The sequence below is a fragment of the Abramis brama genome (genome assembly GCF_963993115.1).
Source record: "Abramis brama genome assembly, chromosome: 13".
NCBI classification, from domain to species: Eukaryota; Metazoa; Chordata; class Actinopteri; order Cypriniformes; family Leuciscidae; genus Abramis; species Abramis brama.
The window spans coordinates 2,741,433-2,985,260 of record NC_139975.1 but is presented as its reverse complement, the minus strand read 5'-3'; the positions used below and the strand labels follow the sequence as shown (position 1 = coordinate 2,985,260).

General features: G+C 37.9%; 12 protein-coding genes and 1 long non-coding RNA gene across 21 annotated transcripts in view; 4 read left to right on the top strand and 9 right to left on the bottom strand.

Moving 5' to 3' along the window:
* Positions 1-23,232, bottom strand: part of LOC311094890 (interferon regulatory factor 2-like) — a 29,119-nt gene extending 5,887 nt beyond the window's left edge. The window contains exons 1-8 of one of the 3 annotated variants that reach the window (XM_084133092.1): positions 23,034-23,232; positions 21,540-21,632; positions 21,279-21,378; positions 17,262-17,435; positions 14,228-14,265; positions 14,016-14,109; positions 11,206-11,349; positions 5,147-5,190 (exon numbers count right to left, since the gene is read on the bottom strand). In XM_084133092.1, the coding sequence (XP_083989218.1) occupies positions 5,147-5,190; positions 11,206-11,349; positions 14,016-14,109; positions 14,228-14,265; positions 17,262-17,435; positions 21,279-21,378; positions 21,540-21,626 (681 nt within the window). In that variant the 5' untranslated portion in view covers positions 21,627-21,632; positions 23,034-23,232. Of the gene's footprint in view, positions 1-5,146; positions 5,191-11,205; positions 11,350-14,015; positions 14,110-14,227; positions 14,266-17,261; positions 17,436-21,278; positions 21,379-21,539; positions 21,633-22,763 lie in introns of all 3 variants that reach the window. The other 2 variants (XM_084133091.1, XM_084133093.1) reach the window with 2 other exon arrangements.
* Positions 23,233-25,230: 1,998 nt separating this feature from the next.
* LOC311094892 (caspase-7-like) lies at positions 25,231-35,640 on the bottom strand. The gene is made up of 7 exons (XM_084133095.1): positions 35,373-35,640; positions 34,545-34,611; positions 33,206-33,342; positions 29,741-29,869; positions 29,494-29,669; positions 27,514-27,628; positions 25,231-27,430 (listed from the first exon to the last, which is right to left on the bottom strand). Exons 2-7 carry the CDS (start codon positions 34,604-34,606, stop codon positions 27,201-27,203), a joined length of 849 nt encoding a protein of 282 aa, XP_083989221.1. The 5' UTR covers positions 34,607-34,611; positions 35,373-35,640; the 3' UTR covers positions 25,231-27,200.
* A 1,814-nt stretch (positions 35,641-37,454) lies between these two features.
* LOC311094884 (interferon regulatory factor 2-like) lies at positions 37,455-58,181 on the bottom strand. 3 transcript variants are annotated; one of them, XR_014608736.1, is made up of 8 exons: positions 57,991-58,181; positions 50,955-51,047; positions 50,692-50,791; positions 45,593-45,766; positions 44,046-44,083; positions 41,375-41,468; positions 40,246-40,368; positions 37,455-38,547 (listed from the first exon to the last, which is right to left on the bottom strand). XR_014608736.1 is itself a non-coding variant. In XM_084133083.1 (8 exons), the coding sequence occupies exons 1-7, from the start codon at positions 58,015-58,017 to the stop codon at positions 40,301-40,303; spliced, it is 594 nt and encodes a 197-aa protein (XP_083989209.1). In that variant the 5' UTR covers positions 58,018-58,149; the 3' UTR covers positions 38,415-38,549; positions 40,252-40,300. The 3 variants fall into 3 exon arrangements, 2 of the variants coding, with proteins under 2 accessions (XP_083989209.1, XP_083989208.1); XM_084133083.1 differs by having other exon boundaries at positions 38,415-38,549; positions 40,252-40,368; positions 57,991-58,149; XM_084133082.1 differs by lacking the exon at positions 37,455-38,547 and having other exon boundaries at positions 39,853-40,368; positions 57,991-58,149.
* An 11,986-nt stretch (positions 58,182-70,167) lies between these two features.
* casp3b (caspase 3, apoptosis-related cysteine peptidase b) lies at positions 70,168-77,237 on the bottom strand. The gene is made up of 7 exons (XM_084133457.1): positions 76,948-77,237; positions 76,079-76,145; positions 74,845-74,981; positions 73,981-74,109; positions 73,734-73,909; positions 70,648-70,762; positions 70,168-70,564 (listed from the first exon to the last, which is right to left on the bottom strand). The coding sequence occupies exons 2-7, from the start codon at positions 76,138-76,140 to the stop codon at positions 70,335-70,337; spliced, it is 849 nt and encodes a 282-aa protein (XP_083989583.1). The 5' UTR covers positions 76,141-76,145; positions 76,948-77,237; the 3' UTR covers positions 70,168-70,334.
* A 1,463-nt stretch (positions 77,238-78,700) lies between these two features.
* On the top strand, positions 78,701-85,672 carry dhrs13l1 (dehydrogenase/reductase (SDR family) member 13 like 1). Its single transcript, XM_084133019.1, has 5 exons — positions 78,701-78,967; positions 79,761-79,879; positions 80,926-81,049; positions 81,719-82,045; positions 84,909-85,672. Exons 1-5 carry the CDS (start codon positions 78,841-78,843, stop codon positions 85,169-85,171), a joined length of 960 nt encoding a protein of 319 aa, XP_083989145.1. The 5' UTR covers positions 78,701-78,840; the 3' UTR covers positions 85,172-85,672.
* A 3,040-nt stretch (positions 85,673-88,712) lies between these two features.
* cenpu (centromere protein U) lies at positions 88,713-100,502 on the bottom strand. Its single transcript, XM_084133078.1, has 12 exons — positions 100,362-100,502; positions 99,104-99,197; positions 96,772-96,949; positions 96,619-96,697; positions 95,098-95,211; positions 94,423-94,519; positions 92,410-92,506; positions 92,237-92,315; positions 92,100-92,147; positions 91,937-91,998; positions 90,182-90,338; positions 88,713-88,878 (listed from the first exon to the last, which is right to left on the bottom strand). The coding sequence occupies exons 1-12, from the start codon at positions 100,407-100,409 to the stop codon at positions 88,756-88,758; spliced, it is 1,176 nt and encodes a 391-aa protein (XP_083989204.1). The 5' UTR covers positions 100,410-100,502; the 3' UTR covers positions 88,713-88,755.
* A 704-nt stretch (positions 100,503-101,206) lies between these two features.
* Positions 101,207-107,002, top strand: slc25a51b (solute carrier family 25 member 51b). The gene is made up of 2 exons (XM_084133081.1): positions 101,207-101,322; positions 104,856-107,002. Exon 2 carries the CDS (start codon positions 104,914-104,916, stop codon positions 105,829-105,831), a length of 918 nt encoding a protein of 305 aa, XP_083989207.1. The 5' UTR covers positions 101,207-101,322; positions 104,856-104,913; the 3' UTR covers positions 105,832-107,002.
* An 8,977-nt stretch (positions 107,003-115,979) lies between these two features.
* frmpd1b (FERM and PDZ domain containing 1b) lies at positions 115,980-171,622 on the bottom strand. 4 transcript variants are annotated; one of them, XM_084133075.1, is made up of 17 exons: positions 171,387-171,622; positions 158,370-158,511; positions 146,709-146,816; positions 145,055-145,215; positions 139,071-139,173; positions 138,929-138,974; positions 135,444-135,548; positions 133,243-133,338; positions 131,765-131,890; positions 130,013-130,132; positions 129,664-129,800; positions 129,454-129,580; positions 126,591-126,683; positions 124,611-124,793; positions 122,156-122,300; positions 119,539-120,528; positions 115,980-118,850 (listed from the first exon to the last, which is right to left on the bottom strand). In XM_084133075.1, exons 3-17 carry the CDS (start codon positions 146,810-146,812, stop codon positions 116,404-116,406), a joined length of 4,983 nt encoding a protein of 1,660 aa, XP_083989201.1. In that variant the 5' UTR covers positions 146,813-146,816; positions 158,370-158,511; positions 171,387-171,622; the 3' UTR covers positions 115,980-116,403. The 4 variants fall into 4 exon arrangements, with proteins under 4 accessions (XP_083989201.1, XP_083989200.1, XP_083989202.1 ...); XM_084133074.1 differs by having other exon boundaries at positions 158,370-158,508; XM_084133076.1 differs by lacking the exon at positions 171,387-171,622 and adding an exon at positions 171,109-171,150.
* LOC311094880 lies at positions 126,541-158,517 on the top strand. Its single transcript, XR_014608735.1, has 3 exons — positions 126,541-126,721; positions 129,990-130,200; positions 158,395-158,517. It is a non-coding gene; the product is annotated as an uncharacterized lncRNA (long non-coding RNA).
* Positions 171,623-173,161: 1,539 nt separating the features above from the next.
* gnpda2 (glucosamine-6-phosphate deaminase 2) lies at positions 173,162-182,889 on the top strand. Its single transcript, XM_084133067.1, has 7 exons — positions 173,162-173,316; positions 173,596-173,754; positions 174,355-174,456; positions 176,374-176,556; positions 177,696-177,880; positions 179,359-179,533; positions 181,424-182,889. The coding sequence occupies exons 2-7, from the start codon at positions 173,631-173,633 to the stop codon at positions 181,486-181,488; spliced, it is 834 nt and encodes a 277-aa protein (XP_083989193.1). The 5' UTR covers positions 173,162-173,316; positions 173,596-173,630; the 3' UTR covers positions 181,489-182,889.
* An 866-nt stretch (positions 182,890-183,755) lies between these two features.
* guf1 (GTP binding elongation factor GUF1) lies at positions 183,756-197,397 on the bottom strand. The gene is made up of 17 exons (XM_084133053.1): positions 197,010-197,397; positions 196,164-196,275; positions 195,926-196,074; positions 195,194-195,274; positions 194,515-194,592; positions 194,016-194,099; positions 193,867-193,931; positions 191,722-191,925; positions 190,418-190,557; positions 189,695-189,818; positions 189,000-189,132; positions 187,550-187,693; positions 186,666-186,799; positions 186,170-186,271; positions 184,434-184,553; positions 184,318-184,354; positions 183,756-184,249 (listed from the first exon to the last, which is right to left on the bottom strand). Exons 1-17 carry the CDS (start codon positions 197,193-197,195, stop codon positions 184,121-184,123), a joined length of 2,022 nt encoding a protein of 673 aa, XP_083989179.1. The 5' UTR covers positions 197,196-197,397; the 3' UTR covers positions 183,756-184,120.
* A 2,490-nt stretch (positions 197,398-199,887) lies between these two features.
* LOC311094873 (uncharacterized protein) lies at positions 199,888-202,647 on the bottom strand. The gene is made up of 4 exons (XM_084133068.1): positions 202,309-202,647; positions 201,218-201,553; positions 200,391-200,492; positions 199,888-200,307 (listed from the first exon to the last, which is right to left on the bottom strand). The coding sequence occupies exons 1-4, from the start codon at positions 202,574-202,576 to the stop codon at positions 200,234-200,236; spliced, it is 780 nt and encodes a 259-aa protein (XP_083989194.1). The 5' UTR covers positions 202,577-202,647; the 3' UTR covers positions 199,888-200,233.
* Positions 202,648-218,345: 15,698 nt separating this feature from the next.
* On the bottom strand, positions 218,346-233,638 carry LOC311094870 (uncharacterized protein). Of its 2 annotated transcripts, XM_084133063.1 has the most exons (5): positions 223,950-224,099; positions 220,041-220,379; positions 219,600-219,935; positions 218,804-218,941; positions 218,346-218,720 (listed from the first exon to the last, which is right to left on the bottom strand). In XM_084133063.1, exons 1-5 carry the CDS (start codon positions 223,993-223,995, stop codon positions 218,647-218,649), a joined length of 933 nt encoding a protein of 310 aa, XP_083989189.1. In that variant the 5' UTR covers positions 223,996-224,099; the 3' UTR covers positions 218,346-218,646. The 2 variants fall into 2 exon arrangements, 1 of the variants encoding a protein (XP_083989189.1); XR_014608732.1 differs by lacking the exons at positions 219,600-219,935; positions 220,041-220,379; positions 223,950-224,099 and adding an exon at positions 233,430-233,638.
* Between the last annotated feature and the right edge of the window lie 10,190 nt (positions 233,639-243,828).

Genomic DNA, 243,828 nt, shown 5'->3' with positions numbered 1-243,828 from the left:
TAGTCAATGTGAGCTTTTTGTTTTTCCTAGGCATTTTTTTTTTTTTTTTTTTTTTTGCATAGTGAAATAAAACCTGTAGTTTTATAAAAACAAATTAAACTTGTAGGGAAAAAAAGTATTTTTTATTTTTATTTTTTTTTATTTTGCAATTCTGAGAGAAAAAAAAAGTAATTTTTTTTTTTTTTTTATATTTTATTCAAACAAATAAAACAAATAAAACTTGTAGGGGAAAAAGTATTTAAAAAATAAATAAATTTGTAATTATATTTTATTCAAACAAACTTCCCTTTGGATTTTAATTTAAAAAATAAAAGAAAATCTCAGAATTGCATGTTTATAACACGCAATTCTGACTTTATATCATGCAATTCAGAGAAATAAAGTCAGAATTGTGAGATAAAAAGTCACAATTATCTTTTAAAATGTTTTATTCTGTGGCGTAAACAAGTTTATGTAGCTCTAGTTCGCCTTTTTTGCCCAATAATATCAGATAAATACCTTAACCAGGTTTAATATTTTGTTCTAAGCTCATATTTAAAAAAAAAATCTTCATATTTTAACGGTTTAAACAAACTTATAGGATCAATAAAAACAAATATCCTTTTACTTTTACCCACTACTGTATATTTAATGTACACGTAATTAATGATTTTTTTAATGCATTCACAATGCAAAACATTGCAAAGTTATGTTATGCATAAAATGCACTTTTACAAAAAAAGTTTTTGCAAAATATACAAGGGTTTTCTGCATCATCTTTCTATCCTTAACCTAAAAAGGCTTACAGTTAAAATGCTTGTAAGCACCAAAATAGATTTATATAGTAAGGCACAGTTGATTTATATAGATGTGGCACGCTTCTACAAGACTAATTATAAAACATTACACTGAGGAAATGACCCCTGAGACTAGTTTACTCAAAACCAGCTGTGCCATCGCTCGCTCAGAGCATCAGTGTCACGGACTGAGCGTGAACGAGTGCTTAGATTAGTCCGACAAATTCCAGTAATCTTACTATTGAGCAAACAGTTGAACAAGCACTGACGGCGCTTTAAATGAAACCCTCAAACAGTGAACACTTGCTTCAAAACCCCTTTCACAGACTCGACAGACACAAACGTCCTCTATGCACATATGCAAATGCTAATGTGTGGCATGAGTTGCTGTGTATTCAGAACAAGAGGGCGATAGAGCTTTCTTTAAAGGATAATTCTGGTATTTAGCACTTTGAGTCTCTTTTCTGGTTTGTTTTGGATGAACTAGAGTGGTGGACACAGGAATGTTGACGATGGGTCCTGTCCATACCTGTCAAGTTTTGGATTTGAAAATAAGGGAAATTTTCCGGCACCCACCGCGAGCAGTCCCACCACCCAAGCCAAGCTCCAGTAGGCTATCCCTTACATTTTAAGACAGGTGTACAAGAAAGCTAAAATCACCACTTGTCAACCACTTGTAAACTACAATTTAGAAGTTAAGTGCACTGAAATACCATTCATAAAATCATAATAATGTATTTTAATTATAAGATAATTACATGTGTATTTTTTTTGTAGATCATCATATAGCCTAATGTGTTTCCCAAAATTTTTTGTTGGTGGAGCTTGGTATCTCTAGGGGGGTCCGGGGGCATGGTCCCCCGCAAGAAAATTTTGTAAATTTTAAAGATAAATTCATTAATCTGGTGCACTTTGAGTCACCCGAATCCACTGTTAAAAATACATAATCCACCCGCAAACCGCCTATATTCTTTGATTTAGATATCTGCATCTGATCATCACATTACAATTATTAAAATTCTCAGTGTTAAGCATGATAATATGGTAACATATCACACTGAAGTAGGCTGATTTAAAATGAACATTTATTTAAAATAATAGTTTTTCTTTTGGCAAAATTACATATTTCCTTAATAGCCTAAACAGAGGCTTTACTCCCTTCAAGCTTAAATTGTCAATGTTTCATTACATCACTGTTTGAAAACACTCAGAATAATTTTTTGTACCTTTATAAAGGGCATTTTCCCCTAATTTTATTAAATGTATGCTCCATGTTTCATTTTAAATTCTTAAATTTGATAAATATATTCAATTAAAATAATTAGACACTAGGCTGTTACCAATAAAATTAAATAATTTACATTGAAAAATTATAACTGTTTTAAATTAGATTATTTTAAATATTTTTGAATATACAAATAAGGAATGTTGAAAAGAATGATACTTTATGAAACTAGCGTTTTGTCATTCAGCGTTGACACTTGCTTGAGAAGTTGAAGTCGTTCTCGATCTCCGTTGCTTCTAGCCACGGTGGTTAAAAATGGTACGGTCCACAATAGGGGTGTCTGAAATCGCTTTACATTAAAATGTTCCTACAGTGAAAATAGGAGTTGACTTGTATTGTAACTGTAATTATATTTTTTCACAATATTAGAAAAATTATCTGCTACGGGCATGCACGAACATGTCCTTAAAACAACCCTTAACGTTCATTTTCAAAACTGTGCAACTCACCGAGTGGTTAGTGGTGTTCGTTGATGATTAAAACAAATATATCGGCGCAATGTATGATTTCAATCCGTGTTATTTGCTATAGTGGAACTATTTTTTCAGATAACTCACAACCGCGTATAAACTTCCGCTGGATATTTGAGTCTGAAGCGCAGTAATATCAACGAGCAATGAGTCCTCCAACAGAAATCAATGGGATTTTACAAAATGCAAAATAAAACACGACAGAAACTGTATTTCGCTACGCTACTTGTTTTTAATCATCAACGAACACCACTAACCACTCGGTGAGTTGCACAGTTTTGAAAACGAACGTTAAGGGTTGTTTTAAGGACGGATGCCTGTAGCCGCCACTCTGAAGCGGTCAAAGGCGACTCTACACGAGTCAAAGAGTCGAGACAGGACCCATCGTCAACATTCCTGAGTCCACCACTCTAGTTCATCCAAAACAAACCAGAAAAGAGACTCAAAGTGCTAAACACTGGAATTATGCTTTAAATGTCTGTGCCGTCAAACCGATAAGCTACAAACATGCAGACACTGATGATGATTCTCCTCAAACTGTTGCATTTACAGAAGTTAAACTGAAAGACACAGAAGCGTGAGGTTTACATGATAGTGCCTCTAGTGGCCATGCTGAGAATGCAGCACGCATTTACGCTTGAGTATTTTAAAGTAGTAGTTCACACAAGAATTAAAATCTCCTGATAGTTTATTCTCCCCCACGTCATCTAAGATGTTCATGTCTTTCTTTCTTCAGTCGAACAGAAATGAAGGTTTTTGAGGAAATCGTTCCAGGATGTTTCTCATATAGTGTCTTCAATGGGGTCCAACGGGTCGAAGGTCCAGATGTGAGTTTCAGTGCAGCTTCAAAGTCTCGACACGATCCAGCCGAGGAATAAGAGTCTCATCTAGACAAACCAGCGGACATTTATAACAAAATATAAACTTTTAACCACAAATGCTCATCTTGCACGTCCACGACTTCACGTTTTTATGTAATCATGTTGAAAGGTCAGGCGGTACATAGAGCAAAAAACTCATTTTCTCCTCCAACTTTAAAATCGTCCGATATCGTTGTTTTACCTTTTATTTATTTGTAAATGCCGTTTGTCTTAGTCTTTGCACGTTTGCTTTATAAGGTCTGTACTTTCTCCTACGTCACGCTTGACCTTTCAACCTGGGGCCGGTTTCACAAAGCTATTTTAGACCGGTCTATAGTGTTAGACGAGTCTATAATTCACTCATAGACTAGGCTAATGCAAGTTAGACTGTTTCACAAAAATAAAGACTGACTTAATTTAGACCAAAAACATTAGACACCTCTTACCCCCGGGCTAACTGAGGTCTAAGACTCTGTTACCTTGGCAACCAGCAGTAACAATCAGTTACATTACAGACAGCCAAAAGAAAAGGGAAATGCTCATAATTTAAACATTTCTTCTTGTTACTACATTCTCCGCTAAATTTCCCAAGTAAAATGCCCTTGTATCTGTTATACTCCTCCAACAAACACATATTCTCCGCTGGGGTAAACTGCACTGAGCGGCTGAATGCGCTTACTCGATCCGCCATGTTTTTTGTTTTGAAAAGTGTCTTATTTTACCCAGAATGCATTGCAGTGTAGTCCTACTTAAGACAGTCAGAGTCTTCAGTGCTTTGTGCAACGGTCTATCTGAAGTCTGACTATCTACTATATCTAAGCCATAGTCAAAGTCTATCTTTGTGAAACCGGCCCCTGATTACGTAATGTGTGGCGCATCACAGCTAGTGCAAGACCAGCATTAGTGGTTAAAAGTATATAAAAGTTTATATTTTGTTATAAATGTCCGCTGGTTTGTCTAGATGAGACTCTTATTCCTCGGCTGGATCGTGTCGAGACTTTGAAGCTGCACTGAAACTCACATCTGGACCTTCGACCCGTTGGACCCCATTGAAGACACTATATGGAGAAACATCCTGGAGTGTTTTCCTCAAAAACCTTCATTTCTGTTCGACTGAAGAAAGAAAGACATGAACATCTTAGATGACGTGGGGGAGAATAAATTATCAGGAAATGTTTATTCTGAAGTGAACGACTCCTTTAAGGAATAATGGAAAAATTATTTATCCATGCACATTATTTTTAATTCATGTCTCGTAATCTTGAATGAGAACTTCCTCTCACAGCATCTGTTCTCTTCTCTGATGATGTGGGCGGGGCAACCTGTCACCCACATGAGATCAGCCAATAGCAAACCACAACCATCCAATCAATTCCACACAGACAAAATCAAGCCCCGCCCACATTCGTTCTTGTTCCAGAAGCGTTTCACTCGGATATACGACACAATAGATCACAACTACCAACTTCAAATCAAACGTCGTAGTGTGTTTTAGGCTTTAATCACAATTCAGTTCTTCACAAGCCCTGAAGCTGTTGCATTAAACCAACAAACATGTTCACAAAAGGATTCTAGGAATCGCTTGTACACACCCATTAAAAGCACTCATCGAAGAAAGAAAGAAATTAAAAGAAAGGTTATTTATTTTGGCCACTATCACTCAGCAATTCCACAAGCAAAAAAAAAAAAAAAGGTATTCTGTGTCTAAATCTGAGAATTTTTAATTTATTTTTTAAATAGTTTTTTTGCACATACCTCTTTGGAGTCTTCCTCGCTGGCGCTGTCTGTATCGCTCTCTCCTGGAAGACAAAAGAAAAGAAATCAGACTGATTTATCCGGGATTTCCTGACTGACAGGTTATCGGATGTGGGTGGATAAAACAAAGCATGGGGAAAAAATACTCAACTGTTTATAAATCATGGATATTTAACCCTTACAGGTTTGAAAAGTTTAACTGATTACTGACTGCCAGTGTTTCTGAACTCCTGAAACGCCTCCATTGTAGTCTTGAGTTTCTTCCAGGAACGAACACGCCACAATATTCCTCATTATAATAATTAATGCGCAGAATAAAGGGGCGGGGCCTGGTTGAGTTAGTTAGTAGTGTGTTAAACTGGAGGTTATGGGAAGGGGCGGGACATTTCCCATACACACTCGAAGCGCTCGACCAATCACAACACACTGATCCAGCCGACCAATCAGAGCACAGTGTGCTTTTCAGAAGGAGGAGCTTCATAGAGACAGGAAGTAAACAGAGCGTTACTGACAGACTGGGAAGAGAGGAGCCGCAACAATGGAGGATATGAGGAAAATAATCAACATTCAAGCAGGAAAACCTGTTCTAGTAGAGCAGGATAAATAACAACATCAAGACTTTGTAAAAGGGTGTAAGTGTTGTGGAGATACTGGACAATAAAATCATAAATACCAGAAGAAAGTCTGGCATTGTGTTTGTGTTGACCATAAATATCTCAACACTTGAGCAAGACGTAAAACCATTCGCTTTGAGCCCCAGGCACATCTGAGAAAGAAAAAAATAGGACTGTTGATTGGAAAACACGGAACAACAGGACATGAGTCAACATTCCCGTCCGTGTGCAAACACACTGACTAGAGATACTGTACGGTAAACTTCACGCCACTAAAACAAGTTTATCACAAGCCAAGCCCCACATTTCCATCAATGCTAAAGAGTTCATCTCACATTCAACACGGTCAAAACACTGCAGATAAAGGACATAATAAAGTGTTTTACAACGACTCTAGGAAGTCATTTGCATTCCTTACTTGTAACTAGATCCCATGGGGATAAACTGCAACACTTATAGAAGGAAGTGCTGTGATCGTAAGCTTGGATCTAGTAGTGTTGTGGTCTTGGATCAGCAGCGAGTTTCTGTGCCAGAGTCGGAAAGAGTGTGTTAAATAATAGGTATAACTCTTACTATTACTCATTTACAGTTAGAGACTGACTAACCAAGAGTATTAAAGTCACCATGACATCAAAAAAATGTAATGTTTTTATGGAATATTGCTGTATTTGTAATAAATGATTTATCAGTGCACATCATTATTGCTTTAATAATCTTGAATGAGAATAAGTTCCTCTCGCATCTCTTCTCTTCTCTGATGATGTGGGCGGGGCAACCTGTCAATCACATGAGATCAGCCAATAGCAAACCACAACCATCCAATCAAATCTAAATTAAATCTGTTCATCATATAAAGTGATCGAGTCTCTTCAGGAAATTTGGACTAAACCGGTCAATTCATATGGATTAGTTTTACAATCTCTTTACGAACGTTTTGAAGCGTCAAAGTTATTGGTTGGGTATAGATTGAATTTTAATGATTCAGATTGCCATTTCGATTCTAATAAGGTAAAAAAAAACATTTAGTCTTATTGCAAAACATGTAACTGTAGCCGAATACCATGAAAAAAACAACAACTAGCCGAACTAATATAAATATCAAGCATTAAAGACATTCAGTAATTTAAAACAGAACAAATAGAAAATTAGCAAATCGCAACAAATAGACACAACTGAACAAAGATATAATTTTTAAGGTTTTTAAGTATTCAGGAACAGAAACTGTAATCAAATGTAAAACAACATTGCACTTTATAAATAAAATATACATTATAAATATAGTTAGAAAAGTGATTCGGTCAAGAACGAGTGAATTTTCTCTGTCTTGTGTTGTTTGATTAGTGTTATTATAGAGACGGCAGGAATATTAGTGCTGTCTCTTTAAGAGTTTCCCAGTATAGTTACACACACACACACACACACACACACACACACGCAGCGCAGACAACCAGTCTCTCGCATTTGAAAAGACATATTTTAAAGCTCACAAAAGGAATCGATAAGAAGAGTTGAAATTTTTATTTCATAACAAGTATCCGATTCCACAATTGAACTTTCTTTCTTTCTAACTAATCTTTCTTTCTTTCTTTCTAATTAATCTTTCTTTCTTCTCTTTCTTTCTTTCTTTCTCTTTCTTTCTTTTCTTTTTTTCTTTCTAACTAATCTTTCTTTTCTTTCTTTCTAACTAATCTTTCTTTCTTTCTTTCTTTCTTTCTTTCTTTCTTACTAATCTTTCTTTCTTCTCTTTCTGTCTTTCTAACTAATCTTTCTTTCTTCTCTTTCTTTCTTTCTTTTTTTCTTTTCTTTTTTTCTTTCTAACTAATCTTTCTTTTCTTTCTAACTAATCTTTCTTTTCTTTCTTTCTTTCTAACTAATCTTTTTCTTTCTAACTAATCTTTCTTTCTTTCTAACTAATCTTTCTTTCTTTCTTTCTTTCTTTCTTTCTTTCTAACTAATCGTTCTTTATTTATTTCTAACTAATATTTTCTTTCTTTCTAACTAATCTTTCTTTCTAACTAATATTTTCTTTCTTTCTAACTAATCTTTCTTTCTAACTAATATTTATTTATTTATTTATTTCTAACTAATCTTTATTTATTTATTTCTAACTAATCTTTCTTTCTAACTAATCTTTCTTTCTTTCTAACTAATCTTTATTTATTTATTTCTAACTAATCTTTCTTTCTAACTAATCTTTCTTTCTTTCTAACTAATCTTTATTTATTTATTTCTAACTAATCTTTCTTTCTAACTAATCTTTCTTTCTAACTAATCTTTCTTTCTAACTAATCTTTCTTTCTCTCTAACCCTTAACCCTCCTCAAAGTGGTAGTTGCGTAGCTGTCAATGGAGGGACAGAAATCTCTCAGATTTAATCAGAAAGATATCCATTTGTGTTTGAAGATGAACGAAAGTCTTACGGGTTTGGAACGATATGAGGGCGAGTAAATAATGACAGAATTTTCATTTTTGGGTGAATTAACCCTTTAAACACTTTAGTGCATCACACATCGCAATGCAGAAAATACAGGAACACGAAGAACACCTTTGCAACTGCATTGCACAAGCAAATACCACTCATTAGCAATCGAACTGAATTAACTTGCAAATCTCGTCCATTATAGCATGGAGTGTCTAACTGGACTCAGACTTCTATAACATAATGAATGAGGAGCACATGCAGGTGAGAGAGTGAATGTGTTCTCGCCTCAGCGTTATATATTAACTCTGTTACAGTGCAGAAGTACGGCTGGCGTGACACAGACGCGTGTCCTTGAGACGAGGGCCTGATCTCTAATGGACATTGAACAACACGACCAACACACACGGCCAGCACACATCTCAACGCCTCAAAGCATGATTCAAGATGAGAGCCGAGTGGTTTAAGAGTGCATTTTGCATTTAAAATTAAAACATTTTTCTCTAACAAGGACTGCAAAAAAATATAGTGAAAATATATAAACATTGTTAAAATACAGATACATTTACTTGAGAAACAATATTAAAAATTTAATGTTTTAAAACAAGACAAAATATCTGCCAATGGGGTCAAAATAAACTTCAAAATTCAAAGGGAAAAGAAGATTTTTTTTTCTGACCCCATTGGCAGATATTTTGTCAAATCTATCAAAAATTTTTTCATAAAACAAGACTAAACATGTAATTTTGTTTCTCTAGTAAATGCATCTTGATTTAGGAATTTTACTGAGTAAGAATGAAGTACTAAAAAAAAAAAAGTATCTACTTTGCAATAAATGATTTGCTTCCTTATTATTTCTGTCTTGTTTTCCAGAACAAATATCTAAACGTTCTTAAATCAAGATATATTTACTTGTACAATTTAAAAGTACAGTGACCTAAGATATTAAGTCTTGTTTTCTGAAATATGTATTAAAATAAAGTTAGTTTATGCCTTAAAACAAAAACAAATATCTGAAAATTAACTTTTAAGCAAACTCAATTTATTTATTTTCTTCCCAAGTAAATGTAAGCAGCAAGCAGACTTTGGGACAAAAGGAGAACTAAAACGAGGATCAATATCAGCGTGGCGTTTTCGAGATGCCGAGAGCTAGCGTCCGCGGCTAACTTCCACTTGACAGAGACGCGCAAATGTAGAGGTGAGCTAATGTACATAAAACTAACCAATGTTATACAGCTCAACATGATGAAATGTTAGAATATGATCAGTATGTTATGCTAATGTTGATCTCGCTCACTGCTAGTCTCATACAGACAAACTAACACACAGAATAACATTATAACTTTAACACACTCAAATGCAGTTTAGTGTGATAGTGTAGAGCGAGTGAAACAGCGCTGCGTTCCCTCACAAGTGTCATTCGTCTAATAAACTGCCCTGTGTGAGTGTTATTCAGCACTAGCGGGTAAGTTAGTTCGGTAGAATGAAATGTCCTCGTTCCTTTATATCCGCGGGACTCGCGTGTGGCGCTGAGATCTGTCTCTCATTAGCACTCGCGCCGCTTCATTCCACAGTCATGTTAAACACATCAGTGTATTCACTCATCCATAAACATTATTAGATCCATCGGCATGACGACAAGAGCCATAATTCCGCTTATGCGTCATCAACCGGCGCCTTTGTTATTGAAAGAGGTTAGCGACCCCTAGCTAGCGGCGATAAAAATTACATATTGTAGCTTTAATAACTTTTTAATATCACGCACGTCCCATTTTGCGAAAGTCCCCTAACATGATTTTACTGATTTGTACGTTAAGTTTGGGCTTTACAGGAAGAGTGACAGTGAAACTTGTTTAATAATCGTTGGAAGCCAAAAAATCAAAATCAATTGCGATTAAACGCACACAAGATCAAATCTATCGCCGGTGTCGGTGTCCACAGGCCACAGAGCAAACAAGGATTGGAAATTCCTATTGATTAAAAAGAGGAGCTACTTCAGGGAATGGTGAGGAGAACAGGATTGTGTCATCAGGCCAAGTTCAAACACACACCAGTTCGATGTGTGGAAATGTCCAAAATTAAACCATCAAAATTCGAAAAGCTGTACGGCTCTGAAGGCCGTGCTGGATTAATATGAATATAGTCAAGGCTAAATTATGGAAGCTTGTTTCCACTATGGAATAAAAACATAAAAAAGGTAAAACTGAGATTCATCTCACAATTCTGACTTTTTTTCTCTGAATTCTGAGATATAAACTCGCAACTGCAAGTTATAAAGTCAGAATTGTGAGTTTATATCTAAGAATTGTGACTTAATGTTTCATAATTCAAAATAAATATCACCATTTTTTTGTAATTTTTAATTTTTTTTCTCAGAATTGCAACTTTTCATCTTGCAACTGCGACTTTATTTCTCAGAATTGCGACTTTATATCTCACAACTTGAAATTGCCCAAAAAAGTCAGAATTGCATGATATAAACTCAGTTCTGAGGGAAAAAAAATCAGAATAAAACAACTTTATATTTAGCAATTTTCGCAATGGGACTTTAGAACTTACAATTGTGGGGGAAAAAAGTCAGAATTGTGGAATATAAATTTGCAATTGCGAAAAAAAAGTCAGAATTGCAGAATATGAATTCGGAATTGCAAGTTTATATCTCGCAATTGCGACTTTATTTCTCAGAATTGTGACTTTATTTCTCAGAATTGTGACTGTATCTCGCAACTTACAATTGCAACAATTACATATACAATTGTATATCTCGCAATATAAACTTTATAACTTGCAATTGCGGAAAAAAAGTCAAAATTGAACGTTTATATTTTGACTTTTAACTTACAATTGATGGAAAAAGTCTGAATTGTGAGTTATACATTTGAGAGGTTAAACTCGCAATTGCAAGTTTATATCTCTCAATTCTGAGAAAAATAGTCAGAATTGAGAGATAAAAAGTTGCTTTTTAATATTCCGTGGCAGAAACAAGCTTCCATGCTAAAGGGATGCGAGTGTATGCGTCCAACCAACCTCCAAACGAGGAGACGGGGGAGATCTGTAGGGGGTAGTGGCTGGAGGTCACGGCCTGATCCTCGTTTTCCGTCACCACCTCGATGGTCTGACACACGTCAGGAAGATCGTTGATGATCAGGTGGTCGTCCCGCCCATCAGCTTCTGAGGAACGAGAAGAGGGAAGAGAGAGTGAATATGGAGAACAGTGAAGTGGGAAGTGAGCGTGTTCCTTAAAGGGGGGCATATCTGTGTGATATTTCATTTTTCATGAAGCTGAACTCTCTTTCCCATGACTCCATAATGAAATTGCAGTGGAAACCAGGTTAAAAACAAATTAACCAGCTCAAAGGCTTTTGTAAATGAATTACGTTGCTTTTGGTTTTTGCTTTGCCAATTCAATGTGTATCACAAACCTCATATCAATGCTGACTAACAAAACAAACACACACTAAACTCACCTTTTACCCTAATAGTGTGCATTACTGAGTCTGAAGGCGAACAGAGGACGTGAATAAACACAGAAACAAGGAGATCTGGATAAACAGGTTCGTGACAGAATGATAGGTGTCTCATGATCATATCCCATCCTCAATGTTAAAGGACAAATCTGGCGAAAATCTGTCATGAAAATGTTCAGGTCATATTACAAAAAAAAAAAAAAAAAAAAAAATATTTTATATATATATATATATATATATATATATATTTTTTTTTTTTTTTGCATAAATAGCATATGCATTTATGTGTAATTTGCTGTACTGAATATAATTCATGTTGATTTTAATTTAACTAAAATACATTTTTGTTAACTGAAATAAAGCTGAAATAATAAAATATTAATATTTGTTGAATATTACGAAAACGAAAAATTGTTGGCTTGGCAAATGAAGTGAAATATGTTTATGTTGAAGCACTAGATTTATTAAGTGGAAATATGTAAAAATTACAAGTAACTAAAATTTAAATAATGTTGAAATAATGACAAAAGCACATGACAGGAAATGACAAAAAATAAATAAACTGAAATTAACATGAAAACTAAAAAACTACAAATATTCAAAATATTAATAAAATGATTATAAAACTAAAATAACATTGGTCTGGATAATTTACATTAATGAAAATTTATAAAATTTTAATATGGGAATTTGGTGGGGAAAAAACAAGTCAAAATAATCTTAAAATATGTTTTTTAAAAACATAATATAAATGCCCTTTTTTCCTTTGATTATGGGGTGAAATATGAGCCGAGCATTGACCAATAACATCAGCCATTCAGACAATTTCAATACTAAAGGCAAATCAGAAGCTCTTTAATAATGCAAACCGCCGCCATTGTGAGACAGTTTATGTTTATGAACACGGCTGCTTTTATTCGACAGCTCAGACTCAGTGCCATAGGAAGTTCACGTCTACGAGGTGTTTGATTTTGGAGAAAAGCGAGAGAAAGTCCCACAGATGTGAAGTGATGCATGTGTCTTATAATGTATGTGAACCAGGACAGGAGAGGCACTGCAAACTCAAGAGAAGCCTGAAGCATTCTGGGTATTTGCAACAAGTGACTGAACAAAATGCTGTTGTGTTTTCAAGGACCGTTTCATATTCTCTCAAACCACAAGTCATGCTTTTTTTTTTAAAGAGACACCTAAAATAACCCTGAGAGAGAACACATTTAACAGACCTATCTGTATCAGTAATAATACATTTTAATAAAATATTTTAAATTATATTTGATACATGTATTTAATAAATATATCAAAAGTTATTATTGTTATTATTATTATGAGAAATAAAAATAAAATAAATACACATCAAGCCATTTAAATGTTTTGTTTTAAGATTCTCTTGAAAATGAAAATGGTTATATTATATTATATTATATTATATTATATTATATTATATTATATTATATTATATTATATTATATTATTGTTTTGTTTTATTAAAATAGCCCTAAAACTGAACACTTTTGAATGGCTTAATGTGTATGTATTATTATTATTATTATTATTATTATTATTATGTAAATAACAATTCTTTGTATTTTCGTATAAAATATTTTTTAAATATTTAGAGATTATTATTTTCATAATAATAATAATAATTATAACAACAAAATATGTGGGGGAAAAAAGATACTAAAATAAAATAAAATGCATCAAGCAATTCACAAGTATTTCAGGGGTATTTTAAGTTTCTTTCTTTAAAAAGCATGACTTTTAACACTGACTTGAACAGCGATTGGATAGTTCACCCAAATATTTAAATTCTGTCATCATTTACTCTCCCTCATGTAGTTTCTTTCTTCTGCTAAACACAAAAGAAGATATTTCGAAGAATGTCAGTAACCAAATGGTTTCTGGTCCTCATTGACTTCCATAGTATTTGTTTTCCTACTATAGAAGTCAATGGGGTCCAACAACTGTTTGATTCCCAACATTCTTCAAAATATCTTCTTTTGTGTTCATTAGAAGAATGAAACTCATTCAGGTTTGGAACAACATGATGGCGAGTAAATGATAACAGAATTTGCATTTTTGTGTGAACTATCCCTTTAAGTAAAACAGTAATTTGGTTGAATTAGTGTCGATAAGTCCTGTTTTTCGTCAAAATGGTGTCATTTATCGGTCGATTCAACATTAGAGAATCAACACCTGGTTGTGTAGAAAAGTGTGAACATCTTTAAATCTGAACACCTAAAATGTGAAATGAGTGTGGAGATAAAAACCAGATACAGTTTCTTGCCGTCCTGTAGAGAACCGGTTCCACCTGAATTACGTCACATGACCGTGGCACAGGTGTGCAGGGTGGATCAGGATATTCTGTACCTGTGCTATAGTAATCCTCCTCCTGCTTGACTGTCACTGGGGACGAGCCGTTGCTGTTTTCCCAACTGGAAGCCTCAGGACACGATCGCACCGCCTGTGGTTAACACACACACACACACACACATCTGTGTCGATTCATCTAATAACCTTTATCATTTCAGCTTTTCTGACTGCACACACAACGACACACACCCAAAAGTGAGAGTCCATACCTTTATCTTTTCTTCTTTTTCAGCTGCTCGCTTCTTTCCTTTGAGAAACACAGACACACACATCTAGATCAATGCATGCAAATCAAGAAACCTGTCAAGAACATTTCAACATATGATGTGCTTTTTCACCCCAAAATCAAATAGGAAATTATCAAATTTAATTATATTTTTTCATATATTATTGAAATTATATTTGCTTTTTATAATTATATGATAATGAAGCCATTTTAGGGCCATTAAGATGTTTAAATAACTAAATTCTATATAAATTCTAGTAAATTATATATTTATACCAGTATTACTATGATGCAAACGTTTCATTATTGTTTTTTTTATGTTTAATTCTCATTATCCTCATTAGATTCTCATTAATAATGTTTTAATTTAAATCAACATAAAGCGGTACAACAAATATATACACATAAATTATTACACAATTATTACACAATTACATTTTTAAATTTTTAGGGTTTTGCTGTAAAGCTTTGCTGTACTAAAGGCACAGCTAAATGTGACATTAATAACAATTAATAATGGGTTTTGAATAAATGCTGTTCTTTTTAACTTTTTATTCATCAATGAATCCTGAAAAAGTGTCACGGGTTATAAAAAATATATTAAGCTGCTGTTTCCAACATTGATAATAAATCAGGTTATGATAATGATTTCTGAAGGATCATGTGACACTGAAGACTGGAGTAATGATGCTGAAAATTCAGCTTTGCATCACATAAATAAATTATATTTTTAAGGATATTAGAATAGAAAAACATTATTTAAAAGTGTAATAATATTTCACAATAGTACTGTTTTTTGTATTTTCGATCAAATATATGCAAGCTTGAAGAGCATAAGAGACTTCTTTCAAAAATATTAAAAATAGTAATGTTTCCAAACTTTCAACCGGTACTATATGTGTATATATATATAATGTTTGCATTACAGAAATGATAAGTTGAAGAAAAATGCATTATATTGTCCTGGAAATAATGTAGAAAAATGTATTTATTTATTTCTAAAAATAATTGGGGGTGAAATATGACATGAACATATTTTCTTCTCAGCTTTTGTGAAACACATCAGTAACAGTTACTTGGGCAGACTAAGTGGGATCATACCAGAATTATTATAGTTAACTAACATGAAACCATGAAAAAAGTGTCACTTGAAATAAATTTTAACAAATAAATTAAAATGTTAAAAAAAATTATAAAAAAAATAAGCTAGTTGCAACATTTCTTATTTTCATGTAGTTTAAGTTCTACTAAAATAACTAAACTGAAATAATAATTAATAAAAACTTTAAATGTATTGTTTAAAAACAAACAACAAAAATACCAAAACTTTAACTAAAATGAAAATGAAAACAGAAAATATATAAATAAATATAAGGCAAAATACTGATAAAAACAAGAGTATCTCAGTGAAATACCACTCTTGGGTTTGATCAAACAAACAGGTCATGCTTTGATCACAGAAATGGCTTTAAATTCCACATCATCATGTCCAGGCATGTCAGAATAAAATGAAGGTGCGTCTCTGTGATGAAGTGAGTTGCAGTGTTTACATGGACCCTAATAATGCCATTGTAACCGGACTAGTAGCACAGTCAGAATAAATAAAAATAATCACATGTAACCGCATAAATCAGAATGAATTGGTCAAATCAACAGTCCATCTTTCGGACTCTTATTCCGCAGCACGGCACAACGGGTCTTGTGTTTCCTTATCAGGACCCGAAATAGATAAATATAAAGTCTGCTCTTTAAAATAAAGAAAAGAGTATAAAGAGAGAAAGGAGAATAGTTAGCGCAAATGGCAGGATTCGTGCACTGTGTACATGTAAAAAAATCAATTCTGATTTAAAGCTTGTGACACACGCACACATAAACCCGATCACTTTCTTTAGCGGTCATGTAAACACTATGTTTGGATTCATCAATCGTATTGAAACAATGTAAACGTGTCCATGTAAACGTTGCTAGTGCCAGTATGGATGTGTTATAGAGGTGGGAATCTTCAGTCACCTCACGATCCGATCCGATCCGATTCCGATTCTGGGAGTCACGATCCGATTCCAGAACGATTCTTTATTCTTTACCCCCCCCCCCCCATTAATTCATTAGTTTACATAAGTAATTAAGTAGTCTATTTTTTTATAATTACAAATAAAATAAATAAAACATTAAAACTAATATAACTTCAAACAATATAAATAGCAAATAATAAAGAGAAGCATAGAAACAAATGACAAAGAAACAGAAGAGTGCTTTCAGTATTTAAGATTATCTGAACATTTTCCATTCAAGAACTGTGAGTGATTTATTTTCGTCATACTTTTGTTTTTTACTTTGACATCTTATTAGACTGAGATATCTTAGATATCTATTTAGCTGCATTCACGCTCGGATCTCTTTTTAAATACAAGTAGTAATGTGGTTTGTCCTCACCGTTTAATCCCTTAAGACATAACTTGCTGTGTTTACGTTCATTTTGCACAAGTATATTAAACCACTTACACGGAGCCGCACAGCCGCATGCGCGAGCAGTCAACACAAACAAAGCGCGCATCAGCATTTGAAACTGAAAGCAGCCTTCTGTTAGCGAGGTTCATATTTTAAATATATAAGTCCACTGCATTCCAAACCACATAAACGATGACTTCGTAGAGCATTTTTAAGGAGAATATCGACGCGCGAGACAGCACACTTCAAGTGTAACATCAAACAGAGCGCGCGCGCGTCTCTCACAGCGCATCCTGTACAATGAAGCCTGTGAATGTCCTTATAATTCGTTTCAACCTTTCCGAACTTTATTAAATATTATTTTACTGAAGGTACGTGTGTGGGGAATTGTTAGCAAGCAGAAGACGGGTGTTTCTAAAGCAAACTCTGCGTCATCACACATCTGGTTATAAACTAAGCTCAGAATCGATTCTGAAATTCTCAGAATCGATCCAGAATCGTTGGAGAGAGAATCGCGATGCATCGATGGATCGATTTTTTCTCCCACCACTAATGTGTTATGGACTGACCTCTCTTTGAGTGCCTCTCAGACGCTGACAGCATCTTGTAAACTCTGAAGGCATTTGTTCCCTTTTTGATGCTTTTGTCCTTCACCTCTTCTATGTCAGGCAGGGAGTTCATGGCACAGCGGAAGTTTGCCTTCCATGTTTTGGGGTCCGGTTTGTCACCTGGTTGATATTTACCTAAAGAAATAGCAGTGGAAAACCAGATACACTTATAATATAGAATAACATTTCTTGATCCCGTCAGCTTTTTATATTTGTATTGCCTTTATTAGTTATGAAAATACAGATGTAGAAGAAACTCAAATTATATATTGTATATAAGAATGAGAATATCATATATATATTAGGCCTATATATATATATATATATATATATATATATATATATATATATATATATATATATATATATAGGCCTATATATCATATAGTGTTGGACTCTTTGAATTTGGAAAATAAGTGTCCTCCCAGAACACGCCATCAACCAACTAGTAAAACCCTAGCGTCCTCCCAGAACACCCCATCAACCAACTAGTAAAACCCTAGCGTCCTCCCAGAAAACCCCATCAACCAACTAGTAAAACCCTAGCGTCCTCCCAGAAAACCCCATCAACCAACTAGTAAAACCCTAGCATCCTCCCAGAACACGCCATCAACCAACTAGTAAAACCCTAGCGTCCTCCCAGAACACCCCATCAACCAACTAGTAAAACCCTAGCGTCCTCCCAGAACACCCCATCAACCAACTAGTAAAACCCTAGCATCCTCCCAGAACACGCCATCAACCAACTAGTAAAACCCTAGCATCCCAGAACACCCCATCAACCAACTAGTAAAACCCTAGCATCCTCCCAGAACACCCCATCAACCAGCTAGTAAAACCCTAGCATCCCAGAACACCCCATCAACCAACTAGTTAAACCCTAGCGTCCTCCCAGAACACCCCATCAACCAACTAGTTAAACCCTAGCGTCCTCCCAGAACACCCCATCAACCAGCTAGTAAAACCCTAGCATCCCAGAACACCCCATCAACCAACTAGTTAAACCCTAGCGTCCTCCCAGAACACCCCATCAACCAACTAGTAAAACCCTAGCATCCAGAACACCCCATGAACCAACTAGTAAAACCCTAGCGTCCTCCCAGAACACCCCATCAACCAACTAGTAAAACCCTAGCATCCAGAACACCCCATCAACCAGCTAGTAAAACCCTAGCATCCCAGAACACCCCATCAACCAACTAGTTAAACCCTAGCGTCCTCCCAGAACACCCCATCAACCAACTAGTTAAACCCTAGCGTCCTCCCAGAACACCCAATCAACCAACTAGTTAAACCCTAGCATCCAGAACACCCCATCAACCAGCTAGTAAAACCCTAGCATCCCAGAACACCCCATCAACCAACTAGTAAAACCCTAGCGTCCTCCCAGAACACCCCATCAACCAGCTAGTAAAACCCTAGCATCCTCCCAGAACACCCCATCAACCAACTAGTAAAACCCTAGCGTCCTCCCAGAACACCCCATCAACCAACTAGTAAAACCCTAGCATCCAGAACACCCCATCAACCAACTAGTTAAACCCTAGCGTCCTCCCAGAACACCCCATCAACCAACTAGTTAAACCCTAGCATCCTCCCAGAACACCCCATCAACCAACTAGTTAAACCCTAGCGTCCTCCCAGAACACCCCATCAACCAGCTAGTAAAACCCTAGCGTCCTCCCAGAACACCCCATCAACCAACTAGTAAAACCCTAGCGTCCTCCCAGAACACCCCATCAACCAACTAGTTAAACCCTAGCATCCTCCCAGAAAACCCCATCAACCAGCTAGTAAAACCCTAGCGTCCTCCCAGAAAACCCCATCAACCAGCTAGTAAAACCCTAGCGTCCTCCCAGAACACCCCATCAACCAGCTAGTAAAACCCTAGCGTCCTCCCAGAACACCCCATCAACCAACTAGTAAAACCCTAGCGTCCTCCCAGAACACCCCATCAACCAACTAGTAAAACCCTAGCGTCCTCCCAGAAAACCCCATCAACCAACTAGTAAAACCCTAGCGTCCTCCCAGAAAACCCCATCAACCAACTAGTAAAACCCTAGCGTCCTCCCAGAACACCCCATCAACCAACTAGTAAAACCCTAGCATCCTCCCAGAACACGCCATCAACCAACTAGTAAAACCCTAGCATCCTCCCAGAACACCCCATCAACCAACTAGTAAAACCCTAGCGTCCTCCCAGAACACCCCATCAACCAGCTAGTAAAACCCTAGCATCCCAGAACACCCCATCAACCAACTAGTTAAACCCTAGCGTCCTCCCAGAACACCCCATCAACCAACTAGTTAAACCCTAGCGTCCTCCCAGAACACCCCATCAACCAGCTAGTAAAACCCTAGCATCCCAGAACACCCCATCAACCAACTAGTTAAACCCTAGCGTCCTCCCAGAACACCCCATCAACCAACTAGTAAAACCCTAGCATCCAGAACACCCCATCAACCAACTAGTAAAACCCTAGCGTCCTCCCAGAACACCCCATCAACCAACTAGTAAAACCCTAGCATCCAGAACACCCCATCAACCAGCTAGTAAAACCCTAGCATCCCAGAACACCCCATCAACCAACTAGTTAAACCCTAGCGTCCTCCCAGAACACCCCATCAACCAACTAGTTAAACCCTAGCGTCCTCCCAGAACACCCAATCAACCAACTAGTTAAACCCTAGCATCCAGAACACCCCATCAACCAGCTAGTAAAACCCTAGCATCCCAGAACACCCCATCAACCAACTAGTAAAACCCTAGCGTCCTCCCAGAACACCCCATCAACCAGCTAGTAAAACCCTAGCATCCTCCCAGAACACCCCATCAACCAACTAGTAAAACCCTAGCGTCCTCCCAGAACACCCCATCAACCAACTAGTAAAACCCTAGGATCCAGAACACCCCATCAACCAGCTAGTAAAACCCTAGCATCCCAGAACACCCCATCAACCAACTAGTTAAACCCTAGCGTCCTCCCAGAACACCCCATCAACCAACTAGTTAAACCCTAGCATCCTCCCAGAACACCCCATCAACCAACTAGTTAAACCCTAGCGTCCTCCCAGAACACCCCATCAACCAGCTAGTAAAACCCTAGCGTCCTCCCAGAACACCCCATCAACCAACTAGTAAAACCCTAGCGTCCTCCCAGAACACCCCATCAACCAACTAGTTAAACCCTAGCATCCTCCCAGAACACCCCATCAACCAACTAGTTAAACCCTAGCATCCTCCCAGAAAACCCCATCAACCAGCTAGTAAAACCCTAGCGTCCTCCCAGAAAACCCCATCAACCAGCTAGTAAAACCCTAGCGTCCTCCCAGAACACCCCATCAACCAGCTAGTAAAACCCTAGCGTCCTCCCAGAACACCCCATCAACCAACTAGTAAAACCCTAGCGTCCTCCCAGAACACCCCATCAACCAACTAGTAAAACCCTAGCGTCCTCCCAGAACACGCCATCAACCAACTAGTTAAACCCTAGCATCCTCCCAGAACACCCCATCAACCAACTAGTTAAACCCTAGCATCCTCCCAGAACACCACATCAACCAACTAGTTAAACCCTAGCATCCTCCCAGAACACCCCATCAACCAACTAGTTAAACCCTAGCATCCTCCCAGAACACCCCATCAACCAACTAGTTAAACCCTAGCATCCTCCCAGAACACCCCATCAACCAACTAGTTAAACCCTAGCATCCTCCCAGAAAACCCTAGAAATCCACTAGAAACCCCAGCAAACATTCAAAACTCCCAAACAACCACAATGCAACAGCTTTTGCCAACAACAACAGCTCGTCTTGGCAAATGCAAAACAGCCTCACATCCTCACATTGTGACTGAGTTTTAAACAGGTGAACACACTATTTTGTTCAGAGAATGAGATTTTCACACAAATGTTCTGTCTGTATGTGTGTGTGTTTATGTTCACATGCATATATGTCAGTGTTTCATGCTGACTGCACCTGTGTGTATGGCCCAGTTTCGGAAGAGAGGAGCATCTTTCTCCACGTCCCAGCCGTGTCGCGCAGCATGCATCCATGGAATCTGGAATATTCTCTTCTCCTGCAGGCAAAGAACATGCAAAACATGTCACGGATCAAGACACACCCTGCGTATCTGCACTTTAAAATGACGAAACGCTTCACAGATTATAGCATCGTGCTCATGGCGATTGTAGTTTTCACCAATTAAATGCTATAAAAAGATTAGCACAGTCACAGTACCTTGTTGACCCATTTCAGCCCCGGTATTTTACACGAGTTTATCTGCTCTTCCAACCACGGCCTCATTCGCATTCTCTCTACCGGCATGCTGTCCTAGAGAAGAAGAGAGAGAGAGATAGAGAGAGATCTGGAATTTGTCAAAGTTTGACAGCAACTTTTCCTCCTTCAACAGGTTGTACATTCCTTTATGACTTTCCAGGAAGGAAGATGACAAACTTTAACCCCGTTTCTGAAAACAAACCACCAGGAGAGACCGTCTGAATCACAATTTACTGAAAGTTACAGCAAACTAAATGATTATGAGATGATTGGTTTGGTTTTTGCTCCATGAGTCAGGGCCTGAATGACAACACAAACAGAGGACGCTGAAGTGCCTGTGTGCTTGTGTGTGTGAGAGAGAGAGAGAGAGAGAGAGAGAGAGAGAGAGAGAGGGAGGAGAGAGAGAGAGAGAGAGAGAGAGAGAGAGAGAGAGAGAGAGTTCTTTTTCTAAGAACGAGTGCATGTGGCTAAACCTGTAATATTGATCATGCATGATGACAGACATCAAAACTGCTTGATGCTAGAATGTGCAAATCAAAAGTTACAGATTAACCGATTTGAGCTCATAAAAAGGTTTATAGTTAATCAAAATGAAAACCCACTCTTTAAAATCATCCGTTTGTTGCTTAGACCTTTGAGCTTTTATGGGCCACCATAGACGTAAGAGTGAACAAAGGCATGGAACAACAACATGCATTTCACTGCATGCCAACATGAGAAACAGAATTATGACGCAACAATGTTAAAACACAATCTATTAAACCACACAAAACCATAACTAGGGAAGCATGATGAAATATTGGTCTCATATCAGCTGATGTTAGGGATTTTTTAGCTCACTTGTATTGGATATTTAACTGTTTCTGCCTATATTTAGATTTTTTTGCCATCATCTAGTGCCAACATAAATGGAAAGCATTAGATTATGAGCTCTATTTCTTAAAGAAACCCGTTTTTAACATGTTATGTGAATATCAAGCTATATTTATCAGCTCATCAGACAGAATGTGGATACAGATATTGGTGCACCAGTTCATGACAGACTCTCTCCATTGCAATGCCAATGTTACACCCTGTACTTGCCCATGTAAGTCAATAACAATATCCACAAGTCCATGCAAACTTCTCAACAACATAATTTGATAATAAAACACACGTTATTCATTAGGTCTGCACTGTACTTACTGTCAAAAGACATTGCGGCGTCCAATGTTGCCCAATCATTCTTAACAGTACAATGAATCAGAAGACTTCAACCTCCACAAATAAGTGTGTTAGTGTTGTCAAGTCAACTCAAAAGTGAAAATAAAACATTCCTTGATTCCCATTGGATCCAAACACCCCTTGACTTTCGATTTTACACTCACCCCAGCAACTCTACGTGGCCTACAGCATAAACATGCACTTATATTCATTCGAGCCCCCATAAATACATGCGGAAACGCGATTTATTACCTGCGACGCGTGGAAATCACTCCAGGAATAAAAGCAAATAGTCTGTGAAGAGTCTTGACAATTTGTAGTTCTCGATAACAAAACGAAAAGTCAAATGGGTTTGATTTCGCTCTTCAGATCGAAAGCAAAACAAGTGAAGGAAACAAGCGCTTGGGTGGAAATCCCCAGTGTGCGTGTGTGTGAGTGTGTGTTGTGCGCTTACTTCGTGTTTACAAATCCTACTATGGTGCAGAAGTGTCTCATTAATATTAACGACGTAGCGAGCCGTTCGCGAGCTGATTGGATGGCATATGGAGAGGACGCATATAAGTGGGAGGGAATGATGTCATGGGGAAAGCTTGGCTCATGAATATTAATTACGTAGCGAGACGTTCGCACACCGATTGGCTGAAAAGCAGGCTTGTTTGTAAGTTGGTTTGTTTTACCAAAAATAAACTGGGAAAAATAATAGCACAAATAATAGAAATCGTTTTGTATTACCACACAAGGAAAATAAATATTATATTGCTCATGAATATTACATATATTGCGAAAAAAAATTTTTTTAATTGTATATTGCTATTATTTTTCCATTAACATCACTGACACCATATTGTATTAAATATTCCCTGTCACACATGTGACTGAATATATTGTTTATATCGCAATACTACATATAAATGAATCAAGCACTTTGAAATTCACATTTACTGGAGTTTAACCCGAGCAACGTCTTTGGATCTACTTAATATTCATGAGCTAAGTCTTTGCCATAGTAGTTTTTGAGCTGGTCTGCTTATTGGCTGCAAGGCTGAAATGCGAAAGTCGATTTCATTTTCACTTCCTCGTTGTTTCGTTATTGCTTCTTAAAGGCGAAGCTGCAACGTGCAGAAGTGCTGATTGTGTTTGAATAGGAAAATGCCCTGAGTTTCAAGTTCCTGAGAGTTCAGTTGTGATATCACATATATTTATGTGCAGATGTTGCGTATTGCTGTATTCAAAATTGCATTCGTCTTTTGTATTTTATTTTTTTATGTGTGTAAGTGCAGATATCATTTCAGTCCATCACTGTAGCTGGAATGACATTTCCAAAAAAATCATGAGCTCTAGAGATGAGAGAGGCAATGCAAGTATAGCTGCATAAGGTATAGCTGTGCAATACTATCCTCAGTGTGTCCACACACACACACACACACACACAGTCTCATATCTTATCTCTGCTGCCAAGCCCTGCAACTCCCAGCATATGATGCAACACACAAACTCTAGCAACACAAACCCCATTTAAATAATGCATTGGACTCACAGTCTTTACTAGAGGACTATAATTGCAAAAAGCATTTCTAAAACCCACTTTCTTTCTTAAATCATCCAGGTTTTCCCCTGTGTGTATTTTTGAATCAAACACAACACAAAAAGGAAACAGCTTGTCGGAGAGTTGAGAAACAGGACTGAAACAGAAATAAGGTACGGCAAGGTTTCGGGGAACAGTTCTGCTTTCTGTTGCATTTCTCAGGAACACACCTTGTTTTTCAGCAGAACTAGAACACAGCGCCACCTAGTGCTGAAGAAAGACTGTTTCTTTTGCTCTCAAGCAGTTTCAGAGGAATTATGTCAATCTGCTTAACACACTACCTGCAAACTGCATGCTGTGAAGTGAGAATGTTTTCAAAAATAATGGCTATGATTTTTTTTTTAAATATATAATTTAACATTAACTGAATAAGTATGTTTCAACATACGTAGACTTTATACACTACCTTTCAAAAGTTGTTTTTGAAAGAAACACTAGTTTTGTTTTGTTTTTTGGCTGTATTAGGTATTAATTTAAACTCCTGCTTTTAGATCAGAATTCACAGATTAAATAGATTTTTAAAAAAAAAAAAAAAAAAAAAAAAAAAGAAGTCTCTTTTGCTCACCAATGCTCCATTTGATCAAATCAGTAACATTGTGAAATAGTATTACAGTGTAAAACAGCAGTTTTCTATGTGAATATATAGTAAAGTGTAATTTATTCCTGTGATCAAAGCTGAATTTTCAGCATCATTACTCCAGTCTTCAGTGTCACATGATCCTTCAGAAATCACTTTAATATGATGATTTGATGCTCAACACACACACACAAACACACACTAGCTCTTTATCTTTTTTTTTAAATTTCTCTTCTCTTATCTTCAGTATTTGCTCAACTCAAAGCTAATTACACAACGCACACAAATGAAATACCAAAGTAAAATGTTTATTTATCATCATTAAAATTATGCTAATGTTTATATTCACATCTTCTTCCTATAAAAGAATCTTTATTGCATGAAACCTGTGAACTTTAAACTAGGGGTCCCCAACCCCCGGGCCACGGACCGGTACTGGTCCGTGGGACATTTGGTACCGGGCCGCACAGAAAGAATGAATAACTTAACGTATTTTCCGGACTATAAATCGCTCCGGAGTAGGCTATAGCCTAAGTCGCATCAGTCAAAAAATGCGTCATGAAGAAGAAAAAACATGACTATAAGTTCTCCGTTACGGACGTGAGCGCTCTGAAAGCGGCACTAAAGACTGCTTTAAAACTTTCACAGAGACCTCAAACAGAAAGCACAAAGCCTGTTTTTAAATTTAATTTCGTTTTGTATTTATTGTATCTTAAATTTAATAAATGTTTCATCAACTGGATTTAAGAATAAGAAGTAAATATATTAGAAAATAGATAATCACGACACGGAGGCGCCGGCGCATGAACTGGAGCTCGTCTCATAAATGAACCGAAACTCAGCGTATAAGGGAGCCTACTTGCCTCACAGACCTGAGACATATATAGAAAGCTTGAAATGTCAACTTTTAAACAGAACAATTCAAAACGAAAGAAAACTGACTGTTCTCTGCTTATGTAATTCGTATGAAACGTATGAAATGGCGCGTTCACTACTGCGAAGATCGCGAGTCAGCATCGTCAACTTCCTCTTTGCAGCCGACACTGACACAGAAAACACTTGTTTATTAGTAAACAATTAAAATGTCTCCTGCTGTATTTTACATATTCATAATCATTCATTTTGCCTGTTCGTTGTGACAGCTTTTAGGTGTTTTATTGGCAGCGCCACCCTTACATGTTAGTACATGAACGCATCAGCACCGAAAACATGGAGATTTTTTCTATTGGGGGGCATTTTGTTTGTGTTCAGGCTTTCCAGTTGTCTTTAGATGCGATGTTATGAGGACGCTGCTTATAAAGTTGCGAGTAGGCCTAAACATTGGATTCACGTTTATTATTATATTTAAAAAATACCCCAGTTTTTATGCCGGTCGTATCATTTTATTTTAGTTGTATTTATCCGCCACACCTTAAAGGCCGGTCCGTGAAAATATTGTAGGATATTAAACCGGTCCGTGGCGCAAAAAAGGTTGGGGACCGCAGCTTTAAACATCACAAACATCGCAAACATTCAGATGAGGCTTAATGACAGACCGCCTACATGTGCATATAAAGATTAAGAAAGAGCTGTCCGTCAAAACCAGCACTGTAAACATTTCCCACACCATAACCAAAAAGACTAGATAGTAATTTCACATACGCCTGATCAGATAATAGTACATTAAAATCCAGTGTTTGTCTGTCACCAAACCGCTACAGTCAAACCAAAAATTATTCAGACGCCAGATATCATTTTTTATATTTTCTTACTAGTGTGATCAGGACACTATAGTTCATTTATGAAAGTGAGGAGAGCAGAATAAAGTAAACTGTGACATATTATACCCAAAAAGTATTCATACAGTGGATAACCAGTCAAATTTATAAAAATTTGGGAGCAAAAATGATTCAAACACTTTGAGCTGATCATGTTTTGCTGAAGTGTGTTTTCTTTAATTGCTAATGCTCTTTTTACACACAGACTGAACAAAATGAAGCATTGCTTTGTGACTGGTTGAGCTAAACTGGTATTATCTAATTGTGTAGTTAAATTTAACAGCTGACAGATATTCAACATAATTCATGTGTGAGACAGTCTAACAGAAGGACGGACAAAACCAGTCAAATATCAACTTCTTGTCATATTTTATCACCATTTTCTAAACTATAGCGAATAAACTGTGAGAATGTGAGAAATGTTGAAGGAGTCTGAATAAATGTTGGTTTGACTAGATATAATAAAAATGTTTAAAAAGTGTTTTTTATTCCATTGCAACTTATTTAGGGAAGTAGAGATCTTTGGTCAGCAAAGACACAATGCAAGGTATCTGTTTCTTTCCACCGAGCCCTGGCATATTGGAGGAGGATTCGAAGTCGAGCGCCACCTTGTGGTTGACACGTGTCAAGATCTGCATGATCTCCAGTTGCTTGCCGTATTTTGACAGCATCTCACAGAGCGAGGACATGAACCAGGAACCCTGATTGACGTTCCTCCAGGAGTAATACCCTGAGGAGAGACAGAAAGCACACGTTTGAGGGCGAGTGCATGTGGTTTTGTGAGGAAACTGCATTGAGCGAGACATTAGATACCTGGTGCCGTGGAGTACGCATACAGAAAATCGGCCTCCACTGGAATTTTCTTTGTTTCCGTGTCACCTTCACCGTCTGTTTCAATGCCAGAGTCCAGATCTGTGCCTCGACAAGCCTGGAGACACACACAGGGTTAACACATCTGTGAAAGAGCAACTAAAGCAACACTCTTAAGTAAAAATACAGCTTTTAATGTGGTGTTTTTAACATGCTTTAAGACAAACCATGTGTAAATTCATAAGTCAACAGCCTCAGGCACTGCTGTCGTGCGAGTGAAGGTGCGTTAAGGGCCCCTAAGTTAATAACTAATGATCTTCACAACGGAAGTGAATCTGAACAATAACTTTATTTTAGATCTGTTGTAAAGCCAAAACAATCTCTGTTACTGTAATCTACTACTATCACTGTAAAGCTGCTTTAAAAAATCTATATTGTTAAAAACACTATATACAGGTGAAACTCGAAAAATTTGAATATCGTGCAAAAGTTCATATATTATATAGACTCATTACATGCAAAGTGAGATATTTCAAGCCTTTATTCGATGATTATGACTTACAGCTGATGAAAACCCCAAATTCAAAATCTCGGAAAATTTGAATATTACATGAAATCATTTTTAAAAAAAGGACTTTAAATACAGAAATGTCGGCCCTCTGAAAAGTATAATCATGCATATGTACTCAGTACTTGGTTTGGGCCTCTTTTGCATGAATTACTGCCTCAAGGCGGCCTTAAGCATCTGTGGGCCCGTTTCAATAACTAATATGGGGCCCTGCCCACATAAAACATAAACATAATAGAGCAGAAAAAGCAAGGATTCCTGTTGGTTTGCATCAATGGTATATTATTTTATAACGTGCACTTTCAGCTTCATGAACAGGCAGCTCAACATATCCAACCTTATTTGATTAAAACTATATACTATTATACAGCGTTTTACGTTGGAATAAGCCTCGCTCTTTCACGCAGGGCAACTTCGCTGCTTAATTGATTTTCCAGTATATTTTCAGATGTCTGGGCTGACTTTAAAGCTCAAACATCCCCTCAACTTGAATTATTTAACAAAAGCAAAGAAGAAAAAGTGTCTGACTGACACTGAACCGAACTTATCATAAATAACGATGGGCTCCGCGTTATTTCAGCTCCGCTTAAGCTGTTCGCGGGGGCGGTAACCGTCGCCATGGTAACCGCGGCGCGAGTTCGACCAATCAGAGACGTCAGTGTTTTGCTTAGAATTGTGGGTAGTGTAGTATTTCTCCAGAAGATCGCAAATAACAAGGTTGATTTCATACCTTGTGGCTTTTATAGGAGCAGAAACTTTCGTTTCACAACCTCGTAGCTCGTGGTCAATCTACCTTGGATGGTTTAGACATTATGGCTGAAAATCAATATCCTACGGAGAAAATGAAAGGGATTTTGCTGGTCTGTTGGGGTCCCCCTTGGAGGGCGGGGCCTGTTTCAATTGAAACGGGTGAAACATAGGTAAGGCCGCGTCTGAATGCGCGTGGCATGCATGCTATCAGCTGTTATGAAGACCAGGATTCTTCAATAGCGGTCTCTCATCTTTCTCTTGGCAATGCTCCATAGATTCTCTATGGGGTTAAGGTCAGGCTAGTTTGCTGGCCAATCAAGCACAGTAATCCCATAGTCATTGAACAAGGTTTTGGTTCTTTTGGCAAGTCCTCCTGGAAAATGAAGTCAGCATCTCCATAAAGCTTGTCTGCTAAAGGAAGCATGAAACGAGTGCTCTGAAATGTCCTGGTAGACGGCTGCGTTGACTCTGGACTTAATAAAGACTCTGGACTTTAAATCATCAAAATTATAACAAACAAAGGCTTGAAATATCTCACTTTGCATGAAATGAGTCTATATAATATTAGTTTCACCTTTTAAGTTGAATTACTGAAATAAATGAACTTTTGCATGATATTTCGAGTTTCACCTGTAAATGAAGGTGACTAGACTCATGACGCTCACCTGAATGAAGAAAAGCTTGGGTTTTCCCACCAGTGAAGTGCAGCGATCTCCTCTGAAGAGCTCAAACAGTGTCTTCAGTTCTATAGCTCCATCCGTGCCAAAAATCATCCCATCGTCTCCATGACTCAACAACACACACACAAACATGGCCGACTTACTGTGATCCTCCCGAGACACTGAGGATGGAAGACTCTGTGAGTTTATGAGCCATTCAATTATTCTAATCAATCAGTGATGCAAAACATACCTTTAGTTAACAAATCCTTCATCTCTGAGACAGTTTGATCTTTCCTAGTATTGACTTTGAAGCCTAGCTTTGAGAAGGTCGCTATCGCATTCTTTGCATCCTCGTCTGTCCCGTTACGAACTCCCATTCCTGTTTAAAAGATATTAAAATTAGGATAAACAAAACCCCTAAAGTGTCCTGAAACCCCTCTGTTTTAGCCTGGTCGTTCACGCCTCTGAGTTTCTAGAAATGGACGTGAAAACTGTGGAAAAGTGGGAGTGTAGTGGAGGAAAAACAATCAATAAAACACAGACCTGCAACACACTCATTATACATCTCATGAATATTAAAGATATAATATTGTATAATGCCGCTTTTTACAAGAGTTTTAGCTCAAAATACCCCACTGTTCATTTTTTACAGCATGTTTAAATTGTCCCTTTTTGAAGGTCAGTAAAATTTCATTGTTTGGTGTGTGTTCCTTTAAATGCAAATGAGCTGCTGCTCCCGGCACAGGGGGCGGAGCTTCAAGTGTGTTAGCAGCTCCGATTACCTTGCGCAGACAAGCACTGAAATGTCAGAAACTTCTGTCTTTTATGTTCAAACCGGAGCCTCCAACATGCTCCTGTTGCGTTGTTTTCACCCTCTAATGAGTCTGTCCAATTTGCGTAATATGCGTTTACAAAAAAAAAACACAAAAATGCATTGCACGTCTTTGCACACATGTTCTGTAGATCTGCGATTGATTGTTACATCTTCCGATGGCTCATTGACGTATCACGTTCTGTGCACTATGACCCCAGGGTTTGTCACATGTTGTGACGTCACAAGCTGCGTCATTTGACCATGCGTTTGACTCCCGTTTGACTCCCATTTGCTGTATGTTTCTTTCTTTTCGTTATTGTCTTTTTATCATTGATTTCATTTTATCATTTCTTTCTCCTTTACACACTCACAAATACACTTTTACAAATGCAAGCACATTCACACACACACACGCGCGCACATAACGTTATGTCTAAACGAAAGTACACGGACGCGGAGGTTTCGGCAATACTAATTGCGTCCGATGACGATGAACTCTCCGTCTGCTCATCGGCTCCAGATTCCGTTTCAAGTGGGGACGAAGCCGACTTTCTTGAAGGAATAGATCCGTCCCAAGAAGAAAGCCAGGTGTGCAGCCAAAGAAAGAAATGACGTGCAAAGCATTTTTTTGTTTTTGTTTGTTTGTTTGTTTGTAAACGCATATTACGCATTTTGTACAGACTCATTAAATGAGTGTATCTTAAAAACTAATTTATGTAAACAGTTCAAATCAATTCTGTATAGTTTTAAATTGTTTTATGCACGTTTTTTACATTGACAAGTTTGAGGTTGACATTTATCAAATTTCTGTACTGAATAAAATATGAATAAAAATATTAAAATTGTTTTTCTTTTTGTTTATTGCACTTTTGAGATATTTATCTAGTTACTATTGATTTATTACAAAGATAGCCTTCAAATTGGGAGAGTAAGGATTATTTTGATATATGGCATATGAAAATTCTCAAAAGAATGACAGCACAGCATGTAAAAATACAAAGATATACTCTGGCAGAATTGTTCTATGGCAGGTCATAAAGGGTTAAAAAGTGATTTCTTTAAAAGCAAATATCTCCCTTTGCTCTGAACTTTGAGCGTTGTAACTTTGCAGATGTTGTTTATGATCAAACAGCAACATTACACACTAACTAAAGTTAGAAAAGTGAAATCATAATCAACCACCCCTTTAAAATATGACCACTGAGGGGGAAAAACAGAACTGAAAAAAATAATCCTATATAACAAACTGCAAAAACGCAGTAGAACATTTAAAAGGTTTATATTTTCATTAGGCCTCATTTACGAGCACTACAGTCTCTTAACAAATGACACAGTTTAACACAGAAAGAATAAAGGCACAGTTACTTTTTTGTCCATTATTAAGTCTACATAATTGTCTTTTGTGTATCAGAATACGTACGGCTGCATCACTGTCCTTATTTGCGCATATATTTCATTTGAAGAAGACATGATTAAAAATATGTGCGCTGGTTCATGTTTAGAGCACTAGAGTATATGAAATATGACCATAAAAGCGCTGTGATTGGATTGAACGAGCTCTCTCTCATGAATAAATGCAGAGATTAGCTCGAGGGTCAGCTGACGTAGAATCGAGCCGACATACAGATGCATCTAAACAGATTGATAAAAGAATGGGGGTAGCATATGTCATCCCAAAATTAAAAGTTGAAGTAGGGAAAAGAATCAGTGATGATTTGGCAGTGTATACGGCGGAGTTGGTCGCTGTGTGGCTAGCTCTGCTATGGGTGGAAGTCAATAGGCCAAGAAAGGCAGTAATTGCTTCAGATTCAAGCTCAGCTTTGATCAGCATCAAAACATTTCAGTCAAAATCAAGACAGGATATTGTAATTGAAATAATACAAGATGCAAATAATCTGATACAATCAGGAACTGCGATAACTTTTATATGGGTACCAGCTCATATAGGAGTCGTAGGAAACGAGTTGGCAGATCAATGTGCTAAGAAAGCAGCTGGAAATTTCAGTGTAGATATTGAGGTTAATTATAGCAAAGCAGAAATTAAGAGTATGGTTAAAAACATTGTTAAGGGCAAATGGCAAACATTATGGGACAATGGGCAGACTGGAAGACAGTTCTATAATATCCAGAATAAAGTGGGAAAGGGCAGAAATATGAACAGAAGCGAGGAGGAGGAGGAGGAGGAGGAGGAGGAGGAGGAGGAGGAGGAGGAGGAGGATGTGTTGTCAAGAATGAGGTATGGACACACAAGATTAAATAAGACATTGGTAATAATAAAGAAACATGCTGATGGCAATTGTGAATGTGAATGCAATTGAGCATGTTATACTTCAATGTCCTAAATATCAGGAAGAAAGACAAAGATTAAGTTCACAATTACAAAGAAAACAGTTAAGATTAAACTTAGAAGAAATCCTACAAAGAAGCTCAGGTGAAATATGTTTTAAATATTTATTTAGTTTCCTGAGGAATACAGGACTAATTAAAAGAATTTAGGTGATGTTTTGTTTTATTTTATTATTATTATTTATTTATTTATTTATTAAAAAAAAAAAAATTTTTTTTTTTTTTTTAGAATTGGAAAAGTTAGAATCCAGTACCACACCCCAGTCCAGCAGGTGGCGGTAATGCACTATTAAAGTTAGTTGCCAACCGCCATAAAAGTTGAAAGAAGAAGAAGAATCGAGCTGACAGCCAATCACACGCTCCGAAGGCACGCTTCTCCCTCACATTCCCGGATGTTGCTTTTCAACCCGGAAGAACAAAAATTGCTCAGAAAAACGCAGAAATAACCAATTTATTGGTTGTATTGGAGTGTTTTTAGTGTTTTCAGTGATGTGCAGCCTGTTCATATCTGTTCATATGTGTCGGGGTTTCGTGTGTGTGCTTCCCAGCTCTTACCTGTTTTTCTGTCGAAGTTCTTGTTGTTGATGATCACACATTGTCCCAGACTGCCGTAGTTCATGTTGTACTGGAAAGCATCAGAACGTGGTTTGGCATCCGTTTGATCGACTCCGGCATCCGTGAAAAACGAAGTCCTGCGAGAGCAAATACTTTTATGAGTCATTCCTAATTAAAGTGGAAATTATAGAAAGTCACTTCAGGAAGTGGTTAGGCAGCAGATACTTTCATGAACTTCACACTGTGAACTTCACAAGCGGCGCGAAATGGAAGTTGTGCTCGTCTTTTCTTCCCTATTGTGACGTATAAATCAGAGTGAAACACTTCTGGAGGGCGGGGCAACCTGTCACTCACACGAGATCCACCAATAGAGACAGAGCGTCATGCATCATAATCTGAAACCACGCCCACACCGGCGGGGGACACAATCCAACAGTCTCCATTGACTGTGCATTGTGTGAAGCTGCCTCCTTGTCATTTATGACTTATTACAAAAAACAGAACAATGTCTAAAAGCTGCTATGTGACAAAGTGTGCAGCAAACAAGCTAAAAATACGTTTTTTATAAGCAGTCGACCCCAAAAAACGAGCGCTGCATATCTATATAGAACTGCATATACTAAATAAGGCAAGGGTGTCGAATTACATTCAAGATATTTTAAGGCATGAAGAATTTTTTTCAAGGAAAACACGTTTAAATATGTAATTTGAGTGATCAAAGATGAGTTTTAAGGGATAAAATTAGTTCCATTCAGGCCTTAACATGAAGTATTTTACTGTTATGCGTCAACAAGATTCAACAAGACATTTTCACCTGGCTATACCCAATGTTTAGACCTGCTGTGGTATTTATGCAAATTAGCACATACGTAATTAGATTATGCACCGTTTGTCCATGTTAACAAACAATTTCAAAAAACTTGTAATACATTTTTTCTTTCTTTTTTCCCCGTAATTGTCATGGTGATATCTAAAGGTTAAATTTTTTACCCTATTCACGTGAGAAAAAGAATGAAAAGGCGTATTAATAGGCTATATTTGGGTCTTTTTCGAAACTTTCCCCTAATGGGATTCTTCAGGGCTTTTTTTTTTTCCTTACTCAGGACATATTGAGGATACAAAATCAGTTGAATTTGCTTCTGTTGCAATTTGTTCAAGGTTGACCCCCATTTTGGCTTAAAATGACTGGACTAAGGGGGACTTTAACATTTTGGATGATCTTCTCAGTGATTCCTCAATCAACAATGGGTCGCTCTAATTCTGACCTACATATCCATCTACGGTTTCTTGTAATTATATGTTTGTAATGAAACAATTTCCATCAAAATCAAACACATACTCTTGTGCGTTCCCTTTTCTGGCGTCCACAGTGTCTTCACCCCTGGGCTTTCCGTCCGACATGGTCACTAAAAGAACACAAAATAAACAGATGTACTGATTAATAATGCAACACATTTCCAGCAAATAAAAAATAATAATAATAATAGCTATTATTCATTAAGCATTCTGTATTCTTGCAATTCCAGGAAATGCAGCATGGGTGAGTTACAGTGAGTGTTTAACTGTAAATATATTTCACATCCTGCTTTATTTCCTTCCGCCATGCTTTTGTCATTAAAATCGAAAGGACATTTTTAGGTAACACAACAATATATATAATTATACATTTTGTTTATGCCAAACTTGAGTTTTAGTTGTGTCAAAAACAAAACCAACTGGTTTCAAAGACATTTCCTAAAAAAAACTACAGGTGTGTCAGATAACGTGTTTGCTTCTTTCTAGATTTAGATGATCGTGAAGTCATAATGAGCACAAATATCATTATCATAAGATATACAAACATGTCACAGCTTGATGAATGAAGGCTGGCTGAGTCATTGTCACTTGAATTGGGGTCACAAATTGCAGTAACAGACACATTATGAAATAAGTTTAATGTTACTCTTTTTCTATAATACGATACGTTTTAGTCTTAGACTGTCTCAGAAATGTCAAAAACACACAGACTCTTCACTGATTCTCTTTAGTGGCGTTTACACACAGTCACGAATTGTTATCTGAATCCATTCGTCTTAAAAACACTCCAAAACATTCAGAACTTTTTTAAAAGATCGGTAAAAAAGCAAAGGTAAAGATGCAATTAATGGGAATAAAGTAAAGAACTTACAGGTGTGTTGTCAGATACTTTAATTTCCTTCTGAAATAGAAACTGAAATTCAGGTCGTTTTTATAATGGGGTGGTTTGTGGTTTCTTTTGCAGGGAGGAAGAGCGCAGTTTACGGTTAAATATTAATTAAGCAATGTGTTTTTTTAGTTTTTTTTTAAATCACCCAATAACGAAAGCTAACTCATAAATATTAAATAAATTCCGCATACGTTACGTTTTATGAATATGACCAATGCTGTAATCGTAAAGAGTTCCGTGAGACTGTCGCTCCTCCCACATGCCATCTACAACCTATACAAACTTTGTTTCTACGCATGCGCAGTAACATCACACATTAGGAGTAAGGCATTACATAAACACACTAAATAATCTTTTAGTGTACGTATTTATACTGTAGTTGTCAGAAGTGATGTCTGGCCATAAATGTGATTGAAGATATACTCAACAGTATAATTTTTATTCATAAACATTAAAAAAAAATGAACGTTATGTAACATTACATTAATTTCTTACCACTCAATTAGCGGGACTCTTTTGGTCAGTAAACAAAAACTTTTTGGTTAACTTCATATTTTCTTCAATTATACGTGTCAAATCTCCCTGAATTCACACTATTTACTCTCGTATAATTATTAATTATAAGCAATTATTCAATAAAGAGGTCGATAAACTAATGTTAGTCAGCAAAACGAAATGCGCGCGGTCTTTCTGTTGAAGACTGAGGTAAGCGCGTGCTGGAGAAGCGCGTGCAGAATCAGATCAGGGGCGCGCAGGAAAGATTTGTAGGCTATGCTTTTCATACTACGCGTAAATGTTGGGAAAGTTCACTTTCTACATGAAATATTTCAAAGTTCAGTTCACAAATTTTAAAATGAACTAGTTCAGTTCATAGGTCATACTTCAAAATTTTGAACTAAGTTCACAGTTCCAAAAATGAACTAGTTCATAGTTATTTTTTTCCATGTTGCTACAAGCTATTTTTTTTTTTTTTTTTTTTTCAAAAATATTTCCACTGCCCATATAGAACCACAGACAGCAATTATTAAAAACGTGCTGCTTGAATGGTCGTTTTTAATAAGGAATTATTAAAAGAAAAACAGGACAGTAGCCCTTAAGGTGCAAATGTTTTTCAGTAGCCTATACTAAAAAGGAATACTGGAATCCTGGAAAAATATACCAGGCAGGTTCAGCAAGTGCGGATTTTCTTTTCCTTTCAAAGTTTGCACAGAAATGTAAGTTTTTTTCCCAATCCTCACCAACCTTGTCATAAAACTCGTTTAAATGATCATACATGCAGCTTTCTGTTATGATGGCGCGTGCGGCGGCGCGACACTGGTGGCTCGTGTTGCCAGATTGGGTGTTTTTCCGCTACATATTAAGGCCTGTTTACAGTGTGTTTTAGCCGGGTTTTAGGACTGGAGAACGAAGAACGAAGTTAAACTGAGAGTGCGTGCCGTTCACAGACACTAGAATGAACGAGTTCACAGTAACGTTCATCAGGCAGTTCAAGTTCGCCCAAAATATGAACGAGTTCATGAACTATGAACGCTGAAAATTATAATGCATTTTAACGCGATCTAATCCAGGTTTTAATAAACTATCTGCAAAATATATATTATTTTTTTTGTTGAAAAATGACACATTTTAGCATAATAACATATAGGCCTATTATTAAACATAAACCCTAAAAATAACCTGTAGGGAACGTCCTGGGAAGGTTCCCTTAAGTGACAAAATTTGGTTATTAAAATAATAACCAAATGGGAACCATGGAACGTTCTGTGTTTGCTGGGTAATACATTTACATACATAAATACACACACACACACACATATATCATATAGAATGCAGTGTTGGAAAGGGTGTATACACACATTATTTTTATGACTGAATGACTGGAGTGGCCAATCAATAAAGTCATAAGTGTCTCTCTGATTTATGGAGATAATTGTTCAACATTATGAATGCTGGAGGAACTGGAGGAACCCTGGAGGAACCCTGGAGGAACCCTCTGACACCGAAACGTGCAACGTCATTGTCGTGGAAATTCTTAATATGAATACAAAGTTTTGTTTGTCAAAGTTTTGTCATAAAAATGAAGTTTTATTCACGGCCGGGAGATCACTGGCCACAACAACCGAGCGAGTCTCCTGAATAGAAAGATACATGTACATTTATATCATACAGTTGAGTAAAAATCAATGTCACTGTGATTTGTTCTGGTGAGTGGTTTGTAATGATCTGAGCTGGTCACATGACTGTTATTCTACTGTGTTAAGCACTTTTTGGTTCAGTATATATGCCTTTGACCTGAGCATCCTTAGAGTCTGCGTTTCTCTGTACATTTAATGTTGAAAATACCCATTACATAAAATATTTCTATCACAGTCATTATTAGAAAGGAAAAAAATTAATGTTGGAGAGCTTTATTTCAAACAAATCTAAAATTACACACATTTACAGCTTCACTGACAAATATATCAGAAATTATTCTTACTGTTTAACAAATATGAGGCTTTATCAAACACTTAAAAGGAAATAAAAACAGTGTTGCATTCATTCTGAAAAACAGCTTGTAGGTTTGCTTTGCATATGCTTGCCTTAGCAAACAGCACTAACAAAACAGAGTAAATGTAAGATATTTCACTACATTACAGCCATTTATAAAGTTATAATCTTTATGGAATCCAGTCCAGCAAGTTCTTGAATTACATGCATTGTGTGTGCTGTGAGATACGGACTGGAGGAAAGGTGAGGAGCTGTGCCGTTTGACCTGAGACACAGTGACTGTGCACTGATTCTTCAACTTTGAGCTGTAGTAAATGTTGTGTATCACCCAGATGTCATTACATAACACACACATTCCAGAGCATCAGACCGTCATTGTGACCGGTAGGTGAAACACACTTTTGTGCAAACGTTTAGTCTGCATGATTCCTCAGAGGTTGTTCAACTGCGTAGATGTTTATCCCTCGGGCGAGATGACAACAGACACTGGATATCAGGATAAAGCACCGTGTGGAGAGCAGCTCGGGTCTTGCAAGAGTTTCATGAGAAGTGTTTGAGATCATATTGAGATCTCTGACTTATGATTGCAGACTTTGCAAATCTCCTGAAATAGGAGACGAGATGGAGTCTGAGTCTGCAGGAGAATTCTGCAACAATCTCCGTTTAACTGTGAAATTAAAGAGATATCATGATTGTTATGATATATATATATATACACAAGCTAAGAAAAATGACAAAAGCATTGTAAAATGTAATAAATTACTAAAATTAAAATAAAATAGATAATTAAAAATATTAATAAAAACTACACTAGTGTTGCAACATTACTAAAATAACACTGAAATGAATATAAGCATTGCATGACATATAATACTAGATAATGCAGTGGAGAAATGGGCCTCAAAATGACTTAAATTAAAAGTGTAATGAATTTTGAGGGGGAAAAGTGTGATTTATTGAGCTGGGAAAGTTATATGAAACCATGGGCATTTTAATAATGAATATATAATTGAGCTTCAAATATTTCTGTGGACAATTGAGGTCAAAAGGTCTAAATGAGGTTCAGCAAGCGCAAGTACTTCACATGAAGCCGTGATTCTGTGCCGTCTACGCTGAATCATACAGAACACATATTCCATGTGCCATAATTATAATAATCCCTGCATGTGTCTGACAGGTGGGAACACTGGGATTGGGAAAGCGACTGCGTCTGCGATGGCAGCGAGAGGAGGGCGAGTGATTCTGGCCTGTCGAAGCAAACAGAGAGGAGAAGAAGCAGCTCGAGAGATCAGGATGGTGAGTGTGAGGAAGACCGGGGCATGTTGTCACAGGGAAGGTGTTTGTATTGACCCAATAGTGGGGCATGTTGTCACAGGGAAGGTGTTCGTATTGACCCAATAGCGGGGCATGTTGTCACAGGGAAGGTGTTCGTATTGACCCAATAGTGGGGCATGTTGTCACAGGGAAGGTGTTTGTATTGACCCAATAGCGGGGCATGTTGTCACAGGGAAGGTGTTTGTATTGACCCAATAGCGGGGCATGTTGTCACAGGGAAGGTGTTTGTATTGACCCAATAGTGGGGCATGTTGTCACAGGGAAGGTGTTCGTATTGACCCAATAGTGGGGCATGTTGTCACAGGGAAGGTGTTTGTATTGACCCAATAGCGGGGCATGTTGTCACAGGGAAGGTGTTTGTATTGACCCAATAGCGGGGCATGTTGTCACAGGGAAGGTGTTTGTATTGACCCAATAGTGGGGCATGTTGTCACAGGGAAGGTGTTTGTATTGACCCAATAGTGGGGCATGTTGTCACAGGGAAGGTGTTCGTATTGACCCAATAGTGGGGCATGTTGTCCTTAAATTGTGTTCAGGTCATTTTGACCCGGAGAGGATTTTCCTGCACCCAAAAATGCCAGTTACTGTTATTGCATTGGACTAAAATTTACATTTTATACTTTTTTTTATACTTTTTGTACCACATTGTAACTTGTGCAATACCAAAACCAATGTTTTTCTGTGCACAGGTCAATTTTCAGATATTTGGCTTTTCATAATGTAAAATTTTCTCTATTTGCGTTTTTAAATTATAATACATATAGTCTGCGAGTTTTTTCTCCACTTCAGAGCACTTGCTATGTCAACAAAACCAAACTGTTCAGTTGTTATCAATCGCTCAGATTTCTGCTGTGTAAATGTGAACTGTGTTCATTGCATATTTCAGAAAACTTGCAATACAAATATAGTACATTAATAACTGCTAAAAAGTTGATATCTATTAGTAATCATTTTTATGAATGCTACATTTTCACACTGCTTTACTTATATCTATTGCACAATCATTGTAAATGATAGAACATTATAATACTTTCCTCATAGGAAACTGGAAATGAGCAACTGGATCTTGCGAGTCAGAAGTCGATCTAGTTTTTTGCGGAGAACTTCCTGAAGGCCGAGCGCAGACTGGACCTGCGGATCGCCGGTGAAATATCTGGACACAAACACAAACACAATTCAGCCTTAAACCCAAGTATAAAACTTTGACAAATCTTCAGTCACATGATCCTTCGAAATATTAAAATATGCTGCTTAATTTGGTTACACTTTATTTTAAGGTGTCATTGTTACAGTGTAACTATATAGGCTATTTAAGTACTGAGAAATATTAATTAACTACATGTACTTACTATAGGGTTAGGATAGGATTAGGATTCGGTTTAGTTGCATGTAAGTAATGGATAATGTAGAGCGAGGCGGTTATAGCGAGTACAACCCCTTCAGGCTGATCGGGTCGGGGTTTTTTTAAACTAAAATAAAATAAAATGCATCAAGCAATTCACGAGTATTTCAGGGGTATTTTAAGTTTCTTTCTTTAAAAAGCATGACTTTTAACACTGACTTGAACAGCGATTGGATAGTTCACCCAAATATTTAAATTCTGTCATCATTTACTCTCCCTCATGTAGTTTCTTTCTTCTGCTAAACACAAAAGAAGATATTTCGAAGAATGTCGGTAACCAAATGGTTTCTGGTCCTCATTGACTTCCATAGTATTTGTTTTCCTACTATAGAAGTCAATGGGGTCCAACAACTGTTTGATTCCCAACATTCTTCAAAATATCTTCTTTTGTGTTCATTAGAAGAATGAAACTCATTCAGGTTTGGAACAACATGATGGCGAGTAAATGATAACAGAATTTGCATTTTTGTGTGAACTATCCCTTTAAGTAAAACAGTAATTTGGTTGAATTAGTGTCGATAAGTCCTGTTTTTCGTCAAAATGGTGTCATTTATCGGTCGATTCAACATTAGAGAATCAACACCTGGTTGTGTAGAAAAGTGTGAACATCTTTAAATCTGAACACCTAAAATGTGAAATGAGTGTAGAGATAAAAACCAGATACAGTTTCTTGCCGTCCTGTAGAGAACCGGTTCCACCTGAATTACGTCACATGACCGTGGCACAGGTGTGCAGGGTGGATCAGGATATTCTGTACCTGTGCTATAGTAATCCTCCTCCTGCTTGACTGTCACTGGGGACGAGCCGTTGCTGTTTTCCCAACTGGAAGCCTCAGGACACGATCGCACCGCCTGTGGTTAAAGGAGACATATCATGCTTTTAAATTGTTCCTTTTTACATATAAATCATACATTTGTAGTCTATATAAAGCAGAACTGCAATGCTTGGGTCTGAATTCCTCATTATTATAGCTCCACAGGCCCCTTTTCTGATGTGCGTCTGAGAGCAACTCGTTTTGGTGCGGTCTCTTTAAATACAATTGAGACACTTCATACCCCGCCCACACTCGGTTCAACTCCACCCCGTTCGGCCATTTTTGTAGTCTGATAGCAGAGATACGATTATCTAGCGGCACAGAAACTTTTTATTCACACGTTATTAACAAAATGTCAACAACGGAAGACTTGTCCAGCCAGCCTTACATGTTCGAGCCAGAGTCGGAGCAGGAGCGAGATGAAAATGAAGACGACGAACCTGCAGAACAACGTCTTCATATGGATGTATCGCAATGGTGTGTTACTGTATTTACACATGAAACTTTGGTCTTCCGACCTTTTACCACCGTGTCGATTTATTTTGATTAATATGTGCGAGGGAGAGAGAGCAAGACAGCGTCTAGTTTGGAGACGGTGAAGTCTTGTTTACACTTTCGCCTGGCTCTGAAGAGAGAGAGTGAGCGCGCGCGCGACCGGGTCTCTCTCTCTGCTCGTTCTTTCAGTTAAACATGCGCCACAAGCGCGGCAGTTCATCTACATTAGACGGTGTAATGAAGCGTGTGGGTTACTACATCCAACAACCGAACATTTTAACTTACCCTCTCGTAACTAGTGATGTGACATTTGAAGCGAGGCGTCGGAGCGTGTGTCGAGAAAAAGTGGGCGTGCCAGATGAAGCCGCGATTCGAGGCTTGTGTTGTTAACGTGAAAATCACGTGACTAATGACAAACGAGGCCTCGGTTTGTGTAAATACGTCATCGGTTCGGTCTGAGTGTCGCTTCTGGATAAAAGGCGGTTCGAAACTCGCGCCACCTTGTGGGTGTTGCAGGAGTAGTAAAAGCAGTTGTTGTGTCAGAGAGTCAGAGAGTTAGAAAACTATCATTGTCACTGTCGTTATTGTGTCATATGTGAGGGCTGTATATTATTACATTATCAGGTTAGAATAGTAGTATATTATTATTATAGTAGGCCTATTTTATAGTCTTGTTATATTAATTAGATAAGATTATTTGGATTGCTCTGGATTTTTGCATCTGGACTGGACTGCTTTTTGATTTGGATTGCCCTTTTGGATTTGTTTGCTTTTTGTGACTCTTCCTTTTTCCTGGTAATGGAGCAGCAAGAAAGAGGGAATCCTCCCCTTGTCTGGGCTCAACAGAAGCATCAGTGTCCTCATTTGTACCACTGCCATTTTTACGTTCCCCTGCATCCTCTGTTCCTTGTGAAAGGATCTTTTCCCAGGCTAGAGAGATTTTGTCCAAGAAGAGGAATCGTCTAAACCCCAAAACACTTGAAATAATTCTGTTTCTCAATAAAAAATCTATTTTTATTTTCCTTCCTTCCGGACTATTCTGTTGCAGTTTACTTTAATCTGTTATCTATAATCTGTTAAATTAATAAATGTACTTTATTACACTCCCTCTAACATAAGCACTGCACTCAACAGTGTTACTGTTGTTGTACATACTGTCCCTATCCAAACAATTTATGAATAATTAATTAACTGTGTGTGAGACTCTGGACAAGTAAATTCAGACAGAGAAAGATACATTTTTTTATATTATACACAGTAATGGACAAATGTCTAATCATGTCTTTTTATTATTGCAAATGAAAGGTTACAGACATCAACAGTGAGTACAAAATAAATAAATAAATATTTTTTATTTATAAAAATATTTTTATAAAATATACATTTAAATATAAATATACAAATAAATATAAATATTTATTTGTATATTTACATTACAAATAAATATTTTTATTTATAAAAGTATTTTTATAAAATATAATTTTTTTTATAAAAAAAATATTTTTTATAAAATTAGGGAGGGAGGGAGGGCGCGACACTGGTTCAGAATGAATTAATTTGTCTGCTATTTCTTTTCACAGTAGCTAGGTGTCACTAGTGAGCAATGCTGAATGAAGCTTCGAGTAATGAACCTTTAGCTGAAGCAATGGCCTGCGAGGTCTCAGTGGTTCAGGAAGCCTCATTTTGCCATCACTACTCGTAACTTCTGCATCCTTTAGCTTGGACTACAAAATTGCAGCGAGAAATAAAAATGGCGGATTGCTCGAAGTGGTGGGCCGGAAGTCAATGTCCTTATTTGGCAGTTCCGCTGCAAATACTGTGACGTAATAGTTCAAAAAACGTCATAGATAACAGAAAAATCGGAACAGGTTGAAAAATATGACCAAAACAGAATATAAAGATATCAACGAAGCACCTGAAGAGAATAATTTCATATTTTCTGTACTTCTAAGCACTCCAAATATACAACAAAATGCATTTAAGGGCTAAAAAAGTGCATTTGGCATGATTTAACACACACACACACACACATCTGTGTCGATTCATCTAATAACCTTTATCATTTCAGCTTTTCTGACTGCACACACAACGACACACACCCAAAAGTGAGAGTCCATACCTTTATCTTTTCTTCTTTTTCAGCTGCTCGCTTCCTTCCTTTGAGAAACACAGACACACACATCTAGATCAATGCATGCAAATCAAGAAACCTGTCAAGAACATTTCAACATATGATGTGCTTTTTCACCCCAAAATCAAATAGGAAATTATCAAATTTAATTATATTTTTTCATATATTATATCATATATCATTGAAATTATATTTGCTTTTTATAATTATATGATAATGAAGCCATTTTAGGGCCATTAAGATGTTTAAATAACTAAATTCTATATAAATTCTATATTTACATTAGTTTTACCATGATGCAAACGTTTCATTATTGTTTTTTTTTTATGTTTAATTCTCATTATCCTCATTAGATTCTTTTTAATAATGTTTTGATTTAAATCAACATAAATCGGTAAAAACAAATATATACACAAATTATTACACAATTACATTTAAAAAAACATCCTAAATGTGGCACAGCTAAATGTGACAATAATAACAATTAATAATGGGTTTTGAATAAATGCTGTTCTTATTAACTTTTTATTCATCAATGAATCCTGAAAATGTGTATATGTATAGTGTTTGCATTACAGAAATGATAAGTTGAAGGAAAATGCATTATATTGTCCTGGATATATAAATAATGTAGAAAATGTCATTTATTTATTTCTAAAAATAATTGGGGGTGAAATATGACATGAACATATTTTCTTCTCAGCTTTTGTGAAACACATCAGTAACAGTTACTTGGGCAGACTAAGTGGGATCATACCAGAATTATTATAGTTAACTAACACTAAAACCATGAAAAAAGTGTCACTTGAAATAAATTAAATTTTAACAAATAAATTAAAATGTAAAAAAAAAATTAAAATTAAGCTAGTTGCGACATTTCTTAGTTTCGTGTAATTTAAGTTCTACTAAAATAACTAAACTGAAATAATAATTAATAAAAACTTTAAACGTATTGTTTAAAAATAAACTAATACAAATGTCAAAAACACACAACAAAAATACTAAAACTTAAAATCTAAACAGAAAATATTTAAATAAATATAAGGCAAAATACTGATATAAACAAGAGTGTGATGAAGTGAGTTGCAGTGTTTACATGGACCCTAATAATGCCATTGTAACCGGATTAGTAGCACAGTCAGAATAAATAAAATAATCACATGTAACCGCGTAAATCAGAATGAATTGGTCAAATCAACAGTTCATGTTTCGGACTCTCATCCCGCAGCACGGCACAACGGGTCTTGTGTTTCCTTATCAGGACCCGAAATAGATAAATATAAAGTCTGCTCTTTAAAACAAAGAAGAGAAGCGATGTAGGAGAATAGTTAGCGCAAACAGCAGGATTCGTGCAGTGTGTACATGATGTAAAATCTATTCTGATTTGAAGCTTGTGACACACGCACACATAAACCCGATCACTTTCTTTAGCGGTCATGTAAACACTATGTTTGGATTCATCAATCGTATTGAAACAATGTAAACGTGTCCATGTAAACGTTGCTAGTGCCAGTATGGATGTGTTATGGACTGACCTCTCTTTGAGTGCCTCTCAGACGCTGACAGCATCTTGTAAACTCTGAAGGCGTTTTGTCCGTTTTTGATGCTTTTGTCCTTCACCTCTTCTATGTCAGGCAGGGAGTTCATGGCACAGCGGAAGTTTGCCTTCCATGTTTTGGGGTCCGGTTTGTCACCTGGTTGATATTTACCTAAAGAAATGGCAGTGGAAAACCAGATACACTTATAATATAGAATAACATTTCTTGATCACTTCAGCTTTTTATATCTGTACTGCCTTTAGTAGTTATGAAAATACAGATGTAGAAGAAACTCAAAATATATATAAGAATGAGAATTTCATATATATATCTCATATAGTGTTGGACTCTTTGGATTTGGAAAATAGGTGTCCTCCCAGAACACCCCATCAACCAACTAGTAAAACCCTAGCGTCCTCCCAGAACACGCCATCAACCAACTAGTAAAACCCTAGCGTCCTCCCAGAACACCCCATCAACCAACTAGTAAAACCCTAGCGTCCTCCCAGAACACCCCATCAACCAACTAGTAAAACCCTAGCGTCCTCCCAGAACACGCCATCAACCAACTAGTAAAACCCTAGCGTCCTCCCAGAACACCCCATCAACCAACTAGTAAAACCCTAGCATCCTCCCAGAACACGCCATCAACCAACTAGTAAAACCCTAGCGTCCTCCCAGAACACCCCATCAACCAACTAGTAAAACCCTAGCATCCAGAACACGCCATCAACCAACTAGTAAAACCCTAGCGTCCTCCCAGAACACCCCATCAACCAACTAGTAAAACCCTAGCGTCCTCCCAGAACACCCCATCAACCAACTAGTAAAACCCTAGCGTCCTCCCAGAACACCCCATCAACCAACTAGTAAAACCCTAGCATCCAGAACACGCCATCAACCAACTAGTAAAACCCTAGCGTCCTCCCAGAACACCCCATCAACCAACTAGTAAAACCCTAGCGTCCTCCCAGAACACCCCATCAACCAACTAGTAAAACCCTAGCGTCCTCCCAGAACACCCCATCAACCAACTAGTAAAACCCTAGCATCCTCCCAGAACACGCCATCAACCAACTAGTAAAACCCTAGCGTCCTCCCAGAACACCCCATCGACCAACTAGTAAAACCCTAGCGTCCACCCAGAACACCCCATCAACCAGCTAGTAAAACCCTAGCGTCCTCCCAGAACATCCCATCAACCAGCTAGTAAAACCCTAGCGTCCTCCCAGAACACCCCATCAACCAACTAGTAAAACCCTAGCGTCCTCCCAGAACACCCCATCAACCAACTAGTAAAACCCTAGCGTCCTCCCAGAACACCCCATCAACCAACTAGTAAAACCCTAGCATCCTCCCAGAACACGCCATCAACCAACTAGTAAAACCCTAGCGTCCTCCCAGAACACCCCATCAACCAACTAGTAAAACCCTAGCGTCCTCCCAGAACACCCCATCAACCAACTAGTAAAACCCTAGCGTCCTCCCAGAACACCCCATCAACCAACTAGTAAAACCCTAGCATCCAGAACACGCCATCAACCAACTAGTAAAACCCTAGCGTCCTCCCAGAACACCCCATCAACCAACTAGTAAAACCCTAGCGTCCTCCCAGAACACCCCATCAACCAACTAGTAAAACCCTAGCGTCCTCCCAGAACACCCCATCAACCAACTAGTAAAACCCTAGCATCCAGAACACGCCATCAACCAACTAGTAAAACCCTAGCGTCCTCCCAGAACACCCCATCAACCAACTAGTAAAACCCTAGCGTCCTCCCAGAACACCCCATCAACCAACTAGTAAAACCCTAGCGTCCTCCCAGAACACCCCATCAACCAACTAGTAAAACCCTAGCATCCTCCCAGAACACGCCATCAACCAACTAGTAAAACCCTAGCGTCCTCCCAGAACACCCCATCGACCAACTAGTAAAACCCTAGCGTCCACCCAGAACACCCCATCAACCAGCTAGTAAAACCCTAGCGTCCTCCCAGAACATCCCATCAACCAGCTAGTAAAACCCTAGCGTCCTCCCAGAACACCCCATCAACCAACTAGTAAAACCCTAGCATCCTCCCAGAACACGCCATCAACCAACTAGTAAAACCCTAGCGTCCACCCAAAACACCCCATCGACCAACTAGTAAAACCCTAGCGTCCACCCAGAACACCCCATCGACCAACTAGTAAAACCCTAGCGTCCACCCAGAACACCCCATCGACCAACTAGTAAAACCCTAGCGTCCACCCAGAACACCCCATCGACCAACTAGTAAAACCCTAGCGTCCTCCCAGAACACCCCATCGACCAACTAGTAAAACCCTAGCGTCCTCCCAGAAAACCCCATCAACCAACTAGTAAAACCCTAGCGTCCTCCCAGAACACCCCATCAACCAACTAGTAAAACCCTAGCGTCCTCCCAGAAAACCCCATCAACCAACTAGTAAAACCCTAGCGTCCTCCCAGAACACCCCATCAACCAACTAGTAAAACCCTAGCGTCCTCCCAGAAAACCCCATCAACCAACTAGTAAAACCCTAGCGTCCACCCAGAACACCCCATCGACCAACTAGTAAAACCCTAGCATCCTCCCAGAACACCCCATCGACCAACTAGTAAAACCCTAGCGTCCACCCAGAACACCCCATCGACCAACTAGTAAAACCCTAGCATCCTCCCAGAAAACCCCATCAACCAACTAGTAAAACCCTAGCGTCCACCCAGAACACCCCATCGACCAACTAGTAAAACCCTAGCGTCCACCCAGAACACCCCATCGACCAACTAGTAAAACCCTAGCGTCCTCCCAGAACACCCCATCGACCAACTAGTAAAACCCTAGCGTCCTCCCAGAAAACCCCATCGACCAACTAGTAAAACCCTAGCGTCCTCCCAGAACACCCCATCGACCAACTAGTAAAACCCTAGCGTCCACCCAGAACACCCCATCAACCAACTAGTAAAACCCTAGCGTCCTCCCAGAAAACCCCATCAACCAACTAGTAAAACCCTAGCGTCCACCCAGAACACCCCATCGACCATCTAGTAAAACCCTAGCGTCCTCCCAGAACACCCCATCGACCAACTAGTAAAACCCTAGCGTCCTCCCAGAACACGCCATCAACCAACTAGTAAAACCCTAGCGCCCTCCCAGAACACCCCATCAACCAACTAGTAAAACCCTAGCGTCCTCCCAGAACACCCCATCAACCAACTAGTAAAACCCTAGCGCCCTCCCAGAACACCCCATCAACCAACTAGTAAAACCCTAGCGCCCTCCCAGAACACGCCATCAACCAACTAGTAAAACCCTAGCGCCCTCCCAGAACACCCCATCAACCAACTAGTAAAACCCTAGCGCCCTCCCAGAACACCCCATCAACCAACTAGTAAAACCCTAGCGCCCTCCCAGAACACCCCATCAACCAACTAGTAAAACCCTAGCGTCCTCCCAGAACACCCCATCGACCAACTAGTAAAACCCTAGCGTCCTCCCAGAACACCCCATCGACCAACTAGTAAAACCCTAGCGTCCTCCCAGAACACCCCATCAACCAACTAGTAAAACCCTAGCATCCTCCCAGAACACGCCATCAACCAACTAGTAAAACCCTAGCATCCTCCCAGAACACCCCATCAACCAACTAGTAAAACCCTAGCGCCCTCCCAGAACACCCCATCAACCAACTAGTAAAACCCTAGCATCCTCCCAGAACACGCCATCAACCAACTAGTAAAACCCTAGCGTCCTCCCAGAACACCCCATCAACCAACTAGTAAAACCCTAGCGTCCTCCCAGAACACCCCATCAACCAACTAGTAAAACCCTAGCATCCTCCCAGAACACCCCATCAACCAACTAGTAAAACCCTAGCGTCCTCCCAGAACACCCCATCGACCAACTAGTAAAACCCTAGCGTCCTCCCAGAACACCCCATCGACCAACTAGTAAAACCCTAGCGCCCTCCCAGAACACGCCATCAACCAACTAGTAAAACCCTAGCGCCCTCCCAGAACACGCCATCAACCAACTAGTAAAACCCTAGCGCCCTCCCAGAACACCCCATCAACCAACTAGTAAAACCCTAGCATCCTCCCAGAACACCCCATCAACCAACTAGTAAAACCCTAGCGCCCTCCCAGAACACCCCATCAACCAACTAGTAAAACCCTAGCATCCTCCCAGAACACGCCATCAACCAACTAGTAAAACCCTAGCATCCTCCCAGAACACGCCATCAACCAACTAGTAAAACCCTAGCATCCTCCCAGAACATGCCATCAACCAACTAGTAAAACCCTAGCATCCTCCCAGAACACCCCATCAACCAACTAGTAAAACCCTAGCGCCCTCCCAGAACACCCCATCAACCAACTAGTAAAACCCTAGCATCCTCCCAGAACACGCCATCAACCAACTAGTAAAACCCTAGCATCCTCCCAGAACACGCCATCAACCAACTAGTAAAACCCTAGCATCCTCCCAGAACACCCCATCAACCAACTAGTAAAACCCTAGCATCCTCCCAGAACACGCCATCAACCAACTAGTAAAACCCTAGCATCCTCCCAGAACACGCCATCAACCAACTAGTAAAACCCTAGCATCCTCCCAGAACACCCCATCAACCAACTAGTAAAACCCTAGCATCCTCCCAGAACACCCCATCAACCAACTAGTAAAACCCTAGCATCCTCCCAGAACACGCCATCAACCAACTAGTAAAACCCTAGCATCCTCCCAGAACACGCCATCAACCAACTAGTAAAACCCTAGCATCCTCCCAGAACACGCCATCAACCAACTAGTAAAACCCTAGCGCCCTCCCAGAACACCCCATCAACCAGCTAGTTAAACCCTTGCATCCTCCCAGAAAACCCCAGAAATCCACTAGAAACCCCAGCAAACATTCAAAACTCCCAAACAACCACAATGCAACAGCTTTTGCCAACAACAACAGCACGCTGCGTTTTAAACAGGTGAACACACTATTTTGTTCAGAGAATGAGATTTTCACACAAACGTTCTGTCTGTATGTGTGTGTGTTTATGTTCACATGCATATATGTCAGTGTTTCATGCTGACTGCACCTGTGTTTATGGCCCAGTTTCGGAAGAGAGGAGCATCTTTCTCCACGTCCCAGCCGTGTCGCGCAGCATGCATCCATGGAATCTGGAATATTCTCTTCTCCTGCAGGCAAAGAACATGCAAAACATGTCACGGATCAAGACACACACACAGTGTATGTGCACTTTAAAATGACGAAACGCTTCACAGATAATAGCATCGTGCTCATGGCGATTGTAGTTTTCACAAATTAAATGCTATAAAAAGATTAGCACAGTCACAGTACCTTGTTGACCCATTTCAGCCCCGGTATTTTACACGAGTTTATCTGCTCTTCCAACCACGGCCTCATTCGCATTCTCTCTACCGGCATGCTGTCCTAGAGAAGAAGAGAGAGAGAGATAGAGAGAGATCTGGAATTTGTCAAAGTTTGACAGCAACTTTTCCTCCTTCAACAGGTTGTACATTCCTTCATGACTTTCCAGGAAGCAAGATGACAAACTTTAACCCCGTTTCTGAAAACCCACATGGAAAGAACCTATATGAGGATATATGCGCATATATGAAACCTATATGCAGTTTATATGCACATATATACAGCATGTATGCACATATATGATAATATATATGCTGCATATATGCGTATATATGCCACATATAGGCAAAATTGAGGTGCATGTATGTGCACATACAGGCCATATAGGTCTCCTGTATTGCTTCTTTATATCCACATATAAGCCCTATATGTACATACAAGATATGTCTCCTATATAGCTCATGGCAGGATGGTCATTTTGTAGCTCACATCTCACTTTGGCAACTGTCATACATGATGCCTAGCTCAGATAGGCATATCAATTCGAAGCTCACGGAGCTGAGATCAAAAAGAATTTTTTTTTTTTTTTTTTTTTAGTTTTTTGTCTTATTTTTGTTCTTGTACTATTTGATTGTTCTTAAGTAAATAAATAATGTAAATTTCTACATTTTGGGCTTTTATTTATGTTGCCTACACTGTCAAAAAAAGTGTAATTTTACAGGTAATGGTCTGTTTTTTTTTTACAGAATTTTACCGTTTTGTCATTACAGTGAATGTCTGTTATTTAACAGATATTTGCTGTAATTTAAAGGTCCACTAAATTTACAGGTAATTGCTTGTATTTTGGTTTTACATCAATTTTACATTTTTAAAAGGAACTTGTCTGTATTTTTACAAAGTAATATTTTACAGATTTTTTCTGTGAAATTAGAAAACAAAGAAAAGAAGGTATAACTGCAGAAATCTGCATCTATTCAATATGTTGTCCTTACAGATTATTAAGCATGTGGGGGTTAAAGTGAGTTTTTTTTAAGGTTAAATAATAGTATTTGTACATACAGTAGCCTACCCTACATAGGCTACAGTAGGCCTGTATTGAATTCTTTTTTATTGCATAGGCTATAGTCTTTTAATCTTGTCTTGCAAATAGATGCTCATTTTGATCATTATTTCATTGTCTTATTCTCCTATAATTTCATGTATATTTTATTAATATTTTTCCAAATCTCCGTTGCTGCACATTCAGGGCTTTGTGTGTGTGTGTGTGTACGCGATGAGTCTTCTGATTCCATATGATTGCACTAAAAGTGGCAGAAAATTTAATTTGTTTTATACTATATTTTCCCATGTGAATATTCATTTGATCCTTGTGAGGCCACTGGAGCTGCACAAGGTTTGGTTTTGCTACAGTAAGACCACGATTGTGTTAGATTCCACCCATCTAGTGTTTTTTTTGTTTTGTATTGTAACTAGGCTCTGTCATTTAGAAACATGGGTTTTCCTATCACTTAATGACATATATCTCTACCTTTCATTCCAGCCAGAGGATCTGACGGTTGCTGCTCGCATCTCAGCCTACCTGATGGAAAATTCTTGCTGGATGAATGACCTTCACCTTCAGTTCAATAACTTTATAAAACCCTAAATTTACAGTTTAACCTGAAAGTTAAATGTTTTTTTTAATGTAATTTGACATAATTTATCTGTTTTTCCACGGTTTAATAAGCCATTATCAACAGTAATGTACTGTAATTTAATACATTTTGACTGTAAAGTCAATTCTGTATTTTTATGTTTTTTGCCTGTAATTTTGTGAAATGGTTATTTGCCGTAATTTAACAGAATCCGTCTGGAAACTGCTGCCAGAGATTTACCGTTTGTATACAGGATTTTTTTTTACAGTGAGTAGCTATGGATTTTAATAATTTTACTAATATATAGGTAAATATATAGGCTAGGTGCATATATAGGTGAACATATAGGTTCATATATAGGTGAACATATATGTACATATAATATAGGAAAACGGCCAATTTTATATATGTCACATATATTAAAAGCCTATATCAAAACCTATATTAAAACATATATGTTTATATAGGTTATTTCCATGTGGGAACAAACCACCAGGAGAGACCGTCTGAATCACAATTTACTGAAAGTTACAGCAAACTAAATGATTATGAGATGATTGGTTTGGTTTTTGCTCCATGAGTCAGGGCCTGAATGACAACACAAACAGAGGACGCTGAAGTGCCTGTGTGCTTGTGTGTGTGTGAGAGTGTGCGTGTGTGTGTGTGTGTGTGTGTGTGTGAGAGAGAGAGAGAGAGAGAGAGAGAGATAGTTTTTCTAAGAACGAGTGCATGTGGCTAAACCTGTAATATTGATCATGCATGATGACAGACATCAAAACTGCTTGATGCTAGAATGTGCAAATCAAAAGTTACAGATTAACGATTTGAGCTCATAAAAAGGTTTATAGTTAATCAAAATGAAAACCCACTCATTAAAATCATCCGTTTGTCGCTTAGACCTTTGAGCTTTTATGGGCCACCATAGACGTAAGAGTGAACAAAGGCATGGAACAACAACACTTCACTGCATGCCAACATGAGAAACAGAATTATGACGCAACAATGTTAAAACACAATCTATTAAACCACACAAAACCATAACTAGGGAAGCATGATGAAATATTGGTCTCATATCAGCTGATGTTAGGGATTTTTAGCTCACTTGTATTGGATTTTTAAAGGCACAATATGTAACTTTTTTGCTTTAAAAATAGCAAAAATCACTATATCTATGTTATATATTTTTTTTTAGTTGTGTACTTACATTATCCCGACTGTTTCCAACAACTTTCAAACCAGGAGAAATTTGTAATTTAATTCGAAGACACGTCCTGTTTCTTTATTTCCGTTTTGTCGCCGTCAATGGCGTCATATCCGCGTTGTCCCTGGTTTCCGCTCGTGCTGCCATGGCAACCAGAGCTATGAACCAGAGCCGTCTGATAGTAACCAAGGCGACAGACGCAGACAACTGTGTAGTTCGCAATGTCTATCTGCACGCTGTTGTTGTTTCGTTCAAACATTATGGACCATGGCAAGCAGACTTTGGATAAAAAAGGAGAACTAAAACGAGAATCAATATCAGCGCGGTGTTTTCGAGATGCAGAGAGCTCCCATAGACAGTATATAAACGAGAGCTCCACGTCCGAGACTTCGACCGCTCCTACATGTACTTTATTAAACAGGTGAGCACATTTACATAAAACTAATCAATGTTATATAGTTCAACAATGATAAAATGTCAGAATATGATCTGTATGTTATTCTAATGTTGATCTAGTTTACTGCTAGCCTCATACAGACAAACTAACACATACATTTCAACACATTCAAATGCAGTTTAGTGTGATAGTGTAATGTTAGACCAAGTGAAACAGCGCTACGTTACCTCACAAGTTTAATTTGTCTAATAAACTGACCTGTGAGTTGTAATCCTGCACTTGCGTGTAGTTCGGTAGAATGAAATGTCCATATTCCTTTTATATCCGAGGGACTCGCGTCGTGTGTGGAGCTGATAGCTGTCTCTTAGCAATCCCGAACTGCTTTATATCACAGTCATGATAAAAGCATCGATGTATTCAGTCATCCATAAACATTATTAGATCGGTCGGCTTGACGTTGACGACAAGATCCATAATTCTTAGCAAATGTTGCGTCATCAAACTACGCCTTTGTTATTGTAAAGAGGTTAGCGACCCCTAGTGGCGAAAAATTCCATACTGTACGTTTAACTGTTTCTGCCTATATTTAGATGTTTTTGCCATCATCTAGTGCCAACATAAATGGAAAGCATTAGATTATGAGCTCTATTTCTTAAAGAAACACGTTTTTAACATGTGAATATCAAGCTATATTTATCAGCTCATCAGACAGAATGTGGATACAGATATTGGTGCACCAGTTCATGACATACTCTCTCCATTGTGTTTTACAAATCCTACTATGGTCAGAGCCCGTCTACGGAGAGCCTTGGCACTTCCTATAGAGCATCACAGTCCCGCCCACAGCCCGAGAGAGCTTAGTTGCCGGAAGTAAGTTTCCCATTCATTTCTCCCATTGACGTTTTGGAAAAATCCGTATCTAAAGAGTTTTAGAGCATGTCTGAGGATAACCAGCTACGGCTGAACTCATAAGCATACAACATATCATTTCCAGTGAAAAAAACGAAGAGAAAATCCAAAAAAAGTCAAAGGTACAAGAGCGAAGGAACTACTCATCCCATAAACCACCGCGCCTCACTGAAGTCGACTGAAGCCACAACCGCGAAAGAGCCTTTTGAGCGACTTCTAAATCTGACGACGGCCACGCTTATATATGTTACAGCAGGAAAGAGTGAGGGTAATACTCGTGTGGGTACCAGCTCATGTTGGGGTAAAAGGGAATGAGGCAGCAGCAGTGGCGGAGCTAGGGGGTGGCCAGGGGTGGCCGGGGTCTAAGCTTGGCCACCCCTCTCACAACTGCTGTTTCTGTCTCTTTTTTTATTGACAAAAATCGCGTTTTTTTAAAACGCTGAACCGTCTCTTTAAGACCACAAAAAACGTGTGACTTTTCAGATGCACACTCCAACTTCACCTCAGCGCCAGGCGCAAGCCAAACGAGTGCGGAAATGAGCAAGTGCTGAATGAGCTTCAGCAGAACATCAGACAGTGATATGCACATAGTAAATATAGAGTCAATCTCAACTGGTGGGTTGCAAGACCGTTTTGAGGAAGTCGAATAGTGTGCAGTCAACAACAAACGTAATTCTCTTTTTTTCTGATGCTACTTTTATTTTAGAAGATGTGTGTGAAAGCTTGTGACACTTCTGTCAGATGCTGAGAAAAGCGCGTTGTCCTTATTCAGTTGACTATCTTCGGGAAGATGAGATGTTGTCAGGCCAAATGTCAGTAAAACTAACGAACTTTCCTGTCATACGGCTGACGGCTGTTGTACTGTGCTTGCGGTACACACATCACGTGCAAATGCGGCGTGCTGTAGCCGTAGTTCTGTCGTCAATTAACTCATGAATCAAAAAGGCGATTAAAGCTGTCAAAACTGCATGCATGTATTTGTTATATATGCATCACATGTGTCTGGATTAAAATATTCTGCAATGTGAGATCACAATATAAGGCACAAACTGATATGTAATGTTTTAATGTCCAAATAAATGTGAGCACTGTGCATTTGTACTAGACGATAGGCATTCATTTTGCGTTAATTTGTAAAGGACAAACAAAAATGGATCATTTTTAAATCCATAAAATAACTTAATTTTACATTCTGGCAACATTACATTATGAAAAATATAACATTTTACATTATGTGCTGTTGACTTCCGCCTTGTTCACATTCTTGCACATGGGGATTCAAAAGAGAACTTTTGTTTTCCTTTTTAATTTAGGTATGATAGAACTGTTGCAATTATTTATTTTGACAACTAATATAGAAAGTTAAACTTTTTTTTGACAAACTCAGAATTGGTTGAAGAGTTCATTGATTATATAAAACGCATTGAAGGTTGAATAATCTTTGGACTACAGTATTATCTGCATGTTATCTCATCCATGAAGATGCAACAATAGAACAAGCTATTAGAGATTTTGAGAACCAGAACCAAGCTGAGCAAGTTGAACTTTAGCTATAGTGCGTGCCCTTTTATTACTATTTAATTAATTTTAATATGAGGTGGTGGGTAATAATAAAAAAATATAAAATTCACTCAGTATTATAATATATATAGTTATATAATATATAACTTTATTCAGTTGTGTAGGCACTAAAACAGTCCAATACATTATAGTCAAATTATTTTTTATGATAAAATAATTAATATTTCTGTGCCACCCCAGACTGGCTGCTGGCCCTTGCCTGGCCACCCCTATGAAAGATTCCTGGCTCCGCCACTGGGCAGCAGATAAAATGGCGAAACAAGCATTGCAGGAGGACAGAATAGAAATGGAAATAACACATAGTAGAGATGAAATTAAAGCTATAATTAAAAAACAAATAAATCAAAGATGGCAACAAATGTGGGATACAGGAAGTAAGGGTAGACATATGTATGCAATCCAACCAAAAGTGGGGAAAAAGAGGTACTCAGGTCAAAGAAGAAGGGAGGAAAACATATTATCTAGACTTAGAATAGGACATACAGGACTTAATAAAACATTGAAATTAATGTCTAAGCATCCGACAGGACTCAAAAGAGAAATTGAAACAGTAGAACATGTTATCATGTATTGTGAAAGATATAAAGAGGATAGAGATCAATTATTTGATGAGATTCTGAGGAAAGAGGAGACTGACATAACTTTGAGAAATATATTAAAAACAGAAAAGGAACTTGATAATAGAGAAGCTTTATTTAAATATTTGGAGAATACAGGGTTAATTAATAGGATTTGAAAGGAAGTTTTTTTTTTTTTTAAGCCAGAGGAGCTGAACACGCAGCGCTGGCTGTAGCATAATGTTTTACTATAGTGGGTGAGGATGGGGAGTGGGTAGTTGTTAGAGTCTCTGGATCAAGTTCACAGTAGGTGGCGGTAATGCACGAAATCGATGCAAATCGCCAAAAAAAAAGGAAGAAGAAGAAGAAGAAGAAGAAGACGACGGCCACGCAAACTTTTCCCTCCAGTGAATTTTATATAGTGAATGTGCAGTTAATAGCAGTTTTTTCAGTAGTAATCGTGTAAATAATAGTGTTTTATATAGGTATTGAATTTTATATTTATCATCGTGTATTTTATATTGTCTGCTCTTGGACCACCATCATATTCAGTTTATTAACTTGCCGTGAATTATTACACAAATGTTCAGTAAATGCATGAAGAGGTATGCCTAGGCTAAATATTGTTTTGACAGTGGCATCATAACATGCTTGATATGACTCATACCATATGAAGGCTACAGTAGCCTAGCTAAAGTGAACGATAATGCTAACTAACTAAACTCACCACAACTTTGCAGGTCCTGTCCCTCATGCTGGCGTACAGTAGACAGTAACGATACAAATAAAAATACGTACACTAAAAGATTATTTAGTGTGTTTATGTAATGCCTCACGGTAGTGATCCTCTTCTTCTTCTTTTTTTTTATGGCGGTTGGCAAACCAACTTAACGGTGCATTACCGCCACCGACTGGGCTGGAGTGTGAATCAGGAGATGTTGGAACTTCACTAGTAATAAAAAACTAAAAAAACTAATTAAATCCTTTTGGCTAAGTCTGTGTCTCTCAGAAACGTAATAACAAAGTGATAAATGTTACTGGATGTTTTCCCTAATAAACCTTGCATTGTAAAATTATTCTGATTGACCATTCTGAGAGACTGAAAAAGCTGATTTCTTTCTTGACTGTACTTTTTGCAATGAAATAAAATATGCTCTACAGTATCTAAATGACTACAATGTTGGATGTTTCCCTATTATCTTCAATGAAGAATTGAGCCCTGTGTGTCCTATTCTTAACCGTGTAATTATACTTTCCTCTCTTCTACTCTGTCCTTCCTATATCCACTTCTGGTTGTATATTATATAAATGTCTCCCTTTGTCATGATCCACCCAATACTCCTGCCATGTTGATCTTGCATATGTTTTAATGAACATTTTAGCTTCAGATTTGCTATATGGAACTTGTAATATTCTATTGTGTTTCAGTGTTTGTTTTGCAAGTTTATCAACCTCCTCATTCACTCCAACATGTGCAGGTTCCCAAAGAAACCTGATTTTAATTCCTTTGCATTTAACTTATACAAAACCATACACATTTTATGAATTATATCATTTCTTATAGATTTCACAGATTTCATGCTTTCTAAAGCTGAATAACTATCAGAGTTATTTAAAGAGGTGGTTGAATATGATTTCACTTCTCTAGCTTTAGTTAGTGTGTAATGTTGCTGTTTGAGCATAAACAACATCTGCAAAGTTACGACGCTCAAAGTTCAAAGCAAAGGGAGATATTTGCTTTTAAAGAAATCGCTTTTTAAGGACTACAACAAACGGCTGGTAGAGACTACACCACATTCCTCCCGGGTTAGTGACATCACCATCCCTAGAATTTACATAAACCCCGCCCCCTGAACACGATTTATAGATTATCAAGACAGAATATGCTAATCAATGACTAGAAAATAACTACACATCAGCTTCATAAATTCATCAACTAACCATTCAGAAATGTCCTGTTGCTTCTACATGTTGTTACTTCTTCTTGAGTCTCTCCATCATTGTCTGACTCCAGTTTGAACATAAAAGGCTAAAAGTTGAGAGAAATTTTCAGTGCATGTGTGTGTGAGGTAAAAGGACACAAGCTGTTGAAGCTCCGCCCGCTGTGCCGGGAGCAGCAGCTCATTTGCATTTAAAGGGACAGACAAAAAACAGTGCGTTTTTGCTCACCCTCAAAAAGTGACCATTTTAACATGCTATATAAAAATATCTGTGGGGTATTTTGAGCTAAAACTTCACACACACACTCTGGGGACATCAGAGACTTATTTTACATCTTGTGGAAAGGGCATTATACCACCCCTTTAAATCATTTCCCTCTACCCATTCCAAGGCCAACAAAATTGCAACCAGCTCTGTTGTGTATACTGATAAACTATCTGCATATTACCCCATTCTTTGGAGTATATACTGCTGACCCAGCGTGTCCTGTCTTTGGATCCTTGGAACCATCTGTAAATATGAATGTATGATCAGAAAAATGCATATCCAGATAATATTTAACAATATCCCTCACTGCTACTTCCTTTAATTTATTTTTGATTTCCTTGTGAATGCCTAAATCTACATCTGGTATAGGGAAAAACCATGGAGGAATAGGAGGGACTGAAACCGTTGAACAGTACTGTAACTTATGTAACCCTATATTCTCAGCTTTCACATCGCCAATCCACCCAAAACTTCTGTAATTGGACTTACTATGTTCCCAGCAGTCTTTTAAGATAGCTTTAGCTGGGTGGCTATCAACTTGTCCCTTCACATTAACCCAGTATGCTAACATCAGTTGTGCCCTTCTGATCCTCAAAGGCATCTCACCCATTTCCACTTGCCTAGAAGACACTGGGGATGTTTCAAAAGATCCACTACATATCCTTAGAGCCCGAGCTTGCATGACATCCAAAGCTTTGATATTAGACTCTGCTGATGACATATATGCTATACATCCATAATCAAAGACAGAACTCATTAGTGTCCCATATATATTTTGTAAAGATGCCCTGCTTGCTCCCCATGCTTGTCCTGATAGACAGCGTAGGATATTAACAATATTTTTACATTTATTAACCATTTTTTCCAAATGAATCTTCCATGTCAATTTTTCATCAAACCCCATCCCAAGAAACCTAATAATCTTCATTTGCTCAAGAGGCTGACTGTACAATTTTAAAGATACAGGTGTGATCTTATGGTGAGTTTTGCAGGGAGGTTGGTAACGTTAGTTAGCATTATCGTTCACTTTAGCTAGGCTACTGTAGCCTTCATATGGTATGAGTCATATCAAGCATTTTATGATGCCACTGTCAAAACAATTTTAGCCTAGGCATACCTCTTTGTGCATTTACTGAACATTTGTGTAATAGTTCACGGCAAGTTAATAAACTGAATATGATGGTGGTCCATGCATCAGACCGGTGGCGTGGTGCACTTTCTGGTTTGCTGACCATCACTTTTTAATTTTCACTTGTTGTTAACCGCTTTCACACACGCACACAATATAAAATACATGATAAAATACACAATGATAAATATAAAATTCAATACACGATACCTATATAAAACACTATTATTTACACGATTACTACTGAAAGATCTGCTATTAACAGCACATTCACTATATAAAATTCACTGGAGGGAAAAGTTCGTGTGGCCGTCGTCAGATTTGGAAGTCGCTCAAAAGGCTCTTTCGCGGTTGTGGCTTCAGTCGACTTCAGTGAGGCGCGGTGGTTTATAGGATGAGTAGTTCCTTTGCTCGGAAATGAAAATATGTTCACAGTCTTGTACCTTTGACTTTTTTTGGATTTTCTCTTCGTTTTTTCACTGGAAATGATGTTGTATGCTTATGAGTTCAGCCGTAGCTGGTTATCCTCAGACATGCTCTAAAACTCTTTAGATACGGATTTTTCCAAAACGTCAATGGGAGAAATGAATGGGAAACTTACTTCCGGCAACTAAGCTCTCTCGGGCTGTGGGCGGGACTGTGATGCTCTATGTCGTAATCGTAAAGAGTTCCGTGAGACTGTCGCTCCTCCCACATGCCATCTACAACAAACGAGATTCTACGCATGCGCAGTAACATCACACATTAGGATCACTACCGTGAGGCATTACATAAACACACTAAATAATCTTTTAGTGTACGTATTTATACAGTAGTTGCCAGAAGTGATGTCCGGCAATAAATGTGATTTTAAGACACAATACGTTTTTTTTATATATAAAAATATGTTGTTACATATGTTAAAATGTATATATGTATATACATTTTAACATGGTTAAAGATGCTTAATAATTAACGTTCCCTTTCGAACGGTCACTTTGTATTGCATAGCTATACGCAGTGGGGAAACTCCTTTTCCTCGATTTACTGAAGCTTTTATGTAAAACGCATTTGCAGCTGCACAGCTAGCACATTGAGCTAGTACACTGCAGCAACTGCACAATCCAATGGCGCGGGCGCCTCTGACGTACAACCAATGAGCCAGCGCTACATCATCACACGTCAGAGCTCCCCAAGGGGGCGTGGCCTTATAATCCCCCGAATTCGCCATTATAGCAGATATCACTCCTTCAGCGACAACTGCATGTCTCTGACTGATTACTGCAAGCTTAATGGCGCAGGCCTGTGACGAGGGGCCTGCTGGCGCCCGAGAGAAACCAGCTATCCAGCCGACTACGAGGCGGCTCCTCGGGTGAGGCCCACTCGAGCTCGCATTTCGGCGTCGGAGTTTGTCCTGGTCGCTGAAACACTGCCTGAAGACTGAGAAGCTTTGATGGGGTCGAGAGAGCCCGGCCATTCCTCCTCAGACGCAGCGATCGACAGGCTGTCGTCGTGCTCGATCGATCCGCCGAAGGAGACAAGGCCCGCCACGTGGTTGGGGGGGCGCTGGTCTCTTTCGAACAGTACCGGTGAAGGTGTCTGCTCTGGAGAAGGCGAGGCACACGGGGACACGGCCGGCGTGCGTTCGCTTACATCCATGCTTTCAGGGGGCCTTTGGCTGCGGTGTTTCTTCATCCTCGGCTGAAGTAGTGCCGGGAAGGGAAGCGCGGGTGAAGCAGCATCGCCATCTCGAGAGAGAGCTAGCCGTGTTCGCAGCACAGAGATCGGCATGCTTTCGCAGGCCTCACATCCACCGGCAGAGAGTGCATTTTCCGCGTGGTGAACTCCCAGGCAAGAAATGCAGCTCGCGTGTCCATCGGCCTCGCGCAGCTTGAGTCCGCACGTGGCGCAGGATGAACTAGGCATTTTTAAAGAATATCCCAGCTAACACAGTTACGTTGTGAAGACGTAACCGGACCGGACCATATTCGTCGTAGCGACGTACCACATAACGTACCAGTGACGTAACTTTGTGATTCCCATAATCGTCGTGGCGACGTTATAGTGGTACGTCGCAAGAACGTGATGAGTACGTCTTAATGACCAAACTGGCATGTTGCGAGGACGTAACATCAAAGGACCATATTAGTCGTTGCGACGTGCCACATAACGTTCCAGCTACGTACCTTTGTGATTCCTGTATTCGTCGTGGCGACGTTACATTGGTACGTCGCTGGAACGTGGCAGGTACTTCCTAACGACCAAAATACCACATCCGCATTTATTTTTAATATACTTCACACCTTTAGTCCTGGGAATTAAGATGTGCTTTATCGATAACCTTGAAATCCATATAGAACTGATAAACTCAAACATTTCATTCTCTGCTGTAAAACCTTATAAGTTCTAATAGGGAACTGTGTATTGTTTTCTGTTAATAAATTTAGGGATCAATACATGTAATGGAAACCAATACAAACCCCTATTAAATTCTAAATAGAAAATGGCCCAAAACCACACTGCATTAATTTATTAATCAGCATTTATTCAGTGTTACTTTGAACAAACTAAGCCAATACATTTTGAACATTAATGATTTTTTAACCATGTTAACAAGTAATGAGTACAGAAATGTAACATCAATTAATTAATCAAAAAACATAATCAATGAATAATGTAACCATCTATTAAAATGTTTTATTCTTTTTATTGAAAAAAAAGCGTTTGATATTCTTATTGATACTACTCTCTATAATTTGGCTGAAAAACAATAAAGTCCTAAAAAAAAAAAAAAAGAAATGAAAAGATTCAGCAGTATCTTTATTATAAATTTTATTTGCAGAAATTGGTTAAATTGTTTCCTCTAGTGTCCTATGAGGCACCTACTACAAATGTCTGGTGGTGATGTGCTTCATTGCTTCACTACCAGTAGCTAAACCTGAATAATGCGACAATTACCAAAGATCTAAAATCCTTGAGCTTCTCTGAAGCTAACAAATAAAATAAAAATATTGTTCATAAGGAACAATATAGATTTCTAGCATTTCTCCTGTATTATTTCGCCCACCAGCGGAGGGCAGGGTCTTCTGAGGCAAGGAGGGGAGGATGGTCTCTCTCTATATATTCACTTTGGATCTTTGCAAACTGGGAGCTGGAAAATAAAAAGTGTACCATACTATTGTAGTCAGGTTTATAGTTTTTTGTTAGAAAGGAATAAGAAAATTGTCTAACTTACGTATTCCTCCTCCTCCTCCTCTTCCTTATCCCGAGCTGCACTGTCACCTCATCGTCCTTCACGTTTCGCGTTTCACGTTTATTGTCATTGTCATTCAAAAATGAACAGCAACGAAATTGTGTTGGAGCATACAACAACAGTACATGGTATGTATTAAAGTGCACTAACACCAGTGCAGATCCCCTTCAAATAATAAATAATAAATAAATACCCCCTGTGTAAACATGGCACATCAAAAGTATATGGTTGTTGAGGCACAGAACCAATGACATTCACTCTTGGTAGCAGCAAAGAGGCTTTACAAAACAACTCAAAAGGCATCCAAAACAGAGAGTATGGTCAGAGTTGGATATAGGTGTAGTTAATGCAGCAATGCAAAGACCAGTTCACAGTTATTACAAAGTGGCCCTGGTCATTTCTAGGCTTGACGACTGCAATGCTCTTCTGGCCGGACTTCCATCATGTGCAACTAAACCTCTGCAAATGATCCAGAACGCTGCAGCTCGTCTTGTCTTCAACGAGCCCAAGAGGGCCCACGTCACTCCTCTGTTCATCTCTCTGCACTGGCTACCTCTCTCTGCTCGCATCAAGTTCAAGGCATTGACGCTTGCTTACAGATCTATCACAGGCTCAGCTCCCTCCTACTTTCACTCACTCCTACGAGTCTACATCCCTACCAGAAGCCTACCATCGGTCAACGAGCGACGTCTCGTGGTTCCATCACAGAGAGCCACAAAATCACTTTCCAGAACATTCTCATTCACAGTTCCATGCTGGTGATGCTCTTCCCACCCTCATCCGGAACGCAGAATCCCTGACAACATTCAAAAGACAACTGAAAACCCATCTCTTCCGTGAGCACTTCCGCATAAAAAAAAAAAAAAAAAAAAACCTTCCCTTTCCCTTTAAAACCTCACTTATCGGGCTTATGCTACTCTGAATAATGCCTGAACTTCGTATTTTGCACTTCTTGCGTTGTTTTTGCCTCTTCATGATGACTCGCTTAATTTAGTCCTAATTTGTAAGTCGCTTTGGATAAAAGCGTCTGCTAAATGACTAAATGTAAATGTAGAGCAAGGGGCTAAGCACACACCCTTGGGGGGCCCCGGTGTTCATTGAAAGGGTGGAGGACATGTGCTTGCCTACTCTAACACACTGTGTTCGATTTGTCAGAAAATCCACAATCCAATTGCACAGCGAGTTGTTAAAGCCAAGGTGGTGCAGTTTGGCTCGGAGTTTAAACGGCCGGATTGTGTTAAAGGCCGAGCTAAAGTCGACAAAGAGGAGTCTCGCATAGGTGTTCTTGTGCTCGAGATGTTCCAATAGTGTGTGGAGCACGATGGCGATGGCGTCCTCAGTCGACTGGTTCCGTCTGTATGCAAATTGGTGTGGGTCAAGTGATGGTGGTATTGCGCTTTTAATGTGAGTGGTGACCAGCCTCTCAAGGCACTTGGCAGGAATGGAGGTTAGCTGCCTTCCTTTTTAAGGCAGCTAAAACAGAGGAGTACTTTATTAATGTTGCTAATCTACGGCTTTTAATGCAGTTTTTTCGAAAATACAGTAAAAACAGTAATATTGTGAATATCATTAAAATGTAAAATAGCTGTTTTCTATTTTAATGTATTTTAAAATGTAATTTATTCCTGTTATCAAAGCTGAATTTTCAGCATCATTACTCCAGTCTTCAGTGTCACATGATCCTTCAGAAATCATTCTAATATGATGATTTGATGCTCAAGAAACATTTATGATTATTATCAGTGTTGAAAACAGTTGAGCTGCTTAAGATTTTTGTGTAAACCATGATGCCTTTTTCAGGATTCTTTGATCAATATAAAGTTCAAAGGAAAGTTTGAAAGTTAAATCTTATAACATTATAAAAGTCTTTACTGTCACTTTTGATCAATTTAATCCATTCTTGCTATTAATGTCTTCCAAAATCTTACTGACCCCTAACATTTGAATTGTAGTGTACACAAAAACATGAAGCAGCTCAACTGTTTTCAACATATTAGATAATAATCAGAAAATTTTCTTGAGCATCAAATCATCATATTAGAATGATTTCTGAAGGATCATGTGACACTGAAGACTGGAGTAATGATGCTGACAATTCAGCTTTGATCACAGGAATAAATTGCATTTTACAATATATTCACATAGAAAAGAGTTATTTTAAATGTTAATATTATTTCACAATATTATTGTTTTACTGTATTTTTAATCAAATAAATGAGTCAGTAATATAGGTACAAATATGGTGGGGGAAAATGGATATGAAGTTATTTAATAAGCTTCCTCAGTTCACCCTGTGTTTCCCACTTCTCTGTCAGCAACTTCCTTAAGAATTGTTGAAATAGTGGAGCTTTCCCTCTGTTGTAGAGGGGTTATTTTGCCGCTGCTAAAATAACAGAACATTTATCAATATTTCTTTACCGTGAAAGATTAAAACGCATTTGAACTAGTTTCAGACAATTTTAGCTCAGTGTAAGTGACGTCATCGATTAACAGCACATATGTTTATGTTAAATATCAGCTTGTTAAATAAATGAGTCAACTTCCAATCACCCATTCAACTGCCAGCAACCTTTACAAAACTATCATAACCTCTCATCTACACAAAGACGTGATTATAAGCCCAAACTTTTGTAAACAAGAGCTTAGGTTAGCCTAAGTTACCTCTTCTGAAAACGGTTGAGATGCTAACAGACTTTTTCGAAGACACTACTAAACCATTTCTATAAAGTAAATACTCAACAGATGTGTGTCAATAACACGTAAGAAAAGTGTCAGGAACAGTTGTGTATATTATGTGTGTGATTTTAGAGACTAAACTCACCTGAAAGCAGTGAAAACAACAGCGAGAGAGGGAGCTTTGCTGCTAATCAGTTATGTTGCTGCGCCGTTTCCATGGCAACTCTGCGCCGCCGCCGCTCCAGGGTTTGAAAGCTACTCGAATGTTCAACCCGCACGCGCATAAAACACGTCAATCACGCAGCATTTACATAAATAAACATCTAGAATTAACACATTAGGCTACATAAATACAAATCTCATGAATTTAAAACTCATTTTGAAGTTCTTCAAGTTTGAAGTTCAGTTTGAAGATTTTTTTTATTGTTGTTTTTACGAACACCCAACCTCCCACTAAACATTGGACGTCGGATAGACGTGCTGATCATGTCTATATTGGGTCCGTCGGTCCATGACCAATTCTGGACATCTATTTGACGTCCAAACTAGGTCCACTATTTGGACGTCCACCCATGACCCAATTTGGACGTCATATTGACGTTCAACATTGGACCTTTGAACTGGGTAATTTTTTTGGACGTCATTTGGACATCTATGACAGGTGCAGGAAATGTACATGATTACTATGTAATATTTTTTTTATTTACAAATATCAACATTGTTATTTTCCAAAAACTCCATTTGATCGTCTCAGCATCAGGTGATAACTGGAGACGCGTGCAAAGGTGTGATGCTGTAGCTCAAACAGTAGCGTTGATGCTTGTGTGTGTGTGTGTGTGTGTTCTCATGAGAAGAAGCCGCTGTTTTGTTTGAGCGCGATTATTGTGTTCTCATGAGAAGAAGCCGCTGTTTTGTTTGAGCGCGATTATTGTTTGGAAAAGACTTATCTAATAAAACACACGATCCACAGCAAGCCGACCCCGTCTCCTTCCTTCTTCCCACAAACAAACTTCTGTGGACGGACGTCAACATTAGACGTGCGGAAGACGTCGAAAAAAGACGTCGCCTGGCGTCACAAAACAACCCCTTCAATGGACTGAATTTGGACATCCAAAAATTACATGAAAATGACGTCACTCCGACGTCACATTGCGCAGTGGGCTCCTATAATAATAATAATAATAAAAAAATAATAATAAATATAACAATAATAATAATTATATTCAACGTTTATATATACTAGTGCAAAATGCCCACGCAAAATCAGTTTTTGTGTGTGTTTAGTAATTGTTGGTTTGGTGCCCGTGAAAGAGACTGTGAACGCATTGAATTCAGGGAGCAGGCTAGGTTACTACAAATGATGGCTGTGAATAAACTATAATATTCAGAAGTAAACAGTGTAGCTGACAGAGTGTTTATGTATACCACAACCTTCTAAGTGCTAGTGCAAAATGCCTGTGCAAAATCAGTTTTTGTGTGTGTTTTTAGTAATTGTTGGTTTGGTGTGTTTGAGTGCTCATTGTTACAATTACACAGCAAAAGTTCAGTGACATTTTTATTTGTGCTTGGTAGAAAGCACACAGTGAACTCTGAGAAAACGCTATGCTTGAGGAAACAGTTTGTGAATAGGCTACTACAAATGATGCCCGTGAAAGAGACTGTGAACGCATTGAATAGGATATGTTTAGTTGGTGAATAGCATAGGCTACTATTACACAGTAGCGATAACGTTAAGCGCACCAGAATGAAATATAATATTCAGAAGTAAACAGCATAGCTGACTTACAGATTCAGTTTACATCCACAAATGAATAAGCGCGTCGATTCAGGGAGCAGTGCAAAGTGCCCGTGCAAAATCAGTTTTTGTGAGCTGATCGCCGTCAAAAAAGTTCAGGAGATATTTCTTAGTGATGGCTGATTTCAACAGTTTCAATATGATAGCATTTTGAAAAAAAAAAGTGTCATGAATTTATTGCATTTTTTGGGGGAAATAATCCGTTTTTATAATAGATCTTTGAAAATCCAAATCTGGATTTGAATTTTTTATGATATTATAACCTAAAGATGCTATGTGAAAGTTTGAAACACAAAATAGTGGTTTTCATCTTGCCACTTTCTTGGTAAAGAAAACACATTTTTACTCAAATTAATCAAAATGGATTTATCACGTTCTGGAACCAAACTATAATATTCAGAAGTAAACAGTGTAGCTGACAGAGTGTAAATGTCAGAATGTTTATTTTTAAACCACAACCTTTTAAAAATGATATATTTAACGATATCTTTAGCATTTCTCATCCAAACAACGTCAAACTTGGCACTGCACTTACTCGTGCCCGTGGCAAGACACCTGTCGAATTTGAAATCCATCGGACTAACGGTTCGAGAGATATGCGGTTAACAGACACACACACAGACAGACGTTCCTGTAATTTATAGATAGATATGTAACGTTGTATATAGCCTATATAACGTTTATATTTATGACAAGGTTGTGAGGACGTCATGGTAAAGTTCAATTTTTTAGAAGCTTGGCTAACGTTCCAGAAACGTTGTGGGCACGTCCTCAAAAGACGTCGCTAGTTTATCCCATGGAAAACGTTGTAGAGACGTGGTCCACTGGTCTCCAGATAACTTTCCAGATAATTGCATTAAACATTATCCTAGTGATAATATGCCATTTGGATATTATATGGAAAATTTCCTAATTCATCAAAGATTTTATTAAGTTATCAGTAGACCAGTGGACCACGTCTTTACAACGTTCTCCATGGGATAAACTAGCGACGTCTTTTGAGGACATGCCCACAACGTTTCTGGAACGTTAGCCATATTCTCTTCAATTATACGTGACAAATCTCTCTGAATTCACACTATTTACTCTCGTATAATTATTAATTATAAGCAATTATTCAATAAAGAGGTCGATAAACTAATGTTAGTCAGACGAAATGCGCGCGGCTTTCTGTTGAAGACTGAGGTAAGCGTGTGCTGCAGAAGCGCGTGCAGAATCAGAACAGGGGCGCGCAGTAAATATTTGTATGCTTTTCATACTACGCGTAACCTTGGCTTAATATTTTTAGCTGTAAAATTGGATTTATTTGAAAATTATAATGCATTTTAACGCGATCTAATCCAGGTTTTAATAAACTGTATCTGCAAAAATATTTTCTTTTGAAAAATGACACATTTTAGCATAATAACATAGGCCTATTATAAAAAATAACCTGTAGGGAACATCCTGGGAAGGTTCCCTTTGGTGGAAAAAATGTGGTTATTAATAAAATAACCAAATGGGAACCATGGAATGTTCTGTGTTTGCTGGGTATACATTTACATACATAAATACACACACACACACACACACATATATATATATATATATACATATACATATATCATACAGGGTGCAATGTTGGAAAGGGTGTATACATTTTATGACTGAATGACTGGAGTGGCCAAACAAAAAAGTAAAGTCATAAGTGTCTCTCTGATTTATGGAGATAATTGTTCAACATTATGAATGCTGGAGGAACTGGAGGAACCCTGGAGGAACCCTCTGACACCGAAACGTGCAACGTCATTATTAGAAATTTAACAGCTGACAGATATTCAACATAATTCATTTGTGAGACAGTCTAACCAGTGAAATATCAACAGAGTTCTTGTCATATTTTATTACCATTTTGTAAACTATAGCAAATAAACTGATAAAGTGAGAAATGTTGAAGGCGTCTGAATAAATGTTGGTTTGACTGCATACAATAAAAATGCTTTAAAAAGTGTTTTTATCCCATTGCAACTTAATCAGTAAAATAAAGATGAATTATTTAGGGAAGTGGAGTTCTTTGGTCAGCAAAGACACAATGCAAGGTATCTGTTTCTTTCCACCGAACCCTGGCATATTGGAGGAGGATTCGAAGTCGAGCGCCACCTTGTGGTTGACACGTGTCAAGATCTGCATGATCTCCAGTTGCTTGCCGTATTTTGACAGCATCTCACAGAGCGAGGACATGAACCAGGAACCCTGAGAGACGTTCCTCCAGGAGTAATACCCTGAGGAGAGACAGAAAGCACACGTTTGAGGGCGAGTGCATGTGGTTTTGTGAGGAAACTGCATTGAGCGAGACATTAGATACCTGGTGCCGTGGAGTACGCATACAGAAAATCGGCCTCCACTGGAATTCTCTTTGTTTCCGTGTCACCTTCACCGTCTGCTTCAATGCCAGAGTCCAGATCTGTGCCTCGACAAGCCTGGAGACACACACAGGGTTAACACATCTGTGAAAGAGCAACTAAAATAACACTCTTAAAGGGATAGTTCGCCCAAAAATGATATTTAAGCCATGATTTACTCACCCTCAAGCCGTTCGAGATGCATATGTCAATCTTTTTTCAGACGAACACATTTTAAGTTATTTTAGAAAATGTCTTAGATCTTTCAGTGGTTATAATGTGAAGCAATGGGGTCCAGCTGATTCAAGTCGCAAAATGTGCATGCATCCTTCACAAAAATAATCCATCCGGCTCCAGGGGGATAAACGAAGGCCTTCTGAGGGTAATCCGTGCAGTTTTGTCGTAAAAATATACATATTTAAAACTTTATAAACGAAAATAACTGGCTTCCGGTGGCGGTCGGCGCGCGTTCACGGAGATGGTTGCTGGCAAATGACGTAGGACGTAGCGCAGGAAGCGTCGTGACGTAGACCGAGCGTGACAGCGCAGCCAGAGAGCAGAGCAAAACAAAACTCTACGTTCGCTCTACGTCACGACGTCTTTCATCTCCATGAACGCGCACCGACCGCCACCGGAAGCCAGTTATTTTCGTTTATAAAGTTTTAAATATGTATATTTTTACGACAAAACTGCACGGATTACCCTCAGAAGGCCTTCGTTTATCCCCCTGGAGCCGGATGGATTATTTTTGTGAAGGATGCATGCACATTTTGCGACTTGAATCAGCTGGACCCCATTGCTTCACATTATAACCACTGAAAGGTCTAAGACATTTTCTAAAATAACTGAAAATGTGTTCGTCTGAAAAAAGATTGACATATGCATCTCGAACGGCTTGAGGGTGAGTAAATCATGGCTTAAATATCATTTTTGGGCGAACTATCCCTTTAAGTAAAAATACAGCTTTTAATGTGGTGTTTTTAACATGCTTTAAGACAAACCATGTGCACTGCTGTCGTGCGAGTGAAGGTGCGTTAAGGGCCCCTAAGTTAATGATCTTTACAACGGAAGTGAATCTGGACAATAACTTTATTTTAGATCTGTTGTAAAGCCAAAACAATCTCTGTTACTGTAATCTCCTATTATCACTGTAAAGCTGCTTTAAAACAATCTATATTGTTAAAAGCACTATATACAGGTGAAACTCGAAAAATTAGAATATCGTGCAAAAGTTCATTTATTTCAGTAATTCAACTTAAAAGGTGAAACTAATGTATTATATCTCAGAAAGTTTGAATATTACATGAAATCAATAAAAAAAAGGACTTTAAATACAGAAATGTCGGCCCTCTGAAAAGTATAATCATGCATATGTACTCGGTACTTGGTTTGGGCCTCTTTTGCATGAATTACTGCCTCAATGCGGCGTGGCATGTATGCTATCAGCCTGTGGCACTACTGAGGTGTTATGAAGACCAGGATGCTTCAATAGCGGCCTTCAGCTTTTCTGCATTGTTCGGTCTCATGTCTCTCATCTTTCTCTTGGCAATGCCGATAGATTCTCTATGGCAGCGGTCCCCAACCTTTTTTGCACCACGGACCGGTTTAATATCCTACAATATTTTCACGGACCGGCCTTTAAGGTGTGGCGGATAAATACAACTAAAATAAAATGATACGACCGGCATAAAAACTGGGGTATTTTTTAAATATAATAATAAACGTGAATCCAATGTGTAGGCCTACTCGCAACTTTATAAGCAGCGTCCTCATAACATCGCATCTAAAGACAACTGGAAAGCCTGAACACAAACAAAATGCCCCCCAAAAGAAAAAATCTCCATGTTTTCGGTGCTGATGCGTTCATGTACTAACATGTAAGGGTGGCGCTGCCAATAAAACACCTAAAAGCTGTCACAACGAACAGGCAAAATGAATGATTATGAATATGTAAAATACAGCAGGAGACATTTTAATTGTTTACTAATAAACAAGTGTTTTCTGTGTCAGTGTCGGCTGCAAAGAGGAAGTTGACGATGCTGACTCGCGATCTTCACAGTAGTGAACACGCCAGAGAGAAATGCACATTTCATACGAATTACATAAGCAGAGAACAGTCAGTTTTCTTTCGTTTTGAATTGTTCTGTTTAAAAGTTGACATTTCAAGCTTTCTATATATGTCTCAGGTCTGTGAGGCAAGTAGGCTCCCTTATACGCTGAGTTTCGGTTCATTTATGAGACGAGCTCCAGTTCATGCGCCGGCGCCTCCGTGTCGTGATTATCTATTTTCTAATATATTTACTTCTTATTTATTAAATCCAGGCAATTGGTTGATGAAACATTTATTAAAATTAAGATACAATAAATACAAAACGAAATTAAATTTAAAAACAGGCTTTGTGCTTTCTGTTTGAGGTCTCTGTGAAAGTTTTAAAGCAGTCTTTAGTGCCGCTTTCAGAGCGCTCACGTCCGTAACGGAGAACTTATAGTCATGTTTTTTCTTCTTCATGACGCATTTTTTGACTGATGCGACTTAGGCTATAGCCTACTCCGGAGCGATTTATAGTCCGGAAAATACGTTAAGTTATTAATTCTTTCTGTGCGGCCCGGTACCAAATGTCCCACGGACCAGTACTGGTCCGCGGCCCGGGGGTTGGGGACCCCTACTCTATGGGGTTAAGGTCAGGCTAGTTTGCTGGCCAATCAAGCACAGTAATCCCATGGTCATTGAACAAGGTTTTGGTTCTTTTGGCAAGTCCTGCTGGAAAATGAAGTCAGAATCTCCATAAAGCTTGTCTGCTAAAGGAAGCATGAAGTGCTCTGAAATTTTCTGGTAGACGGCTGCGTTGACTCTGGACTTAATAAAGACTCTGGACTTTAAATCATCAAAATTATAACAAACAAAGGCTTGAAATATCTCACTTTGCATGAAATGAGTCTATATAATATTAGTTTCACCTTTTAAGTTGAATTACTGAAATAAATGAACTTTTGCATGATATTTCGAGTTTCACCTGTAAATGAAGGTGACTAGACTCATGACGCTCACCTGAATGAAGAAAAGCTTGGGTTTTCCCACCAGTGAAGTGCAGCGATCTCCTCTGAAGAGCTCAAACAGTGTCTTCAGTTCTATAGCTCCATCCGTGCCATAAATCATCCCATCGTCTCCATGACTCAACAACACACACACAAACATGGCCGACTTACTGTGATCCTCCCGAGACACTGAGGATGGAAGACTCCGTGAGTTTATGAGCCATTCAATTATTATAATCAATCAGTGATGCAAAACATACCTTTAGTTAACAAATCCTTCATCTCTGAGACAGTTTGATCATTCCTAGTATTGACTTTGAAGCCTAGCTTTGAGAAGGTCGCTATCGCATTCTTTGCATCCTCGTCTGTCCCGTTACGAACTCCCATTCCTGTTTAAAAGAGATTAAAATTAGGATAAACAAAACCCCTAAAGTGTCCTGAAACCCCTCTGTTTTAGCCTGGTCGTTCACGCCTCTGAGTTTTAAAAACAAGTCTCTAGAAATGGACGTGAAAACTGTGGAAAAGTGGGAATGTAGTGGAGGAAAAACAACCAATAAAACACAGACCTGCAACACACTCATTATACAGACCCATGAATATTAAAGGTATAATATGGTATAATGCCGCTTTTTACATGATGTAAAATAAGTCTGTGAAGTTTTAGCTCAAAATACCCCACAGATCATTTTTTACAGCATGTTTAAATTGTCCCTTTTTGAAGGTCAATAAAAACGCGTCATTTGGTGTGTGTTCCTTTAAATGCAAATGAGCTGCTGCTCCCGGCATATGCGCGCCGATGTTGTCAGAATTCTCCGCTGTAATGCGATCTCATGCGTAATACAGCACAGTGATTGGATTGAAGGAGCTCTCTCTCATGAATAAATGCAGAGATTAGCTTGAGGGTCAGCTGACATAGAATCGAGCCGACAGCCAATCACACTTCTACCTCACATTCCCGGATGTTGCTTTTCAACCCGGAAGAACAAAAATTGCTCAGAAAAACGCAAAAATAACCAATTTATTGGTTGTATTGGAGTGTTTTTAGTGTTTTCAGTGATGTGCAGCCTGTTCATATCTGTTCATATCTGTTTCAGGGTTTCGTGTGTGTGCTTCCCAGCTCTTACCTGTTTTTCTGTCGAAGTTCTTGTTGTTGATGATCACACATCGTCCCAGACTGCCGTAGTTCATGTTGTACTGGAAAGCATCAGAACGTGGTTTGGCATCCGTTTGATCGACTCCGGCATCCGTGAGAAACGAAGTCCTGCGAGAGCAAATACTTATGAGTAATTCCTAGGGTTCCTAATTCCTAATTTAAGTGGAAATTATAGACAGTCACTTCATGAAGTGGTTAGGTAGCAGATACTTTCATGAACTTCACATCATAATCTGAAACCACGCCCCACACCGGGACAATCTAACAGTCTCCATTGACTGTGCATTGTGTGAAGCTGCCTCCTTGTCAATTTACAAAAAACAAAACCATGTCTAAAAGCTGCCATGTGACAAAGTGTGCAGCAAACAAGCTAAAAAAAACAAACAGAAATACGTTTTTTATAAGCTGCCAAAAAACGAGCGTTTAAGGACACAAAAGTGAAAAAATTGTGGGATCCTGACACTCAGTATGCACTAAAACTACACTATGTGTAGACATTTTGTCACTAGTAAGTCAAATATCCAAATGTCATGTTTTCCACTTCATTTCCTCCAGTAATTTTTGGAGTAAATTTTTGTTCCTGTTTTGCTGGCCTTTTGTGGTTACGCACTATTCAAATGATTGATCATACAATAAAAAGTCCCCCTGTGGTGAAAATCCAGCTTTTAATGTTGTTTATGTGTCTATGTGGTGTTTTTAATATGCTTAAACCATGTGTAAATTCATAAGTCGACACCATTGCTGAGTATTTTCTCCTTAAAACTGCAGTGAACCAAAGACAGTCTCAAAAACACGCTTTGAAATCGCTGGTGTTTCTGACGTCACAAACTACCTTGTAACCAATCAGATCAACGTGTGATCGTCAACCAGTGGATCTCTGAGCTGAGTGAGTGAGTGGAGGCGGGGCTCATTTGCATATTCATAGAACCGTGCATACTAAATGAGGCAAGGGTGTCGAATTACATTCAAGATATTTTAAGGCATGAAGAATTTTTTTCAAGGAAAACACGTTTAAATATGTAATTTGGTGTCATTTTAAGGGATAAAATGACTGGACTAAGGGGGACTTTAACATTTTGGATGATCTTCTCAGTGATTCCTCAATCAACAATGGGTCGCTCTAATTCTGACCTACATATCCATCTACGGTTTCTTGTAATTATATGTTTGTAACGAAATAATTTCCATCAAAATCAAACACATACTCTTGTGCGTTCCCTTTTCTGGCGTCCACAGTGTCTTCACCCCTGGGCTTTCCGTCCGACATGGTCACTAAAAGAACACCAAAGAAACAGATGTACTGATTAATAATGCAACACATTTCCAGCAAATAAAAATAAATAAAATAATAGCTATTATTCATTAAGCATTCTGTATTCTTGCAATTCCAGGAAATGCAGCATGGGTGAGTTACAGTAAGTGTTTAACTGTAAATGTATTTCACATCCTGCTTTATTTCCTTCCGCCATGCTTTTGTCATTAAAATCGAAAGGACATTTTTAGGTAACACAACAATATATATAATTATATATTCTGTTTATGTCAAACTTGAGTTTTAGTTGTGTCAAAAACAAAACCAACTGGTTTCAAAGACATTTCCTAAAAAAAACTACAGGTGTGTCAGATAACGTGTTTGCTTCTTTCTAGATTTAGATGATCGTCGTGAAGTCATAATGAGCACAAATATCATTATCATAAGATATACAAACATGTCACAGCTTGATGAATGAAGGCTGGCTGAGTCATTGTCACTTGAATTGGGGTCACAAATTGCAGTAACAGAAAGTATGTCAGGCTGTTTCTCCATATTGACCAAGACACATTATGAAATAAGCTTAATGTTACTCTTCTTCTTTAATACGATACGTTTTAGTCTTAGACTGTCTCAGAAATGTCAAAAACACACAGACTCTTCAGTGATTCTCTTTAGTGGCGTTTACACACAGTCACGTCTTGTTATCTGAATCCATTCGTCTTAAAAACACTCCAAAACATTCAGAACTTCTTTTTTTTTTTTTTTAAGATCAAAGCAAAGGTAAAGATGCAATTAATGGGAATAAAGTAAAGAACTTACAGGTGTGTTGTCAGATACTTTAATTTCCTTCTGAAACAGAAACTGAAATTCAGGTCGTTTTTATAATGGGGTGGTTTGTGGTTTCTTTTGCAGGGAGGAAGAGCGCAGTTTACGGTTAAATATTAATTAAGCAATGTGTTTTTTTAGTTTTTTTTTTAAATCACCCAATAACGAAAGCTAACTCATAAATATTAAATAAATGCCGCATACGTTCCGTTTTATGACCAATGTTGTAATCGTAAAAAGTTCCGTGAGACTGTCGCTCCTCCCACATGCCATCTACAACAAACGAGATTCTACGCATGCGCAGTAACATCACACATTAGGAGTGAGGCATTACATAAACACACTAAATAATCTTTTAGTGTACGTATTTATACAGTAGTTGTCAGAAGTGGTGTCTAGCCATAAATGTGATTGAAGATATATATTCAATAGTACGTTTTTTTTTTTAAATAATACTTTTTATTCACAGACATTAAAAAAAACATTACATTCATTTCTTACCACTCAATTAGCGGGACTCTTTTGGTCAGTAAACAAAAACTTCTCGGTTAACTTCATATTTTCTTCAATTATACGTGTCAAATCTCTCTGAATTCACACTATTTACTCTCGTATAATTATTAATTATAAGCAATTATTCAATAAAGAGGTCGATAAACTAATGTTAGTCAGCAAAACGAAATGCGCGCGGCTTTCTGTTGAAGACTGAGGTAAGCGCGTGCTGAAGAAGCGCGTGCAGAATCAGAACAGGGGCGCGCAGGAAATATTTGTATGCTATTCATACTACGCGTAACCTTGGCTTGATATTTTTAGCTGTAAAATTGGATTTATCTGAAAATTATAATGCATTTTAACGCGATCTAATCCAGGTTTTAATAAACTGTATCTGCAAAATATTTTTTGTGTGAAAAATGACACATTTTAGCATAATAACATAGGCCTATTATAAAAATAAACCCTAAAAATAACCTGTAGGGAACATCCTGGGAAGGTTCCCTTAGGTGGCAAAATTTGGTTATTAATAAAATAACCAAATGGGAACCATGGAACGTTCTGTGTTTGCTGGGTATACATTTACATAGATAAATACACACACACACACACACACACACACACACATATATATATATATATATAGTGCAATGTTGGAAAGGGTGTATATATTTTATGACTGAATGACGAATGACTGGAGTGGCCAAACAACAAAGTAAAGTCATAAGTGTCTCTCTGATTTATGGAGATAATTGTTCAACATTATGAATGCTGGAGGAACTGGAGGAACCCTGGAGGAACCCTCTGACACCGAAACGTGCAACGTCATTATTAGAAAGGAAAAAAATAAATGTTGGAGAGCTTTATTTCAAACAAATCTAAACTTGCACACATTTACAGCTTGTGATCGAGTTCACTGACAAATATATCAGAAATTATGCATTTAACAAATATGAGGCTTTATCAAACACTTAAAAGGAAATAAAAATTGCTTCATTCTGAAAAACAGCTTGTATGTATTTGCTTTGCATATGCTTGCCTTAGCAAACAGCACTAACAAAACAGAGTAAATGTAAGATATTTCACTACATTACAGCCATTTATAAAGTTATAATCTTTATGGAATCCAGTCCAGCAAGTTCTTGAATTACATGCATTGTGTGTGTGAGATACGGACTGGAGGAAAGGTGAGGAGCTGTGCCGTTTGACCTGAGACACAGTGACTGTGCACTGATTCTTCAGCTTTATTGTGTGTAAGGGGCCTGAGTAAATGTTGTGTATCACCCGGATGTCATTACATAACACACACATTCCAGAGCATCAGACAGTGTTTAAAACAGGTGTGACTCCAGATCTGCAAGTCCATTCAGATCCAGCGCGCTCACGACTGCAAAAATGATTCTCTTTCTGGGTATTGTGGTTTCTTTATTAGCTGTATATTTTATTTGTCATAAGATCTTTGTCCAGAGGAAGACCTTCACAGGCACTGCCAAACTATACGGGAAGACCGTCATTGTGACCGGTAGGTGAAACACACTTTTGTGCAAACGTTTAGTCTGCATGATTCCTCAGAGGTTGTTCAACTGCGTAGATGTTTATCCCTCGGGCGAGATGACAACAGACACTGGATATCAGGATAAAGCACCGTGTGGAGAGCAGCTCGGGTCTTGCAAGAGTTTCATGAGAAGTGTTTGAGATCATATTGAGATCTCTGACTTATGATTGCAGACTTTGCAAATCTCCTGAAATAGGAGACGAGATGGAGTCTGAGTCTGCAGGAGAATTCTGCAACAATCTCCGTTTAACTGTGAAATTAAAGAGATATCATGATTGTTATGATATATATATATATACACAAGCTAAGAAAAATGACAAAAGCATTGTAAAATGTAATAAATTACTAAAATTAAAATAAAATAGATAATTAAAAATATTAATAAAAACTACACTAGTGTTGCAACATTACTAAAATAACACTGAAATGAATATAAGCATTGCATGACATATAATACTAGATAATGCAGTGGAGAAACGGGCCTCAAAATGACTTAAATTAAAAGTGTAATGAATTTTGAGGGGGAAAAGTGTGATTTATTGAGCTGGGAAAGTTATATGAAACCATGGGCATTTTAATAATGAATATATAATTGAGCTTCAAATATTTCTGTGGACAATTGAGGTCAAAAGGTCTAAATGAGGTTCAGCAAGCGCAAGTACTTCACATGAAGCCGTGATTCTGTGCCGTCTACGCTGAATCATACAGAACACATATTCCATGTGCCATAATTATAATAATCCCTGCATGTGTCTGACAGGTGGGAACACTGGGATTGGGAAAGCGACTGCGTCTGCGATGGCAGCGAGAGGAGGACGAGTGATTCTGGCCTGTCGAAGCAAACAGAGAGGAGAAGAAGCAGCTCGAGAGATCAGGATGGTGAGTGTGAGGAAGACCGGGGCATGTTGTCACAGGGAAGGTGTTCGTATTGACCCATTAGTGGGGCATGTTGTCACATTAGAGCCTCTTCAGTGAACCTTGAAGAGTAAAACAAGTATAATGGATCTCAAAACAATTCTTGTGTCATAAGTATCCTTAAATTGTGTTCAGGTCATTTTGACCCGGAGAGGATTTTCCTGCACCCAGTTACTTAAATGCCAGTTACTGTTATTGCATTGGACTAAAATTTACTGAGTCTAAAAACTTTCCATTTTTTTAAATACTTTTTGTTGGATTTCTTTTTTTCACATTGTAACACTTGTGCAATATGTGAATACTATTTGTCAACACTTTTAAATAATTCTCATTAATTTACTAACAAACATTCTACAAAGGCGAGACACTACAGGCACAAACGTTGTGTTTCCGTGCACTGGTCGATTTCCAGATATTTGGCTTTTCATAATGTGTCTCAGACTAGAAAAAAATCTACTTTTCCCTATTTGCGTCGAGATTTAAATTATAATACATATAGTCTGCGAGATTTTCCTCCACTTCAGCAACACTTGCATGCACCAAATTTTACAGTTTTATTCCTATCTATATTCTGAAGGTTTTTATAGAAGGGTTTGTTAATATATCATTTGTCTGATTTTATATAACAGTTCAATCCTAAAAAACTTTGTAAAATTATTATTTTTCTGGCTGTTGACAGTATTTTCTGATTTATGAAGAGATAAAAAGAGAAATCCAAAATTCCTTTAGTAAAAACCTTTAACTCTAATATGTCAACAAAATCAAACTGTTCAGTTGTTATCAATCGTTCAGATTTCTGCTGTGTAAATGTGAATTATGCCCATTGCATATTTAAAAATTTCAGAAAACTTGCAATACAAATACATTAATAACTGCTAAAAAGTTATCAAATAACTATATAGATATCTATTAGTAATCATTTTTATGAATGCTACATTTTCACACTGCTTTACTTATATCTATTGCACAATCATTGTAAATGATAGAACATTATAATACTTTCCTCATAGGAAACTGGAAATGAGAATGTGATCTTCATGCAACTGGATCTTGCGAGTCAGAAATCAATCAGCCTTTTTGCGGAGAACTTCCTGAAGGCCGAGCGCAGACTGGACCTGCTGATCAATAACGCCGGTGAAATATCTGGACACAAACACAAACACAATTCAGTCTTAAACCCAAGTATAAAACTTCACTGTCACATGATCCTTCGAAATAATTCTGCTTAAAATGCTGCTTAATTTGGTTACACTTTATTTTAAGGTGTCATTGTTACAGTGTAATTATATATTTAAGTACTGAGTAATATTAATTAACTACATGTACTTACTATTAGGTTAGGGTAGGATTAGTTGCATGTAATTATGCATAATGTATAGTTATTACTAACTTCATGTAATGTGTAACAAGGACACTGTAAAATAAAGTGTTATCCTTAATTTTTATTAAAGTTTAATTTCTATTTGATTAATTTAATACCTTTTCATTAATTGTCTTTTCAACACTGATAATAATCATAAATGTTTCTTGATCATCAAATCATCATATTAGAATGATTTCTGAAGGATCATGTGACACTGAAGACTGGAGTAATGATGCTGAAAATTCAGCTTTGATCACAGGAATAAATTACACTTTACTAGATATTCACATAGAAAACTGCTGTTTTAAATTTTAATAATATTTCACTGTTTTTACTGTATTTTTGATCACATAAATGAGCAGAAGAGAGTCTTTTGTTCCAAACTTTTGCCCACCGACATCATGAATGACACCTGTTGTGTGTGTGTGTGTGTTGTCCAGCACTGGCCGCTCCAGGACGCACTGAAGATGGCCTCGGGATGATCCTGGGTGTGAATCACATCGGCCCGTTCCTGCTGACCAATCTCCTGCTGGAGCGTCTCCAGGAGTGTGCGCCGAGCCGGGTGGTCAACGTGTCGTCCTGTGGTCACGATCTGGGCACTGTTGACTTCGACTGCATCAACACACACAAGAGGCTCACTCTGGGATCATCCGACGCGGATGTATTCAGGGCTTACACTGCCAGCAAGCTCTGTAACGTGCTCTTCACACACCAACTGGCCAAGAAACTGGAGGGAACCAACGTCACAACCTACAGCCTTCATCCCGGTTAGTGATCAATCATTCATTCAATTCACGCTTATTTACAGAAAGTCATATTACAATTTAGAGTGTATGTTATCAGAGGAAACTGTTTAAGTTATGCATTTCAGAAATGTACATATACAAAATCACAGTTAGCTAAACATTTATTAATTTAAACAATGTAGTAATTGAATGTAATGAATACTTCTTTGTTAACAAATGATCATGACATTTAGAAAGTAAGAATGTGCAATATGCCAGTAGTATTTGTAAACATTTTTGAATAATTCTCATTAATTTACTAACAAACATTCTACAAAGGCGAGACACTACAGGCACAAACGTTGTTTCCATGCACTGGTCGATTTTCAGATATTTGGCTTTTCATAATGTGTTTCAGACTAGAAAAAAAATGAAATTTTCTCTATTTGTGTCTAGATTTAAATTATAATACATATAGTCTGCGAGATTTTCCTCCACTTCAGCAACACTTGCATGCACCAAAATTTACAGTTTTATTCCTATCTATATTCTGAAGGTTTTTAAAGAAGGGTTTGTTAATATATAATTTGTCTGATTTTATATAACAGTTCAATCCTAAAAAACATTGTAAAATTATTATTTTTCTGGCTGTTGACAGTATTTTCAGATTTATGAAGATACAAAAAGAAATACAAAATTCCCTCAGTAAAAACCTTTAACTCTAATATGTCAACAAAATCAAACTGTTCAGTTGTTATCAATCGTTCAGATTTCTGCTAAGTAAATGTATACAATTATGCCTATTTAATTTCATATTTCAGAAAACTTGCAATACAAATTTATTTTAGCAGTTATTAATGTAATCAAATAACTATGGTAATATCTATTAGTTACCATTTTCCCTTGCACTCTTAAAAATAAAGTTCCAAAAGTTATTTTTTCCAGCAAATGTCATAAAATTTTGGTTCCCCAAAGAACCTTTCAGTGAACAGTTATTAAAATATATTCTTTTTCCAAAATAACCATCTTATAAGAATATATTTTTTTAATATACAGATTCAGATTGTTTTATTTAGTGCCATGTCAGCATTCAAGGCTATTTTCATGGCAAAAATTAAATTACAAAAATACAAATATCATATACAATAAAAACCAAACAAACAAAAAACATCAAGTCATATTATACAAGATTTTATAAATTAACATATGAATATATGTTATATATATATATATATATATATATATATATATATATATATATATATATATATATATATATATGTATGTACTATATATATATAATATATATGGAAAAAAAAAAAAATATATATATATATAGCCTATATATATATACACACAAATATATACTTAACCCTCAGAGAGTCTTCGTTTAGCAGTCACACTCAGTGCCTTCCCGGTCAGAAGTGACCGGACACCTAAAAATGAAACTTCCTCCATCCCAGTAAAAACCAATGCAATTTAATTTTGTTCTATAATATTTATTCTTTTTAATTTAGTATTTTGAGACAATTTGATTGAACTTATTAATATTTATGCATTATTTATAGTCCATTTTTTGCCATTGAAAATAATGATTTTTTTTTTTTTTTCAATTTAAAAAAAAAAAAAAAAAAATTATACAGTATTTTCGGTTAAAATAGAGACTAGGCTTTCAGAAAAAAAATAAAATTAAAATAAATAAATAAATTTATTAAACATAAAATTAAATAAATCATGTTATTGCATGGGTTTACCACTAGATGCCTGTATAGCTCTAAATGGAGATGCTTGTGAATTCTAGTTGTTTTTGGACCAAATTACTTACTTTTAAGATGTGGATTGAATGTATTTTTTTAGAAATTCTCAAATAATACTTTTTGCCAAGGTTTATAACATTTTATTAATTATTATTTTAATAATTTTAATAATTATTATATTAATTATATATATATATATATTAATTATAATTATTAATTATGTTATGTTTTTCACTCTTGATGTTTTAGAGTTTCACCCCTTCATTGCTGAGCACTTTTTTTCTGCATCGTGGCCGATTTGTAGAGAATTTTTGTGTTTTTGTCAATTTCCCATTCATTTCCTATGGGGGTCATTTTTGACCAAAGACCACGAGTGTGACTATTTTTTGTATGACCACTTAGCATGCTCGGATCATGAACTAAATTTTTTTTTGTGCTCACATACCTAATGCCAGAAAAGTCACCAAGTTTCGTAACATTCCGATGAAGCTGTGATTTTTAAAAATTCAAAACAGATTTTTTGTAATCTGAATTTATTGGTGTGTATGTGTATAAAAGTGTGTTTGTATGTGTGTGTGTGTGGGTGGGTGTGAATTTTTTGCACTCTTGATGTTGTAGAGTGTCACCCCTTTACTGCGGTGTACTTTTTTTTAGAATCGTGGCCGATTTGTAGATTGTACAGACAAAAATTCAGAGAATTTTTGTGTTTTTGTAAATTTCCCATTCATTTCCTATGGGTCGGTCATTTTTGACCGAAGACACTGAGTGTGACTATTTTTTTTACGACCACTTAGCATGCTCGGATCATGACCTCAATTTTTTTTTGTATTCACATACCTAATGCCATAAAAGTCACCAAGTATCATAACCTTCCGATGAAGCTGTGATTTTTAAAAATTCAAAACAGAAAATTTTTCGGTCAGAAGTGACCGAGGACTCTCTGAGGGTTAATCAACCTTTTTACACTATAAAGAAGATTTTGTGCAATGGAAAGATTCCATGGATGTTAAAAATTCTTTATGGAATCATCGAATGCCAATAAAGAACCTTTATTTTGTAGTGTGTTCACCTGGCGTGTCTTGCCTTAATAGACCAGCACCCGTTTCCCTCTTTCTAACGGTGTGTTTTCCACGTTTGATCCGGTGCAGGGTCGGTAAATTCCGAGCTCGGCCGTGACATCAATGAATGGAAGACGCGTATCCTCAAAGCCATCGTGAGCCGGTTTGGAGCGACAGACCCGGTGTCGGGAGCTCAGACGACGCTGTTCTGCGCTCTGCAGGAGGACATCGAGCACCTGAGCGGCCGATACTTCTCCGACTGTCAGCTGGTGCAGGTCAAGCCCGAGGCCAGAGACGACGGGGTCGCCAAGAAGCTGTGGGACGTCAGCGAGAGGTTATGTGGCATGATCTGAATACACAGACAACACTGTACACTCTGCTGTGAAATATGTACTGTACTATTTTTGTTGTTGTTGCCGTTTGGGTTCATTGTTCAGAATCCAATTAGTACTTAAAGCTGTTATGTGTAATGCATTATAAAGGTATTCAAAATGTACGTTATAATGAATGGTCTTTTCATAAAGAATTGTAACCAAAGTTAAAACACATTATAATATTGGCAGATTCCTTGTTACATCGGTAACTGGTTGTTTGCCATGCGTTTTAATGCATTATACCTTCACAAGGTTTAATTCTGCTTTGAAAAAGACGCACTATGAAATGTATTAAAAATGTACTTGAGTATGTTTTTAGTAAATTACAAATATACTATAATGCATTTTTAATACATGCATTTTCTTTTCCACTCGTACCTGCGAGTCTATTTATCACGTCACACATTCAAAGGCTTTCAACAATCTGAATGTTTTTGTACTGTACTTGTTAAAAAAATAAATAAAGACAATTGTAAATGCATCTATCTTGCAATTTGTTGAGGAAGAAGTGGCATCACCTTCTAACAGCAACTTCAGAAGAAGGAAAAAAACAGCAAAAAAAGAAAAAGAAAAAAAGATTGTGGGTAATAAAGTGTTTAAAAAAAAATAAAAAATAAAAATTGTTTAGGAAACATTTTTCTACACAGAACAAAATGCCATAGCTTCTCCTTTCTATACTGATTACTGGATGATAAATACAGCAGAAAGAAATCCATGTTAGTTCTGGATTTGGTGATTTTTGTATGGCATACAAAAAAACATGCACTATTAAACCATCCAATGATACACGATTTTACAAAGCATTTTTCCCCTTTAATCTGGACAGGCAAAGTGTAGAGAACAAGATTAGGTTCGAGCTGGATGAAAGAGGTTTAGTCTAAAAGCTCACGGCAGTGACATGGCCGTGTTTGTGCATTTTCAGGGAACTTGAACTACTAGTGCTTGTTGAACTACAAACAAGCATGTGCATCATTTCAGCCCAAGAAAAATGTATTATAAGTCAGAGGTCAAAGGTGTGAGCGAAAGAAGGGCATCATTTCTCCTTTGATGTTGCCCAATCCTCCTTCATACTCACATTAAAAATGAACTATATATATATATATATATATGTGTGTATATCTAAATTCATTTTTATGTTTAGTTTTAATTGTTTTAGTGCGTGTTCCTCTTAAAAATAAAGGTTAAGTTCCTTTAATAGTTCCACAAAGAACCTTTAACATCCATGGAAACTTTCCATTCCACAAAAGGTTCTTTAAAGTGGGACAAGGTTCTTCACTCCAAGAACAAAAGTGGTTCTTATAAGAACTGTTGACTGAAAGGTTCAGGGGAACCAAAACGCTTTAAGGCATTCCACCGAAAACACCTTTTTGGATTCTTATTATTAAATAATAATCTTATTATCTTTTTTTCCCCATTAAGTTACATTTTACTAAACAAAAATGGGAAATATTTATTTTCTTTTAAAAAATTGAAATTCTGACTTAAAAACTAATTATGACATACTAAGTCACTTATAGCATAAAAAGTATGACAAAGAAAGTCATAATTTTGACTTTTTATCTAATTTTTTAAATCTCATTTTTTTATTAAATTGTCATTATAATGACTTGATATGTTATAATTATGACTTAGTATGTCATAATTTCACATTTTTATCTCATAACTATGACTTGGTATGTCATCATTTCTAAATATTAAATTTTTGTCACAATTATGACATAAAATAAATTTTTTTTTTAAAGCTGCACTAATGTCCTGTTTTTGTCCTCTGTGCATCAATGTTCAGCCCTACTCGTCACACAAACTTAACCGCCTTCACAAAAGAACCTTTTGTCTACTTGTTACAAGCATGCTGACATATGCATATTAGTCATATCTCTCCACAGTTTTGCACGTTCATTCACTCAAACGTACACTTTATCAGACGAGCTCGGGTGGGGCATTCTGGGACAAAGGGTCCTAATGACTAATCGCCATCACAAACTTTACCCTAAATACAAATGCATCGAGAATAAAGGCTCGTTCACACCAAGGATGATAAAGATATAGTTCTAAAAATCGTTCTGAATATTAAAGAATAGCAGAGTAACAGCTGGACCAATCAGACACAATTATTTGTTATATTGTCCTATTGTTTTATGTCCTGTTTATTGCTAAAAATAAAGTGGCCACATGGAAAAGCATAGGAAGGAAAGACACATAAAGCCTGTAAAACAGACCAGTTTATAGTGAGTGTTCTATGAAGGAACATATCTCTAACACATTATGTCTTTTGTGTTGTATACTATTTTATGCATACTTTATGATAGAAGCACCAGTTAATGTAACCTGACCTTTACCATGTTTGGTATCAACGAATTAGTATTTTGATGATCTAAATGATTGTGTGTATTATTTGTTGATACCTATGCAACATATTAGCATTACAAGAGTCTGTTTTTCTGCATCAACACCCAATCCCGTTACACATGCAAATGAGTCAGCTTCCAAACAAAGGAAGTTTTCCCTCTGAAAAACTGCACGTTTCCCATTGGTTAAGCCAACCCTGAGAGCTGAGACTTTTCCCAGACTTTATAGAGCATCTATATTATAGAGCATCCAGTTTTCTTTTCTTTTTTTTGTAATCTTATGTCAATTACATACATAAAAAAAACGTTGGTTGGCATTTGTAGAATTTTAGTTAAGGTCATATCAGAATATCAGTAAAAAATTAAAAGTTACATTATTGTGACATTTATGGCATTTTTCGTATTAAATTCTGAGATTTTAAATTCACAGTGGAACTGAAATGTTCAATATTTGCATTAGGAGATTAGGAGGAGAAACGGTCTGAGTTTAGGAGGTAACTGCGGCTTTACCGAGCTCAACGGCTCTGATTGGCCGAGCTGAGATATAAATTAAACACCATTTTAAAAAGGGGGAGGAGCTGCTCGATAAGCCCCGCCCTGTCTTCCTGTTTCAGAGGGCATTTAAACTGTCGTAAATCTTCAATGCTTTTGGAGCTCAAGACTGAAGTTTGGTCTCTTTTAAAAAGTGAAACTAAAAAAAAGTTATAAAAGTTTACTATTATGACAAATGCACAAAAATACCATTTTAAAATTTTATATTAAATACATATTTTCCAAACATTATTTTACTCTAAAACTGAGAAATACTGAACAAGTTGTGTTCCAAATTTAAGGTTGATATCTCAAAAATTGAGCTTTCAGTGTTTAGTCGCAGTACCAAACGCTTCCACTAGATGAAATTCGTCTCCCATTAATTTCATTTTTGACCGCGAACAATGCAAGTGTGACTATTTTTTAACGAAAATATATATATATATATATATATATATATATATATATATATATTTTTTTTTTTAACAACGCTTTAAAATAGACTTAAAACAATGCGTAATAGGATTAAATTAAAGTGAAATAAACTCAACCTTTCATTTTAATTAACTAATTTAAGTATACATACAATACTTCGGTTACAATAAATTCCCAAAACTAATAAATAGTCTGACAAACTCCCATTCCATTAAACTGTTTATTGCTGAGCTGTACAGTGTGTGTTGATTACTGATTTTCTGTTTCATCTAAAACCTGCTGTAGATTGTCATTGACGGTCTTTAGCTGATGTTCTGTTCCCATGATGCACCTGGCTTCCATCAACATGGCAGGCATACAAGATGGACCATACTGTCAGGCAAAAGAAATTAAATGAGAAAAGCACAACAAACCCCACAAATCATACACAAAATGACAAGATGGTTTGCTTGTACAGTAAGTTCATGGACAGAATTCAGTAGGAATGAGGGTTCAACACCAAACTGAACATCTGAAGCAACTAAATGTCTATCGTTAGCCATTGGCTAATAAATACTTAGATTTTACACGCCAGTGTGTGTGTTAGAGGTTAACACATTTTTCCTGTCTAAAATAACGGAGCTCATTTGGAATTTTTCAGCTTTTAAGAGCAAGCAGAAGATATACCGGTTTCTCCGGTAGTGGGCGGAGCTAATGCACAAACGGCGCAATCTCATTGGCTGGCACTCATCCCTGTTTTGATTTCAGCAAATACTGCGAGTGAATGCGGACAACGTGATTAATATTCATGAACCCAGCAGCTCATCAATCCTATAGTCAAGTCTCCTTCATTTATACAGCGCTATTAACAATGTAGATTGTTTCAAAGCAGCTTTACAGTGATAATAGGAGATTACAGTAACAGAGATTGTTTCAGCTTTACAGTGATAATAGGAGATTACAGTAACAGAGATTGTTTAGGCTTTACAGAAGATCTAGAATAAAGTTATTGTTCAGATAAAGTTCATTTTGATTGATTCACTTCCGTTGTAAAGATCATTAACTTAGAGGCCGCTAACACACACCGTTCTAACCTATTCTATAAGGATATAGAATAATAATAATAATTATAATTATTAGTAGGCTAGTAGGATTATTATCTTTTAATAATAATTACATTTATCTATTACTATTATGTTTTTTTTTTTTTTTACAGAAACACTGAATGACCAACAGTGTCTTAAGCACCACCACCAGTCCTAAGTAATAGTTCTAATTACTAAAGTTCTATCATTAAATAGTGCTTGATTATCATATTATCATAATGTATATGTATATATATATATATATATATATATGAAGACTTCAGATGCAAAAGCCTCTAAGTGCCATCTGAAATTTTCTTCTAGAATGATCATTTTTATCAAGCTTGTATGATTATGTTCAGTTATTTCACTTTAATGGCAAAGAAAATTACCTATTAATTGTCATTAAAGTGAAATTACTGAACTTAAATATACAAGCTTGATAAAAATGCACATTTTAGAAGAAAATTTCAGATGGCACTTAGAGGCTTTTGCATCTGAACTCTTCATATATATATATATCAGTCTGGCGAGTAACCAAAAAAAAAAGTACTAGCCAATGGCGATTCTATTGCCAAGGTGTGCGTAGAGGGTTGTGAAGACTTCTTTACCGTTTCCACTTCATCCGGATGATCCGTGCGGTGCTTCAGGTACTTCATGTTGAGCTCCCGAAGGCTGGAGAGCAAAGAGGATCCTTCTCTCAGAGATCTGAGTCTCAGCTCCATCTCATCATGAGCTTTCTGAAGGTCACTCAACTTCGTCTTTGCCCTGAGACCAGAAACACATTTAAATGACCTCATATTAGAGCTGTGCCATTCATCGAATATGGCTTCCAATGATTGTGAAAACAAGATAATCTTTCATTCGTTCCAAAAAGCTCAAACTTAAAGGAGTGGTGTAATGCCCTTTTCACAAGATGTAAAATAAGTCTCTGATGTCTCCAGAGTGTGTGTGTGAAGTTTTAGCTCAAAATATCCCACAGATATTTTTATATAGCATGTTAAAATTGTCACTTTTTGAGGGTGAGCAAAAACACACAGTTTTGTGTCTGTCCCTTTAAATGCAAATGAGCTGCTGCTCCCGGCACAGGGGGCGGAGCTTCAAGAGCTTGTGTCCTTTTACCTCACACACACATGCACTGAACATTTCAAACACTTTTAGCCTTTTATGTTCAAACCGGAGTCAGAAAGATGGAGAGACTCAAGAAGAAGAGACAACATGTAGAAGCAACAGGACATTTCTGAATGGTTAGTTGATGAATTTATGAAGCTTATGTGTAGTTATCTTCTAGTCATTGATTAGCATATTCGGTCTTGATAATCTATAAATCGTGTTCAGGGGGCGGGGTTTATGTAAATTCTAGGGTTTGTGATGTCACTAACCCGGGAGGAATGTGGTGTAGTCTCTACCAGCCGTTTGTTGTAGTCCTTAAAAAGCGATTTCAGATGTTGTTTATGCTCAAACAGCAACATTACACACTGAATAAAGTACACTGAGTATTACAACTGGTTTTGATAATTGTGAAATTTGATTTCACACTTTATCTAAGAATTACTTATATTGTGAAATATTGCCCACAACTAATCATGTTAAATATTCATGATTTCAATATTGACCAAAATAATTGTGATTATGATTTTTGCCATAATTGAGTTTCTGATCGTTTTTAATAATATTTTGAATTAGTTTGTGTTTTATGCAATCATTTTAATTTATTAAAGTTTTAGTAATTTGTTGTGTTTTTGTCTTTTTATTTATTATTTTTTGGTCCATACTGTATGTATATATATATATATATATATATATATATATATATATATATATATTTTAGTATAAAAAATATATAATGTATATAATAGTATATTTTTAGTTTTAGTTATTTTAGTGCATCAAGTTACACTATATGAAAATGAGAAACTAGCTGAAATAAAATAAGTTTAGTTTTTTTTATAAATATTTTATTTTATTTAAAAGTTTATAATATTTAATGTAACAAAAAATACTTTTTAAAAAATGTTTATTATAAATGTTTTTAGTTTTAGCTAAATATAATAACCCGGTCACAGTTTAGGTTAGGGTCCAATTCTCACGATTGACTAACTAAACTACAACTTTTGCCTCAATAAACTCCTAATTTTGCTTATTAATATTTAATAAGTTTGTTAAATTTAGGTATTGTAGGATTAAAGGATGTAGAATATGTCCATGCAGAATAAGGCATTAATATGTGCTTTAGAAGTACTAATAAACAGCCAATATCCTAGTAATATACATGCTAATAAGCAACTAGTTAATAGACAGAATTAAACCGTAACCCTGTATAAAAGAGCAAATAAAATCTAGTTTTTGTTCTCGTCAGTGCTTACTTAATGAGTTCATAACTGGCTTCCACAAGCCTGGTCCTCTTCTGATTAACATCTCTATTGATCTGAAACACAGAACAACACAGTTAACGCCTTCAAAACTAATTATTAAAATATTTATTAAAATTAAAATAATGGCTGCGTATATTTTCCAGATGAGAATCACCTTGTTATTTTCTCTTTTCACACTCTTGAGTTCCTTAGTCGCTGTGATCTATGAATGAGGGGCACGTTTTCATCATTATTATGACAGCAGCAACACTTCCACTTATTTTCTGTGAAAGACGCGTAAAACGAGCTCACCATCTCCGAGATCTGCTCCTCGAACGAGCGACTAACGGCATCGATGGAGCGTTTGACGGCGTCAGAGTTCACGGTCTGCCTAAAGAGAACCAGAACCAGGTGTTTGAGAGTTTGACGTCTATTCATTAGAAGAACACTGGAGTTGATTTGCTGAACTGACATCATGTACTCACTTATACTGAGTGACAAACTCCTGGAAAGTATCGAGCACCACGTCCAGATCAGTCGGACTCCTCAGACCTCTGGGTTTTTTAGCAGGACCGGCGGACTCTGGAAAAGGACGCTTTACATTTATGCATTTGGCAGATGCTTTAATCTAAAACAATTTGCATTTCATTCAAGGAACACATTTTATTAGGCAATGCATTACAAAGTTTGGTATTGTTGAGATTCATCTCTGTGTCGTTTGGTGTTGGTTCATGGCAACCTATATTATAAAAGATGTTTTTGTAGTGCATATACAGAAAACGATTGTGAAAAATACTTCCAGAACCAAGACACGTACAAATAGGCTCTTTTGCACACTATCGAAGCATTTGATACATGTATATTAAAAACACCTCACATTTAAAATACATTTAATTAATTAACAATGTGCATGATATTGCACATACAAAATAATACATACACACATTATATATATACAGTACCAGTCAAAAGTTTGGAAACATTACTATTTTTAATGCTTTTGAAAGAAGTCTCTTATGCTCATCAAGCCTGCAGTTAAAAAAACTAAAAACTAAAAAAAACAGTAATATTATGAAATATTATTACAATTTAAAATAATGGTTCTCTTTTTTAATATACTTTAAAATGTAATTTATTTTTGTGATGCAAAGCTGAATTTTCATCAGCAAGTACTCCAGTCTTTGGTGTCTTATGATCCTTCAGAAATCATTCTAATATGCTGATTTGATACTCAGTTATTATCAATGATGGAAACAGTTGTGCTGTTTAATATATTTTTTTGGAAAACTTTTTTCAGGATTCATTGATGAGTAAAACGTTAACAGCATTTATTCATAAAAACAGCATTTATTCAAAATAAAAACATTTCTAACAATATAAATCGTTACCATCACCTTTTATCAATTTAACGCATTCTTGTTGAATTAAAGTACTAATTTCTTCTTTTTTTTTAAATAGTTATTGTTCCCAAACTTTTGAACGGTAGTGTATATTGTTACAAAAGATTTCTATTCTAAATAAATACAGTTCTTTTTAACTTTTTATTCATCAAATAATCCTGAAAAAAGTATCGCAGGTTATAAAAAAATATTAAGCAGCACAACTGTTTCCAACATTGATCATAAATCAGCATATTAGAATGATTTCTGAAGGATCATAAGACACCAAAGACTGGAGTACTTGCTGATGAAAATCCAGCTTTGCATCACAAAAATAAATTACATTTTAAAGTATATTAAAAAAGAGAACCATTATTTTAAATTGTAATAATATTTCATAATATTACTGTTTTTTTTAGTTTTTAGTTTTTTTAACTGCAGGCTTGATGAGCATAAGAGACTTCTTTCAAAAGCATTAAAAATAGTAATGTTTCCAAACTTTTGACTGGTACTGTATATATATATATATATATATATATATATATATATATATATACATTTATAAATAATATATATAAAAAAAAATATAATATTATATATATGTAAAAAAAAAATTATATATATAAATGAATGTTACTTCAGTCAATATGTAAATTACTACAAGAATATGATGTAATACTTACTATTACTAATATTTATATTATAAAGAATAATATTGGTGATTTAATATTATGTTTCAGGAATACAATACAATATTATACAATATAAAATATTACACATCATATTAATCTTAGTAATATTAACCGTCTAGTTCTCTTCAGTCACTTATGACCGGAAGATAATTTGTACATTTGTACGTTTATTTTATTTTTTTATTGTAATTTGTGACTTTTGTGGCACTGGCTATGTGAACACACCATGTGAACGCCAAAGGAAATTAATAATAATATAATGCAAATATTAATATAATAATGTATGAAAATACTACGGTAATAATAATACATTTGAAAATATTTAAATACCAAATAAAAACCCAAATAAAAGTAAGTAATTATGTGTGAAAACATTGTCAAAAACATCATGCATTAAACATAATTTTACACCTGACTGGTTTATTACCTGATGAAGATAAAGACTTCCTCTTCTGCTTGTGGCCGCTCTGCCGGCGACTGGACGATCTCCTCTTCGCCCCTTTAGATTTCTCCATGCTTGGGTGCTGAAAAGGACAAAAGAAAAATAATTTAAGACCCATATTTCACATATCCAGGGTTTTAAAAAATCATCTGCGGCGGGAAACGCTGTCAAATCACGAGCCAGTTTGAAGTGTTACTTATTATGTTTACTAATCTGTGCAGATTTAGCTTGTTGTATTAAATATTGCACAGAATCTGCTCATATCTGGCTTACTTGAACACACACGTCACTACACAACACATAACGGTGCGATGTTGATTAGCATTGAAGCAATAGCGAAGATTAATAAGCATTTGGTGAACAGAAAAGACACTGTTATTTTCCAACATCCTACATTTATTTATGTTCTTTGTCCTGATCTGTCCAACTAACACACATGTTTGGTGAATGAATGAATGAATGAATGAATGAGGCATTAATATGAAAAGGATGAAAGAGGATGAGGAGGAGATGCTGGATGACAAGATTTTTTTGAATAAGAAATGAATGTATGAAAAGAAAATTTTATATATATATATATATATATATATATAAATATATCATATATATTTATCATATATGTTAAATATCATATATGTTGATACTGAAGGCTAAACGTACAAAACTTTCATCTTCATCCGTGAGCTCCTCTGAGGACGCCGGTGACCTCTGTCTCTGAGACACTCCTGGGGTCGGAGATGTTTCCTTTGATGACCTCTGACCTTTTCCTGCTTTCTGGAAAAATAAAAAAAATACATTCCAATTAAACTCCATATCTGCCATACATTAAAGTCAGTGTGAAACATCTTTTCTTCTCTATTGTGTCGTATATCCGAGTGAAGTATATATGTAGTCGAAATGTAAAATAAATTTTGAATTTGGTGCCTTCGTGACCGAGGAAAGACAAAAAATAACTTCAGGACGCATTTGTATGAAAGACAACAACTCCCACAATGCACCACATTGCACAGCTCCGCAAGCCACTCCCACTAATCCAGAAAGCGCATATCTGCCTATAAGAGAAATCACTCTTCCGTCTACAAGGCTAGCTACCACCAGAGCCTGAAATTAATTTCACACAAAATGTCTAGTTAGTTGGCAAACTCATTAGTGCATTACTCCTCGTTTGTATTTCTTTCGTCCGGGCTCCTCGTCCGCGGCAGGCAGGTCCTCTGCCTCGGCTGCTCTTCGCTATAATGCGGCTTGTAAAGGTAGCCACAAACACCTGATTCAAGCATCAGACTTCCGAAATCCTCTTCTTCTATATCATATTGAGCACTCTCCTCCGCTATTGTCATAACTTTACATCTGTCTCCACAGCGCCTGTTAGCTTAGCTTCAAACAAGATGGAGGATATTGCTTTCAGTTTCAGAGAGTAAAGTCCCACCCACTGATCTGTGATAGGTCTGTAGCGTGAGCGGGTCCCGCCCCCTGGGAAAGATGAGGAACGAGTGTCTGTAGTCTCAACAGAAATCCCCCCCTCTTTTCACTTCCTCCGACAATGACGCAAAATGACGATTTTTGCGTCATTGTGGGAGGAAGTGTAAGAGGTAAATAACGGATTTCTCCCGTCTCAGGGGAAAATGAGAGAGTGTTGCACGACCATTCAACAGTATGACTGGGTTTCTAACAATGCAAAGCTTAGTGCAAATGGGTGGAGTGTCCCTTTAAAGTCCCGCTGTGGTGTAAATCCAGTTTTTAATGTTGTTTATGTGTCTATGTGGTGTTTTTAATATGCTTAAACCATGTGTAAATTCATAAGTCGACTCCATTGCTGAGTATTTCCTCCTTAAAACTGCAGTGAACCAAAGACAGTCTCAAAAACACGCTTTGAAATCGCTGGTGTTTCTGACGTCACAAACTACCTTGAAACCAATCAGATCAACGTGTGATCGTCAACCAGTGGATCTTTGAGCTGAGTGAGTGAGTGGAGGCGGGGCTCATTTGCATATTCATAGAACTGCGATTACTAAATGAGGCAAGGGTGTCGAGTTACATTCAAGATATTTCAAGGAAAAAATGTCATTTTGGTGAGTTTTAAGGGATAAAATGAGAGACTACAGGGGGACTTTAAATGTAAATGCAGAAACTGTTTAAGACGAGCACAACTTTAGTGTCATGCTTTAAAGATTAAACGCTCACCTCGGACCCCGCTGGTCTTCTCTCGCCTGTATTCTCTCCGCCTTCTGATATGGTTGGTAAAGCTCTTCCTTTAGCTTTTCTAGGACACAGAAAGCTTCACGTTATGATGATTATGATGCAGAAACCCGTTGATCTGGCAGGATCGCACTCTACCTGACGACTGGATCAGGTGTCCGAGACGGCTCCTGGTTCTCCTTGGATGAGGTGCTCTTGGAAACGACTCGGGCCTTTTCAATAGCCTTAGTTTTATGGGTTTGCACGGCAGATCTTCGGTTGTGTTCTGGTCCAGGACTCAGATCTTCCTCTAAAGCGGTGCTGTGAAGCGGGTTCCCTGCAGAAGACAACCACAAGCACACACTGAAGCCACTTCTGGGATCCATACAGAACCAGTTACTCACGATTTTATCACGATTCTCCTTCATGATGAAGGTTTTACTATTTTGCAAGTGACTGGGCATTACAGCCAAACTAATGTCCCTATTTAAAAAAAAGCGTTCAAGCTAAAAAAATATATAAAATATAAAAGAATGGCAGACATTAAGGCCTGCCTTATAAAAAATAAAAAATAAAAATACACAATATAATATACAAGTTTTTCAGCTACAGTACGTGTGTTTAACACTAGCCGCGTTTCCATTAGTCTTCAAATTGCGCAAATTGAAATTGCGAATTGAAAATACGTTCAATGGAAACACGTAATTTTCGCAAAAACTCCCATTTATCGCAAAAAAGTTTTTACGCTCGTATGAGGACGTTTTTTTCAGGCAATTCGAAAAAGAAATATTTCGCAAAACTGCAGTTTTTGCACATTTACAGTCAGCTGACGTAGACGACGCGGTGTGTTTGGACAGAATACGAGACAGAGCTCTGTATTAAATTCATAAAAGACAGAAGAATTACAGGAATACTGGATTCTAAACCTCAAAATAAATGCCACAATCAAGACCTCGAAGCAGAAATGAGGGAGAAACACCCAGAAACTCCTCATATGAGCCGCTCACAGTATAATAAGGGTCGTTCCTCACCATTAATGCTTGAAAACACACATACGTCTCCTTCCATTAATAATAATGGCCAGTGCAGTGGCTGGGATATAGTACATAAACCCACCAACATCCGTCGCCATGATTTTTGGGATGATTTTACTGATCACGAGAGGAAAAAATGAAGTTTTACTCGCATAACATCAGCTAATGGACACGCCGTCATTTCGCAATAGCTTTTTGTCGACATTTACAAAAAAAAAAAAAAATCGCAAAAGTTTTGCGCAAATCTGTAATGGAAACAAACGCGCCAGTTGTGATCCTGTTAGAATGACTTATAGCTCTGATTAAAAGATGAAGAATAGAGCGATGCTTGTTATTGTGGGCATTATTGGGTTCTAGATTTGATTGACAGCACTGATTCCCAGACTTTGATTTATCATCATTCATGTCTGTCTTTGATCCTGCTAGAGGAGTAACGAGGCTAAAGGCCTGTTCACACCAAGAACATTTTATTTTAAAGTTCAAATGATCAATTTTAGGGGTGTAGCGATCCCTCATGTCACGATTCAACACACATCACGATACTGAGCTCACGATACCATATTATTGCCATACTCCAAGACATATAAGAAAATGTACTGTTGATTAAAATGCTGAATTTGATATTTCATTGTGTGTGTAAATGAATAGACTTGATGCTGAAACCCAAAGCACAGGACAATAGAGACGCCAGAATAACAATATTCATGATTCTGAAGCTGAAAATACAGAATTATTTTAGATGAATATGCTTGAATCTCTGTCACTGACTAGATATATTCAACATAATGTCGGACACTTTTTACTGGTAACATCAGACATTATCAGGACACACAAATATGCATTATTATACATTATATTCAACATTATATATAGTAGTTTAATGTAGTACTGACACTAAAACTCTGAAAACTTGAATTTTTTCACACAGTAATTTTTATTTTGGGTGAACTATCCACAATACTATGGAAGCTTGTTTCCGCCACTGAATAATAAATAAATAATAATAATTGCAACTTTTTATCTCACAATTCTGACTTATTTTCTCACAATTACGATATATCAAGTCAGAATTGTGAATTTTTTGCAATTCTGAGAAATAAAGTCGCAATTGCGAGATATAAAGTCAGAATTGCGTGTTATAAAGTCAGAATTGCGTGTTATAAAGTCAGAATTGCGTGTTATAAAGTCAGAATTGCGTGTTATAAAGTCAGAATCGTGAGATATAAACTATTCTGAGGTAAAAAAAAAGGACTGTTTATCTCACAATTCTGAGAAAATATGTCAGAATTGAGAGATATAAACTCGCAATTGTGAGATAAAAAGTTGCAATTATCTTACATATTACATATTGTTGCATTTTTGTATTGCGATATATTGTTCCACCCCTATTACTTTTCAATCCTTACATTGGCGGCGTATAAAGCGAGTGGTGGTTTACTGTAGGCTGACGTACACACCGTGAGGAGAATACTGATCTCCCTGGAAGAAGCTGGCCTTCTCTATGGACGAGATGTCCAGGGCTCGCGGAGACTCACTGCTCGCTTTCTCACTCTGAAGAACACACACACACACACACACACACACACACACACACACACACACACACCACAGTTCTGTCAGTCGTGCCCAAACTTTAAGTGCATATTATTGCACGTACAGTATAATAAGTATAATACAATACACATATTATGAACTGTTACTTCAGTCCACAAGGCAATACTATATGTTAGTTACATAACACTTAATATCACTAATATTAATATTATAAACAACAATAATACAATATTTGTCATTACATAATATAAATATTGGTGATATTATTTATTTCATGGCAATACACTGTATAATATTACATATGTCCTCTTATTAGTAGTAGTAGTAAATACTATATACTGTATATATATCTTAACATCAATAATAAACATTTTTATTCCATAATAGAAATATTGGTGGTATTAAAACAACATCTTTCAGGAATTATAAGTGAATAATCATAATACATATTTAAAATTAGACATGTCATATTAACTTTCTGGCTTATTATACAATGTAAGTAATAATAATATGTATTAATATTTATTACATGTCATATTAATAATAATAAATACTAAATTATATATCATACACAATAACAATAATATTGCTGGATAAAAAAAATTAAATATTGCTGGTATTAAAACTACATGTTTCAGGAATTACATGCCAAAAATAAAATTAATATTAAACTATTATAATTAGTAATATTAAATGATATATCTCAAACAACAATACAATATTTGTTAATACCTAATATAAATATTGGTGATATTAATATTATGTTTCAGGAATTACAATTCAAAAAATAAAACATTCTACAATACAATATTATACAGTGTATGTGTCATATTAATAATATTAGTAATATTAATTACTACATTATATATCATACATACACAATAACAATAATATTGCTGGATAAAAAATACAAATGTTGCTGGTTTTAAAACTACATGTTTCGGAAATGACATGTAAAAAAATAATAATAATATTAAAGCATTATAATATTTTTGTACAACAATAACAGAAATATTTGTTATTACATAATATAAATATTGGTAATATTATGTTTCAGAAATTGCATGTCAAAAATATTATGTAATTAGGATTCAAAACATGTAAGTTAACGTTATATGAGAAAGCAGCTAACGTTAACATTAACAAAAAAGCAAAACTCGCCTGTAGTTCCCGCTGAACAGCTTTCAGTGTTTTTGTCATCCTACTCATCTTTACATTAATTTAATCACATATAATTATCCGCATAAACAACAACAACAGTAAGTTAACAACTGCAGTGCAAAGTCGGTCAAAGGAAGTATTTTTACCGCGAATGTTTGAACGCTTGGACTGAACCATCTCAGTAACGGGGGGTGACTGAACAACGTTAGTGTGTGTATTTCGTTTATATGCAAAGTAAGAATGATATTTCACTATTTATTTGAATATACACTTCATAAAATGGAAATTAAGAAACGTATTCACTTTTCATACATAATTTTCTTTAAAAATTAAAAATTATGAAAAATTATAAATCTTTCGAATTACCCCTCCAGACTTATATAGCACGTTCCTTCTCTGTTTTGTGTAAAGCGCACAAGGCGAGGCAACGCGTCATTTCCGTCTCTACTGCCCTATGCTGTTCTGGCGCAAATGAATAAATAAATAAAAAATGCTTGTTTCATTACAACAAATTGCCATTGCAAACAAAGATTTTATGCTAATTTTATGCATAATTTGATTCAATTATGTATAATGAAAAATTAGGTGTATATAGTTAGTTATACTTTCTATTTGCAGTCAGGTTTGTGAATCTGGAAACATTTAGATTTTATATATATTCTATTTTTAAAAATGTAAATAAAAATATTATAAAGAAATAAATATGAAAATAAAAACATGAAGAAATTAATAAATACGTTAAAAAAAGAAGTTTTTTACCTCGCCCTCCAGTGGTTATTAATTTGCATTACGATCTCCATACAGAGTGGAAACGCTAGAAGCGATTCTTTAGCTACTTCCGGTCTCTCGCTCTTTCCATCAGAAGTGGAAACACTATAAACTAAGGACGCGGGCGGTTCCGCCTCACTGACTGAAACCAGCCCAACAGAACCGTCACTTTCCCCCGGACCACAACCCGAAGGTACTTAACTACATAAAATCAGCGCTACGAAACACTCCGATTTAAATACTTACAAATATAAACACTTTTAGTGAGGAAATCGCGGTGGAAACCCCATAACCTGTGCTGTCACTGAATTAGCATTAGCTTCGAAGTAGGTGTGTTTTTGCAGCTTTAACAAGTGTCAGGAAACACATTTAAGCTTTCAAACCTAAATACAGAGTTAATTCATGTGCATTTAAGTGATATCTGAGAGTTATTGACACTGTGAGGACGTGCTGTAGTCAAAAAGAGCAACAAAACGTAGTTCACAGAGGAAACATTAAGCATTTTTTTTATATATTTACTCTTAAATGGGTGCCACAGGTGTTTTAATGTACATATTTATCTGATATAATGGTGTTTGTTTTTGTTTATCCACTGTTTTGACGCTGTAGTGTTAGCAGTAGCCTGTTAGCTGTGTTTATTAAGCACATGTATTGATTAATATTATAATGTAATGCTAATAAATCTGTCATCTGCACATCTGACACCATCATTTACATGTATTCAGAGAGTTCTGGCTTTCTGGTTCTGGTGATTTTTATTTAGTCAGATCATATCAAGGACATTTGCTGATCACAGCAACGCTTAAAGTCCTTTATAAGTGGTGTGTCATTCTTTAAAGTCAGAGTAAAGTGTGTAAATGAGGAGGCGAACACTGACCTGTCAATCATCACTGTGAGCTCTCGATCATACAGTGTTTTGCTCTGATTAATGAGGTTGGAGAGTTTGAGTCTTATGCCTCTGTCTTGTCATCATGGCAGCAGATTATTGCACGACCCAATCCTCTCCATGACCTTCAACAGTTCCCATAGGATCGTCCACATGTGTGGTTTTATTTTTGGAGACATGAGTTGTACATGAGTTGTAGTTCATTCACGCTACTGGATTTCTTTAGAGCAACTTGAAGGAGCGAGTCAATGTCAAAACGGCTAATATTTACACACTCATGTCATTTCACATAAAAGTGTGTGTTTATATGTGAGTGTCTGTATATATAGGCCTATATGTATATATACAATTAACAAAAAAAAAACACATAAAATAGGGCCTAAATGCAATGTATATAAAATTCAAATGTGTTGAATAAATGAAAGATAGCTATATTCCTTCATTTTACAAAAAAAAAATCATCTTAACATTTGCATAATTTGCATAATGCATAATTTAAATAAAGTCATATTTTTTTACCATATATGTGAGTTTTCACTGTTTTACATTAAAATAACATTTTAAATTTGTGTTTATATAATATATGTATTTGTGGTGTACATACACACACTTAGCCTATATTATATAAACACATACTTTATGTTAAATGCGATTAATTGACTTATGAATAGTCCACATGACTTTTTCTACTGAAAATCTTCCTCTTCACTGTTGTGAAATGAACTTTTTTTGATCCACTTGTTGAATGTTGAAACCCTTCAGATTATATATAGGAGTAAAATTATAAAGTTGTTGACGTGGAGAAAAGACTCACTGCCGATACATGTTGTGATTGAAATATACAGATAAAGTGCAATTAAATAAACACTTAAATGTTTATTTTGGAAAATGCAAAATCTCAATCTCAAGGATTTGCCTTTGGTTTCTTGCTTTGAGATAACGCACTCATTATACTCGTGTTTGATTCATTAAATGCCACTTATTTTGCCATATGACGAACAACATGAAGGTAATTTGAGGCTGAAATGGCTCAGATAAGCAGATGTCCTCCTGCCCTCGTTCTGTCTGGGACGCTTGATCTTTGGTTAGGTAACGTGTCTTATCTCAGCAGTTATTGACGCAAAATGTTTTCAATAGATTAGACTTTTCCCTGCAACCACTGGCTAATAAAACACGTCTGGATCTGGACTCTCAGAGATGAAGCTTGTACCTGATGAACCTTCCCTTTCCCTTTGCACTGATAAAAGCATCTAAACTCTATATTATGAATGTCTAAGGCCAGACAAGTAGTTGTTTGAACTTTTTTTGATCCACTTCAAATGTTGACTACTGCCAGAGCCCGTCTACGGAGAGCCTGCCCACTCCCTATTAAGTGCTATTGTACAGAATTGTGGTTGTAGTTCCACCAGAGCTCCACTGGGGGCGATCGCCCATGAGTGCAGAATGAATGGGAGTCTATGGGGCTAGACGGCTAAATGTGTCTCTTTCACCCGATTGCCGCTGAGAAATCTCAGATTTGATTGTAGGTTTTGCAAGTTCAACATGGGTTATAGGTCGAAAGTTGAATGAACGAGTACTTATGTCCTTTCGATTTCTTACAGGTTGAGTTGTTGTTGCCCATAACACGCTAATGAACGCTGATTGGTCAGTGAAGGACTGATTACGACCAGAGATACCGCTTGATGGCATCGTGTGTGTGTGTGTGTGTGTGTGTGTGTGTATTTTCGGCGTGGTCTTTTAAAACAACAAAACAAAAACTCTTCTAGCACGTGTGTTTACCTGTGTCGGCTGTGTTGTGTGTTTGCCTGTGTCAGCTGTGTTGTGTGTTTGCCTGTGTCGGCTGTGTTGTGTGTTTGCCTGTGTCGGCTGTGTTGTGTGTTTGCCTGTGTCGGCTGTGTTGTGTGTTTCCCTGTGTCGGCTGTGTTGTGTGTTTCCCTGTGTCGGCTGTGTTGTGTGTTTGCCTGTGTCGGCTGTGTTGTGTGTTTGCCTGTGTCGGCTGTGTTGTGTGTTTGCCTGTGTCGGCTGTGTTGTGTGTTTGCCTGTGTCGGCTGTGTTGTGTGTTTCCCTGTGTCGGCTGTGTTGTGTGTTTGCCTGTGTCGGCTGTGTTGTGTGTTTCCCTGTGTCGGCTGTGTTGTGTGTTTGCCTGTGTCGGCTGTGTTGTGTGTTTGCCTGTGTCGGCTGTGTTGTGTGTTTGCCTGTGTCGGCTGTGTTGTGTGTTTGCCTGTGTCGGCTGTGTTGTGTGTTTGCCTGTGTCGGCTGTGTTGTGTGTTTGCCTGTGTCGGCTGTGTTGTGTGTTTGCCTGTGTCAGCTGTGTTGTGTGTTTGCCTGTGTCGGCTGTGTTGTCGATGCCTCGAGAGGAAAGAAAGTGCAGAGCGCGAAAGAACCAAAGTGACTGAAGGATTGCCGTAAAGCAGTATCTCTGGTCGTACGATGTGTATGACGTCACTGACACTTTAAAAGACTTTTTAAAGCAAATAAGTGACTCTAAAAAATCTAACACCCAGCAGTGTGTAATTTCTTTGCATCTCCTTTCGAATACAACATTCAGATTACTAGACAAAAAATGATATCCTGAGAACAGTGGATTTTGAGGGGTATAGCGCCATAGACCTCCATTCATTCTGCACTCGTCCTGTGAGCGCCCTCATGTGGAGCCAGAGTGGAACTGCACTCGTCCTGTGAGCGCCCTCATGTGGAGCCAGAGTGGAACTGCAACCAGTTCAGAAGCCGGAAGTTTACTGAGAGTGGAAGTTCTCCCCTTATTAGACATTCTCTGCTACTGTGTATTGTTAAAAGCGCTGTATAAGTGACTTGACTGCTTTATTTTCTCTCTTTCACAGGTTAAAATGGGCGTTTACCTGCATCTCTTCTGCTGACCAATCAGATGCTTAGTTTCCCATGGGGGTCGTTACTACCATGGACCCGGATTCTGCCCGGCAACCGCAGGGCAATTTAGGTAAAGCTAGCCATGCTGTGATCGAAGCTAACGTGGGCCCTCGAGGAAAGCACTATCTGTGCGGCTCGTTCGCCGCGTTCACCAACATCATCGTGACCTTCCCTATCCAGAAGGTTTTGTTCCGGCAACAGCTTCACGGCGTCCGCGTGACCGAAGCCGTCCGACAGCTACAGCGCGACGGATTGGGTCGTTTGTACCGAGGGCTTCTTCCGCCTCTCCTGCAGAAAACCACAACCGTAGCCATAATGTTCGGCTTGTATGAGGATTTTTCCCGGCTGCTTTTGCGCCACGCACGAGGTAGCGGAGCGCCCGAGATTGTGACGCGTAGCGCCGCCGCGGCGCTAGCCGGCACAGCTGAGGCTGCGCTAACGCCGTTCGAACGTGTGCAAACGCTTCTTCAGGATCACCGGCACAACGGGCGCTTTAACAACACCGCACACACCTTTAGGACTCTCCTGCGGGATTACGGCGTGAGGGAGTGTTACCGCGGGCTAGTCCCGGTTTTATTGCGTAACGGGCCGAGTAACGTGCTGTTTTTCGGGTTGCGTGGGCCGATTAAGCAACGGCTTCCCGACGCCCGAACCCGCGCAGGTCACATGGCTAATGACTTTGTGTGTGGCGGGCTGTTGGGCGCGGCATTGGGAATCATGTTCTACCCACTAAACGTGGTTAAATCCCGAGCGCAGGCCCAAGTCGGAGGCGAGTTCGTTCCCTGTCGTCAGGTCCTGATGACGGTGTGGCGGGAACGAGGCGGGAGCGTCGCGATGCTCTTCCGCGGAGCTACGCTCAACTACCATCGCTCTCTTCTGTCCTGGGGGATCATCAATTCCACGTACGAACTTCTCCTGAAAGTTTTCTGATGGTGCACTTTTCCCCAAAACAAGCCGAAATTGAGTGTGTTCCCTCTTTAAAAGAGGCCAGCTGCACTTAAATGCACAATCCACTTATAAATTTAAATGCTATTATCATTGTTCCAAACTTTATTTCTTCTGTGGAACGGAAAAGATTTTTTTTTTTTTTGAAGAAGAAAGTTTTGGACCCCATTGACTTCCATTGAATGGACAAAAAAAACAAACATGGAAAAACATGGTCGAAACTGTTTGGTTTTCTGCCAGAAGAGAGAAATGGATACCAGTTTGGAATGATTAAATGATAGTATTTAGATTTTTTAGGTGTAACATCTGCACTTAATGATCTGCCGATTCTGACATATAAAGTCCGCCAATGTTACCCGGCAACTATGTGTTGTGAAATGTATCGTATGTTTTTGTATTGGCTCTTTGACTCACTTTTTGGGGACACGGATGGAGAAAGCACAGTGTTGCACTACTGACAGTACATGTCTTCTTGCTCTTGTGTTTGATGCACAAACTCTCGACTATGCGTCTTCATAAGTGTTGACTGAGCGTGTGTGTGATTTGTGGACCACACAGAGAAAGAGACGTCTCTACAAGCGCATGATGGTTTTGTGTTTGCCAATCAATCAGAAAACATCCAGATGTATTCAGAGATTTTCATGAAATGCTATTTTTATGTAACAAGTGTTTTTTGCGACATAAATGAAATGTTCACGTTGTTGTGGGTGGAAAGTAAACAAGTAATTACTCTAATTGCATTCTGGGTGTCATTATTGAAGTTTATGATGGTTTAAAGTCAAAACAAACCATGTTCATTTCTTTTTTATCCGTTCCTTGTCTTATAGCAAACAATTTGGTGCATGTTATTTTGTTTTTTTGTTTGTTTTTCTGCCTTTCATAGAGATCACGTTTCATTTAATCAGTTCTCAATTGATAAAATCAAGTTGTTTTTGTCTTGTTACATTATGATGGTTTTTTTTATGACTTAAAAAAAGTTCTGCTTATTTTTATTTTTACAGTAAAATCAAATGTCATAAATGCAAGATGAATCCTTCACAGTGGTGGCAATCCCATAATAATGCATTACAAGCGCAGTGAAAAACAATCACTACAAGATGGTGTTGAGGAATATATTTCATTTCAGTCTAATAAAATAATTGACTATTTTGCCTAATATTTGTGTCTTGTGTATTTTATTTTGACACAAATATCAGGTATATTATGGGTATAAATGTTATGTATTATAGCTTCAATCAGACGTGATGCGATTAAAATTCCAGCGACAAATTTGTCCACACTAGACGCGACTGCGAGATGCGTCAAAATCAATCAAAACCCACAGCCAATCAGAACAGCGTGTGGGCGGAGTCAGCCAATCAGAACAGCGTGTGGGCGGAGTCTCACAGCGCCAGAGAGTAATCTTGATGGCACTCGCAAGAAAATGGATAAGTAGCTACATAATCAGATACACAAATATTACACCATTTAAACATTATTAAAATACATAGGCTGAGTTACTAAAGCAATCTTTGTCAAAGAATACACTTTTATGTTCACAGTTTGAACATTCTTGTTTCCATTTGTTTAATTTCAAGATCTGAGGTGAATTATCAATTGTTGCTTTTACAGCTTCAAAGCTGGAGCACTGAATGATATTCAGAGTCACATGACACGCTTTTAACATTAAATAAAGCACATAAACAGTGCCTGAGATTATCATCGCCACACTTTGTGTTTGTTGTTCCAGCGCGACGTCGTAGAAAAATAGAAACCGTTTCTAAACTAGAATCATCGCGTGTCGCTGTCGCGCCTGGTTAGGACAAACACTCGGATTAACATGGAAAATACATTTATAATATTAAGTCGCCTATGTAGACAGCAAGGGAGGTGAACTACATTTTGGAACTGCTACTAAACTCTTAGAAGAAAAGGTTCTAAATGGAACCTTAAAGGGTTCCATCAGGCACTTCATATATAGAACCTTTTTTGGCAAAATTGAGTCAAGAACCCTAGAGTTCTATATAGAACCCCATTTGTTTTCTAAGAGTGTAATTCTATTAGAGCTGGATTCAATTTATCAAGAGGACTTACACCGATAGAATTGTGACCCTGGACCACAAAGCCAGTCACAAGGGTCAATTTTTTAAAATTGAGAATTATACTGAGATATATACTGAATAAATAAGCTTTCCATTGATGTGTGGTTTGTTAGGATAGGACAATATTTGGTCGAGATACAACTATTGAAAATCTGGAATCTGAGGATGCAAAAAAATCGAAACATTGAGAAAATCTCTTTTAAAGTTGTTCATTTATGTTGGCGATTGTGCAGCATTCACTCACAGAAATACATGTTTTATATATTTACGGTAGGAAATTTACAAAATATCTTCATGGAACATGATCTTTACTTAATATCCTAATGATTTTTGGCATAAAAGAAAAAATTGATAATTTTGACCCATACTTGGCTATTGCCACAAATATACCCGTGCGACTCGTGACTGGTTTTGTGGTCCAGGGTCACGTATCTTAAAAATATTGTCCTATTTTTGCATCTATTTTTCTCTGAATGCAATTTCTCTTTCTCTTCAAGCCAATAAAAGTGTATTTCTATTAGAGCTGGATTCAATTAATCAAGAGGACTTGCACCGATAGAATTCAAGTAATTGAACAAAACAGATAAAATATTTTGGTAACACTTTACAATAAGGTTCATTAGTTAAGTAAGGGTTAATGCCCGACGAGGTGTCCATTGTCAGGTATTAATGGACGACGGCGAGGCGAGAACTTGTTGCGTCCATCAATACCTGACAATGTACACCTCGAAGGGCATTAACCCGCTTATACCATGGTCACTTGCCAAATAACACATTTTTAAAACATTAGTTTATATTTTACTTAGTTTTACAATCGAAATCTAAAGTTTTTACAAACAATAACTTGGTTTCCCTGGTTACACCTGACGGTTTATTTAGCAACCGGAGATATGTATAGTCCGCTCGATTTATAGTCCGTATAGATACTTTGACTGCCTGTTGCTATGGTTACTCACAGCTGATGTAGCCTATTCATAGCATTCTTCTTGAACGGCTAGAATGTATGGTAGGTGTCAAGGGCACTGTATTAAAGTGGTTTGCTTCCAACCTCGGAAAGAGGACTTTTTCTGCAAATTTAGGAAATTGTTCCTCGTCATCTGCGCCTGTTTTGTTTGGTGTGCCTCAGGGATCTATTTTGGGACCTTTATTGTTTTCCCTTTATATGCTCCCCTTGGCCCTCATTTTTCAGAAGTACAACATTTCATATCACTGTTATGCAGATGATTCTCAGCTTTACCTTCCAGTAAGGCTTGACACCACTGCTCCATTTGATGTGTTATTGGAATGTGTAGATGATATTAAGAGGTGGATGACAAATAATTTTCTGCAGCTAAATGAGGATAAAACAGAGGTTTTAATTTTAGGTTGTCCGGCAGATTCCTCTCCTGCTCTGAAAGCCCAGTTAGGTCCTCTCTCAACAAATGTATGCAAGCAAATCAAAAACCTTGGAGTGATCTTTGACTCTTCACTATTTTTTGATAAACAAATTAGTGCTGTTATTAGAGGAAGCTTTTTCCATTTAAGATCTATTGCAAAGTTGAAGAACATTCTTTCAAGCAAAGATTTAGAAGTTGCAATTCATGCATTTGTAACATCACGATTAGACTATTGCAACTCTCTTTATTGTGGTCTTCCTCAATCTTCACTATCTCGTTTACAAATTGTTCAAAATGCAGCTGCAAGACTTTTGACTGGGTCTAGGAAGAGGGATCATATTTCTCCTGTTTTGGCATCCCTTCACTGGCTTCCTATTAAGTTTCGAGTTGATTTTAAGATCCTTATGTTTGTTTATAAGGCATTGTCTGGCTGTGCACCAAGATATATTTGTGATCTTATTGTGCCATACTGTCCTGCTAGGGCACTTAGATCTTCAAATCACTTGCTTTTAAATGTGTCACGAAGTCGCTACAAATTAAAGGGTGATCGGGCCTTTTCTGTGGCTGGGCCCAAGCTTTGGACTCGTCTCCCTTATCATGTGAGGTCTGCTCCTTCACTGGACATTTTTAAATCTACTCTGAAAGCACATTTTTATTCTTTAGCTTTTGGAAACTTGTAATTGTTGTTATTTATAGTGTAGTCTTGTTATGCACTATGTACAGCACTTTGGATCAATTTGTATTGTGTTAAAAGTGCTTTATAAATAAAGGTTGTTGTTGTTGTTGTTGTAGCCAGCGCATTTATTTATTAATTTCGAACGGTAAACAGTCAGTTTCACCAGAACTCCTTTACTAGGTGTCCTCTATCACTTTTTAATGGACACCCTGCAGCCAATCAGAATCGAGTATTCACCCAGACCATGGTATAACATTAGTTAATGTATTAACTAACATGAACTAACCATGAGCAATACATCTGTTACTATATTAGTTAATCTTTGTTAATGTTAGTTAATAAAAACACAGCTGTTCATTGTTTGTTCACGTTGGTTCACAGTGCATTAACTAATGTTAACAAATACAACCTTTGATTTTAATAATGTATTAGTAAATGTTGAAATTAATATTAACGTAGAATAATAAGTATTGTTCGTTCTTAGTTCATGTTAACTAATGAACCTTAATGTAAAGTGTTACCAATATTTTAAAAACTTCCTGTCCTAATTTTGCATCTATTTTCTCCGAATGCAATTTACCTTTCTCTTCAAGCCTTTCAGCATTCACACACTTTCCTTAACCGCTGTTGTTGACTTGATCTGTGCTGAAACAGAGGAAGACAGAAACATCACCTTTACAGGGTAAAAATGCATTTAAGGACTGATGCTTTAGGAGCTGCGTGCCGACTATTCCTTATCTGGGTTTGGAAAAGTGTCCTAGAAGATTACAGGTTGCTGGAGGCAGTAGACCGACATTTAATTTGATTTAAAAACAGTAATATTGAGGATATACAGGATGACAGAGTAATGGTATGCGGCTGCTATAGGGTTGAAATATTCAAACGGTTACATTAAAATAAATCTTGGAGTCTCCCATCTACTGTCGCCATATTTAATGTTATTGAATTTCAAGTTGACTACAGCTGCACGATTTTTTGTTTGTTTGTTAAAGGGGTGGTGTAATGCCCTTTTCACAAGATGTAAAATAAGTCTCTGATGTCCCCAGAGTGTGTGTGTGAAGTTTCAGCTCAAAATACCCCACAGATATTTTTATACAGCATGTTAAAATCCTTTTTGAGGGTGAGCAAAAACGCGAGTTTTGTGTCTGTCCCTTTAAATGCAAATGAGCTGCTGCTCCCGGCACAGGGGGCGGAGCTTCAAGAGCTTGTGTGTGTGTGTTAGCAGCTCCGATTACCTCACACAAACACACACTGAAAATTTCAAAAACTTTTAGCCTTTTATGTTCAAACCGGAGTCAGAATGATGGAGAGACTCAAGAAGAAGTGACAACATGTAGAAGCAACAGGACATTTCTGAATGGTTAGTTGATGAATTTATGTAGCTGATGTGTAGTTATCTTCTAGTCATTGATTAGCATATTCTGTCTTGATAATCTATAAATCGTGTTCAGGGGGCGGGGTTTATGTAAATTCTAGGGTTGGTGATGTCACTAACCCGGGAGGAATGTGGTGTAGTCTCTACCAGCCGTTTGTTGTAGTCCTTAAAAAGCGATTTCTTTAAAAGCAAATATCTCCCTTTGCTTTGAACTTTGAGCGTCGTAACTTTGCAGATGTTGTTTATGATCAAACAGCAACATTACACACTAACTAAAGTTAGAAAAGTGAAATCATAATCAACCACCCCTTTAAAATAGAAATCATGATTAGGAATAGACAACGATACCAAATGACATGTAATTTACCAGAGGTTCTGACAAAATGTTAATTGCAGTCTATTTATTTTATTTATTTATTTTATTTTAAGTTTATTTGAATAGGGACAAGTATGTTACATAAGCTCATGTTACATACTACAACATTATAGCCGAAGCTAATTCTCAATGTTAATAATCAATATTTAAGAATCTGAAGGAAAAAAAAGATTGAATGACTCACTCATAAAGATGTAAATACACCTGTTTCATTGCTGAATTGTTTTTGAGTGAATCTATTGATTACAATTGAATCCGTCTTTATTTGAAGTGTCAAGTTACTTTCAAAAGGGGATTTGCTCTATTTCGATCGCTACTGTAGACATTAGTGTTTATATCTATATAACCTATAAACTTTTATCTCTTTTTATACTTTTGTGATAACCTGAATTACTGTAAGACAGAAATAATGGCACAGTGTGGTTGAAAAAGCGGTTTCATACTTATATACATGACAACGGCCTTCTCATGACAATCTGAATTTTCATCGAGAATGACTAAACCGTACATATAGCTAATGTCTAATATTTGAGATAAAAACATAATTTAACTTGGTTTAAAATTACCTAAAGCACAGTTTCCTATATATGAGGCATTTACAATAGAAAAGCTACAAAAACATCTTTCAGTGTTACTATATTTAGTGAGTCCCACAGATTACAGCGAGTGTGTGTGCCAGTAAACAGCTCAATCCCATCATTCCCTCAACTGTGAAAGTCTGCGACTGAGTTTAATCCAAGGCCTAATCTGTAATCTCCTCCTGCGAACTCAAAAAGCAAATCCAGTCTGACAATTTACTATTTTGGTAAGTGGTTAAAACTAGACATAAAGACTTATAAAAGACAAAATATTGTAAAATAACAGATGTGACAGAATTTGGGATTAAAACCGAATAAACATCTAAAATCACGCAGCGATTTATTTACATGCAAACCTCACAAAACGGGTCAATAACGGGTAATATTTCACCCCAAAATCAAAAGAAAGATAACAGAAATGATGTTGCCTAAAATAATAAAAAATAATAATGCATTAGTTCCATAGCAATTGTCATTCAAAATCAAACCTTTATTATCATGAACACAGTAGAGGGAATGCAAAACATCTTCTCGATTGTCCCTTCTCATTTCATCCAGATGTTTGCTTTCATATTCACATATAGCCACATTTCAGATTTTAGTTTTGTGCACTTTTGAAAGGCAATCGTCTGCATACAACATGTCTCAATACATACGGTCCTTACAAGCAGTTTTTTTTTTTTTTTTGCTTCATATTTGCTACAAATGCAGTGGCAGTTCACAGGACCTTCATATTACAGGAAGATTTTATACGGAAACATCTTTGCTCTCTGATGTTCGATATGAAAGTAATTTCTGTGAAAAGAATGAATAATAACAGATTACATATTTGTCTCTTTCCTTCTCGTGACTTTTCTCTCGATGCAAACTAGCTATGCGTCATCTGACTTGATAACCACAATCTGGCAGTGTGTGTGTGTGTGTGTGTTTGCTTAATGGGGGTGGAGTGTCTAATATGGGTGATATTCTTGACGTTAGAGAATTTCTTCCAGATGGCAAGTAACTTAGTTATTACTAAACAAGGATGATGTCATAATTCATCCATTGACCTCAAGTTGGTCATGTGATCTGGGTGATTTAATTATGTACTCTGGACGGAAGTTGCATCTGGAAACATACAGAATTTTAACCCTTGACTGTTATACCACATAATACTGGTCTGAGATCAGATCAGGGCAACTGAATATGCTCAAGTACTCAGAATTTAGAATATAGATCTTTGAAGATTTCCCCAATCATATTTTTGTGAATTATTACAGCCAAATCCAAAATAAGCATTCTTAGACCTGAAACATACTCTGTGCAAGTACAGAAATGCACACATGAATGATCGAGCAATGCACTGCAAGTATGCGCTTCCAACTAACATGTTTAACGTGTTCTGCTGCATAAACAAACCCAGGGGGTGGTAGAGTTCCCTTCAGATTTCAAATTTGTTGTTATTCTGGTTGCTGGCTGTAATAACTTGCTCAGCAAGATTCTCTTCAAACGGTTGCTCAACCATGATAGTAGGCCGTTTACGCTAATGTTCGCTAGGGCACCTCCTGCAATGATGCTAAAAAGGCAAAGCAACTTTCACTGTGTTATGCATTACGCTGTGAAATTGAGCTGGTGTCATTAGAAGCACTTGCTTTCACATATTTGTATGGAGTTTGTTTCTGGCCTTCTTCAAAGATGATTTACACTGATGAGAAAAAATATTTAATGTATACTAAATATGGTGCCGTTCACCACTTGCTAAAGTGTAAGGAAAAACATTTCCTAAACCTTTTTGTTTAAATGAAACAGAAGGCAAAATAAATATATAAAACTTTCACAACGATCCTGCAAGATTAAATATAAGGCCTAGGTTTGCTAGGGAAGTCCTCTAAAGTGAAAACGTTAGTGATTTACAACAAATTGAAAATTATTTTGATATGTATAAAATGTAAGAAAGTATAATATGTGGAAAATTTCGGATACAAATCGTGAAGCTTGCATAGTCAAAAATGGGGGAAGAGTGAGAAATTGTGTGGTTTGGCTATTGGTGGGATTGCTTACGGGTGCTACAGTAACATGGTGACAACGTTGTTGTGTAAACACGCCCCAATTGTGCTATTACGTCTTTGGACCACACCGATCTCTGTGGTTAACAGTCACCTGATAAGCCAATATAAAAACAAACATCAAAAGCCAAACCTGACACGCCGACATAGTAACAAAAATCCCAAACGGCCACACTTCTATTGCCATCAACTCTCATTCTACAGTCAGAAAAACCTATTGTAGACTGAATGAAATGAAAGTCCTTTGGATAGTCTGGTGAGATGCTACTGCATAAGTATTTGGGGTTTTTAGTGTTTTGTCCCAGCATCTACTGTTAGGGATTAGTGGAGTCCCAGACATAGCAACATAGTGTCGGCCCAGATCCGGCCCACATCTAGTACACATGAATTCCACACGGCCCAGATCTGGTACACATGGATACCACACGGCCCAGATCCGGCCCACATCTGGTACACATAAATTCCACACGGCCTAGATCCGGCTCACATCTGGTACACATGGATACTACACGACCCAGATCTGGTACACATGGATACCACATGGCCCAGATCCGGCCCACATCTGGTACACATGGATACCACACGGCCCAGATCCGGCCCACATCTGGTACACATGGATACCACACGGCCCAGATCTGGCCCACATCTGGTACACATAAATTCCACACGGCCTAGATCTGGCTCACATCTGGTACACATGGATACTACACGACCCAGATCTGGTACACATGGATACCACATGGCCCAGATCCGGCCCACATCTGGTACACATGGATACCACACGGCCCAGATCCGGCCCACATCTGGTACACATAGATACCACACAGCCCAGATCCGGCCCACATCTGGTACACATAAATTCCACACGGCCTAGATCTGGCTCACATCTGGTACACATGGATACTACACGACCCAGATCTGGTACACATGGATACCACATGGCCCAGATCCGGCCCACATCTGGTACACATGGATACCACACAGCCCATATCCGGCCCACATCTGGTACACATAGATACCACATGGCCCAGATCCGGCCCACATCTGGTACACATGGATACCACACGGCCCAGATCCGGCCCACATCTGGTACACATGGATTCCACACGGCCCAGATCCGGCCCACATCTGGTACACATGGATACCACACGGCCCAGATCCGGCCCACATCTGGTACACATGGATTCCACACGGCCCACATCTGGTACACATGGATTCCACACAATCCAGATCCGGCCCACATCTGGTACACATGGATTCCACACGGCCCAGATCCGGCCCACATCTGGTACACATGGATTCCACACGGCCCACATCTGGTACACATGGATTCCACATGACCCAGATCCGGCCCACATCCGGTACAAATGGATTCCACACGGCCCAGATCCGGCCCACATCTGGTACACATGGATTCCACACGGCCCACATCTGGTACACATGGATTCCACATGACCCAGATCCGGCCCACATCCGGTACAAATGGATTCTACATGGCCCAGATCCGGCCCATATCTGGTACACATGGATTCCACACACTATGTTGCTGTCTGGGGTGTCTGTTCACTTTGTTCCTTCAATCTGTAAAGAGCAGCACAACTAAACTAAACTAAACGTGAAAACGAGTGAAGCTTCATAACACTGTTTATCTCAGTTAGAGCAAGAGGTAGGGATTCACATACACCCAAAACAAACAAAATGCAGGTATGGCAAGTTAGAAACCACGGTGCACATATACTGTATGTAAAAAATAAATACATACTACAGACTGTACATACATCAGGAATTAAAGAACTGTTAGAAAATAGCTATGTCCGAATGCATAATTCCAGTACGTTTATAGGGAGACTTGGCAAGACAAACAGGTTAACATGTAACAGTTCTCACTTGTTAGTTCGCTAACTGTGTGTGTGTGTGTTCACGGCACTTACTATTATTCTTGTGTGCCAGCACACAATCAGTTTTTAGATGCCAGAAAGGCATCGCTACTTTAAGTACAATTCTATGCTCGCACTCTACGATCCCTTAAGAGGGTCCCGGAAGGTACAGTTTAAAAGTTCAGAGGTACATTTCCATTGTCTATGTCTGGTGTCCGTGTCCGAAACAGTTGTGTGAGCGAGAAGACTGTTGAGATGAGAACCGTACACTTCTTGGCCAAGAGTCTGACACCCTCGCCCTCTCTTGCTGTTTCTACAGCACCTACAAACTCCTTATACAGGTCCACGATCTCCTCAAGCTTCCCAAGCGCCTCGTCTGCATCAATATCCCCATGACATCCTCCGCAGTCCGAACAGGGAACTCGCATGCAGGTTGAGGCAAGTTGCACTAGAGCTCCAAAGCTGTTTCCGAGTGACAGAAGAGCATCGTCAGGTGCCCATCCTACCCGTGTGGCTCTCTGGCATCCCGATGCCAACCTTCGTGCCTCCGTCTGGACCAGGCATCTCTCGGTCTCTGAAAGCGAATGCCTATTCACGTTGTCGTTTATGCATTCCCCCTTGTGGGTTGGAGGGTGTACAGCAGAAGGTCCTTTCTTCAACACTAAAAGAAGTTCATTAATGTCTCGCTGCAAACAGGCATAGCCGTCTTTAAGCCCTGCACCTTTCTGACCGGTAACATAATGGCGGCCTTGCAGAAAGCTGAGGGGATTATCTATTGGTCCGTAGTGGTCTAGAGTCAGAGATTCCCGAGGTCTGGGCGGGATCAGGAGTGGACTGAGTTCTGAGGATGTGGATAAGGGACGAGGGGAATCTCTGAGTAGGGATAGGACATTTGGAGAGGGACCAGAGAGGGTTGCAGGGGAGGCACCTGGGGTGGGTTGAGGTGGTTTACTGATCTGGTTTCGACGGGAGAATTCGTAGACGGTCAGATCATCATCAAAGCCGCAGTTGTCCTCTGTATCTCCGCTGAAACAGTTGGCGTAGACTGTATGGCACCCACATGCGTCACGGCTTGTGGAGGACAGAGGGGAAGCATTGTCAAGTCGAATCTCTGAAGGGCTGCCTTTGTGTGACTGAGGTTGTTCGGACTTGCAGGTCCCAAAATGCCGGTGCAACTCTGGGGCTTCAGTGGACAATTTCTGCCTCAGGTCAGGATGGCTTGACGACATCGGAGGTTTCCCATTGGTGTCCGTCACGGGAGTTGTGGACACTTCCTCTGGTCCGTCTTTGAGCTTCACAATGACTACTTCAGCATCTTTCTCTTTCCAGTCAATCAAAGATGGCACTGAAGTGGCCTTGGGGGACACCTTTAATTCGTGATTCACACCTGTCCCATTGGTTGCTTTATTACCCGTTGATGAAATAGTGTTGCTGAGTGCTACCGTCCCCAAGATCTCTTGGGAACGGGTGAGGTACCAGGGCATATCTTGAATTTTTCCACGCAAGGCTGTGGCAGACAGACGTCCGGATGAACCTGTTCTGCTGGGGAAACTAGTCCCGTTTCGAGCTGGATCCTCAGGAACAATATTCACAGACTGAACTGAGGGAGAAGGTAAGGGAGATGGAGATGGGGTAGGAGTGGTTGAAGCACTTGTCGGTTTGACTGTAGAGCTTTTAGCCTTTAGTTCAGTTCTTAGGTTCTCATGACTAAGAGAAACACCCTTACTCAGTGTAGAGGGTGGGGAGGTACTGGTACCATTTCTCTGAGACCAGGGGTGTAGAGAAAGACCATTGGGGGGAACTTTTGCCTTTTCCTCAGGTTTTTGTAACTGGGCATCAGCTGCCTTTGAGGGTGGCTGTAAAACAATGAATGATGGTTTGGGAGGAATTGGGGGCTTTGTGTTCATCTGGGGGACTTTATTTTCCGTTTTTATAGTTTCAAGGGAGTCTGATGATCGTTGTTGTAGAGGACCCTTTTTGTCTGCTGTTATTTTCCCAAATTCAGTTGTTCCTTCGGCATTTGTTGGCTCTTTCTGACTTGGCTTAATGTCTTGACTATCAAGTCCTTCAAGATCCACAAGATTTGGAGTAGTCTTCTTTTCTAGACAGGCCGGGATATGGTCAGATACTCCATTTTGAGGTCTGGGTCCATTTTGAAGAGTCTCCAGGTCTACCATGTTCTGCTGGGGAAGGGTAGATTGGCGTACAGCAGTAATTAGTGAGGAAGACATTGGTGGTCCAGGCCCCGTGACTGGTTTAAACTCCATGGTTTCTGGCTCCATCTCCAGAAGGTGAGCATTTCGGCCAGGGATGTCCCCATTGCAGTGCTGGGCTTTCTGACCCGTGGAGTGGTTAGCAGAGAAAGGTTTAGGCTCCACAGGTGTAGGTTCAGGGGGCAAAATCATTGAGGGCTGATGGACCTCCAATTCAGGGTTTTTAGACTCTGGGATCAGAGGGGTGAAATGGTTAGCAGGCGAAGGTTTTTCTTTGAGGTCCTCTGCTGCGCCACTGTCCTCCTCCTTGCTATCTCTGGATTCAGGAGCTTTTGTCTTGTCCACAATAACCTTAATGTCATAAATGCTAAGAGAAGGATGCATGTTCTCAGAATCTGAGCTTTTCTCTGCAAAAGAATAAGAGGTATGAGAGACTTGTACGTTTGATGAAAAAAACATCAATAAAAACCTAGATATTTAACATTTTAAAGGAATATTCCAGATTCAATACATGTTAATTATTGTGACAATATTGATTACCTTCAAAAACCTATTTTGACTCATTACTCAGCAAAAATCGAAGTAAGGCACTTACAAGATGAACATAATGTTCTAAAAGTATAGCCACAAGAATGAAACATTATACATGTCTTACTAGCCCTCGCCTGTGTTAAGTTATATCCAATATTTATTATGGACAAACTATTTAAAGGCAGTAACCCCTGCTACTGAGATGCAATATACAAGTAGTATACAAGAAATATGACTTGTATGTCTAAAATAAATGCAAAAATAATTATTTAGACAAATTTACAGATGAAATAATAGATATTTTAAATGAGAAGTGCCTTTGCAAATATACTTAGCTTTACATTTCTGCTTTTAAACCCTCCAGGTGTATAGCCACGTTTGCTTTCATTTCAAGTGCTTTGCCATGACAGTAATTTAAGCTTGTTTAGCTTGTCGAAACTACTTTCTCTGGAAACCGACTTTATGCAATAAATGTTGTTGAAGGAACTTAACTTGTATTGAACCTGGAACATTCCTCTACAGAATGCACATGTTTTCTGGGTAAAAAAAAGATGGTTCACTGACCTGTGAGGCCTTGCTCTGTGATGGGAGGGGTAAATCGATCTTGGGCATCATAAAATTCATCCTCAGATGAATAACTGTCTCTCGAGTCCTTTGATTTTTCAGAGACATCTGAGGGCACAATTCTCTTCAGCACAGATTGTGCTATTATTTTTGAAGATGCTCCCTGTGATTTAGCGTCATTTGCCTGGTTCTTTGGGAAACTGTTTCCCTCTTGTCTACATGCTGGATTGTTGTGAATCCTAGTGAAGAGAGCCTGAAAGTTTACTCCTGCTAACTTAGCATTTATACTATTAGCGGTACAGGAGGCTAACACTGCCTCAAATTCTGCTGACATGGTGGAAATGTGACCGTCATCATCCTCCTCGCTTAATGCATCGTCGCTGGCCGCAGGCGGACTTGGCAAGCTGTCTGACATTTGGGAGAGTTCAGAGAAGCACAGACCTGAGTGATTATCGTAGGTCAGGTCACAAGGCCGTCCGGGTTTGTTTGAACTGCCCCTTTCATGCAAACGCTCTGACACCTCTAAGAGGTAAGGGTGATGGACATCCAGACTCGAGGCCCCAGAACCAAGACCAGAACTGGGCTTTTCTTCCAGAGAGGCATCCATATGGCCAAGCCCACCAATGGCTGCCTTGATACTCTCCTCTAGTGCATTCAGCGAGTTACTGGACAAACTGGAAAAGCTGCTGTTGACCCGAGGGTCCGTGTACCATCCAGTCTCCAAAAGGGCATCAATTCTCTCGGCGTAATCCCCATCTCCAACGGACTCTCTCTTGCTCGCCTCGTCTCCTTCATCCTCTAAAAAGGGATGTGTTACAATCACTCTGACTCTTTCTGCTTCCGCTTCGCTTTTCCCCTCGGCTTCCTCTCCTTCCTCCGTTCCATCATTTGTATTAGTGGATATAGTGTCTTCAGTGTCCAGCAGTCCCTCCATGAGATAGTCATCCTCTGAACTGTCTTCTGAATCGCTCCCACATCGAGAAACATACCCTAAACCAACACATTAAACAATTTATATAGTATTTAGTATGATATAATGTACAAGTGAATCTGTTTTATAACCAATTAAATGCATATAAAAAATACAACTGATTGGAAGATTCTTGCAAAAAGACATTTCGTAAAATTTGTGAATCTTGACATTGTAACACACTGTAGCTTATTGGCTACACTGTGTTAGATTCATGGTAGTACTAACATATAACCATGGTAGTACTATGGTATACATAGAAGCTAGGGATGCACGATATATCGGCCACCATATCGGTATCGGACGATATATGTTCATTTTTAATGTTATCGTTATCGGCCAGATTAGAAAATTTGGCCAATATATTAAAGCAGATAAATAATGGATTATTTCCTTCAGCTGAGACACTTCAGATGCGCACTGTTCAACATGATGTTTTTGAATTGCTTGAAATATGATTGGAATCACTTTGAAAAGGAAAATACGGTTAAGTGCAACATGTGCAAGTCTGTCATATCGGCTACATAAAATTATAATGAGAACATTATTATTGTGTGCTTTGGACATGGTGAGACTTTTGTTTTTGTAATCAGGCTCTCAAAAATTATATAAAAAATTGGATTTAGATTTATCGGCCAATATATAGGTTATCAGCATTGAAATATAAATAATTATCGGTTATTATCGGTATCAGTCAATTTTCATATCGGCGCATCCCTAATAGAAGCACTTTGGAATACCATGTAAACATCAAGGTACATGAATTTCAGTAACATGGTATAATTCAAAGTAACACAATCTGTACTATAGGACTTTTTTTGAGTAAATCTGAGTCAATATTTTGTTCTAAGAAGGTGCAAGCAAACATGCAACGAGCATTTTGTCTCTTGCTTGGTTCGTATTCTTACACTGTTGTGCTGGGTAGCAAATTGTGGACAACCAAGCCATAGCGTATGTTCAGTGTTGTTTTAGTATTGATTATATTAGGGATGACTCTACCACTGCCGATATTGATGCCAATCCGATACCAATACTGTTTTTTATCTTGATCAATTTAGAATTTCTATAGAATGACTATAAATATCTATATATCTATATCTGTCAAAATCACCAAAAGGATAATGCATTTCAAAGGGAACACTGCAACATCTTGGAGCAATTTAAAATCCCCCTGTGGTGAAAATCCAGCTTTTAATGTTGTTTATGTGTCTATGTGGTGTTTTTAATACGCTTTAAGACAAACCATGTGTAAATTCATAAGTCGACACCATTGCTGAGTATTTCCTCCTTAAAACTGCAGTGAACCAAAGACAGTCTCAAAAACACGCTTTGAAATCGCTGGTGTTTCTGACGTCACAAACTACCCTGTAACCAATCAGATCAACGTGTGATCGTCAACCAGTGGATCTCTGAGCTGAGTGAGTGAGTGGAGGTGGGGCTCATTTGCATATTCATAGAACCACGCATACTAAATGACGCAAGGGTGTCGAGTTACATTCAAGATATTTTAAGGCTTTTAAATATGACATTTTGGTGATCAAAGATGAGTTTTAAGGGATGAAATTAGTGACTAGAGTTGCGGTGCAAGAGAGAAAAAAAGAGGTAATGTCATATAATTTAATGACACATCCTTCCCAAATCTCCTACCTTCTTCCGCCGGAATGCGTCGCATTTTAGGTCTGGGTCCCCAGCGAAAAACATTGATGTTTGGGTCCACCAGCAGTTTGCAGTATCCAGCCAGGAGACAGGACAGGTCTTTCGCTGCTACGGACTCCATTAGCAGGGCTATAGGCTGGAAGTTGCAGGAGAAAGAGATGGTCTGATAGTTTATATATAAAAAGGGAGATATTTCTGTTCCTGGGTTTTTATCCACACTTGTATGTTCTGAAGGCCCAGTTTCAGCATTTTAAAGGGATAGTTCACTCAAAAATAAAAATTAGCCCATGATTTACTCAGGCCATCCTTAAAAATATTCTTGTTTGACCCGACCGACCCTGTCAATTTAGTACCGACCCAATTATTTATTTTTTTCCCCTTTTAGTCCGACCGACTTGCCGGTTGTAAAATGCGTTAAGACCGACCGATTTTTTTTTTTAACTCTTCAAACAACTAATACAAATGCAATAAAATAATATTAGTTATTAAGTATTGTGAATATAAATTGCCTAGACCTACATACAAACATAAGCTACGTTCTTTCTTTTAAATAAAAACCTGTGGCGCGTCATATGATTATGTTTACACCATTGGTTTACGCATGTCACACTACGGCCTGTAGGCTAAGTTCGCTTCGTTTCATTCACTGTCAATGGTTCGCGCTTGGTAATGATGGCTGCGGCTTTACTCTAAAGATTATTTCATTTTTATATGTTGTTGAATATGGTTTATTAAAAAATAAACATATGAGAGCGTGTTATAGGCTATATGTAATGTTTTAGTCAGATATGACGACGCTACTGCAACACGCATCGCGCAGATGAAGCTGAGCATCAACGTGCTATCGCAAATCAAAGTGAAAGTAAGTCGCAGACGCTTAACACACAATCATCTTCATTAAATGTAAAGAAACGAAATGATCTTACCAGGGCTGTTTCCGCTTTCTCTTATTGCGGGCTTTGATTCAGAAATTTTAGCTGATGATCAATAAAATAATGTATCTCATAACTGTTGCTTTCGGTGATGTGCACTCCATTAAATCTGCATATAGCGGGAATTGAAGATCGGATTTATATCCGCAAAAAAACAACAACACACATTTGTATATGTAACCAGGTGTAAATGGAATCGTTTTGATAAATCAGATTGCAATCCGATCTGAGAAAACGCATGAAGTGGCCTGGTGTGAACAGCCCCTAGACATCGGTGACCCCCCGAACCCCGATTTTTTTTTTTTTAATAAAAAATATATACTTTTTTATATATATTTTTTATATATATATAAAAATATAGACCTACCTACCGACCCTTTTTTTCTTTTTTTTTGCTGTTACTGCAAACCAAAATATTTTTAAGGATGGCCTCACCCTGAACTCATCCTAGGTGTATATGACATTATTCTTTCAGACGAATACAATCAGAGTTATATTAAAATATGTCCTGGCTCTTCCAAGCTTTATAATGGGAGTGAATTGCGGTTTCTGTTTTAAGTCCATAAAAGTGCAATCTATCCGTGATAAAAGTGCATCCATCCATGATAAAAGTGCATCCATCCATGATAAAAGTGCATCTATCCATCATAAAAGTGCATCTATCCATCATAAAAGTGCATCTGTCCATCATAAAAGTGCATCTATCCATCATAAAAGTGCATCTGTCCATCATTAAGTGCATCTATCCATCATAAAAGTGCATCTGTCCATCATAAAGTGCATCTATCCATCATAAAAGTGCATCTGTCCATCATAAAAGTGCATCTGTCCATCATAAAAGTGCATCTATCCATCATAAAAGTGCATCTGTCCATCATAAAGTGCATCTATCCATCATAAAGTGCATCTATCCGTGATAAAAGTGCATCCATCCATGATAAAAGTGCATCCATCCATGATAAAAGTGCATCTATCCATCATAAAGTGCATCTATCCATCATAAAAGTGCATCTGTCCATCATAAAAGTGCATATATCCATCATAAAAGTGCATCTATCCATCATAAAAGTGCATCTGTCCATCATAAAAGTGCATATATCCATCATAAAAGTGCATCTATCCATCATAAAAGTGCATATATCCATCATAAAAGTGCATATATCCATCATAAAAGTGCATCTATCCATCATAAAAGTGCATATATCCATCATAAAGTGCATCTATCCATCATAAAAGTGCATCTGTCCATCATAAAAGTGCATATATCCATCATAAAAGTGCATCTATCCATCATAAAAGTGGACTTCAAAACAAACAGCAATTCACTGTGATTATAAAGCTTGGAAGAGCCCGGGCATTTTATAATATAACTCTGATTGTGTTCGTCTGAAAGAAGAATGTCATACACACCTAGGATGAGTTCAGGGCGAGTAAATCAAGGGCTAATTTTCATTTTTGAGTGAACTATCCCTTTAACCCTGTTAATTTGAATCTATTGGCAGACGTGTACACACCTGGATGTCCTGCAGGTAAATCTTCACCATGCTGACTCTGTCAGACTCTGAGAGCACTTCTATCCGGGTGATGTAGTGGAAGTCAATGATGGTGGAGATCATGTTGAGCTGGTGGTTTAGTATTTGGCTGATCCCGTATCTCGCTCCCACCAGCAAACTCACCAACGACTCCCTGTCCTGCAGCTGTAAGACACACATTTACTCCAATCTGACTCAGTCTAACCAAAAACGTTCATCAATATATAAAGGATATAGATAACCTTAAAGAGGTCATATTACGCCCTTTTACAAAGTGTTGTTTCAGGCTCGACTAGAACAGGTTTTCCTGCTTGAATGTTGATTATTTTCCTCATATTCTCCATTGTTGCGGCTCCTCTCTTCCCAGTCTGTCAGTAACGCTCTGTTTACTTCCTGTCTCTATGAAGCCCCTCCTTCTGAAAAGCACACTGTGCTCTGATTGGTCGGCTGGAGCAGTGTGTTGTGATTGGTCGAGCGCTTCGAGTGTGTTTGGGAAATGTCCCGCCCCTTCCCATAACTGCCAGTTTAACACACTACTAACTAACTCAACCAGGCCCCGCCCCTTTATTCTGCATATGAATTATTATAATGAGGAATATTGTGACATGTTCGTTCCCGGAAGAAACTCAAGACTACAATGGAGGCGTTTCAGGAGTTCAGAAACACTGACACTGATATAGAGAAGAACTGTGGGACTTTACAGAGCTTCTTCATGATCAAACAGCAACATTACACACTGAAGACAGATGAATGTGGAAAAAAGTAGTCTGATTCATGAACGAACTAATCTTATGAGCAAGGTCTTTTTAATGAATCACTCTCAGATAATTTCAAGGTTTATTTTTATGCCATTGCGAAAGATGCTGCTGTTTTATCCAGATCTCTTGCAGCCTAGAACAGCCAGCTTATATAACATGATAAAAAATGAATATCCTTGAAAATAGGAGGATGCTTGACAAGATTTTATCCAGCGTAACATTATCTTAAAAAAAAAAAAAAAAGAGAGGAAATTTGCTTGGGAAAATGCAATAAGGTTCTTCATAACCCCCAGTAAAGTATATGCAAACCATTGGCTGACCATTTTCACATCTTTTGGGACTGTAACGTTATTCATATTTATTGGCAGGATCTGAATAGAGAAATAAATGCAATAATGGGGTGCAATCTTGAGTGTAACTTTAAAACAATGGACTTGGGCATTTCTCCTTCACAAATAACAAAGAAGCACATCTACCTTTTTATTATATTACTGGCAACTAGTAAGAAGGCATTACAAGGAAATGGCTCAAGGAAGATCCCACATCTGTATATGAATGACGAGACACTGTAAATGATGTGTACGATAAAGAAACTCTGACGGTTTCAGTAAGACAACATACTAACTGAAACTAAACTAACCTCTGGGAAGAAAGCATTTAGGGTTAAGGCTCGTGCAGACTGGAATAATTTACCTTTAAATGTACAATCTTTCATTTTATATGTTTAAAAATGGTTTGTTTCGTTGTTTTGAAACTTCTTGTAATTGCTTTATATGATACAGTATCAGTATATCTATGATTATATTTATTAATGCTAGGCAAAAATTCATAGGCAAAAAAAAAAGAAGTAATTTTTGTAGTGGTGTGTTTGTTGTTTTGAATTAGTTGTTTCGTTCTGTGTTGTGTTATTTAACTTTTGTGTACCTGGTGACCAGTGTATGTCTATGGATGTGCATATGCGCTCAAGTATACATTCTGTATGTACATGTGTGCACAAGAATATGTTCTTATGTAAGGATGAGTGCATATGTATTGTAAGTATATGTTTTTTTTTCTTTTCTTTTTTTCTTTCTGTATTTGTTTGGTAAAAAAAAAAAAGAAGAAAAAGTCAGAAAATAGAGAAAAATAAACGCAGCAACATCTGTGCCCTGCAGATTTAGTTATCTATTCCCGCTGGATGTGTCGGATGCACGACCTCTCTCACCAGCATGGTGGCGTTGTAGCTTCTCCCGCTGTACGACATCAGCTCCGCCATCTGGGTCAGATACGCCAGCCGGGCCTGAGACGCAGAGATCACCTGAGAGAGCGAGAGAGAGGCTCTGACAACTGTGTACAGTAAGTACAGTGTACAGTGTGTACAGTATGATGTGTACGGTATGCAAATATACATTCAGCATAGAAAACCAAGTAAGAAATGTATACACTGCCATTCAAAAGTTTGGGGTCAGTAAGATTTTTAATGATTTTAAAAGAAGTCTCTTCTGCTCACCAAGGCTGCATTTATTTGATTAAACATACAAAAAAAAAAGTAATATTATGAAATATTATTACTATTTAAAATAACTGTTTTCTATGTGAATATATATATTAAAGTGTAATTTATTCCTGTGATCAAAGCTGAATTTTCAGCATCATTACATCATTACAAGAAACATTTATGATTATTATCAATGTTGAAAACAGTTGTGCACATTTTTTTCAGGATTCTTTGATGAATAGAAAGTTTAAAAGAACAGCATTTATCTGAAATATAATCTTTTGCAACTTCAAAAGTTTGGGGTCAGTAAGATTTTTTATTTTATTTTGAGGAGAAGAAATGAAAGAAATCAATACTTTTATTCAGCAATGATGCATTAAATTGACCAAAAGTTACAGTAAAGACATTTATAATGTTACAAAAGATTTTAAATTAATGAAATAGAACTTTCTATTTCATCAAAGAATAATGAAAAAATGTGTCCACAACTGTTTTCAACATTAATAATAATAATAGTAGTTTAGTAGTTTATTTGAACATGTAAATAAAAATATATATATAGAAACATGAATACATATATAAAATTAAAATTAAAATAACAGCTAAATAAAGTCATGTACTTCTCAGCACAATCTTCCAAAATTATTGTAAATAATTCAAATTAGAAATTCCCATGTTCAAAAGTTGTAGGAAGAAGTTCATAAACTTTTCAGGTCCTACCCCATTTCTTTTTTCTTTATCCTTTAGTTAAATACAAAACAATTTGATGCTTCTCTTATACATACATCTTTACATACACCGTATATCTACCTACCTCCTATACACATAAACCCATGCATTCACATAGATACCGATGCATACATGCATACGCACACATTCCCTTTTTTTTCTTTTCTTTCTTTTTCATCTATCTTCTTCATTGCCATCTATCAAATCAAATAATAACATCTCCATACTAGACTTAATATGTAGACCAATGAACCTGTATACTATACTATCACCTTGAGTCCTTTTCATATTTATTTAATATATTTAGTTTAAATAGTCTTTTAAAATGACTCATTGTTAAACTTGATTTCATCTCTTCACTGCAGCTGTTCCACATTAACTCCTTTGGTTGTGATGCAGTGATATTTAGAATTTGTTCTTATAAGTTTCTTTTTAAATACAAATGTTCCTCTTAAGTGATATTTGCTCTCTCTCATTTGAAACAACCCTTGAATACTGTTCAATAGCTGGTGATTATTTATTCTATACATAATTTGTGCAGTTTTGAAGTCAACAATATCTCTGAATTTTAGTGCTTTTAACTTAATAAATAGTAGTTGGTGCTCTATAGGTGGTTTTATTTACAATTCTTAAGGCTCTCTTTTGTAGGATAAATATTGGTTCAGTGTTGGTTTTGTAAGTGTTTCCCCATACCTCCAGACAGTAAGTAATGTATGGAAGTATGAAGGAACAATACAACGTGTACAATGTTTGTTGATTTAATAAATAATTGATTTTATACGATATAGCAATTGATTTGGATATTTTAGCCTTAATATAATGTATATGTGGCTTCCAACATAATTTTTCATCGATTATTATTCCTAGAAATTTAAGTTCTTTTACTCTTTCTATTTCAATATCATTTATCATAAGCTTTTTGTTTAAAGTTGTGGCATGATTACCAAAAATTATAAATTTAGTTTTACTTAAGTTCAGTGTTAGTTTATTTGCATCAAACCAGCTCTTCATCTTTTGTAATTCATTTTCCACTGTATCCAAGAGTTGTTCCAGATTTTCCCCAGAACAGATTAAATTAGTATCATCAGCAAATAAAATGGTTTTCAGTGTTTTTGACACCTCCCATAAATTATTAATATACAAGTTAAACAACAATGGTCCCAACACTGACCCCTGGGGGACCCCACAGGTAATTTTCTTTGACTGTGAAATATGGTTTTGCAATTCAACATGTTGTTGTCGATTATGTAAATAGCTATTTAACCAAGAAAGTGCAGTCCCTCTAATTCCATAGTTGTGTAATTTCATAATAAAGAAATTGTGGTCTACTGTATCAAATGCTTTCTTAAGATCCAAGAATATCCCTACTGCATATTTTTTTTGTTCTATTGCTGTTGTTATTTCTTCCACAAATTGAATAAGTGCATGTGAATTTGTCCTATTAGTCCTGAAACCATATTGCTGATCACACAGTATATTATGTTTAATAATGAAGTTATCGAGCCTTTTAGTGAATGTGAATAATGAATGTTTCTCGAGCATCAAATCATCATATTAGAGTGATTTCTGAAGGATCATGTGACACTGAAGACTGGAGTAATGATGCTGAAAATTCAGCTTTGATCACAGGAATAAATTACACTTTACTAGATATTCATACATTTTAAATTGTCATAATATTTAACAATATTAATGTTTTTTTTGTTGTTGTGTTTTTGTATTTTTAATCAAATAAATGCAGCCTTGGTGAGCAGAAGAGACTTCTTTTAAAAATCTTACCGATTCCAAACTTTTGAATGGCAGTGTGTGTGTATATATATCAATCTTATATCCACGCACACACACACACACACACACACACCTTCTGTCGTGGTTCTAGCAGTGACTGGATCTTCTTCATGTGGTGATTGAGAGCTTTCCGCAGATCTTTCTCTCTCATGTTCCTCAGCAGCGTGGGAGAGATGAAGCTCTCTAAGCCAAACTCCTTACTGACACACACACACACACACGTGTTTAATGACTGTTTTATTATGTAGCAGGAGTATTTCTGAGTGTATCCGTGCGCTCTTACACAATACTCTTAACAGAGGCTCTCGTCGTCTGTCCGCAGCTCGCCAGTTTCTCGTGCATGTGAAGAGCGGCTAGTCTCAGCGCTGTGTTGCATTTCATCTCTACAGCGTAGCGTTCCTGTAACACATCTCCCACACTCTACACACACACACACACACACATACAACAAGATGACCTATAAAGTCTTGATGTTGTTTTTGGGTTCTACTAGAACAGGTTTTCAAGCTTGAGGCGCGACACAAGTGTGTTTTGCTAGTTTCAGCCCAACGCAATTTTCATTTTCACGTCCTGCGTCACATGAATGTTTATTATTTCCCCATATTTCAGCTGTAAGTATGGCAGTGTGTGACCTGGTGGAAGAGGTACTCGAAGGCCACCGGATCGTCCTGCAGGAGCTCCATCGGGTCTCGGGGAATGAAGCAGACCCTGAACAGACACCTGTAGTCGTGCGAATCCTTCTTCTGCACCACCTGACATGCAGAAACATGACGAGCGCTTTAGTACAAACTCCACTGGTGCTTCGAGTGTGGTTCAGTAGGTATGTTCTAGAATTATAGCTCAAAATTACACATATATCTGTAAACCTTGCATCAAAATTGTGTCTTCATGCATGCATTAGCACTTGTCTTAGGAAGCTGCAAGCTACTCAAAATTTAAAGTGATTTAACTACAGTATTTTCTGAAAAAATCATTCCAAAAAAAAAAAATTGCATTGAGAGAAAAATAATAATAAATCACATCAGCACATTTTATTATTACATTCAGAAACAATGTAAAATACTGGTGAATTAAACGTTTTACCCTTTACATTTAACAGTAATTTAACATTAAAAATATAAGTAGGCTATAATACGAACATAAATTATAGTTGCACTCATTATTAACAACATTTATTATAAACACCAAGCGTAAATAAATGACTTCATATGTTGACTAGTGTATTTAAAGCATAACTGGAACTCCCGGAGAGTGTGAAATACAAATAAACTTGTGCTCATGTACCGTATGTTTTGCATGCTTGATGTTAATTGCATTATATAAGTTGCTTTGGATTATAACAAAGACTTTATATACAGAAAGACGGTGCACTCGTATTACTATGAATGGGAGAAAGTGCAACAGCGTTATGGCGGATTAAGTCCCGCCTCCTAAAGAAAAGAGCCAATCGCTGATTGTTAAATCGCAGATTTGCTGTTGGAAGCTCCAGTTCCTAGTTTCTGAGACGCATGCGCATTCGCCTGGAAAATACCGCTTTTTTTCATGATTCGAGCATTTAGAAACAAAATCTATGAGACGGTTGTTGTCGGATTTCATTGGTGATTTCAAATATGAAATTTTAATCGTAATCTTGGCGAACTGTTATGGAGAATTTAATGTTTCCCCATTCAAAGAGTGAAACGACTTGTCTTAAAGGGACTTTGATTATAAGTTGCAACATGTTTTAGATGATTAAAAAACTACCGGAAAGAAAATCCGGATAACACTTTAAGTTGCTGACAAAACATAAGATAATGATGTTCAAGACAGTCATATATTTTTAATTATGTAATTATCAGACCGTATGATTTATTTGGAAAATCACAGCACAATAAGAATCTAACAAACAGAATCTAATATAGCATTAATATAAGAATTTATGAAGTAAGAAAAACTGAGGGATGATGGAAAGAATGAGTGAACTATTTTTGAACTGGACCAATTCACTAATATGAATCAAAGAGAGAGAGACACAATATGTGATCCTGGACCACAAAACCAGTCACATGGGGCAATTTTTTTGGAAATTGAGATTTATACATCATCTGAAAGCTGAATAAAGAAAATCTCCTTTAAAGTTGTTCATTTATGTTGGCGATTGTGCTGCATTAACTCACACAAATAAATGTTTTATATATTTACGGTAGTAAATTTACTAAATATCTTCATGGAACATGATCTTTACTGAATATCCTAATGATTTTTTGGCATAAAAGAAAAATCGATAATTTTGACCCATACTTGGCTATTGCCACAAATATACCCGTGCGACTCGTGACTGGTTTCGTGGTCCAGGGTCACGTATAGTGTCTCTATAGACTGCAGATAATGCGTGTGTTGCTTGCCTTCTGGATGAGCTCCTCCTCGTGCAGCAGGAGTAGTTTAGTGATGCTGTATTGCTGTTCCAGAACCAGTGAGAAATGCTCAATAGAGCGAATGGACAGCCTTTCTTTCAGAGTCAACACGATGTCCTGCACACAGACACAGCTTCAATACCACATCCACACAGTCATTATGCATTCTGGAAGTTAGTGAGAAGTCAAGTCAGCTTTATTTATACAGCGCTTCTTACAACACAGAGTGTTTCAAAGCAGCTTTACAGAGAGATAACAGGAAAATAATGCAACAAAGTTTGTTTCTAGAAGAAAATAGCGTCACAGTCCATCTAAAGTAAGTTCAGTGATGGTTCATTTTTGTTGTAAAAAAGTTATTAATTTAGTTAATTTATATATATATAGCCGCTCTGGAGAAAACAGTGATGTCATCGTCCAGCTCAGTTCAGTTCTCAATAGTGTCAATGCAGGCGGATCAATAATATTGTTGAATATTAAATTAAATGAAAATTAGAAGTAAAGAAGTAAATGGAAAATTCTTATAATATAAAGTAACAATGATTGGTGGAAAACATCTCACTGCGTGATGGAGCCTGTCGAATGCTGTTATACGCCCCTAAAATTCAAGATATCAGGGTAAAAATGCCCCTTTTGTCTCATATTTATGTGATATGATTGGCCTATAGTCAGTAATATCACACCAGTGCTGTTTTTGTCTTGAATAGCAGGATTGCAAATGTGATATTGATTTTATACAACAGTTCAATAAATAAGAAGTTAATATTGTATTATATTTTAGACACAATATTGTCTGTTTTTGCTCAGTTTTGCCAACGATAATATTACCTATAAAGCCAGAGCAGAACTGTTGTGCGTCTTCGAGCCACACAGCGGTGTTTCGCTTCTGAATGAATCTGTGGTTTGAGCGAATCAATTGAGTGAACCAATGATTCACAAAGAGAGTTATTTACTTCATTCCTGAATGAATCAGCCGTTTGAACGAGTCGAATGAATGATTCAATGACTTACTCATTTAGAGATTTACCACCACCTGCAGGCAGTTTCTTATTTAGAGAATCATTTCATGAAAAAACCTGTATGATTTTCTTTCTTTTGCGGAACATAAAAAGAAGATATTTTGAAGAATGTTGGTAATCAAACAGTTTTGGTCTGCAAATATATGTAAATACCAATTCAGATGCAGCTTCTGAAAAAAAAAAGTTTAAGTGTAATAAAATTTAAAGCTATTTTTTGTAATGTATATTTAATGCATATCATGTAATTAATTAGATTAAAATTTTAAATCGCTAGATAGACATCCCTAATAAAAGCTAAAATAACACTGCATTAAATTGTTGTCATGCTAGCTTAGCCTAAAGTTAACATAAAATAGTATTTTTGCCAAATGCATATTTTCATCTTTTCACAAAAATAAGGTTAAGAAGATGAAGTTGTTATACAGTACAGAAACCTAAACGTCCATCTCAAACCTTGACAGTGGTGGTCTTGTGAAATTTGAAGGCTTTGGTCTGGCCGTTCTCCAGGTAAACCTTCAGAACGTTGGGAAGGAAGAGAAGAGAGTTTCCCTGGAAACAGTGAATGGCGGTATTAAAAGATTTTAGATACGCAAAGACGGTGCAATCATATTACTATGGCTAGGCAAGGCAAGTTTATTTATATAGCACATTTCATACACTATGGTAATTAAAAGTGCTTTACAGAAAGGAATTAAAAGAGATATAAAGATGATATATAGATAAACTTCTCGAAACACCGGTGTATAATATTTTTCACAGCTCCCAGTTTTTCCCAGATTTATCATCTGTATTATTTAGCTTGTGTACTAGCATAGCATACAGATACCCGATTAGCTTGATAAATTAGCATACACGCATTTGTACTAGAGCCCTGCATTTCAGCCCGAGCCCGACGGGCCCCGACTTTTTTACGCACCTAGGGCCGGGCTTCGGGCCAATTTTCACGTCATAGTTCACATGCGGGCCGGGCCTCGGGCCTTTTTTGAGTTATCCTTCTTTTTATATTTTTAGACATTAATAAAAAAATATATGAGAAGTTGACGTCGACGATAGAAAAACAAACATAGAAAGACATTTAATAACATCATAACTTTCATAATCTTATAATTACACTGACATATGATTGACATGACAGTCGCACGCACGCACGCACACACACACACACACACACACACAGAAGGTTTTCCGTCAGCGGAACCAACGATTCACCTCATGTGCAAATAATGGAGAATATTAAGAGAAAAATCGCAAGTGATAGAAGAGAGGACTGGGTTAAAATCTTCCACTGTGGATGCTATTCTTTTTCTCCACGATGCTCTGTAAGAGACTGTTCTAACTTTTCGTTTGATTGGACTTTATTTTCGTTTAACTGTTGGAAACTACTGATGTTTTTCGTTTTTCGTTCGATTGGACTTTATTTTCGTTTAACTGTTGGAAACTATTGGAAAAAAGAATGGCCATGTTCTGTGGTGCATTTTTGAGGTAAGATAACCTGCAAGTTTGTTTTTGATTGACTATTGCTCATTTCGTTTGCGAGCGCTGTTGCGAGCAGCCTGAGCCTGCCTCAGTATTTCAAAAAAAAAAATTACTCACTGTGGTTGAATAAATAAACATTAAACTAACTGTCTGTGTGATATGCTTGAAGTGTTTTATATCTATGGATTTTATTGTAGCTAAGTAAAGTATTAGCTTGATTTGAGAGGCTAAATTGATCAAACATGTTTTACTCGCTGTTGGCTCGGCTTGCTTGGCCGTCATTTTTTTAAAAATGCTTCAAACATTTGTCTAAATTAGCTTAATAAAGAAATGAAATGAAAAGAAAAGAAACATAACTAACAAAACAAGACATATTTTAATGGCAGTCTGCCGCTGTAAAAAAAAAAAAAAAAAAAACGGGCTCGGGTCGGACTCGGGCTGATAATTCTGATGAGCTGTCGGACACGGGTCGGGCAAGGGCCTGAGCGTCTCGGGCCAGGGCCGGGCTCGGGCCTAGATTTGAGGCCCGTGCAGGGCTCTAATTTGTACTTAACCTACATGTATTCACAAACATCTTTAATGTAATTTAAGTGTTAAAGGTGCAGTAAGCGATTTCTGAGAAACAAACACGCCCCTGCCGATTAGGATCACACCCTTATCTTGATAGCTCCACCCCCAAATTCACAAACACACTATGTAACAAAGGCACCTCCCCCCCAAATGAGTGGACACGCCCCTTATTGCTGATTGGCTACAAGTGTGTTTTGCTGCTCGGTTCTATCAACTTTCAACAGTGTTTCTCAGAAATCACTTACTGCGCCTTTAAATGTCCAAATACTTCAGTCATAAAAATAATGTAGTGTTCAATTACTCACTTATTAGGCTATTATTAATTTAAAGTTCTCCTGTAATCAATAATTTTATCCCTTAAAACTCATCTCTGATCACCAAAATGACATATTTAAACGTTTTTTCCTTGAAACAAAATCTTCATGCCTTAAAATATCTTGAATGTAACTCGACACCCTTGCCTCATTTAGTATACGCAGTTTCATGAATATGCAAATGAGCCCCGCCTTCACTCACTCACTCAGCTCAGAGATCCACTCGTTGACGATCACACGTTGATCTGATTGGTTACACGGTAGTTTGTGATGTCAGAAACAGGGTTGCTTTACCTGAGTGTGTCCGTTGACGACCACCTCTTCTGCAAAGCGCACTTTAACGGGGTTTCTTCTCAGGCGAGCTCTCTTCTCTGCGGTTATGAATGAAGACTTAGGATTCTGAAAGCAAAAAGAAGCTTTTAGGGGTGTAACAATATATCGTGTCACAATATATCACAATACAAAAATGCATCAATATGTATTGTGGATAGTTCACCCAAAATAAAAATTACTGTGTGAGAAAGAAATTCAAGTTTTCAGAGTTTTAGTGTCAGTACTACATTAAACTACTATATATAATGTTGAATATAATGAATAATAATGCAATGGGGGAATATTTGTGTGTCCTGATAATGTCTGATGTTACCAGTAAAAAGTGTCCGACATTATGTTAAATATATCTAGTCAGTGACAGAGATCAAGCATATTCGTCTAAAATAATTCAGTGTTTTCAGCTTCAGAATCATGAATATTGTTATTCTGGCGTCTCTATTGTCCTGTGCTTTGGGTTTCCAGCACCAAGTCCAAGACTATTCATTTACACACACAATGTAATACCAAAAATAGCATTTTAATCAACAGTACATTTTTTGTTAAAGGGGTGGTATAATGCGCCTTTTCACAAGATGTAAAATAAGTCTCTGATGTCCCCAGAGTGTGTGTGTGAAGTTTTAGCTCAAAATACCCCACAGATATTTTTATATAGCATGTTAAAGGGGACCTATTATGCAAAATTCACTTTTGTATGGTGTTTGGACATAAATGTGTGTTGGCAGTGTGTGTACACAACCACCCTACAGTGATAAAAATCCACTCACTCAAAAATCTCCATAAATCAAAAGCAGTCTCTCCAAACGACCCGTTTTCAGAATGTGGCTTTAGTGACATCACTAAAGCCACAGGCCCCGCCCCCGAGTGTTGACTGACACTGCCGTTATAACATAGACCCGCCCTGATCGAGTTCACTGCGAGTTGTACACATCAGCCATTGCTGCAGCAATGCACTCACGAGAAGCGTCGAAGCATCTGCCAAGCGTTGAAGGTGTTGTAGCTGGATGTATTCATTCACATAGCTCTCTCCATTTACTCTTGAAATCTGCCAGCCACTGAAGACGAGGTGGATTCATTTTGTTTTCAAAGAAAATGCTCCCTCCACAGAAATTTATGTAAGTTACTTTTGCACTTCTAATACTGTTTACTCAGCTCTAACAGCGATTTTCTGAAGAAAAACTGATGCTTCATCTTTTGTGTGACATACAGTAAACTTTATTAAACTCATCAGTATATTTTGTGTCATCATTCAGACAATTCAGATCGTCAGACGGAGTCCTACAGCAGGCTTGCATTAATAGTGTATACAAGCAATGCCAAATAGGTTATAATCGTAATTAAACTAAACTATACCTGTTCCAACTCCATACAGCATATATTCTCTGACTCTGTAGGCATTTTTATGGTCGAAATGAGCACCATTACTGTGACTGTCTGTTTTATTATTATCATCTTCCCTGTTCTGGCTCTGATCGCGGTTGCTTAGGCTCCGCCCCCTGTGCCGTGAACCAGCAGCTCATTAGCATTAAAGGAGAAGCACTAAAACAGTGCGTTTTCCACAGACCCAAAAAATGATGATTTAAACGTGCTGTAAATAAAATTCTGTTGGGTATTTTGAGCTAAAACTTCACATACACACTCTGGGGACATCAGAGACTTATTTTACATCTTGTGAAAAGGGGCATAATAGGTCTTTTATGCTGTCTTTTATGTTTAAACGAAGTCAGACAATGATGGAGAGACTCAAGAAGAAGTGACAACATGTAGAAGCAACAGGACATTTCTGAATGGTTAGTTGATGAATTTATGTAGCTGATGTGGAGTTAACTATCTTCAATTAGCATATTCTGTCATGATAATCTATAAATCGCTCGTATAGGAACTGTTGTGAGATGCACACAGAGTTCAAAGGTGCAATAGAGTTCAAATGCACACAGAGTGACTTTATATTGCATGTGAAAAGACGGATGCTACAGTTTGAGCTGACTCACAAATGTGCTCGACTACAACAACTCTTCCTCTTCTCAACATGGACTGCGTGTTCCCGGGGGCGGGGCTTATGTAAATTTTAGGGTTGGTCATATACACCCCTTTAATATTTTATCATATGTCTTGGAGTATCGCAATAACATCGTATCGTGAGTTCAGTATCGTGATGTGTATCGAATCATGACTTGAGGGTATTGTTACACTCCTACTTTCTTTACATTCTGATACCTGTATGTGAGATGCAAGGTTAAATTAAAGGGATAGTTCACCCAAAAATATTTTTTTACTCACCCTCAAGACATCCTAGGTGTGTATGACATTCTTCTTTCAGACGAATACAATCAGAGTTATATTAAAAAATGTCCTGGCTCTTCCAAGCTTTATAATGGCAGTGAATGGCTGTATGTCTTTGGAAGTCCATCAAAGCGCATCTATCCATCATAAAAGTACATCCATCCATCATAAAAGTACATCTATCCATCATAAAAGTACATCTATCCATCATAAAATGACATCTATCCATCATAAAAGTGCATCTGTCCATCATAAAAGAGCATCTGTCCATCATAAAATTGCATCTGTCCATCATAAAAGTGCATCCGTCCATCATAAAAGTGCATCTATCCATCATAAAAGTGCATCTGTCCATCATAAAAGTACATCCATCCATCATAAAAGTGCATCTATCATCATAAAAGTACATCTATCCATCATAAAAGTGCATCTATCATCATAAAATTGCATCCATCCATCATAAAAGAGCATCTGTCCATCATAAAAGAGCATCTATCCATCATAAAAGAGCATCTGTCCATCATAAAAGAGCATCTGTCCATCATAAAAGAGCATCTATCCATCATAAAAGAGCATCTGTCCATCATAAAAGAGCATCTGTCCATCATAAAAGAGCATCTATCCATCATAAAAGAGCATCTGTCCATCATAAAAGAGCATCTATCCATCATAAAAGAGCATCTATCCATCATAAAAGAGCATCTGTCCATCATAAAAGAGCATCTATCCATGTGCATAATCCATTTCCAAAATATCTATATTTATAACTTTATCGAATAAAATAACTAGCTTCCGGAAGACGGCCGTACGCATCGATTTACGCCACAAGAGAAACACTTGAACTTGACGCACAACGTAATGACGAACGTTCCCTGTTTGTTTGAACTGCGAAAGGCATCAATTGCGTCATTAAGTTGTGCGTATATTTAAATATATTTACATATTAATTTATTTCAGCTTTATTTCAATGAACAGAAATGTTTTTAATAGTTTTTGGTTAACAATAATAATCCAGCTCAATGTACAATGACCTTGATCTGGGAAAGGCGTTTTATAAATAAAAACCTATTGTTATTATTATCAGTAAAAAAAAAAAAAAGATCCTTCAGTTTCAGTTCTAAAAACAAACAAACAAGACAACAGGAAGAAGAATCTTCAATACACACCGTCATATTTCTGAGGATCGTCATGGTTACAGAGTCCTGGCAATCCCTGAGGGCAGAGCATAAACCATAAATCATGACCTCATCACATTCACACAAACACAAGCGAGTTATTCAGTGGTGTTCCTCTAATCGGATCAGTCACCTTATCATCTGCTCCGTGTTTTCCGGGGAAAGATCTTCTATGACTTTATTGTTTACTTTCAGGATCTGATCTCCAGGAAAAAGCTGTCCGTCTGCTGGGCCTCCTACAAATAAACACACACACACACACACACTCATATAATATTAAATATTAAGATACGTTTCATGCATTTTAACACTCAGTGTAAAGGGTTAGTTTTGCACGCCTATTTTTCTTATATGGAGATTTTCTATATTTCTAAATATATTTTCTAAATTTCACATATGGAATTAAGTAAACTCTACTTAACTAAGTTGAGTAAAAATTAGTCATTTTAACTTGGCCAGAAAAAGGTTGTGAGTAATTTCTACTTAGTTGGACTTTCCTTTGCAATACGTTTTACTCAAACAAAATAACACTGAATTTAACAACGTTTTCAAAGTGTATTCTTTACTTAGAAACATCCGAGTAAACATTATAGATATTGTGTAGACACCATGTCTACATAACGCGACACTTGAACACAGACAATACACAATACACAATGACCGTAACATTCGATGGATCGTTTTTGATTATGAATGTGTCATTTTGAGTAGAAAATGAACTCCAAATGTCACAAAATGGCAAGTAACAACAAAATTAATGATAAAACAGTGTAAAAACAGTGAGAAATCAACCTCATTAATTATTCATTATGCATGATGGGAACACCAGTATCAGAAAAGTTGAGTAGTTTTTAATTTTATAACTTAAAACTTTTTCATGTAGAAATTACATTTGTTTTTTCTGTATTATTTACTTCACCACAAAATCCTTTTTTATCAGTGTATGAGTAAAAGTTATTGAGATACAGTGCGATCGTGAAAGATGCTTCTGTCTTATAGTGTGTCTGTATTTTCACGTTTATTATGCAGAGTTTATGTTGAAATCAATGCGATGAGATTCTGTTCCTCATCCTCTGATTTAAATAGTTAGATTTCATGATCTTTAATCTTTTGTTTTTAAAAGAAGTATTTTATGCTCACCAAAGCTGCTTTTATTAACATTTTTTTTTAAATATTATTATAATGTAAATCATCAGTTTTCTATGTGAATATACAGTAAAGTGTAATTTATTCCTGTCATTTTCAGCATCATTACTCCAGTCTTCAGTGTCACATGATCCTTCAGAAATCACTCTAATATGATGATTTGATGCTCAAGAAACATTTATGATTATTATCATTGAATATGTTAAATATGTCAAAGTTATAGTGATGAAAGTTGCATTGTTAATTCATTATTCATGTCACGTCTGGTGTGAGTCTGACTGAGAGTCTCTGCATTGCTCTGTCCTGCCATTTACACTCATTTGTCTTCATGCCAAACACACACACACACACACACACACACACAGTGAGGTTGAAGGCTGTGAGGTTTTCCCTCTGGGCTTTTATCAGCTGTTTCTGCTGCAAAAAAGAGAGAAGTCAGCACTGCAGTGTGTGTGTGTGTGTGTGTGTGTGTGTGTGTGTGAGAACACAAGAGCTTTGTTGCCAGATCTAGTGAGCGTGTCGTTTACCGTCTACGAAACGGAAGCTTATAAGAGGCTGATTTGAGTTTGAAATGCTTAAAAAAGGCGGGAAACATCTCATCTTGACATGCTGGAAATGTCAGCTGAGTCTCCATAACTAGAGCAATGATGCTGACGTGGAACAAAGACTTTATATATATATATATACACAAAGAAGATGCACTCATGAATGTGAGAAAGTGCAGCATATGTCTTCTAAATAACAGTGATTGGTAAAGTCCTCACATCCGCTGAAAGCTCTGGTTGTCACAGATTGGAGGCGTTGCAGATACGGCCACCAAGAGAACAGACTTTCCATGAAAGAGACTTTGACATGCAATCATTCTCGAGCCTTTTCCTGTGAAATTGGTTTGATTCGCTATTGTGCCCCGCTGGAGCATGCAGTAAACAATGAGAGAGAAAATATGGACCTCATAGTGAGATTTTAGGCAATACTGCAATTAAACTTTATCTCATGTAAATAGTTCAATTAAAATGATGCAATTAAGCTCATAATCAAAGTAAAATCGTGATCACGGATCATGAGCATTTACATTTATGCATTTGGCGGACGCTTTTATCCAAAGCGACTTATATTGCATTTCAAGATACACATTTACATTCTCATCAGTTCTTGCTTTCCCTGGGAATCGAACCCATGACCTTGGCGTCGCGAGCGTCGGGAAAGTCAGATTCGTAAACATGGCAGTGCATTGTTGAAGTGTTGAATTATCATCGATATAATGCAGTTTATTGAATACATGAAGACATTAGGCCATTATTACCATTTTTGCATTGGATGTAAGAAGATTAAATCATGCATATGTGAATAATAGCAGTGAAAATGACCACAGTTCTTCGAGAATCATCAGAATGATGAACATTGCGTGTAAACGGGAGTGAAGAGTCACGTGAACATCTTACTGGGATTAAATCCTTACTCTGGTTACTGGGAATAATCACATTGCTGGTGCACATGCAAACATATGAGAGATGAAGCATTTCAAAGACTTTGACAAACCTGGAATAACAAGATGAAATCTTTAAAAATGTCACGGAAGCTTCGACTTTACAAAATATGTGGCTGTTTTATTATGGCTAATATTACCTGTGCTTTATTTGTTCTTCAATATTTTGTTATTCCAAGAATATAGAAGTATGACAAAGCCAAATGTACACGAGTGTTCAAACGTTTGGGGTCAGTAAGAATTTTTGTTGTTGTTGTTGAATACTCATATATCAATATTTGATATAAACTGATATATATGATATATATATATATATATATATATATATATATATATATATATATATATTCAGCTAAGAGGCATTAAATTGATCAAAAGTGACAGTAAAGACATTTATAATGTTACAAAAAATTTACATTTCAAATAAATGTTGTTCTTTTGAACTTTCTATTCATTAAAGAATTTTGGGAAGAAATGGTTTCCACATAATTATGAAGCGGCACAACTGTTTTCAACACTGAAAATAATCATAAATGTTTCTTGAGCATCAAATCATCATATTAGAGTTATTTCTGAAGGATCATGTGACACTGAAGACTGGAGTAATGATGCTGAAAATGACAGGAATAAATTACACTTTACTATATATTCACATAGAAAAACTGATTTACATTATAATAATATTTCACTATTTTTACTGTATTTTTTATATTAAATGTGAAAATACATAGCAGACAAATATTTTTTAGCAATATTTAACGCATATTTAGTGATGCCTTCTTTTTCACAGCACTTATTGCAATGCATTCTGGGATTGACTTCTGTCATGCAGCTCATACAAGCTGCCATAGATTTCAGCCAAAAAAAGGTCCTTTGAACAAAAGACGTCTGAAACAGGAATCCAGTGTATTTTGTAATAGAGTTATTCTGTGTCTTCAGTGAGATTGGGTTCAGGATGAGAATAGATCAGGTTATCAGCTCGAGTCGGAGTGTGTGTGTGTGTGTGTGTGTCTGCGCACCTGCATCTTAATGAATGAAATAAAGGAGAGGAGCAGGTGTTGAGCTCAAGAGTCACGTCTGTTCTCACACTTTCACCATCAGAGACGCTCAACATTCAGTCTGACACCAGGCGTGTGTCCATTACAGATTTGTGCAAAACTTTTGCGATTTTTTCTAAATGTCGACAAAAAGCTATTGCGAAATGACGGCGTGTCCATTAAATGATGTTATGCGACTAAAACTTGCGATAAGTAAAATCATTCCAAAAACCATGGCAACGGACATTGGTAGGTTTATATATATCCCAGCCACTGCACTGGCCATTATTATTAATGGAAGGAGACGTATGTGTGTTTTCAAGCATTAATGGTGAGGAATGACACTTATTATACTGTGAGCGGCTCATATGAGGAGTTTCTGGGGGCCCTATTTTAACGATCTGAAACGCAAGTATCAAACGCGAAACGCAAGTAACTTTGTGGGCGGATCTCGGGCGCTGTTGCTATTATACCGGCGGGATAAACGACTCTTGCGCTCGACGCAAATCTAAAATGGGTTGGTCTGAAGTAGCTTCATTATTCATAGGTGTGGTTTGGGCGTAACGTGAAATAAACCAATCAGAGCGACATCTCACATTCCCTTTAAGAGCAGGCGCGCTTGTTCCATGGCGGATTGCTATTATAACGGCGGATTTGCCAGGAGCGGTTCACAGCCGAGGAGACCAACGTTCCCGTCAGGGCCGTAAAACACAGAGAAGTGACATTGGGGATGGAGAAACACACCCAGATTAGCTTCGGTTAAACAGGCGTATAATAATTTGGGTAAATGTGTAAGCTAGATTTATGCCTATTTTTCACATCTTCATGGACACAACAATGATTTCCCTCGGTTGTTAATATTTTTCCTTGTAATAATGTATGGTTTTCTAAAAATGAAAACTGCTGCTTCTGTGTAGATGAGAGAATTAAAGTGTGTGTGTGTTGTGCACACGCTACATTGATTATGGCCAAGCATGCGCCCTTAAAATAGCATCTGAATAACATGTGCCACTGACTTTAGACGAGGTTTCTCCTGGTCAGTGGCGGGACTGTTTTCTGAAACTGCAAAATAGCACCAGGGAACGCTTGCGCCGGAACACGCCTCCTCTCTTCACTGAACCGCCCCGGGAGCGCAAGTTCATTCCCTAATTTACCGACGTGCGTCTGTGGAGGGAAAAGTCCGCTGTGCGCGGGTGCAAAATAGGAATGAAACATGCGTCGGTGTACAAAGTCAATTGCACTGGGTGCAAGATAGGGCCCTATTTATACTGTGAGCGGCTCATATGAGGATTTTCTGGGTGTTTCTCCCTCATTTCTGCTTCGAGGTCTTGATTGTGGCATTTATTTTGAGGTTTAGAATCCAGTATTCCTGTAATTCTTCTGTCTTTTATGAATTTAATAAAGAGCTCTGTCTCGTATTCTGTCCAAACACACCGCGTCGTCTACGTCAGCTGACTGTAAATGCGTTTCCATTGCAGGTTTGCGAAATATTGTCTGAAAAAACTCCTCATGTGAGCGTAAAAACTTTTTTGCGATAAATGGGAGTTTTTGCGAAATTGACGTGTTTCCATTGGGCGTATTTTCAATTCGCAATTTGAAGGGTGATGGAAACGCGGCTAAACACACACATCCAGAGGAAAAGGCCATAAAGGAGATTATTCTCAGGAGAAACATTTGAGAAGCAGGAGAGAAACTAAATTAAATGAAAACTAAAACTAAATCCATTTCTGTTGCTTTAAATAAAATAAGTATTAACTGAAATAAGATCAAATATAAAAAACTGGAACTTACTTTATTTTAGCTAGCTGACATGAACTGAAATAACTAAAACTGAAATAAAAATGAACAAAAACTACACGATAAAAAAAAGACAAAAAACACAACAAAATTACTGAAACTAAACAAAACGAACATGGAAAATATAAAAATAAAAACTAATTCAAAATATTAATAGAAACTATATGATTTTTTTTTTAAACGTGTCAAAAAATGACAAATAACGCACAACAAAATACTCAAACTTTAAAATTAAAATGGAAAATATAAAAATAAAAGCTAATTCAAAATATTAATAAAAACTATCATTTAAAAAAATATGATTTTTTTTTAAACAAAAACACAACAAAAATGACAAACTTTAGCTAAAATTTAAATGAGAAATATAAAATAAAAAATAATTCAACATATTAATGAGACCTATAACACTAAAATAGCACTGCTCTTAGACGTCTCCATTTAATCTTATTGGTGTCTCTGACTCTTCGCTTAGATCATAATCTGTGTTCAGAAACAACCTGCTCCGTAAGCCGAACTCCACGTATGTGTGTGTGTGTGTGTGTGTGTGTGTGTGTGTGAAAACACTACATGTGTGTGTGTGTGTGAAAACACTACATGTGTGTGTGTGTGTGTGTGAAAACACTACATGTGTGGGTGTGTGTGTGTGTGCACCTGCAGTGACGTCCCTGACCAGCAGGGGGAGCTGTGCTGAGACGCTGAAACCATGAGAGTCCAGGACAGAGTCTCGGATCACTTCCACAGTCACTTTCACTGGGAAGTTCTGCCGGCCCGAATCCCCGGAGCGAGACCTCCTGCCTCCTAAAATACGCTCCCTATGAGAGAGAGAGGAGAGAGAGAGAGAGAGAAAGAGAGAGAGAGAGGGGGGGGAGAGAGAGAGAGAGAGGGGGGGAGAGAGAGAGAGAGAGGGGGGGAGAGAGAGAGAGAGAGGGGGGGGAGAGAGAGAGAGAGATCAAAAATGTCTTTACTGTCACTTTTGATAAATTCAACGCACTCTTGCTTAAAGGAGTAATTAAAGTTTCCTGATAGTTTATTCTCCCCCACGTCATCCAAGATGTTCATGTCTTTCTTTCTTCAGTGGAAAAGGAATGAAGGTTTTTGTAGATGTTTATGTAGATGTAGATATTAAAGAGCCCATATTATACCATTTTACTGAGTCTTGATGTTGTTTCAGGCTCGACTAGAACAGGTTTTCCTGCTTGAATGTTGATTATTTTCCTCATATTCTCCATTGTTGCGGCTCCTCTCTTCCCAGTCTGTCAGTAAAGCCGCTTGTCCACCAGCGTCTCGATTTCTGACGCGACGCCAAAGCCCATTCATTTCCTATGGAACTACGTCAGGCAGCAAAAACGCCCCCGCAAAGCATGATGGGTCGCGTCGCGTCGATTTGGTCAACAGCGGCGCTGCAAAAAAGTATCTCGGTGGATACTTTATGCAAATGAAAGCGTCAAAACGCGGGGCAGCAGCCAATGGAAACTCGGCGGCGAGAATTTGTGTTTGCCTTACAAAACTATCACCCCCAAGCAGCGAAAACGTCACAGGCGTCGCGTCGGAACAAAAATTGATCGGACGCTGGTGGACAAGCGGCTTAACGCTCTGTTTAGTTCCTGTCTCTATGAAGCCCCTCCTTCTGAAAAGCACACTGTGCTCTGATTGGTCGGCTGGATCAGTGTGTTGTGATTGGTCGAGCGCTTCGAGTGTGTTTGGGAAATGTCCCGCCCCTTCCCATAACCGCCAGTTTAACACACTACTAACTAACTCAACCAGGCCCCGCCCCTTTATTCTGCGCATTAATTATTATAATGAGAAATATTGTGACGTGTTCGTTCCCGGAAGAAACTCAAGACTACAATGGAGGCGTTTCAGGAGTTCAGAAACACTGACACTGATATAGAGAAGAACTGTGGGACTTTGCTGTTGCCGAGCGACTGTTGCTTGGGACTGTCCCATTAAAAATGGGCACTACATTTCTATCTGGATACTTTAGATGTGTCGTGGGCCTGTGTCTCATCTGGTTCCCTTGTGACGGCAACATTGCTCAAAAAGTTTCCCTGTGTTTCATCACCTTCATTCCATCTCAACAAACACTGAATCTCACAAGCTTCGCAAAGCTGGAATTTACGGCCCGTTTGGAAACCAAGACCATAAAACCTGCAGAACCCTGATCACTGTAAGACAGTTCTATGATCTGATGAGTGTTCGCTTCCTGCGTCGGGGTGTGTGTGAGTGTGTGTGAGTGTGTGTGTGTGTGTGTGTGTGAGAGTGAGTGTGTGAGAGTGAGTGTGTGTGTGTGTGTGTGTTACTCCACCTGCTGAGAGAGTCTCTTGAACGCCGCAGCCATTTCCCCACAACCTGCTCGACCCGACCGACCTGACGAGGAGATCGACTTCTGCTTCTCTCGCTCTCCTCCATCTAACTGAAGACAGAGAGAACAATAGAGAGAGAGAGAGAGAGAACAATAGAGAGAGAGAATGATAGAGAGAGAGAGAGAGAGAACGATAGAGAGAGAACGATAGAGAGAGAGAGAGAACGAGAGAGAGAGAGAACGATAGAGAGAGAGAATGACAGAGAGAGAGAATGATAGAGAGAGAGAGAGAGAGAGAATGATAGAGAGAGAAGGACAGAGAGAGAGAATGATAGAGAGAGAAGGACAGAGAGAGAGAATGATAGAGAGAGAGAATGATAGAGAGAGAAGGACAGAGAGAGAGAATGATAGAGAGAGAAGGACAGAGAGAGAGAATGATAGAGAGAGAATGATAGAGAGAGAAGGACAGAGAGAGAGAATGATAGAGAGAGAGAGAGAAGGACAGAGAGAGAGAACGATAGAGAGAGAGAATGATAGAGAGAGAGAATGATAGAGAGAGAGAATGATAGAGAGAGAGAGAGAGAGAGAACGATAGAGAGAGAACGATAGAGAGAGAGAGAGAACGAGAGAGAGAGAGAACGATAGAGAGAGAGAATGACAGAGAGAGAGAATGATAGAGAGAGAGAGAGAGAGAGAATGATAGAGAGAGAAGGACAGAGAGAGAGAATGATAGAGAGAGAAGGACAGAGAGAGAGAATGATAGAGAGAGAGAATGATAGAGAGAGAAGGACAGAGAGAGAGAATGATAGAGAGAGAAGGACAGAGAGAGAGAATGATAGAGAGAGAATGATAGAGAGAGAAGGACAGAGAGAGAGAATGATAGAGAGAGAGAGAGAAGGACAGAGAGAGAGAACGATAGAGAGAGAGAATGATAGAGAGAGAGAATGATAGAGAGAGAGAATGATAGAGAGAGAGAACGATAGAGAGAGAAGGATAGAGAGAGAGAATGATAGAGAGAGAGAACGATAGAGAGAGAGAAGGATAGAGAGAGAGAAGGACAGAGAGAGAGAACGATAGAGAGAGAATGATAGAGAGAGAGAACGATAGAGAGAGAGAATGATAGAGAGAGAAGGACAGAGAGAGAGAATGATAGAGAGAGAGAATGATAGAGAGAGAAGGACAGAGAGAGAGAATGATAGAGAGAGAAGGACAGAGAGAGAGAATGATAGAGAGAGAGAGAGAAGGACAGAGAGAGAGAATGATAGAGAGAGAGAATGATAGAGAGAGAGAATGATAGAGAGAGAGAATGATAGAGAGAGAAGGACAGAGAGAGAGAATGATAGAGAGAGAGAATGATAGAGAGAGAAGGACAGAGAGAGAGAAGGATAGAGAGAGAAGGACAGAGAGAGAGAATGATAGAGAGAGAATGATAGAGAGAGAAGGACAGAGAGAGAGAATGATAGAGAGAGAGAGAGAAGGACAGAGAGAGAGAACGATAGAGAGAGAGAATGATAGAGAGAGAGAATGATAGAGAGAGAGAATGATAGAGAGAGAGAATGATAGAGAGAGAGAGAGAGAGAGAATGATAGAGAGAGAAGGACAGAGAGAGAGAATGATAGAGAGAGAAGGACAGAGAGAGAGAATGATAGAGAGAGAGAATGATAGAGAGAGAAGGACAGAGAGAGAGAATGATAGAGAGAGAAGGACAGAGAGAGAGAATGATAGAGAGAGAATGATAGAGAGAGAAGGACAGAGAGAGAGAATGATAGAGAGAGAGAGAGAAGGACAGAGAGAGAGAACGATAGAGAGAGAGAATGATAGAGAGAGAGAATGATAGAGAGAGAGAATGATAGAGAGAGAGAACGATAGAGAGAGAAGGATAGAGAGAGAGAATGATAGAGAGAGAGAACGATAGAGAGAGAGAAGGATAGAGAGAGAGAAGGACAGAGAGAGAGAACGATAGAGAGAGAATGATAGAGAGAGAGAACGATAGAGAGAGAGAATGATAGAGAGAGAAGGACAGAGAGAGAGAATGATAGAGAGAGAGAATGATAGAGAGAGAAGGACAGAGAGAGAGAATGATAGAGAGAGAAGGACAGAGAGAGAGAATGATAGAGAGAGAGAGAGAAGGACAGAGAGAGAGAATGATAGAGAGAGAGAATGATAGAGAGAGAGAATGATAGAGAGAGAGAATGATAGAGAGAGAAGGACAGAGAGAGAGAATGATAGAGAGAGAGAATGATAGAGAGAGAAGGACAGAGAGAGAGAATGATAGAGAGAGAGAATGATAGAGAGAGAAGGACAGAGAGAGAGAATGATAGAGAGAGAAGGACAGAGAGAGAGAATGATAGAGAGAGAGAGAGAAGGACAGAGAGAGAGAACGATAGAGAGAGAGAATGATAGAGAGAGAGAATGATAGAGAGAGAGAATGATAGAGAGAGAGAATGATAGAGAGAGAGAACGATAGAGAGAGAAGGATAGAGAGAGAGAATGATAGAGAGAGAGAAGGATAGAGAGAGAGAAGGACAGAGAGAGAGAACGATAGAGAGAGAATGATAGAGAGAGAGAACGATAGAGAGAGAGAATGATAGAGAGAGAAGGACAGAGAGAGAGAATGATAGAGAGAGAAGGACAGAGAGAGAGAATGATAGAGAGAGAGAACGATAGAGAGAGAAGGATAGAGAGAGAGAATGATAGAGAGAGAGAAGGATAGAGAGAGAGAAGGACAGAGAGAGAGAACGATAGAGAGAGAATGATAGAGAGAGAGAACGATAGAGAGAGAGAATGATAGAGAGAGAAGGACAGAGAGAGAGAATGATAGAGAGAGAAGGACAGAGAGAGAGAATGATAGAGAGAGAGAGAGAAGGACAGAGAGAGAGAACGATAGAGAGAGAATGATAGAGAGAGAGAATGATAGAGAGAGAGAATGATAGAGAGAGAAGGACAGAGAGAGAGAATGATAGAGAGAGAGAATGATAGAGAGAGAAGGACAGAGAGAGAGAATGATAGAGAGAGAGAATGATAGAGAGAGAAGGACAGAGAGAGAGAATGATAGAGAGAGAAGGACAGAGAGAGAGAATGATAGAGAGAGAGAGAGAAGGACAGAGAGAGAGAACGATAGAGAGAGAATGATAGAGAGAGAGAATGATAGAGAGAGAGAATGATAGAGAGAGAGAACGATAGAGAGAGAGAAGGATAGAGAGAGAGAATGATAGAGAGAGAGAACGATAGAGAGAGAGAAGGATAGAGAGAGAGAAGGACAGAGAGAGAGAACGATAGAGAGAGAATGATAGAGAGAGAGAACGATAGAGAGAGAGAATGATAGAGAGAGAGAATGATAGAGAGAGAGAACGATAGAGAGAGAGAAGGATAGAGAGAGAGAAGGACAGAGAGAGAATGATAGAGAGAGAGAGAGAGAAGGACAGAGAGAGAGAATGATAGAGAGAGAGAACGATAGAGAGAGAGAAGGACAGAGAGAGAATGATAGAGAGAGAGAGAGAGAAGGACAGAGAGAGAGAATGATAGAGAGAGAGAGAGAGAAGGACAGAGAGAGAGAATGATAGAGAGATCAGTCATAAGGACGAGGATAATTCAGTCTGAAACATTATATTTAAACTCAACAACATCAACATTGGTCATAATGTTCTTTCTTAAAGGCCGAGACTAATGAAGTGCTGAGGTCAGATCGCTTTATGTTAATGAAGTCCTGAAAGTTTACATAATTAGGTGTAATTAGGTGGAGGTGTTCAAAAGTTCTGCTCACAAAGCTGCATTTTTATATAAAAAATACAGTAAAAACTGTGAAATATTAATATATAGTAAAGTGTAATTTATTCCTGTGATCAAAGCTGAATTTTCAGCATCATTACTCCAGTCTTCAGTGTCACATGATCCTTCAGAAATCATTCTAATATGATGATTTGATGATCAAGAAACATTTATGATTATTATCAGTGTTGAAAACAGTTGAGCTGCTTCATAATTATGTGGAAACCATGAAACATCCATTAATATATATTATATATTTATTTATTTATTTATTTATTTTTCAGGCTTCTTTAATGAATAGAAAGTTCAAAAGAACAGCATATATTTGAAACAGAAATCATTTGTAACATTATAAATGTCTTTAAATGTCACTTTTGATCAATTTAATGCCTCGTTTATGAATAAAAGTAATAGTTTCTTTTTTTTATCTTACTGTCCCTAAACTTACAGTCTTACTTTAAAGTATTTATGACATCATCTTGCACTCCAATCCTTTTGTCCAATCAAACGCTCAAGATTGAAAATGCCCCTCCCACTTCTGAGTACAGAAACTGAGTACAGTTTTGTGGCTGTGTTTTAATCTAAAGACTATTGAGGATTAAAAATAAGGAAGGACAACTTCCTGTTTCAACAGGAAATACATAAAAAAACAGGAAAGAAAACACATTTTGCATCTGTAAATGCGTACTTTAATTACTGATGCATTTCAGAGTGAAACAGACACAGCTGATTACATTCATACTCTCTCTCTCTCTCTCTCTCTCTCACACACACACACTCTCCAGGCCTGGCATTTAAAGGACAAAAAGACGTCACAACAGACAAGATCCCACGTGACATGCATAATAACATCTACAGATGATAGAAACACACACTGTACCTCTGCAACACACACACACACACACACTGTACCTCTGCAACACACACACATTCAATCCGTCTAATTACCTGAGCGTCTCCTCTCAGTCCTGCTGCTACAAACACACACACATCTCTCTCTTCTGGCCACTCACTGCTGAGTGTGTGTGTGTGTTATCACACTCACAAACCTCTGAACTGCACTTACAAACACATTCTGCACGTCTGATCAACACACACACACTTCTTCCTCTGTGTTTCGTCATGCTCAGGATAATCTGCCTGATTTGCATGGCATTGCATCGCTGGAGAGGGTCATGTGACCTTTAACCTTTGCTCTATGAGTCAACGATTGCACACAGATCGAGATCCTGATGTCTATGAGGTTTGACAGATACTCTGTGCATGTACACACACACACACACTGAAGATGGACACACATCCACACTTAACTAACTTAAACTTGTTCAGAAATTGTTTTACCATGATGATGCATGAACACGTGACATTTGTGTTGCATTATGGGTTGCCTTCTGACACTTTTCATAACAATAATATGTAAAATCAAGCTTGTGTAGCTAGATATTGTTATTATTGTTTACTTAAAAAAACACTTTTAACACTTTATTGTTGTTAAAAAAATTGAGCTTAATTCAAAGTATTAATAAATAAATTTGAGCTAAGTATACAGAATATATTTTATTTATATATATTTATGACAAAGGCTCAAAATTACTAAAATTAAAATTAAATATAAAAATATAAAAGCTAATTTAAAATATGAATAAATAAATTTGAGCTAAATATAGCCTACTAAATATATTTTAAATATATATTTAAAAAACTAACAAAAATGACTAAACTAAAAAAAAACTTAAACTAAAATTAAAATGAAATATAAAAAATATAAAAGCTAATTTAAAATATTAATAAATAAATCCGAGCTAAATACTGTATACTATATATATATATATATAAACAAATAAAAATGAGAATGAGATGAGATTTTTTTTAACTTAAACTTAAATCTGAAAATATAAAACCTAATTCAAAATATTAATAAACAAGATAGATATAATATAAGCTAAATATACTAAAAAATATAAAAAATAATATAATAATCGAATAAAAATGACAAAAGCTCATGACAAAATTACTAAAACTTAAATTAAAGTGAAAACTGAAAATATAAAAGCTAATTTAAAATATGAATAGATACTACAATAATATTAAAATAATACTAAAATAATAAACACTGTGACTGTAGCTAATGGTTTATATTCACATTCTCGCCGGCCTAAATATAACAAAAGCACAATAACAATTATGTTACAGAACAATAATCATAAATCAGCGTTTTTGCCCTTTGAATGCAGAATGCTTTCTTAATAAATAAATATTGCTGTTTCCAAAAGTGTCAATATTCAACTCAGTTTTGTTCTAATCCAATAGTGTCAATGCAGTCAAACCTAGTAGAGTAATACTTAAGATGAATGATATGAACATAATATCACAGTATAATATCATATCACTCCTGACATCCATGATCCGATGGATGAAGTATTGCAAATGCTGCTTCATGCCATCTATGAATATAAATTATTTAATATTATACGACCTCTTGACCTCCTTTATATTTGCTGCTCTCGTGGGGCAAACGTGATTAAACCCGCTAGCATTCAGAGCGCTGAACGTGAATGTGTGTGTGTGTGTGTGTGTGTGAGGCATTAGTGGATTAGTACGCCCACCTGGTAAGGGTGTCATGTAGTCGCTCGTGCTGATCTGGACTGATCCGGATCTGCAGATCTGAGGCTGCGTTTAAGCAGGAGAGGCGACAGACATTTAATCGCTGTGTAAAAGATAATTGGATGAAAGTAAAGAGACTGCAGAGAATGTGTGTGTGTGTGTGTGTTTCTGCTTATAGCTGCTGCCGCTGGCTAGCCTTCTTGATAGAGGGTGAAAGAAGAAGAAGAAGAAGTTTTATTCATATAGCACAGGGGTGCCCAATCCTGCTCCTGCCGATCGACTGTCTCCAACCCTAATCAAACACACCTGAAGCAACCAGTTAAGGTCTTTAGGATCACTTGAAAAGTAAAGGCAGGTGTGTTTGATTAGGGTTGGAGATGAACTGTGCAGGACAGTCGATCGGCAGGAGCAGGATTGGGCACCCCTGATATAGCGCCTTTCCGTAGCTCAAGGTGGCTTTACGCTGTAGCCGAGTGTGTGGGCCTCCTCCTGCCAGGACAGAGCCTCTCCACGGGCTCCTGCAGGGCCTCCTCGGGGCCACACACACACACACACACACACGGGGACTGGGTGTCATGCGGCCCCAGGCTACACTACAGGGGTCTCGGAGCGGCGGTGGCCCCAGAGACGCGGTGCGCACGGGCAAGCGGCCCCACTGCCTCGTGGTTAGTCTGTCAGAGCACTATACGGCCGGCTCCATCATGGCCGACGCTCAGCTGGGGCGAAGAAGCGCTATACAGATCAGATGAAGTTTAGTGTGTGTGTGTCTGTGTCTGTCTGTGTGTGTCTATGTGTGTGTCTGTGTGTGTGTGTGTGTGTGTGTCTGTGTCTGTGTGTCTGTGTATGTGTGTGTGTGTGTGTGTGTCTGTGTGTGTGTGTCTGTGTGTGTGTGTCTGTGTGTGTGTGTCTGTGTCTGTGTGTGTGTGTGTCTGTGTGTGTGTGTCTGTTAGTGTGCGTTAGTGTGTGTGTCTGTGTGTGTGTCTGTGTCTGTCTGTCTGTGTGTGTGTGTGTGTGTGTCTGTGTGTCTGTTAGTGTGCGTTAGTGTGTGTGTCTGTGTGTGTGTCTGTGTCTGTCTGTCTGTGTGTGTGTGTGTGTGTCTGTGTGTGTTAGTGTGCGTCTGTGTCTGTCTGTGTGTGTGTGTGTCTGTGTGTGTGTGTGTGTGTGTCTCTGTCTGTGTGTGTGTGTGTGTGTGTGTGTCTGTGTGTCTGTGTGTGTGTGTGTGTGTGTGTCTGTGTGTCTGTGTGTGTGTCTGTGTCTGTGTGTCTGTGTGTGTGTGTCTGTGTGTGTGTCTGTGTGTGTCTGTCTGTGTGTGTGTGTGTGTGTGTGTGTGTCTGTGTGTGTGTGTCTGTGTGTGTGTGTGTCTGTGTGTGTGTGTGTCTGTGTGTGTGTGTCTGTTAGTGTGCGTTAGTGTGTGTGTCTGTGTGTGTGTCTGTGTCTGTCTGTCTGTGTGTGTGTGTGTCTGTGTGTGTGTGTGTTAGTGTGCGTCTGTGTCTGTCTGTGTGTGTGTGTGTGTCTGTGTGTCTGTGTGTGTGTGTGTGTGTCTGTGTGTGTTAGTGTGCGTCTGTGTCTGTGTGTGTCTTAGTGTGCGTTAGTGTGTGCGTTAGTGTGTGTGTGTGTGTCTGTGTGTGTGTCTGTGAGTGTGTGTGTGTGTTAGTGTGCGTCTGTCTGTGTGTGTGTGTGTGTGTGTGTGTGTCTGTGTCTGTCTGTGTGTGTGTGTGTGTGTCTGTGTGTGTGTGTGTGTCTGTGTGTCTGTTAGTGTGCGTTAGTGTGTGTGTCTGTGTGTGTGTGTGTGTCTGTGTGTGTTAGTGTGCATCTGTGTCTGTCTGTGTGTGTGTGTGTGTTAGTGTGCGTTAGTGTCTGTGTGTGTTAGTGTGTGTGTGTGTGTGTGTGTGTGTGTGTGTGTGCTGACTCAGGTAAGAGCTGCTGCCCTTGTGGAGTCATGAAGATATCAGTGGTGACAGTTTTAACTCCTGTTCATCCATAAAAACATGAGAGCTCTTCTCTCTCCACCTGCATTTCTACATCTTCAGCAAGACTCAGATCAAACAGCCATTAAACAGCCCATATTATTCTCTTTTACACAGTCTTGATGTTGTTTTCAGGCTCGACTAGAACAGGTTTTCCTGCTTGAATGTTGATTATTTTCCTCATATTCTCCATTGTTGCGGCTCCTCTCTTCCCAGTCTGTCAGTAACGCTCTGTTTACTTCCTGTCTCTATGAAGCCCCTCCTTCTGAAAAGCACACTGTGCTCTGATTGGTCGGCTGGATCAGTGTGTTGTGATTGGTCGAGCGCTTCGAGTGTGTTTGGGAAATGTCCCGCCCCTTCCCATAACCGCCAGTTTAACACACTACTAACTAACTCAACCAGGCTCCGCCCCTTTATTCTGCGCATTAATTATTATAATGAGGAATATTGTGACGTGTTCGTTCCCGGAAGAACGCAGAGATTTGCAGAGATTTTTCATGATCAAACAGCAACATTAACCAACAAAAAATCATTCAAATTTGGATTGATTTTATCAATAATGAATAATTCAGACTAAAGTGTGAAGCTTTCAGCAAATTCATGAAAAGACTCACAGATCAAATCACTATGGCTAGCAAACCAGTTGAACTCAAGATCAACATCTATCTTGTAGATTTCACAAGCAATCACAGAGAAACAGAAAGTAACGCATTTAACTAAACATGACATTTTGAAGTAGAAAAACTGAAATAGTCTTTTCTTGTAAAACATGCTCCAATAATCTTTGTTTTATTTACATTTCAATAGTAAATATGCATTTTTAAACTCTCATCTATTGTAAATAAATATTGCATCCAATATTTTTGGGATGTTGTGATTATTTTAATATTAATTGTCTTGCCTTACAACTTCCAAACAAAATCAAGCCTATTTTTTATATTTTTACCGTAGTAGAAATCTAGTTTAGATGCTTCTAGAGCCTCAAACTAATCTCACAGTCTCTCGTAAGGATTGCACTGATCCTGCAGACTGTATACTAGTGTACTATTCTCTGTATATAATGTTCAATATTTTACATTTACGTATGTGTTTACTGTGATATACAGGGCCTGCCGTCTCGTCATCGTGTTATTTGCTCTCATTTGACTTTTATACCGTCTGGCCCGTACGATTTGTAATGATTCTGGTTCCTCAATGATTTGTTGAAGGGTATTTCAATCATTTTGAGGAAGAAAAACACTATTCTCAGAAGCTTTAATGCCAAATTATGACTGTTTCAAACTAGATTTAAATTGCATGAAAAAACAAATAAAAAAAACGGATATAATTTCATCTATTTTATTTTCAGGAGCTCTTTTACAGAACCAATATTTGATAACAGCATTTCTAACAGAACTGCACCTTTTACACACCAATTGCACATTTTCTTGGCAAACGAGGTAAATTACAAGCAATTATATATAATTGGAAAAAATAAAGCACTGTTTATTTCATTTGTATATCATGTTGTGTATTTTTATTTTCGGCACTTTTAAAAAAAATTTTTTTTAGCTTGTACGTTTTTTTTTTTTTTTTAGCTTGTACGTTTTTTTTTTTTTTTTTAGCTTGTACGTTTTTTTTTTTTTAGCTTGTACGTTTTTTTTTTTAGCTTGTACGTTTTTTTTTTTTTTTAGCTTGTACGTTTTTTTTTTTTTTTAGCTTGTACGTTTTTTTGTTTTTTTTTAGCTTGTACGTTTTTTTTTTTTTAGCTTGTACGTTTTTTTTTTTTTAGCTTGTACGTTTTTTTTTTTTTTTATAAATAGGGACATTAGTTTGGCTGTAATGCCCAGTCACTTGCAAAATAGTAAAACCTTCATCATGAAAGAGAATCGTGATAAAATCGTGATTTTCCTGGAAAAAAAACAAAAAAAGAAGAAAATCGTGATATTATATTTTTTGCCATATCACCCATCCCTAAATCAAAGTTTGGGAATCAGTGCTGTCAATCAAACACCTAATGATGCTCACAATAATAACTATCCTTCATCTATTAATCAGAGCTGTGGTTCACCGTGTGGTTCAGATTCAGATCACGCCGGAAATCTGCAAAGCATCTATTAATGTTTCCTACAGTAACTCTACACCCTCCCTGCCATGTCTGTCCCAACCCCCCTCTCCTCCTGCGCACACACACACACACACGGCTATAATAAGCACCATGCACGCTGTTAAGTAAGACCGCTTGCTCACTCTTCCTCTCATCACGATCCATTACTGATAGATTCTCTTATAATACGTAACTGGGTCAAGCGTTGGAGAGGATCTTCCCAGTCGAGACTGTAGATGTTAATCTGTTAGAGGACACTCAGCGTTAGCATTTATTATATTTGCTTGAGTGCTTGACATTGCTGGTTGACTGCACTGGCCTTCAACACTCATGCGATGTGACTGTGACCCGCTGCACTGTGTGTGTGAAGCTGACCTAAATGTAAGTTGATGCAAACGCAATTACTTTCTGTATAAATAGACACTTATATTTATGGACTACTTTTATGGAACATTAAAAAAAAGAAAAGTTTGCTTTCATTGAATGGAAAAGAGCAGATGAACGGCGTGAGGATGAGCAACTTTTTCATTTTTGGATGAACTATTCCTGTGGTGTAAATCCAGGTTTTAATGTTGTTTATGTGTCTATGTGGTGTTTTTAATGTGCTTAAACCATGTGTAAATTCATAAGTCGACTCCATTGCTGAGTATTTTCTGCTTAAAACTGCAGTGAACCAAAGACAGTCTCAAAAACACGCTTTGAAATTGCTGGTGTTTCTGACGTCACAAACTACCTTGTAACCAATCAGATCAACGTGTGATCGTCAACCAGTGGATCTCTGAGCTGAGTGAGTGGGTGGAGGCGGGGCTCATTTGCATATTCATAGAACCACGCATACTAAATGAGGCAAGGGTGTCGAGGTGTTTTTCAAGGAAAAAACGCTTAAATATTTGATTTTGGTGGTCAAAAATGAGTTTTAATGGATAAAATGATTGACTACCGGGGGACTTTAACACCAAACTACCTGTTTACACAGTGAAGGTTGCATTTATTCAAATTCAAGTTCACAATGAAAGTCACAGCTGCTTAAATCCCTGAGGGAGTGAAAGCTCAGCGTCTTCAGAAAGATGAATCCCTGTGTGTTTCTAATTGAAAATATAGTTTCTAAGCCACCGCTTGACACACCTGCAACTAATATACATACACTAATATACATACACTAATATACATACACTAATATACATACAGTAATATACATACAGTAATATACATCTTTTCACCGGAGTAGCTTGATCTCACCTGGGTGTGGTTTGTGTCCTATCAGCTCCAGAACGCAGAAATCTCAGCGCGTGATTGGACGTCACATCTCTCTTGTGTGGATTGGTTGAGAGGTGGCAGAGGCGGACCCTCACAACCATCAGGACCAATGAGAACTGATCTGCTAGGGATACAATCACAATCATGATTAGAGTCTGAAATGTATGCATGTATTTCTAACATCATGTGGAAAAATTAAGCAAGTCTGGATCAAACAGAGACTTTCATGTCTATATTTGATTGTGTTTATACACACATGCATATCGAATATAGCTGGGCAACACATCAGAATTAAGCAATATTATTAATATATCTATGATTTTTATGCACTTTTTAAATCAAAGTCACTAAATCAAAATGAGCAATTCTTTTTTTATTATTAAATATTGCAGTGTTTATTATGAATGATTTATCGGTGCACATCATTATTGTTTTAATAATCTTGAATGGGAATAAGTTCCTCTCGCAGCATCTCTTCTCTTCTCTGATGATGTGGGCGGGGCAACCTGTCACTCACATGAGATCAGCCAATAGCAAACCACAACAATCCAATCAAATCCTCATAGACAAAATCAAGCCCCGCCCACATTTGTTCTCGTTCCAGAAGCGTTTCACTCGGATATACGACACAATAGAGAGGAAAAGACGAGCACAACTTACGCATCATGCTGACTTTAAAACAATCTGAATCTACTTGGCAACGATGACTGTTCGATTGAAAATATGACTCTTTTAAGTAATTTCAGAGCAAATACTTTGAGATTCGCTGTTATTAATGCATCTTCTCTGATTTATAAGAGGCATTAGACTTGGTAAATCTGAATCTGATTCATTTCTAAGAATCAGTTTAATTCAATGTATCAATTCCAAATGGTTCCTGAGAGATAAAAAACTAGAGATGCACCGATATGAAAATTTGTGCCCGATAACCGATTAATCTTTATATTTGAAAGCCGATAAACGATATATTGGCCGATAAATCTAAATCCAAATTTTTATGTAATTTTTGAGAACCTGATTACAAAAACAAAAGTCTCACCATTAAAAGCCACGTCCCAAACACACAATAATAATGTTCTCATGATAATACATTATTTATCGGCTTTAATATATCAGCCAAATTTTCTTACCGGGCCGATAACGATAACATTAAAAATGAACATATATCGTATATGGTGGCCGATATTTAGTGCATCCCTAAAAAACAACTTTAAAGCCATTTCAGAGCAAATATATTGAGTTTTTTTGTAACTATAGCTTTAGCATTAGCTCAGCCTGTTCAATATCATCCGAGACGTCTCTGATATCATCTGAAATACAGAAAGGCAGACCTTTTGACTCTGTGTGCGTAACTGCACACCTGGTCCGCATCCGAATCAGCAGATAAATCTGCATATCCGCACTAATCCTGATAGATTAATCTATTTTCTGTGCAGAGCCTCGCAGGGCTAATGTACAGCGCTTGTCCGCCGCGCACACGCTTTATTAACATTTCAGAGTGTGTGTAGCTCTGTGACTTTCACTCCAGTGCACATTAAATCATGCGATGGCGGCAGTCATGCAACAGTCACGAGAGGCTCGCACACGTCGGGCTCTTTGGGTCTCCAAGACGCGTGTGGTTTCAGAAAAACACACATTTGGCGGTGACTTTCCCAGTGTCCCCTACAGCAACCCGAGATCCAGCCTTTCTGTGATGCTTGCCCTCATTACGCAGCATGTAACTAGCTCATGCAGACTCATGAATAATGAATTTCAATAATGCAGCTACTGTACTAGAGCAAGACTGATGCGCCAAAGAGAGATGAAGGTGTGATGAGAGACGGAAGAAACATAACAATGAATATAGTGGTTCCCATAGGAGAGAAACATCACATCTCAATATGGAGAACAAATTGAGATCTTGATGTTTCTCCCCCTGTGGTGAAAATCCAGCGTTTAATGTTGTTTATGTGTCTATGTGGTGTTTTTAATACGCTTAAACCATGTGTAAATTCATAAGTCGACACCATTGCTGAGTATTTTCTCCTTAAAACTGAACCAAAGACAGTCTCAAAAACACGCTTTGAAATCGCTGGTGTTTCTGACGTCACAAACTACCTTGTAACCAATCAGATCAACGTGTGATCGTCAACCAGTGGATCTCTGAGCTGAGTGAGTGAGTGGAGGCGGGGCTCATTTGCATATTCATAGAACCGCGCATACTAAATGAGGCAAGGGTGTCGAGTTACATTCAAGATATTTTAAGACATGAAGATTTTTTCTTATATTAAATGTCATTTTGGTGATCAAAGATGAGTTTTAAGGGATAAAATGATTGACTAAAATGCCTCAAATTTGACAAGATATACCAAAGTAAAACATTTCTCATCAAATTTTTCCAAGACCCAATTATTTATCTCAACATAAAAATACAAAGAATACAAAACACAAAATTAAAGCATGCTATCAAATCAATTTATAATATAATTAATATTAGCTATAATATCCACATTCAAATGAATAGCTCAAGATAGTTTTGCATTTTGATTTTAACACTGTTTCAAAGTACATTTACATTTAAACCACTATTTTTAGTTGATTTTCTTTCAATAATCACAATAACTTTGACTCTTACCATGTTCTCCTTTCTCCTCAAGTCAACATAAACTTGTAATGTGCAACCCACTTTACTAGAATAATTTGCCGCATCTCTGGGCGAAACTGGATATAAGAGAAACATTCATTGCAAGGACTTGATTATATAGAGAAACTGAGTCAAATAAGTGTTCGCTAAAATAGTGCATGAAAAGTCATTTTCAGAGGAAGACAAAGTACATTGTAGGTAATTGAAGACATTTCCCTTCATTGCTGCAATAACGTGCGCTGATAAATCAATAACAATCAGACCATCTTGATTTCATCTTGGCTTTTAGGAGAGGCAGTGTTAGACCCTCTTGTGTGCAATCTATGATTATCTTCTGGGCGGAGGAGAGTAAAGGACGGGTGAAATGGACATAAAAAGCCAGTGAAAATGTTCTTTATGAGAGAGGATAGTGCTGGAAGCTGTGGAAAGGGACGGGGATGATAGAGACGGAGTGGGAATGGATGTGCTGAGCGGTGCGACGCAGCTCTTGCCGCAATACAGCAGAATTCATCAATGAGCATCGGGCAAATAAACAGGCCATGCATGAGTCCGGCAACAGCCTGGCTTTCCAAAAATATGCTGTTTTCTGCTTATCGAACAGCGCAACCCTGGAGTTTTCAATCGGCCCACTCCGAGAATAAACCGCATCATGTGTGTGTGATCATTGCTCAGACACACACAGCCCCCGGGGAATCAATAGTGATCGTGTCGTGCCAAACGGAGAGTTGTCTCCATCCCGTCTGAGTGGGACAGAAATGGATGTTTGCTTGTGACTCGGACATTTACAGCTCTCATTAAACTGATCCAACAGCTGTCGCAGGAGCCGGCCCGCAACCGTCCAGGAGAGTCAGCTGAAGCCTTCTCACACGCAGACACCAGACCGCATTCAGAATTGGCATGCAATTCGTTTTCTGCTTTACGAAAGGTTATCTAAAGTTGTGTGGCTAGTTGAATATGCACACATATTGAATATGCACCAATATTATAAACACTGCAATATTCAGTAATAAAAAAAAGAATCGTTCATTTTGACTTTGACGCAAGTGAAATACAGTAAAAACTAATCTAAATAGACAAACTGTAGAAAATGTTTTTGGCCATTTAAAAAGTGCATTAAAATCATAGTTATATTAACAATATTGCTTAATTTCGATGTGTTGCCCAGCTATATTCAATATGCATGTGTGTATAAACACAATCAAATATAGACATGAAAGTCTCTGTTTGATCCAGACTTGCTTAATTTTTCCACATTCACACACACAGTTTTCGCACAAAGTGCATAAAAATCATAGTTATATTAACAATATTGCTTGAATATGCAATAATGATGATTTTTTTTTTTTTTTTTTTTTTTTTTAAACAATAGGAGTTTCAATTGGCTTTTGGATAAGCTCTGTGACCAACAAAAGTTTATGATTCACACCAAGGATGACTATAACAATAACAATATAACTATAAATATAAAAGAATAGCACTATAACACTATAACAATAACAGCACAGATACACTATATTGTTGGAATCACTTCAAAGTCGTCCTGTGGTTAAAATCAAGCTGAGAAATATAGTTGAAATAATGTCAGTTGCTGTTTCAATGCTGAAAATGTTGAAACAATATTTAGGCCTAATGCCAATATGAATGGTTTTAAAAAGTTTAACCATAATCAAGCCTTTGAAACAATGCTGCAAAAACTTGCAATATCAACAATGATTCGATTTGCAGACATATCATTTATGTCTTAAAGTCCCCCTGTGTTGAAAATCAAGTTTTTAATGTTGTTTATGTGTCTATGTGGTGTTTTTAATGTGCTTTAAGACAAACCATGTGTAAATTCATAAGTCGACTCCATTGCTGAGTATTTTCTCCTTAAAACTGCAGTGAACCAAAGACAGTCTCAAAAACACGCTTTGAAATCGCTGGTGTTTCTGACGTCACAAACTACCTTGTAACCAATCAGATCAACGTGTGATCGTCAACCAGTGGATCTCTGAGCTGAGTGAGTGAGTGGAGGCGGGGCTCATTTGCATATTCATAGAACCGTGCATACTAAATGAGGCAAGGGTGTCGAGTTACATTCAAGATATTTTAAGGCATGAAGAATTTTTTTCAAGGAAATTTTTTTTTTAAATGTAATTTCGGTGATCAAAGATGAGTTTTAAGGGATAAAAATGATTGACTACAGGGATGATTATTTTTTTTATTTTTTTTTAAACAATATATATATTTTTTTACAGCCAATCAGAATCAATCCTGCTTTAAAGAGCGCAAGCATAAACAAACTACACAACGGTCACATGACTTAAACATCACCAAACAACTCTTTCAGTCTTTATTAAAAAAAGTTTTTCCCTGAAACTTTGAGTTATAACAGTTTGCAAAAGCATGAATATAAACTTTAAAAGCAAACTAGTGTATAGATATACGTTTACCTGTTCGGATGATGACGTTTAATGACCAGACGAACTCTATAGTCACTTGTTAGCAAGTAAAACGTTTTGTTTTTTAAATCACAAGGTGATATTATGATGTATTTCATGTCGTAGAATATAACTTGAAAACATCTTGTTCACCCCAGCCCTTATTTCAGGCATTTAACCAAAAGCCCATTCAAAAACGCATTGACTTGACGATTGACCCATTGACCTCAGAACGACTGAAGTGCTGAAATGCACTGGCCTACAAAAAGATGTAATCCCTGCAGGAGTTTTTGAAACTTTAATTGCATTTTTGCATTGATTTTGGGGGGGGGGGGGGGGGGGATGAGCAGAATTTGAGAAAGACCACTACATTCGCAACACAGTAACTGTATTGTACAGCATCAGAATATCCTCTGTCCATCTGGACAGTCTTTCATTGCATTAGTGCGTGGCTTCAGCCATCTTCCCCTCAGCTGACACAGCGCTGGCCTGTCTCTCGCTCACTCTCTTTCAGCGGGATTGAGGGATTGCATGGAATCAAGAGGATCATTCTATGGGATCTGGCACTGAATGCTCAAATACAATTTGAACTGAGAACAAGGCACGTTAAAGACGAGGCCAGACTGGGTCAAGACGGGCCGCACCACAGCAGCTCACTGTAGCAAGAGCTAAACTTGCTCCTGTCGTATCTAGTGGTGGGAATTGAAAATCAATTCCAATTCTGGAATCGGATACTTAAAGGGGTGGTGTAATGCGCCTTTTCACAAGATGTAAGTCTCTGATGTCCCCAGAGTGTGTGTGTGAAGTTTTAGCTCAAAATACCCCACAGATATTTTTATACAGCATGTTAAAATTGTCACTTTTTGAGGGTGAGCAAAAATGCACCGTTTGTGTCTGTCCCTTTAAATGCAAATGAGCTGCTGCTCCCGGCACAGAGGGCGGAGCTTCAAGAGCTTGTGTGTGTGTGTGTGTGTGTGTGTGTGAGCAGTACCTCATAGAGACACACATTCAAATGTCAGAAACTGTTCTGCCTTTTATGTTCAAACCGGAGTCAGACAATGATGGAGAGACTCAAGAAGAAGAGACAACATGTAGAAGCAACAGGACATTTATGAATGGTTAGTTTATGAATGTATGAAGCTGATGTGGAGTTAACTATCTTCTAGTCATTGATTAGCATATTCTGTCTTGATAATCTATAAATCGCTAGTGTGGGAACTGTTGTAAGATGCTTACAGAGTGACATGCTATTGTCTTTGTGTTACGTATTGCAATGTGAAAAGACGGATGCCACAGCTTGAATGTAACTCGACACCCTTGCCTCATTTAGTATGCGTGGTTCTATTAATATGCAAATTAATGGAGCCCCGCCTCCACTCGCTCAGAGATCCACTGGTTGACGATCAAACGTTGATCTGATTGGTTACAAGGTAGTTTGTGACGTCAGAAACACCAGCGATTTCAAAGCGTGTTTTTGAGACTGTCTTTGGTTCACTGCAGTTTTAAGGAGGAAATACTCAGCAATGGAGTCGACTTATGAATTTACACATGGTTTAAGCATATTAAAAACACCACATAGACATATAAACAACATTAAAAGCTGGATTTTCACCACAGGGGGACTTTAAGACATCAATTATATGTCTGCAAATCAAATCAAAAAGTGTTGATATTGCAACATTGTTTCAAACTTTTTCAAACTTAAATTGTCAAACTTTTTACAACCATTCAGCATTAAATATCGTTTCAGCATTTAAAACAGCAGCTGACATCATTTCAACGACATTTCAACACTGAAGGTCAGTCACATGCCGACTGTGAAAGCATATAGAAAAGCAGCTTTAGTGTAAACGACTTTATTCCACATACTGCAGTTATTTTAGATCGTGTCTGAGGAACAAACAAAAAATTATGAAATGAAAATCTCTTCAATTGCATTTGTTCACATGTATTTAAACGAATATGTGCATGCAAGATTTTAATAAATTATGACTTTAATTTCATTGTATGGTGTTTATTTGTCATTTCATAGTCACAAAATTATTTAATAGTATATAAAACAACAGTTCAGAGATTATTAAAATGCGTTTAGAGCAACATGAAGGCGAGCAAATGTCTATTTCTTTAATAATATAATATTTCTACTTATTTAATCATGCCGTTCCTATAAATACTGAAGCAATGCTTGACTGGTTCTCCACAGTGGGGTTCGTGCATGAGCAGATCTACACAACGAGAGAGACTCGAAGAGAGAAGCTATGAACCGCACGCCCTCCAGGTCCACACGCCACTGAATTTTACAGATTCCACTGAGATTTCTAAGATTTCACGTTGTGCAGATGCACGTCAAAAGTGTCCAGTTCTCACACTCCTGAAAAACATACAGTAATAAGATGTGGCATATGCTCTGAAAACCAAGGGTTCAATCCAGGACTAAAGCAATGGCGCAGACGTTCACAGCGCCAGTCCGTAACTAGGTCAGATTCGTTTCATCCCGTTCCCATTAACCATCAGCCGAGTGAATGGTTCAGTCCCAGTATAATGGCGTTTCCTTCGCTTTGTCAGTAGTTTGTTGTTTGTGTTGAAAATGATTCCACGTTTCCTCTTTAGCACTAATTAAATCGCCCTTCTCTTCCCCCGTTCTGCCTGTCAGAGCCGGCCATTAGCATAATAAAAGAAAGCAGCTTTTGTGCAACCTCTCAATTCAATTCCGCCGGCGACCGAGGGCTTTCAGTTCCCAGCATGCCGTTAAATCTAGCCACCATTTGGAGATTAATATTCTGCATTTGCACATATTAATGACTTGCATGAGGTAATTAGAGAATGCAGGGACTTCTGAGGGTCTGTGTCTTGGGACACAGTGTTGTTTTAGTTTTTATTTACATTTTATTCATATTTTGAATTCGCTTTTTTTGGTTTTTGTGTTAATTTTATTTTCATTTTTAGTAATTTCGTTTTTTTTTTTTCTTAATTTTATTAGTTAATTGTTTTTTAAACATTTCTATTTAAGTTTTATTTTTTTTATTTCATTAGTTTATTGTTTTTTTTTAACATTGCTATTTAAGTTTAATTTTCTTTTTTCATTAGTTTATTGTTTTTTAAACATTGCTATTTAAGTTTAATTTATTTTTATTTTATTTCATTAGTTTATTGTTTTTTAAACATTGCTATTTAAGTTTAATTTATTTTTATTTCATTAGTTTATTGTTTTTTAAACATTGCTATTTAAATTTAATTTATTTTTATTTTATTAGTTTATTGTTTTTTAAACATTGCTATTTAAATTTAATTTATTTTTATTTCATTAGTTTATTGTTTTTTAAACATTGCTATTTAAGTTTAATTTATTTTTATTTCATTAGTTTATTGTTTTTTAAACATTGCTATTTAAATTTAATTTATTTTTATTTACATTTCATTAGTTTATTGTTTTTTAAACATTGCTATTTAAGTTTAATTTATTTTTCTTTCATTAGTTTATTGTTTTTTAAACATTGCTATTTAAATTTAATTTATTTTTATTTACATTTCATTAGTTTATTGTTTTTTAAACATTGCTATTTAAGTTTAATTTATTTTTCTTTCATTAGTTTATTGTTTTTTAAACATTGCTATTTAAATTTAATTTATTTTTATTTCATTAGTTTATTGTTTTTTAAACATTGCTATTTAAATTTAATTTATTTTTATTTCATTAGTTTATTGTTTTTTAAACATTGCTATTTAAATTTAATTTATTTTTATTTACATTTCATTAGTTTATTGTTTTTTAAACATTGCTATTTAAATTTAATTTATTTTTATTTACATTTCATTAGTTTATTGTTTTTTAAACATTGCTATTTAAAGTTTAATTTAGTTTTAGTTTTATTTCCAGTAAAAAAAAAAAATGTAGTGCTTCAGCTTGTTTCAGCTTTATCCCAATCAACAGGAATGTTTTAGTTTTAGTTAACGACTGAAATGCCTGTAATAAAAATGCATTGAAATCGATTGCTATTAGTCGTTTGGCTTGTGCTAAAAATACACAACATTAACTTTTAGCAGATTTAAGATGTAGTTTCTCCGTTTCTGGAAAATTTTTGTTTGACGGGATGCACACGAATTTTTGTCCCATTATAATTCTCTCACGTATGAATTATAAACACCTCCTGATAGCAAATCATGAGCTGCATCTTTAATTAAATGATTTAATAATCAATTAAAAGGGACTTTTTACCTGTATGTTATTACGCTGTATCCACATTGGACCAGCGGTTTGGAAAATGGATTCTGCGGCGCCATCTTCTGGTCAAACACGGGAATTCATTCACAGTGCATTCTGGGTATTCGCGATGCATTGTGGGATTGAATGAGTGCACTCAATAACTATGGTTTCGGACAACGCTACAAATGGCTGTTCCCTCAAATAGTGCCCTATTTAATGCTATAGGGGGCATTAAACACAGCCGTGGTCTTACTATTGGGAGATACAAGGGTTCGTACATTTGGAGGAACAAAAGCGTAACGGCTAAATAGGATCACATGTGCATTGACAACCAATCACATTGCAGCCTTGATGTCATTGAGTTGTACGAGTCAGTCACTGTTTGCATACCATAGAAATGAATGAGAAGTGACATGAACTGAATAATACCTGTTGCAAAATGATGCGCGACTTCTCTTACAAAACGGCATTGTTTTCAGTCGAAGCTCTAAAAATAGACCAATCCAACACGAATGTTTAAGGTCAAACATGTTGAAGATTAGCTGTCGATTCATTAAAGGATAATCTTCAGTGAAGCCTCTCCTCCATTGACGTCTTTTAAAAAATTGACTTATTTTGGCCCTGTTGCCTTAAAGCGGGTTTGGTTTTGCCAGGCTGTGACGCGAACTAAAGGCAATTAACCATTTAAAACAAGATATTTAAACTTGTATTTCACAAAATGTGATTCAGATCAGCCGTACAATTAAGCAAAAATGCTTCATTTAGGGACAAACTATCATATTATGCAGACAAGAGAAGGCCAGAGGTCGTCATACAGCGGAGAATAAACCTGTCATGATGAAGCGAAAGTGAATTTGGGTCACGGGATCTTCCTTTATTTCCTGATGTGTAATTACAGCATGCCGTCGCTCTGCACAGAAAACACATCATATGTTCCCCATTCATCATCACTGAGTCATCAACATGAGCCTGAAACAACACACACACACACACACACACATCCTACATGCTAATGCTTGAGATGTGAGATCATTACAGAACAACAACAGTCCGGTTCAGGAAGCAAAAAAATTCCCTGCATTTTGCATAACAAATTAATCTTTCAAAACAGTCCTGCTGTGAACTCTACAAACGGGGATGTTTGCTTTTGCAGAAGCCACAAGTCAGCATTATTATGCATTATTAGCATTATTGTTGTTAAAAAAATAAATAAAAAATCATGTTTAATTGCAGAATTTATTGTACATTATTTATTTCAATGCAATAAAAGTCTTTTATCATTTTTTTCTTAACTTGAACTAAAATACTTTTTCACTTCAAATCAAAGATTGCAATATTGTAATTTATATTGCAAATCTTTTTTTTAATGCCACTGAATTGGAAACAAATTCAATGGGAAAAACGCACAATTCTTTTTTTCTTTTCTTTTTTTTAGAAAAATAGCATGATTTTTACTTGAAATGAATCAGTCGATGATAACTAGATTGTTCTTAAGATAAGTGTACTATTTACTTTGTTTGATTTACTCTTTCGGTTTTTTTTACATCATTACATTATCATTCATCTCCCCTTAAACTGTGCCCACAAACCATAAACTATAAAAAATGCTGGGTTGTTTTAACCCAATTTTGGGTCAAATATGGACAAACCCAAACGTTGGGTTAAAAATGTAATTTAAAAATTTAACCCAATGGCTGGGTTTGTCCAAACTTGACCGAAAATTGGGTTAAAACAACCCAGCATTCTTTTAGAGTGTATGGAAGCTCGTTTCCGCCACAGAATAAAAAATAAAGAAAAGGTAATTGCAATTTTTTATCTCACAATTCTGACTTTTTTCCTCACAATTGCGTGTTACAAAGTCAGATTGCGAGATATAAACTCACAATTGTGAGATAAAAAGTCGCAATTATCTTTTAAAAATGTTTATTCTGTGGCGGAAACAAGCTTCCATACATAACTTAATACTCCATATAGAGTAAAATATACATTAAACACAAAAACCATGTGTCTAAAAGAACCATTAACATTAATGTCCTTATATATGCAAGAAATATACATTGAAAATATGCCTGTTTAATAAAGATTCAAAGCTGTGTCTGCACATTATGTTTAATATGGAAACTATATGTCAGCTAGCAACGCCGGAAAGCATCATTATAACATGAATACGTAGTTAAAAGGATTACTCTAAAATAATTTCTTTGTATATTAAGTTACTTTTCACTTACAGGTAGCCTGTTTTTTCTCCAGAATCAGCATGCACAAAGCATCACTCACACACACACACACACACACACACACACACACACACACACACACACACACACACACACACACACACTCTCTCTCTCTCACACACACACACTAAATAATCATGTTCCTTATGCTCTACACTTCCTGACATATTGAGATCATCTGTCTAGTACAGTTGTCTGTGGAGTAGCACATGGCTGCACGTGCACATAATTGCAAATTAGTCTCCATATGTAAAAAAGTGCTAAAAATATCTAAATGCTGCAGGATTGAAGCATGAAGTCTCGTGGAGTGTACATGACGTGCTCAAGGGCCCAAAAACGGAGAGAATGAGAGAGAAGAGGGTGCATATGCCACACCTCACTCATTCACAAACACGGCGGTTCTCCCACTGTACGACATAATCACATGGTCCACGGGATTTACAACTGCAGAGGAAATATCCCACAACATATGTGCAGTCTGAGCCATTTATAGTCCAAACGCAACGCAAAGCCACAGTGCGTGCGAGCGATGCGTCGCGTCAAGAGCGCGTCTCAAAAAAATAGCCAGCAGCAATCACTGAACAATAGTAAACACGCGAATGCTCGCCCGAGTCATTAAAGAGAATCGGTTCTTTTGAACTGTTCACGTCAATGATTCACTTAAAACGATTCTGTGATTCGTTTTAAAAATATAGTGTTATATGAAGCGTAACAGACCCAGCTTGTGTTGTTACGTTTGTCACAATTACTGTTTATTCAAGCTCAAGTCTGGTCGTTAAAAATACAAACGTGAATGTACTTTGTTTAGGAGCCAATACTAGTTTTCACCAAAAATATGAACTAATAAATATGCATTTCACAACGTGTCTTGTCAATTTTGCTTACTGTAGTCATCTTTCATCAACAACAACAACAACAACAACAACAACAACAAACACACACACAAACCAATTGATCTGATAACTCGATTCACTACAGACCAATTCATTACAAAGAATCGATTCATATGAACGATTCGTTTACGAACTAGACATCACTATCCCCAATCGGTGTTTAAACAATCATGATATGACCACTATGACAATCAGAATAAAAACAGAAACGTTTATCCTGAACAACTCACAAAATCAATCCGTCCGACGCGAAGCCCAAAATGACCTAATTAACGTCACATACTCCGCTCAGAAAGACTATTTCCTCAATCCAATGTGTTGAACAGATTTTTCCAAATCCATACCTGTCATCTGATTCCAGACAGAACAAGTCATGTGTGTTTATCTAGTAAACAAAGAGGGAAAAAAGCTCAATCTTTTGTTGGTTCTCCCGTTTAATCTTAATCCGATTTGAATCTTCCTCGCCGTCCGTCTGTCCGAACGGCAGCGAGCGCGAGCGCACAATGGGAATGAATCTAAACCCTTTAAAATAGGCTACATCGAATCTATGAAAATGGTTCACGAACACGTGTCTAATGAATGATCGAGCATGCAGAAGAACAACGGAGACAGCTGCACCCACCTCGTGGTTTGAAAGGACACCGGTCCGGTCCAGTTCGGGAGGTGTGGGTGGACCGGTCCGGTCCAGAGATGCAGAGCCAGCCCGGGATGAAGGAGCAGGTGAATCAGGCTGATTCAGACGGGATGGACAGGTGTGTGTGGATGATGTTTGAGCTGTGTGTGTGTGTGTGTGTGTGTGTGCTGGATGCTGTCAGGATAGGGACCAGTTTAATCCTCCATCTGAACGCTCTCCTCGGCCACTCCACCCCTCCCTCATCCCTCCTCAGGGATGTCCGAATCACTCTTTTGAAAGGGCTCTTTGTTCTGATTCGGTTGAACCGATTCGCAGCGCGGATCTTTTCCACAGACTGTGATGACGCGTTTTAATGGTCATCAGCATCGTAAATGAAAAGTTTTCGTGTTATTTTCTCCTGTGACAAATCTTATCATAAGGAATATTACTTAGTTAATTTGATTAGCTAAATTTAGTATTCATAAATGTAAATTTGGAGGAAATAAGCCTTTGTTTTTGTTTTTATTTTAAGATCAAGAATTCAACAATACCTAAACTTATTAAAAAATAAGAAAGCTGCAAATTGTGTTTCAATTTGTAAAAAAATTCACATTTTTATTTAATTTTTAAGTTTGTCACTCACTGTTTCTTTATTTAGGCTATTTGTCTTTTTGTTTGTTTACTCAATGAACCCCCTTGACTCTATAAGTCTTTAAAACCAATAAAAAAATGAAAGTTTTCAAATTTTCATTTTTTTTTAAATGTATGTACATTTCTAACACTATACTTTGTATTATATTACCTTAGTATCAAATTACAAAAACAAACAAAAGTGAATGTTGCTGTGAGGGTTTGAGTTTCTGAAGAGAATATCTGACAATTTGTGTTTAGTCGAAAAATACAATTAAAATGCAACAGTAATTCGAAAAGTAGAAACATTAATTAAAACATTTACAGCAAAAAGAGCTAAACAGCTTCGCTTGGACTGAATGGGCAGAAGTTAAACTGCATCATTGTGTCAATATAAAGACTTATTGACGAATAAAACACTTACTGAGTGAACTTTTATGTTTGAGGGTGACTTTAGGCCATATGTAGATTACATATTACAATTTGGTTGCTGAGTTGTTTAAAATAAATGTAACTAGCTGCTACAAGGTTGCTAAGGTGAATATAAGTAGGCTAACGTTAGTTATTGGGTTAGAAGTTGCTATATAGTCACTAGATAAACTGTGCTGAGGTAGTGTAAATTAGAAAAGCTCTATTTTAGTCGTGTTAATCAATATACGAGGGATTTACCCTAATACATACAACAATTTTGTCACAAGAACATAACTAACTATTTACTTATTCACATAAAAAGACGACGAACAAAGTCCCGCCGCGACGCCGTCTGTGAACACTTCAGAGTGACTCGACGTTCAGATCGAGTTTTGAACCGAACGAACCGATTCGCTCAAATGAATCAGACTTCTGCACGCTATCATCCCTCAATCCAACGCCTTCTGTTCCTCTCTCTCTTTCTCTCTCCCACACACACACACACACACACACACACACCGTCTGTCCCCCTGAGGTCCTTCGCAAGGTCAGTCACAGTAGAAAAGAAGGAAATGAAATGACTGGAGAGTAAATTGGACGAAACTACACGTGCAATATGCACGACATATTATTTGATAAAATAATACAATTATTTGTGTCGGCACGATAATGTTTCCTAATTCATTTCCAAATGTAAATGTCATCCTACATGCTTAATATCAGATAATTTCATTCATCATTCATTTTTTATACAAAAGCCTCGTCGGTCTCCATACATGGGCAGTTGCTACAAACCGGAAGTGTGTCGTCAGCGCACATGACCGGAACTCGATCACATGATCAGTGTTTTCAAAGAAAACTTGTATCCATTCACCCTGAGATCCTACGCTTTATTACTGTAAGTAGCAGATTTTATTACCCATTATATATCCATAACCATTATTCGATATCTAAAGGCATATTAAACGCAGCTGGTCGTAAATAAAGCGAGGTCATGAATATAAGTTTAAAAGCAAAGATATGCTGTGATATGATATAGATATCCTATATTAACTGTACATTAAAAGCAAATGTGCATGTTGTTGTTTTGCTCCTCATTGGAGTTGAGCTTTGCCTGATCATCTGGACTGGTCAGTGCTGGTCAATGAAGTATTGATCAGTCTGTCTTTATATTCAGAGTCTCCTGCAGGACTGGATCAGTGAGAAGAAGTCATGAGACTGGTGATTCTGGACGATTATGATCTGGCCAGCGAATGGGCTGCAAAATACATCCGGAACCGGATCATCCACTTCAAGCCCAGTGCGGACCGGTACTTCACCTTAGGACTTCCAACAGGTAAACTAATCCACCAGAACATATGAACATCTTTCATGAGGATGACCTGAAATCAAAATTCACTTTGTTTACTTTCTTGCACATTCCTCCTGTTGTCTTCTTAATATTTCATCAAGATGTAATAAACTGCTCTGTGTCCTGGACTCACTGCCCACTTTTCACAATCCAGTCTATTCCCAATGTATTCTCTCTGAAATCTGGGAAGATTATGATTATTCTATAATTATATAGATTGTTTTTAGTGCTGCATCTTACATAAACGTTTGTGAATGTATAATATTTGTGTGTATATCATTTATCACACACACTCTCTTATTCACAGACACACACACAGAAACGCACACACACACACACACACACACACACACACACACACACTCACACACACACACACAAACACACACTCACAGAATCACACAGACACACTCACTGACACACATCTAACATAAAAGTTTGTCACTATATACACTATATTATGTTAGTTGCGATTAATCATGATGAATCGATGTGACAGCACTAATATTATACTAATATTATATTATATATATATATACTAATATTATACTGATATATATTGTGCTGTAATGTGATTGACTGCAGGGAGCACACCCCTCGGCTGCTATAAGAAGCTGATCGAGTATCACAAGAGCGGAGACCTGTCCTTCAAATATGTCAAAACCTTTAACATGGACGAGTATGTGGGTGAGTGTGAACCGCACAGATCGCTTCTCTCGAGAACTGCTGAGTGTGTGTGTGTGTGTGTGAGGGAGAGAGAGTCAGCGGAAGTATGCAACTGAGCCACTGTCATGCGTAATACAATGCTAAAGAGCGTTTGCACACTGGGCTCCGTCCTCTTCTCTTTCTAGTCTAGTTCAGAATCTGACATTTATTAAACATTCTAACTACTCTTATACGAGTACTGTGAACACACACTTTTTCACTATATAGTGATTTGGGACGCAGCCTCTATTTGCATCGTGACATTCATGACTAAAATCTCTTTATCATTAGGGGTCTACATGGTTTATATTTTCATAATTTCCCTTATTCTCAGTGGTGATTCTTATTTGATTCTCATGACTTTAATGCAGTTGTTTTAATTAAATATTTTTTTTGTACTTTTAAATTGCTGTTTTAAACAGTAAACAAATTGCTGTTATTTTTGTATAATTGAAATACTGTTATTTTATTAATACGTTTTTATTTTTATGAAAAAAATGTATCTGACAGACGTAACTGTTGCACTGAACTGTATTTTCCTTTTTTGAAGTGATTCTAATCATATTTCAATCAATTGAAAAACATTATGTTGAACAGTGCGCATCTGAAGTGTCTCAGCTGACGGAAATATGAAAATAATACATTATTTAATAATGGATTATTTAATATATCTGCTAATTTAAAAAAAATTGGCTTTAATATATTGGCCAAATTTAATATATCGGCTTTAATATATCGGCCAAATTTAATATATCGGCCAATTTAATATATCGGCCAAATTTAATATATCAGCCAAATTTAATATATTGGCCAAATTTAATATATCGGCCAATTTAATATATCAGCCAAATTTTATATATCGGCTTTAATATATCGGCTTTAATATATCGGCTAATGTAATATATCAGCCAAATTTAATATACCGGCCAATTTTATATATCGGCTTTAATATATCGGCCAAATTTAATATATCGGCCAATTTAATATATCCGCCAAAGTTTATATATCGGCTTTAATATATCGGGCAATTTAATATATCGGGCAATTTAATATATCGGCCAATTTAATATATCAGCCAATTTAATATATCCGCCAAAGTTTATATATCGGCTTTAATATATCGGCCAAATTTAATATATCGGCCAATTTAATATATCGGCCAAATTTAATATATCGGCCAATTTAATATATCCGCCAAAGTTTATATATCGGCTTTAATATATCGGGCAATTTAATATATCGGCCAAATTTAATATATCGGCCAATTTAATATATCCACCAAAGTTTATATATCGGCTTTAATATATCGGGCAATTTAATATATCGGCCAAATTTAATATATCGGCCAATTTAATATATCCGCCAAAGTTTATATATCGGCTTTAATATATCGGGCAATTTAATATATCGGCCAATTTAATATATCCGCCAAAGTTTATATATCGGCTTTAATATATCGGGCAATTTAATATATCGGGCAATTTAATATATCCGCCAAAGTTTATATATCGGCTTTAATATATCGGCCAAATTTAATATATCGGCCAATTTAATATAACGGCCAAATTTAATATATTGGCCAAATTTAATATATCGGCTTTAATATATCGGCCAAATTTAATATATCGGCCAATTTAATATATCGAGTTAAATATATCCGCCAAATTTAATATATCGGCCAAATTTTCTTATCTGGCCGATAACGATAATATTAAAAGTGAACAAATATCGGCCGATACCGATATGGTGGCCGATATATCGTGCATCCCTAATTACTGTTAGGTTATGGTTCGGGTTAGTAGAATACAAGTTGAAATGTATTTGCAAAGTCGCTTATAGTCAGTAGATTGTCTAAAAGTGGACCATCAGATTTGTTCCTGAATATCTCCTGGTCTTCAGGCCTTCCCAGGGATCACCCCGAGAGCTATCACTCCTACATGTGGAACAACTTCTTCAAGCACGTGGACATCGAGCCGCACAACACTCATATTCTGGACGGGAACGCCAGCGACCTGCAGGCCGAGTGCGAAGCCTTCGAGCAGAAGATCGCGGATGCGGGAGGAATCGAGCTGTTCGTGGGAGGTGTGCGATAAAGCTGACCCAGTGAACGCTTTATTAGACCCTGAGAGACGCCAGTAACACTGGAATGCACTCCTCAATCTGTACACACTAAACCGGCTCTCTAAGCAGTTTAGCTGCTGCGATAACAAACACTTCTAATCAATAAGAATGATTCCAAATGCTTGATTACGCAACTCAAAGGTCAGAGGTCAAAGGTCATAAAGGGACAGTTCATACTGTCAATAGGGACCAGAAACTATTTGGTTACAGACATTCTTCAAGTCTTGAGTTTGCTGTAGCAATAATTGATTTTATATTTGTCAGTGTATCTGGTCCAAATTTTGTCCAAATTTAGTGTTATTTTAGTTCTATTAGTATAGTATGAATTACTTTATGTTGGTAACACTTTACAATAAGGTTAACATTAGCTAGCTACATTAGTTAACATGAACTAACGATAAAAAATGCATATACAGGATTTATTAATCTTAGGTTATGTTTCCTACATTTACTAATACTTCATTAAAATCAAATGTTGTATCTGTTATCTGATAAACTTAAAAACTGATCAAAAATATGTATTTATTTATTCAATCTCAATGATACTAAAATAGCATTGGTTTAATTTGTGTAAGTATAAGAAGTTAATTTCATGCATTTGAAATAAAGCTGCACTAAAATAATAAATATTACATGAAAAAAACCCCATTATACTTATAAAAAATTAAACTGATGTTATTTTAATATCATTAAGATGCTAAATATTTTGTATTCGTTTTTATTTTTATATTTTCCATTTTAATTCTGGTTTTAATTTTAAAAATAATTTTAGTTTTAGTTAACAATAACAACACTGGTCCGAATGATAAACAACATACATTACATAGTAGATTAATAACTTTTATGAATCTATTGGGGTGAATCTCATCACATTTCATTTTATATTTTCAATATAAAGGATTTAAAAAGAAATTATATTTACCAAAGAAAATGAACATTTTTGTATTGTTTCCATGATAAATAAGCACGTTTTCATTACTTGTCTGTAAGTTTTCTGTGATTCGCATTATTACATTCACTGTTATTATATTCAGAGTCATCACTTATTTAACTTTATCCATTCCTCGTCTACAAGTCCTGTCTTTTGTTGTGTTCTTCAGGCATCGGTCCAGATGGACACATCGCCTTTAATGAGCCCGGATCCAGTCTGGTGTCCAGGACCCGAGTGAAGACACTGGCCAAGGACACCATAGTAGCCAACGCCCGTTTCTTCGGGAACGACCTTTCCAAAGTTCCCAGCATGACCCTCACCGTCGGAGTGGGAACAGTGATGGACGCCAGAGAGGTAAATCACAGCGCGTGTTTGTGGCTGAAACTGCAACAGGAACATGAACGTAGAACAAACACAACGTCTTTTGTCCCGGTCAGATACGCTTTTGTTTGGAGCATTTGTCATGTGCAACTCATAAATATAATTATCTTTTATAATATAGTAACAAATGTTCTCTTTGTTATAGCTATAAACTGAACATGTGTCAATGAGAGACTGAATGTCCTGGAAATACATAAACACTTTAACAGAGAGGATGCTGGGTAAAGTGTCCTTCAGGTCTCTTGGACATCAGCTGATTCTCATCATTAAATCATTATAGTCTCCTATAAACATACAGACCATATTTCACTCCAAAAATCATATTATAATCAGTTATTGTTTGCATAAAGAAGTCATTTTTTGGCCCATTAAGATTTTTGGAATTGTGACATTAAGCAAATTTCCTTCCCAAATTCTGTTTTATATATATATTTTAATATTAAATTCAGCACAACAAATACAACCATGATGTATACTTACAGTTACATATACTTTACAATTTAAAGAATAATAATAATGTAATTAATGTTATTATCTGTTCTCATTACTATAATAATATTTATTATTATTAATATAAGTATTATTATTATTACTACAGTAAATAGAGTAATAATAATTCATATAATAAATATATAATAATTAATAATAATAATAATAATAATAATGAAGAAATGTTCCAGTTATGATTTAACCCCAAATAAAAGGGGTAGAAATCATTACTGTAATAATAATAATAATAATAATAAAATGTATTATTATTAATATAAGTATTATTATTATTCAAATAATTAAGATAATAATAATATGTAATAATTATTGTTATTACTTTTATAAAGAAATATTCAGGTCATGATTCAAACCTAAATCAAAGGAAATATATATTTGTACTATTACAGTAATAATAATAATAATAATAATAAATATTATTATTATTATTACTACTACTGTAATTAGGATAATAATAATATTTAGGCTAATAATAATAGTAATTATAAAGAAATGTCTGGGTCATGACTTAACCCTAAAAATATATTTTAACTACTGTAATAATAATATTTATTGTTATTATTATTAATATAATTGTAATTATTAAATTATTTCAGTAATTATGATAGGCTAATAATAATAATAATAATAATATGTAATAATAAAATAATCATCATCATCATTACAGTAATGAGTCATAATTGTATTCCCTTTAATTAAAAATTTCCCCTTAATTAAAAAAAATCCCCTAATTACTGTAGTAAAAAAATAAATAAAAATAATAATATATATAATTTAAATTATGGTTTAAATTATGACCTGAACATTTCTTAATGTGATGAAAGCACAGTTGGAGACTCACTGTAAAGTTCAGTGTTTTCCCGTGTAATGATGAATGCGTGACGTCTCCTCCTCCTCCTCCTCCTCCTCCTCCTCCTCCTCCTCCTCCTCCTCTTCGTCCTCAGGTCATGATTGTGATCACAGGAGCTCATAAGGCCTTCGCTCTGTATAAAGCCATCGAGGAGGGCGTGAACCACATGTGGACGGTGTCTGCCTTCCAGCAACATCCACGAACCATATTCATCTGCGATGAAGACGCGACGCTGGAGCTCAGGGTCAAAACCGTCAAGTATTTTAAAGGTATTTTAAAGCCTCGGGTGAAGCTTTGACTTGCGCTCACTGAAAGATGCTTCAAGATCAAAGAAACAGCAATTTAACTGAAGAACCACTTCTTTATTTTAACAAGCGTTGAAAGGTGAACCAGTAACACACTCATCCAGATTTACCAGTTCACTCCTAAAGGTTAAGTTCTGTGTGGATTAAACGAGGCGTTTAGTGTCGTGACTTCATGAAGGTGTTGATGGGCTCACGGTTCATAAGATTTGGTTTTTATTTGGATTTAACACTTTTATTCAGCAGGGATGCATTAAAGTGATCAAAAGTGACAGTAAAGACGTTTATAATGTTACAAAAGATTCTATTTCAAACCAGATAAAAAGGTTTCTCAAGACAAACTTTGAAGTTGGGTTGAGAAAGCAAGTTTGAAAAAATTCTTAAAGTTTGAATGTTTTGAAGGCAATACAGTCTATCAGAAAAACAGATGGATGGAGGGAGGGATGGATGGATGGATGGATGGATGAAGGGATGGATGGATGGATGGATGAAGGGATGGAGGGATGAAGGGATGGATGGATGGATGAAGGGATGGATGGATGGATGAAGGGATGGATGGAGGGATGAAGGGATGGATGTAGGGATGGGTGGAGGAATGGATTGATGGATGGATAAATGGATTGATAGATGGATTGATGGATGGATGGATGGAGGAATGGATGGATAAATGGATAGATGGATGGATGGATGGATGGATGGAGGGATGGATGGATAAAGGGATGGATGGATGGATAAAGGAATGGATGGATGGATAAATGGATGGGTGGAAGGATGGATGGATAGAAGAATGGATGGATGGGTGGGTGGAGGAATGGATGGATAAATGGAGGAATGGATGGATGGAGGGATGGATGGATAAAGGAATAGATGGATGGATGGATGGAGGGATGGATGGATAAAGGAATAGATGGATGGATGGATGGATGGATGGATGGATAAAGGAATGGATAAATGGAGGAATGGATTGATGGATGGATAAATGGATGGATGGATAGAGGAATGGATGGATTAATGGATGGATGGAGGGATGGATGGATAAAGGAATGGATGGGTGGATGGATAAATGGATGGATGGAAGGATAGAAGAATGGATGGATGGATAAATGGATGGGTGGGTGGAGGAATGGATGGATAAATGGGGGAATGGATGGATAAATGGAGGAATGGAGGGATGGATGGATAAAGGAATGGATGGGTGGATGGATAAATGGATGGATGGAAGGATAGAAGAATGGATGGATGGATAAATGGATGGGTGGGTGGAGGAATGGATGGATAAATGGAGGAATGGATGGATAAATGGAGGAATGGAGGGATGGATGGATAAAGGAATGGATGGGTGGATGGATAAATGGATGGATGGAAGGATAGAAGAATGGATGGATGGATAAATGGATGGGTGGGTGGAGGAATGGATGGATAAATGGAGGAATGGATGGATAAATGGAGGAATGGATGGATAAATGGAGGAATGGATTGATGGATAAATAAATATGGATGGATGGATGGATGGATGGATGATAGATAGATAGATAGATAGATATATCATAAAAACATCACTGAGCTCAAACTTCTATCTCACTGAGATCAGTTTAAAGCGGTTAAAGGTGAAGAGAGTTCCAGCTTCAGACGTGCAGCTCAAGCCGTTTCTCATGACACGTCCTCGTCCTCGTCCTCTCTGAGAGCTGCTGTTAGTCTGCTCTCCCCTGATCTCAGTGAGTTCAGCGTCTCGAGGTCAGGATCTGGGAGACGGCAGGTTGTTCTGGAATGTGGTTCTCTCAGAAACTCAATCTCGGGCTCTTAAAGGCTCAGCCTCTCCTGAGGGTTTAATATCTGAGCTGATCTTCTGCTCCTCAGGCCTGATGCACGTCCACAACCAGCTGGTGGAGCCCACGCTCAGCGTCAGGGACTACAGCGACTGAACACACACCGCTGGGAGCCGGGACAACACCAGTGTGTGGACGGGGGAAACCGGGACCACAGCGGGTTTCAGCGCGCATGCAGTGTGTGTAGATGTAAAGCTTTCCCAAGATGCCGTGTTCATAACACTCCGATCGAGCCAATCTCCATATTAGCTTCAGTACTTCACTTTTAAACTACTTTCAGGCCAGTATTCACATGAAAAGGGTGTGGGTGTGTGTGTGTGTGAGAGAGAGAGTGAGTGTGTGAGAGATTGTGTCTGAGAGTGTGTGTGTGTGTGTGTGTGTACTCAGAAACACTCTTACTTTAATCCTTTCAGCCAAGGTTTATAACACCGTCACACTTTTTGACATCATCACTAATATGAAAAATCCTTTCTTGTTTTATTCTGAGAAAGCACATACATCATTTCCTCTGTACTGTAGTTTAATCAGGAAAAAAGCTCAGCATTTCAAGCCGTACTTCTGTTCTCACAGATTATGGCCGTTTGTTTTAATAACACACGCTACTTAAAGTTGACTTGAATGTGGGATTTCTGGGAATCTTTCTGTTTAGATGATGAATAAAAGAGTCAAAGCGATTAATCGCATCTAACATAAAAGTTTGTAAATATATATGTATGTGTATATATGCAAACACACTCACTCTCACACACACAAACACACTCACACACACATATATACACAAACTGTTATGTTAGATGTGATTAATCAGTTTGACAGCACTAAAATAAATCCACTTTAAAGTCTTTCCCTTGAATCCTCCACATGCAGTGTTTGTTCCTCTACACATGAAGCATTAAGGGTTAACGAGGCCCACAATCATCCAGTGTCTCATATCCTGATAATCATCTTTAGGCTGATCTGTGATCAGAGTTTCCTACTTTAAAAAGTCTTACTTCAATGTCATTTTATAAGATTTCAAGCACATTTTCTTGCCTTTGAATAAATCTAGGTCACTAGCAGAACTGAGAATGCTGGGAAAGTCTATTTCTTGTTTGCTTATTCATGTTAAAAATCTTTTCTTGCCATATCGGAGTAGAAGTGTGGGAATGTTCACTAATTTTACACATGACATACTTATGTATTCTCTTCAGTTACTGTACTTTATTTTATATTATATAACAATATAAAATAAGTTACGAGTCATTGTGCTCGTATTGTAAAACACACCGTAGTTTCATCTGACATTGAGTTTTCTGTGTGTGTGTGTGTGTTGGTGTTTCTGTACTTCACTGAATGTTCATGGGAAGGAGGTCACATGTTGCAGATTTATTTCCATTAAACTGTTTAAAGATTATATGAACTGACGGTTAACAGATTTGCACTCCAAAAGCCAAATCATTCTCTCATGTGTTTGTGTTCTTGCTCATAGATGGATAAATAAAATTAAAAAAAGTTTCATATATTGTCTCTCAATAGTAGTTTATATTTGTACGGACAGGATGAATGTTGCCCAGGTCATATATTCATATTCATATATATATATATACACACATTAGGGATGCACGATATATCGGTATCGGACGATATATGTTCATTTTGAATGTTAACGTTATTGGCCCGGTAAGAATGTGGACGATATATTAAAGCCGATATATTAATAAATAATGGATTATTTCCTTCAGATGCTTCTGTTCAATGTGATGTTTTTGAATTGCTTGAAATATGATTAGAATCACTTAAAAGGAAAATACGGTTCAGTGCAACATGTGCAAGTCTGTCATATCGGCCTAATCAAATTATAATGAGAACATTATAATTGTGTGTTTGGGACATGGTGAGACTTTTGTTTTTGTAATCAGGCTCTCAAAAATTATATAAAAATTTGGTTTTAGATTTATGGCCAATATATCGGTTATCGACTTTCAAATATAAAGAATTATCGGTTATTATCGGTATCGGTCAAAATGTTCATATCGGTGCATCCCTAATATACATACACACACACATATATATATATAGTTTTATCATAGCTCTTGTTTTTGTTTTGACTTTGGTTTTCATGTTTATTTTATTTTAATTATTTGTAATTTCATTTTGTCATTATATTAGTTTTTTATTAAAAGTATTTAAGGTTTCATTTATAGTTTTTGTATTTATTTTCAGTTAATAATTGTAGTTTATTGCCAAGGCTTTCAACTAATATTTTATTCTATTTCAGTTTAACATAAATGTTTTTAATAGTTATAGTTAACAATAATAACCCTGGCACAATTCTAATGAGGATATTGTGACAATATTCTTAAATATTCACAATGTGACAAAACAAGGATCATTTTCTTTATGCAAAATAAAACTGTTGATCAGATTGTCCTGATTTCAGCGGCTCAAACACTGAGAACGAGCCTCACACCCACTGCAGTGAAGGAGAAGAAAGGAAAACAGCGCTGCCAAATACTTCTGCATCCACTCAGTCTAAACGTTTCCAATGAAAACCCTTAGCTTGCATTCTCTGGATCTCCCCCTGAGAGAACAGCAATGTTTCAGCATCACGAAGATTAATTCATCAAACCTGCGTTAAGCTCCCAGAATAACATCACTCAGTTATATAAACCTTTTCTGAATCTATCACCGTACTGTACATTGGCATGTTCACGTCCACAAATCAAGCCCAGTCTGTCACGATTCTGTTCTACGTCCGTTTCAGAACGTTGATGAAAGCGTCTTTCGGGACGTCGATGTTCCCAATGCGCCGCATTTTCTTCTTTCCTTCGGCCTGCTTCTTTAGCAGCTTCATTTTCCGTGTGATGTCACCGCCGTACTAGAAAAAGATCAAGAGTCAGCAGCTAATCAAGCAAACACAACTTCAATATGAGAAGAGGTACTTACACACTTTGCTAGAACGTTCTTCCGGTATGCTTTGATCCTAAAAGAGGGAATCGTGGATGAGGAGTTTTAGGTTTTACGTTATTTTCTTGGTGTTACACACTCAGTCCGACACTCACGTTTCTCGAGCGATGATCTTGCTGCCGACGGCCGCCTGCACTGCGATCTCAAACATCTGTCTCGGGATCGAGTCCTTCAGTCTCTCACATATGGCTTTTCCCGCACTGTACGCTTTCTCTCTGAACACAAGGACAAATCAGAGCTGGCTTCATTGTGTTCTAGCGATCGCACCACAAACAGGGAAGATGTTGAGTGGAGTAAACTGTAAAATGGTTTGTTCTACAAAAGTGTGTTTATGAATACGATAATACATTAAAAATAAAGCTGCAAGCAGCAATTAAGAGGCCAAGCACAAAGACATTTTGACATTTAAAGCAATTAAAGACATTTTAAGATGATTTTAGGCAAAATTCCTGAAAAATCATAAATATAGTCACTAGTAATGTGATTTAATGGTTTATCACTTTTGACCAATAGGTGGCGCTGTGACCAAATTGATGTGGTGTGGTCAGACTAGGGTGACAATGACACAAAGTTTGGTGTCAATCTGCCAAAGCATTGCAGAGATACAGGCTCAGAGTCGTTTTGGCATCACGCCTAACCTTTGCTGATGCGGTTTACAAAAACGGTAACTTTTTCGGTAAAGTTCATATGACTATGGTAAAATTGGTATCTATGCTCTCGGCATAACCTAAGGAATATATTAAGACCAGTTTCATCACAATAGGTAAAACTAATCAAATGTTATTGGCATATTTGGAAATAACATCATAATTTCTGACCACAAGGTGGCGCTGTCCCAACACTTTTTGAGTAATTTCAGGGCATGGTGATGACATACCGAGTTTCATAAAGATATGCCAATGCAATGTTCGTAAAATATAACATTTTACGACAAAAATTCAAAATGGCTGACGCCCCCAAAATGGTTGATATGAGAAAATTGGGTATCGTTTGACTTGCACCGAATCTTAAGAGACCAGTTCATAAGTTATAAGCAAAAAGAGCAATTTTTCATATCTCCTGAGCACTACGTCACAATACGCCGAAACTCTGCAGGTAACCTCAGGTCATGGTCGTCATAACACACACCAAGTTTGGTCAGAATACGCTAAAGCGTTGTGGAGATACAGCCTCGCGTTTATTTTGGCGTGCTCGTCGTCGAATTCGTTCAGGCGTTAATCGAGAACGATTTGACGAATCAACTTGAATTCCAGAACTTTTTGTCGCCATGGTCTGAAGATGATCTGGTTTGATTTTCATGAAAATCAGAGCAACGGCCGAGCAGGAGTTAGAAAAAGAGGGTTTTTAGGAAAAACATAATTTTGTTTCTATCCCTTATGGTTCAGAAGTTATTAACATAAACGTGAGAGAAAGTTTGGACAGTTGGTGGCGCTAGAGCGATTGAGTTAGAGAAATTGCTGTGGTTAATGTTCAGATTGTTCTCTATCAGTGTGCCAAATTTCATAACTTTCCTGCATGCGGTGCTATGGGCTGCCGTAGACTCAAGAGCGGAATAATAATACGCCAACGGATATGTTGAATATGATAAGAAACACTAGTTTGCAATATCAAGCATCATAACAGACTGTTTTTGTCTTGCTAAAACAACTGGAAGCGAGTGACACCGGAAACCTCACGCATTCAAGTTACAAATGGCTGCATTCGCTCTTAAGTTAATGGCCAGTTTTCAGGTATTTAATCACATTTGTGCACCTGTAAATGAGTAATTGATCAAATATCTTTAAAATACCTAACCATAACCCTATCTAATCATGAGGAGATCAAGACTTACTTGTGAACGATAATGGCGAGTTCCTCCACTGGCCGCCCGTTGAGGAGGAAGTCCATTTTAATCAGTTCAGCGGCCTCATAACCAGCATCCTCGTAATCAAAACTAGGAAACAGTAAACATATTTACAGAAGAGATAATAAAGGGGCGGGGCCAGGTTGAGTTAGTTAGTAGTGTGTTAAACTGGCGGTTATGGGAAGGGGCGGGACATTTCCCAAACACACGCAAAGCGCTCGACCAATCACAACACACTGCTCCAGCCGACCAATCAGAGCACAGTGTGCTTTTCAGAAGGAGGGGCATCATAGAGACAGGAAGTAAACAGAGCGCTACTGACAGACTGGGAAGAGAGGAGCCGCAACAATGGAGAATATGAGGAGAATAATCAACATTCAAGCAGGAAAACCTGTTCTAGTAGAGCCTGAAACAACATCAAGACTGTAAAAGGGCATAATATGGGCTCTTTAAGCATTTATTCATTCATTCGATTCGAGCTCACCTGGCGTATCCTGATGACATGGACTTGAGCTGGTCGTAAAAGTCCACCACGACCTCATTCAGAGGGAATAGGTACTTCATCATCACCCGATGGTCATCGATGTAGAACATGTTCTTCTGAACAGCCCTGCGCGTCTTCAGCAAGGCAGAGAAGTGCATTGTGGGTTACTACAAATGCAAGACTTAAAGTGTGCTTTCACAGAAATTGCGAGGCAAATTAAAGGGATTCAGTTGCTTTTTTTCTTCTTTGAATGAAACCAATATTTTTACTTCACTTTCCCTTTTTAGGTAAAGCTGGAATACAGGACTCGTATACATACTTTTGTCACGATTTATAGTCTGGAGGAGTCGACACTAGTTGCGGAAAGCCAGAGCCAGTTGGAATTTACAAAGTTTATGAGCCTGATGAGTTTAAAATGCTCAGTTTTAAAAAGTAATGTTGTGTATTCCAGCTTTCGGTAGATCTTTACCACTAAACTACACTGCAGAAAATGCTTTTCTTACTCAGTATTTTTGTCTTGTTTTCAGTCCAAATATTTAAACATTCTTAAATCAAGATGGATTTACTAAAGTAGTAAAATGCCATAAGATATTATGTCTTGTTTTCTTGGTGAGTTTTTGCTTAAAAAAAGCTAAATTATCAGCCAGTGGGGTCAGAAAAATAATGTTAATTCAAACAGAAACAAGATTATTTCTCTTACCCCATTGGCTGATAATTTTGCTTGTTTTAAGCAAAAACTCACTTCATTTAGATTTTTTTGTCCCTAGAAAACAAGACTTAATATCAAATGGCATTTTACTCATCTAGAAAATGCTTCTTGATTTAAGAATTTTTAGATATTTGGACTGGAATCAAGATGAAAATCTTTTTTTGCCGAATCTCACCTGACACAGACTCATGATCTTCCCAGTGAAGTCGGCGGGAGCGATGATGGTTCCCAGCACCATGGGCTCCAGATACTTCACCACCAGTGACCGCTCAGGGAAGTGAGCAGGGTTGATGATGGTGATCACTTCATCCCCGTGTTCCTACAAAAACACACTCAACTGAGGAATCGACTCTTCGACCCGCAAACGTTCATGTATCAATGAGGGGAGCTTATCGCTAACTGCTGTATTATCATTCATATGCATTTCTGCACACTTCCTGCACACGGTTAATAAGGTCTTGAAGGATTAGCTCACTTCAAAATAAAAATTTCCTGATAATGTACTCTCCCCCACGTCATCCAAGATGTTCATGTCTTTCTTTCTTCAGTCGAACAGAAATGAAGGTTTTTGAGGAAATCGTTCCAGGATGTTTCTCATATAGTGTCTTCAATGGGGTCCAACGGGTCGAAGGTCCAAATGTGAGTTTCAGTGCAGCTTCAAAGTCTCGACACGATCCAGCCGAGGAATAAGAGTCTCATCTAGACAAACCAGCCATTTTATAAAAAAAACTTTTAACCACAAATGTTCATCTTGCACGTCCATGACTTCACGCATTACGTAATCACGTTGAAAGTTCGCGCGTGTTAATTGATTTACTTACTTATTTTTATTTCTTCTTCTTCTTCTTATTATTATTTTTTTTGTGTGTGTCTAACTGGGTACCGGGGTTGGGGGTTGTAGGGAGGGATATGGGATGAAACTACAAAAAGACATTTGTTTTGAAGAATTGTTCATTCTAAAAACACAAAATGGAGACTTATATTGTATTATGTTGCAAATATTGTTTGAACGCTGTATCCAGTAAAATATATGAGAAAAAATAAATAAAAAGTTCACGCGTGTTCCGGTTCAGAAATGTAGAGTAGAGCGAAAAAACAAATTTTCTCAACTTCAAAATCCATTTTTTAAATGCCGTTTGACTTTCGACATTTCGCCGTTAAGACACGTTCTCTTTATAAACAGTCAATCAGTACTTCCGCCTACGTCACGCTTGACCTTTCACCCTGATTACGTAATGTGTGGCGCATCACAGCTAGAACAAGACCAGCATTTGTGGTTAAAAGTTTATATTTTGTTATAAATGTCCGCTGGTTTGTCTAGATGAGACTCTTATTCCTCGGCTGGATCGTGTCGAGACTTTGAAGCTGCACTGAAACTCACATCTGGACCTTCGACCCGTTGGACCCCATTGAAGACACTATATGAGAAACATCCTGGAACGATTTCCTCAAAAACCTTCATTTCTGTTCGACTGAAGAAAGAAAGACATGAACATCTTGGATGACGTGGGGGTGAATAAACTATCAGAAAATTTTAATTCTGAAGTGAACGACTCCTTTAAGGTATTCTGGGTAGATTTGTAGTATTTTGCGATGCGGTTGCGGTTCTGGTGGTAGAGTCTCACCTTTATGAGTTTGGCAGACGCCAGCACAGCCTTGTACGGTACAGTCGGAGCCGTTATTATGACCGACGCATTATATTCCTGCTCTAAACGCTGGTTAAACACCTCCATGTGCAGAAGACCCAGAAACCCCAGCCTGAGAGAGACCGACACAGAGAAATTGGTACATTGTGTAATATTTAGGAGGATCTGTTGACAGAAATGCAATATCATATACATAACTCTGTTTTCAGTGGTGTATAAAGACTTTACATAATGAACCGTTATGTGTTTATTAGCTTAGAATGAGCATTTCTCTCTACACACACCGCGGGTCCGCTTACATCGACATGTTTCTACGGTGGCCCTGAGCGGACAAACGCGTTTCGTCACTATGTTGTTCTTCGTATAAAGAAGCGAACTAAAGTCAGCGAATAAAACACTGACACAGTGATGAACAAGTGACAATAATATTCGCAATAACATCATTTTACTGAATAATTAAGTAAAGATAATTTCTTAATTTATCTTTGTAAAGAAACCTCATTGCTACTCTCTGCTGTTTCAGATGATGACATCACTTCCTGTCGGCCACCGTAACTTCTGTTGGGTGCAATTCGTAATCTCACCACTAGATGCAGCTAAAAATTACACACTGCACCTTTAAAAAGTGAAACGACTCGACTGAGCGATGAATGGGTGTGTTCATGTGTACGAACCTCCATCCAGCTCCCAAAGCCAAGCTACTGTCCCGCTGAACGCTCACGCTGGAGTCATTCAGAGTCAGTTTCTCCACAGCGCTTCGCAGGGCGGTGTAATCTGATTGGTCCATGGGATACATGCCTGAAAGAGTTACACAACTCCAGATTTATTCCCATATTATGCTCTAATACAAAGTCTTGATGTTGTTTCAGGCTCTACTAGAACAGGTTTTCCTGCTTGAATGTTGATTATTCTCCTCATATTCTCCATTGTTGCGGCTCCTCTCTTCCCAGTCTGTCAGTAACGCTCTGTTTACTTCCTGTCTCTATGAAGCCCCTCCTTCTGAAAAGCACACTGTGCTCTGATTGGTCGGCTGGATCAGTGTGTTGTGATTGGTCGAGCGCTTCGAGTGTGTTTGGGAAATGTCCCGCCCCTTCCCATAACCGCCAGTTTAACACACTACTAACTAACTCAACCAGGCCCCGCCCCTTTATTCTGCGCATTAATTATTATAATGAGGAATATTGTGACGTGTTCGTTCCCGGAAGAAACTCAAGACTACAATGGAGGCGTTTCAGGAGTTCAGAAACACTGACACTGATATAGAGAAGAACTGTGGGACTTTGCAGAGCTTTTTCATGTTTAAACAGCAACATTACACACTGAAGAGAGAAGAAGATGTGAAAATAGCATGATCACTCCTCTTTAAACTGAGTAATATTAGTTTAGCACACACTCACCAGCGAACACCATGGCTTTAGCCGGTTTGAACCCCGGCAGCGCCTCCACAGGCTGTTTCTGCAGGTAAAGTGTGTCTCCAATCTGAGCCTCTTTCACTTCCTTCATCCCTGCGATGATGTAACCCACCTGACCGGCATACCTGAGGACAAAAGGTACAAATGCAAAAGGTCAAAGGTTAAGCTAGTGCAACTTACAAAGGCTGTCTGAAACATTTCTTCTTAGGGTGTATATGGATTCGGCAAGGCTTTAAGCTACACTGAAGTTTTTAAGATGCCTTTGTTTGATGCCTATTTCTGCCCAAAAATAAGCACTGAAATCATTGAATATTTGCTTGGTTATCCTTTAAGGCCTAGGTTTTTAACCAGGAGTCTGCAGAATCTTTAACATTTTTATTTCTCGTTCATTTTCTTCAACATTTTTAGTTGTTTTTGTTTTTTTCAAAATCGTGAAACACTATTTCTAGACAGGGTTTTTGTCTAAAACTCAAACTATTAAAAACATTTCTGTTAATTGAAATAAAGCTGAAATCAAATACAATATATAAATATTAGTTGAAAAAAAAAACTTAAACTAAACGAATATATTAGAATTATTACATTGATTATTACCTAGAAATAAAAAAAAATTAAACTCACTAAAACTGAAACAAAAATAAATTTAACTTAAATACAAATATATATTAAAAAAAAAAATCTAAAAATGTAACTAAAATCAGCACGAAAACTAACAATATAAAAATAAAAGCTATTTGAAAATATTAATAACTAAAGTAAAAACTAAATTATGTCTGCAGAATCTTTAAATTTTTTATTTCTCATTCATTTTTTTTTTTTTTTTTTAAATCGTGAAACTTTTTATTTCTAGACAGGGTTTTTGTCGTCAACTAAAACTCAAACTATTAAAAACATTTCTGTTAATTGTAATAAAGCTGAAATCAAATTAAATATAAATATTAGTTGGAAAAAAAAAACTTAAACTAAACGAATATTAGAAATGTTGCCTTGGATAAGTTTAAGCACTAAAATTACTACTTGGAAATAGATAAAATGTAGAACTGAAATAAAAATCAATTAAACCTAAAGAGCAATAGCTTAAAAACAAAATGACTAAAAACGAAACTAAAATTAACACGAAAACTAAAAATATAAAAAAAAAGCTAATTAAAACTAAAGTAAAAATTTAATAGAGTTAGAGTTTTATGCCCCCCAAACACAATTTTCTTGATTTAAAAAATAACTATTAAGTAATTATACAATGATGAAATATTTTTGTATAATTATTAGTTGAATGATATCCGGCTCACAGTGTTTGGGTCGGGTGTTGGTCGGGTCTCAGGACGCCCAGCTCGTTGACCTCGTACGCCTTTCCCAGGTGTGCCGACACGATCCGGTCTCCTCTGGACACGCGTCCGCCGAACACAGCGATGTTGGCCACCACGCCTCTGTAGTGATCGAACGTGGAGTCGAACACGAGGGCCGTGAACGGGTCGTCCACTCGCGCCGTCGGGCTGAAGCACACGGGGAACATCAACACAAATGTGTGAAAGTTATTTCATTTTTTGAGGAACTTCTTTTTAGAGAATGAAATTCGGTTCCACTTTATTTCGATAGTCCACTTTAGACAATCTACTAACTATAAGTAACTCTGGTTACACTTTATTGTAAGGTGTCATTGTTACAGTGTAATTATACATTTAAGTACTGAGTAATATTAATCAACTACATGTACTTACTATAGGGTTGTGTTAGGATTAGGGTTTGGTTGAGGGTTAGTTGCATGTAATTATGCATAATTTACTGTTATTACTACGGTAAGTACATGTAACATATGTAACAAAGTCACTGTAAAATAAAGTGTTACTGTAACTTTGCAACTACATGTCAACTAACCCTCATTAGAGTATTAGCTAGTTGACATGTAGTTGCAAAGTTACTATAGTTAGTAGATTGACTAAAGTGGACTATCGAGATAAAGTGTTGCCTGAAATTCTTTTGTTATACATGTCTCAAGATGCTATGTCAACAACAGATAACACTTTATCCTTGTTACATGGACTTAATGTAGTAAATTATGGGTAATACTTTATTTTACAGTGTCCTTGTTACATATGTTACATGTACTTACCATAGTAATAACAGTAAATTATGCATAATTACATGCAACTAACCCTCAACCAAACCCTAACCCTACAGTAAGTACATGTAGTTTATTAATATTACTCGGTATTTAAATATATAATTACACTGTAACAATGACACCTTAAAATAAAGTGTAACCCCAAATGATGCATATTTACAAACCCTAACTCTACTTATACAGTAAGTACATGTAGTTGCTTAATATTACTCAGTACTCGTATAATCACACTGTAACAAGGACATCTTAAAGTAAAGTGTGACCCAACAGCGCTCCTCAGAGAGATGTTATGCAGGGAATGAAGCTGAGCCGGTTTTCAGAAACGCATGATAACACATGATGATGATTTACAACAATAAACTGACGCTTCCTGATTCACTCGCTCCCCAGATACAAGATAGTTCTTAGATACTTCTCAGATAGGAAATACATATTTTAGTTTATAAGATTAATAGCAACTAAGTAAAAGCAAAAATGATTGGTAACACTTTAATTTAGGGTTTAATTCTCTCTATTAACTATTATTAGCATGAATATTAATAGGATATTGGCTGTTTATTAGTACTTATAAAGCACATATTAATGCCTTATTAAGCATGATCTTATTCTACATCCTTTAATCCAACAATACCTAAACTTACAACCGTACGAACTATTAATAAGCAGTAATTCGGAGTTTGAGTTAATAGTGAGAACTGGACCCTAATCTAAAGTGTGACTAAAATATTAATAACTGAATGAAGCATTATCACTATCATTAATGAAATACAACAGCGTTTTACTGAATATTTCAGGGGTTATTTTTAAATTAAGCATAAAAACGTAAATACAACTATTGTGTATATTTTTGTTATACACTACAGTTCAACAGTTTTAGACTCATAAGATTTGTTTTTTTAAAGCAAGGACAATTTAAATGTTCAAAAGTGACAGTAAAGACATTTATAATGATAGGAAAGATTCTATATCAAATAAATGCTGTTCTTTTGAACTTTCTATTCATCAAAGAATCTTGAAAAATAAAATGCATCACGATTTCCACAGAAATATGATCTGTTTTAAACACTGATAATAATCATACATGTTCCTTGAGCAGCAGATCATCATATTAGAGTGATTTCTGACGGATCATGTGACACTGATCTCGAATGTATGATTCAGTGTGTTGATGTAATCTGGGCTTTGGGTGTGGGATGTGTTCTGATATGATCTTATGAACCAAAACAAACAATAAATCATAATCAGTATGTGCTGATCTTCCCTCTCACAGTGACCTCTTGTGGAGAACCGTGAAAGCGCTGATGATACTCACGGAGGAATCCGTTTCACCACCTCTCGGAGAACCTGATCCACGTTTGTTCCCAGTTTCGCCGAGATCTGCAGAGAAAAATCACAAGCCAACGTTAAAATATTAAAGAGCCATTATGAAGACAAACGTCTGAGGAGATGTTTAAATCTCACCTTGATGCACTCTTCCCTGGGAATATCAAAGACTTTCTCAATCTGTTTCTCCACTCGCTCTGGATCAGCATTTTTCAAATCAATCTGACAATTAAAACAACTCGTTAAAATGACAAACGGTGAAAGATCCGACATTTGATGGTGTTTGAGTCTCTAGTTGACCAGCAACGTGAAAATATTCACACAAAAAAATCACTATTTGCTGATTACTGACAATACTTACATTAAATAAAACATGATGATATAATACATGCATGTGAGAATATAAAACTGTCGTAAAGCATTCAGATGAATGAAAAATAATGAATGCACATGCAAATATATTTGGACTAATAAAGATCAAATGCTCCAGGTATTTGAATAAATAAGATTAGGAGCAACATTTATGGTTTTCCTACTTTTGATGTGAAGATATTTCTATAGTTTATCCAAAGCTCTGGGATGAAATGGCATGTATGAAACTTTTAATGCGTTTAAAGTAATTCTCTGTAACGTCTACCTTGTTTATCACAGGGATGATTGTTAGTTGAGCCTCAAATGCCAAGTAGAAATTAGCGACTGTTTGCGCTTGAATTCCCTTTAAATAGAGAGAAAAAAACATACAACACATTTTTTTTACTCTTAATGTCAAAGGCTGCAGTTTTTAGTAATGATGGTTTATTTTAATAATTTATAATAGTTTTAATGATGGTTAATTTTATGCTGATATATGCGAGTCTGTGCCAGTGTTGTTATTGTTAAAATTAAAATACGTAATTTATAACTGTTGCCAAATGAAGCTGAAGTGCTAATATTACTAGCACTGAAATTAAAGATAAATATAAATATTAGAAAAAGATAAAAGCACATTTAACAAAATGACTAAAACTTAAATTAAAATAAAAAATATAAAAGACATAAGCTTATTAAAAATATTAATAAATACTATAATAGTATATAAATAACACTAAAATAACATTGGTATATGCATATGTTCTGGAACTGAAGCAAGGTATAAATAAAAAATAATAAAACAAAAAACGTTTTCTACTGTGTAGAAATAATTAAAATGTATTTAAATATATATTTTTTTATTTTAATTAAAAAATAATTTAAATAATTAAATAATTAAAAAAATAATGAAATAATTATATCTTCTGTAGATAATTAAATATAAGAGCGTTTATTAAGTGTTTTACCTGATTTGCATCTACAATGAGCAGAACTCCTTGGCAAGCGGATATGGACCGAGATACTTCATAGCTGAAGTCAACATGGCCCTGAAAAAATAGTGGAATCACTTAATTTATGCAGATTAGTTAAACATCAGTGATGTTTAAAGTGCCCCTATTATACTCTATTAAAGGCTCCTAATGTTGTTTAGTTTCTCCTACAACAGCTTCACATTCATCAAAGATCAAAAACACTGTAATGTCCTCATAATCTCCAGTGCAGCGTCAGCTCTTTCCTCTCAGTGTCTGAAACGCTTCAGTCTCTCTAAGCCCCGCCTCTCTGAGAGCTGCTCTGCTCTGATTGGTCAGAAAGCAAACGCTCATTATCATATCTGAATCTCAGCTCTTGATCTCAGTGATACGAACAGTAACGATGGCGTGGGTTTTACCGTATCAATATCAGAAAACAGCGTCTTCTCGACATGAACAACACGAACCAAACTCTCCAGTCTCAGATACACTACAGTGTTTGAGGGCGGAGCTAAGAGACGCTGCTCAGCCAATCAAGACCACAGGCTGGCATTATGCTAATTAGATACACACCTATGTAGGAAGTGAGACTGGAATTACTGACGACTCGTTTCAGTTCAGAATCACTTCTTTCTTTTGGGACACAATAACCTTGCAGACCTTGTACATCCACAAACATCTCTATCACACACTGCATGATATCTGTGCACATGAAATCATTGTCCTCACAGGTGTGTCGATGAGATTGAGCAGGTACGTCTGTCCGTCGTGCTGATAGAAGAGCGACGCAGTCTGAGCTTTAACAGTGATTCCTCTCTCTCTCTCCACCTGCAGTTTGTCCAGAACCTGCTTGTTACTCGAGGTCTTTGCGATGGCACCTGCGCACACAATCATGAGAAAGAAAGAGATTTTTATATCATTCACAGGAAAGAGTCTCTCCTGTCATGGATGTTTTACAGGGAATCACCTGTGATCTCCAGCAGTCTGTCAGCTAAAGTGCTCTTGCCGTGATCAATGTGAGCAATAATGCTGAAATTGCGAATTCTCTCCACTGGAAACTCTGACATGTCGAAACTCTCCTGCAACAGTCAAAGAATTCAATATACAGTTGCGAAAACCATTAAAAACATTCCACCCATAGTTTCTACTGTAAAATCATAATAGATTATTAGGGGCATAATGGTACATGTACATTTTCGGTACGGGTCTTTTGGTTCAGTACGCATGTGTATAAGTCAAATAAATGGAGTGATTAGAATCAGAATGCAATAATTCTCAACTTACTCTAAAATATTTTGCTAATATATTCAGCATCCAAAACTTGTTTTGGGCTTATTTTTACTTTAATTTAAAGACAGACATATTTTGGTCTGTAAACTATGGAAGCTTGACTCCGCCACAGAATAAAATTTAAAATTGCATGTAAAAACTTGCAATTGATTTAAAAAGTTTTAAAGTCAGAATTGCAAGATATAAACTCTGTATTCTGAGAAAAAAGTCAGAATGGCGTGATCTAAAGTCGCAATTACGTGTTATAAAGTCATAATTGCGAGTTATAAGTCAGAATTACAAGATGTAATCGCAATTGTGAGATAAAAAGTCACACTTATTTTTTTATTTTTTTAAAAGTTTTATTCTATGACGGAATCAAGCTTCCATAATAAACCACTTTGATAAAAACAAAAAAACCCTTGAACCATAACTTCAAAACCGCGGTATTACCGCACCGTTATTTTGTGTAACGGTCCGTTACATCCTTATCCGTCATTTACTGTCCACCTCAGGGCAAAAACAAGTCAAAGCAACAGTTTACCTTCTCAGACGCGTTAGAGCTGAAGTCTCTGACAGGACTGATGCTCTTCATCCATCTGTGTCTGATGACTGTACATGTGCTCACACAGCCCTGAGATCTGCGCTTAATGCGGCATATTTTAATATCAGGACAGCGTTTGATGAAGGGCAGAAAGAGCCCGTGCGATCTCAACAGAGACAGATGCATCTCTCTATCGGCGCACTAACATGCTATTCCTTCACAGAGAGGCCATGTTATGGCGAACATCCCTTCCCATCAGAACAAAGATTCAAAGCGTTATTCAAAAGCACATATTCAGTTTTTATAAAAAGTCAAGTCTACAGTAGATTGTGTACTTCAGTGTGACAGCTCCTGTGGGCCGCCATGTTGGAAAAACGTCATCAAGTGTTGCCCTATAGGAATGATGGGAAGTGTAGTTTGAAACAAAATCATTGCATTTAGATGATGAAATATCCTCTGCGCTCAAATGTTGTAAGATATTTTCTCAAAACTAACTTTTTGCATAATTAATTTCTTCATTTTTTGCTAATTTTTTTCAACTGATGTTCAAATAAATAAAATACATTCACTAAGATTAATATCTATCTATCTATCTATCTATCTATCTATCTATCTATCTATCCATCTATCTATCTATCTATCTATCTATCTGTCTGTCTATCTGTCTGTCTGTCTGTCTGTCTGTCTGTCTGTCTCTCTCTCTCTCTCTGTGTGTGTGTATGTGTGTGTGTGTGTGTGTGTGTGTGTGTGTGTGTGTGTGTGTGGAAACAGTCACTACAAGGCTATATTATGAATAATAATAAAATAAAAGAAAGTGGTATTATGTACATGCAAAATATATGAAGAACAATAAAGAGATACATTTTCTTCCTCAATGCTTAAAAATAAACACAATGAAAGAAAATGTAAGCAGTATATGCTATACTTCTCTGGGATGAGAGACAGAAATATTATCATCTGACATTTATTCACATATGATGTGAGTTTTATTATGTGCAGTTTTTATTTCCTGATGCAATAATGAAAACGGTTCATACAAATGCAATGGAGGGGAATGGGAAATGTTTGTTATGGTAGAAAAATGATGACTTCTTTATAAATGGTAATTTGTGAATAAAAAATAATTTTCAAAAGCCCAAATGTGAACTCTAAACAGCAACCCTGAGACCTACTGAATCATATATTATATTATCATACAATCCTCAAACCTGCCAGTTCTGCGAAACAAAACTAGCCTACTGGCCAATCAAATCAGTCCAAAATGTAATTTATGTAATATGTCAAACCTTTAACCCGTGGGGGAAAATCAACTAAAAGTGGCCTAACTCGTAGTAGCGAAATCCGTGGACTTGGCAACCAGAGACATGACATTGTATGTTTCATCCACAGACCTTCAAATAATCTTTCAAAAGAATCAAAACAGCAATAATGCAAGTCTATAAAGCAATGTAGGAGCCATTTTAATGCAATTATATATTTGTCCATTGGGGGTGCTCTGACATTGGCATATTAGGAGCACATGGGTAATTAGACAACAGGTGTATTGGTAGTGGGGAAGCACACAGTTTTTTGACCGTGTTAAGCCATGTACTACGTGTAATATTATGCTGACCGTGCTTCTAAGATTGTGTTGGATTGAATTTAATGGTGCTTCACTGATAAAGAGTGATGTTCAAGGACATATGAAATATGGACAATGTTCGTGTGCTGTATTATGCAAGGTATGGACTTTGAACAACAAAGAATGAGACACTACAAGAAGCTAAATGGAAGCAACGTTAATCAATTAGAGCACAATAAATAAAATACATTGGTTGCATCTTACATCTGTGTTCATGGAGTTTATACGCGTTGATTACCGGTACTCGCTCACTCCTATTACCAGTACAACAGCGGCTTAATGGAAAGCTGTTACAGCAATGTTTGACTGATCAGCCTATTATCAAAGATAAAACACAATTTCTGTGTTATTAGTGCTCCTGCAGCACTATATATTTGTTTTTAATCATCAACGAACACCACTAACCACTCGGTGAGTTGCACAGTTTTGAAAATGAACGTTAAGGGTTGTTTTAAGGACGGATGCCCGTAGCCGCCACTCTGAAGCGGTCAAAGGCGATTCTAAACGAGTCAGAAAGTCGAGACAGGACCCATCGTCAACATTTCTGTGTCCACCACTCTAGTTCATCCAAAAAAAAACAGAAAATAGACTCAAAGTGCTAAACACCGGAATTATCATTTAACATGTTCCAGGTTTTTGTGTGTGTCCCTTTAAATGCAAATGAGCTCCGTTCAGAAGAGGGCGGAGTCTTTACATGAGCTTCAGATTCTCCTGTAATAACAAAACAGGCCAATCTCACTCATCCAGAATCCCAGAATAACCAGTAGCGAATGCAGCCTTACGGAGAGACTCAGGAAGAGCTTCTGGATGTTAGCGGAGACATTTATGTAGTTGTTGTGGAGTTACTTTGATCATCTCATCATCATGTTTAACTTCTCCACAAGTGTCCACAGTTCCTGAGGTCTTTATAAGACAGCGGTGACATGTTCTGGTCAATAGTGTTCAGTGCTCGTCTGTGCTCTCAGGCTTTGCTGGATCTTCATCATTGTGTTAGAACTGGTCTCTGTTGTCGCTTGCGAACATTATTAATAAGGCGGTAATATTATAATACGATCCTCTTCATACGCCAGAAGGAGAGTGAAGTCTTGTCGGATTATTTTTTTACATGCTTGCAGAGAAAGGCTCCCAAAATACAGTTACTGGGTTTCACTTTTTACGTTTTCTGGGTTGGTAAGATGTACCGGGGAGGACCCGGTCAGATTTTCATGATTTGTCCCTTTTAATAAATAAAGACATGTGGCGTTTGACTGGAAATAGTTTAAATTCAAAGCATTTTATTTTCATTTAACTCAATACCAAAGTTCATCTTAAATTCAACACAGATTATTTACAATCTTTAAAGAACGATGTGTTTAGCAATATTCTATAATGACAAAGATCTTGTGAAGAAAAATGCATGTGGCTAAACATGTTATTAAAGTAATCTTTAGGAACAGCTAAAACATCTAAACAGACGCTGTATATTGACTCAGCCAAAGTCAACAGACTACAGTAAAAGACCACATGACTCCAGATGTGCAAAATAACTGCTGGATTGATGTGAAAGTCTTGTAGATTCTGGAGTGATTTCTCATAGATGTGACGAGATCTGCTGCTGAGATCTTCAATCTTCTGCTGTGTCTTCATGTCCTTCTCTAAATCTTCTCATTCGCACGTTTTGATTTTCCTGTTTCTTTCCTAAAAACATCAGATTCTCATCACATTCACACTCTTAATATTTGCATGCCAAATCCATAGTGATGATGATAAATGTGTCTGACCTGACGTGAGTCTCATGTAGATGTGAAAACCTCCTAACAGACCCAACAGAACCATCATCTGAAAACACCAGACCAGCACATGCACTACAGATGATGAACTCTCTGAACACAACACAGACATCAATCTGTCAATCAATCAATCAATCAATCAATCAATCAATCAATCAGTGAATATCAGTCAGCCTGTTAAGGAGTTAGTTCACCCAAAATCGGAGTTATATAAACATAATTCCTGGCTCTTCCCAGCTCTATAATGGCAGTGAATGGTACCTGAGATTTTGAAGCCCAAAAAACCCTCCATCCATCATAACAGTGATCCATACGGCTCAAAAGGCCTTCTGAAGCAAAGCCATGCGGTTTTATAAGAAAAATATCCAAATTTATAACTTTATGCACGATAATCACTGGCTTCCACTCTAGTTCTGGCATAAAGTAAGGGGTTAATTGAAATTAAACTAAAATAAACTAAAATATAAATATCAGTTGAAAAACTTTTTCAAAAATTCAAAAGTTTAATAAAACTTTAAAACTAAAGTTTAAATGTTGCATTGGCACTGAAATAAGTTTAAGCTGAAGCACTAAAATGATTAATTATTATTATTATAAGCTAATACAAAATAGTAAAACTGTAAACTATATATATAAAAAAAAAACTAAATAACACTGATTTGTAGATTACAGCAGAATACCATACTTCCACACTACTCTCACTATTACTGGAGTATGTAGTGTGTTTACTGTGTGTTACAGGAATAAAAACCTTCACAGAGAATCGAGATCTTTGAGAACATGAGATTGTAATGAGTCTGATGAGAGAGTTACTGTACCTTCAACAGTCACTTGTAGATCTGCAGATGTTATTTTGCCGTCTGAGAGATAGAATTCTAATCTGTAAATCCCTGAATCTGCTCTGATCACAGTGTTTATCATCAGAATCCCATTATTGACTGACACTTCATCATGTCTGTTATTAAAGAGATCACATTCATCCTTATTTATCCTGTCATTCTTTATATTACAAAGTCGATCATCTTGTTTGTTGTAGTTTATCTTTTGTATCTTCAGGTCATTTTCTCTAGTGTTCACCGTCATCACATTGAGTTTGTCTCCGAGAGCAGCGTAACAGGGACCAGACTGATTAAACCAGCAGAACCGCTCCACACCTGAAGAACAAAACACACACACACACACACACACACACACACACACACACACACACACACATTATCATAAATTAAAATATTACACAAACATTCGTAGAATTTTATAGGATCCTTGAGATACATTTTTGATCAGTTTTCCATGAGGTTTTAAGTGTGTATATTTTCTAAAAACTAATCTTGTAACTTTGAGGAGTACACTAAGATACTCTAAGAACATTAGCGAAAGAGAGAATAACAGAGTGAAGAGAGAGAGAGAGAGAGAGAGAGAGAGAGAGAGAGAGACAGAGAGACAGAGAGAGAGAGAGAGGGCGAGAGAGAGAGAGACAGAGAGAGAGAGAGAGAGAGAGAGAGAGACAGAGAGAGAGAGAGAGAGAGAGAGAGAGAGAGAGAGAGAGAAGCAGCAGAAAACCAAATGCGTGTTTGAGCTGTTTTAACTGAGAGCAACTTGCACTAAATGTCTTAAATATGTCTTAAAAATGTTGCATTGGCACTGAAATAAGTTTAAGCTGAAGCACTAAAATGATTATTTATTATTATTTTAAGCTAATACAAAATAGTAAAACTGTAAACTATATATAAAACTAAATAACACTGATTTGTAGATTACAGCAGAATGCCATACTTCCACACTACTCTCACTATTACTGGAGTATGTAGTGTGTTTACTGTGTGTTACAGGAATAAAAACCTTCAGAGAGAATCGAGATCTTTGAGAACATGAGATTGTAATGAGTCTGATGAGAGAGTTACTGTACCTTCAACAGTCACTTGTAGATCTCCTTTAAATATTTCTGGGCCGTATGGGTGATTGAGTTGTAATCTGTAATTCCCTGAATCTGCTCTGATCACAGTGTTTATTATCAGAATCCCATTATTGACTGACACTTCATCATGTCTGTTATTAAAGAGATCACATTCATCCTTTCTTATCCTGTCATTCTTTATTCTACAAACTGGATCCTCTGGTGTGTTGCTTATTCTCTTTTGTATCTTCAGGTCATTTTCTCTAGTGTTCACCGTCATCACACTGAGTTTATCTCCGAGAGCAACGTAACAGGGAATTGCCTGATTAAACCAGCAGAACCGCTCCACACCTGAAGAACAAAACACACACACACACACACACACACACATTATCATAAATTAAAATATTACACAAACATTCGTAGAATTTTATAGGATCCTTGACAGGCCCAGCCCTAACCAATTTGGTGCCCTAGGCAAGATTTTAAGTGGCGCCCCCTTGCATCGCAGTACAGTACTTGCACTGTTAGTGTACATATACTCACAAGAAACTTAATAGCTTTGTTTTAGACATTCTTTTATTTAACTAAAACAATTGCACATTCAAAATACTACTACTACTAATAATAATAATTAAAGAAACAAATAAAAAAAAATGAACTCAATATATGAAATACAATATAGATAGCTTACTTATTACATTTTAATACTCCCGAAATTAAGTGTAAACAAGTGACATTAACTTATATACAATAGAAATACGGCACTGTGCAAAATAAGACATTAGTATCTTATCTTATCTTATCTATCTTATCTATCTTATATATCTTATCTATTTGTATCTTTAAGTAGGCACAGAAATACTACAAGGATTTTAATAAAAAAAATGAAAAGATGATCTTAAAAAGAGCTCTATTGGTGTTTTTGGTCCTGCCTTAAATTACTAATATTTGTCCGAGGAAGGTACTCATATTACTATTTTCCATAATAATAGCGCTAGGCTTATCTGTTAGAACCATTGACTGTTAATATTTTGTTTAGAACTAGCAGATAGCGCTGGTTATTTATAGATTAACGTTAGCTAACCACCATGTATGCAAATGGCATTATTGATCATCTTTCTGTAACATCAAAATAATATCATTAACATCATCTTTACTGTAACATTACCTTTGTCTTTGTCGCGTTTTTCCTCCTCTTCTTTTCTTTTTTTCCTCCCCTGGGCACCAGATAATTTGGGACGCTTTGACATATTAACTTTTTTTGACGCAATAAAAACGAAAACCGAATGGCGGCCGCGGGTAAAAGAAGTCTGATTGGTGGAAGTGTATGATCCCTTCAACTCCCCCCTGGTCACGTTAAAGTAAGAATTTATAAGAGAAAGTCAATGCCATTAGAAAAATTTGATCACAAAAAAAAAAAGAAAGAAAGTCAATGCCATGTACATCCCATTATTGCTCCACTCGTTGCAGTGTTAATGAAGTACAATAAAAGCGGAAAGTTCCTTACGCGGCTCTGGCGCCCCCCCTAGGGTATACGGCGCCGGCGCCCTTAGCATTTGCCTATACTGCCTATGCCACGGGCCGGCCCTGATCCTTGAGATACATTTTTGATCAGTTTTCCATGAGGTTTTAAGTGTGTATATTTTCTAAAAACTAATATTGTAACTTTGAGGCGACAGAGAGAATAACAGAGAGAGAGAGAGAGAGAGAGAGAGAGAGAGAGAGAGAGAGAGAGAGAGACAGAGAGAGAGAGAGAGAGAGAGAGAGAGAGAGAGGAAGCAGCAGAAAACTGAATGCATGTTTGATCTGTTTTAACTGAGAGCAACTTGCACTAAATGTCTTAAATATGTCAGTGCCATTGTTCTGTCTGGAGATGCACACCAGTAATGTGTGTTTTTTTCTAAGGTACGTTTATAAAAGTTACTTAAACGCCCTATCTGAACTAAGGCCTAATCCTGGCTTAATCTAAGCCCTGTCTGTGAAACCAGGCTTTAAACACTTAAAACAGACTCAAATACTAGATCCTGCAGTTTATGGAAAAACTCTTATAGTAATATTACAGTGTTTTCATGTCAGAGCTTCATCATCAGAGAGTTTGAGCTGAAAGTGGACTCACATGCAGCAGTTTTCAGCATCAGCATCAGTCCAAAGATGAGCATCATTTCTAGAGTCCAGAAGAGCCAGTAATCCAGCAGAAGAGAGAAGATGTTTCTTCAGTCACACGATCGCTAGAAGAGCCGCTGACACTCGTCTGTATATAAAGACTACTGCGCACTTTCTGAGAGAAAAGGAAGTTCACATCATTGACAGGAAAACTTGGTTGAAGGTCTTGCACAAGGACACAAAAAATAACATGTAAGTTTCTTTTCTGTCCTGCTGTGGGCTTTCTATGACCAATGCTTCTGCAATTTTACATTTTCATGTAGACATTATGTAATAAGCTGTTAATTCATCACCCGTTTGTTGCTTTTATAACTGCAGGACTCAAAATGAGCATCACTGAGCATCGACCGCAAGTAAAATGTCTTTGATGATGAGTAGATGAACAAACCGTCTACTAAAGAAAACATCTGTCACGATTTGCACGTCTTTTAACAACTTTTACCCAAGTTTGAAAAGACGGGTGTTTTTCTGTGGAGATAGGCAAGTTCTCTTCATCTTCTGCTCCTATTATTAGTGGAGTACCTCAGGGCTCTATTCTGGGTCCGCTTCTTTTTAACTTATTTATGTGTCCGCTGGGGAATATTATTACAGTTTTTTACAGTCGCTAGGAGACATTTATCAATACTTAGGTCACTTTTTCAAAACTCTTCACACAGTGAGCACAACAGAAGTATATGTGGGCTAAACTGTGGATCATTTATCATTGCTTTGGCACAAAATGCATTCAATGACTACATCTTTCAAATTACATTAACTCTTTTCTCACTTCGACACAACAACCGCCAAAACTCTGTGTACCTACAGGCCAATCTGCACATGCTTACATACTGTTTTCAAAACTGTTGAACTTATGTTCAAAACAATAACATAATACAAAACTGAATTCCTTCTCAGGGTGTATATGGATTCGGCAAGGCTTTAAGCTACACTGAAGTTTTTAAGATGCCTTTGTTTGATGCCTATTTCTGCCCAAAAATAAGCACTGAAATCATTGAATATTTGCTTGGTTATCCTTTAAGGCCTAGGTTTTTAACCAGGAGTCTGCAGAATCTTTAACATTTTTATTTCTCGTTCATTTTCTTCAACATTTTTAGTTGTTTTTGTTTTTTTCAAAATCGTGAAACACTATTTCTAGACAGGGTTTTTGTCTAAAACTCAAACTATTAAAAACATTTCTGTTAATTGAAATAAAGCTGAAATCAAATACAATATATAAATATTAGTTGAAAAAAAAAACTTAAACTAAACGAATATATTAGAATTATTACATTGATTATTACCTAGAAATAAAAAAAAATTAAACTCACTAAAACTGAAACAAAAATAAATTTAACTTAAATACAAATATATATATATAAAAAAAAAAAATCTAAAAATGTAACTAAAATCAGCACGAAAACTAACAATATAAAAATAAAAGCTATTTGAAAATATTAATAACTAAAGTAAAAACTAAATTATGTCTGCAGAATCTTTAAATTTTTTATTTCTCATTCATTTTTTTTTTTTTTTTTTAAATCGTGAAACTTTTTATTTCTAGACAGGGTTTTTTGTCGTCAACTAAAACTCAAACTATTAAAAACATTTCTGTTAATTGAAATAAAGCTGAAATCAAATTAATTCTAAATATTAGTTGAAAAAAAAAACTTAAACTAAATGAATATTAGAAATGTTGCCTTGAATAAGTTTATGCACTAAAATTACTACTTGGAAATAGATAAAATGTAGAACTGAAATAAAAATCAATTAAACCTAAATAGCAATAGCTTAAATTTTTTTTTTAAAGTCCGCGTGAACCGGAAGTTGCAAACGACTTTTCTCCAGTGTTGTGACGTATTTCCCAGTGAAAAGGAATATTGAACAGAGGGCAGGGTTTTACTCTAGCGCTCCTCCTCTTTATCTCTCGCTCATTACAGACTAACGGTTTGAGGAGTGGTTAAGCGTTTCCCAACCCAAGTCCTCAAACCTACGTCATCAGAGAAGGAACGCCATTCCAGACCGGAAGTAACTTTTCAGACTTTGATTAAAGATTACGACGGCAAACAATTTTTTTCTGTGTTTTAACTTGCACGGATTCATTTTTCACCACAAGACTAGTAATATGCACTAACAAAGTAAATAGGGTCAATTTTGATTTCAGTTGGACTTTAAACTAATACAATGACAAAAGCCAATAACAAAATGACGAAAAACGAAACTAAAATTAACAAAAAAAAAAAAAAAAAAAAAAAAGCTAATTAAAACTAAAGTAAAAATTTAATAGAGTTAGAGTTTTATGCCCCCCAAACACAATTTTCTTGATTTAAAAAATAACTATTAAGTAATTATACAATTATGAAATATTTTTGTATAATTATTAGTTGAATGATATCCGGCTCACAGTGTTTGGGTCGGGTGTTGGTCGGGTCTCAGGACGCCCAGCTCGTTGACCTCGTACGCCTTTCCCAGGTGTGCCGACACGATCCGGTCTCCTCTGGACACGCGTCCGCCGAACACAGCGATGTTGGCCACCACGCCTCTGTAGTGATCGAACGTGGAGTCGAACACGAGGGCCGTGAACGGGTCGTCCACTCGCGCCGTCGGGCTGAAGCACACGGGGAACATCAACACAAATGTGTGAAAGTTATTTCATTTTTTGAGGAACTTCTTTTTAGAGAATGAAATTCGGTTCAACTTTATTTCTATAGTCCACTTTAGACAATCTACTAACTATAAGTAACTCTGGTTACACTTTATTTTAAGGTGTCATTGTTACAGTGTAATTATACATTTAAGTACTGAGTAATATTAATCAACTACATGTACTTACTATAGGGTTGGGGTTTTGTTGAGGGTTAGTTGCATGTAATTATGCATAATTTACTGTTATTACTATGGTAAGTACATGTAACAAATGTATCAAGGACACTGTAAAATAAAGTGTTACCTAATTTGGTTACACTTTATTATATATTTAAGTACTGAGTAATAATAATTAACTACATGTACTTACTATAGGGTTGTGTTAGGATTAGGATTTGGTTGAGGGTTAGTTGCATGTAATTATGGATAATTTAATGTTATTACTACGGTAAGTACATGTAACATATGTAACAAAGTCACTGTAAAATAAAGTGTTACCGTAACTTTGCAACTACATGTCAACTAACCCTCATTAGAGTATTAGCTAGTTGACATGTAGTTGCAAAGTTACTATAGTCAGTAGATTGTCTAAAGTGGACTATCGAGATAAAGTGTTGCCTGAAATTCTTTTGTTATACATGTCTCAAGATGCTATGTCAACAACAGATAACACTTTATCCTTGTTACATGGACTTAATGTAGTAAATTATGGGTAATACTTTATTTTACAGTGTCCTTGTTACATATGTTACATGTACTTACCATAGTAATAACAGTAAATTATGCATAATTACATGCAATTAACCCTCAAACAAACCCTAATCCTACCCTAACCTTACAGTAAGTACATGTAGTTTATTAATATTACTCAGTATTTAAATATATAATTACACTGTAACAATGACACCTTAAAATAAAGTGTAACCCCAAATTATGCATATTTACAAACCCTAACTCTACTTATACAGTAAGTACATGTAGTTGCTTAATATTACTCAGTACTCGTATAATCACACTGTAACAAGGACATCTTAAAGTAAAGTGTGACCCAACAGCGCTCCTCAGAGAGATGTTATGCAGGGAATGAAGCTGAGCCGGTTTTCAGAAACGCATGATAACACATGATGATGATTTACAACAATAAACTGACGCTTCCTGATTCACTCGCTCCCCAGATACAAGATAGTTCTTAGATACTTCTCAGATAGGAAATACATATTTTAGTTTATAAGATTAATAGCAACTAAGTAAAAGCAAAAATGATTGGTAACACTTTAATTTAGGGTTTAATTCTCTCTATTAACTATTATTAGCATGCATATTACTAGGATATTGGCTGTTTATTAGTACTTATAAAGCACATATTAATGCCTTAAGCATGACCTTATTCTACATCCTTTAATCCAACAATACCTAAACTTACAACCGTACGAACTATTAATAAGCAGTAATTCGGAGTTTGAGTTAATAGTGAGAACTGGACCCTAATCTAAAGTGTGACCAAAATATTAATAACTGAATGAAGCATTATCACTATCATTAATGAAATACAACAGCGTTTTACTGAATATTTCAGGGGTTATTTTTAAATCAGCATAAAAACGTAAATACAGCTATTGTGTATATTTTTGTTATACACTACAGTTCAACAGTTTTAGACTCATAAGATTTGTTTTTTAAAGCAAGGACAATTTAAATGTTCAAAAGTGACAGTAAAGACATTTATAATGATACGAAAGATTCTATATCAAATAAATGCTGTTCTTTTGAACTTTCTATTCATCAAAGAATCATGAAAAATAAAATGCATCACGGTTTCCGCAGAAATATGATCTGTTTTAAACACTGATAATAATCATAAATGTTCCTTGAGCAGCAAATCATCATATTAGAGTGATTTCTGACGGATCATGTGACACTGATCTCGAATGTATGATTCAGTGTGTTGATGTAATCTGGGCTTTGGGTGTGGGATGTGTTCTGATATGATCTTATGAACCAAACAAACAATAAATCATAATCAGTATGTGCTGATCTTCCCTCTCACAGTGACCTCTTGTGGAGAACCGTGAAAGCGCTGATGAGACTCACGGAGGAATCCGTTTCACCACCTCTCGGAGAACCTGATCCACGTTTGTTCCCAGTTTCGCCGAGATCTGCAGAGAAAAATCACAAGCCAACGTTAAAATATTAAAGAGCCATTATGAAGATAAACGTCTGAGGAGATGTTTAAATCTCACCTTGATGCACTCTTCCCTGGGAATGTCAAAGACTTTCTCAATCTGTTTCTCCACTCGCTCTGGATCAGCATTTTTCAAATCAATCTGACAATTAAAACAACTCGTTAAAATGACAAACGGTGAAAGATCCGACATTTGATGGTGTTTGAGTCTCTAGTTGACCAGCAACGTGAAAATATTCACACAAAAAATCACTATTTGCTGATTACTAACAATACTTGCATTAAATAAAACATGATGATATAATACATACATGTGAAAATATAAAACTGTCGTAAAGCATTCAGATGAATGAAAAATAATGAATGCACATGCAAATATATTTGGACTAATAAAGATCAAATGCTCCAGGTATTTGAATAAATAAGATTAGGAGCAACATTTATGGTTTTCCTACTTGATGTGAAGACATTTCTATAGTTTATCCAAAGCTCTGGGATGAAATGGCATGTATGAAACGTTTAATGCGTTTAAAGTAATTCTCTGTAACGTCTACCTTGTTTATCACAGGGATGATTGTTAGTTGAGCCTCAAATGCCAAGTAGAAATTAGCGACTGTTTGCGCTTGAATTCCCTTTAAATAGAGAGAAAAAACATACAACACATTTTTTTTACTCTTAATGTCAATTAAAAAAGGCTGCAGTTTTTTAGTAATGATGGTTTATTTATGCTGATATATGCGAGTCTGTGCCACTGTTGTTATTGTTAAAATTAAAATAATTTATAACTGTTGCCAAATGAAGCTGAAGTGCTAATATTACTAACACTGAAATTAAAGATACATAGAAATATTAGAAAAAGATAAAAGCACATAACAAAATGACTAAAACTTAAAGTAAAATAAAAAAAATAAAAAAAAATAAAAGATATAAGATAATTAAAAATATTAATAAATACTATAATAGTATGTAAATAACACTAAAATAACATTGGTATATGCATATGTTCTGGAACTGAAGCAGGGTATAAATAAAAAATAATAATAATAAAAAATAAAAAAAAACGTTTTCTACTGTGTAGAAATAATTACAATTTATTTTAATAAAATAAAAATATATTTTTTTTACATTTTATTTTAATTAAAAAATAATTAAAAATAATTAAATAATTAAAAAAAATTATGAAATAATTCTATCTTCTGTAGATAATTAAATATAAGAGAGTTTATTAAGTGTTTTACCTGATTTGCATCTACAATGAGCAGAACTCCTTGGCAAGCGGATATGGACCGAGATACTTCATAGCTGAAGTCAACATGGCCCTGAAAAAATAGTGGAATCACTTATATTATACAGATTAGTTAAACATCAGTGATGTTTAAAGTGCCCCATTATACTATTTTAAAGGCTCCTAATGTTATTTTAGAGTCTCCTACAACAGGTTTACACGCATCCAAGATCAAAATCACTTTAATGTCCTCATAATCTCCAGTGCAGCGTCAGCTCTTTCCTCTCAGTGTCTGAAACGCTTCAGTCTCTCTAAGCCCCGCCTCTCTGAGAGCTGCTCTGCTCTGATTGGTCAGAAAGCAAACGCTCATTGTCATATCTGAATCTCAGCTCTTGATCTCAGTGATACGAACAGTAACGATGGCGTGGGTTTTACCAGAGCCCGTCTACGGAGAGCCTGCCCACTCCCTATTAAGTCCTATTGTACCGAATTTTGGTTGTAGTACCACCAGAGTTCCACTGGGGGCGATCGCCATGAGTGCAGAATGAATGGGAGTCAATGGGGCTAGACGGCTAAATTTGTCTCTTTCACCCGATTGCCGTTGAGAAATCTCAGGTTTGATTGTAGATTTTGCAAGTTCAACATGGATTTTAGGTCGAAAGTTGAATGAACGAGTACTTATGTTGTTTTGATTTCTTACAGGTTGAGTTGTTGTTGCCCCATAACACGCTAGCATTCTGCTAATGACGTCAGCATTCTGACGTCATTGACGTTTTGAAAGACTTTTTAAAGCAAATAAGTGACTCTAAAAAATCTAACACCCAGCAATGTGTAATTTATTTGCATCTCCTTTCGAATACAACATTCAAATTACTAGACAAAAAATTATATCCTGAGAAAAGTGGATTTTGAGGGGTATACCGCCATTGACCTCCATTCATTCTGCACTCGTCCTGTGAGCGCCCTCATATGGAATCAGAGTGGAACTGCAACCAGTTCAGAAGCCGGAAGTGAAGTGAGAGTGAAACTTCTCGCCATATTAGACATTCTCTGGTTTTACCGTATCAATCTCAGAAAACAGCGTCTTCTCCACATGAACAACACGAGCCAAACTCTTCCAGTCTCAGATACACTACAGTGTTTGAGGGTGGAGCTAAGAGACGCTGTTCAGCCAATCAAGACCAGAGGCTGGCATTATGCAAATTAGTTATAAACCTACATAGGAAGTGAGACTCGAATTACTGACGACTCGCTTCAGTTCAGAATCACTTCTTTCTTTTGGGACACAATAACCTTGCAGACCTTGTACATCCACAAACAGCTCTATCACACACTGCATGATATCTGTGCACTTGAAATCATTGTCCTCACAGGTGTGTCGATGAGATTGAGCAGGTACGTCTGTCCGTCGTGCTGATAGAAGAGCGACGCAGTCTGAGCTTTCACAGTGATTCCTCTCTCTCTCTCCACCTGCAGTTTGTCCAGAACCTGTTTGTTACTCGAGGTCTTTGCGATGGCACCTGCGCACAAAATCATGAGAAACAAAGAGATTTTTATATCATTCACAGGAAAGAGTCTCTCCAGTCATGGATGTTTTACAGGGAATCACCTGTGATCTCCAGCAGTCTGTCAGCTAAAGTGCTCTTGCCGTGATCAATGTGAGCAATAATGCTGAAATTGCGAATTCTCTCCACTGGAAACTCTGACATGTCGAAACTCTCCTGTAACAGTCAAAGAACTCAATATACAGTTGCGAAAACTATTAAAAACATTCCACCCATAGTTTCTACTGTAAAATCATAATAGATTATTAGGGGCATAATGGTACATGTACATTTTCGGTACGGGTCTTTTGGTTCAGTACGCATGTGTATAAGTCAAATAAATGGAGTGGTTAGAATCAGAATGCAATAATTCTAAACTTACTCTAAAATATTTTGCTAATATATTCAGCATCCAAAACTTAAAATCACATTGACTGACTTTTTTTTATTTAAAGACAGACATATTTTGGTCTGTAAACTATGGAAGCTTGATTCCGCCACAAAATAAAATTTAAAGTAAAGTAATTGCGACTTTTTTTCTCAGAATGCATGATATAAACTTGCAATTGCGAGTTTTAAAGTCAATTGCAAGATATAAACTCTGTATTCTGAGAAAAAGTCAGAATGGCGTGATCTAAAGTCGCAATTACGTGTTATAAAGTCATAATTGCGAGTAATAGGTCAGAATTACAAGATGTAATCGCAATTGTGAGATAAAAAGTCACAATTATCTTTTAAAAACTTTTATTCTGTGGCAGAAACAAGCTTCCATAATAAACCACTTTAATAAGAACAAAAAAACATTGAACCATAAATTCAAAACCGCGGTATTACCGCACCGTTATTTTGTGTAACGGTCCGTTACATCCTTATCCGTCATTTACTGTCCACCTGACGGCAAAAACAAGTCAAAGCAACACAGTTTACCTTCTCAGACGCGTTAGAGCTGAAGTCTCTGACAAGACTGATGCTTTTCATCCATCTGTGTCTGATGACTGTACATGTGCTCACACAGCCCTGAGATCTGCGCTTAATGCGGCATATTTTAATATCAGGACAGCGTTTGATGAAGGGCAGAAAGAGCCCGTGCGATCTCAACAGAGACAGATGCATCATCTCTATCGGCGCACTAACATGCTATTCCTTTACAGAGAGGCCATGTTATGGCTTTAAACTGCATATCGAACATCCCATCCCATCGGAACAAAGATTCAAATCATCATTCAAAAGCACATATTCAGTTTTTATAAAAAGTCAAGTCTACAGTAGATTGTGTACTTCAGTGTGACAGCTACTGTGGGCCGCCATGTTGGAAAAACGTCATCAAGTGTTGCCCTTTAGGAATGATGGGAAGTGTAGTTTAAAACAAAATCATTGCATTCAGATGATTAAAATATCCTCTGCGCTCAAATGTTGTAAGATATTTTCTCAAAACTTACTTTTTGCATTATTAATTTCTTCATTTTTTGCTAATTTTTTCAACTGATGTTCAAATAAAATACATTTCGGGGAAACATCACAAGCTCACTAAGATAAATATCTATCTATCTATCTATCTATCTATCTATCTATCTATCTATCTATCTATCTATCTATCTATCTATCTATCTATCTATCTATCTATCTATCTATCTATCTATCTGTCTGTCTGTCTGTCTGTCTGTCTGTCTCTCTCTCTCTCTCTCTTTCTCTCTGTCTGTGTGTGTGTGTGTGTGTGTGTGTGTGTAAACAGTCACTACAAGGCTATATTATGAATAATAATAAAAAAATAAAAGAAAGTGGTATGCATTATGTACATGCAAAATATATGAAGAACAAAAAAGAGAAACATTTTCTACCTCAATTCTTAAAAATAAATACAATGAAAGAAAATGTAAGCAGTATATGCTATACTTCTCAGGGATGAGAGACAGAAATATTATCATCTGACATTTATTCACATGATCTGAGTTTTATTATGTGCAGTTTTTATTTCCTGATGCAACAACGAAAACGGTTCATACAAATGCAATGGAGGGGAATGGAAAATGTTTGTTATGGTAGAAAAATGACGAGTTCTTTATAAATTGTAATTTGTGAATAAAAAATAATTTTCAAAAGCCCAAATGTGAACTCTAAACAGCAACCCTGTGACCTACTGAATCATATATTATATTATCATACAATCCTCAAACCCGCCAGTTCTGCGAATCAAAACCAGCCTACTGGCCAATCAAATCAGTCCAAAATGCAATTTATGCAATATGTCAAACCTTTAACCCGGGAAAATCAACTCACAACAACAGTTTAAAAGCGGCCGAACTCGTAGTAGCGAAATCCGTGGACTTGGCAACCAGAGACATGACATTTTATGTTTCATCCACAGACCTTCAAATAATCTTTCAAAAGAATCAAAACAGCAATAATGTAAGTCTATAAAGTAATGTTTGACTGATCAGCCTATTATCAAAGATAAAACACAATTTCTGTGTTATTAGTGCTCCTGCAGCAGGAAACAAGAGTTACAGCAGTATTCTGAATTTGTCTGTTTAACTTTGATTATTATTATATTATAGCTTGTCAAATGTGCCCCTTTTGTTTTTTTGTGTGTGTCCCTTTAAATGCATTTTTTAGATGCATCTAAGGCATTTGACCGGGTGAATCATTGGAAATTATTTAAAAAATTGGATGCAGCAGGAGTCCCTAAATACATTGTCAGAATCCTATCATATTGGTATGCCCAACAGACCATGCAAGTGAAATGGGACAGCTGTATGTCGGCTCCTTTTCATATCAGTAATGGAGTAAGACAAGGGAGCATCTTATCCCCCATTTTATTCAATTTTTACATGAATGATTTATCAAATAATCTAAACCGAGGTAAAACTGGCTGTATGGTCGGCAGTACAGTAATGAATCATCTTATGTATGCAGATGATTGTGTGATTTTTAGCCCGAGCTCAGCTGGACTGCAGCATCTTCTTAGCATATGTTCTGCGTTTGGGGAAAAACATGATGTAAAGTACAATGATTCCAAAAGTTTTATCATGATTTGCAGAACCGCAGAAGACAGACATTTAACCTTTCCTGTTTTTAGGCTTGCAGGTAATGTTCTTAATATCTGCAGTAAAGTGAAATATCTTGGTCATCTGATTACAGATCAGCTTACAGATGACGATGACATTAATCGTCAGTGCCGTATGCTGTATGTGAGGGCAAATGTTCTGGTACGCAAATTTGGTTGCTGCACTACTGGAGTCAAGTTGACCCTATTTAAAGCATACTGTTCGCCTTTGTACACTGCACACCTGTGGCTAAACTATAAAAAAGCTAGTCTTCAGAAATTGCAAGTAGCATTCAATGACGCTTTGAGGATGTTACTAAAAAAGCCCAGATCAACGTGTGCAAGTGAGTTGTTTGTGAGCACCAGAGTTGACACACTGCAGTCTGCCCTGCGAAAAGCGATGTTTAGGTTCATTCGTCGGCTGAATGATTCTGTAAATCAAGTTGTTGTGGTGCTGGTGAATGTTAGGTACAGTGCCACACGCTGCATGTCTCAGTTTTGGGAACACTGGTATAAGTGTCTTTTTAAAACGAGTCATTTGTAACTTTGTGTTGTGTATTTTGTGTTTTTTTTTTTTTTTTTTTTTTTTTTTTTTTTTTTTTTTTTCTGTATTTGTATTTGTATTTGTATTGTTTTTGTGTGGATGGACCATGAGTCTGAATAAAGAAAATAAAGAAATGCAAAAGAGCTCCGTTCAGAAGAGGGTGGAGCCTTATACAAGCTTCAGAAACTCCGGCAATAACAGAACAGGCCAATCTCATGTGGGTTCTATTATTGTCAACGAACCGACTCGGACCTCGGATATGACGTCACTTCCACACTTCAAGCGTTCTGGTATGTTTTGCGCGTCCGAGTCGGAGAAAAACATGGACGCCCCCCGGAAAGCTGTTGCTATGGTAGCACTGGCCGAGTACCAGGCGCTCCAAAATAAGTATGTGCTTCACCTAGTAACTAGTTTACTTTCTGTTAGCAACGCTAGCCACGTTAGTAACACCCGTTTGAAACAAGGCTTCATTCAATATTGCACTCACAACAAGACCGATTCCCATACCCACAGGCAGTGATACGGACGCAGTAAGGTATTGCAGTAATACGACAAGTGATTAAAATTTAAACAACGTCATTTAAACAACCAAAGCGGTACAAAAACAATGAAAACAAGTCACACAGGGCGCAGCCATCTTGGATTCCGTATCGGAATTCTTGCTCGGTGTCCTCACGGTTGTCCAAACTTCCGAGCGGCAAAATCCGAGGAAAGGGGGCGTGTTGGTGCGTGTTGCTAGGCAACGTCTGTCTTCCTAGTCGGAACTCCGACACGGATAAATAATAGAACGCAGCATCACTCATCCAGAATCTCAGAATCACCAGTAGCGAGTGCAGGCTTACAGAGAGACTCAGGAAGAGTTTCTGAATGTTAGTGGAGACATTTATGTAGTTGTTGTGTAGTTACACTGATCATCTCATCATCATGTTTAACTTCTCCACAAGTGTCCACAGTTCCTGAGGTCTTTATAAGACAGCTGTGACATGTTCTGGTCAATAGTGTTCAGTGCTCGTCTGTGCTCAACCACAGAACAGTTTCAGGCTTTGCTGGATCTTCTGCCATTGTGTTAGAACTGGTCTCTGTTGTCGCTTATGAAACAAAATGGCGGCTGGTGGGTGTAAATGTCACAGGTTGACTCAGTACTTTTTTCGTTTTTAATTGGCAGTGACATTAGGGCCTTACTGTGTGTGGTGTATCATGTGTGATGGTGTTTACTGTGTGCATGAACATTTGCACTCTGAATTGTAGCTATTCACTGTGCGTGTGCATCAAATTTGTAGTGGGTTTTGTGGTTGCTATTACTTAATCTGCCCTACGTGACTCTTTTAGACACCCCCTCATAGACAAACCTGGCAACCCGCTTCCTGTTTTATTACTATGCCCATATTTGGACTGTGCTTCCTCACTGCTAATGTGATGAAATTGGTTTATTAGAACTCGTTATAATGCTCCACCTTTCTACCCATATTTGGTCGATACTTCCTGTCATTGAGTAACTGTTTTAGTGTTTCCTATTTAGTGCTTGCTGGCCCATTAATAAAGTGTATTTTTTGGTATTCAACCTTGACTGTCTGTTGGGTTTCTGTGGCTGGGACCTGAGTCTATTATTTAACGTTAATCACTAGGTGACATCAAGGGCGTAGATTTGGTTTGAACATTGGGGGGGTTGAAAAATTATTCTGCATATTTTTCATGTGATCATGGTATAAATATTGGGGGGGTTGTAATGCATAGATTTAAATATTGGGGGGGTTATCTCCCCCCTAACCCCCCCACAAACTACGCCCCTGGGTGACATAAACCATAGACAGTATATAAACTGGACACAGCGACCCCATAGGTTTCAACGGAGAAAAGTGAAGTCAATTAGAAGCTCTCTCTTCCTGATGGTGAGCGACTGCGCAGACTCAAACTGAGCTTGACGACGTAGATGTGACGTGAGCAACCCGTCTGTCTTCTAGTAGCTGTGCCGAGAGAAATCTGAATCATTCCCTTCCCAATCTTGCAGAGACGGAGAGTGTGAGTAGGAGCTGTCCATGAACTAGGAGCAGGAGACACTTTTGCTAAGTATTCTGATTAGTTATTTATTTTGTCATTTTGCCTCCACGTCCCCCCGATTGCCCGCAAGCTTCTCCTCCTGTCCATACGGTAATCTCTCTACTGTGCGACAGAGAGTCACGTGGTTATGACGCAATCGTTAGCCTATATTTACAGAAACTGCTTCTTCTGGGCCATAACGTACGATACAAGGTAATGGAGCCTTTTATACATTTTCGTGTTTCTTTAGAAATAAATAATGGACAAATGGAGTCTTTAAACGCCTCAGATGTAAAGTTATTCGCTGTCAAAGCGACGCCAAAATTAATGGGAGTCAATGGGATGCTAACAGCAGGTGGGGGTCTGCTAATCAATGGCGTCAATCAAAGCTTCAGTGTTTTCCGGAACATTGCCCCCCTGGTGTAAACGTGCAGATTAAGGGCCGGTAATATTATAATAAGATTATCTTCATACATCAAAAGGGGAGTGAAATCTCATCGGATTATTTTTTGACATGCTTGCAGAGAAAGGCTCCCAAAACACAGTTACTGGGTTTCACTTTTCACGTTTTCTGGGTTGGTAGAAGCACCGGGACCCGATTATATCACTTAAACACGAAAAAAGTCAGATTTTCATGATATTTCCCCTTTTAATAAATAAAAACATGTGGCGTTTGACTGGAAATAGTTTCATTTCAAAGCATTTTATTTTCATTTAATTCAATACCAAAGTTCATCTTAAATTCAACACAGATTATTTACAATCCTTAAAGAATGATGTGTTTAGCAATATTCTATAATGACAAAGATCTTGTGAAGAAAAATGCATGTGGCTAAACATGTTATTAAAGTAATCTAAAGCTAAAACATCTAAACAGACGCTGTAAAAGAAATCAGCCAAAGCCAACAGACTACAGTAAAAGACCACATGACTCCAGATGTGTAAAATGATTTCTCATAGATGTGACGAGATCTGCTGCTGAGATCTTCAGTCTTCTGCTGTTTCTTCATGTCCTTCTCTAAATCTTCTCATTCGCACGTTTTGATCTTCCTGTGTCTTTCCTAAAAACATCAGATTCTCATCATCTTCACACTCTTAATATTTGCATGTCAAATCCATAGTGATGATGATAAATGTGTCTGACCTGACGTGAGTCTCATGTAGATGTGAAAACCTCCTAACAGACCCAACAGAACCATCATCTGAAAACACCAGACCAGCACATGCACTACAGATGATGAACTCTCTGAACACAACACACAGTCTGGACACAACACAGACCCTGAACACAACACAGACACATCAATCTGTCAATCAATCAATCAATCAATCAATCAATCAATCAATCAATCAATCAATCAATCAGTGAACATATCAGTCAGCCTGTTAAGGAGTTAGTTCACCCAAAATCTGAGTTATATAAACATAATTCCTGGCTCTTCCCAGCTCTATAATGACAGTGAATGGTTCCTGAGATTTTGAAGCCCAAAAAACCCTCCATCCATCATAACAGTGATCCATACGGCTCAAAAGGCCTTCTGAAGCAAAGCCATGCATTTTTATGCAAAGCCTCTAGTTCCGGCATAAAGGGGTTAATTGAAATGAAACTAAAATAAAATACAATATAAATATTAGTTGAAAAACTTAAAAGAAAATATTAAATGTTGCATTGGCACTGAAATAAGTTTAAGCTGAAGCACTAAAATGATTAATTATTATTTTAAGCTAATACAAAATAGTAAAACTGTAAACTATATAAAAAAAACTAAAATAACACTGATTTGTAGATTACAGCAGAATGCCATACTTCCACACTACTCTCACTATTACTGGAGTATGTAGTGTGTTTACTGTGTGTTACAGGAATAAAAACCTTCACAGAGAATCGAGATCTTTGAGAACATGAGATTGTAATGAGTCTGATGAGAGAGTTACTGTACCTTCAATAATCACTTGAAGATATGCAGATGTTATTGAGCCGTCTGAGTAATTGGCTTGTAATCTGTAATTCCCTGAATCTGCTCTGATCACAGTGTTTATTATCAGAATCCCATTATTGATTGACACTTCATCATGTCTGTTATTAAAGAGATCACATTCAGCCTTATTTATGCTGTCATTCTTTATTTTACAAAGTCGATCATCTTGCTTGTTGTAGTTTATCTTGTGTATCTTCAGGTCATATTCTCTAGTGTTCACCATCATCAGACTGAGTTCGACTCCGAGAGCAGCGTAACAGGGACCAGACTGATTAAACCAGCAGAAACGCTCCACACCTGAAGAACAACACACACACACACTCAAAAAAAAAAACCTTCACAGAGAATCGAGATCTTTGAGACCATGAGATTGTAATGAGTCTGATGAGAGAGTTACTGTACCTTCAACAATCACGTGACGATCTGCAGATATCAATGAGCCGTCTGAGTGATTGAATTCTACTCTGTAAGTCCCTGAATCTGCTCTGATCACAGTGTTTATTATCAGAATCCCATTATTGACTGACACTTCATCATGTCTGTTTTTAAACAGATCACATTCATCCTTTCTTATCTTATCATCCTTTATTTTACAAACTGGATCTTTATCTTTGCTGCTTGTTCTCTTTTGAATCTTCAGGTCATATTCTCTAGTGTTCACCACCATCATCACACTGAGTTTGTCTCCGAGAGCAGCGTAACAGGGAGGTTCCTGATTAAACCAGCAGAACCGCTCCACACCTGAAGAACAACACACACACACACACACACACACACACACACACACACACACACACACACACACACACACACATTATCATAAAGTAAAATATTACACAAACATAACACGTAGAGAGAGAGAGACAGAGAGAGAGAGAGAGAGTGAGAGAGAGAGAGAGAGACCTTTGAACAACTTTAATTACAAAAATTTAAAAACAATCTTCAATCAATTATTTAAACAACAAGAAAACAAATAAATAACATACACCCATAAACCTTTTTACAACAATTATCATCATATATAATTATACATAAATTTGTAAATTGTCATTGCAGTCAACATCGCAAATACATTTATTTATAGCCCAATTAAACTTGAAGTCTGCAATATTCTCATTCAGTCGATAATATTCAAATTCTATTCTTAACCTTGACTTCATCAGTCACATACCACCTATTTTGCTTTTACAAGAGAGCCAAACAGCTAACTTTGCAGGTCCGAAAATAAAATTGAGTAGATGATAAATCTCCCTCTTGCTACATTTATATTTAGTTTATATTTATATCCATATACAGTATATATATATAACTCAAGTGTGAAAACTCCTGGGGCCCTATCTTGCACCCAGCGCAATTGACTTTGTACACCGACGCATGTATCATTCCTATTTCTCACCCGCGCACAGCGGAATTTTCCCTCCACAGACGCACGTCAGTAAATTAGGGAATGAACTTGCGCTCCCGGGGGCGGTTCAGCGAAAAGAGGAGGCGTGTTCCGGCACAAACGTTCCCTGGTGCTATTTTGCAGTTTCAGAAAACAATTCCGCCACAGACCAGGAGAAACCTCGTCTAAAGTCAGTGGCGTGTTGCGCATGTTATTCAGATGCTATTTTAAGGGCGCATAATTGGCCATAATCAATGTAGCGTGTGCACAACACACATACACTTTGATTCTCTCATCTACACACAGACGCAGCAGTTCTCATTTTTAGAAAACCATAAATTATTACAAGGAACAATATTAAGATTGTTTTCCCTCCATACATCTGATAGGTGAAAATTCTTTACCAATCTTGCAAGACAAGTGGCTGACATTTGATGTGGTTCTTCCCCATTCCTGTCTATTATGAAATCTAAGGTGCAGTTCCAGTCTCCACCAAAAACAACACAATCTCCATCATGTTGTTGTCTTAAAAACTGTTCTAATTTAGAAAAGAGCCTTATTCTCTCAATGCCTAAATTTGGAGCATAAATGTTCATATTATGTATTTCAGCTCTAACAATCAAAAGTCTTCCAGGTTCCCTTTCAGTCGGGTAATGTTTCACTTAGTCGATTGTAACGACTGTATGGGATAACACCTAGTGAGCCCGATCACTTTGATTACTCTTAAAATCAAGCCAACAAGCTTTGGCAGATGCGTAATCAACGCCCCGCCTTATACCCTGCGGGTATAAACACGGAAGTGGATGCACCTACAGTTGTTTTTCGCTTTCGGAGCTGATCGGTTCATTCTGATGGTCTCTGATCGAGCGACTATACAACGAGTGTGCTGGTGTTCTTCTGGAAGACTCTCTGGTGTCGGTGTTTACAGCAGTTGCAGCGGTGCTCGCTGTCAAGCTACGGAAGCTCTCTTCAGCTGTTTCCACAGCATTTTCTTCTTAGTGTAGCAGGGTGACTGAATCCACTTATGAGGATATCATTCACCTGTGCTTAGTTTAAGCCCCCGCCCCTTTCTTGTTTGATATAAGGGATGTGTGGTGGCCACATGAGATGCGTCTTGGTATCGCCCTTGTGACGTCATTAGTGGTTGCCGCAGGCTTAGACTGTAAGCTGGCATCCTCGTCTGCTGTGTGCTGGCTGCCCACGCCTTAAACTCCCAGGGGAAACCTGGAATACCGCAGGGTACGGGTGATCTGAGAGTTACGGTGAGGGGTAATCCGCCTGGCGTGGCCCTGTGGATCAGCAGGAATGCGCCGGTCCCTCTGTGATGGACCGACCGGACATTTCTTTTGGGGCGACTCCGGACGATGGGATGTCCATCGCAGCATCAGAGGGGGAGCTTGATTTGACGGAGGAAGACTCGGTGCCGTTGCCCTCCTCCAGGAGGGTGGCGACGCCGATGTTGGATCCTGAGATGACATCTATGCTCAAGAAGGCCACCGAGGTGGTCGGGCTTGTGTGGAATACTCCACCGCGTCCCGAACCATCTCGGTTGGATGATTGGTTTCTTGGAGCGGGCCGGTCTGGTTCTCAGTGCATGAGGAGCTCACTAGGTCATGGAAGGCACCTTTCTCTGCCAGAAACAGGCTTGGTAGCTCCTCTTTCCTCACTACTCTCGATGGAGGTGCGGATAAGGGTTACGAGGCGATCCCCCCCAGTGGAGCAGTCTGTTGCGATGCAACTCTGTCCAGCGGCCGCTACCTCCTGGAAGGGAGACCCTCGTCTCCCCTCTAAGGCCTGTAAGTTCTCGTCTGCTTTGGCGGGTAGAGCTTACAAGGCCTGTGGGCAGGCCGCATCTTCGCTGCATGCCATGGCGTTGCTTCAGGTCCACCAGGCCCAGGCACTCATGGACATGCACGAGAGTAGTGCAGATCGTGAGCTCATAGTCATGGGTGAGCTCCGCACTGCAACCGATTTGGCCCTCTGGGGTTGCAGCTTGCACGATCGGTCTGGCGATGTCCACCTTGGTGGTCCAGGTCTCTCAATCATTCTCATGGGGCTTGCAATTTTCCCAAATTGTAGAAGTTCTTTTATTATTGCATCGTTGGAAACAAATGGCGGGACATTTGAAATAGTGATTGGGGCAGACAGTGGTGAAACCGGAACAAAAGCCTCTTTCACCCACAATCTGTCCACAGTCAATTGATTCACTAATGCTTCAGCTTTCAAAAATACTTCGACCACTTTGTTTATTCGCGAGCCAGAGATTATGTTATCAAACCCAACCTTTTGTCCTATCACCACCAACAAATCTTCAACTGTTACACCTGCCTCTGGCACACACCTGCACCCACTATGAAGGGATAAGCAGGGAACGGCTGCCATACCGGCACCCAATGCTTTTTTTTTTTTTTTTAACAAGTGACATGGGGGGAAAGAAACAAAAAAAAGAAACAAAATCAAAGAAAAAGAAGGGAAAAACCCCAAAAGAGAAAGAACGCTTTCCAACGCCACCACACATGATGGACCTCACCCTCACCGGAAGAGAGAGAGAGAGAGAGAGAGAGAGAGAGAGAGAGAGAGAGAGAGAGAGAGAGAGAGAGAGAGAGAAGCAGCAGAAAACTGAATGCATGTTTGATCTGTTTTAACTGAGAGCAATTTGCACTAAAATGTCTTAAATATGTCAGTGCCATTGTTCTGTCTGGAGATGCACACCAGTAATGTGTTTTTTTTTCTACGTCACGTTTATAAAAGTTACTTAAATGCCCTATCTGAACTAAAGCCTAATCCTGGCTTAATCTAAGCCCTGTCTGTGAAACCAGGCTCAATTACTAGATCCTGCAGTTTATAGAAAAACTCTTAAAGTAATATTACAGTGTTTTCATGTCAGAGCTTCATCATCAGAGAGTTTGAGCTGAAAGTGGACTCACATGCAGCAGTTTTCAGCATCAGCATCAGTCCAAAGATGAGCATCATTTCTAGAGTCCAGAAGAGCCAGTAATCCAGCAGAAGAGAGAAGATGCTTCTTCAGTCACACGATCGCTAGAAGAGCCGCTGACACTCGTCTGTGCTCACCGTATATAAAGACTACTGCGCACTTTCTCAGCGAAAAAGGAAGTTTACATCATTGACAGGAAAAGTACAAGGTACAAAAATAACTAACACATACATGTCTTTTCTGTCCTGCTGTGGGCTTTCTATGACTAATGCTTCGGCAATTTTAGATTTTCATGAAGACATTCTGTATGTTAATTCATCACCCGTTTGTTGCTTTTATAACTGCAGGACTCAAAATGAGCATCACTGAGCATCGACCGCAAGTAAAATGCCTTTGATGATGAGTAGATGAACAAACCGTCTACTAAAGAAAACATCTGTCATGATTTGCACGTCTTCTAAAAACTTTTACCCAAGTTTGAATCAACGTGTCCTGTTATTTTCACTAACAATTGAAAATGTATCTATTTGGTGTTGTTTGTGAATATTATATCAAAAGAAAAAAGAAATGGCAAGCGAGCAGTTTAAGCAGTGTGTGCATCCCGGCCCTTGTTTTATTACGGGTGGGGACACACATGAGATGTGTGTTTACTGCCTGGGAGCGCAGCACGCCCGGGCTTGCGGCCACTGTGAAGCACTACCGATCAGAGTCCTGCGCTCCCGCCTGGCTGTATCTGATGAAGCCGGCCAGGCTCGCGCTCCCCGCGGTTCGGGTGGCTCAGATCGTGGGGCTCGCAAAGAGAGAGCCATGGGTCCTGCGCACTGTAGAAAAGGGGTACAGGCTACAGTTCCAGGTTCGCCCATCGAAGTTAGATGGGGTGATCTGGACTGCAGTAGACCCAGAGCAGGGTCGAGTGTTAGAACAGGTAGTTCACTCACTGCTGGCAAAGGAGGCCATAGAGTATGTTCCTCCACCAGACAGGGAGTCTCTGAGGAGACTAGGTCTCTGAGGAGGTTCAGGTTCAAGATGCTCACCATGCCTATTATCGTGAGCCAAATCAGGTCCGAGGACTGATTTGTCATGATAGATCTAAAGGATGCATACTTCCACGTCTCCATCCTTCCCTTCCACAGGAAGTTCCTGAGGTTCGCTTTCGGGAGCGAAGAGTACCAATATCAGGTTCTCCCTCACACATCCAGCCCTGCTGGAGTTGGATGCCATGGTACAGACGTGGCAGAGGCTGCGTCTGTATGCATTTCCCCCGATCGCTCTGCTCCCGGGAGTTCTGAAGAGGGTCCGTCACGATGGGGTCAGTCTACTGTTAGTAGCACCGTTCTGGCCGGCCCGAGTATGGTTCTCTGACATGATATCACTCCTGGCAGGCTCCCCATGGGAGATTCCCATCAGGAGGGACCTGCTGACGCAGGCAGAGCAATATTCCACCCTCGCCCAGAGCTGTGGAAGCTGTGTGTCTGGCCTCTGAGGGGTCACAGTACAGAGAGGCTGGCCTGTCAGCAGGAGTTGTCAAGACTATTCTCAGCTCTAGAGCTCCGTCCACCAGGAAGCTGTACGGCCTGAAGTGGAACGTTTATGGCACTTGGTGTAGAGAGCGCGGCTTGGACCGAGTTAACTGGCTTCAGTGCTGGAGTTACTTGGCTAATGTCAAATTTACATAATTGTGGTTGTGATTTATTTCTGTTATAGTTGTCTTCAGACATTTTTATGTTTGAATTTCCATTGTGAAAAACAAGGTTGTGTTCCTTATTGTGATGTTCAGCAATTTTAACATAGTATCGTCATCATATCAGTATAGATGTAGATGAACCTAAATGAAACCATTAAAATATCAAGTAAATAAGTATTGTAATACTTGGTGCCACAGTGACACTCTTGTCCCAAAAAGTATTGCTATACCACAATACTCAATATGCTGTCCCACGGTGAGTCATTTTTCCCTGTTGCACCTACAGAAAATTTGAGGGTTCCCCCACCTGCCAAATCCCACTTTAACCACTGTATATATATATATACAGTGGCGGAACTAGAGTTTTATGCATGGGGTGGCCAGGGGGTGGCCACTGCCACTTTCGGGGGTACACAGTACACACACACACATAGTGGAAAAGCTTATGGAAGGAATTGGGTCACTCTTTTTCCAGTCCAGTGCCACCCCGGACCCCCCTCTGGCTCCGCCACTGTATATATATATTTATATATATATATAAATATATATATACCCTTTTTGTGTTTTTGTGTGTGTCCCTTTAAATGCAAATGAGCTGCTGGTTCCCTTTACAGGTTCCAGGTTGTTGTGTGTGTCCCTTTAAATGCAAATGAGCTCCATTCAGAAGAGGCCTTGTAATAACAATACAGGCCAATCTCACTCATCCAGAATCCCAGAATAACCAGTAGCGAGTGCAGGCTTACAGAGAGACTCAGGAAGAGTTTCACTTTTAGACTTTTCTGAATGTTAGTGGAGACATTTATGTTGTTGTTGTAGAGTTACATTGATCATCTCATGTTTAACATTTACACACGTTGACACAGTTCCTGAGGTGTTTATAAGACAGCTGTGACGTTTTGGTTAATAGTGTTCAGTGCTCGTCTGTGCTCAACCACAGAACAGTTTCATGCTTTGCTGGATCTTCTGCCATTGCGTTAGAACTGGTCACTGTTGTCGCTTATGAAACCAAATGTCGGCTGGTGTGTGTAAACGTGCAGATTAAGGGCCGGTAATATAATAATAAGATCCTCTTCATACGTCAGAAGGGGAGTGAAGTCTCATCGGATTATTTTTTGACATGCTTGCAGAGAAAGGCTCACCAAAACACAGTTACTGGGTTTCACTTTTCACGTTTTCTGGGTTGGTAGAAACACCGGGACCTGATTATAAACACGGAAAAAGTCAGATTTTCATGATTTGTCCCTTCTTAATAAATAAAAACGTGGCGTTTGACTGGAAATAGTTTCATTTCAAAGCATTTTATTTTCATTTAACTCAATACCAAAGTTCATCTTAAATTCAACACAGAATATTTACAATCTTTAAAGAACGATGTGTTTAGCAATATTCTATAATGACAAAGATCTTGTGAAGAAAAATGCATGTGGCTAAACATGTTATTAAAGTAATCTTTAGGAACAGCTAAAACATCTAAACAGACGCTGTAAAAGAAATCAGCCAAAGCCAACAGACTACAGTAAAAGACCACATGACTCCAGATGTGTAAAATGATTTCTCATAGATGTGACGAGATCTGCTGCTGAGATCTTCAATCTTCTGCTGTTTCTTCATGTTCTTCTCTAAATCTTCTCATTCGCCCGTTTTGATCTTCCTGTTTCTTTCCTAAAAACATCAGATTCTCATCATCTTCACACTCTTAATATTTGCATGTCAAATCCATAGTGATGATGATAAATGTGTCTGACCTGACGTGAGTCTCATGTAGATGTGAAAACCTCCTAACAGACCCAACAGAACCATCATCTGAAAACACCAGACCAGCACATGCACTACAGATGATGAACTCTCTGACCACAACACAGACCCTGAACACAACACAGACACATCAATCTAATCAATCAATCAATCAATCAATCAATCAATCAGTGAACATATCAGTCAGCCTGTTAAGGAGTTAGTTCACCCAAAATCGGAGTTATATAAACATAATTCCTGGCTCTTCCCAGCTCTATAATGGCAGTGAATGGTACCTGAGATTTTGAAGCCCAAAAAACCCTCCATCCATCATAACAGTGATCCATACGGCTCAAAAGGCCTTCTGAAGCAAAGCCATGCATTTTTATAAGAAAAATATCCAAATTTATAACTTTATACATGATAATCACTGTCTTCCACTCTAGTTCTGGCGTAAAGTAAGGGGTTAATTGAAATGAAAATAAAATAAAATATAAATATTAGTTGAAAACCTTAAAAGAAAATTTTAAATGTTGCATTGGCACTAAACTCAAATAAGTTTAAGCTGAAGCACTAAAATGATTAATTATTATTATAAGCTAAAACAAAACAAAAAAACTAAACACTGATTTGTGGATTACAACAGAATGCCATACTTCCACACTACTCTCACTATTACTGGAGTATGTAGTGTGTTTATGTCACAATCACGCCAGACTCCACCCTCACTCAATCACAGCACACTCCCTTCTCCTGAGTATTGATCACACACACCTGCACATCATCAATTCAGCAATTACCTCCAGCACTTAAGCTCCACTCTCACTCTCAGTCATTGTCTGGTATCATTTGCATCAAGACGCTAACGCTGTGCTTACCTCTAGGACTCCTATGCTGTTTACCTGTCTCCTTGTTGTCTCTCCAAGTCTTCATAGTTGTTCCTCGCCTCCAGTGTGTTCTCCTGATAGGGATGGGGAAATGAAGCCTCATGAATCACTGAGGCTTTCCCCTGACTGTTCCGGGAAAAGATTCAAAGCTTTGAGAGTGTCGAGAACAGCGCCGAGAACAGCGCCATCTGGTGCTTATTTAAAATAAAGCAGCCAGAAGCCTGTGTTAGAAGCTCTGGCAGATGAAGCAACCACAACACACTCCATAGTTTCAATGTTATGTGTACAAATAAAAGCCTTAAATGTTTGTGTTTGATTTGTTCATTAAATAAATTAATTTTCCCATTAAAGTGTGACAATAAAATATAATAGCTTATATGATTCAATAAGATTTAATGTAGGCCTACTCTCTTTCTCTCTCTCTTTCCACACACACACACACACACACACACACAATGAATAAGGACATTGTCTGATAGGATCATCTGTTATTAAATGTCAATATCAATAATTGTAAATATCAACCAGACTGAGGCAACAATGACTCGATAAATACGATCTGAAGTTCGAGCCTTCTGACACCCAAAGCGAAACGCGCACGTGACTGGACAGAAAGTGAGGCTTCGTTTGTCATCGATCACGTGACTCTAGTAAACCAATACACGCCTCGATACGGGGCTTCACTACAAATTGTGTCGCTTATGTGATACGCGCATCGAAGCTTCAGTGTCATATGTAACATCACTATCTCCTGAGTCTGCTTCATTCCAGTGTGTCTCATCCGATTTCCATCTACAAGAAAACAAATCATTCAAGTCTGTATCGTCTGGATATTCTACTCACCCACTTACCTTCACCTGCACTGCCGATCACTCATCTGGTTGTTCAAAATAAACATTCATTACCTGCATCCTTGTCTGTCCCATCTGTCTTGTAACAGAATACCGGACCAACACCGACGAACACCAGCATGAGCATCCCGGATCACTTCCTTGACATCGTGGACGATGTCGGTCAGGAACATCCTCCTGTTCCACCAGCACCCTCTACTGCACCCACTTCCACAAACATTGCTGCGGCTTCTTCACCACCTGTAATTGCCAGTCCCATGGCCCGACTGGCGCCCTTCTCAGGATCGGTGGAGGATTGCAATGGGTTCATCTTGCAATGTTCGCTGGTCTTGGAGATGCAACCACACTTGTATCCGAGCGACCTCTCAAAGGTAGCGTTCGTGATATCACAGTTGAATGGCAATGCGCTCCGTTGGGCCGAATCACTCTGGTCTCAGAAAAGTCCAGTCTATTTCCAGTTTCCTAACTCACTTAAAGGAAGTTTTCGTAACGCCCACCTGGGATTCATCGATTGGAGAACGACTGCATCGGTTGAGGCAAAATTCCATGACTGTGAGTGAATATGCTCTGCAATTCTGTACTCTAGCTGCCGCTAGCGGGTGGAATGAACAAGCTTTGATCACCACTTATCGTCAGGGGTTGAACCCTCGCGAGCGGTTGCATCTCGTTGCATACGAGGATTCCATCGGGCTTGAACGTTTCATCCAACTCTCCACATGCTTTGCCACTTGTATGCAGTCGTGTCTCGAAGAGCACCAAGACCAGTTACTATCTCTTCCACCCCTCCGCTGACCTGAGTCCATCAGCCCTCCAGTACCAGCCCACGAACCCATGCAGCTGGATAGCGCACGGTTGACTCGCGCAGAACGTCAGAGACGGCTGACTCAGAACCTGTGCCTTTATTGTGGTTCCTCTGAACACTTTATCTCTAGATGTCCTATTCATCCTCCTCGTCCCATGGTGAGTGCTATATTTCCATCAATAAATAAAATGAAACCACTTACTACATTGGTGAACCTAACTGCTGCCGATGTTACTATTCCAGTCTTCGCCCTTCTCGACTCGGGGTCAGCTGGCAATTTAATCTCCGGCGCCCTCTGCCGTCAGCTCAAGCTCAAGTCTAATCCATCTATCAAATCAACTCGATAACTGGCAGACCTCTCAGCCGGAAAAGGGTGAGTCTCTGTGCTGGACCTATTCAGCTTCAAATTGGAGCCCTACATGTGGAACAACAACATTTGCTGGTTCTGGAGGAATCCACCGCTGATGTGATTCTAGGGCGCCCATGGTTGGAGCAGCTCTACCTCCATCGAAAGTCCTGTGAAAAAACGTTCAGTAGATATTCCTCCTTGTTATGCCCACTTCAGTGATGTATTCTGCCCCCAGCGAGCCTCCAAGCTGCCTCCACACCGGCCATGGGACTGTGCCATCGATCTGCTTCAGGGTGAGCCAGTGCCCCGTGGAAAGATTTATCCGCTGTCACTTCCGGAGGAGAAGGCCATGGTGGAATACATCAAGGAAGCTTTGGATCAAGGTTACATCTGTCCGTCTACTTCCCCTGCTGCTTCAAGCTTCTTTTTTGTGGCTAAGAAGGATGGAGGCTTGCGGCCCTGTATAGATTACCGTGCACTCAACCGGATCACTGTCAAGTTCTGTTACCCCCTTCCTGTGGTGCCACTGTTTTCTCCAAGTTGGACCTCTGCAGCACGTACAACCTCATCCGGATACGTGAGGGGGACGAATGGAAGACGGCCTTCGTGACCCCTACTGGCCACTATGAGTACCTCGTCATGCCATATTGATTGGCCAATGCCCCCTCCGTATTCCAGGACTTCATCCATGAGGTACTCCGGGAGTTCCTCCACAAGTCCGTCTTGGTCTATATCGATGACATCTTGATTTACTCCCAGAGTATGGCCTAACATCGCCACCACGTTGCGGAGGTCCTGAAACACCTAAGGGATTTCCAGTTATTCCTGAAAGCAGAGAAGTGCTCTTTCCACCAACCCTCAGTGCAGTTTCTTGTTTACCACATCGATAGCAGTGGCATCCGGATGGACGAGGGGAAGGTGGATGCCATCCGCAACTGGCCCAGACCCACCACCATCAAGGAACTCCAACGATTCCTCGGATTCTCCAATTTCTACCGCCGCTTTATCCTGAACTACAGCACAATAACCAGTCCACTTACTTACCTCCTACGCCACAAGCCCAAGTCTCTATCATGGACACCCATTGCCACTCAAGCCTTCGAGTCTCTCAAGAGATCTTTCAACACTGCTCCCCTCCTGGTACATCCAGATCCAGATAAGCCCTTCGTCGTGGAAGTCGACGCCTCAACCACAGGAGTGGGAGCAGTTCTTTCCCAGCAGCAGGGGAACCCAAGTAGACTCCATCCATGCGCCGCCTTCTCCCGCAAACTCAACCCGGCGGAAGTCAACTACGACATTGGCAACAGGGAGCTGTTAGCTGTCAAGCTGGCTCTTGAGGAGTGGAGACATTGGTTGGAGGGCGCACAACATCCATTCGTGGTGTTAACAGATCACAAGAATCTACAGTACCTCAGAGACGCCAAGAGATTAAACCCACGACAGGCTAGATGGGCATTGTTCTTTACACGTTTCCGCTTTACCATTTCCTACCTCCCTGGTTCCAAAAATACTAAAGCGGACACTCTATCCCGTCTCTACAGTCCTGAAGAGAGGACAGAAGAGCCAGAACATATCCTTCCCGAGAACCTCTTTGTAAGTCCCATTACCTGGTCTGAGGAAACCCTGCCCTCCTCCAATGTCTCCACCAACACTCTGCCGGGTTGCCCAACAGGTTTGCTCTACATCACCCGGACCAGGCGCACTCCTCTCATCCACGCTTCCCACACGTCGCTGGGCACTGGCCACCCCGGGGTCAATGAGACCCTCTCGCTGCTAAAAGAACGCTTCTGGTGGCTCAACATGGCAGCGGATGTCAGAAGATACGTTAGAGGTTGCAAGGATTGCGCCATCTCGAAGAGCCCTCGTCATCTTCCCTCCGGAAAACTTCTCCCTCTGCCCGTTCCCAACAGACCCTGGTCACACCTAGGAGTTGATTTCATAACAGACTTACCTGCTTCCGATAACTGTACCTGCATTCTAGTAATCATCGACAGATTCTCCAAGTCATGCCGTCTAATTCCCCTGAAAGGACTTCCTACCGCCATACAGACTGCCGAGCTGATATTCAACCATATCTTCAGAGTTTACGGTATTCCCGAGGACATTGTGTCAGATAGAGGGCCTCAATTCATCTCCAGAGTATAGAGGGACTTCTCGCTCCTAGGTGTGACCGTCAGCCTCCTCTGGTTACCATCTGCAGTCGAACGGGCAAACGGAAAGGAAGATACAGGAGATCGGACGTTTCCTCCGTACCATCTGTCACAGCCACCAGAACTCTTGGAACCAGACGTAGAATGACAGCCGACCTTCGCCGCTCCGCCACTCCTACGTACCAGCCAGGTCAGAAGGTCTGGCTGCCCATCAGGTCACGTCTGCCTTGCCGAAAGTCCCAGTCCCAGGTTCATTGGCCCCTTCACCATCATGAAACAGATCAACCCTGTCACTTATCAACTCCAATTGCCACCACAGTACAGGATTCATCCTACCTTCCACATCTCCTTATTGAAACCCCATCATCCCTCTGTTTCTATTTCCACAGAGCCTGACACAGCCGCAGAACCCCCCCCTTCCACTCATCCTAGAGGACGGTGCCACCTACCAGGTTCACGAGATCTTGGACTCCCAGCGCCGTGGTGGTCTACTAGAGTACCTCGTGGACTGGGAGGGTTACGGTCCCGAGGAACGTTCATAGGTACCCAGAAACGATATACTGGATCCTAACCTGCTCGATCAGTTCCACACCACTCATCCGGAGAGACCCACACCCTGGGTAGAGGCCGACCACCACAAAGTCGGGGTCCACGGCCCACTCCTGTTTACCTGTCTCCTTGTTGTCTCTTCAAGTCTTCATTGTTGTTCCTCGCCTCCAGTGTGTTCTCCTGAGTCTGCTTCGTTCCAGTGCGTCTCATCCGATCTCAATCTACAAGAAAACGAACTGAGTCATTCAAGTCTGTATCGTCTGGATATTCTACTCACCCACTTACCTTCACCTGCACTGCCGATCACTCATCTGGTTGTTCAAAATAAACATTCATTACCTGCATCTGTGTCTGTCCCATCTGTCTTGTAACAGTTTACTGTGTTACAGGAATAAAAACCTTCACAGAGAATCGAGATCTTTGAGAACATGAGATTGTAATGAGTCTGATGAGAGAGTTACTGTACCTTCAACAATCACTTGAAGATATTCAGATGTTATTTTGCCGTCTGAGTGATTGACTTGTAAACTGTAATTCCCTGAATCTACTCTGATCACAGTGTTTATTATCAGAATCCCATTACTGACTGACACTTCATCATGTCTGTTATTAAAGAGATCACATTCAGCCTTTCTTATCCTGTCATTCTTTATATTACAAACTGGATCCTCTGATGTGTTGCTTATTCTCTTTCGCATCTTCAGGTCATTTTCTCTAGTGTTCACCATCATCACATTGAGTTTGTCTCCGAGAGCATGTCTGTTATTAAAGAGATCACATTCAGCCTTATTTATGCTGTCATTCTTTATTTTACAAAGTCGATCATCTTGCTTGTTGTAGTTTATCTTGTGCATCTTCAGGTCATATTCTCTAGCATTCACCATTATCAGACTGAGTTTGTCTCTGAGAGCAGCATAACAGGGAATTGCCTGATTAAACCAGCAGCACCGCTCCACACCTGAAGAACAAAACACACACACACACACACACATTATCATAAATTAAAATATTACACAAACATTCATAGAATTTTATAGGATCCTTGAGATACATTTTTGATCAGTTTTTCATGAGGTTTTAAGTGTGTATATTTTCTAAAAACTTGTAACTTTGAGGAGTACACTAAGATACTCTAAGAACATTGGCGAGAGAGAGAGAGACAGAGAGAGTGAGAGAGAGAGAGAGAGAAAGCAGCAGAAAACTGAATGAATGTTTGATCAGTTTCAACTGAAAGCAACTTGCACTAAAATGTCTTAAAATATGTCAGTGTCATTGTTCTGTCTGGAGATGCACACCAGTAATGTTTTTTTTTTCTAAGACACGTTTATAAAAGTTACTTAAATGCCCTATCTGAACTAAGGCCTAGTCCTGGCTTAATCTAAGCCCTGTCTGTGAAACCAGGCTTTAAACACTTAAAACAGACTCAATTACTAGATCCTGCAGTTTATGGAAAAACTCTTAAAGTAATATTACAGTGTTTTCATGTCAGAGCTTCATCATCAGAGAGTTTGAGCTGAAAGTCGACTCACATGCAGCAGTTTTCAGCATTAGCATCAGTCCAAAGATGAGCATCATTTCTAGAGTCCAGAAGAGCCAGTAATCCAGCAGAAGAGAGAAGATGTTTCTTCAGTCACACGATCGCTAAGAGCCGCTGACACTCGTCTGTGCTCACCGTATATAAAGACTACTGCACACTTTTTCAGCGAAAAGGAAGTTCACATCATTGACAGGAAATGTACAAGCACAAGGTACAAAAACACATACGTGTCTTTTCTGTCCTGCTGTGGGCTTTCCATGACCAATGCTTCTGCAATTTTACATTTTCATGTAGACATTATTATGTTAATAAGCTGTTTTCATCACCCATTTGTTGCTTTTATAACTGCAGGACTCAAAATGAGCATCACTGAGCATCGACCGCAAGTAAAATGTCTTTGATGATGAGTAGATGAACAAACCGTCTACTAAAGAAAACATCTGTCATGATTTGCACGTCTTCTAACAACTTTTACCCAAGTTTGAATCAACGTGTCCTGTTATTTTCACTAACAATTGAAAATGTATCTATTTGGTGTTGTTTGTGAATATTATATCAAAAGAAAAAAGAAATGGCAAGCGAGCAGTTTAAGCAGTGTGTGCATCCCGGCCCTTGTTTTATTACGGGTGGGGACACACATGAGATGTGTGTTTACTGCCTGGGAGCGCAGCACGCCCGGGCTTGCGGCCACTGTGAAGCACTACCGATCAGAGTCCCTGTATCTGATGAAGCCGGCCGCTCGCGCTCCCCGCGGTTCGGGTGGCTCAGATCGTGGGGCTCGCAAAGAGAGAGCATGGGTCCTGCGCACTGTAGAAAAGGGGTACAGGCTACAGTTCCAGGTTCGCCCATCGAAGTTAGATGGGGTGATCTGGACTGCAGTGGACCCAGAGCAGGGTCGAGTGTTAGAACAGGTAGTTCACTCGCTGCTGGCAAAGGAGGCCATAGAGTATGTTCCTCCACCAGACAGGGAGTCCGGGTTCTACAGCCGGTGCTTCATAGTTCCAAAGAAGGATAGAGGGTTGCCTCCAATTTTAGATCTAAGACATCTGAATTGGTCTCTGAGGAGGTTCAGGTTCAAGATGCTCACCATTCCTATTATCGTGAGCCAAATCAGGTCCGAGGACTGGTTTGTCATGATAGATCTAAAGGATGCATACTTCCACGTCTCCATCCTGAGGTTCGCTTTCGGGAGCGAAGCGTGTCAATATCGGGTTCTCTCATTTGGCCTAGCACTCTTCCCTCGCACCCTCACCAAGTGCATGGATGCAGCCCTGGCCCCGCTGAGACTCTAGAGCATCCGTGTACTAAATTACATCGACGACTGGCTCGTTTTGGCCCAGTCTCGAGATCTGGCAGTTCGGCATTGAGATGTCGTCCTTGGCCATATTCAGAGCTTGGGGTTAAGACAATTAGTTAATAGTCATGTGCCTCAACAAGTAAAGTCATAACATAATGATACATTTGCAAATCATAAGATAATGATTAATTAAAGCAGACAACTGGAAGTTGAAGTACACTGCTTTGACCAACTGTGGTAATTAACGCATTGATTTACACTATTAGTTAATAAAATAAGTTACTAAGGAATTAATACATTATGACACATTTAATTAATAACAATTCATATATCACTTAATCTATTAATCATTTAGAATCTTTATTAGTTGCTGATGCATTAATTATTAATTAATGGTTTAGTTCTTCATGAGTCATACATTAACACATCATTATCTGTGCATTAGTTAAGTATGAATTAATGCCTATTAGTGCACCCGTATTGTAAAGTGTTACCAAAATAATTTACAGGGAACATAAATAATTACTTTATCTTCCGAGTCTTTCGTTCATTTGTCACGTGACAGACGAATGAACCCTGCTTCAGATACGAGCCTCCTGCAGAGGTAGTGAAGCAGGCCAACTCTGCCACTGTGGCAAAGGTTACAACAGGCCTAATGTGTGAAACTTGTGTTGTGGTTTTCTTGGGAGGTGGAGTAACTATTATGTGTCCCTTTTGTTTTGAGATTTTTTATTGTTTTGATGTTGTTGTTTTACATGTTTGTTATTTAATCACCTCTATCTTTATTTTTTTATAGTGCAATCAATAAATTAATTGTACATTTTGAAAAAAAATTTTTTTTTCTTCATAAAGCAGGGTTCATACTAAGTAAACAAGGATTGACATTTTTAAAATTAGGGTTGGGTTACGCGCGCGCACTGATGTTTTTTTGCAGAGTCTCACTCCAGCCAAAGTCCCAAAGTTGGCAACCCTGAGAGAGACAGAGAGAGAGTGAGAGAGAGAGAGAGAGATTTTGATTTTCAAAACCCTTTATTACAATTTACATCACAAAAACCACTATTACAAACTGCCAAACAACACCATTGATATTAAAAACAAACAAACAAAAGACTTAAAAGAAAGAAAATGTTACGCCCTGTAACAAATGTTATAATCAAGTGTGAAACTGGTGTGTTGTCCTGGTGTACTGCAGTGCATCTTTTGTGTGTGCTTGGGTGTCAGCATTACAGCATTATAGTTTTGATATCAGGTAGTGATTTTTCTTTTATCTCTTCTTGTTTTTGTTTAACTCTGTTTCGGTATTAAAAGGTATTGTAACAATATTATATCAATCTTTTTTGTTTATTTTGTTATTGGAAGCTGTAGGGAGTTGGTGCCACCTTTTTCTTTTTGTAAAACATTAATCCCTGTTTTTGGTTAGTCAGGGAGTGGAGGGAAGCATATGTTGTTTATTTATTTTCTTTTACCTGCGTAGGTCATTTAGTTTTCCTCCCAATAGTAAGTTTCATCTTTTGTTTGTTGTTTTGGTATACCGTAAATCCTCTAATAGTGGCCTGTATTCCATTAGTGGCCGGGTCTCTAACATTGGCCGGTCTCGCTGTTGGCGGAGGTAAATAAAGGCCGGTCTCTAATAGTGGCCGGGGCTATTATTAGAACCAACGTTTTTCTGGGTAGGCCACAACATTATGCTTGTGATAGTAACATGCAAATACCACAGGGGGGCAATGTTTGCTAATGAATCCAAGCCATAGCTATGGTAGCCTGGTCATGTCAATCACTTCGCTCTTGACTCACCGGTAGGCTAATGTTGTTTACCATGGCAGCTGCGGAGCCAAAGAGGATTTTTGGCGAAAATCTATTTTTTAACCACCTGGGATCGACAATCGCACTGGCGCGATAGGCTCGCTTTTTTTCTTAAGTGCAAACGAGTTTCAAAATACTCTGTTGACTTTGATCTCTTAATTAAGGAGAGCGCGCGTTATTCAAACGCAAATAATCTGAGGCGATCCACGCAAACCTGAACGCCCACAATCAGCTGGATAACACACATCTATCTAAGTAATAATAATCCTGGAAAATTTACCTCAGAAGTGCTTGGAAGTATTATTTTGAGGAGCAACGGATCCAGCTGAGAAATAGGTCAGTTCTATTTGCTTTGTTCTAATCGCAATATTGTCTGTAAGTTACACGCAAAAAGACACGCGTTTCTAGTGTGTGAATGAATGAATGAAATCAATGAATGCACAGATGCGTGCTGTTGTGGAGCTAACGTTACTACTGCTGGAACAAATACTGTTTCAAAATGAATCATTGCTTTTCACAAAAAATATTATTTATATTATATTTATTTGTTGTTAATGTATGCATACCATAATGTTATATGGTAACTAACTGTACGTTTTCAATAAATTAACCTAGTATTTTATAGGTTAAAATAGACACAAAATCTCGTTTTTATTCATTCTACTGGTAGTCGGTTTTGCTCAAATACAAATAAAGGCCTGTCTCTAATTATGGCCTCCTTCCAATAAAGGCCTGGGCCGCGATGCGCTTGAGTAAAATAAAGGCCCCGGCCTATATTAGAGGATTTACGGTAACCTTCTCCTGAAAATTGATTGCTTCCATTTTCTTTGTCTAAGCAAAATAAATTATTTTAATTTATTGCATTAAGTGTTGGCTCACATTTCTGGGGCAGAGGACTGAAGGGAACTCTCCACATTTTCGTTTTTATGTTTACGTTTTGATTTAATTTAATCCTGTTACCCTCTCCCAACCCTAGACTGGGAGAGCTTGTAACAAGTGGGGGCTCGTCTGTCCGTTAATTGGCTGGTGGTAAGTACTCTCTTTTCTCATTTACCATTATTTGACTGTTTTCGACTGTAGGTGGAGAGGAAAGTGTAGTGGACATTAAAATAATGGAGTTTGATTTTTACCGCGTTTACTCTTTCTCCTACAATTGAAGCGTTTAATCGCTGTAAGAAAAGTGAACTAGTGTTGATAGCAGAATTCTATAATATTTCTGTAAAAAAAGATGTCACTAAACAGGTACTTAAGGACATCTTGTTTGAGAAATTAGTAAACGTAGGTATTTTGCCTAGAGAAGTTGACGAGAGCACTGAGGTTCAGTCTGTGGCTTCATCGGAGGCTGAAGAGGTGAATCTCAACTCTGAGTCAGCTATCTCTCAGGATCCAAAAATGGTTTTGAAGTTAAAGGAATTGGAGCTTGAAATTAAAAAACAGGAATGTGAGGCAGAAATTATAAAACTTCGTGTAGTGGAGAGGCAGGCTGAGCGAGATATCCAAATACGTAAATTGGATCTAGAATCAGAACGCCTGGCTAGAAACCCAGTACCATTTCCACATACTAGGGCCGCATCAGTTTCATCACCTTTAACGACTGGTGGTAGTGCGGGCACAGAGGATTTTTCTCATGCACCTCCTAGCGATTATTTCGATGTCAGTAAGTATATAAGGCTTGTACCTCCATTCAGAGAAACCGAAGTCGATTCGTACTTCGTCGCATTTGAGCGTGTCGCTAGTAAATTGAGGTGGCCAAAAGATATGTGGGCTTTATTACTCCAGTGTAGTCTAACTGGAAAAGCTCAAGAAGTTTGTTCGGCGCTACCAATTGAAAGCTCTCTTGACTATGATATTGTTAAGGCTGCAGTACTGCGGGCGTACGAACTAGTCCCTGAGGCCTATCGACAGAAGTTTCGTGGTCATTCGAAAACAGTCAAACAAAGTATGGTGAGTTTGTGAGAGAAAAGAGAGTTCTTTATGAAAAGTGGTGTTTTTCTAGCAAGGTTACATCCTTAGAGGATTTACAGGAATTGATCTTGCTAGAGGAATTTAAAAATTGTCTTCCGACAAACATCGTAATGCACTTAAATGAACAAAAAGTGGTTTCATTGGCTAATGCTGCGGTCTTGGCAGATGAGTTTGTGCTGACACACAGAAATGTGTTCTCAACCCACACATCTGCCAGGTCTCCATTTGTGAATGTGGAGAGCTCAGTGGTACCACGTGCAGTACATTCATTTAAAAGTGAAACCGCATCTAAATTTGCACGTAAACTTCCAAACAATGGTGATAGGCGAGTTTGTTTTTTCTGCCTTGATCCAAACCATTTGATTGCGGACTGTAAGGCTTGGAAACAGAAGAGCGCGGTTTCCAAACCCAAAAACATAGCACTTGTGCACACCGTGTGTAATGGCAACTCTCTTGGTGAAGAGAGTTATCACCCTTTCTTATTTGAAGGCACAGTCTCCCTATCTCCTGATTCTGGTTTTAAAACTGTAAGAATCTTACGTGACACGGGTGCAGCTCAGTCCTTTATATCTGGGAGTATATTGCCTTTCTCTGACTCTTTTACGGGTAATGACGTGCTGATTCGTGGAATTGAAATGCACTGTGTGAATGTGCCACTTCATACTGCGTATCTAGTATCTGACATTGTGACTGGTGTGGTCAGTTTAGCAGTGCATCCACAGTTGCCTGTAGAGGGCGTTGATTTGATTCTGGGAAATGACCTTGCGGGTGGCACAGTCTTTCCTAGACCAGTTGTATCATATAAACCTAGTGCTACACAGAAGTCTGATCTGGCAGAGAATTTCCCGTCCGTTTTTCCTGCCTGTGCAGTTACCCGTGCCCAGTCAAAGAAATTTGAGGAAGTGGTGGATATCTCAAATTTTTGATTGAGCCTAACTCTGTGGAGTGTGTCCTGTCTGTTACTCAGGGTGACTGTGATGTAACTAGCAATAAAGAAATAACCGCTGAAATTCCTCTAAGGGCAGGTAGGGAATACATAGCTGCAGCACAAAAAGCAGACCCTTTCCTAGTCAAGTGTATAGAAGCTGCAGATGGTGCTACCCATGTGCCTAATTCGGGTGTGGTTTTTTTCTGGGAACGTGGATTAATGCGTAGGTGGAAACCCCCAAAAGAAGAGATAGGCTGGCAGGAGGTGCAGCAGATTGTCTTGCCTGATGGTTATCGGCAGCAAGTCTTAAAACTTGCCCATGAAAATGCTTTGTCTGGACATCTCGGTATAACAAAAACCTACCATCGCATTACTAGGTGTTTTTTTTGGCCTGGTCTTATGTCAGCCCTGTCCAGATTTTGTAGATCTTGTCATACTTGTCAGCTGGCAGGAAAACCCAACCAGAAAATCCCTCCTGCACCTCTCTATCCTATCCCAGTTGTAAGTGACCCATTTGATCGCTTAATTGTTGACTGTGTTGGGCCGTTACCCAAAGCTAAGTCAGGACACCAGTACATTCTGACCATTATGTGTGCTGCGACTCGCTTCCCAGAGGCAGTCCCATTACGCACGTTAAAAGCAAAGGTGGCAATAAGAGAACTACTCAAGTTTTGTTCTACTTTTGGTTTGCCAAAAGTAATTCAGAGTGACCAAGGGTCAAACTTCACTTCCAAGGTTTTCAAACAAGCGCTAGAAACCCTTGGTATATGTCACCAAACTTCTACAGCATATCACCCTGAGTCCCAAGGTGCCCTAGAGCGGTTCCACCAAACTCTTAAAACGATGCTACGACGATATTGTGTGGAAACCGGAAAAGACTGGGTTGAGGGCCTTCCTTTTCTAATGTTTGCAGTAAGAGAATCTGTGCAGGAGTCCCTTGGCTTTAGCCCTGCTGAGCTAGTGTTTGGCCACACAGTCCGTGGCCCACTAAAACTCTTAAGTGAACAGCTGCTGAGTCCGACTTCAAAAGCTTTGTCTGTTGATGACTACGTCACTTCTATTCGTGAGAAGCTGTACAATGCCCAAACTCTTGCAAAACTTCATCTGTCTACGGCGCAGACAAGGATGAATGCTTATTTTGACAAGAAGTCTGTGAAAAGAGATTTTAGTTCTGGTGATCAAGTCATGGTTCTACTCCCTATGCCTGGTTCCATTTTTCATGCAAAGTTCTCTGGTCCATACCTGGTTGAAAGAAAGTTAAATGAGACAAACTTTCTAATTGCTACTCCTGACCGCAAATGTAAAAGCCGGGTTTGTCATGTGAACAGGCTTAAGGCATATGTGGTCAGGCCTCATTGTGAATTGGCTGAAGATCAGTCTCCGGTCCCGCTGGCGTCCTCTGTTGCCGCAGTAGGTGTGATAGCGAATTACTCCTTAAAGGAAGATGGTTTAGTGTGTAGAGATGTACCAATTTCCTCTACCCGGTTAAATAATTCAGCTATAATGAAAGATCTTCCACACTTTCTTTCTCATCTGTCTGATGAACAATCTCATGTCTTAATTGAGTTACTATGTGCCTTCCCTACCTTGTTTAGTGATGTGCCAGGTAGGACTACTGTGTGTGTTCATGACATTGATGTTGGTGATGCTGTTCCTATAAAACAACATCGTTACAGAGTAAATCCAAGAAAACGTGAGATTATGCAGACAGAGGTTGAGTATATGCTGCGCCATGGACTGGCGGTGCCCAGCCAGAGTCCTTGGAGCTCCCCCTGTTTACTTGTCCCAAAACCTGACAACACCTTTCGCTTTTGCACTGATTATCGGAAGGTCAACAACGTAACAAAACCTGACTCATTCCCCCTTCCAAGGATGGAAGACTGTGTAGATAGAGTTGGATTAGCAAAGTTTGTCACAAAACTTGATCTACTAAAAGGTTATTGGCAAGTGCCACTCAGCCAACGTGCCTCTGAGGTTTCAGCGTTTGTCACGCCTGACAGCTTCCTACAATATCAGGTTCTAGCTTTTGGGATGCGAAACGCACCTGCTACGTTTCAGCGTATGATGCATCAAGTACTGTCAGATGTAACAAACTGTGAGGTATATCTGGATGATGTTGTGGTATATTCAGATAACTGGGCAGATCATGTGAAAACACTCGAGAAAGTGTTCAGACGCCTAACTGCTGCTTCCTTGACTCTAAATCTTGCCAAATGTGAGTTTGCGAAAGGAGTTGTTACATACTTGGGTAAACAAGTAGGTCAGGGAATGGTGAAACCTGTTGATGCTAAAATTGCAGCCATTCTTGAGTTCCCTGTACCCTGTAATAAAAGAGAGTTGAGACGCTTCCTAGGAATGAGTGGGTATTATCGAGGTTTCTGTCCCAATTTCTCTGCCCTAGCCTCTCCTCTTACAGACCTTCTTAGTACAAACCGAAGATTTGTATGGAGCAGTGATTGTCAACTTGCTTTTGATGCTGCCAAAGATCTCCTCTGTCATGCTCCTGTTCTGTCAGCTTCAAACTTCAAAATGCCTTTCAGTTTGCAAGTGGATGCAAGTGCTAAAGGAGCTGGTGCAGTTTTGCTACAAGAGGATGAGTACAATATTGAACATCCTGTCTCCTACTTCTCCAAAAAGTTCTCCAAGACCCAGCAAAACTATAGTGTAATCGAAAAGGAAGCTCTATCACTGTTGATGGCTCTTCAGCATTTCGATGTATACCTGGGGAGTAGCTCTAATCCTATAATTGTATACACTGATCATAACCCTTTGTTTTTCCTTTCCCGTATGTCAGGTTCTAACCAGCGTTTATTACGGTGGTCTCTCACTGTCCAAGAATATGTTCTGGACATTCGACACAAGAAAGGCAATGAAAATGTTATGGCCGATGCTCTCTCTAGAGTTTAAAGGGATGCCGTTTTCTTTGACCTTTGTACCTTTCATAAATGAGGAAATTGGTAAGGGTCTACATTTAATTACAAAACACTTGTTTGTAATTCTTGGTGGTGGAGGTGTTACGTCCTGGGGACGTATTATGTAAAGTGTTTGTGATCTGTATTTTACTTTGTTGAATGTTGTTGTTTTTGTCATGCTCTCTGTCTGTCTCTCCCTCACTCTGCTTGCCTTGCAGCCAATTAGCCACACCTGCAGCTCATAAGGACTGTTGAAGAGCTACACTATAAGAGGGCAGAGTGAACACTGCTTGAGAGAGGTTCACTTATCCCCTGCACCAGACTTGTGTGTTGCTACAATCAAGTGTGAAACTGGTGTGTTGTCCTGGTGTACTGCAGTGCATCTTTTGTGTGTGCTTGGGTGTCAGCATTACAGCATTATAG

Bases quoted from the DNA above. Each gene is read 5' to 3' on its own strand.
- dhrs13l1 (XM_084133019.1), top strand. From the start codon at position 78,841: ATGATTCTCTTTCTGGGTATTGTGGTTTCTTTATTAGCTGTATATTTT. The intron at 81,050-81,718 runs GTGAAATATCTG...TGTGTTGTCCAG, and splicing joins CCTGCTGATCAATAACGCCG to CACTGGCCGCTCCAGGACGC. The intron at 82,046-84,908 runs GTTAGTGATCAA...GATCCGGTGCAG, and splicing joins AACCTACAGCCTTCATCCCG to GGTCGGTAAATTCCGAGCTC.
- guf1 (XM_084133053.1), bottom strand. From the start codon at position 197,195: ATGCATCTGTCTCTGTTGAGATCGCACGGGCTCTTTCTGCCCTTCATC. The intron at 196,276-197,009 runs GTAAACTGTTGC...TGACTGTTGCAG, and splicing joins GCTCTAACGCGTCTGAGAAG to GAGAGTTTCGACATGTCAGA. The intron at 190,558-191,721 runs GTGAGCCGGATA...TTTTGTCCTCAG, and splicing joins CAACACCCGACCCAAACACT to GTATGCCGGTCAGGTGGGTT.
- LOC311094870 (XM_084133063.1), bottom strand. From the start codon at position 223,995: ATGATGCTCATCTTTGGACTGATGCTGATGCTGAAAACTGCTGCAT. The intron at 219,936-220,040 runs GTACAGTAACTC...GTTGTTCTTCAG, and splicing joins TCGTCACGTGATTGTTGAAG to GTGTGGAGCGTTTCTGCTGG. The intron at 218,942-219,599 runs GTACAGTAACTC...TGTTGTGTTCAG, and splicing joins TCTTCAAGTGATTATTGAAG to GGTCTGTGTTGTGTCCAGAC.
- casp3b (XM_084133457.1), bottom strand. From the start codon at position 76,140: ATGTCGGACGGAAAGCCCAGGGGTGAAGACACTGTGGACGCCAGAAAA. The intron at 73,910-73,980 runs GTATGTTTTGCA...TTCCATCCTCAG, and splicing joins GAAGGATTTGTTAACTAAAG to TGTCTCGGGAGGATCACAGT. The intron at 70,565-70,647 runs GTATCTAATGTC...GTCTCTCCTCAG, and splicing joins TGCGTACTCCACGGCACCAG to GGTATTACTCCTGGAGGAAC.
- LOC311094873 (XM_084133068.1), bottom strand. From the start codon at position 202,576: ATGACGGTGAACACTAGAGAAAATGACCTGAAGATACAAAAGAGAATA. The intron at 201,554-202,308 runs GTACAGTAACTC...TTTGTTCTTCAG, and splicing joins TCTACAAGTGACTGTTGAAG to GTGTGGAGCGGTTCTGCTGG. The intron at 200,308-200,390 runs GTCAGACACATT...TGATGTTTTTAG, and splicing joins CTACATGAGACTCACGTCAG to GAAAGAAACAGGAAAATCAA.
- LOC311094884 (XM_084133083.1), bottom strand. From the start codon at position 58,017: ATGAGGGACAGGACCTGCAAAGTTGTG. The intron at 44,084-45,592 runs GTCAGTCCATAA...TGTTTCTCAAAG, and splicing joins TGAGAGGCACTCAAAGAGAG to GAAGGAAGCGAGCAGCTGAA. The intron at 40,369-41,374 runs GTACAGAATATC...GTTTGTGTCCAG, and splicing joins GGAGGATTACTATAGCACAG to ATATTTCACCGGCGATCCGC.
- cenpu (XM_084133078.1), bottom strand. From the start codon at position 100,409: ATGAGTAGGATGACAAAAACACTGAAAGCTGTTCAGCGGGAACTACAG. The intron at 95,212-96,618 runs GTGAGCGTTTAA...TTATTTTTCCAG, and splicing joins GAAGACCAGCGGGGTCCGAG to AAAGCAGGAAAAGGTCAGAG. The intron at 94,520-95,097 runs GTACGTTTAGCC...TGTCCTTTTCAG, and splicing joins CGGATGAAGATGAAAGTTTT to CACCCAAGCATGGAGAAATC.
- LOC311094892 (XM_084133095.1), bottom strand. From the start codon at position 34,606: ATGTCGGACGGAAAGCCCAGGGGTGAAGACACTGTGGACGCCAGAAAA. The intron at 33,343-34,544 runs GTATGTGTTTGA...TTGCTCTCGCAG, and splicing joins AGAAAAGGGAACGCACAAGA to GACTTCGTTTTTCACGGATG. The intron at 29,670-29,740 runs GTATGTTTTGCA...TTCCATCCTCAG, and splicing joins GAAGGATTTGTTAACTAAAG to TGTCTCGGGAGGATCACAGT.
- gnpda2 (XM_084133067.1), top strand. From the start codon at position 173,631: ATGAGACTGGTGATTCTGGACGATTATGATCTGGCCAGCGAATGGGCT. The intron at 176,557-177,695 runs GTGTGCGATAAA...TGTGTTCTTCAG, and splicing joins AATCGAGCTGTTCGTGGGAG to GCATCGGTCCAGATGGACAC. The intron at 179,534-181,423 runs GTATTTTAAAGC...TCTGCTCCTCAG, and splicing joins AACCGTCAAGTATTTTAAAG to GCCTGATGCACGTCCACAAC.
- frmpd1b (XM_084133075.1), bottom strand. From the start codon at position 146,812: ATGGAGGAGAGCGAGAGAAGCAGAAGTCGATCTCCTCGTCAGGTCGGT. The intron at 130,133-131,764 runs GCAAGCAACACA...TCTGCATGTCAG, and splicing joins AGGAGGAGCTCATCCAGAAG to GTGGTGCAGAAGAAGGATTC. The intron at 120,529-122,155 runs GTAGGAGATTTG...GTGTTGGTTTAG, and splicing joins ACGCATTCCGGCGGAAGAAG to GGTATGTTTCTCGATGTGGG.
- slc25a51b (XM_084133081.1), top strand. From the start codon at position 104,914: ATGGGGGTCGTTACTACCATGGACCCGGATTCTGCCCGGCAACCGCAG.